The 261,616-nt window shown below is 40.3% G+C and overlaps 1 protein-coding gene across 1 annotated transcript; it reads left to right on the top strand.

Moving 5' to 3' along the window:
- The first annotated feature begins 42,437 nt into the window (after positions 1 to 42,437).
- Positions 42,438 to 192,593, top strand: kcnh8 (potassium voltage-gated channel, subfamily H (eag-related), member 8). Its single transcript, XM_042332486.1, has 16 exons — positions 42,438 to 42,586; positions 65,780 to 66,013; positions 97,628 to 97,759; positions 110,208 to 110,335; positions 111,480 to 111,723; positions 118,099 to 118,256; positions 127,652 to 127,859; positions 141,352 to 141,549; positions 143,703 to 143,902; positions 147,339 to 147,588; positions 158,620 to 158,834; positions 171,760 to 171,801; positions 172,245 to 172,603; positions 175,385 to 175,491; positions 177,087 to 177,166; positions 191,866 to 192,593. The coding sequence occupies exons 1-16, from the start codon at positions 42,511 to 42,513 to the stop codon at positions 192,562 to 192,564; spliced, it is 3,330 nt and encodes a 1,109-aa protein (XP_042188420.1). The 5' UTR covers positions 42,438 to 42,510; the 3' UTR covers positions 192,565 to 192,593.
- Positions 192,594 to 261,616: the final 69,023 nt, after the last annotated feature.

Here is a 261,616-nt window from a genome sequence, read left to right on the forward strand (position 1 = left end):
TTTCACATATTGAGTCAGATGTAAAGATGGAAGAGTCGTGGGGGCAGAATTGATGGAGTTGACTTATTGTGGAGTAGAGAAGCTTGGAGGATTTCCTTGCCCTCCAGGAAAGTGCTGGAGTAGAAAGAATACAGAGAGAGAGATACTAATCGTTGCTTTGGTTGAGCCCTATTTGGTGATGGACAGTTTCGTCCAGTTATATGTCTCATGCTTATAGTTGTCTGCTCCCTTGTTTCGGATCCTCCAAGCCAGTCAGAAAATATCTCCTGGGAAAAAGTTTGAAGAAAAGGGACAGAGGAGAGGCACAGCCTCAGAAAGGAAGGAGTGTGCCAAGTAACAGAGAGACTTGAGCAAAACGGGACAAAGGAAAAGGAGTGAGGCTGGGAGTGGTTATGGAGGGGGCTGGAAGGAGATTAATAATAGGTGTGGGTGATTCAGAAGATGAATGAGGGCAAGAATGAGCAAAGCTGACAAAAGGGGCAAAGCATGTAGTTTGCATGTAAGGGGGAAATTATCAAGTGGTAAAGGAAGATAGGTTTAGCAAGTGTAATAGAGAAGGGCAGCGGTGACCAAGGGGAGGTGAATGTTCTCCTTCGCTAGTTCTGCCCCTATTCTCCTGATCCCATTCCCACTTGCTTTCATGCCTCCTGTACAGGGTTGTATTTTGTCACTGCTGAAGGGGGCAACACCACTAAAGAAGTGAGAACCCTTGTTCTGTTTGCTGTAAAAATCGAATGTGAAACTCACTTTGGTTGTCTCAAGCAAATTCCCAGGGGACATGAGCCAATAGTACAAAACTATCACAATTTAACACAATAGTGTCACATAGAGAGTAACACATTAATCTTACTCATTGAGTTCATAAGGATGACTGGTGTGGGAAAGTTTAATACAGTTTTTACATTGGTCCCCTTGGTCATTCCAGTTAGATAGCTTGAGTCAGTGCATGATTCTGAAAAGACGTCGGATGTGACCTGGTTGCTTCATAGATGTGACCAGTAAATGGCAATGTACAGTCTCTGAACTGCTTTGAAACATACAACCTATGAAATTGGTTTACAGCAAATCAAAGCTCAAATGTGTTCCACTTTGGTGTATAGAGCAGCAGGATAATGATAGAGGAACAAATGCATAAAATACAGGTAGGACACAAGGGAAGGAACAAGAACAATGTTAAAACAGGTAACATAGTTTAGACATACTGAAATATGGCAAATACTGAAGAGAAAATAAAGGAAATGGAAGAAAACGTTGGGAGATTTTTGTTAAACCTTTCAATTTTGATTATTTTTTAAAAAAGGTATATACAAGGTTAATATGTGATATTCCTCAAAACAGTCTATTCTTTAAATACCTCAAAGGATAATTAAGGAGTGTTGCCCATCCAGAGAACTTTTAAAAAATGTGAAAGTTTTAAAAATATATCATCCTTAAGCAATTTGGGCGTGATGTTAACATTGACTGTCCAAAATAGATCAAGAAAAAAAATGTTAATAAATGTACAAAATACTGTTAGCCACATCTGTTATTTGGGATCATGTCTCTACAAATCTCAGTGGTGAATATAACACACTGTCTTCCCAACAGAACGCAGGTACAGTATTATTAGAGGCAGGTGGAAAGGCCATTTGGCACCTGGCCAGCTGAAGCAGCACCTGAGGAACTATCATCCCACAGTACCAGCTTTCATTGGTAGAATAATGTTGCTATGCACCATGTAAAGCTTCCCTGCATCTCACTGAACCTAGCCTCACTGAAGAGGAATCATTATCCTGATATGCAAGGCTGAGTCATTGTCATTCTTTGTCACCTGAGTCTAAAACGGTTCTGAACGACTGACAACTTTTACACTGGCTGAAACACCACTGGTTGTCACCTCTGCGACAACTGCTTCGTTGCCTTCCTTTGAAATAAAAATGTGAATAATCACTTTAGTTTAAGTCTTTATGACAAATTCAAAAACAGTTGGTATATGCTGCAAGAAGAGCATGAATCGAAATAGCAGAAAAACAATTTGAGAACAAGCATATTAATGAGCTGCATACAGATGTTTCTTCGCATAGCACACCAGCATGCTGAATTGAATCAATTTGCACAAGAGAATGAAGGCTTAGAGTTTAACCCAATAAAGCATGAAATCTGAGGACAAAATTGTGGCCGTTTTAAATTTTCAATAGTAATGGCAGATTCATGAAAATTTTCGAATGTTATTAAAATTAGAAAACCTTTTGAGAATTTACAGAAAAAGAACTTCAAAATTAAGAATGAATTCAACAATTTGGCAAAGATTGCAACAACAACAACTTACATTTATATAGCATTCATCATGAGGAGTAGCAACTCAAAGTACTTAACAATGGCGGAGCCTGACATCAAGCTGGGGGGAAGTGATCCCAAGCACATAGTCAGTCGAGACTCAGATGAATGTTTTCTGGCCTGGAAGTTACTGACTCCCTTTCACATGATAAGCAGCGGGCTTGATGTGGTTTTGCAGAAATGGAAATTTCAATGCCACCTACTTCAATTATACACATTGATTACATCGAGGCTTGACTATGCAAACTCCTTGCTTGTCAGCCTCCACAACTTCTCCCTCTATAGGCTCCAGATTATCCAGAACTCTGCAGCCCATGTCCTCTCCTACACCAGGCTCCGTGACCCTATCTCCCCCATCCTTGCCCGACTCCACTTGGCTTCCCATCACACAGAGGGTACAGTTCAAGATCCTGGTCTTCACCTTCAAAGCCCTCCGTGGCCTTGCTCCCCCCTACGTCTGTGACCCCCTAATCTCCTACCATCCTGTCCGCTCCCCTCGCTCAGCGGGCTCTGGCCTGCTTCACATCCCCTGCCTCGCCCATCCCACCATTGGCGTGGAGCCTGCTACCACTCTGCCCCCACCCTCTGGAACTCCATCCCACAATCCCTCTGCCTTGCCCCCTCCCTTGCCTCCTTCAAAACCCAACTCAAGACCCTCCTCTTCGACCATACTTTTGATCACCCTGCTTCCCTGCCTGCCCTCCACCCTACGCAAGCCCAACCCCAGCTCTGGTCCGAAACTCTGACTGGGATGTCCAGCCTTGGGATGTCCTCCTGATGTGAAAGGCACTATACAAATGTAATTTTGTCATTGTTGTTCAATTGAAGACCAAATACAGAACATCAGTGGGTACAACAGCCCCCCCACGCTCAAACAAATAATAATTGTACCAACAACAAGTTCAATTACTTCGCTGACCCCCAAAAAACAAAGTCACGTTAACCAGGCTTGTCTAGTATATTAACTAGGAAAATTAGTACCCATGCACTTAAAATATGCCACTGAAATTTTTATTTCTGCAAAATCAAACAAAGCTACTTGTTTATCATGGCATCTTTTGAAGAAAACATCGAAGTTTCATTTAAAAAAAAGAGTTATACATTCCTTTTTAGATTTCTAATACTTTTTAGAACAAAAAATATGCAAATTGCACATAAATATTTTATGGATTACAGTAGAACCTCACTAATCCAGTCACTCAAGGGACTGGGCAAAAGTGACATACTTAGTGAAGTGACCTGATTACTGAAACAGGTCAGGTGATTCAGGTTATTGATGTAATGTTAAGGGCATTGGTAATGGGAGAGTGTGATGAATATTCAACAACCATACTTTGTAATCTCAATTAAAATTAAAATAAAGGCTTTGTCACATTTAAAACAAAAGCTGTCATGTAGTCAGCCTATCTTTTGAGAATGCAACCAACTTGTGTTCTGCCAATGCCATAGATCACAGCTAACTGTCTATGACTTTTGCCCTCACTGTTTTGATTAAGTCCACTCTCTTATGTAAAGACAACTCCATCCGTAGTGGCATGTTTACAGCACTTGTCCACAGTCACTAAATCAAAGCAAACAATGTAAACACAAACTATGTGCTTTGAATACAGCTCTTACCAAAAATTGGTCACAGGAGTTCAGGTCAGGCCGCGGGCGCCGGCCGAAGTCGATTATCTTCTCGCGCCGCGATCCCAACACTCCCCACATCGCGCAATCGTGACCAGAGCCCATTCCACCCACAGTAGTAGCGTTGTGGGAACAGAGCGAGAAGCCCGAGGCTTAACGCACTGTGTACAGTACAGGTTAATAGCAGAGGGTAGTGTTTGCACCGTGTTTGAAGCGGAGGAGGGCACTGTCGCAGCCACAATCAATGACTGTTGTCCTGAATAGTGAGGTGCCCAGTTTAGTGAAGCAGTCAGATTATCTTTTAACATAGACAATGAAAGAGACTGTGAAAATGTGCTCGCAATTGTGAGGTGGCCGGATTACTAAATTGACCGGAAACTGAATTTCTACAGTATTTTAAAAATTTCAACTCTATTGATGAACAAAAAATGTGGAATTGTGGAATGAAAATTAATAAGAGTAATGTCAGTGGTTATGGGGACCAATTGCATGTCACTAGATACAAGCAAGTGTTAGCTCAGAAATGTGGAACTCACTCCTAGAAGTTGCGGTATGACCAACTAGCAACTATCATCCTTGGTGGGGGAGGGAACTGGATCTCCTTGGTGCTGATTTGACTCCAAATTGACATGTTTGGCAAAGGAATGTCAGAATCGAGCCAACCTTCTGAGGTGGTCTCGGTAGTCCAATTCCTGAGCCAGGCGGGTCCGCAGTAGTCCAGGGCACTGCTGATGGCACAGCTAGCCTGCCTCATCAGTTGGACTTGGAAGGGCAGACCAGTCACCGGAGGCAGAGAATCCTCCCATTCAGCTCCCATTTACCCAGCAAGCCCTAATGGGCAGGGTGTTCCTAACTGGACAAGCTGCAGGAAACGTTGCCAGACAATGCTATCAATGGAAAGCTATGTGGTTTAGCTGGTTAGACTCCAGGGGTACGCCAACACACACTTTGAGGTCCCGAAGCTTTGGCGTTTGCTAATCTGCATCTAATACTTTCTGGAATTAGGTACATTCTATTCTAACACGCGATCTCTGGGATTTCCATGTGGAGGTGGGATGCATGGAATTCTCAATTTGGTTTGGATACTCTTAAGCATGGTGATAGGTTTCTGCATGTGTCAGACACCCGACTGACAAAACAAAATTGTGGTTCAAACAAAAAGGATCAACATATTTAAGAGGACACATACATGATGCATACATTATTTTTGGTCAGCTGAGTTTCTGACACAAGCGGAGACCCATCACTATGCTTAAGAGTATCCAAATTAAACAGAGATGTTCTTATGCATGGCGATGGGTTTCCACATGGGTCAGACACTAAACAAAATATGTGAGAGAGAAGAGAATAGCAGGGTGTAGGAGAGGGGAATAGGAGGGGTGGAAGTTTGTGTGGAGTGTAAACACTGACATGGACAGCTGGGCCAAATGGCTCATTTGCATGCTATAAATTCCATTCTTTATTTAATTCTGTGAAGGAATTCTGTTATAGGAGTACAGTACTCTGCTCTCGTCAGCAGGTAGAATATCTCTACAGAAGATTGTCTTTACTGAACTGTCGGGTTCAAGTCAATAATGTCAGTAATCCACCCCATGTTTTTCTAAATGAAGTACAATACAGTACTGTTGGAATTCTTTTCTAGGTTAATGTTTTGGCATGACCCTTGATCTGAACCATGCTATTACAGTAACTCAACGGCCATCTGGGGCCCAAATTTCCTCATGTTCTTAAACGTTTTGGCAGCATCCAAAAAGAAAGGTGAAAAATCAGCTTCCATATTATGTTTGAATTTAAGGCCAATTTAAGAATTGTTTTCCAAAATGCGGTGACTTCAATAGGATTCAACAACATTCACTCCTTTGAGTCAGAAGGTTGTCGGTTCAACACCCACGCCAGGGTTTGGAACTCATATAGTCTAAGCTGACACTTCACTGCGGGGCTGGGGCTGTGCTGCATTGCTCAGCTATCGTTATTCAGATGAGACATTAATCCTTTGTGCTTGTTCAAGTGGATGTTAAAGGTCCTTTGGAACGATTTGAAAAGGAAGTTTCTAATGGTATCTTGGCCAACAAATCCCTCAAATAAAATTGGTCACTCACTTCATGGCTGTTTGTGGGACACAACTGTGCCCAAGTTGACTGCCACATTCGCTATAAATACATAGTCACTACACTTTACAATAAAAATCTTCTGAAACACTTTGAGATGTCCTCCCAACATGAAAGGGCTATACCAAATGGAAGGATTATTATTTTTATTCTTATTAACAATTATCTTTGCGTTTGATAAAGCGATTTATCACACCACTGAGACGTCTCAAAGCGATTCACAGGATATACTGTAAACTGGATTGGCTGTGAATTTTGTGGGTGAAACACAGCACCTAGTTTGCACATAGCAATATCCCACGAACAGCCATGGAGTGAGTGACCAATTTTATCTGGGGGATTGTTGCCAAGGGAAAAGCTCCCTTCTCTTTTTGAACCGTGACATGGGATCTTTAATGTCCACCTGAACAGGCAGACCAAACCTTAGTGTAACGTCTCATTCGAAGCACAGCACCTATGACAATGCAACTCCTCCCCAGCACTGCTTAGGTGTCAGCTTAGATACCTTGATTCCAAGTCCTAATGTGGGGCTTGAAACCACAGCCTTCTGACTCAGAGGTGAGAATGCTACCACTGAACCAGGCTGAATTATTATTATTATTTTTCTTTAATTAAATATTCCAAGTGGGATCCCATTTATACAAAGCACTTCAAGATTTCATCGTGTGAAGGGCACTATACAACTGCAGGTTGCTGTACTGTTATCGATAAACTAGCACACTAGCGATTTGCAAATGTCATTATGGAGAGCCTGAGTTCCTGTTATCTTTGATCTGATGATCGTGTGATAAGTAGAATTCAAAACGGAAATCAAAATCATATCTTGCAGATTCACAAGGCAGTATGAAAGGAAGCTTGAACTGACCGGAGCATGAATCCACAGCTCAAAGCTGAATCCACATCTCAAGACGAGTTCACAACTCAAATCTCCCATCCAATGTCTCACAATTGACCTTCTTGTTCTGGCAGCAGGTGGGGAAAAGTAAGGCCTGTGCAGCATAGGACACTCTAAATTAGGTACTTTATCAAGGTCAGTAAGTGTTTACATCTTGTGTTTACAAGTGGAATGACATCTGACCATTGTCTTACTGATTTGAGTAACTGTTTTGCCCCTTTCAGTCACCAGACAGCAACCAAAGGATATATGTCATGTATTATGCATGGATATGATCATATGCAGCATATGGTCATTCATAAGATATGCATAAATGTAATTACTGGACAGAATAATCCAAGTATAGTGTAATAGATTTCATTAACAATTTATTATGCATTCTATTCAGGCATATTATTATGAATAATCATAAGACAAAAATATAATTGCTACCAGATGAGCAGTGGTACTACTTGCTGTTTAATTTAAATGACCCTGTTACTTATATACTCTAGTGTAGAAAGTAGGTGTCATCCTGGCTCAGTTCATAGCACACTTTCCTCTGGGTCAAAAGATTATGGATTTCAGCCCCACATTAAGGATTTGGTGGTCCAGTGCAAGTGCCCTTCATTGTTAGAGGTGTCCTTCATTGTCAGAGGCGCTGTCCTTCAGATGAGACGTTAGAAACCTAGATCACATCTGCCTATTCAGGTTAAGGGTCCTGCATCACTATTCAAAAAGAGGAGGGTATTTATTTCTAGTGTCCTGGCAACAATTCCTCTAGATAAAGTTAGTCATTCGCTCTATACCCATTTGAGGGACATTTCTAAGCACAAGTTGTCGCATTTGTCTACAAATACATATACACTGTAAAGGATTGTTGGCCAGGACACCAGATAAACTCCCTCCCCTTTGTACATAGTGTAATGGAATAATTTTTACCCCCACCTGAGGAAAAAAGAACCTTAGTTTAACATCTAATCTTAAATACTGCATCTTCACAACTGAGTGCTGTCTAGTTACAAGATCATAAGATTGCCAACTCCTTCCTTATTATTCAAATGCCCTCCTCAGCACCACAATTCATCAAATATAATTAATTCAAAATTCTGCCACCCATATCCTGACTTGTATTAAACTTTGCATCCCCACCACCTCAGTCCTTGCCAAGCTCCACTGGCTCCCTATTGCAGAATGGATTGATTTCAAGATCCTCACACCTAAATACAAATCATGCCCTGGCACCTCCCGACTAGTCCAACCTGCTTATACTCTGCTCCATCCACCCCCTTCGCTCAGCTGGCTCTGGCCTCCTTTACATCTCTCCTTGCCTCGACTCTACCGTCGGGGTTCATGCCAAACGATTCTGAAACTCTCTGCCTCAATCCCTCTGCCTTGCCCCCTGTTTCAAATCACACTTGAAGACTTTCCTTTACAACCATGTCTATGGCCACCTCCCCTCTCTCCCTGCATCAGCATCAAGTCCTGCCACTGTTAAGTGCTCCGAGATGTTAAACGTCAAACATTTAAAGATATAATACATAATTCCCAGCGATCACATATTCCCTTGAAAAATAAAAATACTGCAGGAAAAGTGGTTCAACCTTGACTATCTAGAGAAGTTAGGGAAAGTATAAAATGAAAAGAAGAGGCCTATAATATTGCCAAAAAGAGCAGTAAACCTGCGGATTGGGAGGGCTTTGGAGATCAGCAAAGGAAAACCAAGCAACTGATTAAGAAGGAGAAAATGGAATATGAGGGTAAACTAGCTAGGAACATAAAGACAGATTGTAAGAGATTTTACAAGTGCATAAAGAGAAAGAGACTATCAAAAGTGAACGTGGGTCCATTGCAGGCAGAGACAGGAGAAATTATAACGGGGAATAAAGAAATGGCAGAGTCATTAAACAAATATTTTGCTTTTGTCTTTACGTTAGAGGACACTGAAAACTTACCGAAAATAGAGGCGGTACAACGTAGATTCACTAGGTTGGTTCCTGGAATGAGAGGGTTGACCTATGAGGATAGGTTGAGTAAACTAGGCCTATATTCTCTAGAATATAGAAGAATTAGAGGTGATTTTATAGAAACCTATAATGTTTTTAAGGGTCTTGGCAGGGTAGATGCCATGAGACAGTTTCCCCTGGTTGAAGAATCTAAAACTAGGGTCATAGTCTCAAGATTAAGGGTCAGCCTTTTCAAACTAAGTTGAGGAAACATTTCTTCACTCAGAGGGTAGTGAATTTGTGGAATTCTCTACTGTGGAAGGTTGTGGATGCTCAGTCATTGAAAATATTCATGACTGAGGTTGATAGCTTTCTAAAGGATAGAGGGATTAAAGGGTATGGGGATAGGGCGGGTAAATGGAATTAGGTTAGAAGATCAGCCATGACCTTATTAAATGGCAGGGCAAGCTCGAGGGGCCGAATGGCCTACTCTTGCTCCTATGTCTTATGTAATAATAATAATCCTTGAAATTGATGCAACGCTTTTCGCGTCTTTGAGACGTCTCAAAGCACTTCACAAAATATATTCTGTAAAGTGAATTGACTGTATATTTGTGGGCAAAACGCAGCAGCCAATTGCGCACAGCAGTGTTTCATAAACAGTCATGGATTGAGTGACCAAATTATTATTGTTTTTTTTCTTGAGGGATTATTATCAGGGGTGTGGAGTAAGGAAACTTGCCCAAGGTTTTGCCCTGTCGGGAATTGAACCCAGGTCTCTTGCTTGTGAGGCGAGTGCTCCAGCCACTGAGCTACAGGACTCCTCTGTATGTAACAATATAAATGCAAGTTGTTGTTGATGTTGTTGTGATGAAGTTCGCTTGGCACATCTAATCCCATCCATTCAGAATGCCCAACACACCCTCCTCCCATCACAGCATCGATCTGTGTTTTTCAAGAGTCCTGGCCTGAATCACCCTTCCTGCAGTGCTTGAGTACTAACCTATTCTGCAAACTCAATTCCTAACACGTAGATTGACCCAGAGGTAAGAATACTGCCAACTGAGCCAAGGTAACACCACAAGAGCTGAGTACATAAAGTGAAAAAGTTCCAGAAGTGAACTGAATCTTTTTTTATTACAAAACTTCAGTGCCTAATTGAACACAGACAGAGGTGAACAAATCCATTGCATTGCTGAGTGGTGGCATACGGATTACCATCTGTGATTCCCTGCACAGTAAATGAATCTCAACGCAAAACATCTGGGAAACAAACCAAGAGGAGGCAGGAATGTCTTCTCCCTGGAGAAATCTGTATTTAATATAATTGAGTAAAATCTCTGTAAAAATGGCTTGAAGCAGTATCTGTGCCTCTTTGTGGTATTTAGCTGCTGTCTTTGGTGACCACACAAGCCATACAAATGCAGGGGCTCTGACAATGAGGAAGAGAGTGCTTCTTTACCAATCCTATGGGCTTTCCCTTCCATCCTCTCTCCTGTATGTGCCCAGCTTTCAAGTATATTTTGGTGTCATGTGTTGATACATGTGCACCTTGCATCAAACCCTGGTACAGAAGCAAAATAATGGTGTCAGATTGTCAGACTGCTTCATTCACCCTTTTGCGACTCTCTGGTCACTGCTACTTTTAATTTGCTGCTGTCCTGAATCCAGACCGTTCTTTTATAAATTAAACCAAATGATGCAACATCAGCTGTTTTTATTGGAAATCTGTTCCAGATTCACAAAATCACGAGGTAATGCTCCATGGGCAGGGGGAGGAATAATTGTTCTAATGTTTAGTCTCACTTGAGAAGTTTTATTTTAAAACTACGCTCACGAGTCCTACTCTCAGGCTCTCTGGGTCCTAGTAAAATAGTCTGCTTATGGCTATCCAATCAATTGGGTAAAGTTCAAAACTATCGGAGGTTTCCTGGCCAAAAATCTCTCCCACAAAATTGATCACTCACTCCAAGGCTGTGTGTGGGGCAGCCATATTAGCTGTCAGGTTCACTTACAAAGTACACACAGTCAGTATATTCTGTGAAGTGCTTTGAGACATCCCGCTGATGTGATAAAGCACCATATCAAATGCAAAGATTATCATTATATTATTATAACTAATCGTCACTAGGTGGCTGCACCCATATCCAAGAAGTGATTCAACAACAATGTCTCAGAGTGCTTAACAATGTCGGAGCCTGATGCTGAGCCAGGAGGAGGAGGAAGGTGTCTATAGGCATGATTGAAGAGTGAGGTGTTCAGGCCCAAACTGAAAATGGGGAAGGAGGGGGCAAGCCAAAGGGATTGAGGGAGTAGTGGCTGAAGGCACAGCCTCCGGTGGTGGATTCTTCCTTTTTAGACACAGGAATCCACCATCTTGTTATTTTTATTTGAAGCAAGCTGTTCTTTCATAAATTGTAGGCCATTTTAAAAAGGGGTGAAATGTATTTTTTTTCCAAGGGAAAACGTAACATTTTAGCGATTGGCCTGGAGGCTGTAACCTGCTCAATTGCTAAAACATTTGTTTTTAGCCAAGAAATTTTTGATACTTGCCAAGGAGTGAAGATTTTCAGCAGATCAACCCTGGGACATAAATATTTTCAGAACTTTTTCTCAGAAGCTCAAATGAATGTACCACAGTCCATGGGATGGTAGATTGGACATGGACTATGGAAGAAATGAACGTGAAGGGTGAAATGACACTTTCCTGAACCCTCTTTCATGCACTGTAGTGGTTGTTGTAGTTCTGTGCACTGGTTCCTTTTACATTGGTAGTGCAGCTTACTGTGGAGTCCTGTAGCTCAGTGGTTAGAGCACTCGCCTCACAAGTGGGAGACCTGGGTTCGATTCCTGGCAGGGTGTTGGGCAAATTTCCTTACTCCACATGCTCTGTTTACCTACCAGTTAGTAGGAACCTGGTTGTTAGTCGATTGGCGGATTGCTTTTCTGGGGCTAATAATTCCTTCAAAGAAAATAATAATAATAAATTGTTCACTTCAATCCACGACTGTTTGTGGACACACCTGTGTGCAATTGGCAGCCACGTTTCGTCCACAAAATATACACAGTCGATTCACTTTACAGTATATTCTGTGAAGTGCTTTGAGACATCTTGAAGATGTGATAAGGCGTTATATCAAATGCAAGGATTATTATTATTACAGTGACAAGGATTTAAAAAAGAAAGAAGGTGCATTTTGATAGCAATAATAATAATAATAATCCTTGCATTTGATATAGCGCTTTTCACGTCGGGAGGACGTCCTAAAGCGCTTCACAGAATATACTGTAAAGTGAATTGACTGTATATTTGTGGGCGAACGCGGCAGCCAATTGCGCACAACAATGTCCCACAAACAGTCATGGATTGAAAATGACCAATTTTGATTATTGTTTTTGTTTTTTGGAGGGATTATTATTAAGCGTGTGGAGTAAGGAAACTTGCCCAAGGTTTCGCCCTGCCTGGAATTGAACTCAGGTCTCTCGCTTGCAAAGCGAGTGCTCTAACCACTGAGCTACAGGACTCCACCTGTAATATCAAAACATATTAAAGCACAGTAATAACTATCACATTTAGAAAGTCATTTTGCATAAAGCAAAGTCTCAGAAAAATTAATGAGGTGAATAACCATTTGATTCGCCTTTAAAAACATTCTCTAAATTGGGTGGTAATTATTGTGATGTTGTGACGAGAAAAAGCTCTATACAAATACAAGTTCTTTCTTTGTTCCTTCTAATGTGTAGACCAGGACACCAGGATAAACATCATTTTTTTTAAAACTATGCCAAGGAATCTTAAACAGCTTTATGTAATATGATATAAAAAGATACCCCAAAGTGCATGAGTGATAGGAAAATAGCCTCATCAATAAAGTATTCCATTGGGAATAACCCTATGATTCCTGCATCTATACCCATCATATGCAAAGGTCACCATAAGTAGAATTCATTCCAATTTCTGACATTCCCCATTGAGCCTTCTGTTCATGTAATAAAACACATTTAATTTGAAGATGGAAGATGGGATTCATTTTTGTCAGCAAACGTCTGCATAATGAAATTATCACTCTGTCCTCATTTTCGCACATATTACATAATTACTGCGAGCCCACACTGTGCAGGCACAGCTTTTACAAGAGAAAGGTTCCAATAGATAATTATTGTTACAGCTTTTGCTGAACAGCCCAAGTTCATGCTCCTGTGAAAAAGCACATTGCTTGTGTCAGACAGTCACTTGTGTCACTGTTTATTATGTTGCCTGAACCTTTCCACCAGTCGTATTCTATCACCTTTATTATAACTACCAATACTTCAAATTACTCTGAATACACCTCTTTACCTTTTACCTATGTCAGTGCTAAACTGTTCATAAATGTTATGTCATTCTAATGTTGTCAAAATATACAATACTGTGCTGCCTCAGACACTGGGTGGCAGTAGAACTACAGGCTGAAAGGACTGTCTTCAACCAAAAGCTAAACACCTTCAAAGTCATTTGAAAATGTTAGAGATGATGGCTTCCAAGTGCTTTTTTTTAGCTGTTCTGAAGACTTGTGTGTATAATGCTTTATTATTTAAAATACTTATGATAGAACGATATTCTAAAGTTATTTGCTGTTTAGATATCCTATCTAAATACAACACTCATTCACAAATGTTACTTAAGAATCAACCTAGAAAAATAGACTGGTCATCTGTGTTTTTCTGGTATAAACAAGGAACTGTTCCGTGGCTAAAAAAATGTTAGGATAGACTACAAATGATTGAATGAGGATAAAAACAATGTCAGGAAGAGATGAAGAGTTAGAAATGTTGTACAGACACACTGAGGTTACTAACAAGTTGGTAATTTGCTTAGTTTTGCAGTTTACCAAAGTTACTGCAACTTCTAACAAATTATCAAGTAGGATTTACCAGCTCTGCTGTTACTTCAATTGTAATATTAAACCAATGACTTTGGCGAGACAGATTCCATAGCAAAGTTTAATATTTTACCAATTTGTTTCACTGTTCCGTGTAATTTGTTTGTATGTATGATAGTCAAAAAAGCCCCCAAATTAGTCTATTAGATCATTGGATTCTCTCTTGGAAAATAATATGCTCCATTTGATATTTACTTCTTGGTTCCCACTCTCGGCGTTTCACCCCATCTCAGGCAAGTGATCAGTGAGAGGGCAGGGAAAATAAATGTCTTAACGACTTATCTCTTACTCCATGGTTGCACACCAGGCCAGTCAGGAACATAGGTGTCTTGTTCTACCCTCAACTGTCTTTTCTCCCCCACATTCAAGCCATGACCTGCTCTGCCTTCCCTCACCTCCTAAACATCGTCCGACTCAGGCCGCTGAAACTCTTGTTCATGCCTTCATCACCTCCAGGCTCGACTATGCAAACACCCTGCTTGTCAGCCTTCCCAACTCCTCCCTCCACAGGCTGCAGATAATCCAGTACTCTGCAGCCCATGTCCTCTTCCGTACCAAACTCCATGACCCCATCTCCCCCACTCTCGTCTGACTCCACTGGCTCCCTACCCAGTTCAAGATCCTGGTCCTCACATACAAAGCCCTCCATGACCTCACCCCACTCTACCTCTGCGACCTCCTAACCCCCTACCAACCCACCCATTCCCTCCGTTCAGCCGGCTCTGGCTTGCTCCATGTTCCCCGACCCACCCACCCCACCATTGGCAGGGGAGCCTTCAGCCACTCTGCCCCCAATCTCTGGAATTCCATCCCCCAATCATTCCGCCTCGCCACCTCCTTAGCCTCCTTCAAGCCCTGTCTCAAAACCCTCCTCTTCAACCATGCCATCGGCCACCCCTCTTCCCCTCTCCTCCCTTCTCCCCCCTGATCCCAGCTCGGGTCTGAAATGCTGTACTCTGTCCAGTGCCTTCGGACGTCCTCCCGACGTGAAAGGCGCTATACAAATGTAATCTTGTTTTTGTTGTTGTTGTATCTGAAAGACGGCACCGCAATCAGATGTCAGCCTACACAACAATCTCAAATCCTGACATAGGATTTAAATTTACAACTTTCTTACTTACTGTGTAGGAAAGAAAATTCTTCCAATGTCTGTGGCTTTAGGATTTTAAGCCCTTGTCCTGTCATACAAATTAAAAAGTCTGCTTGTTTCTAGAATCATAGAAATTTATCACAGAAATTTGCAGTGCAGAAGCAGGCTAGTGGGAATTAAATGAACAATTTGCTTTGAAGCAGTGCAAACTGAGCAAACTGTCCATTCAATCTCAGTACCTTTCCCTATCCCCATTGCTCTGCCCCAGTCAAATTCCCTCACGATGCAACGTAATACTTGAATAGCTTTATTTGTAGTAACTTCACTTTGTCTGGAAAACTTCAGTGAATGATGAATAAGCATATCCAAATCCCCTCTGCTAATGGTCACTTAGTCATTAATACAGATGTTAACCGNTTTTTTCTCCAATATGCCATAGGTTGTGTTTAACTGCGTTAAAATCCATCTGACACTTCCTCCCCATCTATTTTAATTGCTTCAGATTTTACTGAATGTTATTTATCCTCCTATTATTTACCTGATTGTGTAGCTTGGCTTTAGCAGCAGGTGTTAAAGTATCAAATGAAGTGCTATCCTCCAAGTTACTTATCAATAGTGTAAACATTGGCTGTAGGATAAATACCACCATTTTATCTTGATTTGTGGACGATTCTTCATTTCAACCTTAATTTTGGAAGCTGAATATTTTTAAGATCTGCAGAAAGATGACTACCAATTCAAGACTGCATTTGAATATTTTTTCGTAATTCAGCACAATCTTAAATTGTAAAGCGAAAATTGCCTTGTAGGCTAAAAGTAGGTGGGATTTCAGAATTCAGACTTCAGGGTATCCACAACAGACCATGGTAGAACTCTGCTTGGAACACTGTACCACTGTACACGTCCCCATATCCAATTGTTGTTGTATTCCTTCTTATTATCTTATTCCCAAAGGTAGTCTACAATCCAACCAGCTATTTTGCCATTAGGTCTGTGAATTTTAACCATCTTCATACTGTATCACATCATGAAAAAACATATTAGAGACTTTGAACTCACAGCCTGGGCTGATACTGCAATCAAGAGGTGCCATTCATTTGCCATTATCTGGGAAGCTTCCTGTTGCTTGTTCAGCTTGGCCCTCCCAAGCTGTTAGTACTTTGGTTTGCAGGGTTAACGGGAACTGAGTGGGAAATTTCTGGTCTGTTCCCACTGATTGGTTTGCCCCTCCAAGTGCTGCTGATGAGTCAGACCGGCGAGTCTGTCATCATCAGGGCCCTGGAATACTGTAGGATCACCTGGTTGAGGAACTAGACTTTGGAGACTGCCACAGAGGGTTGACACAATTCCGACATTCTATTGCCAAGCAGACACATTGGAGCTGAACTAATGGGAAGGGACTTGTGCCTGAGCTGTGGATAGGAATATGATAGCAATGCTCTCACGCATTTCATGCTGAGCTGTAGTGCCTACCAGGAAGCTTGCAGGGAGTTCCTGGTACCTACCATCCTAACTAGTGAGGGCTCAAACCCGCGCTTGTCAGATGTGGAATGATCAACTAGTAACTGTCCTCTTTGGGAGGGAGGTAAACAAGGTCACCCAGCTGACCAAAAAACAAGACACCCAGCTGACCAAAAAAAATGTGCTGAACTAGTCCAACGAGACGTTATTTACTTCCCCTCAAAGAGGATAGTCACTAGTTGATTATTTGACATCTGAGAAGCACAGGTTTGAGCCCTCACAAAGTGGAAGGAGATAGTGGAGTCGTGTAGCTTAGTGGTTAGAGCAATTGCCTCGCAAATGAGAGGACTTGGGTTTGATTCCCGGTTAGGGCGAAATGTTGGGCAAGTTTTCTTACTCCACACGCTTGTTTTCCTAGCAGTAAGTAGGAACCCTGTCAATGGCTCGCTTTTCTGGGGATAATAAACCCTTCAAAATATTTTTTTTAAATAATAATTATTGGTCACTCAATCCATGACTGTTTGTGGGATACTGCTGTACACAACTGGCTGCCACGTTTCGTCCACAAAACATACAGTCAATTAGTTTTCCAGTGCATTCTGTGAAGCGCGTTGAAACGTCTCAATGACATGATAAGGCACTGTATCAAATGCAAGGATTATTATTACTATTATTATTATTATAGCACAAACTGCCTGGGAGCTTCTTGGTGAGCAGCTCTGCTCAACATGAAATGCGTTACAGCATTGCCACTGTCTTCCTGCCCACAACTCGGACATATATCCCTTCCCATTAAACAATGGTTCCAATATTTGGAGGTGCAGAGTTTGAGCAGTAGCTGCTTAGCTCATTGTACATCAATCAAGATGAATACCAAACTCTGGATATATGAGCGTGTGTTCACAAACCTGGACTCCAGGTAATGCCTTCCTGCAGCTGTCGTACCAAACCTTAGAATTTCCTCATCAGCTATTCGATGGACCTGTCTTCAGCATGGTAAAACAACCTTATTGATAAATGAGCATTAGCCGACTGGCTGCTTTTACAATGATGTGTTAATTAGCACCATGCACTGTGAATGTGTAAAGAAAAGATTTCCATCAGCAGAAAGTCAGACATGCTCACCCACCAAGTTTATTACATTCACTGACAATCAGAGATCACCCCAGCATGTTATGCTAAATCTAACACCTCCCACAATGATCTGTTATCAACCTATTGCCATCAGTGCTTCAGAACAGACATACATCAGCCCATCACATCTGTTCCCACTCAGCACATACAGCAGATTGTAGAGAGGTCTTACAAACGAGAGTAGTTATAGAATTAATATATATCAAGTAAAAAAAACTTAGCACATTTCTTAGAGCAAGCATTTACCCATATATGTAATATTCCTCATGGAATAATACATCCAAGATAGGGAGAGAGATATTTATCTGCTTTATGTGCTCACAGATGTACAATGTACTTAACACTCCATAGCTCCTTATAGACTGGAGTAATGTTTACTTAAACATATTTGAATCTTTTATTAGGCAAGAGGAAATTGGAGCAACCGACCTTAGGCATAGACAGATTAATGGGAACAGTCTTTGATTTCTCTACTTAATTCTCTATCCTGAGAACTGACTGTGGTCATTAATCACAGAGCAAATTGGGAATTGAGACCAGCAGCTTCAACAAATAAAGAACAATGTCCTGCAAGTAGTTCATACAAGTGTCTGACCACCCAAGGCTCATGTTCATGTAAAACTACAGCTAAAAAATTAAATACCAGAGTGAAGGGTGACCCTTTGTGTCTGGCACATAACACCCACTGTCTCTTACCTCCACATACTTGTAGAGGAGAAAAGTCAACATGTTTGGTTCAAACTATTGCTTTTGAGGAAGAGTAAAATGTCACGATACACCCAAACAAAGAATCCTTGAAACTGCATTTATTAAAAGTAGCATAAAAACTAACACATTTGATTGGAAGGTCTGTTGTGAAACTTTCCTGACTGTATGAAACCATAACTTGATTCTAAAAGGCTTTCAAATAAAGGAGAAAGAATTATTAGTTTGCAGTTTTTCAACAACAACTTGCATTATAAATCTACACACTTTATGATAAATCAATAAATCAATCCTTGATATAGCATTTGGTCTAGTGTTGTTTACATTGGGAGGAGGTCCCAAAGTGCTTCACATGATTTTACTGGAAAGTGTAAATTTGTGAAAACGGCAATCATCTCTGCACACAGCAATGTCCCACTAACACCGTGAAGTGAGTGATTGATTTTATTTGGAGGATTGGATCACCACAAGAAACTACCATCTCTTTTCAAAATAGTGCTATGGGATCTTTAATATCCAGAGAAGCAGACAGATGGGACCTTGGTTTAACATTTCATGTGAAGGAATGGCACTTCCTACAAAATTCATGTTATATAAATATATTAATAATAATAAATAATAATAATCCTTGAATTTGATATAGCGCTTTTCACGTCGGGAGGATGTCCCAAAGCACTTCACAGAATACACTGTAAAGTGAATTGACTGTATATTTGTGGGCGAACGTGGCAGCCAATTGCGCACAGCAATGTCCCATAAACAGTTGTAGATTGAAAATGACCAATTTATTATTGTTTTGGGTTTTTGGAGGGATTATTATTAGGCGTGTGGAGTAAGGAAACTTGCCCAAGGCTTCGCCCTCTGCCTGGAATTGAACTCAGGTCTCTCGCTTGCAAAGTGAGTGCTCTAACCACTGAGCTACAGGACTCCAGGAAGAAATAGACAGTAGATCATTTCACCCATTAAGCTTGTTTCTTCAATCTACACAATCATGGAGTCTTCATGAACTTCCTTTTCTAAAGGAAAGTTCTGTTTATTTTCTCTGACTTCTCTTCCCCTATTGAGGCTCCCTCTGCCTCCTCGTCCTCCTCGACCTATCGGCAGCATTCGATACGGTCGACCACGCTATCCTCCTCCACCGCTTGTCCTCCCACCTAAACCTTCAAGGCCCTGTCCTTGAGTGGTTTAGGTCGTACCTCTCCCAAACTCTTCACTTTCCTCCACCCCCGCACTGTCTTGTGCGGTGTCCCTCAAGGCTCTGTCCTCGGTCCCCTCCTCGTCACCCTCTATATGCTCCCCCTTGGTGACATCATCCGCAGACATGGGGTTAACTTCCACATGTATGCGGATGACACCCAACTCTACCTTTCCTCCTCTACCCTCAACTCCACGACCACCGATGTCCTGACTGCCTGCCTGTCCGACATCGAGTCCTGAACGAGAGATAACTTTCTCCAGCTCAACGTGCGCAAAACTGAGGCCCTCCTGATTGACTCGCGTCAGCGCCTCCGCACCTCAGGCGCTGACAGCATCAGCATCCAAGGCTGCACTCTCCACCTCTCAAAGCAGTCAGGAACCTCGGGGTTCTGTTCGACCCTGAGCTGTCCTTTCTCCCTCATATCTGCGCCACAACTGGCACCGCCTTCCATCACCTCCGGAATGTCGCCAGACTACGGCACTACCTCACCCCTCACGCTGCTGAAACTCTGGTCCACGCCTTTATCACCTCAAGGCTGGACTATGGGAACTCTCTCCTCGCCGGCCTTCCCGCCACCTCCCTCCACAAGCCGCAGGTCATTCAGAACTCTGCAGCTCGTGTACTGTCCCGCACCAGGCTTCGCGACCACATCACTCCCACCCTCGCTCGCCTCCACTGGCTCCCCATCCCCCAGAGGATCGAATTCAAGATCCTCACCCTCACCTACAAGGCCATTCACGGCCTCGCTCCCTCCTACCTCTCCGACCTACTATCCCCCTACCTACCTGCCCGTACCCTCCGTTCCTCTGGCTCCGGTCTGCTCCACATCCCCCGCCCCAAACGCCCTACCATCGTGGCCGGGCCTTAAGCCTCTCAGCCCCGAGGCTCTGGAACTCTATCCCCCAGTGCCTTCGCCTCGCTTCCTCCCTTTCCTCCTTCAAGGCCGGTCTCAAGACCTTTCTCTTTGACCGTGCCTTCAGCTCCCCTCTCGACTCTCTACCCCCTCCTCACTCCCTCCCTTCCCTCCCCTCACCCTGACCATTTCCCCCATGCTTGGGTCCTGACCCAACTGTACAGCGCCTTGGGACGTCCTCCCGACATGAAAGGCACTCAATAAATGGAATCTTGTTGTTGTATTGAGCAAAATTGTAGAATCTCTCTATCTCCACATTTTATTCAAAACTCATCCACACTTTCATCATGTCCAGGCTTGACTACGGAAATGCCATGCCTGCTGGACTCCCCAGCTCATCCCTAACTTACATTTATATAGCGCTCCTCATGCAGACTAGCATCCCAGAGCACTTAAACAAGCTGCAAACTATCTAGAACTTCCTGCCTATGTCCTCTCCCACCCTGGGCTCTGGGAGCCTTTCATTCTCATTCTCAACTGTTTCCCCACACCCCCCAACAAATCGAGTTCAAGGTCTTCATTCTCATTTTCAAACTTCTCCATGATCTCGCCCCATCCCTACCTTTATGACCTCCTTTAGTCCCACTGATCCAGGAACTCGCTTTACTCAGCGAGCACTGACCTGCTTCATATCCCTTGCCTTATCCGCTCTGCCATCGTCAGGCCAGTTTTCAGCCATTCTGCCATACCAGACACCTTGCAACTTGCTCGCTCCCTCCCCTCTTTCAGGGCCTGTCTCAAAATGTAATTCTTTGACTGCGCATTAGATCATCCTTCCCCCACCCACTTTAGCTCCCAGCCCCGCTTTGGTGCCCATCTTGCAGTGTCTAGTACTTTGAGATGTGAAAAGCGCTATATAAATGTAAACTGTATTGCAATGAAAACCTGACCACTTGTTTTCCATGCAGAATAGAGAAACTAAAAAGCATTTGATTCTATCTATACTTATGCTTCTGAATTTAAATCTCAACCCCTAAACCAGATATTTATTCAGTTTTGGGTTGTTGTGAATGTCACAATATCTGCTTGGAGTGTTAGAATTGGTCCTCATTTAAATCTCAATAATTTCTTCATCTCACCAAAACGATAGAACCACATGAGAGTATTATTTACTAACTACAAAATCATTTATATTCAGCCACTCACACACCGTCTTAAAAAAAAGTTGAACAAAATTTTACAAAGCAAATAATCAAAATGTAAGCAAATTAGTAATTGCATCATTTTAAATGACAAATTAATTTAATTTCTATTTAGTAATTGCATATAATTATTACCATCTACCCTTTAATATATTTTGATTTGATGCTGTTTTTATTTAATCTACAATGATTGTGGGTATTTTATTCAGTCACTACATTCGCTTACAAAATACAGCTACAACACTTTACAGTAAAAATCCTGGGAAGTGCTTTGAGACATCTTGACAATGTGATAAGGCGCTATAACAAAAGTAAGGATTATTATATTATTATCATCTGTTTGAAAATAATCTCCCATGTCTGGTATATTTGCACATGTTCATAACGTTATATAATTGAAATAGAAAGTGCATGGATGTGTAATGAGCTGAAACTGCAGCAGCAGTATGTATATACAACAATAACAACAACAAAATTACATTTTTAAAGTGCCTTCCACATCAGGAGGACGTCCCAAGGCATTGAACAGTCGGGGATCAGGACCTGAGCTTGTGGTGGGCAGGGTTGGGATAGGCAGAAAAGTAGGAGGGTGGCTGAAGGCACGGTCAAAAAGGAAGATTTTAGTTATAAGTGCACATTTACAACCCATTTCTAAATTGGTGAGCAATTAATACATACGTATATTGTATGAGACTACTGAACACTGCACTGCACTGCAGGGATACAGAAATAAGTTAGTTGGATGCATAATTCAATTTGATTTCCGAATTGGAAGTGACAGCAACATTTAACTTTTTACGAATTCAAGGAACAGTAGTTAACACTTCTTTCAATTCATTTGAGCTTATTCACCTTTTATGTTAATGGCTTTCAGTTAAATATTTTCTGATACTCAAAGAATCCTCTGACTGGATAGGATGAGCAATTTTTTTTGGTTAGCTTGGTATCTGACACATGTGAAACTTTGTCGCCATGCTTAAAGAGTATCCAAATAAGACTGAGACTTCTACTTCGCATGGGAATTTCCCTGTGTCTAGATATAAGAATACACCCTGATTACCCAATTAAGGAAAATAATAGGCGCAGATTGGCATGAGTCAAGGTTTGGGCATTCTTTGGAGTAACAACAACAACAAATTTCATTTGTAGAGCGCCTTTCATGTCAGGAGGGGTTTTTGAAGGGAGTGGCGTGTGAGGAAGGAGCGAAGCTGCGAAGCAACGACTCAATCCAGGTCCTTGGAAAGGAAAGGAAGGTTGGAGATTGGGTGGTAGTTCGAGAGCAGGGATGGGTCCAGGGAGGGTTTATTAGGACAGGAGTGATGACAGCCATTTTAAAAGGCGTAGGAATGGTGCCAGTGGACAGGGAGAGGTATATAATGTCTGCGAATGGGTGGGGGGGCGATGCAAGGAGGTGGAGCTGGGAGGTAAGGAGAGGGGTAGGGATGGGATCGAGGGAACAGTTGGTCAGTTTCATGTGAATTATAGTGGTGATGAGAGAAGAGGGGGAGACAGGGTCGAAGGTGTGGAGGGAGGGATGGAGGGATGGCGGGGTGTGAGCCTCAGTTTTTAACACTTCAGTCACTCAATAGACTTGGCAACGTTTCAAGATGCCTGATGGGTTTTATAATTAAAAACAGTCCAAATAAGTAAATGCATTGATCTCATGAACCATCCTAGTCAATTGTGACAATATAATTTATAGCATTATTTTTTTAAACAGTGTTAAGAGTTAGGGCCTAAAATTCCATCTTTACATTTGAAAATTAATGGCAGAATTTGGAGAGTAAATAATGCAAACCATCTTAAAATCCCAGTAAAATTATTTCGTCCTATTTTGAGGCAGGAAGAAATATTCATGATATCTTCGAAAAGCCACAATTGACTCTTATTAACTGGTGAGGTTTATTCCACTGTCAGTTTACTCTAAAAATTCTATTGATTTTCACTCTTTTAAGACCACCGTTAGTTTACAGATGGTATATATCCACCTAAGCGTAGCTACAGGCTACTGTAGACAGAAGTAACAAGGCAGATTGCACAGCAGGTAAGATGGGGAAGTTGTTCCTTTAAGTAAAACAATCTTTATGTTCTGCTGTTTATGCCTTAAGCCATAAATATTTGTGTTTTAGACAAAGGTCAATTCTGTGTGCATTTTGCACCTCTTATCAGATCTTCGTCTGCTTAGACATCTTTTTGTACAAAGAATTACATCCCACATTTACTTCACTCGCTTTAAAGGACGAATACCAAACAAATGTGGTTACTATTGATAAAAGATGTTACTGGACTCAAGAAACTAGAATTTATTGCACTGTAGCACACTTCCAAGACCTTAAAAATGTAGAGAATGTTAGTAAATCTTGAAACATAGTTTCTGTAGACGTCATTTTTACGATGGGATGCTTTAGGACTAGAACAGCCCATCTGCTTTCAGACAAAACCAGGTTTTCTGTTTCCACACAAAAACATTCTTCAAAGTGCCTGAACAACAAATCTCACAATTAATTTTTTTTAAAGTGGTGCCCTACTTCAAGAAATGCAAGAAAGTTTGCATTTCACGAGCAGGTGGAAACTTTTCAAAATGTTTGGAGTTATTTTAAGGTTACTGACTACATCATGATCCCCAAATCCTGCCAAGTGATAGACATAGGTAGCCACTTTGAATGTACCAAAAATCAGATTAGGTGGATGACAACTTTCCTCCAAATCCTCATGCAACAATGCATGACACGTTGTCCATCTACCAGGGCAGTTGGGGAGAGAGACAGAACAGCTGAAAGCTTAATAAAATAAATCAACATTTATTTTCTTTATTTCCTACATTGCTTTTCCCCTAGCAGTCAACACTGCATTATTGTCCAATTCAACAAGCAGTGTGTGACAAGGGCATACATTTTTTGTTGGCTTCTGACGATAACAATAGCCTTAGGCACAAACTCAAGATTTTCACTGGAAGCATTAAGTGAAAGGTGAAGATACTTTTCCCACAGAGAATTAATAGAAAGTGGAATTCTTTGCCACAATTGAAGATCTATAATAAATTATGGTCAACAGTATTCCTGGTTTTGTTGTTACTAAAAAAAAATCTATATAAAGTAGCTTTCTTTAAACTATAGATCTGTGTCTCTGTAAAGATTGATACTTGCTACTCAGTCTGGTAATGTGGTATGAGAACATTTAAAATCCAACACACAGGATAATTAGTATAGAGTAATTATTCTTCCTTTAGGAACGCAAAATAGACATAAAATGACCAAAGCACAGATTCCTGGTTGCAAAGTTTAAGCACCTTTTGCAGAAAATCCTTGCAGAAATCACTGCTAAATGTTTACCAGAGGTGACAGTACCCAAATTGCAAGCTAGCTTTGTCAGTATCACTCTTATTCAGTAGGTCAAAAGGCCAAGGGTTCAAGCACCATGGTGGGGCTTGAGCTCACAGTCTGGCACTCCAGGGAACAATTCTGTGTGTGGGCTGACAGTGCAGAAACAACGATTGACAATGTAGCCAAACAATTTCTTGCTTCTGCAGCTGAGGTTGTAAGGAAAATGAAGCTACAGCCTGCAAGACACTCATCCCTAAAGTGCAACCCTGTCAGGATAACCACAAAAGGAAGTAGAGCGATTAGGCGAAAGCAGAGAGTCTTTAAAGTGGTTCTTGAACCTCCCTCAGAGCAGGCTTTAACTACAGCAAAGGCAACGTACAACCAAGCATGCCATGAACATAGGAAAGTCAAGAGAAAAATGAAATGGCCTCAGTGGGGTTCGTCACTCCAAAAGGGGGCACAACATCACAAGAACAATCCCAAATCTTTCCTCTGCTGGCTGTAGTCTGTTGTCGACCATGGCCGGAGGGGCCTCTCTGGACCTGTACCAGTGTTGTACAAGCCTGGTTCTACAGAAGGCCCCTGAGGGTATCCTTGGGGTCTGGAGGGAGCATCTGCATGGAGGCTGGAAGAGCCGGTGGGAGACATGGATCAGATTGAACGCCTTAATGATCCAATCCACTGGGAGGAGGTGGACTCTGCACTGCAGCGCCAATCGCACAGCAACTGGCATGGACGGCATCAATGCTGAATTCGTAAAAGCTGCTCTGAGGGAGGAGATGGAGAATGGTGAGGATCTGAAAGGTTCAAGCCAGGAACTCCCAACTCAGTTTGGAGCTGCTCTCCTAGCTCTGGTCAAAAGGATTCTCTCTGAGGCACGTCAGTGTTCCAGAGTGCAATTGTGGTGTCTGTCCACATGAAGGGCAGTTGGCTTTGTGTGATATTGTAGAACGTCGTAAGACTAAGGGGAAACCCATTGACATTGCGTTCATCAACTTCCACAACACATAGTCCCTCATGAGGCCCTCATGATGAAGCTGGAAACCTTGGAAACTCTTGGAAACTCGTGGAATCCTCCTGTTCAGCTCCTGTTAACCCTCCAAGCCAAAGCCCTAACAAATAAAGTGGTCCTAACTGGATAAGCAGCGGGAAAGCTTGTCAGACAATCCTATTAATGGCAAGCTATGCAGTTTTAGCTGGTTAGAATCCAGCAGTACCCCAACACACACTCTGGGGTACCAAATCTTTGGATCTTGCCAACCTGCGCCTAAAAGTTTCCAGAATTAGGTAAGCAGGATATGCTCTCCAGGGAGAGAGTGCACCTTCCATTCCAACAATCTATACTTTGGTGGGATTTTCATGGAATTCTCAGTTTGGTTTGGATACTCTTAAGTATGGTGATGGGTCTCTGAAGGTGTCATACATCCAGCTGACCAAGAAAAAAGTTGATACTTCAGTGCAGTAATTGATTAAACTTATTAAGCCAGTCTGGAACCTTGGCGTCTTGTTTGAATCTCAACTATCCTTTATACCCCACATCCATGCCATGATCCACTCTGCCTTTCCCCACCTCTGCAACATCGCCCGACTCTGCCATTGTCTCAAACCACAGGCCACAGAAACTCTCATACATGCACTCATAACATCCAGCCCTGACTATGCAAACTCCCTGCTTGTCGGCCTCCCTAACTCCTCCCTCCATAGGCTGCAGATCATCCAGAACTCTGCAGCCCGTGTCCTCTCCCACACCAGGCTCCGTGACACTATCACCCCCATCCTCGCCCAACTCCATTGCCTTTCCATCACACAGAAGATACAGTTAAGATCCTGGTCCTCACCTTCAAAGCTCTCCATGGCCTCGCATCCTCCTACCTCTGTGACTTCCTAAACCCCTACCATTCTACCTGCTCACTCCGCTCAGTGAGCTCTGGCCTGCTTCACGTCCCTGCCTCGCCCGCCCCACCATTGGCAGGCGAGCCTTCCGCTCCTCTGCCCTCGCCCTTTGGAACTCGCAGTCCCTCCAATTCACCCCCTCCCTTGCCTCCTTCAAGACCCATCTCAAGACCCTCCTCTTCGTCTGTGCTTTTGATCACGCTGCTTACCCCCTGCCCTCAACCCTCACTAATCCCAACCCCCAGCTCAGGTCTGAACCACTGACTGTCCAGCACCTTGTTACCTTACATCTTACAAATGTAATTTTGTTGTTGATCAGTGTTGCACTATTGGGGATGATGTCCTGAATCTCAAATGTATAACGTCACATTGCATTTGTAAGATTCATTACATGCCATATGTCATGAGTCTTACTGAGATTCTAGTTTTGAATGGATGACATAAATTACTATTATTAAACCATGCAGAAAGCATTTGTTTTCCATTGGGTGGGAGGTGGGAAGGGAGAAAGAATTAGGCAGGAGGTTGTCAAAAGCACAGTCAAAGAGATAACATTTTAAATAGGTTTTGAAAACAAGAGAGCGAGTGAAGTGGAGGGAATTAGGGAGAGAGATGCAGAGAACAGGAGAATGGTGGCTGACAGTTTGCCCACTGATGGTAGCATAAAGGAGCAAGGGTGCATGAACCAACAAAATAGCAAACAAATTACATTTCTTTAACATCTTTCACGTCAGGAGGACGTCCCAAGAAACTGGACAGTCATAGATTCGCATTCGAGCAGGTGGTTGGGATCAGGAGGGGTGGAGGGCAGGAAGAGTAAGGGTAGGAGGGTGACCGAAGGCGCAGTCAAAGAGGAGGGTCTTGAGATGGGTCTTGAAGGAAGCAAGAGAGGAGGCGAGTTGGAGGCACTGTGGGATGGAGTTCCAGAGGGTGAGGGTAGAGAGGCTGAAGGCCCGCCTGCTAATGGTGGGGGCAAAGGACTTGAAGCAGGCCGAAGCCCACTAAGCGGAGGGAGCGGACAAATTAGTAGGGGGCTAAACCAGGCCAAAGTTGATGGAGTAGATGAGCCAGGGAGTAGGAATGCAAGAATGGCAGAGGTTGGATGAGTCAAGCTAAATTGAATCGAAAAAGATCATTTCCACAGATAGAAAGAGACAGTAATGAGCAAGCATAAATTGAAAATTATCACCCGACGATTATTACCAAAAGAAAGGATGAGCTGGTTGTTAGAATGTAGGATGCGATACAACAAATGAATTTTGAAACCAACTTTATCACTTAAATGTGAATTGGATAATGATTTGATAAATATTGGTAAATAATAGTAAAGAGAATGAGAAAATAGCAAAGCAATGGGATTACATTTGATAGCTCCTGGGGGGATTTATCACCAGTACAGACAGGTATGACAGGCCAAATTATCTCTTTCTATGCTGAAACTTCCTATGAAGACAATTGAGAGCTGCCGCATTTCGCCCACAAATATACAGTCAATTCACTTTACAGTCTATTCTGTGAAGCTCTTTGAGACGTCTAGAAGACGTGAAAAGCACTATATCAAATGCAAGGGTTATTATTATTATTATTATTATTATTATTATTATTATTATTATTATCAACCTGTTTAACGTTCCGTGACTGGTGATGCAAGGTGTATTTTGAATTTTAAATAAGAATGAAAATTATATTTTCACTTTTGTGCAGCTAAATTCAGGACAACGTTGAGGTCAATCACATGCCAATGGTTAGAATAACAAGGTATTAAATGGTTAATAATATTCTCAGTATTGTTTTGCACAATTTTTGAAAAATTGTTCTTTCGGCGTTGTTAGACATTTTTTTAGTTTTTTTTAAACAATTCAAAATGTTCTGTGATTAGAAACGTATGACATTACTGTCGTACTAGCATAAATCATGTTATCTGTTCAGTAAAGCTGTACTCAAAAGTTCTGCAACTGACATCCATTCCCAACAATCTAATCTGGCATGGGCTGAATCCAAGCTAGTGAATGATGTGCATCAGGATTACATCAGGCAATTTTCAGCATTTCTCCATCTCCATTTTGCTCTAAAAGTCATGCAGATTTATTGGACCGAATGACCTCCTTCTGTACTGTAAATTTCCATGATTCTTTGCTTCTATCCTGGGCCAACAATTCCATATTTACAACCATTCCATATTAATGGCAGAATATGGAGAGTTACATAGTGCAACCAATCTTAAAAAAAACTAGTGAAGTAATATAAGCTTGTTATGTGGTTTACAATATTCACTTTATCTCTATGAAACTTTAATTGTCCCTCATTATGGAATGAGGTTAATAGCACCTTTTACTATGTAAATTCCATTATTTTTGACTGCTTTAAATCCACCGCAAATATTGCAGATGTCAACTTTCCTCCAGCAAGGAATTACATTCTAGTTGAGCCTATGATCCTCAGCTCATCTGTGAGTCCCATGGTGCATAGAAGTGTTGCCTTCCCCTCAACTTCTCCTAGTACTCAAAGCAACAGCACTTAATCCCAACTCTAAACATGGGAAGCCAACCATAGAAGCAACTGTTGATCAACAGACTGCAAGTGGAATGGTTCTTTGCAATACTGAGGAAGCTGTGGCATAGATCTCAGTCTTTTCAACAGAGGGTACAAGAAATGAAAGGTCTGAATAATCTAGCATCTACAACCCACAGTTTAACAGGACTGTAAACTACCATCACACCCATTTGATTTTCAAATCAAACCTATCTATGAACTGCCTTCATAGTACAATAACTTCTGATTTTAGAAAAGTTTTCGATGTTGGTTATCACTCTAGTGGAATGTTTACAAGCCCTTAAAAGATCTTCTGTCAGCTTTTCTTACAGATGAGGAAGGTAGAACTTCAAAAAACTTTTCACTAATGGCGTTTATTCATTACTCTTAATTTGGCAATTTAACATTTTGGAATGATCTTTCAAGTGGAAATGCCTTTTGAATAAAACAATTCTTTGATATATATACAATAGAATTAATCATACTTATGGAAGCAAATTCTATCTATTGGTTGACATTTGTCTTCTTCTTGTTTTTCTCACTAACAATTGAACAAATCGTTTTGTTTTGAGAGATCGCTCCCCCTTCCCCTGCCTGCCCCAAATTGGTGTTTCATCTTTTCAACTATCATCTATTGTTTTTCCTTAATTTTTTTGTGATCCATTTTTTTCAATTTCACACAGGTTTTATCCATCTCTTTAAAAGAAAGGAATGAATCAAGGATGAAGGAATGAATAAGGGCAATCAGGAAGTATCTTCTTCTTCTTGGGCCAAGGGGCTGATACGAATTGGTACGGTCAGAAGCAGGCAATGGGTGGAGGTGGAAAAAGGCGGTCCTGGTCAGGGAACATATAATGCAAAGTGGATTGACTGTATTTTGTGGGCAAATGTGGCAGCCAATTTGCACACAGCAATGTCTCATAAACAGCCATGGAGTGAGTGACTTTTTTTCTTTGGGGAATTTGTTGGCGAGAGCATCAGGCGAAACTCCTTCAATCTTACAACAACTCACTGATTGAGCAATTAATGTGGATAATTGTTGGCCAACACACCATGAAATATTCCCTTCACTTCTCTACTGACCCAGGATTTGTATTCTGAACAGCCAGATGGACCCTAAAACTTCTCATCCAAAGAATGCTACCTCTACCAATGCAGCGATCCCCCCAGTAATGAGCTGGAAAATAAGTTTGAACTGTTAGCTCAAGTCCCAAACATAGGGCTTGGACCAACAACCTCTTGGGAATTGAAACCCACCACCTTCTGAGCAAGAAGCAAAGGTGCTCCCAAATAAGCTAGTTGATACCACAGAAAAATTATACACCGAGGCAGGTAGGCTGGGGGACATTAAGCGGGACAGTATTTGTTGAACGAGGTGATACTCACATCTCTATCGTGAGCAATATACAGAATCTCCATTTCAAACCTGACAATTCCCCAAAATATCCTGAGTTACTTTGGAGTTTTAGCCCCATTTTGGATTCTTACCTCAACTCCACCTCTGCTTCTCTTCCAATCTTCTGCTTGGTACTGTATGACCCGTCTTACTGGTCATATTTATACATTACTGGAGAAAATGTGCTTATTTAGTAGAATTTTGCATTATCAATGAAACTCTAACTTCAACAAGTCAAATCAAGGGGGTGGATCAAGAATTCACACCAGTAACATGTTTAAGTGCTCTAAGACACTAATCCACATGAAGGGCGCTATCGAATGCAAGACGTTGTTATTGCTGATGCTTTATGAAAAAAAGATGGAATTCTGTATTATTTTAAGCAAAATATATTTTTAAAAATCTCAACTTTTGTTACTTTCAAGATATTTTGTTAATAAAGAAAGCATGGAATTTCCACCTTTACATTGGTAATGACTATAGAAAAAAGATTTTTTTTGTACCAAAAAAGCTACGAAACATGGAATTTCAAAAAAGACTCATGCAAATATGGCACTGTTGTTTGTTCAAAAATAGATTAATTCACTTCCTTGATCCAAAATCTGCACAGAATTAGTTAATGAAAAGGAACTGAACATATGTACTGATTATACACTTGATCATCTGACATGTTAAGAAAATTCTGGGAACAAAAGACTCATATTGCTGATCAGACTCAAGATCTTCAGTATCAGCACATCATCAAATGGGATTAAAACTTCAACTCAAGTGGAAAAATGAAAGAAGGACCTATCTGTCTGGTGATGGGTCAAACAATAGCTCAGACTGAATGTTAACAGAGGTTGTCAGAGAAAGGCATAGCAACTATCAGTGTACCAGATGTTGTAGCATAAGGTTAATATAATTAAGTCACAGTACCTGAATAATGTCATTGAAGACACAATAGAGCATTGAGGTGGAAGAGTTAACCATCAGATTGTTGTGGTTGAGTTCACTTATCCAGGCTTTCCTATGAATATGCTTTTTGCAGCCCTGACTTTCTTTTCTAAATGCAAAAATTCTCTTCACATCTACATTGTGACCCTGTCAATCATCCAAGCTTTCAAACCAATGAAGGTTTTTTTTTGTGCAAAGTTGTCTTTGCTTTTCAAAGTGGATGGCAGCTGCTGCAAGGAAAGTAAAGCTTTTCAGGTTATAAAGAGTTCAGGTCATTTCAGGTTAAAAAAAATTTCAGAATGCAAAAAGAGGTAAGAAGTAGAAAATAGTAAGAAATAAAGTTAACATTAAAAATATGGAGCAAAGAGTAATGAAAATGTATAGAATGGATCAGCACCAAGAGGCAGAAGTGTAACTTGACCCAATGGCTATTTGAGTGTTAAAATAGTCACAACACTAGCACTTCAGTTCTCTGAAGACCCCAAATGGAATAGTTAGAGGAAAGTGAGACAGGGAAAGTATAGTTGCTTCGGATGAGATGTTGAACCGAGGTCTGTCCAGGTGGACATTAAAGATCCTATGGGACTATTTGAAAAGAGAAGGCAATTTCTTCTGGTGTCCTGGCCAAAAATCTTCCAAGTAATATTGGTCATTCACTTCATATCTGTTTATGAGACATTGATGTGCACAAATTGGCTGTCACATTACTCCTATAAATACACCACATTACACTTTACAGAAACTTTTAAACTTTCTCATTGTTAATTGAGGCATTGAACTGATGAAGGAATGGAGAATATATCTCCCATAACACCGAATGTTACATGCTTATCATGTATAATTTCTCAACTGTTATAGTTAAAAATTGTATGACCTCTGATTTATTTTGTTTGCTGAATATTGTAATACTGCCATATTTATTTTGTATGCTGTGACATTTATGATTTGCTGCACTTCTTCAATCTTCACAATAAAAACATTAATGAGAAAGAAAGTCATGAACATTTCTAGGTAGGTGCTGTAATTCTTAACATTGTGTCGTGGTGCAACATAGCTACAATCTGGTTATAAAAAATGTTAACATCTGGCAAGCATCCAAGCAAACAACCAAATCACATGAACATATTTTTCCGTTCAGATTTGTTTTTACTTTACCATTATAACAAAGACAGAAATCCTTCCTGCAGTAAAAAAACCAAATCCTCTAAATCACCCAGCTAAAATCACCTTCAATTTGTTAAAGATTCAAGATTGAAGAATAAAGATTTGGGTTGAAATCTTGATTGGCCAAGCAGCCTCCTTCTGCACTGTAAATTTCTATGGTTCTAAGCAAAATAAAATATCGCATGTGGCAATATTGCATCATGCCACAGGTAATAATAATAATAATAATAATAATCCTTGCATTTGATATAGCGCTTTTCACGTCGGGAGGATGTCCCAAAGCGTTTATGATTGAGCATGGACTGAACAATTGCTTGTAAACTGCATTGTAACTGACAATGATAGAGTACTTTTGAATAGAAAATGCATACGTTAACCAGTGTCTTCTTAGGTATACAGATTATATTCGGTGAAAAAAAAAAACAGTTAATAAGGTACTAGTTTCCTCCAACTATTTATGGAACACCAGTCTTCATTTTTGAGTGATTCATATGCGAAATAGACGACCCGGGGCAGAGTTAGAGGTAGATGGTGTCAGAAAATTCAAGAGGAATTAGGCAGTTATTCAAGAGGAATTAGGTAGTTATTAGGTAGTGACGAGATGGTGCAAGAATTATAAAGTGTAGGAGTTATTTTTAATTTGTACATTTGTAAATTCATTTCACATAACTATGTGGAAAGATAGAATCAGATTAAAAAAATCAAATAACGAATAATTCTTATATTTGATATAGCACCTTTCATGTCAGGGGACATCTCAAAGCTCTTTGCAGGATATACTGTAAAGGGAAGTGACTGTTTGTTTTGTAGATGAATGTAACAGCCAATTTGCGTCCTACAATGTCTCACAAACTACCATTAAGTGAAAGACTAATTTAGTTTGGTGGATTTTGGCTAGGACATCAGGAGAAACTCCCTTCTCTTTTCAAATAATGCCATGGCATCTTTCACATTTAACTGAATAGGAAACGGGGCTGCGGTTTAACATCTCATCTGAAGAACGGCAACTCTGACAAACAGAACACTCAAGAAAGTTATCAGATCATCTGGTAAAATGGTGAAAAAAACTATTTTAAAAATGGAGCAGAGCAATCGTGAGAATGTGAGCTTGGTTTTCTATCAGAGAACAAACAACAGCAATGGCAACAGAAATTCTGTAAATTTACATGAAAGGTAAAATATTCAGCAATTTAGTTAACAATTTTGTAAATCTGTGCAAAGGCAAGTGGAAAGATAATATTTTTATATAGATTGTGAACTGCAACCGAATGCACAAGCTGTATTCAAGGTGCTATGCTCACAAAACTGATGGAAGTTTTTGAAATTGTCATAAATTATGATACAGTCAATTACGATCCAGGATGCAGGGTGACATGGTACAAGAACCTTTTTTTTAGAACTGGACACTTACTACATTGCGTGCTGGAATTTTTCAGTTTAACACACACAAAGCAAATTCTTTAGGGGAATATAGAGCAGAAGGCTTTTGATACATCAAAGACAATACTGACCAGTTCCTGTGCTATGATTGATGTGAAATGGCAGCCTCTTTTCGAATGAAAGTTGCCAACAATCTGTGGGTTGTTAGTGGAAAAAGAAAAGACTCAACAATTACAAATAATGCTAACCACTGTGGAGAAGCTCCATTTCAGAAAGATAGATTGTATTGGACCCACTGAAGTAATACTGAGTTGTACAAAGTCTCAAAATCAATGTGTTAAATATTTTCAGACTGTCCATGGGCCAGATTTGTGTTTCATATTCTTCATGGAAAATGATGGTAAAGTATATGAGCTGTCGTCAATTTTGCTCAGTTGGTAACAATCTAATCTCAAAGCCAGAAACTTGTGAGTCTGAAACATATTGTGATCACAAGAACAATTTGCTTGATCAGCAGCCCAGCATCTCGGGTCAACATCCATCTTCTCTTTCACCAATACACTGTGGCTGCAGTGTGTTCTATCTACATAATATATTGGGGAAATTCATCAAACATGCATCCAGCATCTCCCAGCCATGCAACCGCCACCATGCTGAAGACAAAAGCAGCGTCAACAACAACAACAAAAACAACAACAACAACAAGATTACATTTGTATAGCGCCTTTCACGTCGGGAGGACGTCCCAAGCCGCTGGACAGAGTACAGCATTTCAGATCCGAGCAGGGGTTGGGGCGGAAGGGAGGGGAAGGGGGGTGGCCGATGGCATGGTCGAAGAGGGGAGTCTTGAGGCGAGACTTGAAGGAGGCTAAGGAGGGGGTGAGGCGGAGGGACTGGGGGATGGAATTCCAGAGATTGGGGGCAGAGTGGCTGAAGGCTCTCCCGTCAATGGTGGGGCGGGTGGGTTGGGGGATGTGGAGCAGGCCTGAGCCGGCTGAGCAGAAGGAACGGGCGGGTTGGTAGGGATTAGGAGGTCGCAGAGGTAGGGTGAGGTGAGGCTATGGAGGGCTTTGTATTTGAGGACCAGGATCTTGAAATGGATCCTCTGAAGGATAGGGAACCAGTGGAGTCGAGCAAGAATGGGGGAGATGGGGTCACAGAGTTTGGTGCGGGAGAGGACACAGGCTGCAGAATTCAGGATTACCCACAGCCTGTGGAGGGAGGAGTTGGGAAGGCTGACAAGCAGGGCGTGTGCATAGTCGAGCCTGGAAGTGATGAAGGCATGAACAAGAGTTTCAGCGGCCTGAGGGGTGAGGTAGTGGTGGAGTCGGGTGATGTTACAGAGGTGAGGAAAGGCAGAGCAGGTCATGGCTTGAATGTAGGGGAGAAAAGACAGTTGAGGGTCAAACAAGACACCTTGGTTCCTGACTGGCGGTGAGTTGTAGTGTGCAACCATGGAGGTTGATGTTGCCAGAGCCTGAGGTGCTGAGGCGCTGGCGCGAGCCAATCAGAGGGGCCTTAGTCTTGCATGGGATCAGCAAAGGATCGGCAACTCACGCCCCAAATTCCCTCCAAATTCTGACTTTGTCATATATCACTATCTCATTATATGTGTGTGAGCCTGGTGCAGTAGCAGTAGTAGCACTCTCACCTCTAAGTTATAAAGTTGTGGGTTCAAGCCGCATGTCAGGACATGGAATCACACAGTCTAAGATGACACTCCAATGCAGTGCTGGGGGATGCAGCATTGTTAGGGTGTGCTCGGTTGTCAGAAGCGCTATCCTTCAGATGAAATGTTAACTGAGGTCCTATCTACCTGTTAAAGATTCTATGGCACAATTCGAAAAGAGGAGGGAGTTTCTTCAGGTCAACAAGCCCTCAAATAAATTTGATCATTCATTTCATTGCTCTTTGTGGGATATTGGGGTGCATATATTGGCTACTAAATTTGCTTATAAAATGTAGACTTCGAGACACTCTTGGAATATGAAAGATGCTATAACAAATGTAAGGAATATTATTAATAATAACTATGAATGGGAAATAAATACTGTCAAAATGACAACCTCACCCATATCTTGGAAAAGAGTAAAAAATATGATTTAGTGCAATATGAGTGCTGTATTTTTACCATCCTTCAGTTTTGTCCAATAATTTTAATTCATCTAAATTCATCGTTCACAGATTTGGGTAATTGGTCATTCATCTTCTGTTACTTGTGAGATTGGCTGCCTCATTGTTCTACATAATAAAAATGATTATGTTTCAATGTAATATATTGCATGAATCATATTGAGATGTTTTGATATAATGAGACCCTACAAAATCCAAGTGTTACTATTAGATACTTAGTAGAGACTGGGAAAGAACAAGATACATAGCCTTTGCCATACAATTTATGATTTAGTGCAATATGAGTGCTGTATTTTTACCATCCTTCAGTTTTGGCCAATAATTTTAATTCATCTAAATTCACTGTTCACAGATTTGGGCAAAGACCGCAAATCTATCGACAATCTATATATACAAAAATGAGCACTGTCAAAGCTCTTTCTATGTAACAACATAAATCTTTATTTTTTAGGCTGCAATTAAGATTATATCCATTGGCATAGATATATTCATACCAAACCAGACAAAATTAGTCATATATCTATATTGTCTGCCAATTGACAGAGGGTTAAACTTGATGCTAACAATGATTGTATTACACAACAATAGGATGGATAAGGAGACTTTACAAGTAAGTATAAATAATAATAATAATAATCCTTGCATTTGATATAGTGCCTTATCATGTCATTGAAACGTTCCAAAGCACTTCTCAGGATATACTGTAAAGTGGAGTGACTGTATTTTGTGGGCGAAACACGGCAGTCAGTTTCCCATAGCAGTGTCCCACAAACAGCCATGGTGTGAGTGACCAATTTTATTTGGGGGGTTGTTGGTCAGGACATTGGGAGAAACTATGATGCAAATAATCATGCTGTACAAACATGAAATATAGCTGCTTTTGTGTCTTGACTTTCATATGCATTCTTAGTCCATAACATCTTGATCCAAAAAACCTTTTGAAACATATACTTTCATTTATTCTCCACCTCATAATGCAGAATAACAACCCCAAAAGTTCCATCAGCTTAATATTAATATCTATCAGATATTACTTACAATGGGTGGATTCTGAAGGTCCATCAGAACTGAATCACTTGACCTTCACAAATGATATTCCCTGCAATCTGCACAAGCAGAAAACAATGAGAAATGTTAACATTGACCCATAGTAAAATCAATGTTCATTGAAAATAGAGTCCTCTAACCACTATGCTACACGACTCCACAACCGTAGTTATGATAGTGTGTAAATAACAAAGGAAAAGTAAATCCGCACAAAAATACAAAGGAAGTAAATGATCTTAAAATAAGCCATGTAGACTGTTTTAAGTGCTTATAACTGAATGGTGCAAGCATTCAGAATGATGCTTGAGATATTGAGCATTTGTTATGCTAATAAATTATAGGATTAATAACGGAAGTAAGATCAATTTGCTTTATTATAGGATGTTATGAAAGGATAGAAAAAAAGGGCAAGGTTTTCTTGTAGACTTGGGAAACCAAAGAAGTTGAATTGATATTGTAGGAAAAGTCACAAAATAAAATAGGCTGATGTCAAAGTGAAATGTTAAAGAGCAAAAAGGGTAAAAGATCAATGATAAAGGATTAACATTAAAGACTGTCTGGGCAATTAAAGGATACTGTCATTACCACGTGTTGCTAACATTGGGATCAAATGTGCGTATACTATTTCTAAACATACTCTCCATTCCTTATTTAAGGAAAATCATTAAGATGTCTTTGGAAATAACCCTCCCAATTCTTAACTTGTGAATAATGTTGGCAGCCTGGCTCAGTTGGCAGCACTTTGGCCACTGATTTAGAAAGTTGTGGGATCAAGCCTCATGTCAGAAGATGGAACTTATATAGTCTAAGACAGTGGTGGCCAACCCATGGCCTGCGGGCCAGAAGTGGCCTGTGGGGCTGCCAAGAAGTGCCCCCGAACATTCACATGCATCTAGGTAAGTCCATGGTCACATGTTTCCAGTATTTTCTTGATGGAATATTTCATGATTTATGGCATAAATTGAGAAATTTTCAATCAAGAAAATGTGTTTTATTGGCCGACCAAAAAGGTTGCCCAACGCTAAGTGCTGACCCTCCATTGCAGCCTGGGGGTGTGCTGCATTGTTAGAGGTGGTGTCGTTTGGATGAGACGTTAGAACAAATCTGTCCGTTCAGGTGGATTTCTATTTGAGTTAGGGCAATATCACTCAAATAAACCTGGACAGATTATTTTTTTATGCTGTTAGGCAATGGGGATTGGATAGAGAAATTTAAATCCACAGAAAACAGGCGTGGAAAGACATCACCAGCTGGATCAATTGTGTGTCTGCCACCTGCAGAACTTGGCAGGAGGTCAGGAATAGATTCCATGATGTTAAAAACATTATAACAAAAGCATTGTCTTTCAACTGCTAGACATGGTGCAAACAGAAGCAACAGTCATTGTGAAAAAATCAGCCTTGGAGAATCTGGTGAGACTCAATTGAGAATAACTTCTGGGTAACCTTTAGATAATCTGGTAAAATCCTTCCTGTTTATGTCACATTATCCATTGCACAAGCACAGACACAACAATACTTTCACCTTCACAATTTAATGAATCACCCACACATCAAATAGCCACTATGAACACAATGATGGATTCAAGGCTGGAAAGGATGGAAAGATTATTTTCAGAGATGAATGGTTCTACCTTTGAAAACATAATCCTGCATCCCAGGCTACATTTATCCTACCCATTTGAGAGAATATTTCCATGACTTTGGTAAATGTTTCTGTAAATCAGTCCTAATTTGAAAGTTAATTTTCTGCACTTCTCAATGAGAACCAGCTTTAAATTAAGACTGAATTTATAAACTTTCCACAATTCTGCACAAATTTAGATTTTAAGACTTTAATATAGTTTTATAGGCTTAGACCAGGTGGCATTTGGGTATGCAGCATGAAGTATAGATTGAGCTTCTCGCTGATGTTGTTATAATGCCAGAACGAAGTGACTTCAATCTCACCTACATAATGCAGCATCAGAGATAAATCCTGATAAACATTGGTCAGAGAGCAATGGCTTTGCAGCTTTCTAGTCCACTATGGAGGGAATGGTTGGGAAATAAAGAGAGAAGGCCCTGACACAGTATAATGCTATAATCACAGACCTCCTGAAATAACAATATTTTAGTTGATACTACAGCCAATTTGTATTTTACTTATTTATCCAGATTGTTTGGTGATTTACAATGAGCCAGTCCCAATTAGTGTGGACACTTAGCTTTGTACTGTACTTCGCTCTCTATATCTCCACTGGTCATGTGTGTTTTTCAAATTCTACGTCTCTAGTTTTATATGTATTTCTCTCTATGTCTCCCTAAACCGTGTTTATTTTTCTATATGTCTGTGTGTATATTTTTCTCTTGCTGTGCGTGCGTGTGTATACTTCTCACCCTGTCTCTCTGTGTATTTCTCTGCCTTTATCTCTCCAACTGTGTACATTTGTCTCTCTGTTCCTCTAATTATTTGTATTTCTCTCTTTCTTTACCTCTCTACTGTGTGTATTTTTGTGTGTGTGCACATAGTTCTCTCTCTGTGTATTTCTTTCCGCCTCTCTGGGTTTTTTTTTGTGTGTGAGTGTGTGAATGTGCATATTTCTCTTTCTATCTCTCAAAGTATGTATGTTTATCTCTCTGTGCGACTCTGTGTGTATTTACTTATATATCTCTGTCTAATTGCCTGTGTGTGAGTGTTTGTGTATTTCTCGTGTGATGTCTTTAACAACTTGATAAGGCACAATATCAAACGCAGGGATTATTATATTTTTATTCTCTCTGTCTGTGCAACTGTGTATTTCTTTCTGCCTCTCCAACTGTATGTCTTGCTCTCATATCTTGCACTTTACTGACTGGTTAGGATGTGCATTTCACGATCCAGAACCTATGCATTTGTGGAACTAAAACAAAATCCTGATTTCCAAACTTGACTCTGTTTACTGGGAGTCCGGACAACAAATAAAGACTCACAACAACAACAGCAACTTTCATCTATATAGTGCCCCTCACACAGGGTAGCGTCCAGAAAGTTTGGGTGCCCAAAGTATGACTCACTGTCATATTTTGGGCACCTAAGTCCTAAGAAAAGGTTCTGCAAGTGTTTTCCTGCCTCCCAAAGTTAATTCAAGCAAAACTACAGAATTTCTATCCAACCATATCTCCCGGACCAATAAAATATAAATAATTCTATATTGCATTATCAGTCATACTTTCAATAAATTTCTTTACAAATTAGCTATCTAATCCTCTCTTGAATTTTGTGACACAATCTCGCCCCTGTCCTCCCTCTCTCTGTACTCTTGATTTCTCTTCTCCCCTCTTACACTCTATCTTCTTACTTACCTCTTCTCATCTCCATCCCTATATCATCTCTCTCTCCATCTATCCTCTTACCTCCCCTTTCCCTCTTATCTGTCATATTACCTTCATTTTCACTCCTCTCATCCCTTCTATCTTCCCCCACTCTCTCTCTTGGGTTAGGGTGGCTCAGTTGGTAGCACTCTCACCTCTGAGTCAGAATATTGTTGGATCAAGCCCCAGTGAGCATGCACTGCATTGATGGAGGTGCTGTGCTTCGGATGAGATATTAAATCAAGGGCTTGTCCGCTTGATCAGGTGGAAAATAATGATCCCACGGCACTATTTGAACAAATAATTTCTCCCAGTGACATGACCAATAATCTCCCAAATAAAATTGATCACTCAGTCCATGGCTGTTTGTGGGACATTGCTGGTCACAAATTGCTGGAACAAAATACAGTCACTACACTTTACAGTAAATCCTGTGAGCCGCGTCAACGACTTGATAAGGCGTGATATAAAATGCAAGGATTATTATTTTATTATTCTCTTATCTCTTCCCACCTCTCTCTCTCCCCCTTCTCTGTCCCCTTATCTCCTTCTTCCCACTTTCTCATCTCTTCTATCTTTCCCTCTCTGCCCTCTTATCTTCCTCTCCCACCTCTTGCCCTCTCTATCTCCCATCTCATTCATTCGTTCTATTTCTTCTTTCTCTATCCTCTTATCTCCTTCTTTCCACACTTTCATTTCCTCTACCTTCCCATCACTCTCATCCCTTCATAGAATCATAGAATTACACAGCACAGAAAGAGGCCATTCGGCCCATCGTGCCTGTGCCAGCTCTTTGAAAAGAGCTATCCGATTCAATCCCACTCCCCCGCGCTCTCCCCATAGCCCCACAAACTTGGTCAGGCTCCGCCACTGTTAAGCGCTCTGAGACGCTACCCTGTGTGGAGGGCGCTACATAAGTGCAAGTTGTTGTTGCCCACCCCAAATGATTATCCACTTCTCTTAAAAGCTGTTATCGAATCAGCTTCCACCATCCTTTCAGGCAGTGCATCCCAGATCCGAACAACTCGCTGCGTGAAAACGATTCCCCCGCACCTCCCCCCGTCCCCCCTCTGTTTCCTTTAACAACTATTTTAAATCTTCTACTTCCTTCCTTCTCTCTCTGGTCCTTCTTCTCATCTTCCTCCCCACAACCCCTCTCTATTTTCCTGTGTCCTCTCTCTTGGTCAAGCTCAGCTCAGCTGTGTGGACCGGAAGAGGCAGGGAGAGGAGAGGAGAGAGAGGAGAGGAGAGGAGAGGAGGAGAGAGAGAAGAGGAGAGGAGGAGAGAGAGAAGAGGAGAGGAGGGAGAAAGGAGAGAGAGAGGAGAGGAAGGAGAGAGAGGAGAGGAGAGGAGGGAGAGAGGAGAGGAGGGAGAGAGGAGAGGAGAGGAGAGGAGGAGAGAGAGAAGAGGAGAGGAGGAGAGAGAGGAGAGGAGAGGAGAGGAGGAGAGAGAGGAGAGGAGAGGAGGAGAGAGAGGAGAGGAGGAGAGAGAGAGAGGAGAGGAGGAGAGAGAGGAGAGGAGGAGAGAGAGAGGAGGAGAGGAGGAGAGGAGAGAGAGAGAGGAGGAGAGGAGAGGAGAGGAGAGGAGGGAGAGAGGAGAGGAGAGGAGAGGAGGGAGAGAGGAGAGAGAGAAGGAGAGAGAGAGAGGAGAGGAGGAGAGAGAGAGGAGAGGAGAGGAGGAGAGAGAGAAGAGGAGAGGAGGAGAGAGAGAAGAGGAGAGGAGGAGAGAGAGGAGAGGAGAGGAGGAGAGAGAGAAGAGGAGAGGAGGAGAGAGAGGAGAGGAGAGGAGGAGAGAGAGGAGAGGAGAGGAGAGAGAGAGGAGGAGAGCAGCCAGAGCTCCCTCTGCTGAGACCCGCCTCACTCTTTCTCTCTCTCTCTCTCTCTCTGCACTCTGCACAGCCGCGCAACTTTGATGGAGAATTTCACAGCTCTCAGGAAAAATGCCTGTTATGAAGGGATTATTAGCGCCACAAAACACCTTCCTCGACACCATAGCAACGCGTTTTGATGGGACACGTAAGTTGTTTTCTCCATAATCGCGCTGCGTGCGGTGTGGCCGCCGGGGGAGAGCTTTAACGAGGAGGCGATGGAGCAGGAGTTGGGAAACTGGGATGAGAGTGAACGGGAAACACCGTTTGGACAAGTTAGTGAATTGCACAGTGTTACTGGAGAGGAATCCGATTTGGAAACACACACACACACCCACACGCACACACACACACGCACACACACACACACACACACACACGCACACACACACACACACACACACACGCACACACACACACACGCAGCTCTCTGCGGATTATAATGTGCAAAGTGCATTTTGCAAAGCAGATGCGGTGCTGAGGACAGTGCGGCTGTGCTGTGTGTCTCTGCTCTGAGTGTTGATGTGGAGGCGGCAGTGCCGGTGCGGTGCTCACCGCCTCCTCGGGGGAAAGCGCAGGTTCGGTTGCAATGAATTTTACACAATAACGAGTTTATGCAATGCCTTCAGATCGTGAAAATGCCACTAAATGCAACCAGCCGTCCCGATCTGACAGAGCCCAGCAGCGGGGGGGGGGGGGGGGGGGGGGTGTGTGTCCAAAGTTTGCGAATTGTAGCCTCACATCACACTGTGTCCCAGTGTAATGCAATGTGTGTAATCCCATCTCTCGGGATTAAGAGTTGTTGTTTTTTTGTGCTCGAATCAAGAACTGACACTGAGCAATAACTCCGGATCATGCTGTGTCTGCAACGACAACCGAAGTGTTGGCAATTTGGAGCATAACTGGCAGCCAATGCACTGTCTTCCAATGCCATGAAGTGAAAACACACATTTTGTTGTCCTTTTTTTTAAAAAAAAAATGAACTAGTTAACTGCATACTGTCAGTGTGGTATCCGAGAAGGTGTCTTGTGGCGTTAATAATCCTTTCATTAATAGGTATTTTTCTCGAGAGTTGTATATTGTACTGTAATCAATTTTATATTTTTGAGGGGTGTAAAGTTTATCCCTGGATACTCTCAAGATTTTGGGGTTGTAATATATTGTTTTCACCAATTAAACAATCGAATAATGAATCAGGTGTAATTGTATTTTATATCCGACACAATTCCTATTCCCTTCCAGTGATCTGTGTATCTCAGTCCAGCCACTTTCTGCAATTAGCTCAGATACTTTACACATCACCCGTTGGCTGGTATGTTTTAATTTAAGAAACGGTCCAGCAATTGATGGATGGTGTTCATTAAACAGGATGTTTTGCAAAATTGGAAACTCCAGCGAAACTCCGGTGCCTTTTGGGGTCTGGTCCCTTATCCATCACAGGAGGAGAGGAGCGAGAGGATGGTTTCAGCACCTTGGACAGGGGCTGTGCTGGGAGCCGGACACCAGACCAGCATCGCTCACTGAATGCATAGCACATCCATTGGGAAGCTTGCACAGCCTTAACCCATTTCACTGGCAGCAGGCAGGTTATTTATTTCCATATGCAGTATAAGCAGACAGTTGCAATGTGTTCTCAAAATCGCACATTTCAACGGACAGCTCCTGTGAGTTTGTTCGCCCTTCAAGCGACCTGTCAGGAGTGCATGTGCCTCTGATCGCACAAGGGAAAGCGGGGGGGTGGGGTGGGGGGGGGTGGGGAGGTAATGTAAAAGTTCCCTGTAGCTGTTAAAAAGTTAGTGCAATGTGCTAAAGGAATTTGCATTTAAATCCATTCCGCGCTGCTGTCTGTTAACAGAGCTCTGGTGTTTACAGTGCGACTCACAGAGCGCAGGGAGTGTGAAACAGGGAAAGGTGCTGTCCACTCGCTGTGATAAAGTCAGGCAGTCTGTGCCATAACCACTGCAGACAACACAGGGACCCTCCCAATGTCCCAGTGACAAGGAGCAATTGCCCACAGAATTATTCACAAGAGTTGTAACGCACACTGACCTATTTTGCTGCAGGTAGTGCTTCGAAAATTTACAATTTATAGCACAATTTATACTGTACAAAGCAGGCTTAATAAGCTTGTCATATAACCAACGCAGTCAAGTGCGAGGAAATGAATCAGCTCGTAAAGGCACCATTTATAGTACATATAAATAATAGGAAGAGCTTTGCGTTAGCATATAATCCAGAAAAGGAGACTCTTGTTCAGTTAATATGTAAGATATTTATAGCGGTTCTGGGCAATTGCAAGTCGTTGGAGTTTGTAAATCTTCTGTCCAACACTATAGAAGTCCCCTAGTTGTTAAACACAATCATAATTACATTTTTCATTTGAATGTTTGATTTTCACAAGGTGATGTATGTTATAACACTCCTGACATAGCATTTTACAATACAAAACTACAAAAATACTCTCGCATACAGGCATTTTCACATAATATTTTATCTAGATTTATACCAGCTATCCATAACATCGGTCACACTCAGATAGCGTTCCTCAACTCATCTTAATTTAATTAGGGTTGTAATTCTACAGGTCATCTTGACACTGGCTGCCAAGCATAAGCAAACCTAACCTAACAAAAACAATAAATAGTAATTCAGTTCTGATCACGACGATGGTGGGGAGGTTGAAGCAGAGGACATGAAGCAGATCAGTCCCCACTGAGCAGAGGACACCATTAGGTTTGTAGGATTTGGGGTTGCCCAAGTAGGGTGGGGCAAGCCCATGGAGGGATTTAAAGGTTAGGACTAGGATCTTGAATTCAATCTGCTGGGAATGGGAAGCCAATGGAGCCAGCAAGGATGTGGGTGATAGACCCGTGGAGTCTAGTGTGGCAAAGGAATTGAGGGGCAGAGTTCTGATAGTCCGCAGCTTGTGAAGTGAAGGAGCAGGTAGTCCATCCAGCAGGGAGTCCTGCTAGAGCGCAGCCTAGACTGTGAGTTGAAAGTCTTGATGTAGGACTTGAACCCACAACTTTCTGACTCAGAGCCCAGGTTGCTACCTACTGAGTCAGGCTAGCCAGTTCCACCATGTCTACATGATTTGATGCTCTGTGGATTAACCACATTCATGTTACAATATTATTAGGCACAGATAATTTAGGTTCCACTATTGATATATTCTAAACAAGGTAATTTATTGGTAATGTAAAATAAAAGGTTTTAATAGTATAATTTGCATGAGGTCCTATGCTATTTCAGCTGTCTTAGTCTTTCACCAATGTCACATTAATTTTACCACAGATTTTTTGGAAATATATATAGAAAACAGTTTACACAGAAAGAATAGCTGCTAGCTTATGTTCTTGGAGTTTGACCAGTGCTCATAAACCAAATGAATTACAACCTTGTATGTCTATAATTCATTACGCTACAACAATGTGTGCATGGTGGGCATTCCTATTTGTCCAGCTTTGAAAGTATAGTAACTTGCTGCTCTTGAAGTACTATGTTTGATTGTTTCCTGGCAATTGTACTGTAACAAGTGACATAGATGGAAGAACATTTTTGACCTAGCCTAATCATAACACAATACATCACTTGAGGTCAAAGAATATTTGTTTCTGACAGTGTGGTCAGTGAGAATTGTAACAACAATTTATACCATAAAGGAGTCCTAAAAGATAGAATGTTACAGCACAGATAAATAATTTGGCTCATGAACTCTGTATAGATGTTTTTTTCTAATTTAATCCCATTCTTCAGCATGCACCCAAACCCTTTAGCATTTCTCTTTTGCAAGCATAGAACATAAAGAACTAAGAACATAAAATCATGAAGAGGAATAGAATGAGAAAATTAAATTTACCCTTACAGTGGGCCATGGAAAATAATTGACATACCTAATGCTGTGTTTATACAGCTATGAAAGTAGCCATTTCGCTTCCACTGTCATAGCGATGTGGAGCAGAAAGTTTGATTTACTCATCCCACACACATCATAGCTGCTGGAAATGTACCTCCCAATTTCAGAGTTCTGTACTTAGTGCAGTTTAGCCGAATCTCAGAACACCAATTTGAGTATATATATATTTAATATAATTGAAGAGCTGTAACCCTTTATTGAATTACATTGAAAACCATCAAAACAACTGAGAGCTTTAAAAACATGACAAGGGAGTGAGCCTACTGTGATTTGCACCCACGTGTTTATGCGTCAAGCTGGCTCAGTTAGCAGCACTCTCACTTCTGAGTCAGAATATGGTGGGTCCAAGCCCTATCTCAGAAATTGGAACTCATGTAGTCTAAGATGACAATTCAGAGCAGTGCTGAGAGGGTGTTGCATTGTTGGAGAATCGTTCTTTGGATAAGACATTAAACCAAGGCACTGGCTGCCTGCTCAGGTGAATGTTAAAGTTGCAGAGGCACTATTCTTCCAGGATCCTAGTTTCCAATCCTCCAAATAACATTGTTCATTCACTTCATGACTGTTTGTGGGACACTGCTGTGTTCAAATTGGCTGTCGCATTCACCCGCAAAGTACAGTCACTGTAATTTACAGTATATCCTGTGAAGTCCTTTGTAATGTCCTTTGTCCTTCCGACTTGAAAGGTGCTATACCAAGTATAAGGATTATTATTATAATACCGCATCTGGTATGAATTACACTATTTCTGAAACCACCTCCACCAGATAGTAATAATAATAATACTTATATGTGATATAAGGCCTTTCATGTTAAGAGCGTATCTTAAATTGCTTCACAGGATATACTGCAGAGTGGCTATGTGTTTTTGTAGACGAATCTCAATGTGACACGGCAGTCCATGTTATTCAATTCTGTTCTGCTGCATTCTATAGATGATATTCCTGAGATCATAACAGGACTGAACCTTACTTTGCACATAGTTTCTTATCTATCTCTGTACATCAGTATTTTCATATCCTTCAATTTCTCTGATAACATGGAAATTATTCAATTCACTTAGGAGTCAATTTGGAGACAGCTCTACATATTTATGCTCTCTCTGAGAGGAAATAAATTCTTTAAGTTGCTGGTCTTGTTGAGGCTTGTGAATTTTGTATCCATCACCTTTAGTGATCTAATTACAGTTAAAGTTAAATAGCTTTTGCTAGATCAATATTTTCTGTATCTCATCATTTTAAAGCCCTGAATAATGTCACTTCTAATACTCTTTTCTCCAATCTCAACAAGTTCACTTTTGGCCTGCCTGCTGTCCTAACAATATTTTAAGTACTGGAGGCATTCTTGTTGCTCTTTTCTGAACTCTCAAACACATCTGTCAGCTGTCTGGCTTCTGTTGCTGTGATCAAGGAGTTACAATGTAAATGTGGTTTGAGATCACTGATATGAGTGTGTTTGGCAAGTGGCATGAGTCTACAACAACAACAACAAGATTCCATTTATAGAGCACCTTTCACGTCGGGAGGACGTCCCAAGGCGCTATCTATCCTGAGAAGATAGTCTTTCACTATTCGTCTTTCACACTGACTGCAGTATCACTACAACTGGTACAGCTCAGGGTACTGGGCTCATTAAGAAGCAGTTTTTGCAAGGGTAAGAAGGCAGGATGAGTAATCTGGAAAGATAAAATCAAATGGACTGAAAGGTCTTTGTTATTCTTTTGATCTTATGAAAACAAACTGTGGTAAATTTTACCTTCATTGTTCTGGACCACCCAGAAGTTGGTTAATGTTAATACAAAACTGGCAGGACTACCAGTTCTTTGCTAATGTTGTAAAGTTTCACTGGAATTCAGGCAGACATAGGTGGATGTTTGAATGTATATATAAGTGTGTAAGCATCAAGCTTTAACTTGTTGTAGTGTGGATCCATTTGAAACAAGTAGTATAACTTCAGCGCTATTTGCCTACATTGCTTAAACTGCTGCCTGCAGTAAATTAGGAGTATATGAAGATAAGAGGGCAACATTTAACACAAAGACTGCAAGTGCAGCATTAATGTGTGTCAACCTGGCTTAGAACTCTTTTTTCTGAGTCAGAAGGTTGTGGGATCAAGAATTTGAACTCATATAGTCCAGCTGATACTCCAATGCTGTGCTGGGAAGAGATAAAATATTAAACTAAAATCTCTGCTTGTTCAGCTGAACATTGAAAAACCTATGGCACTATTTGAAATGAGAAGGGAGTTTCTCCTGGTGACCTGCCTAACAATATTCCAAATAAAATTTGTCATTCACGTCGGGGTTAGTTTTGGGACACTACAAATACACAAAAACTCCACTTTAGAGCCAGTCTTGCAAAGTACTTTGTGATGATCTCCCAATATGAACTGTGCTGTACCAAATGCAAGGATTATTATATTAATAATAATGGTTTGAATTGGGTTAAAAGAATTAGGTGAACATAATCACTTTAAACCTGCAATCAGATGTTCTCAAGTGCATTCAGCATTTTAATCAGCCAGAGAACCTCTATTTCAACATTAAGCTTACTGCCACATTTATTGCGGGTAATACGGTATACATTATTTGTGTGAAGTATGTGAGCTTTTACTGAGAATTAATACTTGCTGTTCTGGCCAACCAGATTGTTATGTAATTTGATGTATGTCTACTAATAGGTCACTATGCATCTTTTTGTCAGCAGTGATTTTTTCTTAATAGCCCAGATTCTCTCAGACCATTTTATGAAACAATAATATATTCATTCAAATGTTATTTGATGCAACCGAATTTAACATTGAATCACAGAAATTAACATTCAGATGTTCTCAACAAAAAGTAATTTGATAATGTTGCATCTTACCAAGGACTGAATAGGATTGTGAAACACAGTACTTAAAGTCGTGAAGAAAGTGATACTCGCAGTTTCATTTCAGTTATTATTAAATCATTTATTTTTTTCTCATTAGGCTGATATTTCTCAAGTTTTGCTGACCTAAAAATACATTACCAGTTCCTTTCCATCGTGTAACTCTAAAACTGACGACATGTTCCAGTGACGTGAAATATATCTTAAGAAAAATGTAACGTTTGGCTAAGTTTTCTGCTTTAATAAAATACAAATACAAAGCTGTGCAGCTGCAAACAGGTTAGAATGTATACATATCACTACAGATGGCATAATTGGGGCCTAACAGATGGTAATGTACAGGTCTTTACCAATCCTGTACATTACCATATTCTTATCTTATGTAACCAAGACACTCTTCATGCTTGAGCTTCTGGCTCGCTGCAACAAGGATCTCATTCTTATTTTATAGTTTATTTGAATGTATTTATATTAATGATATTAATCTCAAACACTGGAGAAAACCAGAATAGAACAGTAAGAATTTGTAATAAAAAAAACTATGGGTCCTTTCCATGATTAAGTTTGGGCTTAACAGTCCACTTAAAAAAAAGATTGGTATATCAAATACATTAATGGGTATAAAGACTGTAAATTTCACATTGTGATGGGGCTATTCCAAAACTGTAAAATAAGCAATTATGTGTTACATGGGCTCCAGGACACTAAATGCACACAATATATTTTTGGATTCTTTTTATATCTGGAAACTCACTTTAGTGACTTTAGACATTGATTCTTGACATTCAATGTCTAATGTGAATGGGATAGTATAAACATTATGATTTATAATTTGAACTTGATAAGATGAAGCATAATAACTAACTCTGACCATATTAAGTGAAAAGGGATGTGGTATTTGTGTTCTATTTACAGGTTAAAGAATGCACTTTAATGCTTTTATTTTGGGATAAGATGGTTTGCTCTTCATTCATAAACTGCATTAGCCAGAAAACTGTCAAAACTAAAATTTCCATGAAGCTTGTATATCATTTCATGAATGAAAATGTCTATGCATGTTAATTAGTTACAACTTTGAACTGCTATTTGACAGTTTAATATAAAAAAACCCTGTCGCGTTAATGAAAGATGTGTTTTAAAAAAAAGGCAATTTGAATTCAGAATTGCCATACTTTGATTACAGTTGAACAAGTAAGATAGACGTTTATTATTCTGAGGCCCAAATACAGCATAGTCTCAACTGTAAGACAATTGTCTTCGAGATTATCTTTAAATTGTGCAACAGTTTGGAAAATTCTCTAAAGACAGCTTGCGAATGAAGACTGAATTTAATAATTTTCCAAAATGTTGCACAATCTTACCTTCAGGCTAAGAGAGGGTTGCCACCTGAGCAGTTTTCATATCAGTGGTCATACCAGGATGTATGTCTCTCTCTACTCCCCTCTCCATGCACTGTGCAGACGGCCTTTAGCAAGATGGCCACGCCCTGCTCTCACTACCATTGCAGGTCATGTTTTTATCAAGGTGGGTGCCGCTTCCCTCCTGCCCCACCAATGCTTTGCTCGCTTTGTCTTTACGAAGATGACTGCCCTCACTACCATCACAGATCACTGTTTTACCAATATAGCCACCATGTCCTACCTCATTGCGTGCATTGCCTTTACCAAAATGGCCACCCTCCCCCTTACCATCATAGCGGGCAATGTTTTTACTGAGATGGTGCCTCGGAGGGTCCACCCTGGGCACCAGTGGCTATTTTTTCGGTCTCAGAGGTGACAACCCTAGGCTAAGAGAATGTACAATATCAAACCACTAAATTGCTAAAGGCTTATTTATTTACTGCAAAATACAATCAGTTACATGGCTTCTGGAACAAAATGAAGGTGAGTCAATGACTAGAGGCCAAAGATATAAGAAGAGCAAAAGGAGAACTTGGAATATTTTTTCACACTGAGAGTTATTAGGATGCGGAATACCCTGCCAAGTAAGGTCATAGAGGTAGTTTATTGTGGGTTGCAACAGGGAAGTAGACAAAAATTAAAGATAAAGGCTTGAAGGGATATAAGAATAGGGCGAGATAGTTGGATTGTCCTGAGAGCCTGAGATGGTGCAGACTCGATGGGCTGAATGCCTTTGAATGCACTGTATATTTCTATTGATTCTATGTAATTGTCATTTACTATTTTATCACTTTAAAAATGCTGTCTTTTTAATCTATTTCCCATACTCATCTGATTAGCGCAGTATTGCAAATGCAGTAAGATAATACGATCTTCATAGAATGTTACGAGCAAGGTTTAAAGTTGAAGGGATTCCAGGGAGGGAAGACTCAACTGCATGCAATAGTGCCTTTAATTAGGTTACTTTTACATTTAATGTGTAGTGCTTTAGCTTGTAGTGTGGTCACAGCAGCACTGTCAGGGGAAGAGTTCGCTGCTCGAGATCTAAATATAGAAATACGTTTGAATTGTCTTCAATGGCGGTTTGACATAGGAGAAATCAAACTGAGGAGAAACACAATACTTAAGCAATGAATCTGCTGTCGCATTTCAAGTGAGTTTGATTGAAGAACATATCGAACTTCAATATGCTGTTTCCTATATTCTTTCAGCAATCCAAGTCGCGATTCTGTACGAAGGATGCAATATAAATGCAAGTTGTTCTTATATATAAAACCATAAAAACCACAGAAATTTACAGCATAGAAGGCCCTTCAGCCCATCGTGTCGGTGTTGGCTCTTTTAAGAGCAATCTTTTCAGTCACATTTACCTGCTATTTCATAGTATGGAACAATATATGGGGAAAAGGGAGAACTAAGGATGTTGACTACATGTATGGTTACAGTACAATAAAAAAATCATTTTAATAGCGTCTTTCATGTTGCGAGGCGCCCCAAAGCACTACAATCCTGGTTTCACTGGAGCTGGAGTAGGAGCCAGGGAAAGATCACTGAAAGTATGGTGGTAGAGGTAGGTCTTGAGATAAACTTTGAATGAGATGAGGAAAGGAGCAAGTCAGAAGATATGTAGAAGAGATTAGAAAGCTTGGAGAGAGAGAGAGAGAGTAAAGACAAGGCAATGTGTTTCTTAAGAGTGTTCCAGAGGACAGGAGCTTCATGACTCAACATTTAGCCTCACTGCTGGAACAAACAGTGACAAAAAATGGAACAAAATCAGAGGATGACACAGGCAGGAGAAAAGGGTTGGAGGAAATTGCATACGCACTAATGTAGTAACTCTCATGTGTTTTTTTTGCACAATTTTACCATTGAGTCAGATCGGTGAAATAGAGAATAGATAGTTATTTATTAGATGTAATATTGATTCAATGGTTAACTATTATACATAATGAGAAGACATTTCAACGAAGTATCTTGTGAGGTTCAGCTGTAAATAGGCTAATATTATAGCCACTTGGTGCCCAGTATGTTTTCTTTTTACATCAAGGGCTGCAAAATGAATTCAAATTCAATTTAAAAGTAGTCAACTATAAAAATAATAACCACAGACATCATGATGGATTAATTTGATGTGGTGATGTTTTGGTTTTGCTGATGGAATACACTCAATAATGCACATTATTACTATATTATATACTAAATTATGTAATAACAACAACTAGCGTATATGTAGCATTCTTCACCCAGAGTAGTGTCTCGGAAGACTTAATAGTGCTGGAGCTTGACTCTGAGCCAGGGGGAGAGGTATCTATTGGCACGATTGAATAGGAAGGTATTCAAGTATGATCTGAAGATGGGATGTGTATGAGGCGGGAGAGAGCTGAGCAAAGGGGCAACTAGAGGAGCAGGGTGTAAGCGGGTCAGAGAGGTACGGAGGTGCCAGGTCATGAAGTGATTTATATGTGAGTGTGATGATCTTGAAATCGATCGATTCTGCAAAAGGGAGCCAGTGCTGGCTGGCAAGGATGGGGGTACAAGGTATAACACAAGTGAGCATACAGGCAGTGGACTTCTGAATTAATTGGATTTTATGAATGGTGGAGCTGGGGACACCAGCAAGGAGAGCATCGGAATATTTGAGGTGGGAGGCGGTCGAATGCGTCAATGAAGGTTTCATCTGCATTAGGTGTGAGGTATGTTCAGAGAAGGTGAAGTGGAGAAGTGGAGAGAAAAGGTCCTGGTCAGGGACCAGATGTGGGGTGGGAAGAATAACTGGGGATTGAACATGATATCTATTAACCCTATTGAACAGTTGAATAACATTGCTGAAATGTTTATAGTAAATACTGTGGTTTAGTTCAGTGCACTCTAGTCATTGCTTTTCTAATTAAATGTTTCAGTTTCCCATTTAACACTATCTCCATAAACCTATTCTCTTTTTTCACAAGAGAAGAGATGTCTAAGAGGGTTCCTAATAGAAGGGTTTAACATTATAATAGGGTTTGATAAGGGGAATAGGGGGTCTAAAAGAAAAACTAGAAGGAACTACTTCAGATATGGGTAGTGAGATTGTGGAACTCACTGTCTGAGGCAGTTGTTGAAGCAAAATAGTATAATAAGAATAAGAATAAGAAAAATAATCCTTGAATTTGATATAGCACTTGATCACATCTTCGAGACTCACAAACAGCCATGAAGTGAATGAATAATTTTATTTGGGGGATTGTTGGCCAGGACACCGGAAGAAACACTCTTTTTTCGAATTGTGCCCCAAATAGTACCCAAACAGCACAATAATCTTAAATTGTAACAGAAAATAGTTTTACAGGTTAGCATTAGCTGCAAATTTGGTCCTATAATCTGCCCTATAGACTTTACTTCCAAGAACAACAACAAAATTACATTTGTAAAGCGTCTTTCACGTCAGGAGACGTCTCAAGGTGCTGAACAGTCGGGGATCGGGACTCGAGTGTGGGGGGGCCAGGGTTAGGATGAGGGAGAGCAGAAAGGTAGGAGAGCGGCTACCTCTCCTACCAGGCACGGTTGAAAAGGAGAGTCTTAAGTTATGTCTTAAAGGAGGCAAGGGAGTGAGCAAGGCAAAGGGATTGCGAGATGGAGTTCCAAAAGGTAGGGGCAGAGAGGCTGAAAGCTCGGCCGCCGATGGTAGGGTGGGCAGTGCAGAAGATGTGGAGCAGGCCAGAGCCTGCTGAATGGAGAGTGTGGACAGGTTGATAGAGGATCAGCTGGTCAGAGAGGTAGGAGGTGGCAAGGACATTGACGACCTTGAAAGTGAGGATGAGCATTTTGAATTCTATCCTCTAAGGGATGGGGAGCCAGTGGAGTCGGGCGAGGGTAGGTGTGATAGGGTCACGGAGCCTGGTGAGAGAGAGGACATGAGCTGCAGAGTTCTGGATGATCTGCAGCTTGTGGAGGGAAGAGTTGGGGAGGCCGACAAGAGGGAATTTCCGTAGTCAAGACATGATGTGATGAATGCGTGTATGAGGGATTCAGCAGCCTGAAGGGTGAGGCAGTGGCAGAGTCGGGCAGTGTTGCGGAGGTGGGGGAAGGCAGAGTGAGTCATGGCACGGATATGGAAGAGAAAGGACAGTTGAGGGTTGAACAAGACTCACAGGTTCCTAAACAGAAGTTCAGGAAATGCTCTGTGAAAACAGATTTGTTTACTAAAAAGGCGACACATTATGTCTTGAAATTCTTCTTCAAATTCAGCGCACATTGTATTGCAAAGTTACAACAGGGAGACAAACACTGAAAGTGATACTACTATTGCTTCCTGTAAGCAGGTTGATTATATGATTTAGAAGCAAATAAAAACAACTTGAAAATTTTAACAAAGAAAGCTTAAATGAGCACCTTGCAGTTCCATTGGGGAAGAGTACACTGTCTTCACAGCCTGGCATGGTGCAGATTCATGTGGAGTAAAAACACCAGCATAGATTAGTTGGACCAAATGAACTGTTTCCATGCAGTAACAATCTACGTGATTCGATGCAGCTGAACTCCCTCAGATCATCATGTATTTATGGAGTGCAGTGTAGCATTAGCATTCACCAAACACCCATATTCCTTGTTGTGTATTTTGTATAGTGAAACAGATTTTTCAGAATGAGTGTCCATAAATCTGATTTATTATTGGTTCTGGGTGGTACACTTCCTGATGACCCTGTACCTTGTGAATCGTTGGCAATTAGGTATTCATTGTGTTCTGATCACCACATTGTCAGCATCAACAAATACACCAGATTAAAGATATCTCGTGCTTTCATGAAGCCGACTCGCTTCCTCAGCTTTTCACCACATTTGTTCCTGTTTTGAACACAGTAAATGTCAACATTATGGGCTGTTCCCATTCTACAATACCACTGCTGACATATGCTTAATACGAATGGTCAGACTCCACACAGCCTTGAGAATTTTTGGTTCTTTGAATTTCTGCAAATCATCACCCTTAATTGCTGTTTGGCTGATATTATATTTATTTGCCAGATGTCAGCCTGGCACAGTTGGCAACATTCACTCTTGTGAGTTCAAGCCCCACACTGGGTCTTTGAACTCACAGTCTATGCTGATATTCCTGTTGGCTTTTTCAGGTGGACAGTAAAGATTTCATTGCATTATTTGAAAAGCGAAAGCAGATGCTCCTACTGCTCTGGCAAACAATCCCCCAAATAAAAATTGGTCATTCACTTCATGGCTGTTTGTGGGTCAACCCTGTATCAAATCAGCTGCCTCGTTCACCTACATGCATAAACTCCTGGGAACGTGTCACTCCAAGGAGAAAGAGCTATCAGGAGTTTACTGTGTATACAGTCACTTCACCTCAAGTAAAATCTTGTGAAGCAATTTGAGAGGGCTTGGTGATGTGATAAGGTGCTATACTAAATTCACAGATTTAAATTATTATATTATTATATAATAAAGCAAACTGTGGACTATTTACAGTCTGAAAAATAGACTTCTGCATATTGTTCTACTTCTACAGTGTTGTTGCACATGGACTATGGGGTTGATAGCTTTTGAATTGCATAACTACCTCAGAACTGTTGAAAAAAATGCATCCGCAACTGTTTTTCAAACTTAAATTGGATTTACAATAGACAACATCCAGTATATCTCATGTGTCCTGTTGAGTCAGTTGATAGAACTCTAATTCTTAAAAGAACTTACAGAAAACCGGTTTAAAATTAAGCATCTCTGAAATTCTGTGTAAATTGAGTAAATCTAGAACCAGATGGAAAGTCTTCCCGATAATGCAGAGCGACTGATACTGCTTATTTTACCCTGGGTCTGAAAGTGCTTTTAGATGGAGAATATTATTTCCTCTGGTATATGTATGTTAGTTGTGCTGAGTTGTTGTCATTGTAAGGCATGTCCCACAACAACCACAACGACTTGCATTTATATAGTGCCTTCCACACGATGTAGCATTTCAGAGCACTTAACAGTGGCAGAGCTTGAAAAAGGGGACGTGGCTTTAGGCACAGCTGAACAGGAAGGTCTTCAGATGTGATTTGAAGGTGATTAAAGAGGGGACAAGGCGGAGGAATTGAGGCAGCGAGTTCTATAGTTTCGCGGCGTAATGGTTCAAAGCCAGGTTGCCAATGGTGGATGGAAGGGGTTGAGGGACACCCAGAGCCAGCTGCGTGAAAGCGGGTGGTAGTGGAATATGAAGTAAGCAGGTCTGAAAGGAAGGAGGTGCCAAGCCGTGAAGTGATTTGTAATTGAGTGTGTGTGATAGGGAGCCAGAGGAACCTGGCAACAACAGGCGATTGGCTGAGTTTTGTGCGGGAGACAGGCTACGGAGTGTGAATTAGCTGAATTTTATAAATGGGGAGATCAGTGAGGAGGATATCGGAATAATTGAGGTGGAAGATGACAAAGGCTGTAGAAGAGTCCAGTAGGCAGGGAGGCCGGTAGGAGAGAAGAACTGAGTGGGAGTAGCGAAGGGTGGGTAATAAAAGCAGAGGTGTTTTGGGAGGGGCAGCTCAATTCAGGGGTGGCAACCAAAAGCACATAACAAGACGAGGAGCAAAGGGATCAGCCGGGAGGGGACAAAGGAAACCAATCAGAGGGGAGAGAGAGAGGGTGTGGAGCACTGGAGGTGGCACTCACAACTTCATTTATTAAGTTAGACTGGAGCCCAACATAATCAAGTAGTTTAGTGAGCATTTGAGAGAGAGAGAGAGAGAAGAGAGGTGAGCGGACTGGATTGAAAGAGCAAGGAGTGAGAGTGCAGAGAGAAAATAATAAAAAATACAGATCTAACCAATGGAGGCAGAACTGATTTTTGTCCCTCTCAGAATCCACATCACTAAATAACATCTCAGTTGCTTGATTGGGGATGAATGGATACAATCCTTCATTTCAATTAGCGCCGTTCACATTAGGGGGATGTCTCAAAGCGACTGCAAAGTGTAGTAATGGTGTATTTTATAGTCGAATACCCCAAAGACGGGAAAGGGATTGTTTTCACTCCTTTATACTAGTTGCTACAAAAAGGTAAGAGTGCAGCCGAGATCTTGCACACTAGAGGTCACTGTTGCAACTAAGCAGGAAATAAATGTTTTAATCGCCACAGGGAGAGAGGGAGGAGAATCAATGGGAATAATACCAGCAGACTGTGCTTGCCTGCCTCCTAGTGACTGGCACTAGAGCAGCAACAGAATAAGGCCAGCAAGCAGTTCATTGAGGGCTGGAGGGATTTTAAATATTCCTAAAAGACCAGAAGACTGGACCCTCACAGATTTACAAAACATATAATCCAATAAAACATGACAAGTTTAGAGCTTCCCAGCACAAACATGTTTATTAAAATGCTAAAATGCGAATGTACACTTTTAAATGGTGCCCTATGAGATTAATCTCTTTTTGGCCCTTACTGCTGGGTTACAGTGACATTTTTGCAAAAAACACTTTGTAGTTGTGCTGGAACATTTTATTCTAATATTTATTGCCTGAATGGAACAAGGGTGCAGACTTTTTCTCTTCCTTCCAGATTAGTTCCAGTCTGTTCAATTCTCTGAAATTTGCAGATTCTGGTCTTGCATTTAGAGGTATGAATGGTAGAAATCTGAAAACATGTCTTGCATACTGTACTTGTTGAGTTCATCTGCAGAGAGTACTAAACATAATTCACTTTTGATTGAGATAGCTACTTCAAATGTTGCGTCAGATTTCCAGCACAGAAATGCATTACATTTAATGTCTCAAAGTGCTTTACAGGGAATACTGTAAGGTGGAGTGAGTCTGCACATTGTAGGCGATGACAAATTGTTCACATATCTCCAAAACCACAATTTGGACTTTTAGAAATCCAGCAACAGAACAAAACTTTCTATCTGAATCATCTTCTGTTGATCGTCATTTCAAAGCGGATGAATTAGTCAATTCCATTGAGTAGAGTCAGATTTATCTGCACATTGTTAATACTGTACATTGTTCACAGGGTAAACGCTAGTGTTCTGAAAGTAAGCTGGATTGATCTGTATGCTTTTGAAAGGAGAAGGGATTTTCTCCAGCTGTTCTGGCCAACAATCCCCCAAAATAAAATTGGTCACTCACTCCATGGCTGTGTGACATTGTTGTGTGCAACTGGCTGCTGCAATTTGGCCGCAAAATACACAGTCAACCCACTTTAAAGTATATCCTGTGCAGCACTTTGAGACGTCTTAATGACGTGATAAGGCGCTGATCAAATGCAAGGATTATTATTATTATGTGTGATTTTTTTCATGATGAGTAATGATTTTTGTATGTTTCATACCTAGCTACAAATAAAGAGTGAGTTGTGGTTTTGGAGATATGTGAACAATTTGTCATCGCTCACAATAGTGCCTTATCACATTAAAACATCTCAACGCATTTTATTTACTGCAGTAACTGCTTCTGTAAGCAAAGGCAGCAAACACATCCTCCAGTTATCATCTTTTGCTTGCTGACTAACTGGCTTTAAAAATACCTCTGGACTCAGTAGGAGAAAAAATTATGCAGATAGTTTCTCAGAAAGTTATTGATGCCTTCGCTACATCTTGTGCCACCATTTGTTGCAGCTCAGTCATTATTTCTCTGATTAGCCAGATTCATCTCCGGAAGTTATAATAATACTTATCCTTACATTTGATATACCGCCTTTCATGTTTGGAGATTGTCTCATAGCGCTTCACAGGATTTAATAATAATTACATTTGTTATAGTCTTTCATATTGGAAGGTGTCACAAAAAGCCTCACAGGATATACTGTACAGTGTAGTGACTGCGTATATTGTGGACAAACACAATAGCCAATTTGCAAACAGTGATGTCACACAAATGTCCACGAATGAATGACAAATTCTATTTGGGGGATTGTTGGCCAAGACGGTGGGAGAACTCCCTTCTCTTTTTAAGGAATGTCATGGGATCTTTAATGTTTGACTGATCAAGTTTAACGCCTCATCTGAATGACGGGCATGTCCATCCATGAAGCACACTCCCAGCACTGCATTGAAATGTCAGCTTAGACTACATGAGTTCCAAGTCCCAACTTGGAAACTGACTCAAAGACGAGAGTGCTACCAACTGAGCCAGGCTGACATGCATGTGGAGACGCTGAGGCTGAGGCTGACCAACAAGCCTGAAGAGGTGATGATTGCCTGCTGGACAGCTATCTATATGGCCACTGTAACAGGAAATGGCACTGCACAAATGGATTATCTTAGTGGGACAAGGAGGATGTGGTAGGATATATATATAACTGAATAATTTTTAATTTATTGGTTACTCAGTAACAAACAACAACAACAAAATGACATTTGTATAGAACCTTTCACATTGGGAGGATGTCCCAAGGCGCTGGACAGACAGAGATTCGGACCCGAGCTTGGGGTCAGGGTCAGGGAGTGTGGAAGGCAGGGGGGAGAAGCAGGGAGATCGAAAGCACGGTCGAAGAGGAGGGTCTTGACAAACAAACAAACAAACAAACAAAAACAGTGGTTTAAGGTGTAGTCTGCATCTGTATTCTGTAAATACATTGTGTGGAATATTGAAATAAAAACAGAAGTTGCTGGGAACACGCAGCAGGTCAGGCAGCATCTATGGAGGAAGGAAAGTGAGTTAGTGCTTCAGGTTGATGATCTGTTGTCAGAACTGGGGGATGTTGGAAAGGAGCAGATAATGACAAGCAGAGAAGGGGGTGTATTATTATTGTTCCTGGCCACATTTTTGAAATACATTGTTGCAAATCAACTTTGCTCACGCCTCTACCTCCACTCCCGACTCAAATCTCTCCATTTCAGTTTTTGCCCACAGCACAGGGACAGCATTCATCAAAGTAACAAATGGTGTTCTCTCTCCGTGACCAGGGCTCCCTCTGCCTCCTCATTCTCCTGGACCTCTCCGCCACATTCGACACAATCGATCATGCCATCATCCTCCACCGCTTCTCCTCCCTTACCCACCTTAGTGGAACCGCACTCACATGGTTCAAGTCCTACTTAACAAACCACCAATAATACATCTCGGCAAATGGTTTTTCCCCCACCCAAGGTTCCATTCTTGGCCACATTATTTTCCTTATATACATGGTTCCTCTTGGCAATGTCATCCGCAAACATGGGGTCAACTTCCACATGTTTGCAGATGACACCCAAATCTACTCTTCCTCCTCCAGCTGCAACTCCCAGTCCACTGATGTCCTGTCAGCTTGTTTGACGGACATCAAGGCCTGGATGAGCGCAAATTTCCTGCAGCTGAATATGGACAAGATGGAAGCCATACTCCTTGGCTCCCATCAATGTCTTCACTCCTGCGAATCTAACCTCCTCAATCTCCCTCAGACTCACCGAACCAGTGCGCGTGCAATCTGGGCATCCGGTTTGACCGCCAGCTGTTCTTCCTCCTGCACATCCGGTCCCTGAGCAGGCCCGCCTTCTTCCACTTCTGCTACGTTGCCCACCTCCATACCTCATCCCAAATGCAGCTGAAACCCTTGTGCATGCGTTTGTCACCTCCCACTTGGATTATTCAAATGCCGGTCTCCCCAGCTCCACCATTCAAAAGATCCAGCTCACCCAGAACTCTGCCCCCGCATACTTACCCGGACCAAACTCCATACCCACATCTCACCAGTTCTGGCCAGGCTCCACTGGCTCCCCATCGCTGAACGGATCAACTTCAAGATCCTCACACTCGTGTTCAAATATATTCACTCCCTGGCACCTCCTACCTCTCCAACCTCCTCACTCAGTGTCTCCGCTCGATTGGCACTGGCCTCCTGCTCCACCATCCCACCATCCTGCACCCTCCACCCCACCATCTGAGATCGCGCTTTCCCACTCTGCCACTTTTAAGCGCTCGGAGATACTACCCTGCCTGGAGGGTGCTATTTAGTTGTTGTAGTTGTGTTTAAACAAAAACAATATACGGAGACCACAGATGCTTTTTCTTTGAAGTCAGAATTTCACGTGAACATTCAATGAGATTTCCAAGCATCATATATTTTTCCTGGAACAATAATAGCTTATCCTGTGTAAATTCATTAGCTACTTTGTATAATTTGCAAGTCGGTGTTAAGGCCAATTAACTAAACCTGTCCATTGATTACTAAATGGCTACTCTATTCATGCTCTGAGAATTTACAAGGACAAAATAATCTTTTCTGCCTCTTTGATCTTAAACAACAAAGACAACTGCATATTAGATGGTTTCCCAAACATTGCTGATATATCACCAAAAGCTGACCAAAAGCGGTCTCCAGACTCACACATCACAAGATCATAAGGGAAAATAGTTTGAAGATGAGACTGGTTGAGATCAAATGAGCCAAATAACCTTATTCATCTGAGCTTTCCTTGTGATCTTGTGAAGGCAGCAGCTTATGGACAACGAGAATGTTACTGGAGAATGTTAAGATAGTAGTCATGTGTTTCACCCACAAAATTTACAGTTAATTCACTTTACAGTATATTCTGTGAAGCGCTTTGAGATGCCTCGAAGACGTGATGAGGCATTTTATCAAATACAAGGATTATTATCTGTTTAGTATAACTTGCAGTAATATGCACACTTAGATGAATATAATATGTGAAGTAATAAGTATATATGTTCTTCCATTCTCTGACTACTATATACATAAAATATAATGATGTATAAATATTGGTTCCACTTAATCTGTATAAGGAAATGATTATTAAACAATTGAACTAAGAATGACATGTATATGTATCCTTAACGGTCACATAAAGTAGACAAGAAATTATCTTTAATATCCAGCGATCTTAGTTTGTAAAGAAGCCCTTGAATAGTATTTTTTCAAAGGCCTTTGACTGTCCAGTTCATTCATATAGTATTATATATAGTATTATACATATGTTGCAGAGTGGCAGAGTAAGTACTCAAACACCATCCACAAATGGGTCCAACATGCAATGCTAGTAGCACTCTAGCAATATAAACAATTAAACCTGCTTCTGAGACTCCTCATCACACACAATTAGACTCCACATGATCAAGCAGTAAAAATCGCATTGCATGCAGTCAGATGCCAAATTGCACTCAATTAAACAAGGTACTTTCAATCAGCAGTGCACATTCTTTTAACCTGAAATTGCACCAATGCCTTTAGCTATTATATTTTGTTCGTAACAATGCCTTGGGACGTCCTCTCAACGTGAAAGGAAATTTGTCAAATAAATGCAATTTGTTGTTGTTAGTTCCTGAGGAAAGTGAGTGTGCAGGAGCTCAACATCTGAGGAGGGAAAAGGTTTAAGGCCTCTTGATATTTATGTCCAATGAATATCAGTGTTTTCCTAAATGGCTATCCTGGAAATGAATAATCAAGTTTCGAGATAGCAGAAAGGATTTGGTTATAGGACATGAGGTCCAAATCAACTTTTTTAGCTTCTCACCTGTTTTTTTTTAGAAAGTCCAAGAATCTTCCACAGTTCTGCGCAATTTTATCCTTAAAGTCAAAATGTCCTTGTATCCTAAAGCCAGATGGAATTTTTGGTCAGCAACTTAAAAATCCATTTTAATAAAAAATACATGCATTAATTAATGGACAAAGCTGAGGATAGGATAATCTCTGAAAAATGTTTTAATGTTGCATAATTTAGTACCTCTTCAATTTAATAATATATTTATAGAAAATATAATCATTGCTTTGTGGTGGAATGATAAAAGTTTTAACAGTTTATATTACAGTACTTTTTTCCAACCTTTTCCTATTCGCTGACTGAATGAACTAATCATTCTTTATCTGTCTTCAAAGATCACAAGGTCAGTGCTTGAGTCGAGCAGTTAATAAATGCAATTATAGGATTCTTCAACAATAGTTGCCCTGAAATGAAAACCTACCTTAAGGCCATTAATCAGGTGAACATCTCCTTGGCCTGAAGCTGTTGGAAATGTAATGTTTTAAACCTCAATTCCCAGAGGTTCTATTATTTTTATTTTTATATATTATATTTCCCAGGAGAATTAACTTTTGTTCAAATATGACCATTTCAACACAATTCTATTATCAAAAAGACAACTATGATTATGAAACACTAAAAACAAATGGGATCATTGATTGTTTTTGTTGCCAGTCCTATTCTTTTCCATTTTACTATCTAAAAGGCACTGATTCTTGGTCAATTAACAACAATTACTTGCATTTATATAGCACCATCATGCAGGGCAGCATCCCAGAGCACTTGTTTGGTTCTATTGGCACCATTATCACTCTCGTGTCTTGTCCAAGTGGCCGTTCTTTATGTATGAGGCAGCGAGTGTCTATCAGCAGCCAAATGGAACACAGAAGGCATCACGGCTGAGCCTGATCCTATCCTCACTCAATGTCACAGATTGAATGTGACGCGCTTGACAATGGAATATCAGATTCTAGTCAACCCTCTGTGGTGACCTCAGTAGTTCAGTTCCTACAACTGGGAGTCCACAGTACTCCAGGGCACTACTGATGACAGACCAGCCAGCCTGGCTCATTGGTAGGACTTAGAAGGGCAGATTGCTCACTGGGACTAGGAATTCTTCCTACTCAGTTCCTGCGAACGCTGAAAGCCAAAGCCCTAATATATAAGGTGGTCCTAGCTTGACAAGCAGTGGAAAGATTGCCAAAAAGTGCTCTCAATGCCAAATTGGTTAAGCTCTAGTGGTACCCCAACTCACACTCTAGTATCTTCAAATCCTGACTCTTGCCAATCTGCACCTAATACTTCCCAGATTTAGGGAAACAAGGTCTGTCCCTCCACAGAGAGAGTGGCACACCAATCAGACACAGATAAAACTTCCATGGACAAGTGGTATACATATGTGGAACTCTCAGTATGATTTGGATATCGTTAAGCAATAGGATTCCACATGTGTCAGACCTGTCTAAACCCCCAAAAAGAGCAATTTTAGACATATGTCATTGGAAGATGATCAGGAGCAGAAACTCTATTTGATTTTTCACTCCCTATCCCAGGGACTGGAAGAAAGATTTTAATGCCCAGAGCTGCTACCATGGTTGAGATCAGCAAAGGTAGTGTGAATAGCTTTGTGGATGTGTGACTTTGCGCACCACAAGCCCATCAAGGGATCTATGAATACTGATTCATTAATTCACCTTATTCTGAACATTTCACTTTGATAGTATTTTGAAATCATTCATTTCATGATTATATTTTACAATATACACTACCTACTTTATTTATGGTTTAAAATAGTTCTGGATCAATTTCTATGCAGTTGCAGGTTTCGGTGAGGATGCTGCCATTGATGTGTGATGTTATTCACACAATTATGATCAATTCCAGTTCATTACCAAGAGATTCTGTGACCAGTTTATGTTATAGGCCTCTGAATATTCTGTTCCTTGCTAAGCTTCACAAATGTTTTGTAAATAATCAGTGTTCAAAATTGTTTTTTCACAGATCAAAATGATTGCTTTCGTTTCCCATATTGAAATTGCTGCCACAGGGGTACAGCTATTAAGTTCACCTAAATCGAGTGCTTTGAGAGTGCAATAGAGAAAGTAGAGAAAACAAAATGACTACAAAAATATATTATTGAGCAATAGCAATCGCCAAATATTCTTTCTGTGGGCTTCTATTTAAGGTAGCTTGAAAATACAACTGAGATTTGGTCAATAAATCCAATAAATTATCATGTAGATGTAGTATCTGCAATCCTATGTATTGTATGTTGTTTAGACTAGCTGGTCTTTCAAAATAAATAAATAAATTATTTGGTCACTCAATTCACGACTGTTTGTGGGACTCTGATGTGCGGAATTGACTGCCATGTTTCGCCCACAAAATATACAATCAGTCCTCTTTACAATACATTCTGTGAAGCACTTTGAAGCATCACGATGACCTGATAAGACACTATGTCAAATGCAAGGATTATTATTAGTATTGGTATCTGTGACCTAATTTACTGTATATTGTTTAGACTAACTGGTCTACACCTGTGAAGCGATTTAACAGCAACAACAACAACAACAAGATTCCATTTATAGAGCGCCTTTCACGTCAGGAGGACGTCCCAAGGCACTGTACAGTTGGGTCAGGGCCGGAGCAGGGGGGAAATGGTCAGGGTGAGGGGAGGGAAGGGAGTAACAGGCAGTAACCAAATCAACATTCCTAATCTATTGTCTTTTCTCTGTTCTTTTATAGACAGTAATTTTATACTTGCAAATGCACAGGTGGCGAAGGGATTCCCCATAGTTTACTGCTCAGATGGCTTCTGTGAACTCACTGGGTTTGCCCGGACTGAAGTTATGCAGAAGAGTTGTAGCTGTAGATTTTTATATGGTCCTGAAACAAATGAACAGATAACTCTTCGAATCGAGAAAGGTTTGGATGAAAAGACAGAATTCAAAGGAGATATCATGTTTTACAAGAAGAATGGTAAGCACACCTTCCTGTTAAGTAAAAATAAATCATGAAATGTATATTTGTATTGATAACCCATAGTTATCGGGCCTTATGTTCGCTGGCATGAAGAATCAAAAATAAATTAAATCTATCATATAAGAACCATTGCTTTGTCCTACTGTCTCAAAGCATAATTTTCTGTTGTTTAGGTTTAAGCCATTCTGTGACATAGAGTATTTGAAGAGAGACTCGCCAAAGCACCATCACTAAGCATCGAAGTGGTTTCACTTGTCTTTTAAATTAGCATTCTAATTTTCTCAAGAGCTCGCCCACATATTCCATTTGATCCCATCATTGCATCTTCTTGCTCTGATTTTTGAAACATTCAATGATGATTCAGAGTGACGTAGTGCTACTTAGAGCTTGGGTGCTCCTCTAACTTTCAATGCTGCATCAAGCATTTTATTGCAAAATCTCATTTCAAGGATATACTGATCCTCCCCCCCCCCCCCCCCCCCCCCGCAACCAGCAGTTCAGTTGCACATTTCATCAGACTATCTTCTATTATAGTAATGCATGTTTTTTTTAGTAATACTTTCGACTAGGTGATTTACTTGGTGAGATTATATTAGAAGCTATTTTTCTAATCATTGTGAATCCCAAAATGGTTGCATAAAAATGATACATTTACCAATTCATTAACACAAATCTTCTAATCTCTGGTAATGCTTGGACTTTGTTTAATTTTATACCTGTATTCTTTAATTCTGTGATCCCACAAAACACAAATCACACACTTTAGAGTGTATCCTGTGAAGCGCTTTTGAGATGTCTCGAAGACGTGATAAGACTCTTATTAAATACAAGGATAATTATTATTATTATAATGCAAGTCAGATAGCTTGCTTACTTATATATCTAAATACATACCTCTCTTCAAACCATAATTTTAAGATTTTGATTATGTACTCCTTTAATGTTCTTGTGTCCAATGAAAAATAAGTTCAGGCCTGCTGGTTTCTCTTTAAACGTTTAAAGAAATACATATTGAGACTTGTGTCTATTTGATTTATATAATTTATGCAAAATAACTTACTCATGTCATAGCAGTTATAAATCATTTGGCTTTATCCCCCATAAATTATTTACTCCCTTCCTTCGATTGCACGATTTTTGGTGTTCTGACTTACAACTGATACAAGGCCTGGATGAGTAATAACTTTCTGCGGCTCAATGTCAACAAGATTGAAGCTATCCTGTTTGTTTCTCACTAGCATATACATTTCCAGCTGCTTGCTTGGGCTGAAACGGATGGTGCTCTGTTTTGAAGCACTTCAAGATATTGACTTACACAAAGGGCACTGTATAAATGAGAATTGTTGTTGTTGACATTTTGCATGACCCTGAGCAGTGTCTCAACCTCCATATCCATTGCATATCTGGAACTCACAAGTCTCTGCAGACAAGTTTCCTTGTCCCTTTTACCACCATTCAGTAGGTTGTGGGTTCAAATTCCACATTGGATCTTGAAATGCATATAGACACACCAATGCAGTGGGGTGAGCTGCATTGTTTTAGCTGCTGTCCTTCGGTGAGACTTTACACCGAGACCCTGTCTGCATGTTCAAGTGGACGTTAAAGATCTCATTGCACCATTCAAAAAGAGAAGGGAATTTCTCCTGGTGTCCTTGTCAACAATTCCCAAATAAAATTGGTCCATTTACTTCATGGCTGTTTGTAGGACATTGCAGTACACAACATGGCTGCCCCTTTTGGCCACAGTCACTACACGTTACAGTGTATCTTCTGAAGCCCCACCATTGGCGGGAGAGCCTTCAGCCACTCTGCCCCAACCTCTGGAATTCCATCCCCCAGTCACTCCACCTCGCCCCCTCCTCAGCCTTCTTCAAGTCCCGCCTCAAGACCCTCCTCTTTGAGCATGTCATTAGCCACCACCATTCCCCTCCCCTCCCTTATCCCCCCCCAACCCCAGCTCAGGTCTAAAATGCTGTGCTCTGTCCAGCGCCTTGGGACGTCCTCCCGACGTGAAATGCGTAATACAAATGTAATCTTGTTGTTGTTGTTGAACCACTTTGGGATGTCCTGCTGACGTGAAAGGCACTTTAGCAGATGTAAGGATTATATAAGGATTATTATTTTGCCCCCATTCACTGAAACTCTGATCTGCCGCTCTTTGACTTGTTCCCTCCCCTCTTTCCCTGCAGATGGCGGGAAACTGGCCTGACAGTTCACCGCCAACTGTGGCTCGAACATCTCCACAGCTACCACCGTTCTTTGACACGCGCAAAAACGGCCTCCAACATCATCTTGGAGGCTAAACACAACCCTATAATCCTTTTTTCCACCACTCACTACCTCCTCCGTGCCCCCCCTCAGGCCTCCTCAATCTTCATATCCAATGCCAAATGCGAGGAGGTCATGGACTTCTTTTCTTCTAAAATACTCAACATCCGCCAGGCAGCCTCATCCACCTGCACCTTGTCACCCACCACCACACCCTCTCTGTCCCCCTCACCCTCCTTATCATCTGCTCCTACCACCACCCCCATCTTACATTCCTTCCTCCCCATCTCTCCCTCCTCCCTCTCACCCACCATCAGCTCCATGAAACCCACCACCTGCTGCCTCGACCTGCTCCCCACCAACTTACTGGTCACTCAGCTCCCCCTCCTCTGCCCACTACTGGCTGACATGATCAACAAGTCCCTCTCCTCCGGATCAGTCCCTGCCTCCCTCAAAACTGCTGTCATCACCCCCCCTCCTGAAAAAACCCTCCCTTGATCCCTCAAACCCCAGCCACTACCGCCCTATTTCTATCCTGCCCTTCGTCGCAAAAGTTCTAGAATGCGTTATTACCAATCAACTCCGCGCAGACCTCTCCTCCCACTTCCTCTTCAAACCCCTTCAGTCTGGTTTCCGCCCTCCCCACAGTACAGAGACTGCGCCCACAGTACAGAGACTGCGCCCACAGTACAGAGACTGCGCCCATAGTACAGAGACTGCGCTTGTGAAAGTCACAAACGACATCCTCTCTATCTGTGACCAGGACTCCCTCTACCTCCTTGTCCTCCTGGACACCTCCGCTGCGTTCGACACAGTCGATCATGCCATCCTCCTCCACTGCCTTTCCTCCGTCATCCACCTCAGTGGGACCACACTCGCCTGGTTTGAATCCTACCTCACGAACCGCCAGCAGTCCATCTGCACAAAAGACTTCTCCTCCGGCTCTCACCCGGTTACCTGTGGGGTGCCCCAAGGATCCATCATTGAGCCCCTCCTCTTTCTGACCTACATGCTCCCTCTTGGGGATGTCATCCGCAGACATGGGGTACACTTCCACATATATGCAGATGACACCCAACTCTATTTTTCCACCTCTCTTTGCGACCCCCAGTCCCCTGATGTTCTGTCAGCCTGCCTGTCAGATCTCAGGGGCCGGATGAGCACAAACTTCCTTCAGCTGAACGTTGACAAGACGGAAGCCATACTCTTTGGCTCTCGTCAACGTCTAAAATCTCACAGCTGTCACCTCCTCCACCTACCCAACCTCCCCTAAAACTTTCCGAACCCGTACGCGACCTAGGCGTCAGGTTCGACCCCCAATTATCCTTCCTCCCCCACATCCAGTCCCTCACCAGCACCGCCTTCTTCCACCTCCGCGCATCGCCCGTCTCCGCCAATACCTCTCCCCAAGAGCCGCTGAAACCCTGGTCCATGCCTTTGTCACCTCTCGGCCGGACTACTCTAACGCCCTCCACTCCTCTGCAAACCCCTACCTCTTTGACCTCCTCTCTCCTCAAAAGAGTACCCGTTGCCTTTGTTCCTCTGAGTCTGGCCTCCTCCTCGTCCCCTGAGTCCTCCGCTCCATCCTCGGCAGCCGTGCCTTCAGCCACCATACCCCGAGGCTCTGGTACTGCCTTCCTCCCTTCCTTCGTCTCGCCCCCTCTCTTCCTATTTTCATGTCTCTGCTGAAGACCTTTCTTTTCGACCGCGCCTTTGGTCACCTTCTCCCCCCTCCCCCTGGTTTGGCCCTGGGATCCGTTACTGTGAAGCGCTCTGAGACGCCATCCGGCGTGGAGGGCACTATATAAATCCAAGTTGTTGCTGTTGTTGATAGCTCTCATCCCCAGCTTAAGTATCCATCGAACATTATTAAATGCTTTGTGACATCCTCCTGACATAGAGAGATGCTATATAAATGAAAATTGTATATAAGCTCAACTAGTTTCCAATACATAAGAAGATCAAAATTAAGACCCTTTGTCTTAAAATTCTCCACTGTTTTTTCCCACCATTAATTATTCGGTCTTCGTCAGCCCTACATTATAACCTGCACCCTCCTCATTTCAATTCCTTTAACCCACCATCGATACCTCTGTCCTATGGAGCTCTCTTCCAAAACAACTGTCTTGTTAACTCCCTCCTTGGCTTCAGAAACCTCCTAAAAACAAACCTTTTTGACCATGTCTTTCGCCAATATCTTAAATGTCTTTCTAAATTTTGCTTGGTGTCCACCACTATCTTTGGTCAAGCATTTTGAAATGTTCTTTCACGTGAAAGGTGCTGTATAAATACATTTTGTTAGATGGAGGAAAAAACATAGACTATGCAATGAATTCTCTATGTAAAGTCTAAATTTTCTTCTGGGAGTGGTCATAGAAATTTACATTTTATTACATGCATTCTCATTATTTTGTTTTAAAATATTTTTAAATGTGTTGTTTTGAATAATAATAAATGTGTTTATGAATAAAATAACCCTTGTTCAGGGTTAATTTATGATTATTATTTTCACTTCTGAGACGAGACATACAGTAATTAATTTGTGTCTTGTAAATTACCTTTTCATCCCAATGTGTGGATAATATAATTGTATAATATAATTATTATAACAGGTTACATAATATAACTTCTATTTGTACACTATTATGGAGAGATCCTGGAAGAATAAAAGTCACTTTTCCATTGATACATCAAATTCCATTGTTTCTCAATAGTCTTGAACTAAGAAATAAAAAAAAGAAAATATTTGTTTTTTCAATCAAATTCATACATTTAGTGTTAATATTTCTAACATTTGAATGAGTTGTCCATTTCTACAAACCAGTTTTATTTTAGTCAGACCAAAAAAATGAACCTTAATGGAAATTGTATAAATCCCAGGTCTTGGACTGCTGTTTTGTCATGTTATTGTGACAGTTAAGGAGGTGCCTATTACAGATACAATAATTCAGTCATCCAGTCATACTACACCTTTCAGTAAAAGTTGCTTATATGCATTATATATTGGAGCTTTTTTCCACCCTTGTAGTTTAGAGGCATTCACTTTTTTCCAAGTTTGCCTGTGAAACTACATGCCGAATATAATTTGAGATCTAAATTAGAATTCAATTGCTTCTGGAAAGGTACAATTTAATTCAGCTGATGATCGAAGTCTGATGGCCTGCACTTCAAGAATAATAGAATTGTTTTGCCTTTACAATGTGCAATTTAAAGTACTTTTTTTAAAAAAAGGTTGCATATGTCCTTCCTTCTCATGTCAGCAACTGAAATAGTTTATGCCAACTATATGGTATGTAAATTGTCTAACTTCCATGGTGCTCTATGGGCCAGTCTTCAAAGAATTCCATTACTCTTTTAGTTTTTTGGTTATATATTACTTGCTGATTCTGTCTTCTGAGCTGGTGTCTGTGTCGGGGCAATGTGGTGCTGCATTATCCCTGGCACAATGAAGATAGGGACTCCATAAGATCACAAGATTGGTTTGGATGAAGAAGGCTCTTTGGCACATCCAATCTCATCCTTCCAGAAATCCATCTTACCATCAGCAAATCACAGCATCAACCTGCTTCATAAATGCGTCCAGCTTCCTGGCCTCTGCCACCTTCCCTGGCAACTTGTTCCAGTCATTTATTATCCTCTGAGTAAAGAAAAACTTTCTGGTACCTGTCCTGAAATTGCCATTTACAATTCTAAACTTATGTTCGCTTGTTATGTTGACGTTTACTAGAAAAGCCATACCTTGATTTCTTTGTAAACCACCTACATTTTACTTATTAAATTTCTACTGAAGTTTAGACCATACCCTTTCTGGGCATTTTAATCTGAAGGATTTAGGGGTGCTCATCCCAATAACAGTGATGTACATCTTGACTTGTATGGAACCGTAAATGTTCCAGAGAGATAAAGCAACATCTATTAATGTGGGATTAATTACAAGATCGTTGAGTAATTAATGTCCTTAGAAAAGCCCACTGTGATTAGAAATCCAATTGCTGACTTTAGAGAAATGTATGAACATAAGATAATTATTAAAGTTATTTTTCTTGAAATGTAAGGTCCAATTTAAAACATACATTTCAAATTAACTGGAGACTGTTAAGCACAGTTATGATTTTCGTAGGTGTGTCAGACTCTCAGTTGATCAAAAAGGAAATAACTATTTTAGAGAATCTTGTTATAGATTTATCATTATGAGATAACAAAACAGTTTATGTGCCGTTTAAAGACTCAATATTTATTTTTCTAGTCTAGTTTCTTATTTTTCATTGATATTTATGCCAGAAATGGAGAAAAAAATACGTTTCCAATGCCCCTCCCCAACTCAAACAAAAGGTTATGCTGAAGATTTAGAAACCTATTTTAATGCAAAGCTACAACACTCACGTGACAGACAGTTGAAAGCTGGGGCAAGATGATGCCAGGGCAGAGTGCTAAGCTATTTTCTGAACTGTTATGCACTTACAACCAATCTTCTACCTCTCAGAATTTCTGTTGCAACAGTTTCAATCAGTCATAAACAAAACAGGTAGCTTTCTTTTTAAATAAAACATTTCTGCCATATGCTTCCCCAGTGGTGCAGTGGCTGCTTCCAGTTATTGTGATTGTTCTGCTGATTCCAGTTGTTGTTGAAAATAGGGCAGGATAGAACAGTCAGATTTCTGTTTTTGCTGAAATATTTTTTCAGAAATACCACACCACACTCCTTCAAGGGTCACTCCAAGTTATAGAGACTGTTTCAAACAATTATGTACCTGGTGGTGCTAAAAATAATAACAATAATAATAGAAATGAATATTTATTGAAAACAGCAACTTGTGTTTATGCCAGGAACTGAGATTATAATTGGCAAATAACTGAGTAACACTTTAGGGAGTGGAGAAAGTGATTCACAAATGTCACCCAAATGAAGCCTTTGACTTAGTAATGTGCGTTGAAGACTTTTTTTCATAGCCCCATTCACGTTGGATTCAATCCAATTCACGTAGAACTTTGGATTCAGTTATGATGATTGATGCTTATACCCAATGGTGCAACATTCTTAATTTATGGAAGTCTATCTTTAAAAAAGCACATTGCGATCAGAAATTCCATTGCTGACTTTAGCTTGGGTATCCAACCAGCATGTCAGTGAGACCTCTCAAAGCACCTCACAAGACACACTGCAAAGTGAAGTGACCATGTATTTGTGGGTGAAACACGGCAGCCAGTTTGCACATAGCAATGTTCTACAAATAGCTGGAGGGAGCATGAACTGGTTCCCACTTAGATATCCCCAAATTGTTCATCAATAGAAACACCTAGTTGAGTTGCTATGAAAATGCAAGCTATTTACTTATTACAGCTGTGACAATTGTCAAACATTGTAACATGATCCAAAAATGCTCCCTCGAGAGTTCCTGGCTGGAGGCAATTATAATAAAGACAGATGTCTCGCAAAATTATTTGGGAGAGCCCAGAGAGACTCGAAGAAGTGAAGCAACTGTGTCAATGGGCAACAGCCAAATCCATGCTTCAATAAGCCAAGAAGTACTCTAACTTTGGATTTGAATTTCTGCTTTCAAGAGACAGAGTCTCCAGAGGATCAGAGAAGCGCTCACATCTGCCTTATAGTTTCTAAGTCTTCTTTGACAATTTGGACAAAGTCACATAAAATCAACTTTGGACTGATTTTGGTCCTGGGAATTGTCACAAGATGCTTGATAATTTGAAGTGTACCTGGTTACTGAGCTGCCTGGTCCCCATTCAATAGATTTTCTAACCATCAGCAAAGGTTATGAGGATCCATGTGCAAAGTTTTTAGCTGCTAATAATTCTGGAACTCCCTATCTCGTGTCTCCAACTCACCCCTAATAGGGCCTTAGGACGTCCTCCCGACGTGAAAGGCACTTTACAAATGTAATTTTGTTGTTCCAGAAGTTTTTTGATTATTAGGTAGAATTTGCAAAATTTTATAAGAAATTTCTTATGTGAGTTAATCCCATCACCCCTTTCCTCGCCAGGCTTCATTGTTTCCCTGTCTTCGAATGGATTGACTTCAAGATTCTCTTCCTCACATACAAATCTCTTCATGCTATACCACCTCTCGGACTTGACTCATGCTAAACTCCTTTGCCCGGACAGTCAGCTAACACTGGCTGCTCAACATCACTGCATCAGTATCTGTGACTGTGCTTTCAGCTACTGCACCCCTAAATTCTGGAACTCCCTGTCTCAATGCCTCCAGCTCACTCCCTCTTTAACTTTAAATCCACCTGAAGACCTATCTCTTCCACCTCTCCCTTGCTCAGCATCCAACCTGCTATTGTACAGCACTTCGAGGTGCTATCCTGTGTGAAGGACACTATATAAATGCAAGTTGTTGTTATTAAACCCTACAATACCTTGACATCAGAAATAAAGGATCATGAAGAAGGACCCAGGAGAGGTTCATATGAAGAAGATATTCAAATTCAGTCAATATGATGTCACCCTTCCCAAATGCTGTTCAATACATTTTTTTTCTATTTCAACATCCTGCGGTTTCTTAAATCATCCTGGCCTCAACTATTCTTCCTGATAACCTGTGTGTTTCATTTACTAATCTTAAAGAGCATTAATGTTACTACGAAATAAATACTACTGTGTATAGTTAGGTCCAGAGTTTGTCAGGCAAAAATGGTTGCATTATAATTTTGTTAGAATTTTTATGCGACACTTGTGTTCACTGTAATTCAAGCAAAGTATTAAGATTATGATTATGGATTGCCTACCATATTGCACAATTTCCCCTAGAGCTCACATTGCAGGTTTTCTCAGTTTACTGCTAGCAACCCTAATGCATTGAAACATGCTGAGAAAATGCAATCTGTTCTGTTTGAGGGAAAACAGGATTTAGCTTTACTTTATGTTTACAAATTTTGCTTCTCAAGGACAAAATGAGCAATGCTAAAATCTGACACAGTGATAGAATAACTGATTTATACATTATTTAAAGCTAAGAACATTGATTCATAGAACAAAGAAAACACCATTATTCTCACTAGTTTGCTCATCATTCATGACTTCTTTTACAACATTTTTCCATAACATAATTCATATTCCTTTACCACTTGCTGGATCAGAAATATAATCCAGTTTGACTTTGTATGCTGAATAGTGTACTGAATCTTTACGCAACACACCTGGTAGTATTCTCCTTTATGGATCCAAGCTCCTAGGTCGCAGCAAAGATTGCAAAGTCCTCCAGCCCAATTGCAAAGTTGAGGATCATGCAGTTAGGTGGATTTGTGGCAAACATGGGAAGTGGCTGCATGGAGGGAGGGCTCCAGTCTACACTGACCTGTCACCGAGCAACCTGGAGGTGGAAAGGGCTTCCATACAATTTCTCCATTTCCACTGTTCAAACACATCCCTGTACAGACAATGACTGTTCCCTTGTCATTCACCCCACACTTGTTTCACCTCAGAAGTCTAGCAAATCAAGAAGTGTGGTTCATAGCTTAGGCGGACACTCCAGTAGAGTGCTTCAGCTGCACTTCATTGTCAAAGATTCCATTCATCAAATGAAACTTTAAACTGGGGCCCTGTCTGCTACTCCATGGCCCTAATCAAACAGTGAAGGGAATTTCTCTCTCCTGGAATCCTCTCTCGTTCCCCCAAATAAAATTGGTGACTTACTTGACCACATGCCTCTTTGTAGACATTGCTGTGTGCACATTGGTTGCCACAATCAATTACAAATAACAGTCACTACATTCCACAGGAAATATTCAGAAGTGCTTTGAAATGTTTCAGCAACATGATAAGGTGCTAGATCATTTGCAAGGATTATTAGGATTATTAATGACTCTTTGTTCTAACTGGAACCAGTTCAGGCAGTTTTTGATAGTCCACAATTTTTTTATTTTCCACTGGTGCCGAAATGTATCAAGCTTTGTGGGTGATCTTATATTGGGGTTTTGCCATTATAACCTCATCCCCTACCCTCCCTCATTTGTACGATTTGAATGAGATCTCATTTATAGTGTATTACAAATGCCCTCTCCCACAACTCTTTCAAGGTCCATCTCACTCCAACAACAATTTACATTTATACAATTTGTATAGGGTTTAACGCCCTTCATGCCATTAGCATCTCGGAGCACTTAGCAATGAGGTGGTTTGACATTAAGATGGAAAGAGAGGGGAGGTGACTGAAGGCACGGTCAAAGAGGAAAATCTTCAGATGTATTTTTGAGACAGGCAAAGAGGCAGCAAAGTCAGAGGATTAAGGCAGGGAGTTCCAGAAATTCAGGGCATAGCAGTTGAAATCATGACCGCCAATTGTTGAGCGGAGGGAATGAGGGACATGCTGCAGACTTGAACCAGCTGAGTGAAGCTGACGGGAGCGGGATGTGTGAATATCATAGATGTAGCAAGATGCCAGGGCATGAAGTGATTTGAAAGTGAGAGGATCTTGAAAGCAATCTGTCCTCAACAGGGAGCCAGTGGAGCTGGCAAGAATTAGGGTGATGGGGAAGCAGAGCCTGGTACAAGTAAAGACATATGCAGCAGAGTTTTGTTTCACTTCCTCTTTGATTATCTTTCCTCTCCCTAACCCCTTCAGCTCCCACCTGTGCCAAGTCAGGACTTTCAAATTCCTTACAACAACAACAAGATTTCATTTATAGAGCATCTTTCATTTCGGGAGGACGTCCCAAGGCGCTGGACAATTGGGTCGGGACCCGAGCAGGGGGGAAATGGTCAGGGTGAGGGGAGGGAAGGGAGGGAGCGAGGAGGGGGTAGAAAGTTGAGAGGGGACCTGAAGGCACGGTCGAAGAGAAAGGTCTTGAGACCGGCCTTGAAGGAGGAAAGGGAGGAAGCAAGGCGAAGGCACTGGGGGATGGAGTTCCTTAGGACATCCTCCTGACATGATACTGTATAAATGTATTGAAACAGCATAGTGTTCATGTGTAGTCCCACTATTTCAATTATGGTATCATCAATTAATCATTTAACTTGCTTACCTTTAATTCTGAACTTGCTGTAGGTATACCAGCTGGCTAAATAGTTAAACGCACCACCATCTGGTGTGATACTGAACCAGGCACATCAGTAAGATCCCAGATCTAATCACAGGTCCGTGTTGTGTTTGCTTTTCTCAGCATTAGGACATTACAATTGGATTCTCTTGAGCTACGTGACAGAGAAAAATCTGTTTGGATTCTTATTTTTAACAACTAATCTATTTTGTTTTTGTCTTAATGCATTGATTTTCAGGCCAGGTGGTAGGAGAGAAAGAAATCTCCATAAAAAGTCCACAAATAGGTGAAATTTAAATTGTTTCCAAGCTTGATTTATTTCCCTTGGCTGTTTCTTTTGCAAACTTAAGCGCATGAAAGTCTTGTGCTGTTCCTCTCTTCAGGACAAAAGCACATTTGCAATTCTTCCATATTTTAGTCAACATGTGGCACTAACATGTGGCAACATGTGGAGAGCAGAAACGATTAGTTCTTTGGTAGACTTTTTTTGCATTTGTGGCTGATCATTTTAGATTAGGAATGGTGTAACTCTCAACATCAGCCAAGAAAGAGTCAATAGGGATATTTTGGCTGAGAGAGAACTTCAAGTAATCTAATATTGTATGCTGTAAGGAATTGCAGAATTGACAAAACATATTCGTTCCTAAGTATTTATGTTTACAATAAATGCACGTGTGGTGTAAAAACAGGGTCGATTGTTTCCTTTGAGTCATAGGAGAAGGAAATATAAAAAGACATTGCAGTAGAGCACTAGTAGCCAGATCAGGCTATCTGGTTTGGGTCAGCTGCATCTGGTTATTAATAATATTCATGAGCATGACCAATTTAAGAATTGATTTTCACTCACTGGATTTGTTCACTGGATAAGCAACTTTTAGTTGGGAAAGTCATCAACTCCTGATTAAACATAAGCTCCAGTCACATCATTATTTCATCAACTTCATTGTGAGACTGTGTGTAATACTCTATCAATGACTCTTTTGAATTCTCTCAGTTAGGGTGTTTGTGCCCTTGTGTTACTTATTTCTAGCTTTATTCATTTAAATCTGTCTCTGTTAATAAATGCAGTTACTGTATTTGGCTAAAGTTCTTTTGTCAAGAGAATAATATTTCTGTTATCCGAATTAAGACAGCTCAGCAAAATCCCATTTGTCTAGCTTTCAGTATATCCTGTAACACCCTTACTTTTCCTGTCAAATCTGCATTCTGCCTTCTAGAGCAATGCATTCTACATTTCCACAACAATTGACATGAAAATTAGTTTGCTGATTTAATTTTTTAACCAGTTTAGCTTTAATGTTAAGATTATGCCCCTTTGTTTTGGATCTCTACTGGATCTTTATTGGAGGGAATAGATTGCTAAACCTTTATCAGGTTTAGTAATTTCCTTCATTGTTTTAATCACCAGTCAGATCACCCCTCAACCTCCTTATAGATCTCGAGAATATAATCTATTCTCATCATAGATAAACTCCTTCATGTTAATCTGGTGAATTGTTACCTGATCCCTTTCGTATAGGTTTACACTCCATTGCATATTGGGGGTATGCTGCATTGTGGAGGCGCCATTGTTTGGATGATACTTTAGACCATCTACCTTTTTGGATGGATATTAAAGATCCCATAATATGATTTGAAGAGAAGCAAATTTTTCACTGGTTTTCTAGCCAACGATCTAACAGATAAATTGATCATTTAGTTTGTGGCTGTTTGTGCAACTTTATTGTGCACAAATTGGCTGTTGTATTTGCTTACAGATGCACAGTTACTACACTATCTCTCCCCCAGACTGCTGAGATTCTTTGCATGCCTTTATCACCTCCATGCTTCATAACTCAAATGCCCTGCTCCACTCCGGCCCACCCCAACAACCTCTACACCCTCCTGTAACTACTACCTTGGCTACTTTCTCCATTCACCAAAAGCAGCCTCTTTCATGTCTCTCACCTGCTATACCCCACCATCAGTGGGCGAGCCTTCAATCACTCTTTGCCCACTCCCTGGAACTCCATCCCAGAGTCCCTCCAGCTTGACCCCTCCCGTTCCTCCTTCCAAACCCCCCTTAAAACCTATTTCTTTGTAAGTACATTTGGTCCCCCTTTGCCACCACCCCATTCACCCCTCTCCCCAGCTTATGCTCTCACTCAGGTGTGTGAAGTCAGATGTTCTCCTGATGTGAAAAGTACAATATAAAGGCAAATTAGTGTTGTTATCAGAAAATACATGTCAAGCATAGAATTACATAGAATATACAACACACAAACAGGCCATTCGACCCAACTGGTCTATGCTGGCATTTATGCTCCACATGAGCCTCCTCCTGCCCTTGCTTAACTAAGCCTGACAGCATAACTTTTTATTCCTTTCACCCTCATGTACTTATCTAACTTCCCCTTAAATGCATCTATGGTGTTCGCCTCAACTACTCCTTGTGGTTGCAAGTTCCACATTCCCACCAGTCTCTGGGTAAAGAAGTTTCTTCTGACTTCCCTATTTGATTTATTGGTGACTATTTTATATTTATGGCCCCTGGTTTTGGTCTTCCCCACAAGTGGAAACATCTTCTCTATGTCTACCCTATCAAAACCTTTCAGAATTTTAAAGACCTCTATTAGGTGACCCCTCAACCTTCTTATTTCAGGAGACGATAATCCAAACTTGTTCAGCCTTTCCTGATAGGTATAACCTCTCAGTTCCAGTATTATCTTTGTAAATCTCCTTTGCACCTTCTCCTGTGCCTCCATATCCTTTTTGTAATATGGGGACACGAACTGTGCATAGTACTCCAAGTGTGGTCTAACCAAGGTTCAATATAAGTTTACCATAACTTTCCTGTTTTTCATTTCTATCCCTCTAGAAATGAACCCCAATGCCTGTTTTGCTTTTTTATGGCTTTATTAACCTGCGTCACTACTTTTAGCGATTTGTGTATTTGTACCCCTAGATCCCTTTGCTCCTCTACCCCATTTAGATTCTTATTTTCCAGACAGTATGTGACCTCTTTAGTCCTCCTACCAAAATGTACCACCTCACACTTATCTATATTGAAGTTAAATGGCCAATTAAGTGCCCTTTCAGTAAGTTTATTAATGTCTTGTAATTTGTTGCAGTCCTCCTCAGTATTAACTATACCTCCCAATTTGGTGTCATCTGCAAGTTTTGAAATTGTACTTTCGATTTCCGAGTCCAAATCGTTAATGTAAATTGTGACCAACAGTGGTCCCACTACCGATCCTTGTGGAACACCACTTCCCAACCTCTGTCAGTCTGAGTAGCTACTCTTTACTCCTAATCTCTGTTTTCTGTCTTGTAGCCAGTTTGCTATCCATTCTGCTACTTTTCTCCTGATTCCACATGCTCTGACCCTATTCATTTGTCTATTATGTGGTACCTTATCAAACACCTTTTGGAAATCCAAATATATTACATCTACTGCTTTACCCTTGTGTGCTCTTTCTATTACCACTTCAAACATTCCAATTAGGTTAGTCAAGCACTTTGAGATGTTTCAACATTATAGGCACTATATCAGAAGGAAGCATCATTATGATTCTTTATAACGCTGGGCACCCAAACCTGAGCACAGTACTCTAAATGAGGTGTGACCAGGGCTGCACACAACTCTACTCAACAGCAACAGCCCTTCATTACCTTTCTCCTTAATGGACAGGGAAGAGAGAAAGTAGATGGTTCTCTCTGGCTCCCTCGGCTGAACTGATTCCAAAGGGATATGATGGACAAAACTATTATTGAAAATGGAAAAATAATAGTAACAATCCTTGCAGTTGGTATAATGCTTTTCAATTCAGGGCTTCCCAAAGCACTTCACAAGATATGTTGTAAAGTGGAGTGACTGCGTGTTTTGTGGACAAATGCAGTAATAATAATAATCCTTGCATTTGATATTGCACTGATAATATTGAGAACACCTTAAAGCACTTTAGAAAGTTTTTGTGAAATCTAATGACTGAGGAACTGGAGCTGAATGAAGCAGGCAATTTGTGCACATCAATGTCCCACAAACAGCCAGGAAGTGAATGACTAATTTAATCTGGAGAATTATTGGCCAAAATACCAGGAAAAACTGCTTTCTCTTTTCAAAGAGTGCCATGGTATCTATAATAATCACCTGAATAGAGAATGGAAGATTGGTTGAACATCGCATCCGAAGGACAGTACCTCTGTAGTGTCAACCTAGCCTGTGAGGAAAAGTAATAATTTGGTCACTCAGTCCATGACTGTGGGACACTTGCTGTGCGTAATTGGTTGCCGCGTTTCGCCCACAAAATATACAGTCAATTCACTTTTACAGTATATTCTGTGAAGCGCTTTGAGACATCTTGAAGACATGATAAGGCGCTATATCAAATGCAAGAATTATTATTATGTTAAAGTATTTATTTAATATCAAAGTTTTCTCAAATAATCTGCCAACTGTATATGAATGAACAAATAGATCACATTAACAATGCAATGTTGAGTCATTGGTAGAACCCAGATATCACTGTAGAAAAGAAACATTATCAAAAAATTATACTCTGAGTTAACTTATGTAGATGGCAGATGAGAATGTAGTGCAGGAGAATTTGAATGGTTTACAGAGGCGTATATGCCATTCTTCAGTGTAATATGCACAAAATAATTGTAACTCTAATAGCTGATTTTTTTGCTGATGATTAATTATAAGTATATTAATAAGGTTCTTAATTATTACAGCAGCTTCCTCTAATCTCCCCCTTCTCTATAAAATATATAGAATCATAGAATCTTACAGCACAGAAGGAGTCCATTCGGTCCATCGTTCCTGTGCCTGCTCTTTGAAAAGCTATCCAATTAGTACCACTCCCCAGTCTTACCCTGTAGCCCTGAATTTTTTTTCTTTTCAAGTATATATCCAATTCTCTATTTTTATATGCAGAGATTTTACCTGGAAATCTAGACAGCAAAGTGTATTCTAAATATCTAAATCCATGCGTAAAACTCTGTTAAAAATACTTGAATCTGGGCAGAAACTGAAGTTCACTGAGAGAGAGTTGATGCTTTTAGCAGCAGATTAAGAGATGGGTTATGATCTCCAAAAGTAAATGGCACAAAGATTCACGTTGAAGTTGAATTTCAATTAAGTTTTTTCTAACCTCCGGGAGGTTGGGGTGAAAGAGGTAAGCTGGGTATTCTAGGAGCTAAACTGGCTCCAAGGTGACATGCTTGACAATGGAATGTCAGAACCAAATTTATTACAGCAACAACAACCACAATTTGTGCTCTTCACCCAGGGTGGCATCTCAAAATGTTAAATTTCAATACAATGTTCTTAATAATAATAATAATAATGCTTGCATTTTGCTTGCTTGGATAGGGTTGCATTTGATATCACATCTTCAAAAAGTCTCAAAGCATTTCAAGGAATATACTGTAAAGTGAATTGACTGTATATTTTGAAGGTGAAACGCAGCAGCCAATTTGCTCACAGCTGTGTCCCACAAACAGTCGTGGATTGAGTGACCACATTTTTATTATTATTTGTTTTTTGAAGGGATTATTACCCCTGGAAAAGCGATCGACTAAAGGGTTCCCACTTACTACTGGGTAAACAGACGGTGTAGGGTAAGGAAACTTGCCTAATGTTTCACCTTGCCTGGGAATCGAACCCAGGCCCCCCAGCTTGCAAGGCGAGTGCTCTAACCAATACGCTACAGGACTCCATTTAAGGCTGACACCATGAGATTTTTGAAACTTCTGATGCATTGAAGGTGGATATGGTGCACCAGGGACTAAAGGATGGGTTAAAGTGGTTCTAATCTTAAGGAATGAATTTAGTCATCATTGGTCAGTAAGACTGACATTAGTAAATAGTAACATATTTGAGAGCATTAGATGGGATACTATCCAAATCTTTGAATGAAACTGAATGTGATTAATGAAAGTAGTTTTGGATTTAGGAGTGGGGGATTAGGCAGGACGAGTCTTTTGGGAACCTCGCATTAAGTCACTGCAACAAATTCAGTGGATGTTAATGCATCAAAATGTTCAAAAGGCATGTTGTAAGCACTTGAAGAGTTTGGAGATTGAAATAAATTAGTGGACCGTGGTAAATTGAATAAAATATTGAGTAGACAACGGAAATAAAGGACGTTATCAATGGGCACTATTGCTATTCGACCATAAATAGGCAGTCAATTCACTTTACAGCATATTCTGTGAAGTGCTTTGAGATGTCTAGAAGACGTGAAAAGCGCTACATCAAATGCAAGGATTATTATTATTATTATTATTATTAAAAAGGGAGCAATGTTAAGTAATAATCCAAACTGACTGGGAATTGATTTGTGACATTATATTTAGAATGTTTGAATGTGGTTTAAATGAGGCACTTAAGAGCTGAATTCTGTTCGCTGATTATAGTTACCTATGTAGAAAGTCAAAATGTAAGACTTTTTCAGGTGAATTTAAAATAATAATAATAGTTGCATTTGATGTAGTATCTTATCACATGAAACTCAAAGTACTTCACAGAAATAGAATAATATGGCACAGAAATAGGCCATTAGGCCTGTTTGTCCATGTTGGTTGTTCTTACTCTACACAAGTCTCCACCCTATCTATTCCCTTCTCCTGTAGCCTTCTATTCCCTTCTCCTTCACACATGCATCAAGGTTCCTCATAAACACATTGATGCTTTTTGCTTGAACCACAGCTTCCAGCAGTGAGTTCTACTTTCTCACTACCCCTTAAGTAAAGAAGTTCCTCCTATACAACAACAACACCAGCTTGCACTTATATAGCGCTCTCTATGCCGGGCGGCGTCTCAAAGCACTTAACAATGGTTGAGTCCAAGGCCGAGCCAGGGGGAGCGGGAAGGTGACTACAGACACAGTAGAAAAGGAGGGTCTTCAGGCGTGACCTGAAGATGGGGAAGGAGGGGGCGAGATGAAGGGGTTGAGGGAGAGAGTTCCAAAGTTTCGGGGGTAGTGACTGAAGGCACGGCCACCAATGATGGAGCGGAGAATTCGGGGGATGAGGAGAAGGCCGGACGCAGCGGAGTGGAAGCAGCGGGTACTGCTGTGGGGAAAGAGTAGGTTAGAGAGAGGTTAGACCTAAATGCATTTTAAATCTAATACAGGGTATCATATTTATATATTAAATTGATCTTATTGGTATCAGTCTGGCTCAGTTGGTAGCACTCTTGCCTCTAAGTCAGAACACTATGGGTTTAATTCCCACATTGGAATTTTGCCTTCACTTAGTTTTCTCCAGTGTAGTGTCGGGGTGGGGGGGGAATGCTGCACTGTTGCAGGTTATTAAATTAGGTTCTTGTCTGTCTGTTCAGGGAGACATTAAAGAACCCATAGTTTCCTACACTAAACAAATGGCTGATTTCTGAGTTATCAGGACGCCACCAATTTCATCTCCATTTTGCTCATGTGCAGAACACAGGAAGTGATGTTTGGTGACTAGATGACAAGGAATTATTTTTTCCTTTTAAGCACTCTGAAATGCTATCCCGGTTGAAAGGCTCTTTATACATGCAAATTGTTGTTGTTCAGTGTGGGATCCAGACAACGTGCAGGAAGCTGTACTACATTTTATGAATCCCAAACACTTTGTTGTAATGAGGCCGCACTTCAACTAGTTTCAGGGTAAAATATGTAAATATTAAATCTTGCATTTGTTACGATGCCTCATCATATCAAAATGTATCAAAGCACTTCACATGAGTTACCTTGAAGTTATTTGGGCCATAGGAGAATTGGTAGCACAGCCTATACTGCACTTTTATCCGTAGGTCAAAGAGCAGTGGATACAAGTGGCAATTGAGACAGATTGAGCACATGAGAGCTTAGATTGAATGAAAATGTGCAAATGTATGTATTAACCACATTAATCATATTAACCACTTTGTTGCTTAAATTGAGTAATAAATTTCCATGAATTATAGTAATAACTTGCTCGAACCCATTCAAGTAGGCGAATGTTGCATAACTGGATGCACAAAAGTGTTTTAATTACCTGGAAAGACATCTTTAACATTGCTTACCTGCATCAATACTTTTAGCCATTTAGACCCCATGCTGGAGTAGTAGTCCATAATACTCTATCTATAGTTGAAAAGAGAAGGAAGTTTCTCCCACCATCCTGGTCAATAATCCTCCAGATAAAATGAATCATTCATTCATTGTTCACTGCATAAATTTATAAATACAGTCACACATTATAGAAAAAACTGAAGCATTTTGAGACATTACACAACCTACATTCAGGATATAGAAAATGTTCTTGAACACAAGGTTTTCAATTTGCAGAATAATACCTGATTCCATTCTCCCTACAGTTAGCAAACGTAACTTTGCACATAACAAAGAAGTGAGAGTGAGTTTGTGTGAAAGAGAGAATGAGCGATTTCATATTTGTTTCCCTTGTTTAATAATCCGTGAGACTGGCTATGTGTAATAGGACATATGATATTATATATTATGAATATAAAACTCAAAGTATGAGTCTGTAATAATAGGTCAAAATTTATGCTGTTTATTAAATTGTTTCTTGAGTTACAGTAGAGCCTTATTATAACATAGTATTTGAGATCTATAAAATCCAACGCATTCTATAATAGCCGGTGTGATACTAGCTTTGACTTCACATGTGTAGAGCTGGCAACCTACTCACTGAACGCTGACTGGTTCCTGCACTAAAATAAAAATGACCACCTTCCAGGTTATACCAATATCACTTCCTGTTTGTTGGGCATATACTTGCCAGGAAGTGATTCGGTTGACTGAAAATCAACCAGTTTAGTGTGAAAGCTGGCCAATGGTCAGTCCAGCTGTGTGTATGTGCAGTGAATGGGATCTACAGTCCAATCATATTCTGATCGACCTTGCGCTTTAATGAAGTGTGTTATAACAGCCTGCACTACAAAACAAAGTGCATGTTGAGCTATAACACAAACATTGTTCTCTTATATCTGAATAGTTCTGTAAGAGTTTCAGGTAGGTCGTATTGCTGTCTGCAATCTATAACAAGCAAAGTGCCCTCAGGATAGTAACATCTGCATTTCATGCCACACCATTGGCGGTTGGGCATTCAGCATCTCCAGTATCCCACACTCTGGAACTCTATCACCCAATCACTCAGCCTCACCCTGTCTCTTGCCTTCTACAAATCCTGTCTGAAGACCTTCCTCTTCGACCATGCCTTCGATTGCCCTCCCACCCCACCTCCTCTGCCCTCCTCCCCTTCTGATCTCAGCTCCCAACTCAGGTCCAAAAACCCCTGATTGTCCAGTGCCCCAGGATGTCTTTCTGACGTGAAGGGCGCTATACAAGTGCAATTTGTTGTTGTCTCCCTGCAGAAATTAACATCTGAAGCAGGAATTGGGGAGGTTAGGGAAGTTAGGATGAATTTGAAAGGCAGTTGCTTGGAATCTTTTGATCACTCATTTTTAGCAGCCTATTTGAATGCCATAATGAAAAGTATTTGCAGTAATTATACCCTGAGGATATCATAATATCCAGTCATAATAAAATCCTGGGGATATTATTTAAAGAACCATATTAAATGTAGCATCTCGGCAAGGATTACAGCCTTAGTGCAGAAATCCCATCAGAGCAATAAACGGAAGCCTACATTACGTCCATAATCCTCCACAGCCTTTCTATTTTTTCTATTTTAAGAAAGAAAACCATCTTAAAAATCACACTTGTTCTAATTATACCCTCAGGATATTCCAGTGGTCTGTGGTATTTGAAATGATCCCACGTGGCAGCCTCTACATAAATTACTCCCTACATCATCACTTTTTCATTTTGCCAACAGGGCTCTAAGCTTCTTCAGCCCATAGTGTCCAAATTTCATCAAATTGTATCAGAATTATTTGATCAAATGCATGCAGCATTTCATTTATGAAACGTAAATCTGATTTATTGATAATAATTAAAATGCAACTCCTTGCATTTGATATAGCGCCTTATCACATCGTTGAGATGTCTCAATTTATTATGAAATATGAGCGGTGCCCAGATGTGATGGTGATTGTATCATTTATAATGCATTTAAAACAGATGCATCTTCAGTTGAATGTTACTACTATGTTTCATTCAACATACATGAACGACTCTTCCTAAACACAAGGAAATCTTTGATGCAGCAATCCTTCTACTTACAAAGAAGTTTGACTGATGAGATCTGTGGAATCAATTAAAAAAAAGCTTATCCCGCTGTGGTTTGTGGTCTAACTAATAGAGCATAATCTCAACAAGAAGAAAGTTTACAAGTGTCAAAGAATATCATCCTTGGGATTTTCCACAGTTAAATCTCACTGTTGCAGAATTCAGTGCCATTTCAGAAAATCCATTACTGCAAACTCAGTGCAAATACATTAACCTGAGAGTATTAATATACAAACATAACAAATCCACTGAGCTTTAAACTTATTAAATATTTTTGCTGCTGTAAACTGGGAAGCTATATTGTGATTGGTACCAGGATCAATTTGCCCAAGAATCAAATTTAAGCTTTCTAACCTGTTGGTTGATGTTTCTGACTGGCCAAATAAGGATTTTTTAAAAGTATTTTTCTCATTGATCAGACTTTCTATTAGCCATGTGAAATTTATTTCCAAAATTGTGCAGTATAGTGGTTATTTAGCTAGGACCAGTCAACGTTTAATTCATATTAGGTTACAAGAGGAAACTGAGATAAATATCTAAAAAGTTATCACATGACAATACTTATCACTTCGAATCCTTATAAAATTGTAAATTTCACACCCATATTGGTTACAATGCAGGGTGGTAACACATTGAATACTTGTAAAGTATTATGATTATTATCATTATAATGCAACAGCAAGTAAACAAGAATCAGAAAGCTGTTCTAGAAAGGGTTTGCCCAGTGCAACTGATCAACGTTTTTATAGAACACTGTGGTGGGTCCTAGCTGGACAAGCAGAGCGAGACTTGCCAGACAATCTTTCAATAGCAAGCTATGCAGTTTTAAGTTAAAATCTAGCAGTACCACAATATACACTCTGAGCTCCCCAAGCCTTGGGTCTTGCTGAACAAAATACTTTCCAGAATTAGTTAAGAAAGATGCTTCCTTCAGTTTCCTCCAGTCCCCGCACTGTCACATCTCAGGAATCTATCCTTGGCCCTCTCCTCTTTAATATCTATATGCTCCCCTATTGGTGACATCATCTGCAGACATGGGGTCAACTTTCATATGTATGCGGATGACACTCAACTCTATCTTTCTGCCTCCACCCTCAACTCCAGGACCACTGCTGTCCTGACAGACTGCCTGTCGGACATCAAGTCCTGGATGAGGGCAAATTTCCTTCAGTTGAATGTGAACAAGACTGAGGCCCTCCTGATTGGCTCACGCCAGCACCTCAGCACCTCAGGCTCTGGCAGCATCAACATCCACGGTTGCACTTCACAACTCACCGCCAGTCAGGAACCTCGGTGTCTTGTTCGACCCTCAACTGTCTTTTCTTCCCCACATCCAAGCCATGACCCGCTCTGCCTTCCCTCACATCCGTAACATCGCCCGACTCCACCACTACCTCACCCCTCAGGCCACTGAAACTCTTGTTCATGTCTTCATCACCTCCAGGCTCGACTATGCAAAGGCCCTGCTTGTCGGCCTTCCCAACTCCTCCCTCCAGACTGCAGATAATCCAGAACTCTGCAGCCCCTGTCCTCTCCCGCACCAAACTCTGTGACCCCATCTCCCCCATTCTCGCCCGACTCCATTGGCTCCCTATCCTTTAGAGGATCCAGTTCAAGATCCTGTGCCTCACCTACAAAGCCCTCCATGGTCTTGCCCCACCCTACCTCTGTGACCTCCTTATCCCCTAACAACCCGCCTGCTCCCTCTGCTCAGCCGGCTCTGGCCTGCTCCACGTCCCCGACCCACCCGCCCCACCATTGGAGGGAGAGCCTTCAGCCAATCTGCCCCCAACCTCTGGAATTCCATCCCCCAGTCACTCCGCCTCGCCCCTCCTTAGCCTCCTTCAAGTCCCGCCTCAAGACCCTCCTCTTCGACCTTGCCATCGGCCACCTCCTTTCCCCTCCCTTCTTCCCCACTGATCCCAGCTTGGGTCTGAAATGCTATACACTGTCCAGCGTCTTGGGATGTCCTCCCGACGTGAAAGGCGCTATACAAATGTAATCTTGTTGTTGTTGTTCCTTATGAGAAAAGAGTGTACATTCCATTCCAAACATGGGAATTTCCACATGTTCCACAAATGGAATTCTTAAGCATGGTAATGGGTTTCATACACGTCAGACACCCATTTTGCGGGAAAAATGCGGCAGCCAATTTGTAAAGCAATACTTCCTGGTGTCTGTCCTTCACAACCCTGAACTTTTGCCCTCTCTTCCTGCTGTTTTTACCTATCTCAAAGTTTTGTACAGCATTTAAATTCTAAGCATTTTCTAAATATTCATAAAGACCTCTCTGAGATATGTCTTTTGTTATTGAAAAACTCTAGTTTATCTCGACATTCCTCAAAGCTCATCCTGCTAATACTGAGGATCAGCTTTGTTGCTCTCCTCTGCACTGCGTCTAGAGCCTGGGTGGCCGCCTTATGTTATGATGACCAGAACTGTATGCAATGCTCCAGGTACGACTGCCAAGATCAGTGTACAATCTGAATATGGGGATCTGAACTCAGTGAGTTTGGCAATGTAATCCAACATCTTATACAGTGCGTTGACATACTGTGTCTATTTCCTTCAAGGGATTACAATAATTTATGTTTGGATAATTACAAAGCACAAGAGCAATAATTTTGACCTGACCCACTAGATTTAGTTAAAAATAATTTAAGTGAAAGAAAAAATGTACAACTTGAATGGATGCCATTACTCTATTGAATAATGTTGCCTTTAAGAAAATCTCATCTTATTTTATCGAGCATAAAAGCGATAGAATAATGAGCCCTAGTGTCATGGCAGAATACGTTCCCATGGAGATATGCAACATGAATCCAATTTGCTTCAACTTTGCTGTAACAAGATTTACCTTTAAATTGTCCAATAAAATGGCATTTAAAAATGATAAACAGAACTAAATTAGATCTTTCTATGACATAAACTGTAATAAATTATTCAAAATGAGTAAGGACTAGGATATTGTAGAGGCACAGCATTCTAAAATGTCATCGCTGTGTCTCTGAAACACACTGGTATGATGTAGGGCAAAGTGGACCTGTTGCAGCTTGTCCTGTTTACAAGACTGGATCAGGAGAGTGTATCTATTTACAGAACACATGCAGCCCAAATATATTCCATTCTTTGTCTACAAAATACTCAGTCACTACACATTACAGTAAGTACTGCAAAGGGCTTTTAATGCCCCCACCCGATTGAAAATCACTATATTAAATGCAAGGGTTATTATTAGCAGTATTATTAATGATAAGATTAATATAATTATTCTAATTATCATCCTAAATCTATGGGGAAAGTGTCCCAGTAATTTACCATTGTTTTGTTGAAGATATCAATATATTTTGAACAAGCATAGTTATGATGAAAACGATAGCTTCTGCATTTTAAAAAAAAGGTTTAATATCTACAGGTGGTCAGTTAACATTACAGATAGTTACAGCTGAAACAGCTTATTCTTAAAAGCTGTGATTGAAGCAAATCGCATCAATATATTTCAGAGGAACCATAATGCATGAGGGAGAAGCGAATAGATATAATTATCATCCTAAATCTATGGGGAAAGTGTCCCAGTAATTTACTAACGTTTTTGTTGAAGATATCAATATATTTTGAACAAGCATAGTTATGATGAAAACGATAGCTTCTGCATTTTAAAAAAAAGGTTTAATATCTACAGGTGGTCAGTTAACATTACACATAGTTACAGCTGAAACAGCTTATTCTTAGAAGCTGTGATTGAAGCAAATCGCATCAATATATTTCAGAGGAACCATAACGCATGAGAGAGAAGCGAATAGAGGGGTATAGGGGAAAGGAATAGGAGGGGAGAGTTTTGTGTGGAGTGCAAATACAAGCATGGACTAGTTGGGCCAAATGGCCTGTTTTCATGCCATATCACTCTATATATTTCTACAAACATGATCAGATGGAACAGGGAAAGAGCAGAGAATTTATATTAGGATAGGCATTTCCTTTCAGCTGTTATGCCCTGAGATTCTAAAACTCTCTTTCTCAATCACTCTGCCTTGTCTCCTCCTTGGCCATCTTCAGATCGCACTTGAAGATCTTCCTCTTTTCTGCCACTCCCTGGCTTGGCATCAGGTCCGCCACTTTTAAGCTCTCTGAGACCCCAACCCTATAAATGCAAGCTGTTGTTGCTGCAAGGATAGTTTTTATCATTATTATCCTCCCAAAATACCTACTCTGTGTCTTCCCATTATAGCATCTAGCTGTTTCTCAAATAAGTCACGGATCCTTCCTGGTAACCAATTGCAGCTGTGAATTATTCTCCATATAAAGAAATATTTCTTGGTGTCTATCTTAAAATTGCCCTTCACAACTTTGAACCTGCAATCTCATCTCTTGCTTCCTTGATGTATCTGAAAATATATTTCGGGATTTACTTTCTCAATCACATTTAAAATCTTGTGTATCTCTATACAATTTCTCTGGTGCATCTCTTTAGTTGTTTGGATAATAAGCATGACTGTTCAGAGCAGAGTCCCTTCCTGAAACAGGAGCATGCTTCAAAGTTGAGCCAATAGCTGTTGTGTACCTTATTCCACCTGCCAAGATTTATAGTCAAGTCTCAAGATAAATGTTCAGCAGTTCTGGGTAATTGGGTCAGAAGTGCAGTCCTGCAAACAGATTAAACTGAGGATCTTCTTGTTCCTCCAGTTGAATTTGAAAGATCTCATGACATTAGAGAAGAGAGGTTCACTGATCCACCACTCTCCATGACCCTATCATCTCCATCCTCGCCCGACTCCACTGGCTTCCCATCACACAGAGGATACAATTCAAGATCCTGGTCCTCACCTTCAAAGTCTTCCATGGTCTTGCTCCCCCCTAACTCTGCGACCTCCTAAACCCCTGCCAACCCGCTTTTTCTCTCCGCTCAGCAGGCTTCAGCTTGCTTCACGTCCCCCGCCTCACCCGCCCCACCATTGGTGGGTGAGCCTTGAGCCACTCTGCCGTCACCCTACAGAACTCCATCCTGCAGTCCCTCTGCTTCAACCCTCCCTTGCCTCCTACAAGACACATCTCAAGACCCTCGTCTTCAACTGTGCTTTCTCTCACCCTGCTTCTCCTGCTGCCCCTTCACCCTCCCCAATCCCGCCCCCCAGCTCGGGTCCGAAACACTGACTATGCAGCCCCTTGGGACGTTCTCCCAACGTGAAAGGCATTATACAAAAATGTTGATGAGGGAGTGTCCTGGCTAACATTTATCCAGATACATTGATCATTCACCTCATGGCTTCAGCATCCAAGGCTGCACTCTCCACCTCTCAAAGCCAGTCAGGAACCTCGGCGTTTTGTTCGACCCTGAGCTGTCCTTTCTCCCTCACATCCGCACCACAACTGGCACCGCCTTCCATCACCTCCGGAATATCGCCAGACTACGGCACTACCTCACCCCTCACGCCGCTGAAACCCTGGTTCACGCCTTTGTCACCTCAAGGCTGGACTATGGAACTCTCTCCTCGCCGGCCTTCCCGGCACCTCCTCCACAAGCTGCAGGTCATTCAGAACTCTGCAGCTCGTGTACTGTCCCGCACCAGGCTTCGCGATCACATCACTCCCACCCTCGCTCGCCTCCACTGGCTCCCCATCCCCCAGAGGATTGATTTCAAGATCCTCATCCTCACCTACAAGGCCATTCACGGCCTTGCTCCCTCCTACCTCTCCGACCTACTATCCCCCTACCTACCTGCCCGTACCCTCCGTTCCTCTGGCTCCGGTCTGCTCCACGTCCCCCGCCCCAACCGCCCTACCATCGGTGGTCGGCCTTCAGCCTCTCAGCCCCAGGCTCTGGAACTCCATCCCCAGTGCCTTCGCCTTGCTTCCTCCCTTTCCTCCTTCAAGGCCGGTCTCAAGACCTTTCTCTTTGACCGTGCCTTCAGCTCCCCTCTCGACTCTCTTCCTCCTCCTCGCTCCCTCCCTTCCCTCCCCTCACCCTGACCATTTCCCCCTCCTCTCTCCCTCCCTTCCCTCCCCTCACCCTGACCATTTCCCCCCAATGCTCGGGTCATGACCCAACTGTGCAGCGCCTTGGGACGTCCTCCTGACGTGAAAGGCGCTCTATAAATGGAATCTTGTTGTTGTTGTTGTTGTTGTATGGTCAGTCAACATACAATGGCTGCAATATTTGTCTAAGAAAAGTCTACACTTGACAGTAATTACTGCAAAATGCTTTGAAACTTTTTAATGTTACAGGTGTTCTAAAGATGCAAATTCACTGCAGATCTGCAGAACCGAACTGTCTAATCATTCAAAAGATGTCAGATCATGAAGAAAAGAAACCTTTTCTCCTTGCTAAATAAATGACGAGGCCTAACTGTTTTCAAGCATACAAAAACTCATTTTATGATTTCGTGTAGCAGCTTTGACATGAATTATTTTATTCTGCAGTGTTATTTGGCAGTTCTGTGAGATTTTTAAATGAGTATTTAGGAATAGGATAAAAGTGGCGTTGGCTGTTTTGGATATTGTGATGAGCCAGTCACTGTTTTAGAATGGAATGAACTTCTAACAAGTGACACATGTTGAATTGTCAGACTGTTTTAAACACTAGTCAATCAAACGAATTGCACAAAACTAGCTTTTAAAATACATTTAGATTTATGTTTCTAAAATTCTAAATAATTTTTAGGACTCCTAGATTTTTAAAAATTGAATTTGGAGCCAATTGTTTTGCGTTCTTAATGAATAATTGACTTGTGAAAAGCACATGGTGTTAAATACATGGTCATGGGTTGTACTTGACAATCCTATGCAACTTTCTCACTGTTTCAAAGTCCTAACTTCAGTGGTATGTTTACAAAACTAAAATTCTATCAATTTCCTCAATTTCTGACCGTTCTCACTATAAGTTCCATTCAGTTCCAACTTTCAGCTCAGTGTCATTGAAGACCTGCTTTCACTCTGTCCAGTTCCACTTTTCTCAGTCCCATGGAGCATGAGCTCCATTCAGTCCCAGCTCCATTCAGCCCCAGTTTCTGGCTCGAATCCTTATGTTTAAAATGGTCCAAACTTCACATTTGCTTTGTGATGATCAATCCACTTGGCTATACTCCAAACCTGACCCACCCAAGACTGAAATCCGTCTACTGCTCACAGACCTTCAATTTATACATTACATTTACTTTTGTAGATTCTACAAATATAGAAAAACAAGTGCGTGAATTTTTTGTGTAGAATGCTTTTCAGGTTTGCTTGCACATGTTCTATCTCTATAAGCAAGACTTGATCAAGGACTTTAAGATAAAGACAACTCAAAGACAAAGCTTGAAGAAAGTAGCATTTAATAGCATGTGGAGTCCTGTAGCTCAGTGGTTAGAATACTCGCTTTGCAAGCGAGAGACCTGAGTTCAATTCCAGGCAGAGGGCGAAACCTTGGGCAAGTTTCCTTACTCCACACACCTAATAATAATCCCTCCAAAAAACAAAACAATAATAAATTGGTCATTTTCAATCTACGACTGTTTGTGGACATTGCTGTGCGCAATTGGCTGCCGCGTTCGCCACAAATATACAGTCAATTCACTTTACAGTGTGTTCTGTGAAGCGCTTTGGGACGTCCTCCTGACGTGAAAAGTGCTATATCAAATGCAAGGGTTATTATTATTATTATTAAAAGTGTACTCGCTCTGTATGTGTACGTAAATGGGACAGCCAATTTTGGCATGGCGAGATGCTACAAACAGCATGAAATGAATGACTAATTTTATCCAGAGAATTGTTGGCCAGGATACTGAGAGATACTCGCTTCTCCTTTCACATAGTGTTATGGGATCTATAATGTCCACCTGAATGGCCAGGCAGATCCTCAGTTTAACGTTTCATATGAAGGACAGCACCTCTGGCAATGCAGCACTCCCCAACTCTGCATTGGAGTTTAGATTATGAACTCAAAGCTTGAACCCACAACAATCTGACCCAGAACCAAGATTGATACTATCGGAGCTAATCTGACACCTAAACATCTGACATCTTTGAGGTTGTTCTGTTCTTTTTGCTAAATCTAATGCATTCATTAATGTACAAATTGTGACATATTTAATATTTAAAAATTAATTTTATTTGCAATTCAACCATTTTATTAAATGTTTTTGGAAGTGACCAGAGACAAATTTGTTAAACTCAAGTAAAGAGCAAAATAACTCAATTTGTCATCAGCACAAGCTCATTCTGCTGTTTCCAGTTGAGAAAAAAATGTTTCTTAGGCATAATCTTCTATTGGTCGGTATGTTCTCGGCTCTATGAGCTTATGAAAGGGTTTTCCCATTACTCACACTATCAAGACTGATACATGTACCAACCCTCAGGCAATTGCTCTTTAACGGTAAATGATATTGGTCTGAACTGTGAGTGTTTCAATCATGAACAAGAATAAACTTCAGTTACAGTATTTATAGAAGTAGCAGGAAAGGAGGCCAAAGCAACACAACAATAGAATGTGTTGGGGTATTACAGCATTACCATTAGTACTCATAAAGTGGAAGCAAAGACGTGACATAGAAATGCAATATTAAGTCTACAGCAATTAACATGAATGCAAAAATGTGAAGTATCATAACAGATTCAATGTGATATATTAAATTTTGTTCTAAAATGTTACTCTTTTCACCCATACACAAAGAATTTGGAGTGATCCTGAAATGTTGCCTTACTTAAAGGTTAGTGCTGGAAAGGTATACTTCTAGATTATAGGGAACATATATATAATAATAATCCTTGTATTTGATATAGCGCTTTATCACATTGTTGAGGCATCTCAAAGCACTTCACAGAATATACTGTAAAGTGGATTGACTGTGTACTTTGTGAGCGAAACATGGCAGCCAATTGTGCACAACTATGCTCCACAAACAGTTGCGGATTGAGTGACCAAATTATTATTATTATTTTTATTTTGAGGGATTATTACCCCTGGAAAGCGATCCGCCAATCGACTAACAACCAGGTTCCTACTTACTGCTAGGTAAACAGAGATGTGTGGAGTACGGAAACTTGCCTAAAGTTTTGCCACGACATGGCCAGGAATCGCACCCAGTTCATCTCGCTTGCGAGGCGAGCACGCTGCACTTATATGAATTGCACACCAACCTTAATATAAAGTTTTTGTAGCACTTCCCAAATTATATGAAATGAGAAAAGGCCATTCAGGCTAACTACCCCACTTTGCAACATCCCTCCTCCTTTAAAAGGTTTGTTAATCTGCAGGCAATTCAAATTATGAATTCCCCTTAAATCTTCTGATTTCACAGATAAACAGATACGACAATGTTAAAATTTAAACTTTTTGTCTTCAACGGTTTCAGTATGGCTACAGAATTCTAACAATTGTCAATAACTTTTGGAGATTTCTCCCCAGAGATCAAATAAGTAGTTGTTGTTGGATGGAGTTGTTGGCTTCTTGCTTTCTCAGAAAGGATTTGATTGACAACCGTGAGCACTAGTTCCCTGAAGTACTTCCAGCTTGACTGCTGTTTCCGCGGGCAATTTAGATCCTGTGGGATTCGCATGTACTTTCCACCAAGGAGTACATATCACTCAACTTCATTCAGCTTCAGTGTTGCCCATTCTGTGAGACCTGGGGATAGTGTCAAACATTTGTGTTCTTGAAATGTACCCATACTCCTTCCTTGCCTCATCCCACTCTAACTCTAACAACCTTACCTCCTTTCACACAGCAAACTTTGGCTAGCTTCATATCCCCCATCCTATCCACCCTACCATTGGTGGGCAACCTTTCAGTCATCCTACCCTTGCTCTCTGGATCCTTCTGACATGCTCTCTCCTACTTTCAAAGTTTGCCTCAAGAATTACCCCTGTCATTCATCTTTCCTCTTCTCTTCTCTTCAACCCCCTACCCACCCCACCACCAGCTCAGAGGCTCAGGCAGTAATGTAAAACACTTTGAGATGTCTTGCACTATATACATGTAAATTGTATTGTATTGTGGAGGTATGGACACAAGCACCCATCCTGTGTAAACTTTGAACCTTTGGAATGGATTCATACAACTACTGATACATTTGCAAGTCTTTGATACTCGGAGATTATAATGGTATATTCCATTTTACACTCTCAGGGATAAAGGATTATAAATTTCATCAGCAAATAGATTGAAATAGATGGCTGATTGATGCTCCTTGTAATCTTTCCAGGTACTTCCTTCTGGTGCCTGCTTGATGTCGTCCCAATTAAGAACGAGAAAGGGGATGTGGTGCTTTTTTTGGCTTCTTTCAAAGACATCACCGATACAAAAGTGAAGATTGCCCTAGAGGATAAAAAGGAAGGTCAGTGTTCCATCATGAATCTTTCCTTTAGCTGATGCCACAATTTTGCTGGCTTGCAGTTCTCCTCACTGAAATGCTTTCTCTGGAAAATACAATAATTCACCACTTTCACACAAAAATACATTCTAAATGATCTATTAGTACCTTTGATAGTTATATCTGTTATTACTGTCTATTTTAGGGGTATAGTTATCCCAATAGCTCAAAGTATGATGCTCACAGTAATTTTGCTGAACCTCTGCCATGTGATCCCAAGAGGTTAATTTCTGTTGTAGTCCATATAAGGGATTTCCTCTGTACCTACATCATCTGTGTAATTATAATGGCATAGCAACTCAGAGGTCTTGCTGGATCCATCCACACCTTCAAGGGTGAGGTTGATAGATTTTGGTAGGTCAGGGTATTAAGGGATATGGGGAAAAAGTGGAAAATTGGAATTGAAAGGATTAGTTGAGGTACAGATCAACCATGATCTAATTAAATGGTGAAACAGGCTTGCAGGGCTGAATGGTCCATGCCTGCTCCTATGTTCCTAGGTCATAAAATCCCAGAGAAATTCAGATGAAGAAGGCCTTCAACTCTTTTAATCTCAACCTTCCAGTATACCCACCCTAACATCCTCTCATTGCAGCAATAATAGTTGTTTCTTAAATGAATAATGAATATTTGCTTTGACCACTCTTCCTGATAACCCATTCCAGTTGTTAATTAGAAAAGCTTCTTGGTGTTTATCTTGACAGTGCCCTTTACAACTCTAAATCTGAGCCGCCTTAATCTGTTGTCTTGGTGTATCTGAAAGTCAAATCATGATTTTGGTTCCTTTTTTGCCAATTATGTAATTTTGAATGTAAAACATTTGTGAATTTCAGCTAGCATTAAGTAGCTAGATTGTTGTAAAGTTCACAGAGTTTCCAATAATAGTAATAATAATAATCTTTGCATTTGATATAGCGTCTTATCACTTCTTCGAGATGTCTCAAAGCCCTTCACAGAACATACTGTAAATATGAACAAACCATTTAACTGTTTATTTACTGACCTATCTAATTAAACACTTGTGGACCATTTCATTAAATATTAATGTGTCAGCTTTAAGTAATCCTTATAATTAATAGGATAAAACTCTAATGTGATATGTAATCTTCATTATGTAAGTAAAAGCGATGTGTTCGAAATATTTACGTGGCACCATTAAAGTGGATGTGTGTGTAAATCGTACAATTTTACAGGTTGGTGTTAATAATACACAATTTGCTTTGGTAAAATGTGTTTGCTACTAATCACCTGTCTCAGCACCCAATCTTTCCAGACTCCATCCCTTTGATTACCTTTTCGATATTCAGCTCTCATTAAGAAAGCTGTTGTTGATCACAAACAGTATAAAACATAATTGGAGAGGAATTCCACCTGGGACCAGATTTGCTCTATTTATGTAGTATTTTAGATCATCCAGAATTTAATAAATTGTTGAATTTAGTCTTAACTTTCACGTTGTTTTTTATTAAAAGAACTTTCAGAAAACTTGCTTCAAAATTAAGGATGTATTTAAGAATCTGACAAATTCTGGATGCTTTAAAGTAAATAGAGTAAATCTAGCCCAAGTTGAATTTCTCCCCAAGTACTATTTTTGTTACAATTCCTTAGTATGAACATTGTGGGTAAATGATCCATACAGACCACAACAATTCCAGGCAAGTTGTCAATTGGAGATTCTGTAATTCACTGAAGCACCCATGAGTCAGGATTCCCACTGCTGAGACCACAAATTTCTCAATGTCATAAACTTAAAACCATTGACTTAAAATTTATAATTATTCAGATTTTTGGAAAATTCTTAAATTCAGTTTTAATTCGGAAGTCAGTTTTTCTCAGTTCTTTTAAGACTGCTTTTTAATATTTCCGAAATTCTCCATAATTTTAAATTTTAAGACAGTGTTCTTAAACCTAGAACAGTTTGGGCCTCTGAATTGCCATCTATACTGAAAGTGCCCTTCATTGAATGCTCGGGATGTGATCAAACCTGATGTGATATGATGAGAGTTAATTATTCTTTCTATTGTCTCTAACAAAAAGACAATCACATTCTTAAATAATATTTCATTATTATTCAAGCAATGTAAACAGCTGCCTTGAACAGGTGTCTAGAGTTAAAAAAAATACTCACTCTGGTCTTTACTGGACAGGATCATAGCTCTAGGCGATCTTCAAAATGACTTTCAGAAGTTGGTAGTTTGAGCATATTCCTTCTTCCCAGAATGATTATCAAGCTGTGAACTTATATCCATACATGTCATATATTTTATAACTTGTGCAATTCGGCACCATTTACCAATAGGAGCTTGGTTCTGAGGTGGTCTTCCCTACATTGCAAAGATTTATAATAATTCTTGCATTTGATATATTGCTTTATCGAGGAGTCTCAAAGCACTTCACAGGTCATACAGTCAATCTAGTTTGCAGTGTATCTTGTGGTTGAAATGCAGCAGACAATTTGCATACAAAATAACCAACAGGCTATAGTAGAGATCCATCCACATGGAGATTGGAAGAGCTGGTGGGAGACATCTGACAAATTGAAGGCCTTAATGACCCAATCCGCTGGGAGGAGGTGGACTCCGCACTGCGGCATCTCTTGCTAATGAAAAGCAGCAGGTGCGGACGGCATCAATGCTGAGTTCCTAAAAGCTGCTCTGAGGGAGGACATGCAGAACAGCGAGGATCTTACAGATCCAATAACAAAAATTATATTTGTATAGCGGCTTACACGTTGGGAGAATATCCCAAGATCCTAGACAGACAGGGATTTGGACCCGACCAGGAGGTTAGGAACAGGAGGGGTGGAGGGCAGAGAGGGTAGGGATAGGAGGTTGACTGAAGATGTGGTCAAAGAGGAGGATCTTGAGATGTACTTTGAAGGAGGCAAGTGAGGGTGTGAGGTGAAGGGACTGTGGGATGGATTTCCAAAGCGTGGGGCCAGAGAGATTGTAGCAGGCAATCTGCTGAGAGGAGGGAGTGGACGGGTCAATATGGGGTTAGCAGGTCACAGAGATAAAAGGATCAAGACTGTGGAGGGCTTTTAAGGCGAGCCAAGAACCTCAACTTACCTTGGAGTTGGTCAGTGGGATTCTCTCTGAGGCACAGACCCCATCATACTCCAGGTGGGTATGGAATCATGGTTCTACGTGGCCAAAGAGAAGACATTGAGGGTATTGATTGGAAGATACTAAGACCATCAGTCCCAATTGTTTATTTTTTTCGATACCTCAGGGTTGTGGTGGACAACTGGTTTTGCTCATCCTTCTTCAAGGCCCCAATACATGTCAAGCTTGCGGCATATAAGACCTGTGTGCAAACAGTTCTCTTTTTTTGGATCGAGTTACTGGAGATGTGGATTTGTGGCAAACGCAGGAAGTGACTGTAGGGAGGGAGGGCGCTGGCCTACATTGACCTGTCACTAAACATCTGCAGGAGGAGACAGTTTCACAGTGGACACTTCTATTTGCCAAGGCCTCTCACATGAGGACCTGGATTATGAGCTGGTGCTGAGTAAGCTTTGTACATGGCATTAGATTGCACTTTGAGAACATCAAGGTGGCTGGCACTACACAATCTGTCCTGTAAAGGTCCTCCCACCATGCTGAAGGCAGATATCCAACAGATAGTTAATGAGAAAACTCTAAGGCTTGGGGCGACAGCTGCTGGAAGGTTTTATCTGGAATCCAAGTTTGTGAACATAAATTTGTACAACCAGCGCTTGGAATCCACCCCGACTTATTAGTCAGAACACCAGGAACAATTCTCTTTTCAAATAGTGTCAAGGGATCTTCCAGAGAAATACTGATGACCATACAGCCAGCCTGGCTCAATGGCAGGACTTTGAAGGGCAGACCGGTCATTGGTGGAGGGAGTCATCCCACTCAGCTCCTGTTAGTACTACAAACCAAAACCATAATGGGTAGGGTGGTCCTAGCTGGACAAGCAGCAAGAAAGCTTGCCAGGCAGTGTTCTCAATGGCAAGCTATGCAGTTTCAGCTGGTTAGATTCCAGCAGTACCCCAACAAACACTCTAGGGTTCTCAAGCCTCGGTTCTTGCTAACGTGTGCCTAATATTTTCCGGAATTAGGTAAACAGGATAAGTCCCTCCAGGGAGAGAGTCCAGATTCCATTCCAACAATTTATCTCCAGAATTTCCATATGTTGGTGGGATGCATGGAATTCTCAGTTTGGTTTGGATATTCTTAAGCATGGTAGCAAGTTTCACCTTGTGTCGGACACCCGGCTGACCAAAAAAACCCACAAACAGCCATGGAGTGGGTAACCAATTTTATTTGGGGGACTTCTTAGTCAGAACACCAGGAGCAATTCTCTTTTCAAATAGTGTCAAGGGACCTTTAATGTCCACATGAACGGGCAGACGGGACCGTGGTTTAACGTCTCATCTGAAGGACGTCACCTCTAACAGTGCAACTCACCTCAGACTACCCTGGAACATCAGCTTAGTGTAAACTTTGTGATTCCACAACCTTCTGACTCAGAGGCAGGAGTGCTACCACTGAGCCAGGGTGTCACACCTACGTGTCAAGGCCACGATTGATGGAAGTAGAGTTTCCTCTGTGCTAGGTTGACAATAATATTTGATATTAGACACTACAATAGACAGATATTTGTGTCTGAAAACTGCAGTAGCTGAAATCAAAGAATCTGTGTGTTCAAGTGTCAGGTTCGCAGTCTTACCAACTATCCAAACCGCCAAGGTGGTTCCTTAAATAGTAGCCACAAAAAAGGTCTACAGAATTTGATTTGTACATTACTGAAATGTGTCTTACATTTTTCCTTCAAATTCCATTATGTTCATTGTATCATCGATACAGAAGAGCCAGAATTTTTAGCTTGAGCTGTCAGAAGTTCACTTCAAATCTAATATGAAAGATTGAATTTTATGCCCTTTATTGCAACAGGATTTTGCTTCAAGATGACTGATAAAGAAAGTGAGGCTGTATCCATAATAATAATAATAATAATCCTTGCATTTGATATATGTAGCACCTTATCACCTCTTCTAGACGTCTCAAAGCGCTTCACAGAGTATACTGTATATTTGTGAGAGAAATGTGGCAGACAATTTCGCAGTGTCCTATAAACAGTCGCAGATTGAAGTGACCAATTATTTTTAAAAACCTTTTTTTTGAAGGAATTATTAACGATATTATTAACGAAAAGCAATTTGCCAATCGACCAACAACCGGGTTCCTACTTACTGCTAGGCACAACAATAATAATGTATCAGTGCTAAAGTTCTTAAATTTTATTTTAAAAGAAAAAAAACACCAGGAGGACGTTACTTTATAACAGGAAGATTGGAATCCTCTTCACTGGAGCTCACCCTGACCTTTAGAGATATTAAATGATGTGAAATTCATTATGTTCCAAAAAGGCACACCTTGACTTTGATCGTCTTTTGCAGCAAGTGAAAATTAGCAGAGTGCTGTCACAGTTTGTGAAAATGAATAATGCTTGAACAATGATCACGTGTCAACTTGTAGTATAGCTATATACTACTCTCAAAATTCAGAACATGAGAGAGATAAAGAAATTCACTGATGTCAGAATGACTAAACTATGCTTTAAGAAATTCTTTTTTATTTATTAAACCGTAAGTGGCTTTAGTACTGAATTTCATTGGAAGCCTTCATTGTATTTTTTTGCTTACACAGGAACTAGGATCAACAAAGATGCTCAGTGGTTAGATCATTCATCTCGCAAGCGAGAGACCTGGGTTCTATTCCCGGCAGGGCAAAATATTGGGCAAGTTTCCTTGCTCCACCCACCTCTGTTTATTTAGCAGTAAGTGGGAACCCGGTTGTTAATTCGATTGGCGGATCGCTTTTTCAGGGATAATAATTCCTAAAAAAAACAATAATAATTTGGTCACTCAATCCACGACTGTTTGTGGGACACTGCTGCGTGCAATTGGCTGCCGCGTTTCGCCCACAACTACACAGTCAATTCACTTTACAGTATATTTTGTGAAGCACTTTGAGACGTCTAGAAGACATGAAAAGCCCTATATCAAATGCAAGGATTATTATTATTATAGTGTGGATTTTCAGCAGAAGTCTGACCCAGAAGCCTATTAACGTGCTTAAGAGTAGCCAAACCAAACTGAGAGTACCACATGTTTATTGGAAATTACCCTATGTCTGGAATGGAATGCATACTTTCTGTCAGGAAAGACTCACCCTGCTTACCTAATCCTGGAAAGGTTTAGTTGCAGGTTGGCAAGAACCAAGGCTTTCAAATCTCAGTATGTGTATTTGGGTGCTGCTGGTACTTAACAACAACAACAACAACAAAATAACATTTGTATAGTGCCTTTCATGTTGGGAGGACATCCCAAGGTGCTAGTCCAGCTAAAACCATACAGCTTGCTATTGCAACCACCGGCTGGGAAATATCCTGCTGTTTGTCCAGCTAGGACCACCCTACCTGCTGGGACATTGTCTTCCAGGATTAATAGGAAGAATTCCTGCCCCAGTTTAGCTAATCAACAATCCCCACATGCCATTATTTCCTGCAGAAAGAGCAACAAAATAAAAACTTACACTTATATACTATCTTTCATGTAGGATGATTAGTTAATTAGTTTTCTCAAAGATACTGGGATCACTGCACATATCTTTGAGAAACTCATTAAATAATAGTTTCAGTGATCATTTGAAGACATTGTTTATCCTGCTGCCTCGGGTTCTGTTGCCTCTATAATGCAGGAATAAAGCTTACTCTGCATAAAGCAGTCAATGCATCATGATATTTCTTAACAGGTTTCTTTAGGAGAAATGTGCTATTATTGAATTTATTAACATTTCTTAGTAAGAAATATGTTTGGAAATACCGCATTTAATCCACAATGTTTATGAATGCAGTACTAATTGTATTAAAATGCTTTCTAGGACAAATGTGCTTTCAGTATAACATTGGTAAGGCAGAGAGATGGTAGGCCCCTCAATGAAACAGCTAATTACAGCACAGGAAATAATCCTCTAATGTTATGAAGGAAGTCCATACACTGAGCTGGAGACATGCCAAGAGTTATGCAATGAAGGTAGGAATGATTGATAATTCAGTTTTTTTCATAACACGTGTTGCTTTGATTATAAAGTTATTGAATCAATACTCGCATAACTTGTTGGATTGTCACAGTTGCTTATGAATGTCAGGGAATGTGGTTTAATTTATTGCCAAAAGTTAGATAATGTCTAAGCTTGTGGTTCTACTCTTACTTCCACAGATGATGGACAAGTGGAAGAAATGTCTGAAGAAATCCCTTAAAACTGAAATAGGACATACAACAATCCCATTCCCCTGACAATCATAAAATTCAACTTCCATGCAGTGCTTCACTCAACAACACAAGGCACTGGACATCTCTTGTGGCATTCATGGGGGAGGGATATGACACTCAACACTAAAACAGGAGAAATAGTTGGTTAGCACTTGGCTTTGAATGCAGAGAAATTAAGATGCAGAGAAGTTTTAAGACAAAATTAGATAGGTTTCTTTTAGGAAATAATATCTTGGGATACAATATGTAGTTTGGGACACGACATGTGCATGCGACTACTACAATGGTGGAAGGCGAATTGAATGGACGTTGGTCTTCTTTCGCCTAGCAAATTCTTATGTTCTTAAGTTTGACCTTTGACTGCCAATTGATCTCTGGATTCATTGGAAGAGACATTAGGTTACTCATTTGCTCCATGTAATGGAAGCATTGGGCAACTTGACTAAAGCACATTCAGAGCCATGTAGGGTGTGTATGAGGATATGGGCCTTTTTTCCATGTTATACAGTCCATGCAATTCTATGAATACAAATTGGTAAACTGCCAAGAATCTTGTAAACACAAGCTCACTGTTACCTCTTTTCTGAATCGGCAATTTGCACAAAAGATTCCTATCTCAGCTGTTTAGGTCACTCACTGAGGCAGATGCGTATTTTTTTGATAGTAGTGTGATAATTATATTTCAGGGTTGGTTTTAATTGTTGCCATAAAGAAAAAAAAAATTCCCACTAGAGATAGACTTTTAAGTGCCTTGGGACTTCCTCACAATGTGAAAAGCATTTTATAAGTATAAATTTATATTGTATAGCTAGTGCATTAGAATAATTTGTTATCCTGAAATTTTAAATCTCATCATGGAAAATATTATTCCCCAAAATAATTTACAATAAAATCAGTAAATGAATATTGTGGTCTAGATAATATACTACCTGGCCAGCATTCTGTTCTTCAACACTACTGTCTAAAACCAATCAAGTATTTTGTTGCAGAAAGTTAGGTGCCCACCTTTTGGAAAGGATATCAGTGGAAATACTATAAAAATTGTATAAGCGTATATATTTTTGTGCTGTTCTCTGAACATTAATTTTTCACAGTTGAAGGTTTGAACAGGACACAGAGAATATTTTTCAAATAATGTCATGGGAGCTTTCATATTCACCTGAAGAGGGAAGACAGGACCTTGGTTTAACATCGCATCTGACATTGCAGCACAGACTAGACATGATCTCAGATTTGCTTTGCGTGTGTGAGCCACAGAATGTAAAGAAGAAATGGTTGCATCTGATTGGTATTTGTGTTGAAAATACTGCTTTGTTTCTTAAGAATCTCTTCAATTTATATCAAGGACGCTTTTCTATACTTGATTGTTTGACTTCTTTAGTTTCAAATCTATTTTCAGCCCTTAGGTTTAAAAACCTTGAGGCTTTCTGAAAACAATGGGGGGGAATTTAATGCTTCCATTCTCAAGGTGACATGCCTGGCAACATGATGGTCTCGGTAGTCTGGTTCCTCAGCCAGGCAAGTCCGTAGTATTCCAGGGCACTGCTGATAATTGCCAGCCTAGCTCAGCAGCAGGACTTGGAAGGGCAGACCCGTCTCTGGGGCAAGGATGCTTCTGACTCAGCTCCTGTTAGCCCTACAAGCCAAAGACCTAATGCCTCAGGTGGTCCTAATTGGTCAAGCAGTGGGAACGCTTGCCAGACAGTGCTCTCAAGGGCAAGATATGCGATTGTAGCTGGCTAGACTAAGCAGTATCCCATCGCACACTCCCCAAGTCTTGGCTTTTGCCACCCTGTGCCTAATACTCTCAGACAAAATAGTCAATTGTGTCTTTATTGTCTTTGAGAGATATTCAAGACTTAATATATTCACTATTGACCTTTGGGGAGCCTGTCACATATGACTGTTCACACCTTTGCAAATATTTAGGAGGAAAGAAAGTTTGTTGAATTCCAAATTCCAAGCTTTTAATATGTGTATTAATTCTTACATAGACTTGGGCACCACAGGTTTGTAATGAATATAAGCACTGTATTAATCTTTAATGGTTTGGGCCCAGTTAAGTATTATTATGTTTACCCAGTTAACATAACAAAACACAACAAATATCTGCTGCAGCTGAGCGTTGATCTCACAGCCTTAGAAACAACACAGTATGTGAAGTCAAAGTATGCCCCTTCCAACAATTACTATTCATAAATTCAAAGGAAGGGTTTGAATGCTACTACTCTTCATTTTTTGTCTGCCTAAAATGCTTTGTATGACATCGGGAGTAAAATTAAAAGGCCATCATCATAATACTCTGCAAATTAGAGACAATATAACATTGTAATGGAATGTTTATCCAAAAATTGTCTCCTTTCTCTCCTGGCTTTCTGCTAATTCAGCAGTACCTATGCTTCTGCTCACATTAGCTCCAATTTGTAATGGCAACAATATTAGCAGTCCATTTATGTGTTCACCTGGTGCAATGGTAGTACTTTCGCCTCTGAGTAAGAAGGTTGTGGCTTCAAACCCCACATTGAGACTTGCAACCCCATAGTCTAAACTCACACTCAGTGCAGTTCTGGGGGTGTGTTACATTGTTGGAAGTGCTATCCTTCGGATGAAATGTTATACCGAGTTCCCATCTACCTGATCTACCTGGATGTTAAAGATCTCATAGCACTATTTGAAAAGAGAAGGGAGTTTCCCCTGGATATTTGTGGGATATTGTGCACAAATGGCCGCCTTGTTTCGCTCACAAAATACACAATCAATCCATTTTACAGTATATCCTGTGAAACGTTTGAGATGTCTCAATGATGTAATAAGGCTCTATGTCAAATGGAAGGATTATTATTTATTATTATTATGTGTGGTCAAAGCGACAATTTTGATTTGAACGTACAACCTTCTCAATGCTGAGGCTAGTGTGCTAGCAACTGAGCCAGACCTACATCTACTTTTTTGAAATGATTCTCATGTTATTAAACATTTAAATCTAAAGAACATTTGTTCTCATCTGTTCCTATTTGAAATACTAATCTTCTATTTGGGTATATATAGGATGTAATTTTTTTGGTATGACTTTGCTCAGGGTTACAGTTACAATACAGCATCACAAAATGCTGCAGTACAAATTAGCATGCTTTGTCAGGAAGTAATTACGTTGATATTTGAATGAAATATTAAACCTCTAGAATATTATCTACTTGCTCCCTCTTCATCCTTTACCCCAACATGGAGCCATGTATTTACATGAGTGGCCGAAGGCATGATCGAAGAGGAAGGTCTTTAGACGGGACTTGAAGGAGGCAAGAGAGGGATTGAGGCGGAGGGATATGCGGGACAGAGTTCCAGAGTGTGGGGCAAAAATGCTGAATGCCTGACCACCAATGGTGGGTCGGGAAGTGCGGGGGACCTGAAGCAGGCCAGTGCCACCAAGCAGAGGGAGCGGACTGGTTGATATGGGGTTATGAGATCGGAAAGGTAGGGGGGAGCAAGACCATGGAGGGCTTTGAAGATAAGATAGAGGGCTTTGAACTTGACTCTGTAAGGGATGGGGAGCCATCCCGGGCAAGGGTGGGGGTAATTGAAGCCGGGCAAGGGTGGGGGTAATTGGTTCGCAGAGCCTGGTGCTGGAGAGGACCCAAGCTGCAGAGTTCTGAATACTCTGCAGCTTTTGGAGGGAAGAGTTAGGAAGTCCAGTGAGCAGGCAGTTGGCATAGTCAAGCTGGAATGTGATGAAAACGTGGATAAGAGTCTCGGTGGCGTGCGATGAGAGGCAGTGGTGGAGGTGGGAAAAGGCAGAACGAGGTTCCATATTAGCTCAGTGATGTGTAGAGTGCAACCACGAATAGTGATATTGTCAGTGCCTGAGGTGATGAGGCCATGACAGAAGCCAAGCAGGAAGGCCTCTGACTTGCAATATTCAGCTGGAGAAAGTTGATTCTCATCCAGGACTTGATGTCTGACAGACAATTACCCAGGACAGCAGCAGTCCTGGAGTCGAGGGTGGAGGTTCTGTAACTGTGGTACAACCACTCTACTTATATTCAATAGGATCTAAAAGTAAGATGTGGTATATCACAAACGAGAACAATGGACTGTTTACAGTGTTTTCCTAATTTTAGACTATTTGAAGCCGCATTTTCTCAGCTTAACAGAGTAACACGAAACTGCCAAACATTTTGAGGCTGTCAGCAATATATCAACATCCACCATTGCTCCAAGCCCTTTGGTTTCTGAGCACATCTTAAATCATTCCCATTCCCATTATTAGAATGTCAGTATATTTTTGTGGCTACAAAGTCAAAATCCAACCTATGACAATGGTCACACTGATTAAAATTGCAGTCAAACAAGTTGATAATTTTTGACTGTCCATGGGGATTTAACTCAACTGCCACATACATACACTAACAGCTTGGGCAGAATTCTTGGGCCTAAAGCCAGCCAAAAGACTTTGCTGGCTACCGTTGCTATCACCAAAGCCAGTGGCCACAGTCAATGTTATTACAAACACATTTGAGGACTGTGTCAGAGGATACAAGCTTAAACATGCTCAGCTTTACATGTGTACAATTTGTTTAGGACCAACAGAAAACACAGGAAATTAGAACAAGAGAAGGCTGTTCAGCCCATTGAGCCTATCACTGTGACTAAGTGAAATGTTAAGGATTTATTGTATATTTTCCATGTGTTTCAATTTCTCATTCTTAATTTATGTTCACAAGCCAGATAACGTTGGTATTGGTTTTCCAACAAATACACAGTCACAATACACTTTACAGTAAAACAAGCAGCCAGGACTACACCTATCAGTAATGCACGAAATATGAATTAGCTTGAAGTGTTTTGAGACATTTTGATGACATGATAAGGCCCTATATCAAATTCAAGGATTATTATTTTTAGCAGTAAATAAGATAAATTAGTATTATTTTTAGAAATAATGACCAAACTAAATAAAGCAGGTTCTGGTTTTCTTTCAATTTCATGCCAATCCATATTTTGTGTAGTACAGATAGGTGCAGTCATTGCAGCTTGTTTAATGCTTAGACAAACAGCAGCAGACTCTGCGCAAATTCAGTCAACAACCCAAAGCCTCTTTTTCTCAAACAGAAAAATACAAGGGAAGAGGCAAAGCAGGAACACATTTAAATTCAGCTCGCAGAAGGAGTCGAGCTGTTCTTTATCACATTTCTGGCCATCTGCAAAAGCGAGAGAAGAACAAATTAAAGATTAATAATGTGAGTACATTAATAACTGTATATTTTACTTCTGGTTGCCAATAGAGCCCAAATGAAGATGGAAAGTGTGCTTTATTGCTGTTTAATTATACATTGTTAAGTGTAATTAAATCTTGTGCCTTTTCTGGATGCAGTAACTCTTCTATGGCGATAACAATGTGGAAACAACATATTAACAGAGATCAAAGTTAGTGATTGCCAAGTTCAAGGACCACGAGTTTTCGTTCATTTTCTAGCAATGCATTTAATAGAATTGTCCCATAATTCTAATGTCAACATGCTGCCCGGTACTGAAATGGCTTCCTTCAAAGAGCGTTTTCAGCAGTGACTTGTTCAGCTCAGCTATTAACAGCTGGGTCCCAATGTGAACCTTTAATTCACTTGGAACCTTCAGACTTGGCAACTTATAAATTGAACTGCGAGATTAGTTATATTGACTTGAGCTGAACTAAGCATTTTTCCCACACAGGGTCACAAGAAATGCAGTGTGGTCCTGCTGACCAAGCAAACCTTTAAAACAAGTATAAAACCAAGAATAAAATGTGCTGAATATCATTTCTTTTGAAAATGAGGAAATATTAGTGTGGGAAATCCTCACCAGTAACTGAGGATAACAGGGACCTAATATATTTGAGAATTTTGTGTTGTGATATTTTGGTTTTATCAAGGTTGTAGTATGGTGCATCCTACCTATCCTAGCTAAGGCTTGGACCCACAGGGTCCAGAACTTATCCAAACCTTTAAGTGCCTTCAACGAGATAGATAATGTGGTTAACCATCAAAAATGTTTTGTATTTCTGTGGGCTTGTCCCTTGCCAGTTAAATCCGAGGGAGATCCCGCACACCCCCACCCCCACTCTGTCACACACCCACACACACCTCCCCCCACACACACACATACACACACACAGACACACACACACCCCACACACACTTACACTTATTTTCTAAATCACAAGATCTCCAGAGAGATATGGATGAAGAAAGCTCTTCTGCCCATTTGATCACATCCTTTTCAAATACCAACACGATGATCTTCTTAGTACAGAATTAAACTTTTTTTTACAAATGAGTATTAAACTATATTTCACTAAATGTACGTTTTGAAACATTTAACAAAAATAACCGTCTTATTCCTCTACAGAATGTTTTTAGAAACAAGCCACCACTGCCAGAGTACAAGGTTGCAGATGCAAAAAAGTCGAAATTCATCCTTTTGCATTACAGCATTTTTAAAGCTTGGTGGGACTGGCTTATATTATTGGCAACGTTTTATGTTGCTGTGACTGTACCATATAATGTTTGTTTTATTGGCATTGATGAAAACTTGCCTACAGCACGAAGCACAACAGTTAGTGACATTGCGGTCGAAATTCTGTTCATCATAGGTAAGAAGACATTTTTCTTATTGACTTCTAGTTTAGTTAGCAATCAGCAGTTATGCATGTCCTGTAAATCTGTGTTAATGAAGCAATTATGGTTTACCACAATTGGTCCAAACTAAATCAGTTAATAGGGAAAATATCACAATAGAATCAGAATATGCTGAATTAAATCACTCGGTTTAGAATGACATGAGCGAACATTAGAATGTACACTTACATTTATTATTTTTTCTGTCTTTTCCATACAACACTGCTTTTTTTACCTTCCATATACAGCATAAACATTGACAATTGCAAACCTTGTTCTGACTCAATTCACTTTGAAATGACCCTGTCCCTATCTGTAACTTTTATTTTTTTGTGTTGAAAGAATTGGCAGATATCGCCCATAAATATGTTATATAGAAAATTGGGGACACCTCAAAGAAAATGTAGGGCATTAGTCAGATCACAAGCAAACAAAGCTTCACTTGAGACATTTACAACAATTTTCTGGACCCCAAGTTGAGATTGGAGCCTTAAAATCACCCACAGGCTATTTTGTTATGTTTTTATAATGTACATTCTGAAGCTGATAGAATATTTTTTACAAGCAGTTTTCTTTTCTTTTCCAAGAGAGACTCTTAGGTCATTGACATCTAATAACATTCACACTGATGGATTAATCATTGTTAGTACAGTAAACTGCAGTTGAGATAAATTGCACGTTGATCGAGAAATACTGCACCCAGGGAATAGTATTAAAAAATAACAGATGGCTCAAATACTGATGAATTAATAAAGTATATGCAGTCACGCATTGGATTTCAGATTCCTTGGCTATGCCTCCAATGAGCATGCTGACTCTAAACTAATTTAGTGGCACATACATGCACCTTCGTACTGCTTCTGACTCAGTCCCTGCAAGTTCATGAGGTAATAAATCTAAACATGCAATCTAAACATTCCTTGAGCTTCAAGGAGAGAATCGATACTTGACACCCTTGGAACTGATTGATGTTCCACCTATTGTACTATTGAATGAATAATGCTTTAAAAATGAACTGGACCAGTAGGTAAATGGAGTAAACTCATTTTTTGTAATAACTATCTCAAGGAATGTGTTGTGAAACGCTTCAAATTTCACGCCGATATATTTTAACACGATACTGGATTTTTTTAAGACTATTCTGCTGATAGCATATTTAAGCAAACCTGTTTATTCAGTTTGTGATATACCTTCCTCAGACAGTTGTATTCTTATCAATGCAAATGCCGTGCACATCAAAATAGCCATTTTTAAAAGTAATGGTCAGCCTGGTGTTTGACACGTGGAAACTCATCACCATGCTTAAGAGTCTCGAAAGTAGACCGAGCTCCACACGTTCATGCCACCTACAAAAAGATATTTCCCTGTGTCTGGAATGGAATGTGCACTCTCTCCCTGGAGGTATGCATCTTGCTTACCTAATTCAGGAGAGTATTAGATACAGGTTGGTGAGAGTTAGGATTTTGGGGACCCCAGCATGTGCGTTGGGATACTGCTGGAATTTAATGCACTTGTTTGCCCAGCTGGGACCACCTTTAAGGGCTTTGGCTTACAGAGCTGACAAGAACCAAGAAACCATGCCCCCAAGACTTCCTCATGAACCAAACTGGCTGATCTGTCATTAGCAGTGCCTTGGAGTACTGTGGAGCCACCTGGCTCAGAAACTGGACAACTGAGGCCACAACAGGGAGTCAATTGGATTCCACCATTCTGTTGTCAGTTTACTTGTTATAAAATAGTTTACCAAAACACTTCTAATATGTGCTGACATCTTTAAATCAGTTTTAGCGGGACACCTGATCATTAGGCCCCTGATCATTAGGTGTATTAAAATTTATTTTTAAAACGACAGATCATTTGGGATGCTTTCAAGTTTGAAGTAAAATTGAGTATAATATAGAAATAGAAGAAACTAAACTAAGCTTAGATTATTTTTTCTGTAAGTCTCTTGACAAAATAGCATTAAAAAATTGTGTATTGATCTTTAATTTGTATGTTTTACACCATTTTTTTCCCTCCAATTTCTTCCCTTTCCTTCCTCTCCTAAAGACTCCTATTTACCTACTAATGGGATTCACTTTTACTTCCATCGGTTGTATTCCATTATATTAGCCAAGTAGGTTTTATTAATGTGTAAGCTTTACAGTGAACACTGGCAGGTAATTTATCCACAGGGGTTATTGAAGCTGAGCATGACTATTCTCACTCAACTCCTTCACATGTGCACCTTCCATCGAAGGGAGAGGCGGAGGATGCGGTGGGGGAAGGGGGAGGGAGGGGAGTGGTAGTACTGACCACTAGGTGAGGACTAGCTCCACAATCTACTCATGTTGATGTTCCAAGGTAATACTCTGCACATTGATGACTTTTGATGACTTTGGCAGTGTGAGTTTATAATGGGAAAATCTCATTACAAACTCACACCTTCATTGTTGTTAAAGTGCACTGAACAGCAGAGCACCTAACCCATAGCTGCAAGGACCACACATTTTCTAATGATTGGAGTATCATTCCAGGTTATTCAACTCAACATTTCATCTACTCTTGTCTTGAGTTTTAGAGAATGCTTCAATTCAATCCTAATTTGGAAGCTGGTTTTTGCCTTTCTTAGAAAGAATAGACTCCATATAAGCCTAAATTTAAGAATTTTCCACAGTTCTGGGCCATCTTAAATTTTAAGGCAAAATAGTCTTATAGGCTAAAACTGGGTACAATTTCAAGACAACTCAGTTTAGATTCCTCAATGAATATTCTGACTTATTACCTACAAATTCCTATCATTGCATGGCTAAAACATGTCACAATTTTACATATGTATAAAAACAGAATCTTGAACATACATGACCCAAAGCAAACTCCTTACCCACATCTCACCAATTCTGGCCAGGCTCCATTGGCTCTCCATCACTGAACGGATCGACTTCAAGATCCTCAAACTCATATTCAAATACATTTACCCCCAGGGACCTCCCTACCTCTCTGACCTCCTCACTCCCCAATCCACCACTCACTGCCTCCGCTCGTCCCTCGTAACCTCTGCCCCACCATCGGAGGTTGCGCTTTCAGCCATCATGCGCCAAAGACATTCCTCTTCGACCATGTCTTTGCCCACCCTCCACACCTCCTGACCCCAACTCCCTGCTTGGTCCAAAACCCTGTTTGTCTTTCCGATGTGAAGCGCGCTATGCAAGTATAAGTTGTTGTTGTTGGCCTGCAGGTTAGGGACATATGCACATCTGTGGGTTTGCTTAGATTATCATGATCCCACTTTGCTTCTCCAGGCATATCTCCTCATGCTCCTCCTCCTCCAATTCAGACTCAGGAAACACCACTTACCTCCTCCCAAAGAGTGATATTATGCAGACATGGTACTTATTTTGTCAATCTCAAAATGCTGAATTGAGCTACTGGGATTCAAATCCAGTCACAAGTGACCCAGCTGACACAGCTGCAGAATAACCTGAGGTATTCTCGTGTATACAACAACAACTAATTACATTTGTATAGAGCCTTTTACATTACGAGGACGTCCCAAGGGCTGGACAGTTAGTGATCCACACCCGAAATGGTGGTTGGGATCAGGAGAGGGGGAGGATAAGGGTAGGAGGATGACTGAAAGCACGATCGAAGAGGAGGATCTTGAGACGGGTATTGAAGGAAGCAAAGGAGGTGGGGGGTAGAGGGACTGTGGGATGGAGTTCCAGAGGGTGGGGGCAGAGTGGCTGCCAATGATGGGGTGAGCAAGGCGGGGACGTGAAGCAGGCTGGAGCCCGCTGAGCAGAGGGAGTGAGCAGGATGGTATGGGGTTAGGATGTCACAGAGGTAGGAGAGAGCAAGGCCATGAAGGGCTTTGAAAGTAAGAACCAGGATCTTGAACTGTATCCTCTGTGTGATGGGAAGCCAGAGGTGTCAGGTGAGGATGGGGGTGATAGGGTCACGGAGCCTGGTGCGGGAGAAGGCACAGGCTGCAGAGTACTGGACCTGTAGCCTGTGGAGCTTAGTGGGAAGAATCCCTGCCCCTCGAGATTGATCTGCGCCTCCATGTCCTCCTGATGAGCCAGGCTGGCTGGACTGTCACCAGCAAGTCCTGGAGTACTACAGACCGGTCTGGCTTAGGAACTGGACTGCAGACTATCACAGAGAGTGGACTCAATTTTGACGGCAAACATGTCACCTTGGAGACAAGGAGACACCACGTATCTCCCCCAACCAAGAAAGATAGTCACTCGAAGGTCATTTCTAGCTTTCTATACTATAGTATCTGGAGCTACTTTGCAGTTTCCCAAATTTTGCTTCTTTAACCTCCGCAGTCCAGCCCCTTCATTGCCTTCATAGCGCAGATTTGTGTCCTCACTAAAGTGGATGGAAGGGAGCAGGAATTCCCCACAAGCTTTCTGCTGGGCAGCACAGTTCAGCATGAAAAGCGTGAGAGAGTTGCTACCATCTTCTTACCCACAACTCAGACACACGGACCTTATGATGGGAAGAAGCTGGAGCAGCAGCTGTTTACTTCTAAATCAAAGTGGGTCATTCCCACAGGGGATCAGTGAGGTTACAAACAGCTTTCTATGTTGTAGCCATTTACCGAATGTTGCTCCTTTAACCTCCTCAGTAAAGCCACATCATCCCCTTCACCCAACACTGGCCCAATACTAACCCAAGCCTGGCCCATCCCTGACCTGACACAAGCCCATCCCTGGCCCAGCGCCGCTGCCCGCTCTCACCTGGCGACGTCTCGTGTGTAAAGACCAAGGAGTCGGCAGTTGTGTGAAATCCAGGCCACTGTGGGCCAGGCTGAGGCCGGAGTTTGGTCCTGAACCTCACTACCCAGCAGCCGGCAGCGGAGCAACACGGGTTGCATGAGCGCTCAGCATATCTTCAGGACCAGTTCATTGGTACTAATACCAGGAATGAACATCGAGCCCATGCAGTAAAACCAATGAAATTCAGCTAAATCTGTTATAATTCACTCTGACTCCAAAGGAAAGTTCCACGCAGCTCATGATATGTCAACATTATCCAACACACCGCCTTAATGCACAAGCTGTTGGACCATCTGCTATGTCCTTTTGTTGTGGTAGAACAGGTAGGCATGTCTTCTCAGCTGGCTTGGATGGCACACGATGTCAAAGAATCCAGTCAGAGAGAATAGTGTGTTCTCTTTGACTCGACAAAAATTCTCGACATAGGTTTGCCTTTTTCCGTTATAAAGAGTTACAAAGAGCATCCGCCATTCAGGATAAAAAGCAACTCAATGAAACACAGCTTATCACAATTCTTTCTGCTCTGCTTTTCACAAGGTTGGTGCATATTAACCGTGAACACACGAGACACATGTATTGTTTTACAGAAGAACAAAAACTGTTTAAACAAAACCAGCAGTGACTATTTTCAAACTAGCAAATGTCCTTACCTGGTAATCTTGCACATGGTGACCACTTGAAACTTCTTAGCTAATATTAACTCTATGAAGTCCGTCCGATCCACAGAAAGGTCATTACAAAACAACTCCATGCCCTCTCTAATATAGCATCGTCGTGTGCATCTTTGTACCTCCTAAAGAATTCTTCAGCTCTCTTAAGCGAGAACTCATCAAGAATTACAACAGATTCATCCTTTTTACTATCTCCAGAATGAGCAAGTTGTGGCTGAGTTCATTCCAATACGAGATCCGTTTTTTTTGTTCCGTTGGCAAGTATGCCTCCAGACATTGTGTTAATTTCTTCACTAGGGCTGGCACTTTTCTTACCATGCGATTTGATATCTGATTCTTTGTCTCCAGTTTTGCTACCCAAAGGAAGGGGGTATTTGCACTTGGTGACACATTGGCCCAGTTTCTTAACTGCGGCGCTCGAGCAGTCCACTTCCAGTCAAGCTTCTTCTCGGATCCTGCTGCTCCGTGTACTTCAACATATCATCAGGGATGAAAACAAGCGTGGAGTGTATAGCCAGTGCAGTAATTCAATAAAATGCATAGCAATAAAACAAAATCACATTTTGAATCTCTTCAGTTAACTTGGGTCAAGAAGTGTCCTGATGTAATCAATCTCTTTTACACAAGTATTTACCCTTTTGAGCATTAGATCAATAGACTTCATCAAGAACAGAAAAGTGGGCTTGTCAATTTAATAGCAGAAAGTGGATTTGGCATTTTAGTCCTTTACAGTCTACAATTTATTGTAATACATTCTTTAAGTATAGAGAATCTATTACAATAAAGTATTCAAATACCGAGGCAGGCAAATTATATGATAATGTATTTTCTTTGCATTTAAGCCTAATAAGGTGCCAGGTCCCAATACTGGTACTAGATTTCCTTAACTGTGTTTTCATCTCTTTATCTCTAACAGATATTGTTTTGAATTTTCGAACAACATATGTCAGTAAGTCTGGCCAAGTTATATTTGAAGCTCGATCTATTTGTATCCATTATGTAACAACATGGTTCATCATCGATTTGATAGCCGCCCTCCCCTTCGATCTCCTCTACGCTTTCAATGTAAATGTGGTAAGCTCACAACTCATTTCAATACTTGTAAGATCTTAATTATTGCTTGGTGAACACTTCATTCCGATAATAATAATTCTTGAATCTATATTGCACCTTATCACATCATTGAGGCATCTCAAAGCGCTTTCCAAAATATAGTGTAAAGTGGATTGATTATTTTGTGGGCGAAATGCGGCAGCCAGCAATGACCCACAAACAGCCATGGATTGAGCAACCAATTTATTTGGGGCATATTTGGCCAGGACATCCAGAAAGAGAAACTCCCTTCTCGTTTCGAATAGTACCATGGGATCTTTAACATCCACCTAAATATGCAGAATGGACCTCAGTTTAACTACTCATCTGAAGGTTGGGAGGAAGCCACCCACATGAAGGGCGCTGTATATGTGCAAGTTGTTGCTGTTGTTCATGAAATGTTTATGTGCTGTCATTGCAGATGCTGATTGTCAATGGGTTTCACATCCTTAACCTGTGATAATGGTCTCATACAAGGATTTATAATTATACTGAAAATCTGTTGAGAGTAATCTGTATTTTTTATAGAGTTTGAGAACCTATACATACTGGAGATTATTTTCTGTGTGTCTGTAAACTTGGCAGTGTAAGTTTATAATGTATTTTCTCATTATAAATCCACACACTAAGGTCAATGAAATGACTGACCAAGTGGAGAATATGCACTTTCTGCCAAGGACAATAAGTTGAGAATCCCATCCCCCAGCCCCCACACCAACCATTGCATGCCCTTAAAGTGATGAATATTTCAGTTATTATTGGAAACATCTACCCCTGCTTTATGCAGTTTTATTATTTACAATATTGTAGTTTCTCAAAGAAATTCAGTATAATCACCATTAATTTGTAACTCAAAATACCCCATAATTTCTCCAAAAACTATACACTGATTTTGGCTGAGATCTGAATCCTCCTCAGAGCCAAGGTCTAATGGATGGTAGTGACACACAGCAGGTATTCCAAGAAATGACATGGCAGTTATGTTGTGCAAGCACTATTTCAGCTTCATTATCTCTTATGAAAACTGGATACCTGACAGTCAGCAGTTATGCCAAAGTTCTGTCTTTTGTACTCTGTACCTTACACAGGAACGTTCCCACCTTACAGCCAAATCTTTGAAACATCAATGGGTTAAAAATTCTGTTCAGCCGTAAACGCGATACTTTTGGTGGAATTTAACTATAGTTGGAAAGCCCAACATTGTCAAAGGAGATGCAAAGAGCTCTAAACATAATATTGAGAAAAATCTGTGTTCTAGTCTGAATCACTCGAAGACAGTGCTTATGTTTATGTTGAAATTTAGCTGCACAGGTTCTGCAAGAAATTGAAGTCCTGGTCACTGTGCTGGCAACAGTGTTGATTTATTTTATAACACACAGTATTTCATGAGATCTACGTGCCCCCACCTGCAGTGTGATGTCACATCTGTAAGAATGTGCTGTGCCTTAAAAAGCAGCATGAATAATAATTGTTTAACACAGTATCAACTTTTTTTTCAGATTATTAGTGGGTTGCGAATATTATTTTGGTCTCTGTGACAGGAAATTGTTTTTTTTTAGATATGGAATTGTATTGCTTGAGAATTTGCGGCCAGTGTTAGCATCTCAGATGATAGATGTTGAGTCCTTTGATAGAAATGTTGTGCCGGAGCATGTATATGGCATGCTTCAGAATGTTAGCATTCCTTATTGCAGTGTGTAGAGAAGCATGCAGTGTGGGTAATGTGGCTGTTTTGAAACCAATTTCCAGCTGCTGCTGAGAGTCCATTTGGCACCGATATAATCTGCATGTTTTGAGAACAAGGCAGTGTTTTGAGAACAAGACAGTGCAAGGATTATTATTTATTATAATAATTCTTTCATTTGATATAGTACTTTGTCATGAGATGCAAAACAGCTCAGTAAATTTGCAGGATTTACTGTAAGTGTAGTTACTGTGTATTTGTAGGGAAGCTGTGTCGGCAGGGAGAGAATGCACATTCTATTCTAGACAAGGGGTAATTTCCATGTGTAATTGGCATGTATATATATATATATATGATTTGGATACTCTTAAATTTGATGATGGGTTTCTGCATGTGATAGACACCAACAATAAAAAAGCAGCCAGTTTGCATAACAGTAAAGCCCAACAAACGATCAATAAATGATCAATTTTTTCTCGGGGATTGTTGTCCTGGACATTGAGAAAAACTACTTTCTAATTTCAAATAGTGCCATAGGATCTACCTGAATAAAGAGTGGGATCTCTGTTTAATGTCTCATCTGAGCAACAACACCTCTGACAATGCAGTGCTTCCCCAGATCTTTCCCAGACCTCTGTCATTTAAGAGGAAGACTTGGACCCATAACCTTCTGACTCAGAGTTGAGAGTGTTACCAATGAATATAGGCAGGCCAGGGAACGTGAACATTCTTTTGCTGCATGGTCACATCGCTGGTGTCAGTGGGTACTCAGAAAATAATAATGCACAACCACAGTCCTCCCAAATGAATTTGGTTTGTTTCTTCAGCCATTTTCCAAGCCTCAGTTATAACTTCTGCTCGAGACATAGCAAGGCTTTGACGACAAATAGTGTGCAGTTGTCAGCTGTTCTCAGTTTCTCTCCCTATCTAAATTTTGATAGATGTGGGCGTCTGAAATCATTCCAGTCACCTGGGGGTTGTTGTCTGCAAGCAACACACTGCTCATATTTCCAGTTGCTGATAGTGAGCACAAACAGTTCTGAGTACATGTGCTCTCGCTGTGCATTCCTGATAGGCTTCTTTCAGTGCCTTCTCAACCAAAATGTTTTCTTTCTCAGCTGGAGGAGGGGGCGAATGACATTTTCTGTTTGAAAGTCTGCAGGGATCCCCCAAGAAACGAAACGAGAAATGAAGTGGGTTAAAACATTTTGAGATGTTTCTCAAATGGATGGGTATTAAGACATTTTAGATAGTAGGCATCTTAATCCTTACAGTATCAATCCTGTCTCTATAATAATAACTGTCTCTATCAGGATAATCGTCCTCTGAATTTTCTACTGACATAATGTGACACTGAAAGAATATTAATATTATAACACTTCAGGATGCTGGACATCAAAAATAGTTTTATTTCTCTAATGTTAATCCCAAAGCACTAAAATTTATGCTGTAGCAAAGTTCTTTAAGATATTTAAACAGTTTAAGAGCAATCTTTTCAGGCCTATTTACCTGCCCTTTCCCCACAAACTCTCTTAAAACCACAGAACCGCAGAAATTTACAGCACAAACACAGTCATTTGGCCCATTTATGGAGTCCTGTAGCTACAACAACAACTTGCCTTATACAGCTCCCTCCACACCAGGCGGCGTCTCAGAGCGCTTAACAATGGTGGAGCCCAAGGTCGAGCCGGGGGAGTAGGAAGGTGACCGTAGGTCGAAAAGATAGGTCTTCAAGTGCGACCTGAAGATAAGGAAGGAGGGGCGAAGCGAAGGGGTTGAGGGAGGGAGTACCAAAGTTTTGGGGCGTAGTAATGGACCCAGTAGAGCGGAGGCAGTGGGTACTGCTTTGGGGAGAGAGGAGGTTAGAGAGATTAGTGGGGTGCCAAGGAATGTGGTTAGTTAGCTTAGTGGTTATAGCACTCACCTCGCAAGCGAGAGGATTTGCTCGTTTGCTAACTATCTCAAATTGACACCTTCTATTCACTGACTCACTGACCAATGGAAATAATTTCTCCCTATTGACTCTCTCAAAACCCGTCACAATTCTAAAGACCTCTTTCAAGTTACCCCTCAATCCTCTTTGTTTCAAAGGAAAAAGTCCCAATTTCTCCAATTTCTGCTCATATCCAAACAACTTATCCCCAGTATCATCCTAATAAATCTTGTTGCTAATTATTTCTGACCTTAAAATCTATATTTTGCCTTTCTTTCAGTGCCCACTGATCATTTGGAAAAGGAGAATAACATTTCTTAGAAGTATTTTTTCATTGGCTTCAAGCCAGATCCACAGTCCAATTTTGGAGCATACAGCAGATTAAAAGATTGATGATTGCCTGTCAGTCTTTAATGTGAAATTTGCAGGAAGTCCGAAGCAGAAATCTGTATACACTTCAGTGATTTCCGAGAGCCAGTAAAGCCTGGACATGTAAAGCCATCTGCAGCACTTATTCTAGAGTTAACTTATTGTAGCAATAAGATAGCACCAGATTTGATACATTTGAAATTATTCTAATGAATTCCTCAATGAAAGTACATTGCAGGAAGTGACCTGTACTGACAAACACATCTCTGTAAACTAGTGGTGAATAGGGCTGAAAATGCAGAGCAAAATCACAGTGCAAAGATCACCATATTTTATCAGAAAGTGAGGTTAAACAATTTTTCAAACATAAAGAACATAAAGAAAATGTTCATAGCAGCAAAGCAGTCTAGTAACAGTCTAGTGAACTGACAGTATTATCCTGCATACAGTTCTGTAATTGGGTTCCAGAATCAATATAATATATAATATAATAATAATCCTTGCATTTGATATAGCGCTTTTCACGTCTTTGAGACGTCTCAAAGCGCTTCACAGAATATACTGTAAAACCAAAATGTTTTCTTTCTCAGCTGGAGGAGGGGACAAATGACATTTTCTGTTTGATAGTATTTAGGGAACTTAAAGGAACTTTAAAGTAAATTGACTGTATATTTTGTGGGCGAAGCGCGGCAGCCAATTGCGCACAGCAGTGTCCCACAAAAATTTGTGGATTGAGTCATCAATATGCTCACCATCCTGGTGCGGTGCAAAGACAGCTCATTATGCTAGTGGTGTACTATGGTGAAGGAGATAAATTGAGGGGTTACTCCTCACTCCCTGACTTGGCATCAAGCTCCAAGATGCTACTCCATGAGAAGTGGGCTTTATAAATGTAAATGTTGTAGAGCAAAGCCAGCTCACCACTCTGGTTCAAAGCCGGGAATCATTCTCTCTACTGGCCTGGGAAATTGTCATTGAGGAAGAGGCCTGTTATGCTTTCTGAAAGTCTGTCTGCAGAGTTTGAGGGCTTTAATCCAGCCTTCTGCAGTTGCCGTTGTCCTGATTTATAAGGGCCACCCTATGCATGATCTTTCAAGTGCAAAGCTCGACATCAAGAATGTTATCAACCTGTAAAGAAAAGAAACACTGAACATTTGCACCAACAATGTTCTTATTTTTTGAAAGTCACTGTGGCACACAGTCTAACACTGACCATGTTTTTTGTGGGTTCCTGTCTCTTTTTGCCTCTCCTAAGAGGATACTGAGCAGCCTGTACAAGTAAGGCTGTGCAGGCGTATATTGTGAGGTAGAGGAAGTGAGGGGTGAACCTGATGGGCCTCCAGCAGAATCGGTTTGAGGTGTCTAGAAAATATGAAAAGGCACTATAGCAAATGCAAGGATTATTATTGGATCCTTCCCATCTATGTATCTGTGAAAACACTACATAATAATAATTCTTGCTTTTGATAAAGCACCGTAACACGTCATTGAAACATCTCAAAGCACTTCACAGTGCTAAGAATTGAAAAATGTTACTGAGCTTTTTTTTGGTGGAGCTTCAACTCATGGGACAGTAAAAAACCAAATACCAAATAATACTCAGAACAGGCCCATCTGTAGTGAAGTGCCTTTGTGGGCATGCCAGGCTTTATTTATTCATGGTGAAATTTAGAAGACTGATGTAGAATTCAATTACATTCATGCAGATGTACATAATACTCAGCAGAATAAGTCATTAACCTCTCAATAATAACTTGCATATGATCATTGTAAAATATGCTAATCAGGATTCATGTCTAGACTTAATTATTTTATGATAAAATTATAATTTTGAGTCTGAGTCACCATTCCATTAAAAGGAATGGCCCAAACCAGCAGATATTGAATGTGTACTTCAACCACGATATGGATCACCCATTATCTTAGTTCAGAGACATCAAGAGCTCTTTATCATGCATTATTTAAGCACAAGCAGAGTAATGTATTAATAATAAAAATCATTGCATTTAATGTCAAACGTATAACATCAAAATATCTCAAAGTATTTCTGTGAAATGTAGCATGCATTTGTAGGCAAATGCAACAACAAAAACAACTTGCACTTATATAGTGCCCTCCATGCAAGGTAGTGTCTCAGAGTGCTTACAAATCTTGCTTATTAACTAGGAACTGGGGGTATTATGACAGTGTTGTTCTCTTCAATGTTAATAATGTTGTCCCAGCCAACAATCCGCCAGATAAAATTGGTGATTCACTTTAATGGCTGTTTGTGAGTCATTGCTGTGTGCAAATTGCTGCAATCCCGCCTGGATTACTCAAACGCACTCCTCACCGGCCTCCCCAGCTCCACAGTTCAAAAAATCCAGCTCATTCAGAACTCTGCTGCCCGGATGCTGACCCTGACCAAACTCTGTACCCCCATCTCGCCAGTTCTGGCCGGGCTCCACTGGCTCCCCACTCCGAACAGATCGACTTCAAGATCCTCACTCTCGTGTTTAAATCCATTCACTACCTGGCACCTCCCTCCTCTCCAACCTCCTCACATCCCACTCCGCACCATTGGAGGTCACGCTTTCAGCCACTATGCTCTGAAACTCTGGAACACTCTCCCTCAATCCCTTTGCTTTGCCCCCTCTCTCCACTTTTTCAAGTCCCACTTGAAAACCTTCCTTTTCGACTGTGCTTACTGTTATCTCCCCCTCCCACCCTGCTCGGAGTCAGGTGCTGTTAAGCGCTCTGAGATGATACCCTGCATGGAGGGTGCTATATAAGTGCACGTTGTTGTTGTTGATATCGCTGTCTCATTTCTCTGTCTGGTTCCACACTACTTGTACATCTGGCTTCCAGTACTAACTAGCCAGCTTCCCAAAAATAGCTCATTAGATTAGTCATTAGATTCCTGCTGACATCAATGCTCTATAATGTGCACTATGTATATTATGCACAAGGACGCCCCACCAATATCACTTTTTACATCTTGCTCTCACCCCACAAGTGAGAGGACGTGGGTTTGATTCATAGAATCATAGAATCATAGAATTGTACAGCACAAAAAGAGGCCATTCGGCCCATCGAGTTTGTGCCGGCTCTTTGAATAGAGCAATTAATGTCAATCTCACTCCCCAGCCTTTTCCCCATAACCCTGCAAACCCGTCCGCCTCAAATACCCGTCCACTGCGTTTTTAAAAGTAGTTATCGAATCGGCCTCCACCACCCTTTCAGGCAATGCGTTCCAGATTCGAACAGCTCGCTGCGTGAAAAAATTTCTTCCCACCTCCCCTCTGCTTCTTTTAGATACTATTTTGAATCTGTGACCTCGAGTCACTGACACACCCACCAGTGGAAACAGTTTTTCCCTTTCTAACCTATCAAATCCCCTCATGATTTTGAAGACCTCTGTTAGGTCTCCTTGTAACCTTCTCTGCTCCAATGAGAATAATCCTCACCTCTCTAGTCTTTCCTCATAATCAAGGTCCCTCATTCCTGGTACCATCCTCGTAAATCTCCTCTGCACCCTTTCCAATGCCTTAACATCCTTCCTATAGTGTGGTGCCCAGAACTGGGCGCAATATTCTAACTGAGGCCTAACCAGTGTTTTATATAGGTTAATCATAACCTCCTGACTCTTGTACTCTATGCCCCTATTTATAAAGCCTAGTATCCCATATGCCCTTTTTACAGATTTATCTACCTGGCAAGGCGAAATGTTGGGCAAGTTTCCTTACTCCACACACCTCTGTTTACCTAGCAGTAGGTAGGAACCCGGTTGTTAGTCGATTGGCGGATCGCTTTTCCAGGGATAATAATTCCTTAAAAAAATTTTGGTCACTTAATGCACGACTGTTTGCGAGACACCGCTGTGTCCAATTCGCTGCTGCGAGGCGCTTTGAGACGTCTCGAAGAAGTGATAAGGCGCTCTACCAAATGCAAGGATTATTATTATTATTTGTACTACGCACATGAAAGAGTATTGATGGCCAGTGAAGGAACTTACGTCAACAGAGCTTCTTGCACATAGCCCATGTGGTCAGCATGCAGCAAATGATCTAAGCAGAACTTCCTATGCATAGCGCACATGCTGACAAAGCGAAGGAAGTGACTTCTTCCTTTTTCTCACATAATAATAATAATAATCTTTGCATTTGATATGTCACATATTCGAGACTTCTCAAAGCGCTTCACAGAATATGTTGTAAAGTGAATTGACTGTATATTTTGTGGGCAAAATATGGCAGTCAATTGCACACATAATTGTCCCACAAACAGTTGTGGATTCAGTCAGCAAATTATGATTGAGAGATCCAGGGAGTAATTGGAGGAAATTCTTGCCCTCATATAAGACATGCATTGACTGTAGGAAAGCACAATGTCCTCCTTATTTCTAAAATTCCAAAAAATAATCACTTATAACTCAGCCTCTGAAAGATTGAACCCAGTGGACTGGGTTATAACAATAACAATGTCCTGAATAACATAGAATATTATCATTCAGTAGAATTATGTGCATGACTAACATAAGCTTATTGGAGTTCATTCTCTGTAACCCAAATTACATTATGTCCAAGTATTGGAAAGGTAATCTTGTTAGACCTTTGTTACAACAGCCAAACATTACCATCATAGTTACCATCTGCCATGAATATAAAGAACCAATAAATGTGTTTACAACAACACCAAAATTACATTTCTATAGCACTTTTCACACTGGGAGGATGTCCCAAAGCCCTGGACAGTCAATGTTTCAGACCCAAGCTGGGGGTTAGGATCGGGGAGGGTGGAGATCAGGGGGGAAAGGAGGGTGACTGAAGGCTTGGTCAAAGAGGAGGGTTTTGAGACGGGTTTGAAGGAGGCAAGGGAAGGGGCGAGGCGGAGGGACTGCGAGATGGATTTCCACAGGGTGGGGGCAGGGTGGCAGAAGGTAAGCCTGCTGAAGGCAGAAGTTAAAACCAAATAATTATTTTAGAGACTTTCTGCAAATATCAAGACTGTTTTCTGTAGCTCATTTGTATAGAGTTGTTATTTGTTATGGTGATGATTATTTTTAGAGCAATGAAAAGTAAAGGTACAAGTAAATATTTGGAGAGGAAGGGAATTTTCAATGCATTTATTCAGTTGAGTGTAAAAGGACATATTAGTGTGGTCTAATTTACAGCAAAATTTAGAATTCCTGTCGAGCCAAGACAACTCTGCTCCAGAAATAGATCATTTTAGAGAGGAATTTTCACTGGTCAGTGTGATGTATTATTGGTTACCAAAAGACTACTCAGATTCCTCATTAATGAAAACTATTAAGAAATACCACAAAATAACCATAATGGTTTCAATGACATCTGAATTTGTGTACAAGGCAGAGCAGCCTAACTAAACTTGGGTGTTTCATTTCGTTGGCAGGTCTCAATTGTACATCTTCTAAAGACCGTTCGCCTGCTGAGACTGTTACGACTGTTGCAGAAGCTGGATCGTTACTCCCAGTACAGCACAATAGTCCTGACTCTATTGATGTCCATGTTTGCATTGTTGGCCCACTGGATGGCGTGCATCTGGTATGTCATTGGCAAGATTGAAATGGAGGATAATGACCCACTTACATGGGACATTGGTAAGTCATTCTGATGACATTATAAATTTTATAAAATACTTGGAGCAATGTATCCATATACCATCACAATGAAATTGCTGTTAATCAGCAAATGCATATCTATATCTTTTATCAGTTTTAAAGAAGAAATGCAGATTAAGAGTATCCATCTGTTGTTCAGTGTGTAAGTTTATCCCCTGTTTATATTGTGGATCTGGAAGCTTGACAAGGGTGTCAAACATGTTGGCTTATTTTGAGGCTTTTGCATTTGCCCATACACTCCAGATGGCGCTGAAGTAAAGTGATGTTTTCCACATCCACATCCAGGCAATGAGGTTGAAGAGTGCTCAGGAAGATAATGAGATCCTGTACCTGAATTTTGGTTAGAACAGTGAAGGAGAAAGCTCAGATTGGAAGGACATTGAAGCGATCACCCACAGACAGGCCAGGGCTGTGCTTAAAGACAGAATATAGATGTTCCGCAAAAGGGAAGGAGACTGCATCAGAAGCAAAATGACCATATTCTAGAATGGAACAAACCCTTGTAAACTGTTGTCCTTCTGGAAGAGAGTATATTATTACCCCAGAGAAGATACATATTGATATATATTGCTGTTTCCCATAGAAAGAATACGGCAAGAATATTAGAAGGGTTCTAGTAAATTACTATCTCATTCTTATATTGGGTATTCTCAGCATTTCTTGTTTTCATTTCAGATTTCCAATATTTGTGTTTTTTTCTTTTTAATATCTGTTGGTAGAATACATGTTTTTATTTTCATGGATTATAATAGAAATTTATTGAGCAGAGGTTCCTGAGGACAAATCAGATTGTAACAAAGCCTTTACAAATTTTGAAATCTATAAGCAACAGGCCCAAAATTCACCTCGTCTTAGCCTGGCGAACCATTTTACTTTAAAATTTTAAGATTTGCACAGAATTGTGGAAAATTATTAAATTCCCTGTAATTTGGTAACCGGTTTTCTGCAATTCTTCAAAAGGAAACAGCTTCCAAATTAAGACTGAATTCAAGAATTTTCCACAATGCATTGTGATATTAAATTTGAAGGCAAAGTAATCTTAAAGGGAAAAAGAGGGTAAATGTTGAGCTTAACATGTGCAATATTAGCAAACCACATTTGCTGCATTTTTTGTAGCAATTAACCTTTCGCAGGCATTTTTCTAACTTTTTTTTTAGCTTTGCCCACTCGGGACTCAGGATTTGCTGGCTGCAAATCTAACACATCAAAGTCACAAACTCAAAATTGGAATTAATGCAGCAAATCGAGTTTGTGAATGTCACAGATTCAACCCCCTGCTTGTTTTTACAGCAGGTTTGGTTAGCAAAAATAGTTAATATTGACTTATATAAATGATATTAACAAAGTTGTCAAGCAAGCTGATGTCACAACACACTAATAAGTGCTCACTTCAGGTAATGAATAAAATATTCCTTAAAGATCAAAGAATTTAAAAATAAATGAACTTCAGCCTTCATCAGTGGAGTGGAGTCCTGTAGCTCAGTGGTTAGAGCACTCGCTTTGCAAGTGAGAGACCTGAGTTCAATTCCAGGCAGGGCGAAACCTTGGGCAAGTTTCCTTACTCCACACGCCTAATAATAATCCCTCCAAAAAAACAAAAACAATAATAAATTGGTCATTTTCAATCTACGACTGTTTGTGGGACATTGCTGTGCGCAATTGGCTGCCGCGTTCGCCCACAAATATACAGTCAATTCACTTTACAGTCTATTCTGTGAAGCGCTTTGGGACGTCCTCCCGACGTGAAAAGCGCTATATCAAATGCAAGGATTATTATTATTATTATTATTATCAGCTGCAAGAACCATTTCTAGTGGCAATGAATGCCAAGTAACTCTGTAATTGTCAGTTGACATGGCAAGCGTGGGATCAGCTGCTCAGATAAACATCTCGGATTAGTAAAGCTGTAAACACTTGAATGATTCATTTTGTTTTGGTTAGAATGCAGATTCATCTCAAAATTGAACCTGAACTTTTGTTTTGATGAAACTTTAATCAATGGCATTGTTAAAGTTTGCCTTTTTGTTTTGTTAGGGAAAGGGCCAAATTATTTTTTCCTCTCTCCTTTTTTCCCCTTTTCAAGTATCCCTTACAACACATACAAATTTTCCAGCCTGGGAAATTAACCATCGCAGCTTCAGGGACATAGGAACAGAATAGACCATTCGGACCATCAAACCTTTTTGTTATTTTATCAGGTCATGGCAAATCACCGGGTTTTATAATCTTATACTCTTATGATTCTTATATCTGGCATGTTTGTGTTGAATCAGATAACAATTTATAGCCAAACTAACACTATTAACAAAGGATGAGCAGCGTGAATCACAATGGATTCTGTTCCTGACACAACCTGGATGAAGTGGTCACCAGGGGGCAACAGGCCCAACCATTTCACTGAAGGCATAGCGAGGGAATATTCATCTCCAAAACCATTCAATTACTATCGACTCAAATTAGTATGTTTCATAGCAGATGTGGTGTGGTGACTACCAGACTGCCAGATTACCAGAGAAACAATCAAGCCTCCATGGCATCCTCATGCGTAAGGCTAACTTCATGTACACACCCATCTGTAAGCTGCACCATCTGAAACACCAAAAGTAACTTGGTTCATTTTGGTTTTATAAAAAAAATTAGGGAGAAAATGGCTGTTTACCAATTTATTTTCACCATAAAGCATGTATTGTTTGGTGAAATTTGATTAAAAACAACTTAAGTGACTAATTACTATCTTCCTTGAGTATATGTGTGTGTGTGGTGGGGGGTGGGGTGTGTGGAAACATAAGCAAGGTCTCCTTGGAGCTGAGGAGGCACTAACAACAACAACAACTTGTGTTTATATAGCGGCCCTCATGCAAGGTAACGAGTCAGAGCACTTGGCAGTGGCAGAGCACAAACCCAAGCCGGGGCGAGAGGGAGGTGACCATAGGAGATTGGTTTGAGTGGGAACAGAGTGAGACTTCAGTGAAGGAATTAAGTGAGAGTAGGAATTCAGTGCAGAGAGGGAGGAGGTACTTATATAAAAAAATAAAGAATATGACATTACAGGCAGTGTCGAGACTGCAGAATGCAGGAAATTGCAGACAGTAACACTGTCCCAGGAATGCCTATGTTTTGAGTCACTCCGGCTCAGTCTTTGAGCTGCAGTGAGCATTAGAGACACTCCGACACATAAGGGAGGTATTTTTGCCCACAAAATATACAGTCAATTCACTTTGCAGTATATTCTGTGAAGCGCTTTCAGACATCTCAAAGACATGATGAGGTGCTATATCAAATGCAAGGATTATTATTATAAGTATTCAAAGAAAAATTTGGTACAATACAAAACCAGTACATACCCCTAAAACACAAATGCTCCACTTGTGTAGTTCAACAACCATGGTCGACAAATGAGGTAAGAGGTAGAATCAAACTAAAAGAAAAGTCTTACACTAATACAAGAAAAAGTGGAAATCCAGCAGACTGGGAGACTTAAAAAAAACAAAGAAATACAAAGAAAGTAATAAGAAGTGCAAAAGGGGAATATGAGAAAAAAAACATGCAAGGGATGTCAAGGGCAACAGTGAAAGCTTTTATAAATATAATATTAGAAACAGAGTGTAAAGGGGAATATGGGCCCATTAAAAACAGATGTAGATGAGACTATAATGAACAATAAGGAAATGGCAGGCTTGTTGAATGAATACTTTGCTTCCGTTTTCACAGCAGAGGAAGAGGACAAAATACCATTGGTACAAGATAGCCTAAAAATAAACCAAGGAGAAATGCTAAATGGATTTAATATAAATTTATAAAATGGTAATGGAGAAAATAATTGTACTAAAGATAGACAAATCAGGACCTGATAGATTCCACTCTCGGGTATTAAAATAAGTAAGGGAGGAAATTGCAGATGCGTTAGTCATAATATTCCGAAGTGCTCTATCTTCGGGAATTGTACCCTTGGATTGGAGAATTGCAAATGTCACTCCATTATTTAAGAAGCGAAGGAGGGGAAAAATAAGTAACTACAGACCTGTCAGCTTAACTTCGGATTTGTGAAAGTTAGATCATGTCTGATGAATCTAATTGAATTTTTTGAGGAGGTCACTAACATGGTGGATAAGAGTGTCTATGGATGTCGTCTACATGGACTTCCAGAAGGCATTTGATAAGGTTCCGCACAAGAGGTTATTAGCAAAAATAAAAGTGCATAGAATCAAAGGTAACCTTGGTAATCGGTTGGGAGCCAGAAAACAGGCAGGGAGAAAAGGAATGTTCTCTGATTGGTGCAGTGTGACAAGTGGTGCTCCCCAGGAGTCTGTACTGGAGCCTCAGCTTTTCATCAAAGATATATATAAATGACTTGGATGAAGGAATAGAGAATTTTATATCCAAATTTGCAGATAACACAAAGTTAGGAGGGACAGGAATTTGTGTAGATGATAGCAGGAAGTTACAAAGGGACTTAGGATAGATTAAGTGAGTGGGCAAAACTGTGCCAGGTGAAATTCAATGTGGGGAAGTGTGAGGTCATTCATTATGGATCCACCTACATAAGTCATTAAAAACAAGCTCACAGAAAGTTATAAAAAAGGCTAATGGGATGCTGGCCTTTATCTCAAGGGGACTGGATTATAAAGGAGAGGAAATTATGTTTCAACTGTATAGAGCCTTGGTCGACCCCACCTGTCTTCAGTTTTGGGCACTGCACCTCAGGAAGGATATATTGTCTCTGGAAGGGATGCAACACAGATTCACCAGAATGATACTAGGGCTTAAAGGGTTAAATTTGAGAACAGGTTGCATACACATGGTCTCTATTCCCTTGAGTTTAGAAGGTTGAGGGGTGATGTTATTGAGATTTTTAAAATAATAAAGGGATTCTATAGAGTAGATACAGAGAAACTATTTCCTCTGGTGGGGAATCCAGAACAAGCGGGCATCATCTTAAAATTAGAGCCAGGCCATTTAGGAGTGAAATTATGAGGCAGTTTTTCACCCAAAGGATAGTGGCAATCTGGGTCTCTCTCTCCCAAAAGGCTGTGGATGCTGGATCCATTCACATCTTCAAGATGGGGGTGGATAGATATTTGTTAGGTCAGGGTATTAAGGGATATGGGGCAAGGGCGGATAATTGGATTTGAGGTTCAGATCAGCCATGATCTTATAGAATGGGGAACAGGCTCGAGGAGCTGAATAGCCTACTTCTGTTTCATGTTTCTATTTCCTCACACATTCTTTCACTATACAAATCCTGTCTCGTTTGATTTATTTGTGAGCCTTCAGTTCTTTTGAGTTTCTTTATGACTTTTGCTCTCCATACTTACTTATAGAGTATTAACCTGTTGGTTATAAAGCTCTAAAGTGCTTTACATGTCTGAGAATTATCACAAATTTGAACTTGAAGTTGGTGAATGATTCCCTTTAGTGCTGCCAGGGAACTGACAAAGCTACTCCAATATCCCAGTCATTGAAATCCGAAATCAACAAAAGTAGCGGTTAATGGTTTCATTCAGCTTTGAGCCAAACCCTTCTGTCAAATTCACGAGTGGTGGTGTTCATACCCAAAGCAAACAGGCTTGAGGGGGTAAATGGCCTACTCCTGTTTCTTTGTTTTTAAGAATTTGGTGGCCGGTAACATTTGGATGGACTTTGGCTTTCTAAGCCAAGGTTAGTAGGAGGATATCAGGCAGACTGCTATTTCTTTTAGACGGTCAAATCTGTCAAAAAGAATTTGTATAACTATTCATCACCTGCTTGGTTGGCTATGTGCCAATTCTGATTTAAGGGACTTTCTATTGAGCTTCATCTAGGTAAATAAATGAGCAAAATCATTAAATAAGAAAAAACAAACAGGTGGAAAGCAAGGCATTTTCTGATTCATGCAGATATCTAAGAGAAAATCCAAGAGATTGGATTTCTGGCAGTGCTTGTCCATTGTTCTCACCACACTGTAGTTACACATACAGCTGCACATACTGCTTGTGGTACGGATAGCTTGCACAATGGATGATGTTTGAAAAGAAAAATGCAAAAATATGCCATTTAGATATCAGAGCCACAAATTTGGAAGTGATGAGTGCTGTGCTGTTCCCATGACTTGATTTCTGTCACATTCTGAACACTGGAGCCAGACATTGAAAAAGACAGTTTACTGGAGATTGATTGCTCTTGTCAAATCTATCGAAACACCATTGCCCTGGAAATTTTCACTAGTTTCCATCAATTCTAACAATCACTGGTTAATTACCTCAGCCTGCTGTTTATTATGCAAGTCCTGCAAATAAATACTTATTAGGGTTAAAAAAAGGATTGTTTATAGTAATTGCCAGCTAGTACCTGGAAAACAAACTCTGGCTGAAAACATATCCTGCTCCCACTGAGTTGTCTCAATGGTCTCTGATGTGTTGGTATTGTTATTGGAAATTACAATACTGCTAATTCCTATACCTATTGGGAAAGATTGACATGGGGTCTAAATTGCAGTATTTTCTAAATGGGTCTCTTATTGATTTATTCGCCTCATGCCTGTTTGTGAGCAAAATGGCTGCCATGTTTGTCTACAAGTGAGAGAGATTGGAGGATAGCAGTAAGAAATGGATCACCTATCAGGTTTTTCATAATAGGAAATAACACAAAATAAAACAATATACAATGAAAAAATCAAGCACCTATCACTGTCACTCACACCACTTGCCAAGTCATCAACCACTGCCATTCACACCGCTTGCCAAGCCATCAACCACTGCCACTCACACCGCTTGCCAAGCCATCAACCACTGCCACTCACACCGCTTGCCAAGCCATCAACCACTGCCACTCACACCGCTTGCCAAGCCATCAACCACTGCCACTCACACCGCTTGCCAAGCCATCAACCACTGCCACTCACACCGCTTGCCAAGCCATCAACCACTGCCACTCACACCGCTTGCCAAGCCATCAGAAGCCTCCCAGTCGGTTACATGAATTTCCTCCATTGTACAGCAAAGTGTCATTTCCACGCTTGACTTACTGACTTCATAGTTATTTAAACGGTTAAACAATACATCATTGTAAGGAACAACTCGCTTGCTAGTCGGGTGTAAGCTTTAACCCGTTGCCTTAGACCCCATTTATATTATAATAATCATAATAATCCTTGCATTTGATATAGTGCCTTACCACATCTTCAAGACACTTAAAACGCTTCACAGAATATACTGTAAAGTGAATTGACTGTGTATTTTGTGGGACATTGCAGGATTTTAGCAGTTAATTCAAGGTTGTAAATGTTCCTCCACCCAGAATACAACATGTCTTTCTCCTTATTTTATCACTGAGAATTATCTGGCATTGGGGTGCGAAATGGCTCAGGCTAATAATGACAGGCCTCTAAGGACAGGAAACTAATAACAAGTCACTAATGCGGTCCAGAATGTGGGAGATCAACCCACCAGCAGAGTTACTATCCTCACTTGCTTTTCCATTCAAGAACTGTTATGAAATCAGCTGAGAGCAAATACTGAAATCTCATTCCCTTGTTAAAACCCCTTGTTAAGCATGTCCATTGACACTCATTTGAAATTCTGTAGCTTTAAAGGTACATCATCATGTATGTTAGTAGAGTCAGGTTTTATTTGGCGTTAATGAGATTGTAGTCATGGAACTGACATAAAGGAGCAAAGCATGCTGTTTGTTTCCATTCCCATTTGATTCACGTGAAAGACGCTATACAAATGCAATTTTGTTGTTGTTGAAGCTATTGAAGAACAAAGTGTTGACGTTTGCACAAAGCTGAAAGCTGCTAACATTCTCCAGAGTTAATGTTTGTCAACAAACCTGACCAACCCTATAGAAGGGTGAGAAACTGAAGTAGAGCTTGTTGATATAGTAGTAAACAAAGGCAAAACTTGTACAAATCTGAACTGCCCCCAAAGAATGTCTAAAACGCAGTGGGAGATTAAAGCAGGCAAAGGATACCTGACCTCACTTCATTCATTCACTCCACCATCCATCAAGCATAGAGACTTCAGTTAAAAGTGACCACTTAAAATGCAAGACCTCCCCAAATGAACTGGGATGCTCTAATAATGTGGCTACTATTGGGAATTTGTGTTTGGGTAAGTTTAAAAACAGGTGCAAACCAGAATGAAAGAGATTCAGAATGTAAGATGAGAGAAGAGTGAAGTTGAAAGGGGATGTAAAATGTCCAAATGCTACTAAATATAGATACAGATAAAGCTGGGCCACCACGTATAACAAATGTCCTCCATGGAACTCCTCCATCTAAGCTGGTCGTTCCTTTGCTGTGAAGACATTTTGAATGTTTCTGGCTGGGTTCGATGGTTTGTCCTGAATCTTTAATGATACTGCTGACCCCTGCAAATGGGTGCTAAGATTTCTAAAAGGACTTGTTTACATTCATGGAGATGGTATGTAAGAGGCACAGATGGACAGAAGAGACTGCCCCTCATGTTACTTATTCTGGACTAAACGGTTACCAGTACCACATAGTAACACCAATACTGGAACACATCTCCATACAAATAAGCTATACTCAAGCTGTACAGTTTTCTGAATAAGCTGCACTTAAGAGTAGTGTGTACAGTTATGCTCGTCTTGGCATAAGGAAGCCCCAAAACTCTGAAACACTCCCCCTCAATCGCCTAGACCTGGACTCATTTAAGAAATATGTTGATGTTGGGATGGTTTGTATTCTTAAAGGATGAGATCAAATGGCAAAGAGACATTCTCCATCTTTTCTAAGTACCTAATAATCTTTGTGAGCAAAGAACTCAGAGTTCAATGGCAAAGGTCTGCATTCCTTCACCATGATTGCCTGCTGAAACGTTAAAGCTGACCATGACTGATTCTCGGACCCATGAATGACTCAAATATTGTCGTATGTCACCTCTGGGGGTCCTCTCATTGAATGCAGGTTTAATTTTTAAACATAAAGCAAGTCGTCCCTGACTGAGTGAAGCCCTGAGAAACAATGAAGGTTGGTGACGGCCTCCAACCTGCTGGTGACCAAGAGGAATGGCCCTACGACAAACACCAAAATGAAGCTTGTAGTTTGGTCCAGGGGAGGAGATGTGCCTGTGTAAATCAGCTTGGCATGCCTGACAAAGCTGAATCTGGATGAGGAATAGGCAGGGAGTTGTTATACTTTGCACATGGTTAACCAGTTTATGTTCAATAAAGTTATGTTATTTGTTTGTGACAATACCCCATTACCTGCTACAGTACATTAACTCACCCATCAATCCTTATTCATTGCAATTTGCCGTCCTTGCTAAAGTCAGCATCATCATTTTGCACAATAAATTATGCTCAAATTTTGCTGTCAGTTCATCTCCTTAGACCACACCGTCTAGTAACTTTAAAGATGGTGGCTATGCTCTCACGTATATTTATGCTGAGCTGTGTTGCCCATCAGGAAACTTGCAGGGAGTTCCTGGTACTTGCCATCCACCTAGTGAGGACTGAAACCTGCTTTTGTCAAATATCAAATGGCCAACTAGTGACTGTCCTCCTTGGGGGGGGGAGGTAAGACGGATCTTCTTGGAGCTGAACTAGCTCCAAGGTGACATTTTGGTAATGGATTGTCAGAAATTAGCCCACCCTCTGTGGCGGTCTCAGTAGTCAGTTCCTAAGGCACGTGGGGCCTCAGTATTCCAGGACACTGCTGATGACAACACAGCCAGGTTGGCTCATCAGCTGGACTTCGAAGTGCAAACCAGTCACTGGGGCCAGGGAGTCATCCCACTCAGCTCCTGTAACGCTGCAAGCCAAAGCCCTAACTAGTAGGGTCCTAGCTGGAAAAGCAGCAGGAAAGCTTGCCAGACAGTGCTATCACTGGCAAGCTATGTGGTTTTAGCTGGTTAGATGCCATTAGTCCTATTGTTAACAGGAATTCCAATCTTTGTGTGCATCACTTAACTAAGATCAAATAGCAATGCAAATGAAGTGACTTTAAAGTGTATCTGCAACTTGCTTAAATTGCTACTGGCATGGAGCATTCTGAAAGCATGGCTTGAGAGGATGTGTTTTATTGTGAAGTCTTTCCATTGAGACGCACTGAGCCTTTCTTCTAGTTTAAAATCTGGCCTCTAAGTAATGGTCGGACATAACCCATTACTGAATAACAGTCACGTCTTCATTGTAGCAAATTGAACTCATCTGTTATTATTATATCAGATGTGATATTGTTCCACAACACAAAAAGAAGGCATAAATAATGCTACTACATATGGGTGATTAAGGGACTGGTTTTGATTATTGGTACTCAAATAAATAAATTGTTTGGAAAATAGAGTTATAAATATGACTGATCCCACCAACCTCAAATTATAGTATTTCACTGCTTTTAGGTCTGATGGCTTTGATACTTTAACTGGAAAGCTGCAGCATTATAGTAATCCAATGTTGCCAAAATACAGTATTTAATCTGCTTTGGTTCATACAAAGAATCATTCAAGGGGCAGTCAAATTTAGACAATTCACTAAATCCAAAGTATTTCAGTTTGCGCCAATTGCAATTCGATGAACAATTTTACATTATAGATCAAAATATATGAATGCTTGAACAATAATTGCTGCAAAACATTAATAATTAGACTCTATTGTATCTAGTTAAATGCCGTGTGCTGGTGCATGTGTTTTTGTCACTTAAATGGTCTCAAAAGGTTTCTGGTGTTTGGAGTTCCGAATATGCAGAAATCTCAGATGGCTGCTATCACTATGCATCCAGTGGTCGCTGTGCTGGGTTCAATGATTTCCATACATATCCCTTTTCCTCTCCAGCAAATATTTGACCCATGTGACTGGAGTACCAGGTGTGGCTTCCACTATAATACAATGAAGTGTTTGGATTTAACCCCATTTTTCACAACTTGATCAATTGTGACAGGATGTTTGACATTGATTTAGAAACCTTGGACAGAAAATCTTCATGTTCTTAGGCTTAAGATCAAGATTGCATGGAGAAAAGACAGGTAATTAAAACTGAATGGACTCCTCTTTCAAAGAATCAGCACAGATTGAATGGACTTTTTCTGCACTATAAGGTTCTATGGTTCTATATATACCATTACTCAACACAAGAACCAAAGTGGATGTTTTCAACTTACCAAAGGCAATGGTTTATATAATTCGCAAGATCACAAGATTGGTTCAGATACAATACAAATTTATATTTAAATAGCGTCTTTCACTTCGGGAGGATGTCCCAAGGCATTTAACAAAAACTGGCTTGGCAACCAAGTTGGCAGTGGGAGCTGAGCGTGTGGAGATGTAAAAGATTATCCAAAGCACAGTCAAAAATGAGATGGATGTCGATGGAGGTGAGGGAGGGAATGAGTCAGAGGACCTCCGGGATAGAGATCCAAAGTGTGGGGGCAGATACACTGAAGATGGGGCTGATGGTAGATGGGTAGGGTGGGGTGGGGGAAATGAAGCAACAGAGCTCGCTAAGTGAAGAGAGCGGCTGGGCCGATAGGGTTTGAGGAAGTGGCATGGATCGGTTGGGGCAAGACCTTGGTGGGATTTAAAGGTGAAAACAAGGACCTTGAACTCGATCCACTGGAGAGTGGAGACCCAGTGGAGCTGGGTGAGGATGAAGAAAGCCTATTTATAAATAATAATGATTATCCTTGCATTTGGTATAGATCTTATCACGTTATTGAGTCGTGTCAAAGCGCTTCACAGAATTTACTGCACACACCAATGTCTGCCCCACAAACAGCCATGAAGTGAATGACCAATTTTATTTGGAGTATTGTTGGCCAGGACACTGGGAGAAGCTCCCTTTTCTTTCCAAATCCTAGTGCCATAGGATCTTTAAAGTCCATTTGATCTCAAACTTCCAGAATGCTGTCTTCCCATCACAGCTTCAAGCTATTTTTTTTTAAATGAATCCATCATCCTTACTTCAACCATCCTCCTGGTAACCTGTTTCAGTCATTAATTACCCTCTGTCTTTTGCAACCCAACCTGTGTCCTCTTTTACTACTACCTCAGTGCATCCCAAGGAAATCTTGCCACTAATTAAAATACACCAATTCTGGTCCCTTTCAGTCTCAGTACAACTATATTACAGTATCAATTTAATTTTTTTATTAAAAGATTTGGCAGAATAGGTTGGTCGCTGATGAATAAAGAGGATATGCTCCAGGTCAATCCATGAACTCTGGTGAAAGTAAACCATGATTTTAAAACCACTTTCATCCAATTTCAATCCATTCTGAGCAATCTTTAAAGAAAATGTATAATAAACTCTGACTAGGCACACAGAGCATACAGAATGAAAAAGGTGGGTAATGTTTCATCAACTGTTGAATAACTATTGATTGCCTCTGTTAAGAAACATTACAATTTATAATCTTTTCCTAAAGATTGGCTGAAGGTCCCACTCCTTCATCCCAAATCTAGCACAAAGTCGCATCCAAAATTAAATCCCAAGAATTTAAGGCCTATTATTTCCACTTAGATAATCCTGATTATTTTCCCCAATGGAATTTGTGTGCTGTGTTGCTTAATGGGATACCAATTGAATTAGGCCAGTATCCCTAAATTACATTTGAACACCAGCCACAGTTGCCATTGAAAACAGCAATGGTGGCCACTGAAATCTTTAGGCTTAATCATTGTGCCGAAGTCAGTGGGGAGGGGCTTCACACACTATAGGTATAGTTGTTTCAAACCAGATTCAATAACATATATAATAATTATCAAATCTGTTAAAATAACATTACATTTTTCATTCCAACATGTTTATTCTCTCCAACAAAAACATGGTTAGAAATTTTCATTTTATAAATGTTAGTGATATTTGTGACGATTTATACCCATGTTATTTGGCAACTTCCCATTCTGACCAGACACAGGAAAAAAGACCTGGCCAGAGACAGGGAGAGATACAAAATCAGATTGGAAATGGCCTGGACAGTTTCCAAACACATTAAAGTAACCGATCACAGAGGTATTGGAAGAGCCTGGAATAAGCTCCCTTCCTGTCTTTTTAATCAGGGAATAGGCCATAATGGTAAATGGCATGCCTGGGAAATGAAGGAGGAAAATGAAACGGAACAACAAAGGTATAATTTATAGAAGCAGACTTATGAAGAACGAAAAATAGCCCAAGGGATTTTAATTGCAAAACAAAGATTGATATTTCCACTAAAAACAGATTCGCTAGGAACACGCAGTATCTGTGGAGAGAGGAAAATGAGATAACATTTCAGGTCTATGTTCAGAAAACATTAATTCATTTTCCTCTCTCCATAGATGCTGTGAAGACATGTGAAGACATGCTGAGTGTCACCAGCAACTTCTGTTTTTATTTCAGATTTTCAGCATCTGCAGTATTTTGCTTTTTGTTTATTGATATTTCCACACAAGCTTCAAAGTTTAAATGATTTGTTTGGATATTGTGTTGCTGAAGAAGGTTTACAGTTGATTTTTACTGCTTTTTATTTATATGAGGACTCTTTGGTTAAAGGCTGGTTACACGAATTGGGCAAACGTCTGGAAACGCCATATTATGGCAATAATACACTCGGAGGACCTGGAGTCAGAAGTGCCTACATTGCTGCTCTCTACTTTACCCTGAGTAGTCTCACCAGTGTGGGATTTGGAAATGTTTCAGCCAATACTGATGCAGAGAAGATCTTTTCCATCTGCACAATGCTGATAGGAGGTAGGTGCATTTGTCTTTCCTCATCACTGGGTACCCTTCCTCTTCGACGGTGCCTTCGGCCACCCTCCCCACCACCTTACCCCCCTTGCCCTCCTTCCCTTCTGACTCCAATTCCCAGCTCGGGTCCAAAACCCCTGACTGTCCAGCACCCTGGGATGTCTTTCCGATGTGAAGGACGCTATACAAGTGTAATGTATTGTTGTTGCATGTGGGTAAATATAACACATTGAATTAAACATCACTTATGATTTAATTTGTTTATGTAACATTTATTTAGTATGGGATGATATCTGAGTCAAATTGATTCACAGATCCTCCACCTCTAGACAAAAGATGCACTACACAACAGTAATTCCACTTCCTGCTCCTGTTTGAAAGAGTCAGTATGAATTTATGTCACATCACAGATTATTTGACTTTCACAGAGTTGAATGCAATGTTAAAGTAGCATATCCATATACAGTTGTTTTGATAACCAAATAACCTCTCTTCCTCAAGTTGTTCTCCTTTTCTCTCCTATACTTCTGGGGCACTGACTCATAGTGTTGGATCCCAGAGACTTTTCTGTGCCTTGTATTTTTCATATGTTGGCAGACATTGAGTAACAGCAAATTATTCAACTCTGGAAACAGATTCTGTCCTCGTGCACTATTAACACGTCTAGATTTTCTAATGGGTTACTGGATCATGATCAGGAGCTGTACCATTATCTGATTGCCCTCATCTCCACTCTGAATGAGGTTCACTAACTCAGTGATTAAATCTGGAACATCTTTAGGCTCCACAGAATACTGAATTGTACATTTACTCAGTGAGTTCCTAGTGAGGCTGATATCTACAGGCATGAAATTTATTTTGGTCCCAGCCTCAAAGCTATTGTCATAATATTTAATAATAATCCTTACATTTGATGTAGCAGCTTTCACGTCAGGAAGACATCTCAAAGCACTTCACAAGATATACTGTATATTGTAGTGATTGTCTATTTGGTGGATGAACGCCACAGTACACCTCCAGCAGTGCATTGGAGTGTCAGTCAAGATTATATAAATCCCAAATCCTGACGTGGGGATTGAACCCATACCTTTTTGACTCAAAGGTGAGAGTGCTGCCAACTGAGCCAGTCTGACACACAATGCAGAATTCTGGTAATTTGTAAAATTTAGTCTTAATTTGGAATCCAGTTATCTGCCTTTTAAAAAGAATCACAGAAAATGGTACCAGTCTGGCTCAGTTGGTAGCACTCTCACCTCTGATTTAAAAGGTTGCTAGTTCAAGCCCCATGTCGGGTTTTTGCACTCACAGTCTAGACTGACATACCAGTACAGTGCTGTGGGGGTGGATTTCATTGTTAGAGGTGCTGTCATTTGGATGAGGTGTTTAACGGAGGCCATGTCTGCATGTTCCAGTGGACATAAAGATCTTGTGGCACATTTTTAAAAGAGAAAGGAGTTTTCACTTGTGTCTTGGCCAACAATGTCCCACATAAAATTAATCATTCACATTGCGACTGTTTATAAGTTGTTGCTGTGCACAAATTATCAGCCACATTCGCCTAAAAATACGGTCACTACACTTTACAGTAAATCATATGAAGTCTTTTATGGCATCTTCTTGAAGTGAAAAGCGCTATGCCAGTTGCAAGGATTATTTATTGAAAACCAACTTCCAGATGTAGATTGAATTGAAGGACTTTCCAAAATTTTGCACAACCTTAATTGTTAAGATGTAAAGCTAAAGTAACAAGGGATTTCAGATCTTTGTTCCAACAAGCTATTGTTCTACAAGAGCCGAAAAAATGTTTCTCTTCCAGTAACATAGCCTTGCTTTCATAGGTCACTTAATGCTTTGAGAATATTTTTGGGAAGCTTTGCAAATGTAGCAGAATTGCTAGCTTTAACCTCAAAAGGAATTCCCAGTCTGCAGCTGAATGACAGTTCTGATGTACTTCTCACACATATGGCTGCATATTTAATACAGCCATGCAAGAGGATTGCAAACACAGGGGTGTGAGGAATTGTTTTTAACAACTGACGCAATAAACCATACAGACTCCTGCTTTCTCATCCCACAAGATAACCCATTGTCCTCACATGATTCATTGCTCGCTCTGTTTAACTACCTATTAACCAGTCCTGCTCCTTTTTTCTCAGCACTGATGCACGCATTGGTCTTTGGAAACGTAACTGCCATCATTCAGCGTATGTATTCCAGGTGGTCGCTCTATCACCACAGAATTAAAGACCTGAAGGATTTCATTCGTGTCCATCATCTGCCAAAGATGCTGAAGCAACGAATGCTGGAGTATTTCCAGACAACTTGGTCTGTGAATAACGGAATAGATGCTAATGAGGTATTTTATTTTTATTCCCTGTTCCATTTCACATTCATTGCAGTAAGATAATATTTTGACATGTACTGAAAAACAATTTAGAGAAAATAATGAGCACCTTAAACATGTTCAAGATAAGTGTTTCAATGGTCCGTATGGTTTTTGTTCCTGAGAAATGGCTTAAATTTTGAAATATAGAAATAGCAAACTGATCAAAAATATCAAACAACAAATTGCATTTGTGTAGCACCTTTCACATTGGGAAGATGTCCCAAGGCGCTGGGCAATCAGTGTTTCAGACCTGAGCAGGGGATTGGCGGGAGACGTGGAGTAGGCTAGAGCCTGCTGAGCGGAGGGAGCGAACAGGTTGATATGGCATTAGCACATCACAGAGGTAGGAAGGAGCAAGTCTGTGGAGGGCTTTGAAGGCGAGGATGATGAACTTATCCTCTGGGAAATGGGAAGCCAGTGGAACCGGGCGAGGGAGGGGATGATTGAGCCTTGTGCAGGAAAGCACATAATCTGTAATTTGTGGAGGGCCAACAAGCAGGGATTGGGTTAGTTGAGCATAGATGTATTAAATGCATGTATGAGAGTCTCGGCAGCCTAAGGGAAGAGACAGTGGCGGAGCCGGGCGATGTTGCGGAGGTGAGGGAAGGCAGAGTGGGTCATGGCATTGATGTGGGATAGAAAGGATAGTTGAGGGTCAAACAAGATGCCGAGGTTCTGAACTGGTTTAGTAAGGTGGAGTGTGCATCCTTGGATGGTGATGCTGCCAGTGCTTGAGGTGTGGAGAAGCTCCTGGGAGCCAATCAGGAGGGCCTGGGTCTTGTTGACATACAACTGTAGAAAGTTAGCATTCATCCAGGATTTGATGTCTGACAGACATTCTGTCAGTGGTCCTAGAATCGAGGGTTGGGTGTCATCTGCATACATGTGGAAGTTGACCCCATGTTTGTGGATGATGTCACCAAGAGGGAGGATTTACATGTTGAAGAGGACCAAGGACAAAGCCCTGAGGAACACCATGCGAGACAGTGCAGGGGCTGGAAGAGAAACTGTTTGTAGAGACAAAGTGGAGATGGTGCGAAAGATAGAATATGAACCAGTCAAGGACAGAACTTTGAATGTTGAGTTGAGAGCAGAGGCATCAGAGGAGGATAGAGTGGTGCAATAGACAACAGTGTCAAAGGCAGCAGAGGGGTCAAGGAGGATAAGGAGATAAAGGGAGCCCTGGTTGCAGATGATCAAAATGTAATTTGTCACTTTGACCAAGGCTGTTTCTGTGCTGTGGGCAGAACGGAAATCTGGTTGGATGGGTTCATGTAGGGAGTGGCAGGAGAGGAAGAGCAAAGCTGGGAAGCAACGACTTGTTCTAGGACCTTGGAAAGGAAAAGAAGGTTGGGGATGGGGCAGTAGTTGAAGAGCGGGGATGGGTCAAAGGAAGAGTTTTTAAGGATAGGGGTGATGACGGCTGTTTTAAAGGGGGTGGGAATGGTGCCAGTGGACAAGGAGAGATTGATGCTGACTGTGAGTAGAGGGGCAAGGAGGTGGAGATGGGAGGTAATGAGAGGAGTAGAGATAGGTAGGCATAGAGATGTGAACTTTCTATTGCATAAAAAAATTCATTCTTATTTTATGCTTGTAGCACAAGAAAATATAGTACTACTTTCTCCACCATCATAAAGATATATAAAATAACCTTGAAACATAACTTTCACTTATTGTAGACCATAATGGAAAGGTGAACAAAATTGAGCGAATACAGGGTACCTGCATTATAAGGCAATGTCTCAGATCTAACAAACTAAACGTTACATTATAATGGGTCTGCAAAAATATAATGGTCACAAGGTCCCATTTTGAGGTCATCAGGTCATGGCTAATGTCATTTCTTGTACATTGCACACATGTGAGCTATGTGCAGGAAGTGTTGTTGTCTTGTCTGGCAGTTAGTTATTATATTTTCCTTGTCAAAAATAGTTATTCTGTCTGACTGATAAAATAAAAATGAATTATTTGTAAATAAGCCTTTAAGCAGATAACCTTCTATAACATCTGAAATATCCAATCAATTAGATTCCATTAGATTGGATAGTACAGTATATGAATGAACAGCCATTAACTCCATTTCCTTTAACTCTTCCATTGCATGTGAATGTTTGTTTCAGCTCTTAACTGTACTTCCTCACCTTCTTTACATTGCCTGTTATGCTTAGGACTAGTGAGACTCGTAATAAATTTATTCCCAATATTTTTTACTTTTTATTCTTTTCTTGCCGGAGACAGAAATTTGCAATTTGTGGTTCAGTGGGTTCATTACCTCATTTAAATGTCCATGTTTTATACATGAGACTACAACAACAAATTTACATTTATATAGCGCTTTTCACATCAGGAGGACGTACCAAGGTTGGACAGTGAGTATCAAAAAACTATTTGACTATAGGGGCATGGAAGACAAGTCATGTTTGAATCCTTCTGACATCTAACACACCTGTTTTCTTTTTGTTCCTGTCAAAACAGTTCCAACTTTTAAAATCTTATACCTCACATCTCATCATAAGCCTATTTGCTAAAGTCTCATTTTTGATCCAAATATCTATTTGTCCAAGCGCACTGAGACACTGGCCCACATGAAGAGCACTATATAAATGCAAATTGTCTTTGTTGTCCAAAGGACCTAATATTCAATACATCATTTTATATTAAAAAATCATCCTCGAGGAATTAGAGAGGAGGGACATCCTGTAGAATTTATGTCACCTCCAGCAAGTACAATACCCATGACTTTTTGCCAGTCTGATACACCAACTTCAGTCGAGGAGATATAAGGGGAGAGAATCAGAGAGAAAACTGGAGGCAATAAAATAGAGTAATCAAAATACAGCAGCAACAATAGCAAGGAGAGTTCTTCCCCAGGTCAAATAAAAATTGTTTTTATATTTAAAAACAGCAAATACAATTTCTGTCCATGTTCAAAAAATAGTTTTAGTGTTGAGATACTGTTGTTGTAGAGTGCTATTAAATATTTATTGACAATTTCCATCTACAAGTCAATGTGGCACACTGATTAATACACATGCATGTCCAAATATAGGTATAATGTAGCTAAAGGTGATCTTTGATGTGGAAGTGTGCCAATGTGAATGTATTAGAGAAAGTGTAATTAAATATTCAAGTCCTAAGATTTAGATACTGTACATTTGTATAGAAGGAAGAGAACAGTATTCGGGAGAGATTCTGAAACACACCTGAGTTTTCTTTCTTCAAAATTACTTCTGTAAGTACGACTTGCAGAATTATTGTTAACAATTGTCGGCTTAAAACCATTTTGAAAAAAAAACTGCTAAAATAACTGCTGAGAATGGTGTATTTGGAATCTGTTCCCTGGTCTTTTCCTAATAGCTCTGAATAAATCATTTGAAATGTGTATTGACTAACCTCATCTCTGCAGCTTTTGAAGGATTTTCCAGATGAGTTACGGTCAGACATCACTATGCACTTGAACAAGGAAATTCTACAACTTTCTCTGTTTGAACCTGCCAGCCATGGCTGTCTCAGGTCCCTCTCTCTCCATATCAAAACTTCCTTCTGTGCTCCTGGGGAGTACCTCCTTCGACAAGGAGATGCCTTGCAAGCCATCTATTTTGTTTGCTCAGGTTCCATGGAAGTACTTAAAGGTACCATGGTGCTGGCAATTCTTGGTAGGTTTTATCATTACAGTTATATGATTGCAAGCATAAAAGTATTTAAATATTCTGCATTTGTTTAAAGTAAGGTTAAACTTTTTTTTAAAAAATCAAGAAAAGAATGGCTTCACTATTGGCTCAAGGATAAAGACATCATCTCGTGTAAAACTGCAACCCCAAAATATTCTAAAGTGTCCAACATCCTGAATGACTCAGAATAATGAAAATTCACATTGCAATTGGTGGCGAGAGGACCTGGGTTCAATTCCCTGGCAGGGCGAAATGTATTCAAGTTTCCTTACTCCACACATCTCTTTTTGCCTAGCAGTAAGTAGAAACCCACCCGGTTGTTTGCCAATTGGCGGGGGTAATAATCTCTTAAAAAAAAAAAAATTATAATTCAGTCACTCAATCCATGACAATTAGCTGCCATGTTTCGCCCAGAAAATATACAGGTCAATTCATTTTACAGTATATTCTGTGAAACGCGTTGAGACTTCTCGAAGACGTGATATATCATGTCAAATGTAAGGATTATTATTATTATGTTGGTTTCTCTTTTGATGACTTCCATAATTTAATAATATGGCAGAACTTGCTCGACAGGCTGAGTAGCGTACTCTTGTTCCTATATTTCCTTTCTACTTGAGGAAAATTGGCAATATTCCAGGAGAACATCAGTTAGAATTTCTACCCTTTACTGCTATAGATGTTGACTGAGCTGGATATAAATAATAATAATAATATAATAATAATAATCCTTGCATTTGAAATAGCGGCTTATCATGTCTTCAAGACATCTCAAAGCGCTTCACAGAATATACTCTAAAGTGAATTGACTGCGTATTTTCTTGGCGAAACACCCACAAATGCACAATATACACAAAGATTAGGAGATTTTGTTTACACAAAATCGGAACTGGAATGCTCCAATGAATATTGAGGCAGAATCCATTCTAGCTTTTAGGATTAGATAAATATCTGAAATGGAAAAATATAAACAGTGTGGGGGCAGGAGAATAAGACTAAATGGAAAGTTCTCTCAGAGAGCCAGCACATGGATATTAGGCCGAATATTCATTCTGCATGTAAATTTCTATAGTTCTGTGTGTGTAGCTTTCTCCCCCCTCCCTCTCCCCCACCCCAATGCTCACAGGTAGATGATTTTCATTTGTTAACTATAACATTTACACATCATATCAATCAGTCTTAATAATACATTTCTCTTCAAAAACTGAATGATATACAAGAGTGTGATAGTTCCAAATCTTTACATCTCCTTTTGGTAACATACTGCCAGCATTGTGCTCCTGTCACCTCTTTATTTCTTGTTTGGCACAAGTACATCTTTCTTTCAACTAAAATTGTTAACAGTCCAAAATGTCAGAGAGGATAAATGATTCAGAAAGACGACAAGTGTTCAAAACTACACAGAAAAGAGCTATAAGGGGCTGAATCTGCCAACATAAGAAATTGTAAAGTATAGAATAAAAAATGAAACTGGTTTGAAATAAGAATTAAACTGCAAGGTATTCTTCTATGAAAAAGGAGAAAGGAAAATGGATTGTGTTTGGCAAACGGTTTTGAAGTAATCCTTGAAAATCATTAATATTGTATGTGATATTCTGCTGTTCACATCAGGAAGACATTTTAAAGGGTTTCACAGTGAAGGATTATTGTACTTATTTTGCATCCACCCCCACCCCCAAAATACTGTCACTACCTTTTGTGGTGAATCCTGTGAAGAACTTTGAGACATTTCAATGACATTATCAGATGCTATATGAAATGTAAGAGTTATCATTTATTATCTTATTTTTGGAAGTGTCTGGATACACATTTCTGTGTTGCAACAGTATTAAGTGTAAGTACTCGATTGAAAAAGCAACATTAGTGTTCAGTTAAACACTATATGAACAGTAATGTACTTACCTCCAGATGAGGTTAATGTACATGAATTTTACAAAACAACTTACATTCCTAATGTTCCCACTCTCAGTGCTCATCTTTGGAGCCGTACACATACTGTTTTACAGCACTCAGCAGAGAAGTGCACATGCTTGGGTGAGTTCCTGGTAATTGGAATTTGGGAGTGCATCCACATTCGTGGATAAGATAGAAGTTAGGAATTAGCATTGTTATTGGGGTCTAACATACAGTTTGAATTTAGAAATTCCTCAAGTATCAACTGTGAGTTAGCTGAATTAGCACATTAGGTGGTGGTACAGATAGGTTTCCTCGCTCTCTCTCCCACTCTGTGTTATCATTGTGATTTCCTCAGGAAAACAGTAATAATACTGGTGCCTTGTCACTGGAAAGAGGTTCTCAGGATGAAATTCTGTATTTTCTGTAAAGATACTGTGGGTCCAAAATTCCACCTAGTTTTACCTGGCAAGTTCACTTTGCCTTAAAATGGAAGATTTCTGAGAATTGTAGAAAATTCTTGTGGATCTGAAACCCCAGATCTCATTTCTCCTCTACTCCTCTTAGGTTCTTATCAGCTTCTATATTTTTCTTGCCGAAGTGAATTATTTCATTAAACTTAATTTGCCATCTATCTGCCCATTCCGTTAGCCCGTTTATATCTTCCTAAGTTCTTCTGCAATCATTGTTTCATTGTTTCCCACACTTCTCAACCCCCCAATCCCCAGTTCAGTGTCATCTGCATCCTGACCTCTGTCATTCACCACCTCTACTCCAAAAATCCATGTGATTGTTAATTATAGTTGGTCTGCAGAAGACACACAATTTCTTATGCTTTTAGCCTTAAGAAAACTATTAAAATTTACGATCATGCAGCAATTTGGGTGATTCTTAATTTCAGTCTCAATTTGGAAAACAATATTTTGCTATTCTTAAGAAGAACCCTGACAAGTTCAACATATATATTTTACACGGTAGTTATGAGTACAGGACTATAAGCAAAAAATCTACAGGAGAGAGTACAAGGAATTTCTATACTCAGAGGTGGTTAGGGTTTGGATTTCCTTATTACAGGTGGCTACTGACGCTGAGTCAATAGAATAATTCAAAGGCAATTGGATAGATGGACATCTGAGAAGTAGAAACATTAAGGGACATGGGGAGAGAGAGCTGCAAAATGGGATTAATTAAAACAAGTTTTTAGAAAAACTTCTAATCGTGACACTGGCCTGAATGTCACTGTTAGAGTCATTAATGTCTCTAAAGTGTTTGTTGCATTGGATGCAGGCTCAAGCCAAAGTTCTCTTGGGTAGGGTAGTCCTGGCTGGTCAAGCAACAGGAAGCTTTACAGGACGCTTTACAGATAATACAGTATACCTTTAAACTATGTGATTTTAGCTAATTAAACTCTTGAAATACCCCCAATACCAACTCTAGAAATACCCCCAACGCATAATCTGGGGTCCCAAGCCTTGTGTTTCAACCAACTGTGCTAAATACTAACCAAAATCAGGTAAGCATGATGAGATCCTCCAGGGAGAGATTGCACATTCCATTTCAGACATGGTGTTGCATTTCTTCGTGTGTCAGACAACTGACTGATCAAACAAATCAATAATTGCACATTATAGATATTTACTTCAGATTTCTAATGCAAAATAAAGATAGAAGGAATAAAAGGAAATTTATACAACGATTTTTATATTTATTTTGGTCTTTCCCAAAGCAAGATTTTTTGATATTTTAAAGTTCACTCCTTTTCATTGTTATAAATTTATCCAAATTAATTTCCTACAAATCTAAAAGACAACATGAAAATAGCTCAATCTACAGAACCATAGAAAATATACTCATTATAAATTTTAGCCTCTTTGACAGAAGTCATTTTGATTCAGAAATAGTACTTCAAACCTCAAAGAGCTACAGAACAGGATCAACAAGTCATTAGATTTAATCACCCAGGGAGGAAGCCAGCATAATGTAATAATAATAGGTTTTGACTCATTACGAATAGTTACATCAATCAATCCTCCTTTCTTTAACTGGTTAGACACCCATCCTTTATTAATATCCCTTTATTAATTATGTTGCATTGAAAACAGGTAGTACTTCAGAATTAGGGGAAGTATCTTGCTCCAATAAATCAGGACAAGTGTGGCTTTAGATTTGAAAAATATCTTTACGAGCATTGAATAGGACTGAGTTTCAAACAAAACATACATGAGCCAATGACCTAATTGTGCATTAATGTCCTAAAATCCAAATCGGATGTCTGTTTCAATTTGTCTTATTTCAGTTGGTGAAGCATGAGTGGGCCGCTGTAATTTAATTTAAAATTAAGCCTGAATTGTTTTTGGAGCTACTTTGAACTGCGGCAGACCTTTCATAGTTGTAATCATTCACATTTTAGGGGTGGACAATGCAACATTCATATCGCTGTAAATTATGCCTCTTTCAGTGGCTGCTTGTGGGTAAACGTTTAGCTGTGAGTGAATTTCAAAGCTCCCCCATTTCCCTCACTTCTCCACCCTCTTTCTCAAACAACAACAACAAAATTACATTTTAAAGCGCCTTTCATGTTGGGAGGACAACTCAAGGCACTGAACAGTCGGGGATCAGGACCCGAGCATGGAGGGGCAGGGTTGGGATGATGGAGGGCAGCGAGGTAGGAGGGCGGCTGAAGGCAAATCATTAAAGAGTTTTGATGAGAAGCCGCCCAGTTCAACAATTTAACCAATTGGCCATTCTACATGCCAGCCCATGGATCACAGTGTAACCGTAGGAAACTTCCTTAACTGAACTTTAAAAGTTTAAACCAGGAGTGGTCACCTGTTATCAATTGGGATATCAACAAGAGCAGAAATTCTGACATGTAAAATATTATCATTGTTAATTATAACATTAAATGCTGCCACTTCACCATCCTCTATGTAGTAAATTTCTGAACTTGTGATAGTTTCAACCTATTGTCAGTATCATTGCCTGCTGTTTGATTTCCCTTTAGCTTGAGATGACCTTGCAAAGTCAGATAGGATATGTACATACTTCCAGTTGACAACAGAGCTTAGTTCATGTCTATGCCTGTTTATAATCGATCTAACCAATTGAGATATCGACATGGGCAACAATTCCCACAATGTAATAAAAGTGACTGAAATCCCACCAAAACAAAATGACTGAAATCCTACCTACGCTTGGTCTGTTAGACCATTTTGTCTTAAGATTGCACAGAGCAGAATTGTGGAAAATTTATAAATTAATTTTAAAGTTGTTTTTTTTAAAAGAACCAATGTGCAGAAAACCACTTCCCAAAACAGACTGAATACAACTCTCAGTTCTGCAAGTTCCTAAATTTTAGGATGAAATGGTTTTACAGGTCATGACTGGATGGAATTTCAGGCCTAATTTGAGTTCAATTGAAGCTTGAAAATTCCACTTACCTGCAAAACCACTTTGATTAAATATTTAACATCATGTAGAATTGTGGAAAATTCCTGAATTTCGATGCTGGTTTTCCTCAGTACTTAAAAAGAACTGGAGTCTGAATTAATATAGAATTGAAGACCTATTTTTAAGGTCTGCACTATCTTAGATTTGAAGGTCTTTATTTAATTTAAATTAAATTTAAATGTCTTACAGGCTAAGAAATGTAGGCCTGGAATGTGTCAATTAATCACAGTTTTTTTGCGATAGACCTGATTTTGCCATTTTCTTGCACAGGAAATGTATATTTCTTTTTATTTGTTAAGTTGTTAAAAAGTCGTTCATTTGGCTCTTTTGTAACATTAAAATAGTATAGAAATGCTTGGCTTATCCAACCTGAGAGCTCCTCAACAGACCACAGGCAGTGAATACAGTGTAACACACACAATGTGTGCATACTGCATCTGGTGTGATTTGCACAGCTCTTGATACCAACTCCTCCAGGTATAAATCCAGTATGATTAATGTTAGCTCATGTGGGAAAATCAGACTTATGGCCTTTGAGCACAAGCAATTCTTTAATCAGATTTTAAAAATCTGACACCTCATATTATAGACTTCTAGATTTGGGTTTAACTGCACATGCACAGATTTGATCTCTGCCCCAGTCGTATAAAAAGAAAATGAAAGTTAAGGGGTGGACCCTGCATCCCACACATAAGAACATAAAAAATGTTCAATGAAAAAAGACCAAGGCCCATCTAGTTCGCCTTCCATTCCCTCCCCCCTTCACATGTGACCCAAACTACCTATACACTATATCTCATAATGTTATTTCCTAAAAGAAAACTATCTAATCTATGTTTGAAAGAATAAACACTTCTTGAAAGAATCGAAACATATAATCCTTTAAAGCAGTAGTTACAAGGAACAGATATTCCTCCTGGAGCCCTCTACCCAGGATTATTTGAACAGGTTCCCCCCTTCCCATATTAAACAGTTTAAACTCAACTGGTGGTCAGTACTCTGCACTAAATGTTCCCCAGCTTCTTTTTGAAGAGAGTGAACAAATATCATCGAAAGTGCAGCTCAAAGTAACATTGACAAAACAGCTGTAGTTATATCTATGCAATGGGGAGTGAATTTCTGAACTTGTGATACTTTCAACCTATTATCTGTATCATTGACTGCTGTTTGATTTCCCTTTAGCACCTTTTTTTTTATTAAGCCAAGTGTCTGACACATGCGGAAACCCATCAAGATGCTTAAGCTTATCCAAACCAAGCTGAGAATTCCATGCATCCCACTTACACATGGAAATCACAGAGATAGATTGTTGGACTGGAATAGGCATTGTCTCCCTTTGGGATCACATCCTGCTTACCTAATTCTGGAATGTATTAGGCACAGGTTGGCAAGACCCAAGGCTTGGGAACCTCAGAATGTGCGTTGGGGTACTGCTGGAGTTTAAGCAGCTACAACCACTTAGCTTGCCATTGAGAGCACCCTTTGGCAAGCTTTCCCACTGCTTGTCCAGCTAGGACCACCCTACTAGTTAGGGCTTTGGCTTGCAGGGTTAACAGGAGCTGAGTATGATGACTCCTTGCCCCCAATGACTGGTCTGCCCTTCCAGGTCCTACCGATGAGCCAGGGCTCTCATCAGCAATGACCTGGAATACCGGCAAAGAAGGCAATTCTGACATTCCATTGTCAGGCATGTCACCTTGGAGCCAGTTCAGGCTCTTCCCTCCGCCCCAAGGAGGATAGTCACTACTTGGTCATTAGATACTCGACGAGTGCGGGTTTGAGCCCTGACTAGGTGGATGGTAGGTACAAGGGACTCCCTGCGAGTTTCCTGTTGGCAATACAGCTCAGCATGAAATATGTGAGAGCATTGCCATCCTCTACCTGTCCACAGATCAGACACACATTCATTCCCATTGAGCGATGGTTCCACCGGTTGGAGATGCGAAGTTTAAGCAGCAGCTGCTTGCCTCTCTGCCGGCCAATCAAGGTGGATTCCAGGTGCTGGATGTATGAACGTGTGCTTACGAACTTGGACTCCAGGTAATGCTTTCCAACAGCTATCACCCCAAGCCTCAGAGCTTCCTCATCAGCTATCTGGTGAGCATGTGCCTTCACTGTGGTGGGAGGGCCTTTACAAGACAACTTGTGACATGCCAGCTGCCTTGATGTTCTCGAGGTCCAAGTCCAATGCCGTGTAACAGGCTTACTCAGCACAGGCACCAAAATAATCTTATTTTAGTAGCTCGTGATGACCTTGTGAAATCAGATAGGGGATGTGCAAAGCAAACTTCCCATTGATAGCAGAGTTTAGTTCATGCCTGCCTACTTATAGCGGTCTAACATTAACCAATTGAGATTTATAGTGATTCTGATGATTGGTCACAGCATATAAAGGTAGTTTCAAATACAAACCAGATAAATTAAGTTATGTTCAACTCAAATAGTAATAATAATAATCCTTGTATTTGATTTAGCGCCTAATCACGTCTTCAAGACATCCCAAAGCGCTTCACAGAATATACTATAAAGTGAATTCACTCTGCATTTTGTGGGCAAAACACGGCAGACTGTTATACACAGCAGTGTCCCACAAACAGTTGTGGATTGAGTGACCAATTTATTATTATTTTGATCTTAATTTCAGCCTCTTCCTGGGGGCCAGCAGTGGGCAACTCGATTATGTCATGGGGTAGAATAGAAACAACATTATTCATAACAAGATCCCCCAAATATCCTGCATCCCCCCAGCCCCACCCTAACCTACAGCAGTTAGTGCACACACTCTAACAATGAAACACCACCACTGGGCAGCACTATAAAAGTAACTTAGAAATATTCCAGTTTTACAACAACAACAACTTGGATTTACATAGCGCCCTCCAAGCCGGATGGCTTCTCAGAATTATAAAATTCAATGCAAACTTACCTGCATCTGTTCATTACCTTGTATGGTTACATTATATAAACAGAAAATGTGTGCAAACTCTCTATTTGTACACTACCGGTGTGTGTGTCTGTGTGTGGGTGTGTGTGCACGTGCAAATCTCTGGAATTCCATACCCCAATCACTCCACCTCGCCCCTTCCTCAGCCTCCTTCAAGTCCTGGCTCAAAACCCTCCTCTTCGACCATGCCATTGGTCACCCCCCTTCCCCTCCCCTCCCTTCTCCCCCCTGACTCCAGCTCGGGTCTCAAATGCTGTACACTGTCCAGCGCCTTGGGATGTCCTCCTGAGGTGAAAGGCGCTATTCAAATATAATCCTGTTGTTGTTGTTAATGTTATTACTAAGCCATTCAAAAGCAAGAATACAAGAGAGAAGATTTACCCAGCACTTAACATTATTTTCAAATCAAGCCCACAGTTAAAGCAATATAGAGAGATTTTTAGCTGGAAAATATGTATTTCTGTGAGTTGATGTGGGACAAAAAATTACTTTTTTAAAAAAAGAGCAACAGATTTTAAAATGATTTAACTTGTTCATTTAATAGTATAGACGTAAAGGGATATTCATGTTTTGTCAAAATAATCAAATGCTTAGAAAAACCTGCAGGCAATTTTCTAGGCATTGAGTCTGACAACAACAACAACAACAAAATTACATTTGTATAGCGCCCTTCACGTCGGGAGGACGTCCCAAGGTGCTGAACAGAGGTGTGTGTGTGGAGAAGGTTCGAAGTAGAGATCAGCACATACTACATCATCCTAAATAATGTAAAATATTTAGTGCACTAACCAGGCTGGCAATTATGACCTGTAATGTGTTAATTACCGCCAGGTTTAATTGACATATGTTTGAAATTCACCTCGCTGGTAACTAAAGGTATCATAACTGATATGTAGGTATGATCACCTTCCCAACTCCAGGGCAGTGATTAGCCACAAAACCATTTTATGACAGAGATTTGACTTAATAGCCTTTAGATCATGGCATTGGATTGCTGATTAGAGGAATATTAGCCTTATTCTGATCTTTTTGTTGAGTTGATTTGAGGGGGTGGGAATAAGCAAGTCAATGTCATTAGTTATCGGCAGAGAGACTTTTCAACACATCACATGTCACAATTTTCATCCCTGTAGCTCTTATTTCTTGAGAAAGTCACAAATCCTCTATTTTGTGAGTCATGCTGTTCTCAGCATAAACCAGAAGAGATGGGGTGCCTAGCACATGGTTAGTAGCACGTTCTGTGTCAGCAGTTATTAAATGTGTTAACACGTCCAAACTACTGCCATTTCAGCCTGCGTAAAATAGTAGCTCCAACGTGATGTGGTCATATTTTTTTACAAAGCTAATAGTCACAATCAGAGTGAAGTAAACTTAAGACATGTTTCCAATTCATTATAGTGAAATTGAATCTCTAGGATCCTATTATAAAGGAAAATGTTCTCATTTAAGTTCATAAATATAAATATTCTTAGTTTGTTTAGATGCTAATGGAACCGTTTTAAGATGGATATATATCAGTGTTAAGTCATTAGAGCAGCATTGACTGAAAATGGTTTCATTGACCTTTAATTCCTTGGCTCAGCTGAAGGAGGCAATAGTGCTGAGAATTCTTGCAGACTCCTGCTGAGGCTCTGCAATTGTAAAGCAATGATTGCTGTTGCCATGGACTGATAGGTCTGGAGAGGTCAGCAGATTGCAAAATTAGTTCACAGGTTGATTCAGTATTATATTGTAAACTGAAAGCAGATTTTAAAAAAACAAGTTTTACGTTGTTTCCGACTCTCGAGTCAGAGATTTATTCATTTTAGATGTTGATATTATTATGTTCCACCTCTCATTTGGTAGTACTTTTACCTCTGAATTAAGCTCCACATCAGGACTTGAACTTGCAGTTTATACTCCAGAGTAATATTTCAGGACGCTCTGTATTTTCAGGGGTACTATCCTTCAGATTAGACATTAAAACCAAGGTCCCGTGTTTCCAGGAGGACATCCACTATTTGCAAATGGATTTTCTCCCAGTGTCCCGCCTACAATCTGCTAGATAAAATTGGATGCTACTGTGTGCAGTACGGCCGCTACATTTATCTATTAAATAGTCATTACACTTGAGAGTCAATACTGTAAAAAAAATGTTGAGGCGTCTCAACGTGACAAGAAACCATAAAAATCTTTTTTTTTACCATTCCTGGAGATGAAGTCAGTTAGTCCTGATTTCAGCTGTACTGAATTAGCACACACACCAGCCACTCAGTAAACTAACCAAACATAGGACTATAAACTCAGTCTATGCTGCTTATAGCAAAACAGAAAAGCCAAAGAACTGATTAAATATTCCTTTCATTGCATTCCGCTGAGATTCTCACTGTTCTTCCAAATCAAACTGAAAGTATCTGTAAAATTGGCTTTCAGCAATTCATTACTATTTGTCAAATAAGCAGAATTTACGTTACTGTATTTTTAATTAGAATAACTTGTATTAATACAGCAGCTGTCATGCTGAACACATGTCCCAAATGACTTCACAAAATACATGATGATGAAAACAATTTTACTATTGTTTCAAATGATATTCCTTGTTTGAACTATTGATTTTTTATATGGATAATAAAATATGTAACATAATAATAATATAAACAATGGATAATAATATATAGCATTGATGCAACATTGCTCAACACCTTCTTTGTCAAGAGTTCTGCTGATTTGTGTTTGTGATTGCATTTCAGGTAAAGGTGATCTAATTGGTGCAAATCTTGCAAGTAAAGATCAAGTTATCAAAACAAATGCGGATGTTAAAGCTCTAACGTATTGTGACCTGCAGTGTATTAATCTGAAAGGCCTCTGTGAGGTGCTGGAGTTGTACCCGGAATACTCCCATAGATTCATGGAGGACATTCATCACGATCTTACCTATAACCTCAGAGAAGGTCATGAGAGTGATGTAAGTCAAATGTACAGATCACCTTTATTGTTATACCATGTACAGAAGCTAAATTGAATGTCTTAAACTCCTAATCTGTCCTTAAATAACAAAATACTGGGAACTGAGGAGATACGTGGCTTGCTGCGTGAGCATGAAGTGACATATTTTCAACTTCCTGGCAACATCAATAACAGTAAATGAGTAGTGTTGTTACCACTCTATTGAACTTTCTCTTCACAGCCGTAAACCTGTGATTCTTGTTTTGCTTCCTTTAAAATATTGTTCTAGATTTACTTTGACTCCTTTCAATATCTTATATAGGTCCCATCAGAACATTTTAATACAGCATGATTTTAAGAAGTTTATTCTGGTGTCCTAGACAAAAATACCCCCAAAATAAAAGAAAGAAAATTGTCACTCACTCCATGGCTGTTTGTGTGGAAATTGGCTGCCGTGTTCACCCACAAAATACAGTCACACCATTTTACAGTAAATCCAGTGAAGTGCTTTGAGATGTCTTGGCCACATCATAAAGCGATATATTAAATGCAAGTGTTATTATTATATTATTATCTTTTGCATGGCTGAGGATCCCTAGCTTATCTAGTCATTCCTTATCGTTCGTTCTTCTAACATTGGGGATCAGCTTCATTGCTCTCCTCTGAACTGTGTGCAGTACTCCAGATGTGGTCAGTACAGTTTGAGCATGACTTCATTGTTGCCTTTGTGCCCAATTTTAAAATATTGACATTATGTGAGGCAAAGGGAATTTACAAACAAGGGATAATCTACAGCAATGCAAATAGTTTTCTAAAAATAATACCTGTCAAGACAGCTTTTAAAAGAAAGTTAATTTCTATCCTCACCGCAGTAAGCGTCTGGATGCATCTATGCATTTATCTGTTTTTCTCTGGATTTTGCTCTGTGCTCAATATCTAAATGTGCATTGACAGCAATTTGACCTAATCCACCAGAGCAAGCAGAAGCTTTGCTCCTGAGCAGTTTTTCCATTAGAATAAATAGCAATTATAGCCAATTTTAGAGTAAGCAAAAAAAAGGTGTGTGTTCAAGCTCCACGGAGGAACATGGAACTTATATAGTCTATGCTAACACTCCAATGCAGCGATGGTGGGTGTGCTGTTGTTGGAGATACCATCCTTCAGATGAGACATTACACCAAGACCCTGTTTCTCTGTTGAGGTGGACGGTAAAGATCCCTTATTTGAAAGAAGGGTGTTCCTCCCAGTTGTCCTGACCAACAGTCGCCCAACCTAAAAAACTGTTCATTCACATCATGGCTGTTTGTGGGACAGTGATGCATGCAAATCAGCTGCCATGTTTGTCTACAAAATTAGACACCACATTTAACTATTACTTGTTAAATATTTTGAGATATTTTACACAACAATAACAACAACAAGATTGCATTTATAGAGCGCCTTTCACGTCGGGAGGTTGTCCCAGGGCACTGGACAGTTGGGTCGGGACCCGAGCAGGGGGGAAATGGTCAGGGTGAGGGGAGGGAAGGGAGGGAGCGAAGAGGGGGTAGAGAGTCGAGAGGGGAGCTGAAGCACGGTTGATGAGAAGAGATACGTTTTAGCATAATAAGGTGCTATAAAAACACTAAAGTTTATGTTTTTCTTCTTCAGACTTATAATGCCAATAGTTGTCCAAATTGTAAAATTGTAAACAAAGCCACTACTTGCTATATCGAGTAAATGACACTCATTCCACCAAAGTCTCTCCCTCAAGTATGTTAAATTTTGTTTTGAATACCCAAATATGCAAGGATTATTATTATGTTTTACTGATTTTATCCTGTTTAAATGTAATGTTTGAAAACATTTTGATTCTTTTTACCTCTCCATTTCACCAGCATATTACAGCATATGGTCAAGCAGATTATAGAGCTAAAACAGGAAGCATGGTGAAAAAGCTTTGCTTCATTAAATCAGCTTAGCTGTCATTATAAATATAATAAAAGGACTGAAAAAGAGTCTGATCGTATTTGTTTTTCAAGAAGATTGAGGTAAACAGGTTGATTTTTAAATATGTTGCAGTTGTATGAACCATTTTGGCAATGTTTTTAGTGCTCCGAGACGCTACGCATCTAAAGGGCGCTATATAAATGCAAGTTATTGTTGTTGTTGTTAATTGTTGTTTTTGACAAGGTGATTTTCTCCCTTTAGCATGCATTAGTCTCACCACAGTACAAACCTTCCTTGGATGATAGATGAGGAATTTGATCTTTAATCCTTGCCATTGTATTCTATTAAATGTAATTAAGAATGGTACAGATGCCTTCCTCCAGTTAGACCCCATGGAGAAATACCAAATACACAGACTTTCTCAGAGATTGGAAATGGTCACATAAGAATTCTGCACCCTTGCATTCTATGGTACAGTACACCAGATGTTCAGTCTACTTCTCTACCAAATCTTCCTAAAATAATTTCCAATTTTCTATACATGGAATTATAATTATTGGTGCAATTGATTACTGTCAAGTGTAGACTGATTTGCAAACAAAGAAACGAGTGTGTCAGCCTGGCTCAGTGGTAGCACTCTCTCCTCTGAGTCAGAAGGATACAGGTTGAAGCTTCACATCGGGACTTGGAGTTACACAGTCTAAGATGGCATTCCAATGCAGTGTTGGGGAGGTATTGTATTGTTGTAGGTGCCATTGTTCAGATGAGATATTAAAGCGAGGTGCTGTCTGCCTGTTCAGATAAATGTTAAAAATCCCAAGGCACTTTTGAAAAGAGAAGAGAGTTTCTCCCAGTGTCCTGGCCAACAATCCCCCAAAATAAAATTGGTAATGTATTTTATGGCTGTTTGTGGGACATTACTGTACGTAATGTTTTGTATTTTGTTTCACCCAAAATATGCATAGTCAAAACACTATACAGTATTTTCTCTGAAATACGTTGAGACATCTCAACGACCTGATAAGGCGTTGTATTAAATGCAAGGATTGATCTATTTTACACACAGCAAGCTGCTGTGAACAGTCATGATTTAATTATCAAATATCCAGGCCAGCAATCATTGACTGGATCATGGAGTGAAACAACCTTCTTCTTTTGATTAGTACATGATCTATAACATCCGCCTTAAGTACTCATCAAGTACCTTTGTTTAATATCTCACCTGAAGGACAACATCTCTGACAATGCAGCCCTCCCACATTGAATATTAGCCAAAAGACTATAAGCTCAAAGTCCGGAAATGGGGCATAAACCACAACCTTCTGACCAACAGGTGAAACTCAAGCTGACACCTGATGGATATTGAATTTTGATGTTGAAATTATTGATGATAAAATATATAAGTTTCTTACTAGAGTCAATAACATGATCTGCTTCCAGAGCAGAGTTCCTTCTAATGAGTATATCAAATGTCTGGTTGCCATCAGCAGTTGCTATTTATAATTTAGAGTTACAACTCGCGAATCCTGTTACATTTATTACATTTCACACCCCAACGTTGTGCAAGTTTAGTAAGACTGCTGAACTGGAAGTTCCCAGCTTGCAAATCGCAAGTCAGTAAAGTCAAAAAAATGCTTGGCAACCCATTTCACAAACCAGAAATCTAACATAATAAATTCAATTTGAGAATATTGAAAATGATTAGACTCCATTGCTATTGTTTGAGTCTGTCCCCTGTGTACATAAATTCAAGTGCAAACTGAATTTGGCACCATTTTCTGAACTAGGTTTGCCTCAAGATAGATGAGGGATTGAAGAGGTTACAAACTAGCCAAGTACAATTTGTCTTTTCTGTACTTATAATCCCACCAGATTTACTTTGTAAGACATTTGTCCTTTACAACTGAATCTTGCTGCAGTCTATTTTAAGACCAACTAGAATACAACTCTTTCATCCAAAACATAGCTATTAAAAGACCATTCTCGAGTGAGTTCTCCTGGCAGCTATGATATGGGTTCTTTGTGTCTTGATACTGAATAGACTGTGATTCCCAATTTAAGACAGTTTTTTTTTAAGATGCAATGGATGTTAGATTTGAAGATCTTTTATTATGATTAGATTTGCCTGAGACTACAATAAAATAAGCTTCTCAGAGAAGCTATTGTACAGTATTATCATGTCAGGGTGAGTGATTTTACTTTACACATACAATAAATACTGTATACAAGCATTTTTAATGTATGGTGTCTACTGGATAAAAATTGAGAGATGTGATGTTCCGATTATCACCATTGAAAATTATCACATCATTGTTAATTGCTGTTGAGGCCAGAAAATAATAAGGAACTGCCCATAGTTTTATTCTGCCACCCCCACCTGACTTCATCATAATGGCCTTACTTGAAGCTGTCTTAATGTCACCATTGGCATTGCTGAGATATTGGGGAATTTGGGTACTAGTTTGCAAATTATTATCTTGGTTCAGATCTTTTGGTTGAATTAAGCTGGAAAGCTGTTAAACTGAGTTCAGCCAAGAAGCAACTGTACATCATACATTTTATTGTATGATGTACGTGACATATTTCACTGCTGATATATATGTATATTTCATGCAACTGTAAGCATCTCATTCACTAGAATATCAGTTTCTTAATGTGGGAATTTAATTTTACACACCCTAGAGAAGATTCCACAGAGATTTTTTCATCACATTCATCCAAATTTGTTTCAATCTCAACAAATATCACATGTAATTTCCACGTGTCAATACGTGTGCCAAGTGCCTCTGAAATTAATAGGTTTTCACTTAAATTCTCTTTCAAATATTAGACTTGAACAAAATGTTAATATATCAAATTAGGAAATTTAACAAAATGTGAGAATATCTGAACATGAAAATATCGAGAGCAAAATTCCAATAAGGAAGGCCATGATAAATTAGAATTACATAAATAGTTCTGTCTGAATGATTTAGGTCTCAAATATTACTGTTTGATTCCACATGGGCGGTTGTACCAACATTCTGTTTCTGATGGCTTCCCGTACCCCTGCTGATTAAATTCAAGATCCTTGCCCTCGCTTTTAAATCCACACCTCGCTTTATTCTATCTCGTCCTGCATTTCTACTGCCCTGGCTGCTCCCTCCCAAACGCTAGTCTTTTTCATATCACCTGCCAGATCTAACTCACCATCAATGGATGAGCTTTCAACCACTATGCACCTGCTCTGTGGAATTCCATGCCACCCTTCTCACCCGCTACCTCCAAAACACACCTTTAACTTCAACTTTTTGACTGAAAAGCACAATATAAATGTAAATTGTTGTTGTTTTGATATTGTCAAACGTTTGAGTATTCATTTTGGCAATGGCACTGTGCAGCTAACAGCATTTCTTGATATTATTTTTATTATTTATTTAAATCTTGTTATTTATGTAAATGGACATTTGTGGACCTGAAAGCTGTTGTGTGTTGCTGAGGAAAGCCAGGCAGATTGGTGCCTAATGTCCCTGCAAATGTTGCTGCAGCTGTTCACATGGAATGAAGTTGGTGGAATCCAGAGAACATTAAAAGGCCTGACATCCCATTTATAAATAAAACAGGAATAAAGGAAGAAATGTTTAACAGATATTTTAACAAATGGTTAGGAACAACAACAACAACTTGTATTTTTATAGCACCCTTCACATGGGGTAGCACCTTGGATTGCTTCACAGTGGCAGAGCCTCATGCTGAGCCAGGAAGAAAGGGGCCAATAACATAATAATAATCTTTGTTTGGTATGGCGCCTTTTATATCAGGATTATATCTCAAAGCGCTTCACAGGATATAATATAAAATTGAGTGACTGTGTTTTATGGGTGAACCCGGCAGCCAATCTGTGCGCAGCAATCTCCCAAACCAGCCATGAAGTGAATAATCTATTTTATGTGGGTGATTGGTGGCCAGAACACCAGGAGACACTCCCTTCTCTTTTCGAATAGTGGCATGGAATCTTTAACATTCACCTGAACAGGCAGACAGGACCTTGTCTCATCCAAAGGACAAGACTTCCAACAATGCAGCACACCCCAACACTACATCGAAGTGACATCCTAAATGGTATGAGTTCCAAGTCCCAATATGGGGCTTGAACACACAACCTTCAGGCTCAGAGGTCAGAGTGTGACCAAGATAATTACTACTTCACATTTTCATCCCTGTATCTGTTTCTGATTACATCCTGAATTCCTCCAGAAGAGGGAAGTCTTTTTTCTATCTACCATGTCAATTTCCTTCCTTATGTTAAAAATCTCTTACCAGATTATCCCTTAACCTCCTTACCTTTAGGGAGCATATTCCAAGTTTATCCAGTTTCTCATCATAGCCAAGTCTCTTCATCTCCCAGCTTCTTACCTTACTCTCCCACCACTCCCTTTCCAAATCCCTCCAATCCTATTCCCATCCCGCCCACAGTATTAAGTGCCCTGGTTAAAGTTACCACCGGTGTCCTCTCCATCTGCAATCAGGGCTCTATTTGCCTCTATGTTTTCCTTGGCCTCTCTGCTGCCTGCAACACTCCATCCTTCCCTACCATCTGTCATCCCTGCTCTGCCTATATGGTTCTCTGCTTCTTCCGTTTCTCTCTTACCCATCCCATCATCTTTATTTTGTCTCTTTCAATGGCTTCTCCGCCAGTCCCTGCACAGTTATATGAGACATTCTTCAGAGCTCCATTCACAGACTTCTACTTTTCACCATCTGTATGTTTCCCTTGATGATAGTATCTGAAGCCATAGGATCCACTTCCACATGTATGTAGATGATCCAACTCTGTCTGTTTACCTCTATCCTCAATTCCTGCACTACTGCTGTTCAGCCATCTGCTTGTCAGACATCAAGTCCTGCATGAGTTCTAACTTCCTACAGCTCAATGCCAACGAGCCCAAGGCACTCCTGCTTGGCTCATCTTCACCTCAGGCGCTGACTGTATCGACATCCATGGTGCAGAACCTCGATGACTTGTTTGACCCCAACTGTCCTTCAAAACCTATATCCAGACCTTTACTTGCTTGGCTTTCTCTCACATCAGCAGCATCATCTGCCTTTATGTCTGTAACTGAATGGGAGCTAAATGCTCCCTTTCCATTGTAATATGCTGGAAGATTGCCTGTTTAATAGCTCTTAACAACAACAATAACAACAACAACAAAAACTACAATTTTATAGTGCCCTTCACATCGGGAAGAAGTCCCAAGGTGCTGGACAGTCAGGATGTGGACCCAAGCAGGGAATTGGCACCAGGAGAGTTGGAGGGCAGGAAGGGTAAGAGGGTGGCCGAGGGCATGGTCGAAGTGGAGGGTCTTGAGACGTGCCTTGAAGGAGACAAGGGAAGGAGCAAAGGGACTGTAGGCTGCAGTTCCAAAGGATGGGGCAGAGAGGCTGAAGGGCTGACGGCTACTGGAAGGGCAGACCGGGTGGGTGACGTGGAGCAGGCAGGAACCTGCTGAGCAGACAGGTTGATATGGCATTAGAAGGTCACAAAGGTAGGAAGGATCAAGACCATGGAGGGCTTTGAAGGCAAGGACGAGGATTGTGGACTCTGTCCTCTGAGAGATGGGAAGCCAGTGGAGCCGGATGAGGGTGGGGATGATGGGGTCACTGAGCCTGGTGCAGAAGAGGACATGAGCTGCAGAGTTCTGGATGATCCACAGCTTGTGAAGGGAAGAGTTGGGAAGGCCGACAAGCAGGAACTTCGCTCCCTCCCTTGCCTCCTTCAAGGCGTATCTCAAGATGCCCCTCTTCGACCAAGCCTTCGGCCACCTTCTTACCCTCCCTGGCCTCCACCTCTCCTGGTGCCAACTCACTGTTTGGGTCCACAATCCTGACTGTCCAGCACCTTGGGATATCCTCCCGATGTGAAAGGCCCTCCTGGATGTAATAACTGTATGGATGAGGGTTTCAGCGACCTGTGGGGTGAGGCAGTGGTGGAGCCGAGCGATGTTGTGGAGGTGGGGGAAGGCAGAACGGCAGTGGCCCTGGAGTCAAGGGTGGAGATGGAGATGAAGAGATAGAGTTGGGTGTCATTCGCATGCGTATGGATGTTGACCCCATGTCTGCGGATGATGTCACCAATAAGGAGAATGTAGATGTTGAAGAGGAGGGGACCAAGGACAGAGCCCTGAAGAACTAGGCACTAGGTGTTGCATGGGCTAGAGGAGAAGCCGTTTGTGGAGTTAAAGTAGAGACAGTGTGAAGGGTAGGATCTGAACCAGTCAAGGACAGGACCATGAAGGGTGAGGTGAGAGGAGAGGTGGTGGAGGAGAATAGAGTGGTTGATAGTGTCAAAGACCTTAATGAATAAAACTAGCCTTTTTCTTCTCTGTTCACTGAAGAATTTAACTCTCGTTTCAACCATAAGCATCATCTTCCAACATCCTCCTCTTGTTTATGGACAACACGTTGTTGCTAAAATTATGGAACGTAGGAATTCTCTGTCCTATCTGAAAGGACAGCCTGAAATACTCATGGCTGAGGATATTATCTGCTTGTGAATAAAAAAGTCATCTGGTTGGTTCACACATACTAAACATAGGATATTGCAGTGTTTTTAACCTAGTTTTATATCATTGACAGTATTCTGGCAGCAAATGTGACCTATATGCTATAAATTCTGTAGCTCACAGCAAATGGCATTGCAGAAACTGAAGTAGCAACAAACTTCATCTTCAGCAAAACTCTCAATATGATCAAAACTAATTGTTTGAGAATAAAGCCATTCTTCATAGAATATTTGTCACACAAACTATTTTAATTTGGCTTTTTCATGGTTCCTTTTTAAACTTGCAGCTAATTTTAGAATTTTGCTGAGGTAGGAACTGAAGATGATTTATCACTACTGATGGTGTGGTTATTATAAAAAACAGTAACCCAGAAGCTACAGCACTAGTGCATGGGAGGGGGAATTCTCTGAACACCTGTAAGTTAGCAGAGCTTTATAGATGATAAAATTATACTGTATTCCCTGCTCCCTGCTTTCTCATAAAGTTCCCATAAAGAACTCAATGTGTAGGGAAATGCCCCTGAATTCCTGGAGGATAGAGACGAGAGATGCACGGAGGGCATCTCCAAGCACTTCACATGATTTCTTGTAATCTGTAGTGAGTGTGTATTGTGTAGGCAAATGCATCAATTAATTTGCACACAGCAGTGTCCCACAAACAGTAATGGAATGAATGACTAATTTTATCTGGGAGATTGTTGACCATGACACTGTTAGAAACTCCCTTCTCGTTTTCAATAGAGCCATGCGGTCCACCTGAACAAGTTGATAAGACCTTGGTTTAATGTCTCATCCAAAGGACAGCACTTCCGACAATATAACGAATGTTAGACTATATGAGTTCACATTATCAACGTGGGGCTTGAGCCCACAACCTTCTGATTCAGAGGTGAGAGTGCTACCAACTGAGCCATGCTGACACTGCAAATTAAGTCTGCATTGAGAGAAATTCCACTGATCCAGATTTACTCTATTTTCTGTCCAGAATTTAGCAAATATGAATTCCAATGAAGTTTGAACATAGTTTTCTACAGTTCTTCATCAGAGCTTACAGAAAACTGGATTCAAAATTAAGGCTGTATTTAAGAATTTGTCAAACTCTAAGAAAAACAGAGTGTAGGCCCGGAAAATTGTTGTTGAGAAACGTTGAAACGCTTGTCTCAATTTTATTCGCCCTCAAAATACAATCATTGCACTCACAGCAAAGTCTGTGAGCCGCGTTGAGACATCCACCCGATGTGAAAGCAGCTTTATCAAATGCAGAGGGAGTTTGGCCAAAATGCTGGTTTATTGTGGAAGCGAAACAAACCTTTCAGGTTTGCTCACCTATCCTTCCTGGCTGGTGAGCAATGACGCCGCACGTATCAGAGATATGTGCCTAGATGCTAGATACTTTCAGGATCTCAGGAGGAAAGAAGTATGGATACAGGGAGCCACAGTGGTGAAAAAATATTTTTTTGAATAATATATATTTGATGCACAACGTGAAAATACATTGTAGCTTAGTCTAAACGATACAATGATTCACTTTTGCAACTCTTTTCTACAGCAAACTTAATAATATTTGTATCCCACATTGCACAGTATATTCAAAGTATGGTTATTCTGGACATTATTTGTTATATCCTCCAGGAGATATAAAGGAGTGAGGAATTTCAAAGCTATTCCAGTGTAAGCCAAAAATGATAACCCATTTTGTGCTACATTTTTGCAGAAAATGTATTTGCTTTGGAATCACCATATGAGCATTAGTTTCAGCAGCTATGGAGAAATCCCATCCACTTCCATATGTCAACAGAGTTACGGCTTTTAAGGATTTAAAAAGCATTTCATTCATACAATTCTGGATTAAAGAAAGTAGAAAGAACGTTTGTTCAGAAATACTTTGGGTAACAGGAGAAGATCCGCCCACACCCTCACTCACATAAAGCTTTTAAATGCAAATTGATTAGTATATTTCTAAAGAGCAAGGAAAAGGGAATGTGGCTTATAAGGTTATGTTCTGGTGGCTCCCTCTGATGGCTCAATGGAAAAAATGCACTATCTGGTGTGCAACTGAACAATACAGATTGGGAAGGTTGTGTGCTGAATTAGCTGATCTCAGCTGGTTGCTAGCGAGAGAGCTATAAATGGCTCTGTTTTTGGAAGAGGCAAAGAAAAACAGAGTGCCCACTTGTGATCATCTGAGAAAGGACTTGAGTGTAGCTGTTGAGAAAGGACAAGATCAGGCTGAGCTCTGATAGTCAGATACCTTGTTGGCACTGATTGTCTATGTGTAAACAACAACCACTTGCATTTATATAGCGCCCTTCACCCGGGGTAGCACTTAAACATGCTCTGTCCCCCAAGAAAAGATCTGGAGAAAGGGAAAAATATTAGGGGCAAAATGAAACAATACAGAAAAGCTGATTGAATGTCTTACAAAGCTCGAGAGTTGCTGAGAGTGAAGAATTGATACACCAACACCCAGCCAGAAAATATTTTTTATGGGGGATATATGATTTTCCAATACAGCTAGGCAGAGTACTTTGAACAGAAAGTATTTCCCCATTAACTTTTCATCCCCTGTAAATAACCTTTTTCAGTCTGTTCTATACAGGAGGAATGAGGGCACACCTGTTCATGCAAACTGTCCCTTCAGGGTAAATCCCATTGAATTAACACAAATGTACTTATAAGGGTTTTAGATTTTACTGTAACTAGTATACATCACATAGAATTATATATAGAATTAAATGGACTTCCCAGCCCTGAAACAGACCATTCAGCCCAAGCTTTCACACTGTAGAAGCACCGTTCCCGTTAGGCCTTTGGCTTGCCGCATTAACAGGAGCTGAGTGGGAAGAATCGCTGGCCCAAGTGACTGTTCTACCCTTCCAAATCCTACTGATAAGCCAGGTTGGCTGTGCTGTCATCAGCCGTGCCCTGGAATACTGCGGATCCACCTGGCTCAGGAATTGGACCGCCACAGAGGGCTGACGCAATTTTGACATTCCAATGACAAACACTGGAGCCATTTCAGCTCCAAGAAGTCACTGCTTACCCTTCCAGGAGGATAGTCACTTGTTGGTCATTTGACATCAAGCGCAGATTTGAACCCTCAGGTGGATGACAGGTACCAGGAACTCCCTGGAAGCTTGCAGTCGTGCAGTATTCTTGCAGTATGGTGACCAGAAATGTACTCAGTATTCCAAATGAAAATATGTAAAATGTTACTAAATATATTTAGGTTAGTTTTATTTGGTGTTCAGAGTAACAGAGCAACGTAGAGTGTTGCATGTATAGGTAGTTTGTTGATTTGATAGAGAGCAAGCAAAATTGAATCACAATGTTGTTTATCATAAAGATTTGTACTGAATCAGAGACAATCACTTTATGAATGCCATCGCTCATTGAACAGGAGAAAGAAAGACACAATGTATCAAAAATATTCTGAAATGTACATTGTATGTTTTCAATAAATTAAATTCTCAGAAAGCTAGAAATGCAATTCTGCAGATAAAGTGTTTACCTATATGTAGTGTAATAGAGGCAACATAATAGATGTCTGACAATGTGTTCCAAACCAATGAGGCAAGCAGTTCTGCAAAAGATGAAGTAAAAAGTGTACCTTGGTCTAGATTTATTCAGTTTTCAAAGCATTTCTGGGTATCTGAATTTGGCAAATTCTCAAATTCTGAAGCAGATTTTCTATAAGTTATTTCAAGAACCATAGAAGTCCAGTTTCAAAGTTAAGACTGAATTCAACAATTTGACAAATTCCACATGTTCTGAAATGCTAAGAAAACATAGTAAGTCTCGACGCAGATGGAATTTCTCACTTGCTGCTTGCAAGCTTCGGACATAATCTGTGTCACATTGGCACTGAACTAATAGTGATGTAAATAAGGCCCACTGCCAAAAGGAGAAACTCCCAAAATGAACCTGTTCTCAGTGCAATGATCACTCTACTTACTATTTTGAAATCATTTCTTAATATTCAGACATTGTTCTGCATTGTCTTTCTGTTTATGCACCCAATAACAGATGACTACCTTAATCAGTCTCAACCTCCATATCAAAGGATGTGAAGTAGCCCTTGCTGTGAGTAGGTAGTGTAACCATGGCTTTCTCCATACATCACCGCTCAAACACTGCAAAACAACAATGGCCCTAAATCATAGAGATGCTTATCGGTCTATGATCTCTTTTGTGAAAAACAGGAAGAGCAGGAATGTGATGACTCTGAGTAGTCATCAGTCCTGTAGTTAATGAGTAAATAAGAGATGAGCTCAGGCATTTACAGTATTGTGTATACAGTATGTCAGAGGGCAAACTTGAATTGACTTATGCACCTGAGAGTAAATTGTGGCTTTAACTGCTTCTTAGGACTGAAGTCACAAAGAATTCTCACTGTTTTCCAATTCATGCACATATTCATTAATACAGTGAAGGGAATCTGCGATTTTAATCTGATGTGTTTTTGTATTGATAGGGTATTTCAAGACTATCAAACAAATCATGTACCATATCCCAGGTATGCTATTGCTTTTGACTCATTAGAAAGTAGCTAAAAACTTAAATGGTTGATTAAGGCAACATGCTCTATGAACACCTGAACATCTCATTCAAATAAACTGAACATAGTTGAGTAAAGAAATCACTTAAATAAATCACCAGTTATTCTAGGGATGTAATGGTTTGTGCTGTTGACCTTTAAAGATAATGAAAGACAGGCAATATTTTCTGAACAGTAGGAAGTAAAGTATTGTGATATGATGAGATGCCTCCTAAACTCCTCTACTTTGTCCAGATTAACTGGTTCACTTTAGAAATATGTCTTGTTATATTAATTTGTTTCTCAATTTAAACTTTTCCACCAGCTGTTATTGTGTTGGCTGTTTGTCAGATGTGCTCAGTTTCTGAGTAACAGCTTGTGACACCTCTGTGCTGATTTTTTTTCGTTCCATTTGCACTTAGTTAGAGTCAAAAGGAAATGGGAACTTAAACATGGAAGCACTCCCATCCATTGCAGAAGACCAAGAGGAGGTGGACGAGGAGGATGAGACAACCCCATTATCCCGTATCTCTACCAGGTTTACATCCCACAATCGGCCTCTGGACCTTAACAAGACTCTGAACACCAGAGGTTCACAGGGAACTGATCCACAGTTAGTCTCTGGCCCCAAGGCCTTCAGATCTCCTGTTAGGGGCTGCAGCATAAGCACAAGGAGCAGACATGACAGTGAACCTGTTCAAACAAAAGAGATGAAAGACCAAAATTTAAAACTGCACCTATCTGCAATAAACAACTTTGCTCCTCCACACCTCAGCCCAAGGTAACACTTGTTCAGTTTTGTACACTGGATTTTAAATGAAAACTAATTAAAATTCAGCGCCTTGGGACATCCTCTCAATGTGAAAGGGGTTATATAAATGTAATTTGTTGTTGTTGTTGAAATTCTTAAAACAAAATGTTTCTCATTTTCTTTATAATCAATGATTTAAGGTATTTTTTAGCACGTAACAAGGGAATGTCACTGCTGGAGACTAGAGCATGTACGTAACGTTGGCGTCAGGCTTGATCCATAGTTATCTTTCCTACCCCACATCCAATCCCTGACCAGGACCGCTTTCCTCCACCTCTGCCACATCACTCGCCTTTAACCATATCTTACTTCAAATGCTGATGAAATTCTCATTAATGCTTTTGTCACACCCCATCTCGATTTTTCCAATGCATTCCTCACAGTTCTCCCCAGCTTCACTATAAACAACATCCAACTGATACAAAACTCTGCAACCGTGTCCTCACCTATACCAGAATCCACCTCCCCATCATCCCAGTTCCCCAGTTCTTGCCAGACTTCAGTGGCTATCTGTTGCAGAACGGATCAATTTCAAAATCCTCATTCTCACTTTCAAATCTCTCCATGCCCGGGTACCTCCCTACCTCTCCGATCCACTCTCACCCCACTCCTCCGCTGCCTTTGCTCAGCTAGCATTGGGTTTTTCTACACATCCCTTGATCCCTCCACTTCACAATTGGTGGCTATGCTTTCAGCCATTACACCCTAAATCTCTGAAACTCCTCGCCTCAATCCCCCCCTCTTGTCCCCTCTTTGCCTAACTTCAAACCACACCTGAAGGCTTTCTACTTCTGAAGACTTCTACACAGACATCTGTCAGACCGTGAATTTTTCTATTTCCCACCAAAGCTATTCTATGGTCTGTCTGAATAAAGTGATAGGACAACTGTTTTAGAATGTAGTTGCCTGGGTCCAATGTCTCTGGTCCTGTGTTATACTGAAGCAGGAAATAAATGGTTGACTTTGGTTTGTTTTTGTTTGGTCAGTCAGGCGTCTGACACATGAGAATATCGTTGCCATGTTTAAGAATATCCATCTATTCATTTTTCACACAGCGAGTTGTTCGGTTCTGGAATGCATTGTCTGAAAGGGTGGTTGAAACCGATTTGATAACAACTTTTAAGAGAGAAGTAGATAATTATTTGGGGAGGACAAGTTTGCAGGGCTTTGGGGAGAGAGTGGGTGATTTGGATAACTCTGTTAAAAGAGCCAGCACGGCACCGAGCTGGGGGGAGTGGGAGATAACCATAGGCACGGTCGAAGAGAAAGATCTTCAGGCGTGATATGAACATAGGGAAAGAAGTGTCAAGGCGGACGGATAGAGGAAGAGTGTTCCAGAGTTTTGGGGCATAATGTCTGAAAGTGTGGTTACAAATGGTGGAACGGAGGGCATCAAGAATATGAAGAAGGCCAGAGTGGAGGCAGAGGGTTGTGGGTTGGGGGGTAAGCAGGTCAGAGAGGAGGGAGGAGCCAGAGCATGAAGGGATTTGAAAATGAATGTGAGGATCTTGAAATTGATCCGTTCGGCAATAGGAAGCCAGTGGAGCCTGGCTAGAACTGGTTTGATGAGGCTACCGAATTTAGTGAGGTGAGTATGCAGGCAGTTTTTGGATCAGCTGGAAATTCCTATGAATTGGAGGTGCAAACCCTCGACTGTCCAGCACCTTGGGGTGTCCTCCCAAAATGAAAGGCACTAAATAAATGCAAATTAGTGTTGTTGTTGTAAGGTTTCTGTTGACGTCACTTCCTGTGCATGTGTAGTAAGTGATGTTGGTGTCAAATTTGTGGTGTGCAGGACATCCTATGGGTTGTACATGATGACTTAGATGTTGGCCATGGTCTAATGGTCTACAGAGTACTTGTCATATAAGGAGTTGCCTTATAACTGGGGTTGCTCTGTATTCATAAATTTGTACAAGATATAAAATATTGTTGAACTTCATAACTTTTACCAGCAGAATACTTGCTAGAAGTTAAATAAATATGAAAAACAAACAAGTGTAGCATTATATTTGCACTTTCTACAAATCCATTTCCTATTTTTAGATCTCTCTTGCTACCTCCTGCTAACATTTCTGGGGTTTTAACTGATCAAGTTCTCCTCCCCTTCTTCACGCTGCATAATACACTGTAATAGTGATGTGTAAGCTTCTCTCCTAGCCAATGGCAGATTAGATAGGCTCATCTACCAATGTCAGCAAATTTACCCCTGACTGGAGAAAAACAACTAATCATTCTGTTTAGTCAAAATAATCAGTTGTACAATAAATATGGGTAGAATCGGTGATATTTTCAAACTATCGTTGGTGTTAAGTAGCATCCATTAGGTGGCAACACACTTCCCTCTGTAAGTGGTTGTCTCTTTTGGGCCAATTTGTGTTTTTTTACATTGAACTGACATGACTCTTATTGCAAATTCAGTTGCGCTTATGGTCACCTCCCCTTCTCTTTTTTCCTTTGCTCATTTGTCCAACCCTACCAATGTACAGTGCTCCAATATACTATCCTGTGTGAAGGGTGTATAAATACAAATTGTTAAAGTGTAAGCCCCAGACCATCTTTGTTTTCTTTGTTTAATATCTATTTTCTTTGATTGGTCTGCAGAGGAGGAGCAAAATCTACATTCTCCCTAGCAAAAGTTGAATGCTCCAGTTACTAAACAATATACCTTTGCATATAGTATTACTGTTTGCATGTGAAACAGACACTTGTATTTCCCACTGTGTGTCAGCTGTCTGTTTGTTCCTATAGAATTGTTGATGGTATTGAGGATGAAGAAAGTTCAATAGGAAACCAAAGCTTTGAGTTCTGCAGTGAAAAAATAGGACAGGAGTCATCTCAAACTACTTCAGCAAAAGGTAATGTTTTCCATTGTGTTCATATGTGGACCAGTAAGAATGAACTGTTTAACAGTGTGTGGCAAAATTTGTGGTATTGCTTAAATTAATGTCTGTGTTAATTAGTACCATAATTAATGTTTTGTGATAACTTTGTATTCCAAATGTCACAATAAATCTGTTCTAGTACATTGAATGGGCACTGGGTGGAAGTGTCCTGCCTCCCTTTCCACTCCCCCTCCTCCCCCTTCCCCTTCTTCCACTCCCCCTCCTCCCCTTCCCTTTTTACCACTCCCCCTCCTCCCCCTTCCCTTTTTACCACTCCCCTCCTCCCCCTTCCCTTTCTCCTCCTTTCCCCTACCCCTCCTCCCTTCCCCTTCTCCCCCTTTCCCTTCCCCATCCTCCCCTTTCCCCTTCTCCCCCTTTCCCTTCCCACTCCTCACCCTTGCCCTTCTCCGCCTTTCCCCTTCCCCTCCTGCTCCCCCAGCCCAGGTGGTTGTTAGGAGGAGTGGTTGCTGAATGGAGGTGGTTGCTTGAACAGGTTTAAGACAATATTTAAGAACAAGGCATCATACATTCAAATTATCAACCAGGAAATGCAGGAAAGAGTTTTAGTAAAAGAACAATAGGCAAAGTTGATCTAAAAGGAAATGGACAAGTTCTGGGCAACTAAAAGATTCAAGTTTATAATAACATTCATTATTATGTTAGAGATGAATGCCTCAAGGCAATCTTGTGGGAAATTAATTTGGGTCAATTAGATGGATTGATGGTCTTCTCCTGAATGAAATTGTTACTGTGCTACTTTGTTAGTATGAAGTCAATTTTGCAGTATTTCTAAACACATTCCATTCCTTGATATAATATCGGTGACAATGAAGAAATGTGTTATTGACAAGAAGCAGGGGGAAAGGTGGGGGACAACCACTTGATAAAGGTGATTAAAATTCTGTGATTAGGTGATGGGTCCTTTGGGGAAGTTGGTGGGGTTGGTTGGATGGATCAGTGGTGTTCTCCTGCTGGATGTTGTTACTAGGCTTGTGATATATTACTGTAATGGTGCGTCAATCCCACACAGTAGCCAGAAATATATATTTTTTAACAATTTCATTGTTCTTTTCATTGTTTTGCCAATGAAGATAAATGTCAAATTAATACACGGCTAAATCAAATGTAAGGAATGTTATTATTATTATGGATCAATTTTCTGGTGTTTCTTCGTAGAATTTCTTAAGAAATCCAGAAATGCTTTACCTATATATGCGTGAATGCCACTCTGACTCCATTTATTTCGGAGCTGGATGGCCTCAATTGTATGTGCAATGTATTTTCAGTTGCCAGAATATGTCCCCTCTCAGATTTCTCTTTTAAGAAATTCCATTAAGAAACACTGCAAAATTGTACCTATTATTAGGAGTCAGCTACATTATATCTTTTTTTAACCTCACAAAATATATAATTTTAATGTAGTAGTGTTTTGAACCAATTGAAAATGCTGCTCTAAATGTTATCATTAATGCAGAGTGCCATCTCATTAGAGAATACAGGGGAATATACAGACAATAGCTCTTTGCAAACCTAAAGGTCATGGGTTTTACATATTATTTTTTTTACAGACTTTGATCAAGTTACTCCTGCAATGCTGGCTGCAAAAGCTGAAGAGACAAAACAACAGGTCAAAAGGCTAAATGATGAGGTAGGAATAATTATTGTGAAACGTACCATAATATGATTCAGCAACAAAGAACAGACATTGTGGACCATAATTGTTTGTCTTCTCAAAAAGTTGATTTACATTGCATTGCATATTCAGTGAGGTACGGCACTACCTCACCCCTCACGCTGCTGAAACTCTGGTCCACGCCTTTATCACCTCAAGGCTGGACTATGGGAACTCTCTCCTCGCCGGCCTTCCCGGCACCTCCCTCCACAAGCCGCAGGTCATTCAGAACTCTGCAGTTCGTGTACTGTCCCGCACCAGGCTTCGCGACCACATCACTCCCACCCTCGCTCGCCTCCACTGGCTCCCCATCCCCCAGAGGATCGAATTCAAGATCCTCATCCTCACCTACAAGGCCATTCACGGCCTTGCTCCCTCCTACCTCTCCGACCTACTATCCCCCTACTGACCTGCCCGTACCCTCCGTTCCTCTGGCTCCGGTCTGCTCCACATCCCCCGCCCCAACCGCCCTACCATCGGTGGCCGGGCCTTCAGCCTCTCAGCCCCGAGGCTCTGGAACTCTATCCCCCAGTGCCTTCACCTTGCCTCCTCCCATTCCTCCTTCAAGGCCGGTCTGAAGACCTTTCTTTTTGACCGTGCCTTCAGCTCCCCTCTCAACTCTCTACCCCCTCCTCGCTCCCTCCCTTCCCCTCCCCATTTCCCTCTTGCTCGGGTCCTGACCCAACTGTACAGCGCCTTGGGACGTCCTCCCGACGTGAAAGGCGCTCTATAAATGGAATCTTGTTGTTGTTGTTGTTTTTATAAATGTTTTAGACACGTTGTCCTGAGAGAAAAAAGAGAGAACAACTGTCCAGGGTTTCCACTGCTGATCAATGCCCACTGAACCTTTCAACAATAACTTGCATTTATATATGTCAGTTACGACGAAGGATCGTGGACCTAAAACGTTGACTCACTTTCCTTTCTTCATAGATGCTGCCTGACCTGCTGAGGGTTCCCAGCGTTTTGTTGTTTTGCCTCAACCATGAACTTCCGTTTTTGTTTCAGATTTCAGCATCTGCAGTATTTTGTGTTTTGTTTGCATTTATATAGCATCCCTCACACAGGGTAGAATCCCATAGCGCTTGACAGTGTTGGAGTAAGACACCAAGCCAGGGAGAGGTGGGAGGTGACTGTATGCATAGTTGAAAAGGAAGCTCTTCAGGCAAAACCTGAAGATGAGGAAGGAAGGGACAAGGCGGAGGAATAGAGGAAGAATGTTCCAGAGTTTCAGGGCATAGGGGCTGAAAGTGTAGCCACCGATGGTAGAACGGAAGGCACAAGGGACAAGCAGGAAGTTGGAACCAGTTGAGCAGAGGCGGTGGGTAGTGGGTTGGTGAGAGGTAGGGTTGGAGAGGTAGGGTAGTGCCAGGGCATGAAGGGATTTGAAGATGAGTTTGAGGATCTTGAAATCGATCCAATCAGTGGATAGGGAGCCAGTGGAGCCTGGCTACAAATGGTTTGATGGGGAATAGTGGAGATAAGGAGACCGGTGAAGAGGGCAATTGAGTAGTCAAGGCGGTGGGTGATGAATACATTGATGAGTGTTTTGGCTGTGTTTGGGATAAGGTACTGTCACAAGTGGGCAATGTGGCGGAGGTGGAGTAAACAATCCTGGTTAGGGAGCAAATCTGGGGTAGAAATTACCCCACTGGATGTGCATTTTGATATTCTGTAATTAAAATCTGGTCATTGATGAACTCCATACTTGAGTAACCTCTAATCTCCCCCCGACTCACTGTTCAGTTTCATTCCGCCCACCATATCTGTGCTGGTATTTTAAAGATCAATCCAGTCAGTCCCATTTAACTTCCCATTCTCCACGCCACTGTAGTTTATTTTGTTTGTTATTTATCTAGTTCTCTTTTGAAAGCTAATATTGATTTTGCCTCAACCATGGCTCAAGGCAGGGTATTGCACATGCAAACCACTGTGCATGAAAAATATTCTCCTAACCTCTCCATGTTTACTAATTATCTTAAACTACTGCCCTCTAGTCACAGTACTTCTACTCCCTGACCAGTGAAAATAATTTCTTCCGATTGACTCTATTAAAACCATTCATAATTTTAAATGCCTCTATTAGATCACCTCTTAACCCCCTTTGTTATGTTTCTTTACAGAAATAAATTTTGTTTTTTGAAAATAGCTCCTGTGAATGTTTGTTAGTAAAGACTGAGCTGCACTAATGGTAGTGTCAGAACGAGGTCTGAATTGTCAGACCTTAAATGAATATAAGAATAGAAAGGAACAAAAAAGCCTTTCCACTTCACTCCAGCATACAATTACATTTTCAGCTCATTTGTGACATTGAAAGAGAAACAGTGTAAAGCACCTTCTACTTATCACAATACTGCACTTTTATCCACATGTTCACTTCACGTTGAAGCATTATGATCTTTCCTAATTGACCCCAATTCAGTGATAGGCAGCCGAAATTTTGGAACTCTCTCTCAATCCCTCTACTTTGCCCTCTCCATCCCCTCTTTTAGCTCACACCTGAAGACCTTCCTCTTCGACATGCATTGTCGGAGATGCTTTGAGGAGAAGTTGATCCTGTCTTGACTGTTCAAGTGGATGTTAAATATCCTATGAAATTTCTTGAAAAGGGAAGGGAAATTGAATTGGCATGCTAACCAACATTTCAGTCACCTCCTTCCACAACCCACACCCCACTCGGTGTCTGGCTCCGCCACTGTTAAGCTCTCCAAATCGCTGCTCCGTGAGAAGGGCGCTCTATAAATGCAAGTTGTTGTTGTTGTTGTTGTGGCTTCTCTGAATCAGATTATCAATTTAATGGTAACACCTGCTATTGTCAGTTTTGCAATGTGAATGTGTGCCCAATAGGAAGTGGGCTAATGTCCAACCAATCATTTAGTATCCTTACAGCCATCAGGAAGGAAACATTCATCTCATCTACTTCCCACCAGCTCTAACCCACTATGCTACACAGTTCCTTAGAAATGAGACGCTCCTGACAATCTAAGTAAAGCCCAATAAAATCACACATAATAAAGAAACCTACAGCCTACAGAAGAGCTTACCAATTATTTTTCTGAAAGTGTAACAACTGCACTCGTAATATTTGATTTATAAGAATAATGATAGTTCTTCCATTTGATATAAAACCTTTAACATAAAAGTGTCTCAAAGCACTTCACAAGTAATTGATATCAAGTGTAGGCAAACGCAGGATCCTATTTATGCACAGTATCAACCCACAAATTATTAAGTGAATTATGATATTCCTGGAGAATTGCTGGCTAGCATGACAATTCAAATTCCCTTCCCTTTTCATGAAATGTCACAGGATGTTTAGCAATCACTTGAACAGTAAAGATAGGATCTTGGTTCAACTTCTCATCAAACCACCTCTGACAATGCAGTGCTCCCTTACTATTACATTGGTGCCAACTTAGTCTGTTAGTTCAAAGTCCCAATGTGGGGCTAGAACTCACGGCTTCAAACTTTGAGGGGAAAATGGGCAAAAATGATGCAAACTGATCCAAGATGATATGATATTTACAATTCAAAGATTACAAAGAATATATAGCACAGAAACAGGCCACTCAGCCCAACCAGTACATGACAGTGTTTATATTCCACATGGGTCTTCATCCATTCCCTACTCCCTCCCAAATCTATCTATTCCCTCTTCATGTGAAAGTTTAGGTTCCTCTTGAATGCATCTATTATTCAACCACCAATTCAGGCAGCAAATTCTATTTAGGAGGAACTACTTCAAGTACAAAAACCTCTGCAAGAAGTAGTTCCTCCTAAATTCTCTTTCTGATCCCCTTAGTTACCAACTCCAAAACCAGTGGAAACAGCCTATTTATGTTAACCTTATTAAACTCTTTTATAATTGTAAACACTTAATATTAGGTCCCCCATGAAATGTCTCTTTAATGAAAAAAGGCCTAACATATCCAGTCTATTCTGATAGTAGTAACCTGCCAGCCCTGGTATCATCCTTGTAAACCTATGCTGTATTCTTTCCATCACTGCTATATCTTTCTTATAGTATGGAGACTAGAATTGGACACAATATATGGTCTAACCAAGGTTTTGTACAAATTCAACATCACCTCTTCACTTTCATATTCTATCCCTCTGGATGTAAAGCCCAAAATCCTATCAGCCTTTATATAGCCTTATGTGCAGCTATTTTTAGAGATTTGTGGATCTGAATCCCAGATCTCTTTGTTCCTCCACTCCTCTTACGTTCCTATCATCTAGAAGAAAACGGCTTCTTTATTTTTCCTGCTGAAGTAAGTTACTTTTGATTTTTTTTCATTAAACTTAATTTGCCATCTATCTGCCCATTCAGTTGACCTGTTTAGGTCTTCCTACATTCTTCTGCAATCCCCTTCACTGTTCACCTTGCAAACTTTACATACCAGAATCCAAATTATTTATGTATATGGTAAACAGGAGCGGTCGTGACAGAGATCCCTGCAGAACACAGGGATCTGGTCTATGTGCAATCTATTAAATAAACTAGCATTAGTTTTAATCTATTCATCTGTAGAAAAATAAGATGTTAAGTACTAGTGATTTTACCACTTCCACAAACAAAATTGGTCATTCATTTCATGTTTGTGGGACATTGCTATGTTCAAATTGGTTGCCATGTTCACCTACAAACAACAACAACTTGGATTTATATAGCGCCCTCCACACCGGATGGCGTCTCAGAGCGCTTCACAGTAACGGATCCCGGGGCCGAGCCAGGGGGAGGGGGAGGAAAGTGATCAAAGGTGGTCGAAAAGAAAGTTCTTCAGCAAAGACCTGAAAATAGGAAGAGAGGTGATGAGGCAAAGGGAGTGAGGAAGGGAGTTCCAGAGCCTCGGGGCATAGTGGCTGAAGACATGGCTGCCGACGGTGGAGCAGAGGACTCGGGGGACAAGGAGGAGGCCAGTTGTCTAGGAACGAAGGCAACGGGCATTGTTGTGAGGAGAGAGGAGGTCAGAGAGGTAGGGGGGTGCAGAGGAGTGCAGGGACTTGAAGACAAAGGTGAAGATCTTGAAGTCGATCCTCTCTGGGACAGGCAGCCAGTGCAGTCTGGCAAGGACTGGGGTAATCGGGGAGCAGAGTTTGGTGCGGGTGAGATTGCGGGTGGCAGAGTTTTGAATAATCTGGATTTTGTGGATGGTAGTGGAGGGGAGGTCGGTGAGGAGGGAGTAGAATAGTCCAGCCGAGAGGTGACAAAGGCATGGACCAGGGTTTCAGCGGCTTTTGGAGAGAGGTATTGGTGGAGACGGACGATGCATCAGAGGTGGAAGAAAGCGGTGCTGGTGAGGGACCAGGTGTGGGGGAGGAAGGATAATTTGGGGGTCGCACCTGACGTTGTTGTTGTTGTTGTTACTATGCTCAAATTGGTTGCCATGTTCACCTACAAAATGAAGTCACTGCACAATAATAATAATAATAATTGCACCTTACCACAGTGTTGAAACGTCTCAAAGCACTTCTCAGGATATACTGTAAAGTGAATTGATTATATATTTTGTGGGTAAAACGGGGCAGCCATTGCGCACAGGAGTGCGCACTATGTCAATTGCCACATTACAGTATATCCTTGTTGAGCATTTCGGGGTGTTTTCCTGACCTGAACTCGCTATACCAAATGTAAGGATTATTATTGTTAACACTTAATCCATAGAGAATTCATCACATCTCAATAAAAACATCTCTTTAATGGAGCTAAGCATTGACAGGTGGCGATATTGAACTGAACTGGCACAAACCTAAAATTTGTGGGCATGTTCACATGTGTATGCCACATGTTCATAGTTCACTGTACACACCTCTGTTATTTTTCACCATGTCAATGTGATCAGCAACTGCACTTCTATATCCCTCACCTGTGCTGTCACCAAAATAATGATGCGCTTCTGTGTCTTTTTAACTGTATTACAGAAACATATGTTCAGTCCTTGAACTGAGTCCATGTTATATTTTGATTAACTGTAGCAGATGCAACTCCAGCTGAGTACCAGTAGAGACATAGACTGCTCGCTTCACAACGCTGCTATTCCATAATCTGATTTATTGCAAGATTGTATCATTTAATGATTTACTGAATTGTATTTAACCTAACTCCAATAGATAAACAACAACAACATTACATTTATATAGCGCCTTTCACGTCAGGAGGACGTCCCATGACGTTGGACAGACAGAGCTTCGGACCCGAGCTGAGGTTCGGGGTGGGAGAGGGGGGACGGCAGGGGGGGAAGCAGGGAGATCGAAAGCATGGTTGAAGAGAAGGGTCTTGAGGCAGGTCTTGAAGGTGGTGAGGGAGGGGGCGTGACGGAGGCTCTGTGGGATGGAGTTCCAGAGGGTGGGTGCGGAGTGGCGGAAGGTCTACCCACCGATAGTGGGGTGAGTGAAGTGGGGGACGTGAAGCAAGCCAGTGCCCACTGAGCAGAGGGAGCGAACAAGATGGTATGGGGTTAGGAGGTCGGAGAGATAGTGGGGGGCAAGACCATGGAGGGCTTTGAAGGTGAGGACCAGGATCTTGAACTGTATCCTCTGTGTGATGGGAAGCCAGTGGAGTTGGGCGAGGATGGGGGTGATAGGGTCACAGAGTCTGGTGCAGGAGAGGACACGGGCTGCAGAGTTCTGGATGATCTGCAGCCTGTGGAGGGAAGAGGAGTTGGGGAGGCCGACAAGCAGTGAATTTGCATAGTCGAGCCTCAATGTAATGAGGGTTTCGGCGCCTGCGGTGTAAGACAGTGTCGGAGCCGAACGACGTTGCGGAGCTGGGGGAAAGCAAGGCGGGTCATGGCGCAAATGTGGGATAGGAAGGATAGTTGAGGGTCGAACAAGGCCCCAAGATAAAGTCTTGAGATTATTAAATACAATATATCTGGAGAAAGAAATGCATAGACACAATCTGAGATCCCCAATCCTTGGCTCTTGTGAACCTGGGCCTAATACTGCCCAGAATTCAGTAAGCAGAGTGCAGCCCTCTAGGGAAAAAGTGCATATTCCTTTCCAAACTCAGGAAATTTCCTCATATATGGAACACTCAGTCTAGTTTGGATACTCAAATGCATGGTGATGGATTTCTGCATGTGTCAGACACACGGCTGACTAAAAAAATTTTTCATCAGCACAATTTCTCAGACCCAAGTAGAAATACCTGCTCCATTTGTCTTCAGATATATCAGGCTTTTATTGTGATGTGACATCTCTTGTGCTCAAAATCAGACTACTTTGGATGTAGCAAGTGACAATTCAGAAATACCATTTACAGTTCCTTGCAGTACAACAATCACATTGAATTAAACCTTGGCAGGGCTTAAAATAGGAAAGCTGCCAACCTATATGCAGTGTTTATGGGCAGCATTTTTAATGTGTGTGACAATGACAGTTAACTTTTAAGTCTGGAGTCAGCATTGCCCATTTTGTCTTCAGCGATCATTGTAGCCTCACTACTTTGAGATAATTATCAGTTTGGCTTAGTTGGTTAGCACTGTCACATCTGGGTTAGAATATTGTGAATTTAAACCCCATACTGAGATTTAAGACTATAGTCTAAACTAAATTTCTATTGGAGTGCTGGGGCAGTGTTGCATTGTCAAAGATACTATCTCTCTGATGAAACGTTAGACCAAGAACTGGTCTGCCTGTTTAAGAGCAGATTGAAAATCCTATGATAATATTTAAAAAGAGAGGAGAATATTTAAAAAGAGAAATGAGTTTCATCCAGTGTCCTGACTGGATCAGCAACTGTAAACTGCTTTATCAAAAATAACAACAACAACTTGCATTTATATCCCCTTCAAGCAGGGTAGCATTTCAGAGCACTTAGCAATGAAGGAGCCAACTGCCGAGCCAGGAGGAGGTGACCGTAGGCACGTCGAAGAGGAAGGTCTGCAGTTGTCGTCTGAAAAATGGGAGGGAGGGTGCAAGCCAGATAGATTGAAGAAGTGGATTCCAAAGGTTTGGGGCATAGTGGCTGAAAGCACGGCCTCTAATGGTGGAGCAGAGGGGTGGAGCAGGGCAGTGGAGAGAATACATTATTAAGAAATTACTTAAATCACAGTGTGCATGCAACTAACTGCCAATTTGGATCATGCCAGAATTGAGTAGATAAAACAAAATGTTCCTGATCAACTGGAAAATCTTAAAGTGATGATCACAGTGAGCAGCGTCTTAAACACAGCAATATGAACATAGTAAAACAGGAACAGGCCATTCTGGCTAGTCCACCTTTTCCACAAAATTGTTAGTTCTTGGTAGATCTTTAATCCCATATGGACACCCTCCAAGGCCAGTATAACAAAACACACAGTCACTACACTTTACAGTGTTTCTGTGAAGCGCTTTGAGATGTCTCGAAGATGTGATAAGGTGCCATATCAAATGCAACAATTATATTATTATAATATTATTCTAAAGATTGTGTCCAAAGGGAACATAATACTCCAACTAAGGCCTTAACTGTGCTGTACATATTGGAGAAGTTCCTTCTTACCTTTATATTCAAAACTCTTGTAATAGATTCCAGTATCCCATTTACCTTCTTCACTGCTTTCTGCACCTGCAAATTAGATTTTAATGATGTATGAACTTAAACCACAAGTTCTCGCTGATCATTGATTCCTCTTTGTACAGTACTTCCCAATTTGGAACATATTCTCAACCATTGTTCCTCCATCCCAGGTGTCCTACATGACATTTTGCAATGTTAAACTCCATCATCATAGATTTGCCCACTCACTTATTCTGTCTGTTTATATTTTTCTTTCATCCACAATTTACAACACAGGAACAGTCCTCTCTATTGCTGTATCACATTCATTGATACAAAGGGTGAAGGGTTAGGGTCCTTGGACTGATAATAATAATAATCCTTGCATTTGATATAAAGTGGATTGAGTGTGTATTTTATGGATGAACGCAGCAGCACCCAGCAATGTCCCACACATGGAGTGAGTGATCAATTTTATTTATTTATTTATTTGGAGGGATTTTTACCCCCTAGAAAGCAATCTGCCAATCGACAAACAACCAGGTTCGTATTTACTGCTAAATAAACAGAGGCATGTGGAGTAAGGAAACTTGCCTACAGTTTTTCCCCCTTAACGTTTCTGATTCCTGGGAGACACCATTTGCAAATCAGAGGTCCCTTTTATACCAAATCTCTGTTTCCTATCTTACCAATTTCCTATCTGTGACACAATATCATCTTTAACTCTATTAGGAAGAGATTTCATCTGAGTGTAGATTTACTCTATTTAATCACTCCATGGCAGTCTGGGACATTGCTGCGTGCAAAGCGGCTGCCATGTTCACCATCAAAATACACAGTTTACAGTATATCAGTGAAGCACTTTGAGACGTCTCGACAACATGATAAAGCTCTATATCAAATGCAAAGATTATTATTATTATCATTATTTATACAAAATTTCAGAGCATCCAGAATTTAGCAAATTGTTGAATTCAGTCTTAACATCTCAGGCAGTTTTCTATAGTTTACAAAATAACTATAAGAACATTGACTTTAATTCACCATACGGTAAATCTAGGCTCAAATAGAATTTCTCCCCTCGAGTGTCTTAAATTTAGCTTTTTTATGTGAGACTTTGAAATAGTTTCTAAAAATCCATATAAATGACATCCATTGTTTTCTCCCTTTATCAATCACCACTGTGGTTCTATAAAAGTACTCTTCTTAGATTTGTCAGATATGATCTACCTTTCACAAACGCATGATCAGTGCATATGAATCTGGATACTCAGTTATTCTCTCCCCATTGTTAGATTCTAGTAAATATCTAACCAATTTCCTAAGTCATTTTTCATACTTCTTAAAAGATCTTATAGAACAGTGGCCTCACTGTGCACACACCTACTTCACGCAAATCATTATACCCCAAAGCCACTAGCTGGCAGCAGCCATTGACATGACCGGCAGAGCCTTTGAACCTCCTCCTTTGGGTTGGAGCATTTAATCGTGATTTGCAAAATACTGTCAGGTGCTGTCCTTCAGATGAGATTTTAAACCACTGCTTGTCTGCCAGTACTTTTCGAAAAGAGAATGGTGTTTCTCCCGTTGGACTAACTGACAATCCCCCAGATAAAATTCATCATTCATTTCATGGCTGTTTGTGGGACGTTGCTATGCACATATTGGCAATCGTGTTCACTAATAAATAGTCATTACAGTTTACAGTAAAATCCTGTGAAGCACTTTGAGATGTTTCAATGATTTAATAGAGGTTATATCAATTGCAAGGATTATTATATAATGTTGATTTGACTTTTAAAGTTTAGGTGAAATTGCTACCAAATGAACCAAGCTGACAAACAGCTTGCATCCTTGCAGTCTGTAGAAAGCTGAGGTGTTCACCTCATTACTCTGAGCTGTATCCAATCCTAGGTCCCAGAAGTAATAGGTTTGTGAGCTACCTCTCAGCTCTAATGAACCCCCAAATTATATTGTTATACACAATAAATTCACCTTTTTTTGTTTGTTTCTTGATAATTGTATCTGGATATTTCAGGAGGAGGATGTGTTTCTGTTATCCCCCAAAATAGCTTCCAGCCTCAGATTAGAGGTTGTCATGCAGTTTTGCCTGTGTGTATGTACTGCATAAGAGAACACAAAATGCAATACAATTTGCATGTTGAATGCTTTCTCACTTGATCACACAAAGCATGAAACATGATGAGAGTGCTGTTTGGAGCACTACACAAGTTAATTCCATTAGTAGAAGCAGACGAATGCTCCACAGGGCTCCTTGCTCCAGTTGAACATTTAACAGATGGAAACCAAAGGACACATTTCCAAGGTGATTGCAATGTCACAAAGCTTCTTGAAAGTTACATTCTTGTTACAAATTGCCTTTTCAGAAATCTTGCATCTCACTACTATTTTCTGTCAGTTTGGATGAAAATTCACGAAAAGTTTCAAATATTTTCTAATAGTATGTGGAGACATGATTTTCCCATTTTCATCCATGCCTTGTCCTTGCATTAGCAACAAATTCCTTTGGACAGTTTCAGGCCATTGCTCCTTATGGATTTTTCTCATTCAGACTCCTCTTCTATACATTGTTATTTTAAATAGTGCTTAATATACAAATAATAATTCTTGTCTTTGATCTCTATTGTCGAAGTATCTCAAAGGGTCATATATGATTTTATTGTAAAGTGCAGTGACTATGCGTTTGTAGGTTAACGCTCTTGCCAAGTTGAGCACAGCAATGTCCCAGATACAGGCATGAAGTGAATGATCAATTTTATTTGGGGGAATGTTGGCCAGGACAGCGCGAGAAACTCCCTTCTTTTTTTCAAATAGTGCCATAGGATTTTGAATGTCCATCTGAACAGGTAGACGAGAGTTTGGTTTAACATTTCATCAAAAGGATGGTACCTCTGACTACACAGCACCCTGTCCCCCATGTGCACTGCATTGGAGTGTCAGCCTAGACTAGAAGTTCAAAGTCCAAAGTGGGGCTTGAACCCACCTTCTAACTCAGAGATGACACAAAGCTTAGAAACATAGGAATGTGTACCACCACAAAAAAACATTGTGGTGCATCTCAAAACTCTCAACGTAAATATAATCTTTTTAAATGTCCTACACTATTCTGTCTAATATGTTTCCATCAATTTCTCTCTTCACCAAACTGCTATTTAATTCCTTTTGATATTTTTGGCATAATCTGCCTCCACCAATTCCCTGGACTGTCTATTCCACATTTTCTCCACTCTCTGGGAAGTAATTAAATGCCTGATCACCTCTACCTCTTGAGCTTGTGTTTATGTGCCCTTTTATATGGTTTCTAACTGTTAAGCATATTGGTATTCAGTTTATCTCTATTCCTTAGTACCTTCAATACTTCAATATGATCTCCATGAGCCNTTTTTTAATGCAAACTTTTCTAACTTCTGTAGCCTCTCCTTACAACTTAGATGCCTAATTGCAGCTCTCAATCTAGTTACACTTCACTGCCATGATATCCTAATGTAGTATAACACAGCAACCAGATTTACATGCAGTAGTCCAGATACTGTGACTTATTCTGTACAAGTTTTTTTATATTAGTAACTATGATTTATTCTCTTTCCCTCTAGCTGCACACTCCAAGATTTCTTTCTTTACTGCTGTACACTGTGTTATGTTATAAAAGAAATTAGCTGAACATCTGCGGCTTTGAAATATCTTGAGGGCTTTACATAGGAAGCTATCAATGCACATCTAAAGAACATCAAAGTCAACATGGATTTAGAAATCATAGACAATGCCTCAAAGAAGAAGATCTAACTAAACTAGTAGATGAGAGTTATCACATTGATATACATTTCCTGAATTTTCAAAATACAAAAAAGGTGATGAGATTTTTTAAGAAGGATAAAATTCTTGAAATAAATGACAAATTAGAGAGTTGAATTGAAAATGCCAGGCAATAGAAAGTAGAATATGTTAATCATTGGAAAATGTCTTCCAAGTATAATGACTGACAAATTTCTACAAAGGTCTTTCCTGGGTTCCCTGCTATTTACAGAAGATTCCCTGCAGAAAATAGTCTATTTGACATGGCTCTTTTCAGATAATCCAGGTTTCTCTCTTTCAAGAGGAGTGTTTTTTTTAAAATTTGGGCCATGAATTCCACATAATTTTAGATCGCTTTGTGTTAAAATTTTAAATTGTGCAAAATTGTGGAAAGTTCTTAAATTCAGTCTTAATTCTTACTATTGAAAAATATTCCAAATTTATACAGAATTCATATTTCTGCATGACCTTAACCTATGTATATTAAATCCATGTAATCCCCAAACCACGCTGAAGATCAGAAAACTCTAAGGCTTGGGGCAACAGCTGCTAAAAGGCATTACCTGGAGTCTTAGTTATGAACACATGTTTGTACATCCAGGGCTTCCCGCTTCATTCGTTTGCAGAGAGGTAAGCAGCTGCTGCTTAAGCTTCGCACTTCCCATGGTGGAAACATTGCTCAATGAGAAGGGATGTGTGTCCAAGGAAGAGGTGGCAATGCTCTCATGCATTTTATGCTGAGCTGTGCTGCTCACCAGAAAGATCGCACAGAGTTATCCAACTAGTGAGGGCCGTCCACCTGGTGAGGGTTCAAATCCTGTGCTTGTCAGATAGCATATGATCAATGAGTGACTATGCTCCTTGGAGGAGGAGTAAGGTCTCCTGGGAGCTGAACAATTGATCAAAGACAATTTCTGTTCAACTACATTCTTTCCAAAGTCAAGGCAGAATATTTTGGTGCTGGGATTGGAATTGGGCTGAAAAATGCAGTGTGGATTGTGATAACATTTCCACTGACGAAAAGTGTGATCCGAACCATCTTCAGTTATCGAAACATTTGGGAATGTTCATGAACTACTATTGCAGCTGGCTGTGATTTCTGCCTGTCAGACCCACTGACGAAATGACAGCTAACCTCGTGGAGTCTACTTTTATATTTGTCTAAATTTTGTGCTATGTGTTAGGAAAGGATAGTAAAATGATAACAATTGTGAAGTAGGACTAGACTATTGCTACATCTAGCCCAGTGTTTCTCAATGATTGATTTGAGGACTGATACGGAACATCAGTTATACTCGTGGAGTATTTGGTGCAGCGAGACTGAAAGGCCTTTATCACAGGTACACAGCAGATGTTGAAGTGGGAAGTGGGATTCATCCCAGACCTGTTGATAACTTAAAATAACTGATGTATACTTTTTGGTGATGCAATAATTAACACTGTTGATAATCGTCATCTCATGAACCACATTTGTCACCCTGTCTTCCTAAATTGTCAGAATGTACAAGTATAAACTTAAGCCATTGGAGACTTGTTCACTGAAGTTTGCAGCGTGTGATAGTGTCATCTTGTAAGGTGTTAAATTCCTCCTGCCTCTGGGTGCTGCAACTTTGACACTATGTTCTTCCAGTGACCATTATAAGTGCACATTGTCAAAGTTGCTACATCTAGTGGCAAGAGAAATTTCACCGGCTTCCGTCTCCTGGCAGATTTAATGCATTATTGGTAAATGCCATCTGAGCACTAAAGGCAGTTATTTTAAAATCATCCAAATAATTACTGGCCTAGTTTGTATGAGATGGGGGGAAATGTCTGCAGGCTACTCCATTTTCTGTCAGGTGGGTTGATACGAGCTGACAGAGTGTGTGCTCATTTTATGCCTCTAACAGATCACTTCCTGTTAACTCAGTTTGATGAATGGCAGCAGTTCAGAACCAGCCAATATTGTGACAGTATTCCTCCACTAAATAAATTGATTTTGATCCTTATCGAGGATGGGATTTACAGAATTGGAGACTTGTCTACATATGTAAAACAGGTACTCGGGGGAAAGAGTCCGGCTTAGCTTTCTGTTAAACAAAATGCAAAATACTGCAGATGCTGGAAATCTGAAACAAAAACAGAAACCGCTGGGAACACTCAGCAGGTCAGGCACCATCTATGGAGAAAGGAAAGTGAGTCAACATTTTGGGTCCATGACCCTTCGTCTGAAACCCTTTTCAGAAACCCTGTACAAAGGTTGGCCCATCAAAAGGCATAGAACCAGTAGCAAAAATGTGTATCATTTGAATGTTGAAATGCAATAAATTACACCTGTACATCGCCATGTTTGAGACTTTACAGACAACTGTGATAATAATTTTGTATATTTTTGCAGATGAATAATCTAACCCAGGAAGTGTCTAAGTTGGGGAAGGACATGCACAGTGTCGTGCATCTTTTGGAAGGACTTTTGGCAGCACAGAAAACTTCTCCTTTCTGGCCTGTACATGGTACTCATACAATGGACAACTTGAGACCGAGAATGACTTGGATGTCACATCAGCCTTGTTTCCATATGCAAAGGGGAGCGGCCCCTTGCACAATAACAAACCCAGCACCAAGCACAACAGCATCAAGCGTATGGTCCTTAGACCCAGCTGTCCAATACAGTAACTCTCAGGCAATAGGAATGATTTCTCAAAGACTAATGGAGAGTGAGCATTACCACACACACTCCTCTCCAGTTCATTCTCATCATTGCCAGTTCCCGCAGGCTGACCATTTGCCATTTGAAAGATGTGTACCTCCATACCCGGAGAGCACCTTAACCCCTCTTCAGTCCATTTCAGTTACCCTGTCAACTTCAGCAAGTTCATCGCCCGAGACTCCAATCTCACTGGTGGCCCACTGCAAGTCAAAAGAGAGCAGCATCTCAAACCTGGGTCCGGTTGATTCATCGGGCCTTGGGAATTCACCCATTTCCTGGGAACTTGAAGGAATGGCAAGCATCTCTTTGTCAAGCACAACCACATCACCCGTAGACATTGTGACAAGTTCAGTTGATTTAAAGGATGACAACTCCATTAATGTATAATGATGGTGACAAACTGTCACACACGTACACCAAAAGCATGCTCTGAAGCTGTCCATTATAAATATATTATGATTCTATTAGTGCTTTATCCTTCTGCATCTCATTCAAATTGCAGAGGTAACAGTCCTGGAAAGTGACGTGGTGGTGGTGGGGGGGATGGGAGGTGGGATGGGTGGGAAGCTGGAATTTCAGCTTAATTTGAAACAAAGTGGTAAAAAAAATAACCAATGGTATCTCCACTGAAGAAAGTAAAGGGAAACAACTTTCAGAACTGTGTAAGAGTTTTGGACTCCAGTTTATAACTCAGCAACTATTTGATAACATGGAGTAGCTTGCTGGCTCCTTCTGCAAGATCCCCAAGGTGATCAAATACCCCCTGCAGGCACAAGAGAGTTGGAGATCGGGGGCTAAGGGATAGAAACGGCTTTTGTTGCAAGTTAATTCTTGCCTGAAGCAAAGGATTCTTTTAAAAAAATCTCTGCTGAGATATCCCAGATGGATATCAATGGGACGATTTGCCCTGGGTGGTCGCATCTCCTGCTGGTTCATTTGTCAGTTCTGCCAAGGCACAGGGACAATTAGCACTGCATGCTGCCTCCTAGACAATCAGCCAACTACAGCTGGTTCATAGCCGCACATTGTATCATGTAAATCAATTTGTTCAATTATTTATCAAAAAATGACTATTTTTATATATTTGGTATGGAAACTGTATTTAAGTCACATATTTATAAAGAAACCTTTTTTTTGTGACGAAGCTTGCAGTGAAACTGAAATGCATTACTCATACCCTATTTACAATGGTAGCTCAGAAATAACTGAAGATGTTATCAAAGTACTGTAATTAAAATATAGATAGGAAACAGGGGTTAGATACCTAGATTATTTTGCATGCTCTCTACTATGAATGTACCTGCAATGATCAAAATATAACAACTAAAAGAAATAGAAAATGGCATTTATTTATTCGTCCATTCTTCAATAAAAGCAATGTATGGAATGTTAAACACATATATAATTCCAAAAATAGGTGCAGTGATATATAAAAGCTAACTAACTTTAAAAGTATTCCATGTCTTTTGGACTCTTACTATTTAACGAAAGGAACTTGATAACTTTGCATGAGGTCTGACATAGATGGTTTGCATTTATGATTATAATTTTATATATAATTATAAAATAAAAGCACTATCAATGGTCAACATTTGTAATGTTTAAAATATTGACAGCTGAGGAAATACTGCAGTGTATGTTGGAATGCCAATCAGAGGACCTGGAAATGCAATCCTCCAGTTGTATTCATATGCATGTCTCTCTGTGCTGATAGAGCACATCTTCCTTCCTGGATGGAACATTTGGCAAGGAAGCCAATCCCCAGCCCATAATGAAAGATTCTTGTCAATCAGCACAGAGTGCCATTGATAGAGGTTGTGGAGATGTAAAATGTGAATCTAAACAGAAGCCAAACAGAAATGTCCGTAATTAGCACTTATATCATTCAGTGCTCATTATACAACTTTGAAGTTTGAGCAACAGAGTATAATTAATGTCACTTCTTGAAGTGTGTCTAAATTTAACTTAAAGTTTAGAAAGTTAAATACGGTGGAGAGAGGCTGGGAGATATGTACCCGGCTAGTCTTTATCTTTTTCACCTCCTCCTTCTTTTTCCTATGTGCAGTTAATGAGAGATTGAGGAGACACTTAATTAAAGTGCTTTTGTGCAATCTTCTCACAGATGGCTGGACACCGGGGAGTTGACAGGTCTACACAGGGGCAGAGCTTTTCTCTTTTATAAAGGTAGCCATGCAGCCTTCCTGCCAATACAATTATATGATAGATTAGTTTCTTAATGCTTAAGCTCATCAATACTGGGGTGAAAATGCCATATTTCTTAACAGACTTGATGTGGCAATTATTATAATTGACTCAATGCTATTGTCATAACAGATAATTAACACATTGAGTCTGTTATGAAATGTTGCATTTTTCATCCCACTATTTTAGTTCATTTCACGTATTTATTGATATGTGTTTAGATGTAGTTGCTGACACTATAATTAAGAGTTTCTTTTTTCTCTCATGTGAGCTAATTGAGAATTATTTGTTCAATTTTATTCCACAATTTCTCTGATGTTCAGTTATACCTGTCACCCAGCTATCAGTTCCTGCCTTATCCCTAAAGGGCGCTAGAGATGGAATGGTACCCAGTTGAAATTATCACTTTGCCAATGGCAGTATGATAGTGATAGGCATCACAGAAAAGTGTTCTGATACGTCATCATAAATGGTGCTACATGAATGCATGTTGTTGTTGCTGAATGAATAAATAAATGATGCTCTGGGAATTATTCGGTTTACTGTATTTCCTCCTCTTTACTATTTGGTAACAGTTTGGGATATCTATGTATTCACTTAATAAATTATTAAGTCACCTTGCTCCAGCACACCCTATAGTCCCAGGCTTTTTACCACATACTGTATTTGCAGGTCGAAGCAATATGCTTGCACTTGCTGTGGATATCAAGCTCAGTAATGACCAGTTGGTCTTTGTGTGTCAGTTTATCCAGCAATCCCTTCCCCATCTACATTTCGCTCTTTTTGGGGGGAGTGGTGGGGGGGTGAAGGGGTTGGGAGGGGAAAAGATTCTAGGGTGAGTGCGATCAAACTGCAGCCAATAAATCCTTATCAGAATTGTACTACTGTACAGTTGTTCTCCTTGGGAGTATTTCCAGAAAGACCAAACGGTTTCTCTTCACATGGACATCGAGCCATATCTCTGGCAAGACTTAATATTTCAGCTTTGTTCAGTCTCCAGGCTATTGTTTCTCGGAGTGATGATTCTTCATTTTTCTACATCACCTTTATCTAAAAAGCGAAAATTGTGTGTGTTCACTTACAAACTATACTGTCACTACACTTTACAGTAAAATACTGTGAAGCACTTTGCAACATTTTGGCACTGCTTATGGAGGCACTAAATAATAGTAACAATCCTTGTATTTGATATAGTGCCTGATCACATCCTCAAGGTGTCTCAAAACACTTCACAGAATACACGGTAAAGTAAATTGACTGTATATTTTGTGAACGAAATGCGGCAGCCAATTGCACACAGCAGTGTCCCACAAACAGTCGTGGAATGACTGACCAAATTATTATTTTTTTTAACAAAATTTTAAGGAATTATTACCCTTGGAAAAGGGATCTGCTAATCAACTAACAAACGGCTTACTACATACTGTTAGGTAAACAGGCATGTGGAGTAAGGAAACTTGCCTAATGTTTCGCCCTGAAGGGGAATCAAACCTAGGTCCTCTCGCTTGCGAGGCAAGTGCTCCAACCACTAAGCTACACGATTCCACAAATGCCAGGTAAATCAATTGCAAGGTCAGCCTAGGGAAGTTTTGCCTCTGAATCAGAAGTTTGTTGATTCAAGCCCCACATCAGGAATTGGAACCACATAGCCTAAGTTGACAGTCCAATGCGGTGTTGCATTATTGGGGATGCCGTCTTTTAGATGAGACGTTAAACTGAGGACCCGTTTGCCTGTCGAGGTTGACATTAAAAATCCAATGGCACTGTTCGAAAAGAGAAGGGCGTTTCTCCCGGTGTCCTAGCCAACAAATCCTCCAAATAAAAAATAGGTCACTCGCTTTGTGGCTATTTGTGGAACATTGGTGTACGGACTCAGTTCCCAGAGTGTTGGCTGTCATGCTTGCATACAAATGGACAAACACCTCACTTCACTCCTGTGAAGACATCTCAACGACGTGATATGACATTATATCAAAATGCAATTATTCTTATTGAAGTGAGGAAAAGTTTCAAGCGCAGTGATTGAAAAGTATTCAGCGTGGTGTGGTGGCGCCACCAAGTGGTAGGATTTATGTTGTCAGGTTTCATTCCATCACTCCACTGAACCTCAAACATGAGGCTGTGGGGAGTTGCTGAGCTGAGACCACCAGATTTCCCAGAGTGCGGAATGAGAATATGCAAGAAGATGTTTCTGCTCTACAGGCAGAATTAGAGGTATTGTGAGTTATAGAAATGCTGAGTAAGACTATGCGTTTAACTGGGGTGAGAAAGACTGTTGTGACATTGCCCAAGCGCTCTGAGACGCTGTCCGGTGTGGAGGGCGCTAAATAAATCCAAGTTGTTGTTGTTGTTGTTGTTCCCCCACTGATTCAATCAGGGTTTCAGAAGCCCCTGGATTACAACACCCAGCTCTTTCGATTTGGTCATCATGTTTGATCATTGTTGAGGAAAACAAATACGAAAAGTGCCCGTGACAACTGGTAAAGAACATAAGAACATAAGAAATAGGAGTAGAAGTAGTCCATTCAGCCCCTTGAACCTGTCCCACCATTTAATACGATCATGGCTGATCTTCTAACCTAATTCCATTTACCTGCCCTATCCCCATATCCCTTAATCCCTTTAATTTTAAAAATCTATCGATCTCAGTCTTGAATATGTTCAATGACTGAGCATCCACAGCCTTCCACAGTAGAGAATTCCATAAATTCACTACCCTCTGAGTGAAGAAATGTTTTCTCAACTCAATTCTAAAAGGCTGACCTTTAATCCTGAGACTATGACCCCTAGTTTTAGATTCTCCAACCAGAGGAAACAGTCTCACACTATCTACCCTGTCAGACCCTTAAGAATCTTATAGGTTTCTAAAAGATCACTTCTAATTCTTCTATATTCTAGAGAATGCAGGCCTAGTTTACTTAACCTCTTCTCATAGGTCAACCCCCTCATCCCAGGAACCAACTTAGTGAACCTACTTTGCACCCCTCTAAGACAAATTTATCCTTTCTTAGATAAGGAGACAAAAACAATATTCCAGATGCGGTCTCACCAAGGCCCTATACAATTGCAGCAAGGAACGAAGGCAACGGGCACTGTTTTGAGGTCAGAGAGGTAGGGGGGGTGCAGAGGAGGGGAGGGATTTGAAGACAAGGGTGAGGATTTTGAAGTCGATCCTCTCTGGGACAGGCAGCCAGTGCAGTCCGGCAAGGACTGGGGTAATTGGGCACACCTAAATCCCTCTGAATACTAACCCTAACTAGTCTCTCCCCCTCTAGAAAATAATCTGCTTTTCTATTTTTTCTACCTAGGTGAATAACTTCACACTTCCACCCTTATACTCCATCTGCCACCTTCTTGCTCACTTAACCTGTCTATATCCCTTTGCATCCTCTTTGTATCCTCCTCACAGGTTACTTTCCCACCTAGCTTTGTATTGTCTGCGAATTTAGATACATTAAGCTCTATTTCCTCATCTAAGTCTTTGATGATTTAGATGAAACTCTACAGCTCGTGTATTCTCGTGCACCAGGCTCCGTGTCCCCATCACTCACACCCTTGCCCGACTCCACTGGCTGCCCATCTCTTAGAGGATCGAATTCAAGATCCTCATCCTCACTTTCAAGGCCATCCATGGCCTTGCCCCCTCCTACCTCTCTGACCTGCTGACTCCCTACCAACCTGCCCACTCCCTCCATTCAGCGGGCTCTGGCCTGCTCCATGTCTCCCGCCCAACCCGCTCTACCATCGGTGACCAGGCTTTCAGCTTTTCTGCCTCTACACTCTGGAACTCCATCCCACGATCCCTTTGCCTCACTTCCTCCCTTTCCTCCTTCAAGACCGGTCTCAAGACCCTCCTCTTCGATCGTGCCTTCAGTCGCACTCCTACCTCCTGCCTTCCCTCACCCCTACTCCACCCCTTCCCCATGCTCGGGTCCTGACTGTCCAGTACCTTGGGACGTCCTCCCGATGTAAAAGGCGCTCTATAAATGTAATTTTGTTTTTGGATGTAGACTGTAAACTGTTGAGGCCCAAGCACTGATCCTTGTGGCACTCCAGTAGTCACAACCTACCAATCTGAGAAGGACCCGTTTATCCCTACTCTCTGTTTTCTGCCTGTTAACCACTCTTCGATCCATGCTAATATGTTACTCTAAAGTCCATGAGCCCTAATCTTATGTAACAACCTTATATGTGCATCTTGTCGAATGCCTTCTGAAAATCCAAGTAGGCTATATCCACTGGTTCCCTCTATCTAACCTGGTAGTTACATCTTCAAAGATCAGGAATCTTCAAGAAAGCTCAATCTTTTGTATCCATGCAGGAAATTTGAATGCTCTGAAAAGTCTGCATCCATAGTCCATAAAAATTTACAGCAGAAAAAGATGATATTTGACCTCTGTCTAATATACTAAACTGTTGGATGTGATCAGCTGTCAGTTCCCACTCCATCCACATCGTACCCTGGACCTAAACATTTCAGAGCTTGAAATGCACTTTCCAGATTCCATTACTGGGATTGTGGGCCATAAGGATGGCCCTCACAGACCATACTTTGATGCCATGTCTGTGGATAACATCGTCCAAAGGGAGCATATAGATTAGGAAGAGCAGTGGGGATAAAGGTGGAGCCCTCGGGTACAACAGAGGTGACTGGGTGGGGGCGGGAGGAGAAACCAGGCTATGCAATCCCACTAAAGTGGATGAGGGAGGAGAGGCAGTGGATGAGGATAGCACGGTTGACTGTTTTGAACGCAGAGGAAAGATCCAGGAGGATGTGGAAGCAGAGGGAGATGACTTCATTTGTGACCTTGACAAGTGCCACCTCTGTTCTGTGGTCAGGGCGGAAACCAGAGTGGAGGGGCTCGAGGAGGGAGTGGAGGGAGAGACGTGAGCAAAACTGGTTAGCAACAATACGTTCTAGAGTTTTGGCAAGGAATGGCAGGCTGGAAATCGGATGGTAATTTGTAAGGTTGAAAGGGTCAAGAACCTGAGGAAAGTGACTATTTGACTGATTTTTCAATCAACGTTGATTAAAAGATAAGATGAATGTAATTTCTCAAAAGTGCTTTGAAGATATACTCCAATCAAGCTTTCAAATCAAAAGGACAAAATAAGAGAATCCCATTTCCCCCAAGTTGTTTAGAAAAGGATTGGGCTGCAAACACACAGACTTCCCTGTAGCTCAAAAAAAAAGTTGATAGCACTCTTGCCTTTGAGTCAGTAGATAGTGGGTTCAAGCCCCAAGTGGGGACTTTGAACTCATATAGTCTAGGCTAACACTCCAGTGTAGTGCTGGGGTGGTTTCTTTGTAGGAGGTGTTGTCCTTCAGATAAGACGTTAAACCAAGGTCCCATCAGCCTGTTCAGATGGATATTAAAGAACCCATGGCACTATTCGAAAAGAGAATAGAGTTTCTCCTGGTGTCCAAGACAACAATCCCCCAAATAAAATTGATCAATCACTCCATGGCTGTTTGTGGGCATTGTCATGCACAAATGGGTTGCTATAATTGCCTTCAAATACACAGTCACTACTTTTTGAAATATATACTAAGAAGATCATGATCTTCTGATATCCTGTGCTTTGTGATGTCCTCATGATGCTAAATGCACCCTATACCAAATGCAAGAATAATTATTAATTAATTATTATTATTATAAGGGTACAACAAGCTGCAGTTGTTAACATTCCGGGACAGGATATACATCTGGCAATCTCCCAGATACTGGCTTTGGGCAGCAGCTGCTAAATGCAGGTGTGGGGTATTATGTGCGATATATCTATATCTAGTTTGCCAAATGTTACTACAAATGTTTGGGGAAATGACAGCCACAAATGTAATTGCTTCGCAAGAGGGCAGGCCAGTGGGTTAGCTTACTTAATGCAAAAAAAACAACATACCGCAATCTTTTCTGGCTCTCCATCAGTCAAACAAATAACTTAAAAGATGAATTTGTGCGGCCTATCAATTGTGCAGTGAGTATTGGGAAGTTACAGTGGTTGTGACAGGTTTGCTACCTAATAGGCCAAAGATCATTGGCAATATTTCAAACAAACTTAGAATACAGCATCTGCTCCCTCCTTATCAGTGCATTGCAGAAGGAATCTAACAAATGAATAGGCAGTGAGAAAATAGGCTCTTTATTAACTCAAAACAGCATGGATATCCATATTTGGATGAGTTATCTGTATTTAAATTTTATGACCAAATGTTATTTATTAAATAAATGATATTAAATAAATGTAATGGCTTTAATATATATAATAATAATCCTTGCATTTGATATAGCGCCTTATCACGTATCCAAGACTTCTCAAAGCATTTCATAGAATATACTGTAAAGTGAATTTCCGAAACAAATCTGTTTGAGATACAGTATTTACATTTTTAGGTAGAACCTCTTATGAAACTTATTCATAAGTGGAGTCCTGTAGCTCAGTGGTTAGAGCACTCGCCTTGCAAGCGAAATACCTAGGTTCAATTCCAGGCAGGGCGAAACCTTGGGCAAGTTTCCCTACTCCACACACCTAATAATAATCCCTCCAAAACAAAACAATAATAAATTGGTCATTTTCAATCCACAGCTGTTTGTGGGACACTGCTGTGCGCAATTGGCTGCCACGTTTCGCTCACAAATATACAGTTAATTCACTTTACAGCATATTCTGTGAAGCACTTTGAGATGTCTAGAAGAGGTGAAAATCGCTATATGAAATGCAAGGATTATTAGTATCATTATTATTATTATTATATGTTTTTCTTGCCTACTTTGCTTTCTACCATCCAGAACTCTGCAGTTCATCCTCTCCCACTAGCCTCTGTGAACCCATCACACCATCCTTGCTCAGCTCCACTACCCTCCACCCCACCCTCCCAACCCACTGCCCTCCACCTGCTCCCCCTCCCCACTCACTGCCTTCCACCCCCATTCACCAAAGGATTAAATTCAACATCCTAATCCTCATGTTCAAGTCCTTCCATGGCTTTGCCCCACCCTACCACTGAATACTTACCAAGAATAGAGGGTAACCAAGAAGACAATGTTAGCGAGTAACTTGGGGGAATTAATATTAGTAAATAAATGGTTTTAGGTAAATTGTCAGGTCTTAAAACTGATAAATCTCCTGGACCTGATGGCCTACATCCTAGGGTTTTAAAAGAGGTGGCTACTGAGATAGTGGATGGCTTGTCTTTGATCTTCCAAAACTCTATGGATTCTGGAACGGTTCCCATTGATTGGAAGATTGCAAACGTGACACCACTATTTAAGAAGGGTGGGAGAGAAAAGATGGGGAACTATAGACCAGTTAGTCTGACATCAGTGGTAGGGAAAATTCTTAAGTTCTTAATTAAAAATGTCGTTATGGGATTCCTGGAAGACCATAACAAGATTAGGCAGAGTCAACATGGCTTTACAAAAGGGAAGTCATGCTTAACTAATCTTTTAGAATTTTTTGAAGATGTATCTAGCAGGTTAGATAGGGGGGAACCAGTAGATGTAGTATATTTAGATTTTAAAAAGGCATTTGACAAAGTGCCACACAAAAGGCTATTGCACAAGGTTAAGGCCCACGGGATTAATGGGAACATATTAGCATGGATTGAAGAGTGGCTAATGGATAGAAAACAGAGAGTAGGGATAAACGGGTCATTCTCGAATTGGCAGGATGTGACTTGTGGAGTGCCACAAGGATCAGTGCTTGGGCTTCAGCTATTTACAATTTACATCAATGATCTAGACGAGGACATTGAATGTAATGTATTCAAATTCGTGGATGACACTAAACTTGGTGGGAGTGTAAGCTCTGAGGATGATGCAAAAAGATTGTAATGGGAAATAGATAGGCCAGGGGAGTGGGCAGTAGGTGGAATTTAATGTGGGGAAGTGTGAAGTTATTCACCTAGGTAGAAAAAATAGAAAAACAGATTATTTTCTAGAGGGGGAGAGATTAGATAGTGTTAGTGTTCAGAGGGATTTGGGTGTCCTTGTACACCAGTCTCAAAAAGTTAGTTTGCAGGTGCAGCAAGCAACTGAGAAGGCGAACGGCATGTTAGCGTTCATTGCAAAAGGTTTAGAGTACAAGAGTAGGGAAGTCTTGCTGCAGCTGTATAGGGCCTTGGTGAGACCCGCCTAGAGTATTGTGTGCAGTTTTGGTCTCCTTATTTAAAAAAGGACATACTTGCCCTAGAGGGGGTGCAGCGTAGATTCACTCGGTTAGTTCCTGGGATGAGGGGACTGACCTATGAGGATAGGCTGAATAAACTAGGGCTGTATTCTCTAGAGTACAGAAGAATTAGGGGAGATCTTATTGAAACATATAAGATTCTTAAAGGGCTGATAAAGTAGACACTGAGGGTCTGTTTCCCCTGGTAGGAGAATCTATAACCAGGGGTCACAGGCTTAAAATTAAGGTCAGCCTTTTAGAACAGAGTTGAGGAAACATTTCTTCACTCAGAGGCTTCTCCTCCAGCCCCCACACTGTCTCGTGCGGTGTCCCTCAGGGCTCTGTCCTCGGTCCCCTCCTCTTCACCCTCTATATGCTCCCCCTTGGTGACATCATCCGCAAACATGGGGTTAACTTCCACATGTATGCGGATGACACCCAACTTTACCTTTCTTCCTCTACCCTCAACTCCACGACCACCGATGTCCTGACAGCCTGCCTGTCCGACATCGAGTCCTGGACAAGAGACAACTTTCTTCAGCTCAACGTGCGCAAAACTGAGGCCCTCCTGATTGGCTCACGTCAGCTCCTCCGCACCTCAGGCGCTGACAGCATCAGCATCCAAGGCTGCACTCTCTACCTCTCAAAGCAGTCAGGAACCTCGGCGTTCTGTTCGACCTTGTGCTGTCCTTTCTTCCCCACATCCGCACCACAACTGGCACCGCCTTCCACCACCTCCGGAACATCGCCAGACTACGGCACTACCTCACCCCTCATGCTGCTGAAACCCTGGTTCACGCCTTCAGTCTCTCAGCCCCGAGGCTCTGGAACTCTATCCCCCAGTGCCTTCGCCGCCTCCTCCCTTTCCTCCTTCAAGGCCGATCTCAAGACCTTTCTCTTCAACCGTGCCTTCAGCTCCCCTCTCGACTCTCTACCCCCTCCTCGCTCCCTCCCTTCCCTCCCCTCACCCTGACCATTTCCCCCGTGTTCGGGTCCTGACCCAACTGTACAGCGCCTTGAGACGTCCTCCCGACATGAAAGGCGCTCTATAAATGCAATTTTGTTGTTGTTGTTGTAGTGAATTTATGGGATTCACTACCCCAGAAGTCTAGATGAACATCTTCAAGGCTGAGACTGATAGATTTTTAAAAAATAGAGGGATTAGGGGATATGGGGATAGGGCAGGTAATTAGAGTTAGGTCTGAAGATCAGCCATGATCTTATCGAATGGCGGGGCAGGCTCGAGGGGCCGAATGGCCTACTCCTGTTCCTAATTCTTACGTTCTTATGTTCTACCTCTGTGACCTCCTACAACTCGACAATCTAGTCGCTCCCCCCACTCAGCAAACATCCAGCTCACTTCATGTCCCCTTCCCGTTCGGTTCTACTACCAGTGGGTGAGCTTTCAGCCACTCTGCCTTCCTTCTCTGGAACTCCTCCAGAGTCATTCCACTTCACCCCCTCCCTCCCCACCTTTAAAGTCCTTCTTGATCTTTCTTTCTGACCTCACTTTTGGCCACATTACCCTCCTCCCCCTAACCTCCTATCTTCCTCAGGCCCTAACCCCCAGCTCAGACTCCTAGGCAGCTATGTAAAGCACTTTGAGACTTCCTCCTGATGTAAAAGGCATTAAATAAATGCAAAATTGTTGCCATTCATTCCATTTGGACTTCTGGCCTGTCAGTTTAGTTTTCCTATAGGCAGAAAGTGGTGCTGGCTTGATGTTTGGTCTTTTATTAACTATTTAGTAACTAGTAACCACTGATTTACTATTAGAAAATACAATCTAAATGTTAAGGCACATCCAAGAGGTTATTAATACCAGGCCATCAATTCTGTCAAAGACTTAACACAACAGTATTTTTTTAATGATGGTTCACTAATTTCATCAACGTAGTAAATTATATAAATGATGTATCCTATTAAATTTAGTTATCCTGCATTTGTTAAATGCTGTAACCTGTGGAGATAGAAATTGTGCTCAGACCAGAACTTAATCTATATTATCGGATGAAAATCAATATAATTGAAACATCATTTTAAAAATATCCTCCTCCAGCTGACCTCTCTCTGCAGACACTAATCATGTTACATTGCGTACCCCAGTGCCAGTTGCCCTCTGATTTCTCACTGAAGTGGCCATTCATCATGTATGTATAAGCCTAGACAGTGAGTATCAGCAGGTTGTTCAACCATAGGAGGTATCATAGCTGTGACAAAACCTGTCCTCACACAAAATCCACATTTGCAGCAAACCTCACTGGACAATAACTAGATATGGAAATTGTCGCTTATTTTTTTCCTTTCTTGCCCAGCGGCACTGCCACCCTGGCTGAGATCAGCGAACTAAGTGCTGACCTGGGATTACCTCTACTGAAGAGACTTTATTTACTCACATAAAGCATTGTTGGTGGGTAGATTCATGCAAAATCTGTCCCCTACTAGCCATGGAGAAATAAGAGAAATATCAATTCCACACAAAGCTTTTGAACTATGATGAGGAGAAGTAAGAAAATGCTTCACAATAAACTTTACATTTGGTGTTGCCCTACATCATGTCATCAAGACAATAACAACAATTACATTTGTATAGTGCCTTTCCCGTTGGGAGGATGTACCAAGGCACTGGACCATCAGTGTTTTGGACCCGAGCTGGGGGTCGAGATTGAGGAGGGTGGACGGCAGGGAGGAAGGAGGATGACCGAAGGCACGGTCAAAGAGGAGGGTCTTGAGACGGTTCTTGAAGGAGGCAAGGGAGGGGGCGAGGCGGAGGGATTGCGGGATGGAGTCAGATTGGCAGAATGGTGGGGCGGGAGAGATGGTGGCTGTGAAGCAGGCTGGAGCCCGCTGAGCAGAGGGAGTGGGCAGGTTGGTGGGGGTCATCACAGGATTTTACTGTGAAGCGTAGTGACTCTATTTGCAGCAAACGCAGCAATAGGTAAATCACTGCAATACAACAGCTTGCATTTATATAGCACCCTTCATACAGATCAGCATCTCAGAGTGTTAATATATTGCATGTGATATATTGTAGTGTATTATAGATTTGTCACTTGACACATAAGCTTAGCATATTTGTTTGGTCTATAAACTTCCAGTATATGTGGAATTACCTGCCTTTTTGAAGGGAGTTTGGCAAAACTCTTTGCAATCACCTAAAATCCAGTGCCCAGAAATAGATGGGGTTATTTTAACCCCTCGAGTGCAGACTCAGGCAAAGGCTGATAAGCAGAAGCATGGGCTCATAGTTGCAAGAGACACCTGGAGTTAATACAATACTAGAGGTGAAAGTGCTGAAAACCCCTAAATGTAGTAGTCTTGCCTCTCTTATAGGTTTTCAAAGCTTGCTTATCTCTAACATTACTTTTTACATCCCTGCTTAACTATATTGAACTCAGTTAACTTTTAATCTGTATAAGTCTAGCAGGAATGATTTTCTATTATAATCTCCATGATTCCTTAAATGCTTCTCACTTTTCTACCGCAGATCTCACAACTATTATTGCGTTCCAATTAACCTTCCAAAACTCATTTTACATTCCCTCTATTGCCAGTTACGAAAGTTCCCAATATTAAATTCAATATTCTTGTTTCCATGACATTGTGCAAGAGAAATATATGTCTTTTATTTCATTGACCAGAAACGTATCTGAGGCTAAGTCTCTTTGTGCTGTAAAACCAATTTTCAAATTAGAATGGAATAGAATAGAAACAGTGAATATATTTTTAAAACCACTAAAGCAAATTACCCAAATATTTCTTTGCACAAATGTCACAATAATAGTGTTCATTACTAAAGCAATGAGTCTGTGACCGCAAGGGACTGATTAAGATGTGTAACATATGATAAATGTCAGCATGACTCAGTGGGTAGCGCTCTTGCCTCTGAGTCAAAAGGTTGTGGATTCAAATCCCACGTTGGGACTTTGAACTCACAATCTTGACTGACAAAAAAAAATGACTACGATGCAAATACTGGGAAAGTTTTTAAAATACTTGTATTTATTTTTTATAGGGGATCACATATTTGTATTTTATTTTATTTCACCATCTTATTTTACCATATTCCTTTATATTGTTCGTTATGTTTGAATACTCCAATGCAATCCTGGGATTGTGCTGAATTGTCAGAAGTACAGGTTTTCGAATGAAATGATATACCAAGATATCATGGCACTATTTGCAAAGAGAAGAGAGGTGTCCTGGCCAACAATCCCTAAATAAGATTGATCATTCACTTCATGATTGTGGAATGTTGCTGTGCGCACATTGGCTGCTGCATTTGGTTACAAAATATGTAGTCACTAAACTTTACAGTAAATCCTGGGAAGCATTTTGAGATGTCTTAACATTATAATAAAACACCATGTTAAATGCACGGATCATTATATTTTATAGTCTGTGTAATACTGAATGTTTATTCAACCACAAGGGTAGTATACTCAGCATTATCATTGGTAGAGTTAAAGTTAGAAAAGTCTTTTTCATGCTTTAGAACGTGAAAAGCTTTGCCACAAGTGACTATTGAAGCATGGAACATAACAACGTTTAAATGCTGATAAATATTTGAAGAACAACACAAAGTAACATGGCAAAAGAGCAGAGAATAAAACAAAATAAAAACACCTGATACCCTATAAAAATTAAATACAAGTATTTTAAAAACTTTTCCAGCACTTGCTTTTTTCTTCTATTTTTGCTTTGTCCCTGTTTACTCTCTTCTTGTTAATTAACTTTATTTTGACTTGTTCTACCAATCTTATTCATTTTCCTACAAAACAGTCACCCCACTTTACAGTATTTCCTGTGAAGTGTTTTGAGATGTCTTCCTGACATGAAAGGTATTATTCCAAATATAAGGATTATTGTTATTATTTTCTAACTATTTTTAACTTTGTAAATTTGTTTCTTTTTTTGCTTCTTTCTAAGATTCATTGGCTTGAAATTAGCTTTATATTTCAATTTTGCAGCCAACGAAAACCTAAAAGATTGACGATTGACAGAGTTACAGTCTGGACCTAATAAAGTCAATTATTAATGCAATTTTTGGAAAACTGAAATAGAAAGTGTGGGAGAAGGCGGTTATGAATAAATAAACTTGTTAGAGCCCCAAGCGAAAATTTATCCATAAGGCTCACTTGCAGCTTTCTGAGGAACAAGTAACAGAACATTGAACTTTCCAGTAGTAAATAAACATGGTTAATGCGGAGTTACACTCAAACTAGATTTATATCCACAAATTCCAATACAGGATCCATAATTTAGGACTAAGACACTTTCATACAATATCTGGTTACACAATTAATGAGTGATGCATTTAAATAAATGTGCTAGTCATCAAGAAAACAAATCAATTATGCTCCATTGGTGTTTTATTAGTGGACACCTTTTAAAGAGATATTTCCCCCTAACCCTGTCTTGGTTGCCCCAAGCTCCCCACCTTCCACACACCTGTCTACACAAAGTAACATGTCTCATGAATGAGCTTTGCTCAGATCTTCATGTGGTGAAGTAATTGGTCACCAAGGGAATTTGTCAAAAGGAATTTCCAATCTGATTATACAATATTGTTCACCACTAGTACCTCCTATTTTGTTGCAACTTAAAATTTGTTTGGCATATGGTTCAAATAGGAGGCTTATAAAATTGCTCCCTGGTTGCTGAGTTCTGGTCCAAAGGACTCGTAAAATTTATAGTGTAATGCATCCAGGTGCAAGTCAAACTCTTGCAAGTTCTTGCAGAACCTCTACTTAAATATTTATAAATTAAAGCACGGGGCTGAAAAATATGATATGTGATGTTACATTGTAAAACATATTGTGGTTGAACCAGTTGACAAGTAAATTTTGGTTAGAGCTGGTCAGCCCCCCAGCTGACCTTTGACAACTGTAGTTGGGCCAAAGCTGGGCTGAAGCTTTCATTGGTCACTCCAAATAAAACCTTAGAGCTGCTGTCTGAACTACCAGGATATCATCTTAACTGAGAGTATTAATTGATACTTCGCAGGTCCCAATTTTCACCCCCAATAGGTCAAAAAGCCTTCGTCGACCAAACTTCCCTTCTGATAGATTACTTCTTTTGCTAAAGTATGTCCCATGTTGATTGTAATACCTATCTATTTCTAACTTATATAAAAGTATGATGTGTTTGAAGGGGTGAAAGGCCAAATGGTCTATCGAGACTGAGGTGGTGTCAGGCATGCTGCACTGTGCAATTTATTATTCTTTCACTTGAAATCGCTAGGCGCAAATAGAGAATGGCAAAGAAAAGTTCACTTTATCGAAGTGAAAAGGATAAAAAATTGTAAAGGAAAATTATATAGAGCAATTCAGTTGTAAAGATCCACTCCAGGAGAAGTCCACATTCACAGTGGGGGTAAAAGGGCAGCTTAAAAAGGCAAAGCTCTCTGCAGTAATGGCTGATGATCTGACTTTGCTGATGAATTTGTTTGGTTCATCTTTGTCTCTGTATATTCTGAATGAAAGCAATTATGTAAGCGAGATTTCTTAATTATAAATTACCCTCACCATTCATTTGTGAAGTAAAGCCTTTGGGGGATAAGCAAATATCTGAAAAGAAATCCTTCAATGGCATATTTAAAAGACAGATGTAACAAGCACTGATAGTGAAATGTGTTTTATAACAGCATTGACTCAGTAAGTGAAAAGAAGGTCAGATCAGCAGGGCCGACAGAAGCATCTGTGCTATCTTGAATACCTCAGGGGAAACAAGAGAAGTGAATGATTTAAGCAGTCATGAAGGCTTTCCCTGCCATAACTTTGCAAATAGTAAATACAGATACCATGACTTAGCTTCTGAAGTTAAAAAAGTAGCACCAAATAACCAAATCGGATCATGTTGATTATATATTTCATTACAAAAATATAATAATCCTTGCATTTGATATACATGTCAGGGGGACGTGTCAAAGTGCTTCATAGGATTTACCGTAGAGTGTAGTGATTGTGTATTTTGTAAGTGAATGTGGCAACCAATTTGTGCACAATGACCCATAAACACATAAAATGAATGATCAGTTTTAGCTGGAGGAATGCTGGTCAAGACAAAGGAGAAACTACCTCCTCTTTCGAATAGTACCCAGTCTTTTAATGTCTGCCTGACCAGGTGGACACAACCTCGGTTTAACATCTCATCCGAAGGATGACGCCTCCAACAATGCAGCATTCCCCCAGCACTCCATTGGAGTGTCAGCCTAGACTAGAGAGATAATTCCAGCCTTATTTTTCATTACACTATACCTTTTCAAATAAGCTATGAATTTTTAGTGCAGCTTTTTCTTCCTTTGAAATGTACATTAAAAACATGGCTGTGTTACCCTCTTGTGATGTACATCACATTGCTGTCCTTCAGCAAATCATAACAGTTAAAACTTTTTGTCTGTGTAGGGAATTAATTTTGTCCTATTAAACACAATTACCTAATAATTTCAGTTAAAGATTTGGGGCATGAGAATTGCAAAGAATGGAATCAAATTAGATGACAGAGGGTAGCACCTTAAATTAATGTGTTGTCTTCAGACGTATGTTCCTCGTTAATGCTCCAATTTTATGTTTTATTAAGTCTTGTACTTTTTCCAGCCATCTCGCCAAAGCCTTCAAATCATCGAGATAGTACAGGTGCTACCTGTCAAGTATAAGCAAACTTTCTGCCCTTTGTATACAATTGTGCACAATGGCGAGTTGCACTTACATGGCACCTTAACATGTATAATAATATGTCAATGTGCCTTGCAGAGTTAAACTGGGCTTTTCACTATTGTATTGTATTTGGAAACAAAAGGGTTAACTGTTTTCCAGTCAGTGTCTCAATGCCTTTGTATTAATAGCAAACAAGTTGAACTTTTTGAATTTCTAATCTGAGTAGGTTATTCAGAAAGACCTGCATTCCATATAAAACTCTAGACAGAAATTTAATGCATTCATTTTCCTCCCTTCCTTGCCATTATTTATGCACTGCTGCTGCCAGGTTTGAGGTCAAAGACTGCTATTTGGGGCATTGGAAGCCACGCGGTAAGGAAAGTACATGACAGACCCAACCTCAACATAATGTGCATTTTGCTCAGTCAATGTCACCTGACAGGCAGCTCAAGCTGACATCAAACTAATGGGAATTCAAGTAGCTATTTGCAGTAAAGCTCAGTGAATCAAAATCTGGCACCTTGGTACATACTTACTTTCCAGTGCCATCAAGACAGTCAAATTAAACAAGAGATTCATAAAATGTGTATGTGTCCATTAACTAAAAGGGTAGCCTGACTGATACAGTCTTTAAAACTGTCATGTTGAGGTGGCTCTTTCTATGCTCCTTGTTATGATGACACATTTTGATATTGATTTCAAAGATATTGAATATATTTACAGCACTCGGTGAATTTCTATATAGACTGCGTAAATTTAATACAGGTTTGTCACTTATTTTTCCAGACAAAGGGATGGGAGGCTGAATAACAGTGGCATTTGTAATATTAATGTCATGTTTCATGTATTGTACAGCCACTGACTATCACAAAAGGATTTCCTTTTGCTCATAATATATTTAAATGATTGTTGGAATTTAATGCATGTAGTATTTAACACAAAAGCAAATTACCTGGACAAACATCCCCAGTGACTTGTTCTGCTAGCTCCTTCTCAACAAAGCACCTACTCTATTGTTGAACAGTCACTCACTGAGGCATGGATGCTCTCATCTCTGCAACTGCATCAGGTTCCAGAGAAAACTCCTGCACCAGCCAAGACTTTATTGTGACAGGTTGTGGACACAACAACAACAAAATTACATTTGTATAGCGCCTTTCACATCGGGACGACATCCCAAGGCGCTGGACAATCAGTGCTTCGGACCCGAGCTGGGAGTCAGGATTGGAGAGAGTGAAGGGCAGGGGGTAGGAAGGTGACCAAAGTGGGGAAGAGGAGGGTCTTGAGACGGGTCTTTAAGGAGGCAAGGGAGGAGGCGAGGTGGAGGGACTGTGGGATAGAGCTCCAGAAAGTGGGGGCAGAGTGACCTCATTGTAAACTCATGTCCTCAAATTTACAGACAGTGGAAAATAAGAGGGATACACTTTACCAGTTAAAACCATAGTAAAGGAACAGAGGAATAGAGGAAATGAGAATCAGCCTAAAGTCTCCTCTTTCTTAACCTTTTCTGTCACTTAGATTCCCATTGGAACAACTTGTTTCAGTACATTCGCAAGAGCAATAGTGTCCTCTGATTGGGAAACCAGAATGGCAAGTCATACTCCATAACAACAACTTGCATTTATAGGGCCCTTCATGTGAGCAGTATCTCAGAGGACATAACAGTGGTGTGGTTTGATGCAAAGCTGGAAGGAGAATGGAGGTGACTGAAGACATAGTCAAAGAGAAAAGTTTTCAGGTGTGATTTGAAGCTGGCAAATAGGGTGCAACATGGAGGGATTAAGTCAGGGAATTCCAGAGATTCGGGGATTAGTGCCAAAAGCACGGCCTCCAGTGGTGGGGGAGAGGGGACGAGGGACATGCAGAAGACCAAAAGCCAGTTGAGCAAAGCCAGCGAGTAATCAGAGAGTTAGGGAAGTGCCAGCGCATGAAAGTGAAAGTGAGGATCTTGAAATTGATCTGTGGCAGGAATGAGGGGTTCAGTGGTATTTTAAATAAGATAGGGGCGAAGGCCATGAGGTTACTGAGTTGGCGTTTAACAAATACTCATGAGAATATGTTGGTACCATCAGTATGACCTTCCATTTACGATAACTAACACTTGGGGAGGTTCGGAGATTATTTTTATGCACAGAATTTTTAGGATATAGAATGCCCCACCAGGAGCTATGGTTGCAGCAGAATCCATATTAACCTTCAAAGGATAATTAGATAGATATCTAAAATGGAGTAAACTACAAGGATATGGGAAAATGCAGGTAAATGGGAATTAAATGATTGCTTTTTTAACGAACGAGCACAGGCACAGTGAGTCAAATGGTCTTTCTATGGTTCAATGCTTCCCAAGAAAATCCCCTTGCGTGGTCACTTTCCTGATTTTAAGCAATGTAACTACAGTGATAAGTGATGATGAAAGGTATACATGAAAAATGAATCAGGTGATGTGATAATTATCTTTTAAAGTTACCCCCACCCTATAGAAATCTCTAAACACAAAAACAGAAGTCGCTGGGAACACTCAGCAACTCAGGCAGCATCTATGGAGAAAGGAAAGTGAGTCAACTTTTAGGGTCCACGACCTTATCACAAAATCAAAACATCTCTAAGAACTTCAAAGTTTATATTGTAAAATGTAATGATTGCACATTCGTAGGCAAAAGCGGCAGCCATTTGTGCACAGCGATGTCTCCCAAACTGCCAAGTAGTGAATGACCATTTTTTCTGTGTAGTGACTGTTGTGATGTGGGCAAGCATAGCAGCTAATCTATGACAGTAAAATCCCACAAGGAACCATAAAATGAATGACTAGAATATAATCCAATAAATATAGACCAGAACACCACAGTTAACACCATACTCTTTTTCAAAACAGGATCCTTTATTGTTACCAGAACTATCAGAAGAAGCATTTAAGATCTTATTTCAACATCTATTTTAAGGATGGTGCCTTCAGCCATGCACTGATTATGAGCTGCAGTCTTGGTGTGAGGCTTGAACCCACAATCTTCTGACACAGAGCTGAAAATAACCCAGATAACAGAAAGCTAAAACAAAAACAGAAGTCGCTGGGAACACTCAGCAGGTCAGGCAGAAGGGGTTCTGACGAATGGTCATGGACCTGAAACGTTGACTCACTTTCCTTTCTCCATAGATGCTGCCTGACCTGCTGAGTGTTCCCAGCGACTTCTGGTTTTGTTTTCTGATTTCCAGCATCTGCAGTATTTTGTGTTTTGTCTATTTTCCTCCACCTTGTACTCTCCCTCTCCACTTTCTAAAAATTCTCCTAAAACCTACTTCTTTGATTGTATCTTCAGTCATCTCCTTCCCACCCTTCATCTCTGTCCCTGTTCAGACTCGTACTCTGTCTCTGTAAAGTGTTTTGAGAGATTTAACCCTGTGAAAGGCATACATAAGTGCAAGCTGCCATTATTACATAAGGCTAGTATCTGGGAACCTGCAAAGGAAATCTAAAAATCTATGAAGTTGTAAATTCAATGGAGGCTGTGGTGTGACAACATGCCGAACCATTCTGATGAAGATGGTACAAATTCAATACAATAGAAATTTACATTTATATAGTGCTTTTCATGTCGAGAAGATGTCCCAAGACGCTTAACAATCCTGGCTTGGCATCCGAGGGGAGAGGGAAGATGACCAAAGGCACTGTCAAAGAGACAGACCTTGAAAGTGGTGAGGGAGGGAACGAGTAAGAGGGATTCTGGGATGGAATACCCAAGGTGTGGGGGGCATAGGCTGAGAGCCTGACTGCTGATGGTGGGTAGGTCTGGTGTTAGACACGAGGCAGGTTGAGCAAGACCACAAGAGTGGGACAAGGATCCTCCGCTAGAAATTCACCAGAAATTGTGATAATTATCACATCACTTGCTACATTTTTACCCCATATTCCTTAGCTGTCATTCTTCCATGTGGCGTTATTATTACCCTTATAGAGTATGGTGGGAAATTTGCAAGAGAATAAGCCAGGCCTAAAACTATTTCTGAAAAGCATAGCAGGGGATGACATAATGCAGCACAGTGCAAAATGAGCCCAGTGCTTTTCTTGTGGTGTTCAGGGTTTATTTGTTAAAACTCTCCACTACTTGAATCTGAATTGCTATAAAAAGGCTTTAGTTTGCTCTTTGTTAAATATTTGACATGCTCCGATAGTTGTGAAATAGAATTTTGAAACAATTAAATTTGTATTATTGCTAAAAAAAATTACAGGATTAGAACAGATACTTAGCCTCTCCCTGGGGCTAAAATAATTAAACAATAAAAAGCACTTGGGAGCATAACAGGTTTCAACTGAGGACAGGAAGCTTTATTGAAGGTCAAGTGTGTCCTACTGGATTACATCAATTTCATTATTCTGATTCAATTATAGATTATTTTTAAGAATATTTAAAGGGGAGGTACAGTCTGCTGACTGGGCTATCTTAAAGAAGTGTACACTGTCTGTTATTTTAGTCTCATTTTGTGACTGTGTTTAAGTGCTGGTTAGATGCAGCCTGGAAAAGGCTTTTTTATTTGGATGTGTTGAGACAGCAGTACAAGAATGTACAAGTTTAGTGCTGCAGAGGGCAATTTCAGAACAGACACCAGAAGGTATTTATTTACCCAGAGGGTAATTAACAACTGAAGCAGGTTACCAGGCTTTTATCCACAAAATACACATTCACATCACTTTACATTCTAACTTGTGAAGTAATTTGAGATATGTGGACAATGGGTAAAGCATTATATCAAATGCAAAGATTATTATTATCATTGCTGTTCTCCACCACTACCTCTCTCCCTTGGGCCGCCAAGGCCCTAATCCATGCTTTCATCACATCGAGACTTGATTATGTTATGCCCTGTTTGTCAGACACCTCTTCCTGACAAAGTCTGCAGATTTTCCACAACCCTGTAGCCCATGTCCTCTCCCACACCAGGTTCCATGAGTTTATCAGCCACATCCTTACTCAGTTTCATTGGTTCCCCTTTACCCAGTGGATCGAATTCAAGATCCTCATTTTCGCTTTCAATTCCCGCCACGATTTCACCCCATTTTACCTCTGCGATCTACTTCAACTCTACCAACTCAGCCATTCCCTTCTCTCAATAAACACTAGCACCACAATAATAATTATAAAGCGCATTATTATGTCATCAGAATGCCTCAAAGCTCTTCACAGGATATACAATAAAATGGTCTCACTGTCTTTATTTTCTGGACGAATGCAGCAGCATTCTTCAACACAGCAGTGCCTTATAATCAATTATGAAACGTGGAGTCCTGTAGCTCAGTGGTTAGAGCACTCGTCTCGCAAGCAAGAGGACCTGAGTTTGATTCTCGAGCAGAGCAAGACGTTAGGCAAGTTTCCTTACTTCACACTCCTCTGTTTACCTAGCAGTAAGCAGAAACCCAGTTGTTAATCGATTGGCAGATCTCTTTCCGGAGGTAATAATCTTTTTTTTAAAAATTTGGTCACTGAATCCACAACTGTTTGTGGGACACTATGGTGCAGAATTGGTGGCCGTGTTTCATACACAAAAATATGCAGTCAATTCACTCTTCAGTATATTCTATAAAGCGCTTTGAGATGTCTCAACGATGTGATAAGGCGCTATATGAAATGCAAGGATTATTATTATGAAATGAATGACCAATTTTACGTGGGGGATTGTTGACCAGGAGAAACTCCCTTCTCTATTCGAATAGTGCCACGGCATCTTTAACATCCACTTGAATAGGTAGACGGGACCTCAGTTTAACATGTCATTCAAAGGACAGATTAGTTCATGTCCTTTCAAATCTAAAAAATAAATTGGAGGCATATTTGTTTGTTTGTAAACTATTTATGCGCTCTTTTCTAGCTCAATGAGACTCGAAGCAATGATTTAAGATTAAAGAAAAAACAACTTACATTTTGATAGCATCTTATCACTTCAAAACATCTCAAAGTACTTCCTAGGTAATTACTGTCAAGTGTTTGGGTTGTATTTCACGTTAGCATGGACCGGACAGGTAAATGACCAATTAATCTGGAGAAATGTCGATTGGGTTATTAATTTTATTGGTGCTGTTTGTCATTTCACTATTCCATTTTTTTAATATAACAGGCAGGAGTTAGTTCCAGTCATAATAAATTTGCCTTTTGACACAGCTGTCTTAGTCCCTACTGAGCTGTTTGAGGCATAGCACACTCACAGTTGCAGTGCATTTTAATCAGTCAACAATTGAGGTTAACAAAAGGTAAGAAAAATGGTGACTAATAGTTAAGCAACTCAATCAATAGCAACAGAATTAAATATGAAGAGGGTTCCAATAAAACACATAACTGGATAATAATGATGATGATAATAATAATAATAATCCTTGCATTTGATGTAGCGCCTTATTGCATCTTTGAGATATTTCGAAGCACTTCACAGAATATACTGTAAAGTGAATTGACTGCATATTTTGTGGGTGAAACGGGGCAGCCAATTATGCACAGAGGTGTCTCACAAACAGGAATTACCCCAGGAAGAGCTATCCGTAAATCGACTAACAACAAGATTCCTACTTACTGCTAGGTAAACAGAAGTGTGTGGAGTAAGGAAGCTTGCCCAACATTTTGCCCTGCCGGGAATCGAACCCAGGTCCTCTCGCTTGTGAGGCGAGTGCTCTTAACCACTACGCCATTTAAATTGGCGAAACGTTGTCAAGCCAATTTAAATTAAAGCTGTCCCTGAAATGACAACTTCAAGATATTGTTCACCACAATTCATGACAAAGATATTTGTTTTGGTGTCCTAGTCAACAAACCTCCAGATAAAATTGGTCATTCACTGCATGGCTGTTAGTGGGACATTGCCATGTACAAATTGGCTGCTGTGTTCTCCGATGATATATACACAGTCACTACCCCTTATAATAAATCCTGCGAAGCACTTTGAGACATCCTCTGATGTGAAAGCAACCATATCAGATGCAAGGTTATTGTTGTTATTCTCACAGCTTGCCATCTGCCCAGAAATATTAACTGAACACTTTTAACACAAGAATCAGTTTGCATTCATGCATCATTGATCAAGCTGACTCATGCATTTTCCTCATATGTAGGTACTGCTAGGTCAGCATCCCAAATAAATCAGAAAAATTGCAAAACATGGATGATCTCAAAATTCCCCTGAATTTCATGACAACCTCTAAATGCTGACTGAAGTCGTAAATGCAGACTCCATGTTTTAGTGAGAATTACAGAACTGTCCACGTTTCGAATTGATGGTAGAAATTGGAGATATATTGACAAAACACTCAAAACCTATTTTGATGTTTGAAATGACAACTTCAAGATATTGTTCACCACAACTCATGAAAAAGTTGTGGTGAACAATATCTTTGTCATGAATTGTGGTGAACAATATCTTGAAGTTGTCATTTCAGGGATAGCTTTAATTTAAATTGGTCACTAGACTGAGCTGAATTCTTTCTTCATTTGAAGCAAATGAGTGGAATCCGGCTATACTTCTCCGTTGGTTTAGTTGTTGTGTACAAGGCTAAATAGCCCATTCAGGAGAATGTCAAATAACACAAGAAGCTAAACATTTTGGATTTGGTGATAAAAAGATCTCAACCGATCATTAAATAAAAACATATCAATCCTTGCATATGATATAGCATGTGTATTGTAATGTAGAAATGCCTCAAACTGCTTCACAGAGTTTTGTATAATGTGTAGCAACTGCTAATTATCGACAAACATGGCTGCCAATTTGCCACAATCCCACAAACTGGATGACTGTTACCAACACACCAGGAAAATTAAATATGAAGAGGGTTCTGATGAAGCACATCAGACAAAGTTCCCTTCACTTTTGAATGGTTTAGGTGCTTAAACGCTCTGGGACGCTACCCTGTGTGAGGGACACTATTTAAACGCAAGTTGTTGTTGAATGTAGTAATGGGATCTTTTCAACTGAAAAGGTAGACGGGATATCAGTTTACATCTCACCCAAAGGACACCATATCAGACAACACAGGACCTTCTACCCCACCATTCACCACTGTGTTGCAGTGTCAGGTTAGACTATGAGCACAAGGCAAGATTGCAATCAATTGAGCAAGGTTAAAGAATACAAAACGTGAGAAGGCCCTTTACCAAATGCAAGGATTATTATTATTATTATGATTATTATGATTATTATTATTACAAGCACGTGCCCACATTAAAGACCAGATACTTTTTTTAATGCATTTATTCCAGCAGTGAGCCACAGGCAATCTTTTTTAAAAACAAAATATACATTTATTTATTGATAGAATATATATTTATACTTGTCTCAAAGAAACAATTCCTGTGGCAGAAAGGAAAACATCACAATTTATTATTGTCCTGTTAAAGAACATAAAAGATCTGTCCCCTTGTATTGAGGGGTTGGCTCTGCGCACACTACTTTGGTGGAGGGACAAAGGTTTACCCCCTCCCGGGGGATTTGCTGCCCTTTGCAGCCAACGGTATATCACGTGAGCAGCAAACACCACAATTGCATTAGTCCTGAATATTTTTCCTTCTATAATGAGAAAAACTGGAAATCAGAAGTGAGCACTTTCTTTGTAATCAGTCCTTTGTGTTTATTCCCACACAGCAATGTCACACAATAAGAGGATATTAAGATTACTTTGGAAAAGGCAATTAGAATAATAACAAAATAAAGGTTTCATTAACAGTTTACAGTTCTGTGTCTGTCCTGCAGCAGCCAACTGAGACCCAAATTAAAAATATCATTAGTGATTCATTATTTTTATGAGGAAGTTATTTATCTGGGAGCTTGCATTCAACTAACAAAGAACAGTTTGAATGGCTACCACAAGGAATGTTATGAGCCCTCTAAACCAATTCTCAACATAAGTGCCTCTCCCAAACTTTTATTGTCTCATCCACTTAGGGAAATAATTGGCTACATTTTCCTCTTGGTGGGTGACTCAGAGTTAAGGCACCCACTTTTGTATTGTACCTGATATTATCCCAATGTTTAAGTCGTCCTTGATATAAGGAGCCTGAACAGGGAGCCATATAGTGCTCTATACGCCACAGCTAGAGCACCATATACAGTTCTGTTCACTGCAACATAAGGGCCTGCAGCAGTAGAACCAAGAGGTCTGTTACGTGCTGTATCAGGATAATAATAGTTGCTTTTTTTACTTTCAAACAATTTTTTTAGTGGCCTCAGTGTGCCAATGGTGGGAGGATGGTGGTGGAACAAGTCTAGATTACATATTGTACTGGGAAGCTCTAAATTGCCTTGTCTCAACTAGTGAAAATAAATTAATGTGTAGTATTCTACAATTTTGCTGTTCTCTATGTAAAGCAAAATCTGAAGCATTCTTAAAATAAATATATTTGCTCGTCTTGCTGATTAAATCAAAATATGGTATTTGTGAAATCTGGTTACTGGAATATTTACATCTAATTCAAAGGTACAAATCTGAAATAACTGCCCAATATGATAATATATGAGGCTAACACAGAAGCTAAAGAAATAGGTTTCCTTCATCCCATCATAATCCTTACATTACTATCCTTCCTTTGATCTCAACTGAAAATGTGTACACTTCATGGCAGCAATTCTTATTTCTGTCTCACTAACCATATTGATTCATACTGCTGGATTGTCCATTCAGGAAATACCTTATCCGTGTTGAACTCTGGAGGCTCAAGTTTACATAGTCCCAGACCATTAAGTGGAGTTCAGTTGTTAGAGCACTCGCCTCGCAAACGAGAGACCTGGGTTCGATTCCCAGCAGAGCGAAACATTGGGCAAGTTTCCTTACTCCACACGACTCTGTTTACCTAGAAGTAAGTAGGAACCCAGAAGTTTGTCGATTGGTGGATCACTTTTCCGGGAGTAATAATTCCTTCAAAAAAAAATAAGAAGAAATTGGTCACTCAATCCACAACTGTTTGTGGGACAGTGCAATTAGCTGCCGACAAAATATACAGTCAATTTACTTTACTTACAGTGAAGCACTATTCTGTGAAGCACTTTGAGACGTCTCAAAGACGTGATAAGGCACTATATCAAATGCAAGGATTATTATTTTTTAAAAATATATATCATGCATAATTTAGGCTTATTTGGACTGTGAAAAAACAGCATGCAATTAAGACTGAATTTAAAATGTTTTCAAAGTGCTGCACAATCTTACATTTTAGGCTAGACCATGNAAAAAACAGAGGCCATAGTCATGTGGGTTTGATGGGCCAAATAACCTCCTCCTAGACTGTAATTACTATCATTGTATGAATTTCCATGATTTCTTTATCTGTAAGAGCACACAACTGTGGAATTCTAGGATTTTTCTGAATCCCTTCCACATGGCTGTCTGTAATAGTAGTAATGGTCATCCTTGAAATTTGATATAGTAGCTTTTACATCAGGAAAACATGTCAAAGCAGTTCACAGGATATACCATATAGTGCAGTGCTGGTGCAACTTGTAGGCGAATTCATCAGCTAGTTTGCACACAACAATATCCAACATATAGCGATGAAGTGAATAACCAATTTTATTTGGCCGATTATTGGCCAAGACATTAGGGAGAACTCCCCCTCCTGTTTTTGACTAGGACCATGAAATTATTTCGCCCACATAATAGTGATAATTCGTTTCACCCACAAAGTACAGTCAGTTCACTTTACAGTACTGTATATCCTGTGAAGCATTTTGAGACATAAGGTGCTATATCAAATGCAAGGAATATTATTATTATCATTAACATCTGCCTGAACAGGCATAGTCAGGACCTTAGATTAATGTCTCCTCCAAAAAACAGCACCTCCAACAAGGCAGCACTCCCCAGTTGCTGCATTGTACTATCATTCTAGTCTATATGAGTACTGATGTGGGACTTAAATCCGCAACCTACTGACTCAGAGGCAAGAGTGCTACCCACTGAGCCGGATTGACTTGTGTAACCATTCTCCAAGAGAGGAGAAACTGCAACTCAGAGTTGAGATCCTAACACTCCATCACAGGATTGGGGGTATTCAAGACAGATGCACCAACTCTACAACAATAAAGTTGGGCGAGGATGGGGGTAATCTGCTCTTTGGTGTGGGAGACAACACCAGTAATGCTCATGTTTCATCAGAATCCAGTAATTCACCCAGTTCTTCCTGACACTGCCAACTTTCTCGCTGAAATTTTCTAAATTGGGGCTTGTTTTAACTGAGAGTGATGGTCATATGTGTGATGCTACTGTGGCAAAAATTGGGTTCTTCTTGTTGAGTAAAAATAGCAGATTGCATATTGGAGAAAAACTGTGGACTTTGCTAATTTTTGCCAACCTCAACCCAGTTGGACAAGACTAATAATAAAGGAGACAGAAGCTCTTAACCAGCCTTTAATAATCACAGTCCAAATTTACAGACCAATATTTTCGGCACATATTTTTTGCAAATATTGCAATTTAGATACTTTATTAAAAACATGGCTGCATATCTATCGGGAAGCTATAAAAAGTGTTATACTGCTCTGTCACCACCATTATGTTCTCATTACATCTCCTATGAAGTACTTTGCACAATCTCAATGTAACAATCTGGATTTCTCATTATTAACATGTAATGAAAAGACTCTTTTTAGTGATAAGCATATGATGGACTTTGTTACGTATTGCAATGACAAGGCAATGTCATTGTGATGTGAGAAATGTTATTGAGCTGCATGCTAACAAGCAATTCCTCAGAGCTTTCTGCACCACATTTAGGGACAATGATCCCTTTTAATACAAGGACAATCTTGCTTGTCACTAGTTTATGGTGGCTTTCTTACATTCAGGTCATAATCACAACACAGACTCATAATAATCTATAATGGTTTGGGGTAAGGAGAGTGATATGAGATGCAAATCTCATTAATTTCAGTGAAGTCATTTAATTGTAAAGCATGCTTAATTATACAACGATCACTGGGGAAAATTTCCTTTGTCTGACACCAGATTCTTTCAGTGCACATTATTGCCACATTACTGATGCAGAGCAACTTTGGCTAGAAACTGTTCCATAACATCCTGGCCTGTGTTTGCTGGGGAATTCACCCCCATTTAATCTGTGAATTGGATTATGAGAAATAGGCTGAATTCCTTGCAGGCACCTAAGTGCTCAGACAAACCCACAGCCAGAAAGGTAGTGGGTGCCTGACAAGGCTGGTCACTGATTACAGAACTCTTCAATGAGAGCAGAGATTCTTCCCATTTGGCTCCTGGTAACTCTTTAAGACAAAGCTTTAACGAGTTAGGTTGACCTTATTTCGCCCACAAATATACAGTCAATTCACTTTACAGCATATTCTGTGAAGCGCTTTGAGACGTCGAGAAGACGTGAAAAGCGCTATATCAAGTGCAAGGATTATTATTATTATTATTATCATTGGACAAACAATAGGAAGCTTGCCAGACAGTGCTCTCAATGACAACTGATGGTGTGTTATCTAGTTAATATCCAGCAGTATAAGATTGCATGTTCTAGGGTTCCCAAGCCTCGGCTCTTGCCAATCTGCACCAAATACTCTCCAGAATTAGGTAAGCAGGGTGTAACCCTCAAGGGAGAGAATGTCATTCCAGATACAGAAATTTCTACATGAAGATTACAGCATATTGGAAATCTCAGTCTGCTTTGCTCTTAAGCATAGGTTTCTGCATGTGTCAGACACCTGAATTGACCTAAATAAAAATTCAAAGGAAAAATATGGTTTACTGAGTTAGCCCAGAATCACTCTATGAAATACAGAGGGATATCTGAGGCCTGAAATTCTCATAATCTTAGCCTTAGGATCATTGTATTAAAATGTAACATTGTTTAGAATTTGAAATTGTCTTAAATTCTTTATAAAAATTGTGGACTTCACCAATTTTTGCCAACCTCAATCCAATTTTTCATGCTGTTGGAAGAGACCAATAATAACCAGCTTCCAAAATAAGACTGTAATTAACAATTTTCAAAATTCTATACAACTTTTAAGCAGTTTTACAAAGATTTTTTCCCAAAATGTAATAATCTGTTAATATGCTCCACAGTGTTATTAACAGAGCTGTCAAATCTCTGAATTTGAAGGAGGTTTTAATGTGCCATTCAAAGGAATAAATAGCAACATTGAAACAAACAAGTTAATATTATTTGGGGAAAGATTTAACTGCTATGATAGTTACTATGATAGTTATGGCTTTTAAAAAATAATAATTTGGCCACTCAATCCATGACTGTTTGTTGGACACTGGTGTGCGTAATAGTTGCCGAATTTCGCCCACAAAATATGGTCAATTCACTTTATAGTATACTCTGTGAAGCACTTTGAGACGTCTTGAAGACGTGGTAAGACCCTATATCAAATGCAAAGATTAGTATTATTAGTCAATAGTCAACTGCTGTAAATTCACATCACAGGATTTGATTAGAATGTTATAAACTGAATGTAGTGCCACAGTATTTACACTATCTTGCTCCTTGACTCAGCTAATGCGTGCCTGTCAAGTGCTCAATTTGCTCCAAAGGATCTGTTTTACCTTATATGTAATAAATAGCCTTTGGAGAATCAGGGAATATTTAGATGGAACCTTCCCTCAGAAAACTAAGTGGGTAGAGTCAAAGATAACAACAACAACTTGGATTTATATAGCGCCCTCCATGCCGGACGGCGTCTCAGAGCGCATTAATAGGGTAGTTTATACATGGTAGGAAAGGAGGCAACTAATTGGTCTGAAATGATCCTTTCTAGTTCCATCCTTTGTTGTTAAAAGTACAGATAAAGGATAATCTGCAATGGCGCATTCCCACCGTGACAAACAATAAGGTGTCACACCAGTGGAATTTCAGAAAGGATTGCATGTACCTTGATGCTCCCAGTAATAACCGAGAATTACAACAATAATAAAAGTAATAATAATCCTTGCATTTGATATAGAGCCTTTCAGATCAGGAGGACGTCACAAAGTGTTTCACAGGATTTACTGTAACGTGGAATGACAGTAAATTTATATGGGAACATGGCAGCCAATTTGCAACTGGGGGATTATTGGCCAGGAGGCCAGGAGAGACTTCTTCTCTTTTTGAGTAGTGTTATGGGATAGTTAATGTCCACTTGAACAGGCCAACGGGACCTTGGTTAAAATCTCATTCAAAGGAAGACATCTCCATTAATGCAGCACACCCCAAAACTGCTTTGAGTGGTTGCCTAAAGCAAGTGAGTTTAAAGCTCTGACATGGGGCTTGAACCTTTTGACTCAGAGGTGAGAGTGCTGCCAAATAATAATAATAATAATAATCCTTGCATTTGATATAGCGCTTTTCACGTCTTCTAGATGTCCCAAAGCGCTTCACAGAATGTACTGTAAAGTGAATTGACTGTCTATTTGTGGGCGAATGCAGCAGCCAATTGCACAGAGCAATGTCCCACAAACAGTTGTAGATTGAAAATTACCAATTTATTATTTTTTTTGTTTTGGAGGGATTATTATAAATGAGCCAGGCTGACACCTTTCAGCCATGATGAAGGCTATTCATAGTTTATGCCGGTGTTTATACTTCACATGAGCCTTCACCAATCCGATTCCACTCTGCCTATACAACAAAAAAATTTGCATTTATATAGCACCTTTCACTGAGAACGTCCCAAGGCGCTGGACAATTGAGGGTTAGCACCCAAGTTTGGGTTTGGATTCGAGGGTGGGGGCAAGGGAGGGTGGGGGGTGGTGAGGGAATGATCAAAGAGGAAGGTTTGAGATGGAACTTGAAGGAGATGAGGGAAGGGGCGAAGTGGTGGGACTCCAGGAAGCAGTTCCATCCCCTACCATTCTGTCTTTTCCCTATGCCCTCATGCATGCATTGAGGTTCCTCTTAAATGCATTGATACTTTCTGCTTCAATCACAGCTTCTGACAATGTGTTCCACATTCTCACTATTTTACTTTGCTCAAATTGCAGGCATTCCCTGGCGCTCTATATTTGCTCAAACAAAATAAGTATTGTTCATTTCAGAGAAGCAACGTTCCATAAAGTCAATATGAACTGTGTGCAGGTTTTTTCAGTAAATAATTAAAGCAGATAACCTTAAGAATGGATATCTAGCAGTTAAGTTACACATCAGTTACTTGATTACTGGACCTTATAGATTTTCAGCGAGTTTGAAAACGCACTTCCAACTGAGGCATTGTATTGGCATTGTGTAGCTAGCAGAGAAATGGTGACATAACATGGCTTTGTTCCTACAAAAGATGAGCATCTCATTGAGAGGTGCATAGAAATTCAGCAGGTGGCTTTTCTTCTGTGACATTTCAGCCAAAGCTTAATGCAGTGACAAGAAATGGCCCTGACAATATAAAGCAAATAATGTTATTTTTCACACTGATCTATGTATCATAAATGCTTTAGACAAACAGGGCCTCTGAGGCTTTCAAGGCTTATAAATCTTATTTAATGATCTCATCATAAAACCTAAATTAAATATTAATGATGCTTTGGGGAACAATTCATAATTACTGTTGTATCTGCTGACATCTGCCGTCTTCCAGGCTTGCAAAAGACTATGAGTGAAGAAACAGCTCTGATGCCATTAGTGTCAATTAAAAGCAATGCACAATTCATCTTGCAAATGGTCAACTATATTTTCTGTGTTCAGTAAAGTGCACCATCAGTTGGAACAGTTTAAAATCTGCCACAGAAACATATGACTGACACTCCAGTGTTGGGGGATGCTCTGGATTGTCAGAGGTGACATCCTTTGGATGAGATGGTAAACCAAGGTCCCGTCTGTCTATTCAGGTGGGAATTACAGATCTCATGGCATTATTCGAAAAGAGAAGGGAGTTTCCTTCAGTGTCCTGCAATCCAATTTATATGCCACTTATATCTCAAAGTGCTTTACGCGGCTGGCTGGTCACCCGAGTGGGAGCTAAAGAGGGTGAGGAGGGGACTGATGACTGAAAGCATGTCCAAAGAAGTAAATCTTGAGATGAGCTTTGAAAATGGAGAGGTGGGGGGCAAGTTGTCACCTAATATTTTCCAGAATTACGTAAGTGTGTCCCTCCAGGGAGTGAGTGCACATTCCATTCCAGCTGTCGGACAATATCCATGAGCTTGCAAGTGGTTTCTGTGTGTTATCAGTTTGCAAAGGCCATGGATTGGTCATTTTCTAACTTACTGCTTTTCTTGGTCAATGTCAATATCAAATGCAAAGATTATTAGTATTATTATAATGTTAATATGACGTTATTTTAATGAGAATACGAGCATGATTGGAAAATAAATTTGGGGATGATTTCAGCTGTTTCTGATAGATGGGAATAGAAGACTTTGTGAATATCCTTGTTGAGTGCAATTGTTTGCACAAGTATGTGTTCCTAAACATGGGTGTCAGGCTTGCAGCATTGCAGAGCANTTTTTGGAAAACTGATACTGGGAAATATTTGAAAAGTTTTGATAATCTCCATCCTCTCCATCACCCATCATCCTCTCCATCCCCCACCATCACCCTCCATCCCCTCCATCACCCACCAGCATCCTCCATCCCCTCCATCACCCTCCATCCTCTCCATCCCCTCCATCACCCACCATTACTCTCCATCCCCTCGATCACCCTCCATCACCCTCCATCCCCTCCATCACCCTCCATCCCCTCTATCACCTTCCATCAGCCTTCATTCCCTCCATCACCCACATCACCCTCCATCCTCTCCATCACCCTCCATCCCCTCCATCACCCTCCATCCCCTCCATCACCCTCCACCTCCTCCATCATCCTCCATTCCCTCCATCCTCTCCATCCTCTCCATCACCCACCATCCACACGTCTAATAATAATCCTTCCAAAAAACAAAAACAATAATAAATGGTCACTTCAATCCACGACTGTATGTGGGACACTGCTGTGCGCAATTGGCTGCCGCATTTCGCCCACAAATATACAGTCAATTTACTTTACAGCATATTTTGTGAAGCGCTTTGAGATGTCTCGAAGACGTGAAAAGCGCTATATCAAATGCAAGGATTATTATTATTATGTGTAGGTGGCCCTCATGAGCAGAATTCTCAGTCTGGTTTGAATGCTCTTAAAGATGGTGATGGGTTTCTGCATATTTCAGACACCCAGTTGACCAAAAAAGAAATATATAGGATCACTGACTCAGGCATAAAGTTTATGTTCTGTGCAGTCATCTTCATAAAATCTTCTCCAATTACAAATTCTGAATACTCAGCATATAAAATATAGTCTAACCACTGCCAACTTTCACTTAGACTTCATTGCACATAATACACAGTACCAGCTTTATGTCATACCTAGTTTTTGTCAAGTATTTTTGTTGTTCTTCACATATTAAATGAATAAATTGGCTGGGATTTTTAAAAATATACAAGACAGCTACTTTTATTGTAAACATCATAAAACTTCCAATTGTACAAAGAAAAGGCAAGCATGCCAACTTATTCAGAACTAACTGCACTATTTTCTCTAATTCTTTCCACCCATGTATTGGACATATCAAGAATGTAATATAAATAATGCTGAAATATTGCCCCAGAACTTTGAAGGTCACATTCCCAAGATTCGTGACGCAATTTTATCTCACAATTATCAAACAAAATTAAATAAGGTTAATTCAACTGCATATTTAAATCAAAAATAATCTGGCCCCCAAAAGGGACAGGATATGTAGTACGGCACATGTAATTGGGATGATGTAAATAAAATGATGTGATCAGAGGACTGGGTTTACACCAAACGAAAAATTAGGCAATTTTGACAAATTTAAGTAAACAGTGGCATGGGTATGTTATTTGTAAAAGCAATTTCATTAATTGCTCACAGAATGTGCAAAGAGAAAATCCCATGCTGTTTTTTTTAACAATTACAGTATCATGCACGACAGTTTACGGAGTGTGTCTGGACTACAAAGTCATAAGGGCCCTTGTTTTACACACTTCACAGAGCAAGTTTCCATTGAAATAAATGGAGGAAAATAGTGGCTTTTAAAATTCTATTTAGTTCGACAGGGTAAACACTCACAAGGAGTTGGATTCAATTTCTTACTGCTGTGAAGCATAAGCACTTGTACACAGAGGTCCAGACTTCTCTGTGCTTATGAACATGGTGCAGTCACACAAATGTTCTATTTAATATCTTCATAAGATTTATCAAATCATTAGGGTGAAATATTCATCAGTGCAGAATATATATCATACTGTACTACTTTATTTTACTCATATAATGATGTAAAAAATTTAAGTCTTTGTCATTTAGTAATACTTTGCGTACTTAACTAAGTTATTTTCTCCTCTTCCCTTGGTCCGGCCACACTAAAGATATCACTTCCAAAGGCACAGTTATGATTGGGAACTTGCCCTGGCAGAAATCTCTTGGTCAGACCCATGTCCTACTGACTTGTGACAAACTGTGGCACCAAGCTGTTTGGCAGCCCAGTTTCTGGATATAGCTCAGGAGATTTGATTATTTCTGACTTTGAAACTAAAAACGGCAGCATTTTTTTTTCTCTCGAGATCAATAAACCTTTGTCTGCTCCTGAGCCTGAATGTTTTGCAGTCAATTGGCAGAACTCATCCCTTAGACTCTATTGTTTGACACACAGCTCATGTACAGTTAGATATTAGACTTCACATTGAATTGCATACTGCAGCTTATTGCCCAGGTAGTTGGCCCTAATTATTTCTGAGTGCCATAGAGTGCTATTTTAAGAATAGTTGGCATTATGTCTCAAATAATTGGCAATCAGGTGGCATAGGCCATATGCAGGTGAATAGATTAAAAACTACATAATAGGCAAGTTGACATCCTCAATGAGGCACAGTGTAAATCTATGCAAGCTTGAGTGTTCTCATGGTCCTGACAATTATTTTTCTCATTAGAAGTTTTAAGCCTATGGAGCATAAAATAGTAACCTCTGCAGATTGTCCAGGGAGGCATTTATTGAGTGCAGTTATTCATCAACCAGCATGTTCTCAACCTATAAACGTAACAATTAGAGTTTAAAATAATACTATAACTGATCTCACGTTGTCAAGTCTGGAATGCTTACTGTCTGTGCCAGAATGTAACAGTATTATAATAATGCTAAATATAAGGTGGATTGTTTTTGGTTCCCTAATTCGAGACTCGCCCATTCGAAATTCATATTTTTGTAAATAATACTGATACCGATACCTATTGTCTGAAGATAAATTGTAATTAGGCCATTACAGATTTCATATGCACATTTAAAGGATTCATATATTTTATGTTTGGCCGAACAACAATTTACATCTTAGATGGCACCTTTGATTTCAGAATGATGTCTCTAAGCACTTTACACGACTTTGTGGGATCCCGAGAGGGAGTTGTAGGGAGGTTAGGAAAGAAATTCTCATTTTCTCTGCTTCTCTTCTTAAAATACTGTCTCACGTTGGGGTATAATAATAATAGAATAATCCTTACATTCGATTTAGTACCTTTCATCATGGCAGTAGGTCTCAAAGCACTTCATAGGATTTACTGTAAAGTGTAGAGACCATGTAATTTGTAGGCGAATGCAGCAGCCAGTAGATAGCATTGTCCCACAAACAGCCATGATATGAATGATTTAATTTATTTGGAAGGTTGTTGGCCAGGATAACAAAATCACTTTTCTTTTCGAATAATAACAAAACATTAACGTTTTTAATATGATCTAATCTATATATTATTATATTATATATAAATATATATATAACATTTTTTTGAATGAAAAAGAATGAAGCTTCAGAAGTGATGTGATGTCCAGGTGGAATAAACTTTCTGTTTGCAGATCTAGGGAGAGATTCCCTGCTTACTGCCTTAGAGTAGTCATTTAGATAATGTACATTTATAATGGCAGAAAATCCAATTATAAGGGGACATTGCCAAAGTCATGACACTCAGTGGCAGGTGAAATATCATGCCATCCATCTATTACCAATTAGTACTTCCACCAACGTAAAGAAGAAATGAAAGCAATGACATAATGTTGTTTTGTTGTTAATTAATTGACTCTTTCTTGGCTCTCTTTACCATCCCAACTCCTCCTGCATGTTTAGGAGTCAGATATCCACACATGAAACTTCAGCTTTTTATTGACAGATTATTTCCTCTTTCTAACTCTAGTATCCTCATTTGAGATGATAATCAAAGCAAAAGTGGTGAAACAGTCATTAACTGTTCCTATTGAGTATCTGGAATATTAATACCCTTCCACCACACTGCACCCACCCTCTGGAACTCCATCCCGCATTCCCTCCGTCTCGCCCCCTCACTCACCACCTTCAAGACCCACCTCAAGACTCTCCTCTTCGACCATGCTTTCGATCTCCCTGCTTCCCCCCCTGCCCTCCCCCACCCCAACCCTCAGCTTGGATCCATAACTCTGTCTGTCCAGGGCATTGGGACGTCCTCCCAACATGAAAGGCGCTATACAAATGTAATTTTGTTATTGTTGTAATATATTTCAGGGCCGCAAACTGTTGTCACTTACATCTCAGTCTCTCTTCTGACCTTATGCTTATGCATATAATATGATGCATGTATGAGTCTGGGAGAATAATAGCTAAAATCTTAGAAAAGCCACCAAAATTGCCTCAAAGGTGTCTTTTCATTCATTTCAATGGTAGCTTCTGGAGATAGTGGTTTAATTCATTCTTCGCACAACAAATGGATCCTATTAATTTTTCGTAGTGATTTTTATTATTGAAATGGTGAAACGTTTTGAATGCAACAAAATTCTTCCATTATTAACGATTTTATAACAGCTATTGTATAGTCAGGGCACTGTTCCTGAATACAATTGCTCGTCATTAACATATGAACTACCCTGTGACATACCATTAATAGGAACTGGTTGATGGGGTTCCCTCCTGACAGCAGTGTCTTAAAAAGCTGCCTTAAAATCTGCGTTGACAGATTGAATGTGTTGTGCTGTTTCTTCTTCTGGGACTTAGATCAATCAGTGAAACTTCCATTATAACTTGTGAGAGCAAAGGTACAATTGTACAAGGTTACAATTATTTCCAGTTATAAACTCTCCTATTTAGTAATGATTTTTTTTAGAATTGTATCATTTTTGTTCCAAACTCCCCAGCATCAATGTAGATAAGGTCCTGAATTTGCATTCTCTGAACCACACAAATCAATATCCAGCCAAAAGATAGGATATTGCTATTTACACAGAATGAGCTCCATTATTCCATGCCTGTGGTTATGTTATTTCTTACTTATTAATTTAGAAATTTGTTATAGTTTAGACAAGTTTTGTTCATTTTCCCAAACTTTTTTTCAGCATATTCAGTACATCACTCCCAGAGAATGAACTATGGAAAGTTGCAGCACGGAAGCAAGCCATGCAAGTGTATCAAGTCCCGTAGTGTATTGGTTAGAGCATTCGCCTCACAAGTGAGAGGAGTTTGATTCCCAGGTGGGGCGAAACCTTAGGCAACTTTCCCTACTCTAAATGCCTCTGTCTATCTTACAGTAAGTAGGAACTCAGTTGTTTGTCAATTAGCGGTTTATAAAACCTTCAAAGAAACAAAACTGGGTCACTCAATCCACGACCGTTTGTGGGACACTGCTATGCCAATTGGGTGCCACGTTTTACCCACAAATATAAAGAAGAATAGACAGTCAATCTACTTTAGTATATTCTGTGTAGCACTCTGAGACATCTCAATAATGTCATAAGGAGCTATATCAAATGCAAATGTAATAATCCCAAGCCACCACTGGTGCTTTTCTCCACATGAGCCATCCAATTAAATCCCATTCTACTGCTCATTCCCCATTGCCTTTAATATTTCTTTGTTTTAAAAATCTATCTCGTCTCCATTTTTAAAACAAATGGAGTCTGCTTCAACAATGGTTTATGCCAGAGAATTTGACATTGCAACTAATTTCTGTAAAAAAAAATTCTAGCTCCTCAGAGCATTTAAAGGTATTGATAAACCAGTGATTGTTCTGATCTTAAATACTCCACCTTTGCTATCTGTATACATTCTCTGCTATCCGCTATTTAAAACTGCATTTCTTTTTACTTGAATTCCTACAAGCATCCTTCTTTATTTTTCACTCAATCCTATTGCCAAAGTAGGTTTTCATTCTTAGATCAATAATCTAGTATATAATATAAATAAAGCATGTTTTCCATAACTTTTGCTCTGGTAGAATAAAAAATAGTCACATCAAACACTTTGAGGAATCAGGAACACGTACTTTGGTGAATTACCAAATAGCTCAATCTTAAGATCAACCCCACCTTTCTGAAGTCTGATACATTCCCAAGTCAACTTCAGGTACACTGAGTGCCCCTCTATCTGGCGTGTATTTGGCACTGTTTGTGCTTCCCTTGCTGTCTTGCTTTTCTGATTTCCACCGATGAAACTTACAAGAGAGCTTTGGAGACTATATACTTTAGTTCGAACAATGTCAACTGAGACATAGGGAGCCATTCACAGGGGCCCTCAGGAAATTTCCCAATTTCCCATATGCATACTCAGTCAATCCCTGCTAACATCCACTGAAGCCTAGGAGTGGAATAACATCTCTCCTGAAAGACACAATGCAGTGCCACCCCAGAACCAATCAATACTAACTTGAAACCAAAACATGCGAAGCACGTGGGGCATACAAATGTATTGCTCATTGTACAAATGTGCAGTTTTGGGGCAAAACGCCATTTATTCTATGACAATCTTTTCAGCCAGTCAGACTATACCCAGTAAGATCTCTCACTCAGATCAAATATATTAATCTTCTCATATATTTGCTTTAAACCCTGGAATTTTTTGTCAACAAAAAATTATTTAAACACCTCTCATTTATCACTTGAACTAGACATGAAAAAGTACTCAGCAGCAATGCAACTGTCTTCTTACTGATGCTAAATAATAGAAAATTGAGGAATCAGAAATCATAACCCACCTCAGTGGATCCCAATTGACACATTTCATTTTGTGAAATGATGTCTCATTGGTAAGCTGTTTTGTTCACAAGGTCTGAGCTAAACGTAGTACAGCTGTAAATGCTCAAATCCTTGAAAAAGCCAAAGGTGGTCAATAGCACCAAGAGAAAAAGCCAAAAATGAAATATACCTATTGCAACAGAAACAAGTTAAGTAGAGTCCTGTAGCTCAGTGGTTAGAGCACTTGCTTTGTAAGCGAGAGACCTGAGTTCAATTCCAGGCAGGGCGATACCTTGGGTAAGTTTCCTTACTCCACACACCTAATAATAATCCCTCCAAAACCAAAAACAATAATAAATTGGTCATTTTCAATCTACGACTGTTTGTGGGACATTGCTGTGCACAATTGGCTTCCGCGTTTTGCCACAAATATACAGTCAATTCACTTTACAGTGTCTTCTGTGAAGCACTTTGGGACGTCCTCCCGACGTGAAAAGGCTATATTCAAAATGCAAGGATTATTATTATTATATTATTATAAGTATGATTTATGACTAAATAACTTCCAATGTATGCGGATGACACCCAACTCTACCTTTCCTCCTCTACCCTCAACTCCACGACCACCGATGTCCTGACATCCTGCCTGTCCGACATCAAGTCTTGGATGGGAGACAACTTTCTTCAGCTCAACGTGCGCAAAACTGAGGCCCTCCTGATTGACTCACGTCAGCGCCTCCGCACCTCAGCCGCTGATAGCAGCAGCATCCAAGGCTGCACTCTCCACCTCTCAAAGCCAGTCAGGAACCTCGGGGTTCTGTTCGACCCTGAGCTGTCCTTTCTCCCGCATATCCGCGCCACAACTGGCACCGCCTTCCATCACCTCCAGAATGTCGCCAGACTACGGCACTATCTCACCCCTCACGCTGCTGAAACTCTGGTCCACGCCTTTATCACCTCAAGGTTGGACTACAGGAACTCTCTCCTCGCCGGCCTTCCCGCCACCTCCCTCCACAAGCTACAGGTCATTCAGAACTCTGCAGCTCATGTACTGTCCCGCACCAGGCTTCGCGACGACATCACTCCCACCCTCGCTCGCCTCCACTGGCTCCCCATCCCCCAGAGGATCAAATTCAAGATCCTCATCCTCACCTACAAGGCCATTCACGGCCTTGCTCCCTCCTACCTTTCCGACCTACTATCCCCCTACTTACCTGCCCGTACCCTCCATTCCTCTGGCTCTGGTCTGCTCCACATCCCCCGCCCCAACCGCCCTACCATCGGTGGTCGGGCCTTCAGCCTCTCAGCCCCTAGGATCTGGAACTCTATCCCCCAGTGCCTTCTCCTTGCTTCCTCCCTTTCCTCCTTCAAGGCCGGTCTCAAGACCTTTCTCTTTGACCGTACCTTCAGCTCCCCTCTCGACTCTCTACCCCCTCCTCGCTCCCTCCCTTCCCTCCCCTCACCCTGACCATTTCCCCACTGCTCGGGTCCTGACCCAACTGTACAGCGCCTTGGGACGTCCTCCAGACGTGAAAGGCGCTCTATAAATGGAATCTTGTTGTTGTTGTTGTTGTCATGAATATTTACACAACTCTCCATAAAAGGATGCAATGCTGAACCTGTGTCTAAGCATGAATGAATTACCTCAGTTTATATGCATCTTGAGGGTTGTAATCCAAATGTGCAATGTTACTTTGTCTGTGGACTTTGTGTAGGTTGGCAACTTTATGGTGTGCTCATGGCACGTTAATTGGCATATCATGGTATTGCGGAGGAAAAATAAGGGGTATAGATTGCCTCAGGATCTATCATGAATAGATCTGGAGTGTGAAGATGAGTGCTTGAGTAATTACCTGAGCAACACATTCAATCCATCTGCTATTTTATCATAATAAAATGTAATAATCCTTGCATTTGATATAGCACCTTTTCACATCTAAAAGCGCTTCACGGAATATATTGTAAAGTGGATTAACTGTGTATTTTGTGGGTGAAACGCCAATTGTTTACATCAGTGTCCCACAAACAGTCATGGATTGAGTGACCAATTTTTTTTTGGAAGGATTATTAACCCCGGAAAGAGCCCGCTCGACTAACAACTGGTTCCTACTTACTGCAAGGTAAACAGAGGCATGTGGAGTAATTAAACATGACTAAGATTTCACCCTTATAGAAGGTCAGATTGGGCTCAATGGAAAGGTTGGTTAGGCATCATCTAACCTGGGAACTGATCTCTGACAATGCAGTACGTCCCCACCACTGAATTGGAGTGTCAGCCTAGACTTTGAATTCAAAGTCTTGATTGGGCTTCAACCCACAATCTTCTGACTCTGAGGCTATTGTTCCTCCTGCTCACAGAGTTCAGTGTTTTGAGTTCAGCTAAAAACAGTTCACACACTTAACTCAAATGGTATCATACAAAGCGGCAGTGACACTCAACCTCAGGGATCAAAAATACTGTTCCTCCCAAACATCCAAGGTGGTGCCAAATTTTTTGTAAAGAAACTTCGGATCAAACTATTGTAGCCACGTCGGTGGGGGGGGGGGGGGGGGTGGGGGGGTGGAGGATGTTGCTATGGTGATTGTGTATGATTCCACAGTCAGTCATTTGGAAACAGATGAAACTTGTAGTGTGATCAAATCTATTATAAAATGCTGCATTTTTCATCCTATAGGTTTCTCATTTTAATGCGTGACTCACAAAACGCAGCTGAATAGAATGCTTTCTTGCATGGGATGCATCATACATCCCATGACTTAAGATATGTGCAAGAGTAGCTGCAGCAAAGAAATATGGGTGGATTTCAGGCAAACCGAGCAGAGTTATACGGTGAAGCTTTTGACAAATATCATTTGTCAGCCACTTCCTAATTTATGAAGATCCACTTTTGAGAAAAATCAGCTAGCTCTCTGAGGCTACTGCTATCAGTCCAAAAGGGGACCAATACAGATGCTTTCATCACTAGGGTTTTTTAGTTTTTGCTTCTTTTTTTAGTGTATTCATTAAGGTGAGCAATGACAGTGCCTGAAAAAGAAAGATTTTTCATTTTCGTCTCATGATCATTATATGTTTTCTGAGCTCTCCTAGATTCACCTCCATCCTCACTCATACCAAACTTTGCATCACCCGTCCTCATCAAGTCTCCACTGTCATCCTGTCACCCTTAAGTCCTCAACCTCACCTATAAAACCATCCACTTCCTCATTCTCCGATCTCCTCCTACCCAACTCCTCCGCCCACCCCCTCTGTTCAGCTCGGGGGGAAGGGTTCACTCCCGTGGTCAGGGAGAACTACTGACCATATTTTTAGTTAATGTGATAATTATCATCACTTTTCTGGAGGTAATAATTCATTCATTCATTCATTCATAAATAAACAAATTAAAAAATTAATAAATCAATAAATCAATAAATGAATGAATGAATGAGTGAATGAATGAATGAATGAATGAAAATAATAAATTGGCCACTCAATCCACGACTGTTTGTGGGACAATGCTGTGTGCAATTGGCTGCCATGTTTCACGTACAAAATATACAGTCAACTCACTTTGCAATATATTCTGTGAAGCGCTTTGAGACGTCTCGTAGAGTGATAAGGTGCTTTATCAAAAGCAAGGATTATTATTATCACTAATATCACTTGCTCCACTTTTCACTATATTTCCATGGAGAGTCTGGCATTGAGTTGATATCGGTCTAACTCCACTCTCCCTTCTGAGTTAGAAGGCTATGAGTTCAAGGTTGGTGAGGTGCTGAATTGTTGGAGGTGCTGTCCTTCAGATAAGACATCTGCTTGTTCAGATGGACATTAAAGACCCCATGACACTATTTGAAAAAAAAGAGAAATTTATTCCAATGTCCCGACAAAGAATCCCCCAGATAAAAATTGATCCCTCACCTTATGGCTGTTTGAGGGATATTACTGCACGCTTATCAGCTACAATTGCTTACAAAATACACAGTCACTACACTTTACAGTGAACCCTGTGAAGCACAATGAGTTGTCCTCCTGTCATGTAAGATGCCATGTCAAATGTAATGATTATTATGTAACCACATGTGTAACCTAAAGTTCTCTTCTTTGTGGGATGGCACTAAGGCTGTATTATTTGTAAAGACTAAATAAACAGGAAAGTATTTCCTCTGGTCAGTGAGTCAGTAACTAGTGGGCATCAATTTAAGATGTTAACAAATGAGCAAACGGGAAGTTAAGAGATTGTTTTTCACACACAGAGTAGTTAAGACATGGAATGTCCCGCTGGGAGTTGTGGTTGAAGCCGAATCCATATAAGCTTTCAAAAGGGAACTTGATAAATACCCATAAAAGGATCAACTACAAGTGTACGGGAAAAGGGCAGGTAAGTGGGACTGAAAGGATTGCTGTTAAAAGAGCCAGCACAAACATGATGGGCCAAATGGCCTTCTTCTGTGCTGTAAATTTCTGTGGTGCTAAAATGAGTCTGGGAAAAAAAAAGGATACTAGCATTTCACTCACAGATGGCCTGAGAGTGAGTCCATGTGAGCCTAATGCACACCAGTGGAGTCTGTGAAAAATAGGTGCCGCAGCATGTAAAACCTGCCCAGACGTCACTTTTGTTAAATTTAGAGTTGAATGTGAATCTTGAGCAGCCGTGGATTTTCCATTGCGACCACGAGCTCTAAATTCATATCCTGCAGCAAACCCACCCCAGCTCTCCAGAGGGAATTAATACCTCCGCAGAGAAACAGACTGTCATGATTTAAAATGTAATGTCCCTAACTAATCACAAAAATACATGAATTAACATTTCCTACAAGATTTCAAACAGCATGATAGTTCAGGTAGAATCTCTTGGTAATAAAGAATCTTGTACATCCTCCCACCACTTTCTATAATAAGTATATTTAGCTCATGTCATAAATCATGCTGGTGACAGCAGTCTGGTAAATTGGTTCCTTTGCTGGTCTCTGGGAAATGCTTACAGTACTACTGGGAACAGGCCCTGTCTGAATCTGTCTTAATAAGACACCAGTGAGAACACGCAGAGTGAAGCTTTAAAATGAGCACAGTGTTGTGCCGTTACTGTGGAATCTTACTGGTAAGGATTTACAGCGCAGCTGTACAGCAAAGATAGCTTGCAACCACCATATCTTCTCAACATTGAGCATCACGCTCGCTTTCAGAGAGTATTAAAGATTAACTCGGTCATCAAAGTGAATTAGTGCATGTCTGAAGTACATGTAATGGTGAAGTCATAATGCATTTCATCAAAGAATGGAGACGCAGTGTCTTTCCCATTTATACTAGAAATCAAATTGAATTTACCATCCCCTCCACCCAACTATCAGTGACCTTTCTGCCACAATGCTCCACTTCAACAACAAATTACCATCTCCTCTATATCTCACATCCTCTCTATCCAGTTGTTGAATGCTGATATAAATTATATTGTTTCAACTGATCACAAGATGATTTCAGAAGAAGAAGGTGCTCCAGCCCATTTGATCTTTTCCTTCCCACCCTATCATCCTTCCATCACAGCATTAGCTGTTTCTTAAATGAGTTTGACATCCTGGCATCAGACACCCTTCTTGATAACTTTTTCAAGTGTTAATTATCTGCAGACAAAAAAATATTTCCTGTTAGTCCAGAAGTTGCAAACTGTGGTCTTTTGTTCTGTTGCTTCTCTGAAAGTAATGTTCTTAGTTTATTTTCTCAATCCCATTTAGAATCTATAAGGACTTGGGACATCTTATATACCGCTACCAGTGCATTGGGACATCCTCCCGATGTGAAAGGCGCTATACAAAAACAGAAGTCGCTGGGAACACTCATCTATGGAGGAAGGAAAGTAAGTCAATGTCTCGGGTCCATGACCCTTCATCCGAACTGGGGCATGTTGTAAGGGAGAGGCTTTTAAGGGCTAACAGAAAGAGGGGAGGCAGGGCAAGGAAGACAAAGGAGAAAATGGGGTAGAGACGGGGAATGTTGGGTTAAAGAGGTGTTGATGCAGAACAAAGGGGGGGATTGCAACAAAGCAGGAGAATAGAGGTGTTAATACTGCAAAAAAAATACTCTTCTCTTCAACGTGACTTTCCAGCATCTGCAGTATTTGGTGTTTTGTTTATATTTAATTCACTGCATGCAAGTATGACTTGCAACTGTGTTTTATGAATGTGTTCTCGTCGCAAAGGTGATGCGAATCTGTGTTAAAAAGGGGGTTGTGAGTCTATTATTTATTCAAGTAAAATGCAATGTCAAAGAGATTTTCAACTGACATTAATCTCGCAGCTTGGAAGCAAAAAGTAGAGGTAAAGGAAGTTTCTCAGACCGGGAAGATGCAATGAGTAATATCCCACGGGGCCTTATATCAGGGCTGCTCTTATTATTACTTAGATTAATCAAGTGAATTTAAGAATTGAGGGAACAATATAAAAATTTGCTTATGACACCACATTGGGCGGTCATGGCAATTTGTGACAAGTACTGTAAAACGCTGCAGGAGAACACAGATAGATTAACAGGGTGGGCAAATAGGTGATAGATACAGTACAATATAGAAGCAAAGTATAGCATGTTGTTAGTAAGAATGGGGAAAGGAAATACACCAGAAATGGTAAGATTTTAAATGGAATAGAGGAGTTGTTAAAGGCTTTTGAAGACGTACCACATGAAAGACTCCTTCACAAATTGATGTCACTGGGTATTGCTCTGTGACGCTACCCTGTCTGAAGGGTGCTATATAAATGCAAGTTGTTGTTATTGTTATCAAGACAAGACAGTGGACATGGATTCAGAAATACCTGAAGCAAAGGAAGCAGAGCATCATTATTAGAGGAGCCAGGTCAATACCCAATGTAAGGTAATTACATTTGCTAATTTCACCAGTTAAAGGGAAACTCTGGAGTCACAGGAGGCAGCAAACTCCTACAAAGAGAGCTTGATAGAGTATGTATGTGAGTTGATCACTGGCAAATGAAATTTAATACTGGTAGTTGTAAGGTACTACTTATAGGATGGAAGAAGATGAAAAACAAGTACTCCATGGATGGGATAGAACTTGCCAAGGGGGAAGCTGAAAGATATCCAGGAGTGTTAGTTGACTCAGCGCTCGCTAAATCAAAATGGTGTGAGGCAGCAATAAGCAAGGCAAACAGGATGCTGGGCTATATTGCTAAATCAGTTGAGTTCAGATCCCCAGATGTCATACTCAGGCTCTACAGAGCTCTGATCTGACCACACCTTAAATATTGCACACAGTTCTGGTCATCGTGACAGAAGACGGCTATCCAGGCCCTATAAGTAGAGCAATGAGGATGATCCTCAGTGTTAAAGGAATGAGCTATGAGCTATTAGAGAGGAGATATTTTGGAGGGGATCTTATAGAGGTGTACAAACTTTTAAATAGGGTTGAAAACGTAAAATCAGAATAATATTTTTGGATGCACCAAGACACTAGAACAAGAGGACATGGGTCAGTATGTGTTACACCCCACTGCATTCTCTGAAAATAACAAAATACTGCACTCATGCTTAATTACAGGTCAATTTCAGGACAGACATCTGGAAGTTTTTCTTGATTCAGAAGGTAATTAGCAATTGGAACAGGTTACCAGGAAAGGTGGATCAGGTCAGAACATTATACCCATTTAAAAAGCAACTTGATGCTGTGATGGGGGATAGTAGGATGGGTATAGTGGAAGGATAAGGTCAGATGGGCCAAAGGATCTTCTTGATCCAAACCAATCTTGCAATTTATAGGATTGATTTAATGTAGTTCCACATTCAATTCATACTAAAAGTTTACTATATATAAATCTAGTTTAACTGTTATTGATTCAAATAGATCAATTCTTGGATTGTTTGAGCATCAAATCCCAAAACAATCTTCAATAAGTAATTTCATTGTTAATAACGGCAATATAATAATAATAAAATGTATATTAATAATCCTTGCATTTGATATAGCGCATTATCACGTCTTTGAGACGTCCCAAAGCGATTCACGGAATATACTGTAAAGTAAATTGACTGTATATTTTGTGGGCAAAACGAGGCAACCAATTGCACACAGCAGTTTCCCATAAACAGTCATGGATTAAGTGACCAAATTAATATTTTTTATTTTTTATTTTTTTGAAGGGATTATTACCCCCGGGAAACCAATCCTCCAATTGACTAACAACCGGGTACTTATGTACTGCAAGGTGAACAGGAGTGTGTGGAGTAAGGAACTTTGCCCAATGTTTCGCCCTGCTGAAAATCTCACGCAGGTCCTTGTGCTTGCAAGGGTAATGCTCTAACCACTGAGCTACAGGATTCCAATATAGCAATTCAACTGAAAAGTATAGGTTTAAACATCCATGGTCAGTTCATTAGATATTGTGAAGGTTTCAATGCTATCAGAGAGAAGGTTTTTAATAACTTCTAAATGTTAACTTGTTTTCAAGGTCAAGTAGCTAGGTTGACTCTCTATTGCAGCAATGACGGAGCATCTCATTGAGGTACTGTCCTTAATGCACATGCATAGAAAACTGTTCAACTCAGACGGGATAGTATAAATTCGCTTTTGCACCGTTTTGGTGAAGGTACATAATATAAAGAGGACATAAGATAAAGCCAGACTGGCTTGATTTATGAAATAATAACTTTGTCACGCGAAGTTCTGTAAGAAACTATCCTGCCAGACAATTTAACTTGAAGATAGTTCCTATATATCAGATTTAATTCAATATAAAGGTAGTAATTTATGATTAGAATATGGCGATTGGATTGTGTTGCTTTTTGAAGGTGATATTGCATTTCATTCAATTTTCCCTCTATCCTTAGATTTCCCAACCCCACACTATACCAAGAGGTCAGGCAGGATGAATAGTAGTACCTGAAACTGAAGCCTAACCTAACTATTACTTCCAAATACTGACTGACCAGCTGCCTACTTTCAGTCACTTCTCAAGGTATCAATACATTTACTGAACTTGGCAATGTGAGCTCATGTAATGTTGGCATTGATTCAATTCTGAGATCACCTTAAAAATAAGGTTATTATAAGCTGTAAGCATGATAAATTTACCAACTTGGGAAGAATGAAAGTATTTCACAGAGAGGGTAATTAATGACTGGAACAGTGGTTGAGGTCAGGATGTTGATGTCATTTTAAAAAAAACTTGATGCTGCAATGGCTGATTATATAGAGTGAGTTTTCTAGAAAGATGAGATCAAATTGACCTCTCTTCAACTCTCTTGTGGTCTGTTGTGATCTTGTGAATATTATATGGCCCGAAGAGCCTCTTCTTCCAAGCTTCTCTTGAATATAATGAGCAATGGACTCTCAACCCCGTGAATAAGATACATTTGCGCCACGTGAAAAGGCCATTGTATCACATTGACAATCTCACTCCCTATCTCTACTACACACCGCATAGCTTATGAAACTGAGATGAATCTGGCATATTTGCAGACTCGTATCAGCAAAAAAATAAACCAGCAGGAACGAATCATCAGATTAATCTTTTCACAGAAACAAAACAAAGTAGCTGGGTAAAATATTATGTATCAAAATTTGTTTTAAGTAATTTATTTCTTTAGTAATACAGCTGTAAGCACTGGGGTATTCCTTGCTTCCCTTACCACACTCTTCTGTTCCTCCTCGAGTCTACAGGCTTTTTAAATGTAAGGTTGGAGTAACCTCACCACTACTCACTTTATCTTGTTTCCTTTCTACTATCATAAGTTGCTGAAGACATATATTATTGATATATTGCACTGCATTACTGGGTTATACTTGTGGAGTCCTGTAGCTCAGTGGTTAGTGCACTCGCTTTGCAAGTGAGAGACCTGAGTTCAATTCCAGGCAGGGAGAAACCTTGGGCAAGTTTCCTTACTCCACACAGAGCCTAATAATAATCCCTCCAAAACCAATAATAAATTGATCATTTTCAATCCACGACTGTTTGTGGGACATTGCTGTGCGCAATTGGCTGCCGCGTTCGCCCACAAATATACAGTCAATTCAATTTAGAGTGTGTTCTGTAAAGCGCTTTGGGACGTCCTCCCGACGTGAAAAGCGCTATATCAAATGCAAGGATTATTATTATTTATTATTATACTGTGTTCATATTAAGCCCTGATATTTTACTTGCATTGTTTGAGTGAAAGATATTTCATGATCATTAAACAGCTAGCAAAGCAAGCCAGCCTTTATTTTAACATTAATTGGGAATACGAGCTTCTTGTCAGTCTGCTCCAATCCATTCATGCATACAAAACTTAACATCACAAAATTACAATAATAATTCTTGCATTTCATATAGAAACTTATCACATCAATGAAACACTCAAAGAACTTTGCAGGATTTACTGTAGAGTGTAATGTACTGACTGTGTATTTGTAGCTAAATCCAGCAGCCAATTTGCACAGAGCAATGCCCTACAAACAGTGAGTGATCAATTTTATCTGGGAGATTGTTGGTCAGGGTCCCGGGAGATACTCCCTTCTATTTTGTGCCAGACAATGAGCTCAAGAACCAATGTGGAGCTTGAACCTACCACCAGAGGGTAAAGTGCTACGAATTCACCAAGGCTGAGATCGAAACATGTTAATTTTAAGCAGCATGCGTATCGTGCAACTGCAGAGCTGTACAAGGTTACATCTTTATAATGATAATAATAATTCTTGCATTTGATATAGCGCCTTATCACATCTTTGAGATGTCTCAAAGCTCTTAACTGAATATATAGTAAAGTGAATTGACTGAATTTTGTAGGCGAAATGCAGCAGCCAATTGCGCACAGCAGTGTCCCACAAACAGTCATGAATTGAGTGACCAACTGTTTTTCCATTATTTATTTTTGAAGGAATTATTACGCCCAGAAAAGCGATTTGCCAATTGACTAACGACCAACTGCTGCTAGGCAAACAGAGGTGTGTGGAGTAAGAAAACTTACCTAACATTTCGCCTTGCCCGGGAATCGATCACAGGTCCTCCCGCTTGCGAGACTAGTGCTCTAACTAATAAGCTACAGGACTTTGCTTGAAGCTCTTCCTCAACGTTGCCCACCACCACCACTACATCTCCCTTCGGGCCTCCGAGACCCTTATTCATGCCTTTATCACGTACAAGCTTCTCTCTGGTTGTCCTATTTCCCAACTCTTCCCTCCACAACCTGTAGAACATTGAGAACTCTACAGCGTGTGTCCTCTCCCACACTCGGCTCCATGAGCCTGGTGTGGGAGCAGACCCAAGCTGCAGTGTTCTCACCCTCTTCATTGCCAGGCTCCACATCCTCCAGAGGATTGAGTTCAGGATGCTTATCCTCACTCTTAAAACCCTCCATGTTCATGCCCACCCTACCTCTGTGACCTTCTAAAACCCTCCCAACTTACATACTCCCTCCACTCGGCAGAAGGGAGGGGTGAGTTGCTACACATCCCGTCCTGCCCGCCCCACCATCAGCAGTCGGCTCTTCAGCCTTTCTGCCCCCACTCTCTGGAACTCCATCTCAGAGTCTCTTCACCTCGCCCTCCCTCACCATCTTCAAGATCCATCTCAAGATCTTCCTCTTTGACCATACTTTGTCATCTTCCTGTCATCATTCCCTTGGCTCCTACCTCTTCTGCATCCAGCCTCCAGCTCGGGGACAAACCCTCGCCTTGGGACGTCCTCCTGATATGAAAGATCCTATATAAATGCAATTTGATGCTTAATAATTTGTTGCTTACGGTAAAATAAACCAGAGTTAATTAACTTTGGGAAACTAGCAATAGTCATATTGGATAACTACAGTAGAATAATATACTGCTTTTGGTGATGCTAAATTAAGCTCATTTTGTAAATTAAAAATTTAGAGGAAAAGAGACTACTGTACAATGCAATTTAATGCAAGGAAGAGCATTACAAATTCATCAAACCTGTCTTTATATAAGATTAAGATATGAAGGATATAAAATGAAGCTGATATTCCTTAATAATAATAATCCTTGCATTTTAACATGTCTTCGAGATTTCTCAAAGCGCTTCACAGAATATATTGTAAATATACAGAATATACTGTATATTTTGTGAGTGAAACACGGCAGCCAATTGTGCACAGCAGTGTCCCACAAACAGTCTTGGTTTGAGTAACTAAATTATTATTTTTGTTTATTTATCTATTTTTAAGGAATTATCACGCCCAGAAAGCCATCCGCCAATCGACTAACAACTGGGTTCCTACTTACTGCTAGGTAAACAGAGACGTGTGGAGTAATGAAGCTTGCCTTGTGGTAATGAAGCTGAGACGCCGTCCAGCGTGGAGGGCGCTATATAAATCCAAGTTGTTGTTGAAGTTGTTGTTGTTGCCTATCATTTTGCCCTGCACAGGAATCGAACCCAGGTTTTCTTGCTTGTGAGGCAATACGCTACAGGACTCCTTAATTTCTAATAGCATCTTAGGCAAAACACAACTGAAATAATTATCATTGGGAACACTACTTAATACAGAAATATTCATCTTCTGATGGTTATGGGTTAAAAGGATCATAGCTTTCAATAATGCAGGTACATTCTCCTTTCCAACCATATTTATTGCAATAAGGGTGCTTTGCAGATGGCATGCTATGATTTTGAATAAGGATTTTATAAAATTAATTATTTTCTCTGTGTCAAACTCAGTCCTTTCTGTGAGAACACATCATCAGCGTAAACGTTTCACATTAACTGGGCTTTAGGTTCAGAAGGATAGAACCTGGGATTATTAACACTGTGTCACAATAATAACATTAGCATTCCGGTTAGTGGTAGATGTGCAAGAATCATAACAGCAATGGTAAAATTAAGATTTTTTTGTTTACACTTTGTTTAATTACTTATAATAATAATACTTGCATTTGATTTAGCGCCTTATCACATCACTGAGACGTCTCAAATCATTGCACAGAGTATATTGTAAAGTGGATTTTGTGAGCAAACGTGGCAGCCAATTGCACATAGCAGTATCCCACAAACAGTCGTGGATTGAATGACCAAATATGTTTTACTTCCTAACAATGAGTGGTTGAATGTCTCGTTGAGGAAATAAAGAGCATGGATGATGGAGGTTGTCTATAAATCATTGGTGTTAATCCAGTTGGGTAAAAGGAGATACTGATTCAGTCTTGCCTAGGATAGGTCACAAATTCCTAAGAGAACATAGAACGAAGGACCCACCCATTCCAGCAAGCACATTCTCTCCGCAAACTATGTAAATCTCCCTAAACATCAATACAATTCACAATTGTTTTAATTTCCTGAGGGAAAATTGTGGAAAATCCCTCCATGAGTCCGAAAGAAAATTATTCAAAATTCCAGATTGTCTGTGTTACCTTATAACACCCATTATTTAACCCTAAACATGCATGATATTTTTACAGTCCCAGCAGCACAGAAATCACAGTCTTGCATAGGCAACTGTTTCTGTAAGTACTTCTTTTATTTCCCAGTAAAATTGGTAGTTAGTTTTCTCAGTGGAATTTCAACACTTTGATGAGGAAGTGCAACAGATGCAATGCAGTATGTCAGCCAAAGGGATCCTTAGAGTTTACATTTACCGTATCAGTGTCTCTTTATGGAGTGTACAATATCATTCATACAACTTCAGGAAATGAGGAATTCATCTCCCAATTGAATTACTATTGCCATAGAGAGTAATGGTCAATATAGTCACGCACCACTAGAACACTAAAGAAAATGGATATATATCCATCACTAGAAATCTAGTTTCCAGATAACTATTGGAACAAAACTTCAGCAGAAGGGTAAGAATAATCTGTCTCACAACAATCTGAAAAACCATAGGGTGCTTGCACTGGTCCATTTGATCCAGTTAGCAGCACTCTCACCTCTGATTCATAAAGTTGGGCATTTCAAGCTCCAGTTCAATACTGGGAGTACATTACAATATCAGAGATGACACCAGGGTCCCAAGACTGCCTGTTCAAATGAATATTAAATATCTAAGGACACTATTCAAAAAGAGAAGGCAATTTCTCCAATTGTCCAGGCTAACAATCCTCCAAACTAAGTGTTCATTTATCTCATGGCTGTTTGTGGAATTTCTGTGGGAATTTCTTTGCCTAAAAATGCAGTCACTACACATGACAGTAATTAGCATGAAGCTCCCTGTGACATTGTGAATTACAAGGAGCTGCACAAATGCAAGTTCTTTCTTGTGCAACATGATCAATTTACAAACATGTGAAACTTCAGCGGTTCCTCTGAGCAGCCCCATCTTGTTCATTAAGTTTAGCAAACAGTGCTGAAATGATGTTTATTATAGTTTGGATAAGGATTTTATTCACCAAGTAAGAAATGAATGTCTTGTCTTCATGTGAAATGAACACTCACCAGATCAGTTGTTCTGATCAAAAATGTCAGAATCCTTGTTCAGGAACCATCCACAAAAACATCTTTCTGTGACTCTTATGTCTTTGTGGGAGAAATACTACCAGGAGGGCACTAATATCTGGTCATGAACTTTAACTCTCTCTCCAATCCACTCTGGAAAAAGGACCGAGAATACATCACCAACAGTGTCAATATTAGTTTCTGACCACCTGGCAGGAGATCAGAAACCAACAAAGCAAACAAGATCTTAATGTGAGAGAAATCATGCTGCTAAAGCATATTTTATTCACATGAAGGAAACCAAGGATCTATTACTTTAGGTTCATGAATGTAATGATTTACTGTATTTAATTGCTGGTAATGTGTGCATTAAAGAACAATAAAATGCACAAGTCATAGAATTTGCTAATAATCAACTGCAAATTATTTCTCATGAACTTGCCGTGCCAACATTACAGGCATGAATTCTGCAGCTTGAATGCCATTAGGCACCTGACATATGGGCTATTACTCTTAGTACTGAAATAGACCCAAAGTCGAAATAAATAAAACATCATTAAATAATGGGGTGAAAAATGCTATGTTTCAGAACAGATACGATAACACGTTCAATAATAATCAAATCTGTTATGAAATGTCACTTTTTCAGCCCAATACATATCATAACCAAACATATATTGCAAAAGAAAATACAGTAGAATTTTTGTTTGTGTAATGGACTTCATTCTGGTTTGTAGTGCTATATTTTTATGCAATCGCAAAGGATTTCACTCATCAGCTCTTTTACAATAAAGTTAAGACTCAATTTATGTATTTTTCGTGGTCCATTTAATTTCATATATGAAAAAATTCCAAGCACAAATGTAGTGAAATTAAATGGACCACGAAAAATACCTGTTATAAAATTGCTGAGACCCTGAGGTGAATTCTCAGTGATCTAATATGAGGATGTAGATGTAGATGATTCTAAATGTAGCACACTCAGACTCTGTAGAGTATCTGACTCACATAAATTTTGTAATAACATTGCATTTGATATAGCGCCTTATCACATCGTTTTCATACGTCTCAAAGTGCTTCACATAATATATTGTAAAGTGGATGAACTGTGTATTTTGGGGGTGAAATGCAGCATCCAATTGCACACAGCAGTGTCCCGTAAACAATTGTAAAATATTTTTCAGGGACTATTACCACCGGAAAGCAATCTGTCAATCGACTAACAACCGGGTTCCTACTTACTGCTAGGTACATAGATGCATGATCCTGTGTATGAGGAAGCTTGCCTAAGGTTTTGCCCTGCCCGGGATTCAAACCAGGTACTCTAAACATTATACGATGGGATTCCACAAGGGTATCATGAATAGAAACATCGTAAGCATTGAAAAATAGAATGGTTATTTTATCATTTATCATCTAGAAACTGCTTTGCTAAATTTGAAGACTCCTTTCATTTATACGAAACTCCTGTATTTAATAAATGAATAACCCCCTCACAATACATTAATTTGATTAAGCAAGAGCACAAAGGAAAGATACAATCCAATGAAGGAAATTCAGAATGGACTAGACAAATTTACTTTATTTTTCTAATTAATTTCATAAATTAATCTTTGATTACTTTTCTCATGGCATACAAAATTAAAAAAGGGATTTTTTTGGGGGGTAACAAAAAAGTTAAATTAAATTATATTAAAAAAAACAAAATTAATAACCTGGTTACAGTGGTTAAGATATTCCATTCAGGAGTTTCGGCTGTGAGGCCAACAACAACAACAAGATTCCATTTAGAGAGCGCCTTTCACGTCGGGAGGACGTCCCAAGGCGCTGAGGCCAATTTCAAACAGAGCTAACAATAATAAATTATTATTACTAAATTTATGAATTTATTGCCGAGCATTCTAACCAGCAAATTCTTATACAGTCCAGATATTTCATGTTTATTGGCATGAACCTAGTTCCCTGTGCAATACCCCTCATTATCAAAACCAAATATTCCGCTTTTGTTTTAAGCAAGAAGTAAAATGCCAAACTGTTTGTGATAGGTATTAGAAATCCGTTGGTCAATTTGATTCAACAGTCTGCTACAGTTCTCCCTTGTGGTTAATGAATATAATGTAATCAAAAATTCCATCAGCTCTGATAATTACATTCAGCAATACTGTGTGGTTAATTTCCGTTTGATTTTGCAGCAAACCAATTCATGACGTTGCAGTCATTTTGTTCTTACCAGTGGGAATGAGCATTCCGCAATTTTAATTTTGTGCTTCAGACTGTAAAATGCAACGATGCATGCAGCTGAAGATCAAAAGTAACACTGGCCAACACACAAACTACCCTTGTCCACTATCAAATACATACGTTTCACTCTTGTTCATACCTGGGTAAAGGGTCCGGTCTCTCCTACTGCTCTATCAAGCTTTTCAGATTCAGATTTAATTCAAGATACAGTCATTGGAACAAAGCACATGAATTTGTCTCTATCCGGCAGTTTATGTTTCATACAGAATACATCACATATTATTCTCCTAGTAATTTCCTTGTAACATAATACTTGGATTACAATGTTATGGAGGGGAAACGAGGTATGTAATTTGATAATTAACCAATGATAGAGGTGTACATTATATTTTTTTAATGGGATTGATCCAGATCAAGACTTTAGTTTATAACAAGATAGTAGAACAAGAGGACATAGGTTTCGAGTTTTAAAGGGCGATTTCAGGGCAGATACCAGCAAGTTGTTCTTTATGCAGAAGGTAATCAAAAAGGTGGTAGAGGTCAGAATACTCATTTAAAAACCAGCTTGATGCAGTGATGGGGGGAGGGTATGGTGGGGTGGGTGCTTTGAAGGGATAAGATCAGATGGCCCAAAATGACTTCTGATTTCATTCCTCCAAAACACCCACCCTACCACCATAGGATTCCAGGATCACGTGTGATCTGTGATCCTGGGATCGTATTGGCCACTAATATACAATATCAGGCCTTGTTGGAGTGATCGTATAATGCTATAACATGTTATCCCAATGTGTCACCTAGACCACTTACTGCTGTTTTTCTAGATTTCTGCAAATGTCTTTTCCAGCCTGCTGTTTTTGCAGCTTCCCTATATGCACATGCAATATTTTTTGAAAGAGAGGGCTGACTCTGCCACCCTGTGTTTATGGCATGAATTGTACTTCATTGCAGAGTGAAATTATGTGAACACCATCCATCCCACCTGGATCTGATACAGGGAAAATTCCTGGTGACATATTTTATAAAGTCCCATACTCTGTTTAAGAACTGCAAAAAGCTGGATCCCAAGTTCGGACTGAATTTAAGCATTTGTCATACATTTAACATAATCTGAAACTCTAAGGCAATAATTATCTCAAGGCAAAAAGAATATGAAATTTCAAGCTTCAAGTAGTTGTCCAAATGGCTGTTGTTCATTTTTGTGCTCTCATGCTACAGAATGTATAAGAAAGTACGTAAGACTCTGAGCTTGTATAAATATAGGGCATGACCGCTTTCTGACTTAGTGTGTCAGGGAGCCCACAAGGGGTAATTCCTTTCTTGACCAAGTTCTAGTCAGTGACCCAGATACTATTCAGGGAATGAAATAGTTGGTCCACTGGGGGACAGTGAGTATGGCTGGATAACCTCCAGTTTGACTTGGAAAACAGCAGCAGCACCCAACCAAACTCCAGTGTTCAACTTTAGACAGTTAAACTTCAGGGTATGATGACTCAGTGAAGGGACATAGACTGGAAGGCATTACTCAAGGACAAATCAAGTGTAGCAGAGGCAAAATAAACAAAGAACACACCCAAATGTATCAATAGGAAAATAAAAAGGGAGATGAAAAAGAAAGAGAAGATCTACAAAGCGTTTAGAGAGAAAGGAAAGGGTAACCATGGGTCTGAATACAAAACTGTACAGAAAGAGATTTAAAAAGAGATTGGGGAAGCCAAGAGAAACTGGAAAGGGACATAACAGTAAATGCAAAAAAAAAATTAAATATTACAACGTTATTAGACGTTAAAACCCTAAGGGATTCAAATGAGTTCGAAAAAGAAAATGAACAAGAGATAGCAAACATATTAAATGGCCATTTCCTGGAACATTTTTACCAGAGAGGACACTAAGAGCATGCCGCCAAACAGCCAGCAAACATTGTTTGAGATCCAAGACTTTGACATAGAAATGAGGCTAACATTTTGAATAGGCTCAAACAGGGCCAGGTTAACCAATAAACCAATTAAACCATGGTTTAGGGCCTCAAGATATGAAGGACCCCAGCTATGGATATTGTGTTAAAAATTAACCATGCATATTATTAGATTACCTAAAATTAATATGATAACATAAGTCGCAAAACAGTCAGACCAGGGCTGAGTCACACGTATGTGACTAGTGGAGTGCCACAAGGATCAGTGCTTGGGCCTCAACTATTTACAATCTACATCAACGATCTAGATGAGGACATCAAACTTAATGTATCTAAATTCGCGGATGACACTAAACTAGGAGGGAGAGTAAACACCGAGGATGACATTAAAAAAATGCAACGAGATATAGATAGGCTAGGTGAGTGGGCAAATAGGTGGCAGATGAAATATAATGTAGGGAAGTGTGAGGTCATCCACCTCGGTGGCAAAAACAGTTGAGCTGATTATTTTTTAGAAGGGGAGAAACTAGATAGTGTTAGCGTTCAGAAGGACTTGGGTGTCCTTGTATACCAGTCACAAAAAGTTAGTTTGCAGGTACAGTAAACAATTAGGAAGGCTAACGGTATGTTGGCATTTGTTACAAAAGGTTTAGAATATAAGAGTAGGGAAGTCTTGCTGCAACTGTATAGGGCCCTGGTGAGACCGCATCTAGAGTATTGTGTGCAGTTTTGGTCTCCTTATTTAAGAAAGGATGTACTCGCCTTGGAGGGGTACAACGTAGATTCACTAGGTTGGTACCAGGGATGAAGGGGATGAGTTATGAGGATAGGTTGAGCAATTTAGGCCTATATTCTCTAGAATATAGAAGAAAGAGAGGTGATCTTATAGAAACCTATAAGATTATTAAGGGCCACAACAGAATAGACAGTGGGAGACTTTTTCCCCTGGTTGGAGAAGCTATAACCAGAGGTCACAGTCTTAAAATTAGGGGTAAGCCCTTTCGCACTGAGTTGAGGAAAAGCTTCTTCACTCAGAGGTTAGTGAATTTATGGAATTCTCTACCCCAAAGGGCTGTAGATGCTCAGTCCTTGAACATATTCAAGACTGAGATCGATAGATTTCTTGTGCATAAGGGATATGGGGATAAGGCGGGTAGGTGGAGTTAGAATAGATCAGCCATGATCTTATTGAATGGCGGGGCAGGCTAGAGGGTCCGAATGGCCTACTCCTACTCCTATTTCTTATGTTCTTATGTATGCTCATGTTCGTATGTCATTGGAACCGGCAAGCTGAAAACAATAATCACCATTGGGAAAAGCACTTGGAGCTTGTGTTCTTGTGTCATTTAGTCTTGGAAACCACAGGTAAATCAGCCTTTAATCCACTTTTATCATGTCATTTGCAACTTTACATGCTTTAAAAATGTATTTTTATGGCTACTTATAAGTACTTTTAAATATATTTAAATACAATCTCATATTAAATATCAACATATGTCGTTCATTCACAAAAAGTATTGTTGCATGTTTTTCCTGCGTATTTTGAAGGGCCGCCAAATGTGAGGATTGTGCATTTTGTATTTCCCCACAAATTGTGTATTTCCCCACAAACAATTATAATTACTTTAAAGATAATAATGAGCAGAACAAACACAATTTTTTTTAGTATAAAAATATTCTTATTTGTACCCTTACTTCTGAAGCATAATATGAATGACCCTGATAAGAACAAGTCAGAATTTTTATAATGTAGCAAGTCTGCATGAAGCAGTGTTCTTTGACATATCAATAATCCCATACAGCTTTATTTAAAAAAGATATTAATTAAATGTGTTTGGAGTTCAAGGAAAATACTGCTATTTAAAAATAAATAGATTCAGTTCCAATTGCATCTAGTTGAAACCCTTTTTGTGTCTATCAATTGCCTTGATGCTATGTTCTGTATAGTCTTGTGCTCCCTCTACTGACTGAATTTCATTAAAACACTAATTATTTTTTGTCCGACATTCAGAGGAAGAGTTCAGTATTAATGTGTTGCCTGAGGCACTGACAACATAATTTTATATAAAAAAAAGCTCACTTCACCCTCCGTCTCTGTGCTACCAACTGACTAAAATTTTGTAACATCAGAGAATTAAAACAAATTAAAAGAAAGGTCAACTGTTTCCAACAGCCTGAATTTTTTTTGTTTCCAGCTATATTTGTACATCTTTCCACCTCAGAGAGGAAATAATTGCTTTCTGCTACAAATAAGGCCATTTCCTCCACAGTGCCCTTTTATAATCATGGGAAGCTAATGTGAAGGTACAGTAGCAACATGTTTAAGTCAATCTGTAAACTTTAATTTAATGTCACTAAACTGCTTTTTGCTCCATCAAGCAGAAATAATTAATGTTTGTGACAGAATGCACAGTCTGAAACACCAATTAAAAGTGACACTCAGGACCCATGTGTACAGATTACCAAAAAAGACTTGTACAGAATACTCAGAACTATTGAAATATCACTTGCAGCAGTCTATGCAAGCCCAATGCTCACTAGGGATGGATGCGGTTCCTGGGCAGGGCAAGTTTCCTTACTCCACACGCCTCTGTTTATCTAACAGTAAGTAGGAACCCGGTGTTGGTCTCCATCATTTATGCATTACATTTTCTTATAAACGTACATTGATGCTTTTTGCTTCAACCACAGCTTCCAGGCGTGAGTTCCACATTCTCACCATCCTCCAACAAGTGGAAACAGCCTATCAACGACCACCTTATCAAATCCTTTCATGAGCATTTTATAATCCAAGCCATGACTGCGAAGCTCTTTACCTCATTAAATCCCTTTCTCCTACAATTTACAAATATTTAATTCCACACTTAGCATCAACTAAGCATTACTTCTTGGCTTGTGTTTTGTTTTTACTCTTGCTCTTTGAACTTTAGACTTTCACCTGGGTCCTCAATAAAAAAAATCTGCCTGCATAGTAAGAACAACGGGTTTGGTGAACTACAAACAATTTAAGATTATTCAATGTACCCAATGTCTAGGGAATAGGACGGTTGTCTAATCCCCGGAGTGCAATGGTAAATATCTGCTGCCAGTTCCCCAATGTTGCAGTGGTAAGCAAGTAACTTCCTATTGATATACACAGATCCATCATTGTTCCCTCGTGGCTTAGAGACTTCTTTTGCACTGGTCAGAGCTTCAAACTCAGCTGTTGGAACATCTTTTTTGGGAATAAAACAGTCACTGCACTTTACAATGTATCCTGTAAAGCACTTTTAGATGTCTCGAAGACAAGATAAGGGGCTATACCAAATGTAAGGATTATTATTATTATATTAGTCTACCATCTCTCAAAAGCAGAACTTAAAGTAGAAGTTCTATAAAATCTAAATTCTTATGTCTCATAGATATGTGCAGAGTGGGGGGTTGGGGGCCTGAAATTCACAAGTATGTACTGCATATTGATCAGAGAAATGACTTGTTGGGAATACGAAGAAATGTATTAGAAAGAGTGCCTTTGAAAGGAAATTATACAAATTCATCCTCTTTTACTTTCATATTGAATGGCTCTGTATATGAAATCCAGGATCCTGTTTGCCATATTAAGAGCTTCCTCTACCCTCTTAACAAACCCCTCTGTTCTTCCACTCCATTCACACCATATCACTCTACACCAATTGAAAAATAATTCCTTAGTTCCACACTCTTTCCATCACCTGTCCTCCAACCATCCTTCTATCCATTTTGCTACCTTTCCAATTATTCCATGTGCCTAAATTTTGGTTACAATCTCCTATGTGGCACTTACAATGAATCCTTTCCTATTTTTGAACACTTGTATTTTTCTTTCCATGAAGCCAAAACATCTTTATCTTATATATTATTCATAAACTTGCTTAGCAGAATCAAATATTTAATTTTTTCAATAAATTATTTGATTGAGATCCCAATGTTGAGAATTCACAATAACTTCAATTTAATAAACTACATGGCATCTGCCGCTTTTTATTCTTTCATAAACCTGCAAAGTGAATGCATCTTTGGTGTGTTAATGACTGTTAAAAGTAGCATCTGTTACAGGTCATTGTATTGCCAATGGAATTCAGTGAGATTTCCCTCAAAGATTTTTCTCTTTCATTTTTATCCATGTATGCTGAAAACTGCATAAAAACTGTTTCAATTTAATATATCACTGTGTTATCTCCGGTTAATTTAGAGGTGAACATTGTGCATTCTGTGCTAATCAACAAGCTTATGCAGGAATGCAAAGGAATTAGTTGGTTGCCTTTGCTAGATAGTTAGAAATTAAAACTATGTCACTAAGTTGCACAAATGTTGTTTTAAGGCTGGAGTTATGCTGTGTAATTGTTTCACAGAAATCCCTAATATGAATGTCCATACTGATATAGTTTGGTACGTTTTATCACCAAAGGTAATATCCAATCCCATAAAGTAAATGATTACTTGATTAATCCTGCAACTAAATGTCAAAATAACAAATTCTGAAACACACAGAAACCCTTCACCATGGTTAAGTGGTTCCAAACTAAATTACTGAGAGTTCCACATATGTATAGTTACAGTTTGTCTGGTGTGCAGTGCACACTCCCTCTCCAGAAGGATGAACCCAGTTTATCTAATCCCTACTTTAGGTGCAAATTGTCTGGAGCCAAAGTTTGGGAAACCTTGAGTGCGTAATCAGGTACTATAGTTTAACCAGCTAAAGCCAAGCAAAATAATCTTCTATTACAGAGCTCTGACAAGCATCCAACTGCTTGTTCAACTAGGCCAACTCTACCTGTTAAGACTTTAGCTTGTAGAGTTAGCACAAGCTGAGTGGAAAACCCCCAGCCCCCAGTGAATGATCTGCAATTTCAAGACTTGCAAATCAACCAGGTTGTAGCCATTCTATATTTAAATCGATTTTTCATAAATAACCATCTCAATACTACTTGATAAATCACCATCAAACCCATTTCAAAAGATATTTTTAAATACTACAATGTATTTCTTTTGGCTGTTATGTCCATCAATTATACTGATGTTTTCTTGACTCTATAGTGCTCTTGATACCCAAATCAAATGTAATCTAGGGGGATAGGAGGATCTACAAAATAGGAGGAGTGATGGTAGAAAAAGCCATAAAAAGTATTTTCAAAAGGATACAGATTGATTATGCAATCAGCAGAGATATAGTAAACAAAATGAAGCACCAATATTAGGAAAATATTACATGGACAGAAATGAATCCTGCATACATGTATAATAATAATCCTTGCATTTGGTATAGCACCTTATCAAGTCTTCGAGACGTCTCAAAGCCCTTCACAGAATATACTGTAAAATGAATTGATTGTTTTTGTTGTGGGTGAAATGCGGCAGCCATTTTCACACAGCAATGTCCCACAAATAGTCATGGATTGAGTGAACAATTTTTTTTAAGGAATTATTACCCCTGGTATACAATGAACTCAAATGGAATTGGAGAAGAGAGAGATAACAAAAGAAGATTATAACTGATCCAGTGCAGCCACATTATAAGGCAGTAGTTGGGGTGCATATCATCTTCGCAACCCATATAATAAAGGGACTGTGGAGTCCTGTAGTTCAGTGGTTAGAGCACTCGCTTTGCAAGTGAGAGACCTGAGTTCAATTCCAGGCAGAGCGAAACCTTGGGCAAGTTTCCTTACTCCACACAGAGCCTAATAATAATCCCTCCAAAACCCAAAACAATAATAAAATTGGTCATTTTCAATCTACGACTGTTTGTGGGACATTGCTGTGCGCTATTGCCTGCCGCGTTCGCCCACAAATATACAGTCAATTCACTTTACAGTGTGTTCTGTGAAACGCTTTGGGACGTCCTCCCGATGTGAAAAGGGCTATATCAAATGCAAGGATTATTATTATTATTATTATTTAACATTCACTGGAACATGCGTACAGCTGAACAGTTCACTTTCCATATGCCGGCTGCCTCCAGCACTATAAAATGACTGATTTCCACATTATTAGTTTGTAAAATATATGCCAGCATGCAGGAAGTAACGTCAGCAGTGGTTAGACATTTTTTAGTGCATGGGAAACAAAATCATTGTTCATTTTTGAGCACTACCGCCATCAAAATATACATTTAGGTTAGACAAGATAATAACAATAATAATACAGAAAGAGCAAGATAATGAATGGGCTTCAGATATTAAAAAAAAGTGTAGCGCTCTTGCCTCCGAGTCAGTAGGATATGGATTCAAGTCCACGTTGGGACTTGGAACTCACATTGTCTAAGCTGATGCTCCAATACAGTGGTGGGGGGTTTGGATTGTCAGAGGTGCCATCCTTGAGATGAGACATTAAACTGAGATCCTGTTTGTCTGTACTAATGGACGTTAAAGCTCCCATGGCGCTTTTTGAAAAGAGAAGGGAGTTTCACCTGGCCAATAATTCCCCCAAATAAAAATTGGTCATTCATTTCATTGCTGTTTGTGGAACATTGATGTGCACAATTGTGCTGTTGTGCTTGCCTACAAATTCTCATGCCATTTCCCAGGAAATCCTGTGAGGCCCTTGAAATATCCTTCTGACATGATATGGCTCTGTACTAAATGCAAGTATTATTAAAAGATAATAATCCTTTCATTTTATATAGAACCTTATCACATCAAAATGAATCAGCATTTTCTCTAAAAAATGTAGTGGCTGTGTATTTGTAAGCAAATCCAGTAGCCAATTTACCACAGCAAATTCCACAAGGCCACATATGAATGACCAATTCGAGAATTCTTGTTCAGGATGCTAGGAAAAAATTTATTTTATTTTCAAGTAGTGTCAAGGGATATCTAGTGATCATCTAAACAGGCAGACAAAACTTCAGTTTAACATTTCATCTGAAGGATGGTAACTCTGATAATTCAGCCCTCCACCTGCACTTCACTAATTTATGGCAAAACCCAGACCACAAACTCCAAGTCCTTGTTACTTGAATCCATGATTTTCTGCTGCAGAGATAAGGGTCTAACCAACTGAACTAGATTGACACCTGTGGAGGAACAAGCTTGGCGATCTGATTCAGTCAGATAAGTTTCTGCCACCCGCAGAAACTCCAACATGTTAAGAGTCTCCAAACCAAATTACTTAAGAGTTCCAAATATGTATCCATTTATCCATCATGGAGTGTGCACTCTCTTTCCAGAGACATGCACCCTGCTTCTCTGAGGGCTTTTCCTACCAAAATCCTAACAGATAGGATGGTAACACTTGGAGAAGCAGCAGAAAGCTTACCAGGCAGTGTTTGCAGCGTCAAGCTACATAGGTTTAGCTGGTTAAACTCTCAGTATCCTAACGCACCCTTTGGTGCTCTCAAGTCTTGTCTCTCACCATATTGCACCTGAAGTACTTGCACAAGAGCACTCACTTCGCAAGTGACAGACCTGGGTTTGCTTCCCAGCAGGGCGAAACCTTGGGCAAGTTTCCTTACTCCACACGCCTGATAATAATCCCTCAAGAAAAAAAAACAATAATAAATTGGTCACTTCAATCCGCGACTGTTTGTGGGACACTGCTGTGGGTAATTGGTTGCTGCATTTCACTCACAAATATACGGTCAATTCACTTTACAGTGTATTCTGTGAAGCGCTTTGAGACGTCTAGAAGATGTGAAAAGTGCTATATCAAATGCAAGGATTATTATTATTACCTGCACTTAATACGTTTTGGATTTAGGTTAGCAGAATGAGTCCTCAAAGATAATCCAACCAGTCCGAGTTCCATGTATGTCAACTACACATGGAAATTCCAATATCAACGGGAATGTGTACTCTCTCCCCAGAGGGACTTGTCCTGTTTACCCAATTTCAAACACTATTATTAGGAACAAGTTGCCAAGAGCTAAATCTTGGGAACTTCAGAGTCTGCGTTGGGGTACTGCTGGAGTTTAACCAGTTAAACTACATAGCTTACCCTCGTCTATCAAGCTTCCTGCTGCTTGTTCAGCTGGGACTACTCTGGCTGTTCCAGCTCTGGCTTCTGGGCTTAACAAGAGATAAATTCCTGCTCCCAACGAGCCAGTTACTTGTCCCAAATTCAGCTCCAAGGAGACCCTCTGAACCTTCCTCCTTCTCCCCTAGAAAGATTGGTTTAAATAAAATTATCCCAGTATATTATTTACAATACAATACAAAATGACATATGTTTAGCGCCTTTCACGTCGGAAGGACATCCCAAGGTCTCGACAGTCAGGGATTTGGATCCGAGCTGGGAATCGGGTTCGGGCAGGGTGGAAGGCAGGGAGGGTAGAAGGGTGGCCAAAGTCTTGGTCAAAAAGGAGGGTTTTGAGGCATGCCTTGAAGGAGGTAATGGAGGGAGTGAGGCAAAGGGAATGTGGGATGTAGTTGCATAGGGTGGGGGCAAAAAGTTTGAAGGTCCGGCCGCTGATGGTCGAGCAGGCCACAGCCTGCTGAGCGAAGGGAGCAGAGAGGTTGGTATGGGGTTTGCGGGCCGCAGAGGTAGGGAGAGGCAAGGCCATGGAGGACGTTGAAAGTGAGGACGAGGATTTTGAACTCTATCCTCTGGGGGATAGGGCGCCAGTGGAGCCGGGCGAGGGCAGGGGTAATGGGGTCACGGAGCCTGGTGCGGGAGAAGACATGAGTTGCAGGGTTCTGGATGATCCGCAGCATGTGGAAGGAAGAGTCGGGGAGGCCGACAAGCAGGGAGTTGGCATAATCGAGCCTAGACGTAATGAAGCCACGTATGAGGATTTTAGCGGTCTGAGGGGTGAGACCGTGGTGGAGCCAGGCAATGTTACGGAGGTGGGGGAAGGCAGAGCTGGGCACGGCATGGATGTGGGGTTAGAAAGGATAGTTGAGGGTCAAACATGATCCCAAGGTTCTGGACTGGCTTAGTGAGGTGGAGTGTGCAACCATGGATGGTGACGCTGTCAGTGCCTGAGGTGTGGAGGAGCTGACGGGAGCCAATCAGGAGAGCCTCGGTCTTGTTGACATTTAACTGAAGAAAGTTAGCTCTCATCCAGGACTTGATGTCCAACAGACATTCTGTCAGCAGTGGTCCTGGAGTCGAGGGTGGAAGCAGAGAGATAGAGTTGGGTGTCATTGCATACATGAGGAAATTGATTTACTTCAAAATCAATCAAATTAGCAAATTACATAAATGGAAATTCATGGAAAGTTAATTTAGAACAACTATTGGGAACAAAGTATTTCCTGAAAATGTTAAATATTTTGGAATGCCAACCAAAGCAATAGATCCAAAATGGCATCAAGTTTATTCAGACATATCTAATGCGAAACAAAAAACAGAAGTCGCTGGGAACACTCAGCAGGACAGGCAGCATCTATGGAGAAAGCGAATCAACGTTTCAGGTTCACGGCCCTTCGTCAGAACTGGGGCATGTTGAGAGGGAGAGGCTTTTAAGGGCTAACAGAGAGGGGGGAGGCAGGGACAAGGAAAACAAAGGAGAAAATGGGGTAGAGGACAGGGGATGATGGGTTAAAGAGGTTAAAGGTCACATATCTAATGCGAGTGTCAATAACCTCAAAGGATAGGCTTTGGTGTGGTTTAATTTTTCCTTCCCAACTTTTCTTATGTTCTTAAGATCACGCACTGAAATGTTTTGTGTATGTGTGAGGGACTGGCAGATTGAGGTTATAGCTGTTTGGATGCTGCTGTTATGCAGTAAGTTGTTGCTATGTCTCACAAATAAACATGGGGTAAGAAATTCCTCTTGCCACTAAGTGCAGTGATCTTATAATGAGAAAATCCCCTTATAAACACACACAATTAAATGAAAAATCGCATTCAGTTGCAAAAAGAATTTCACACATCAGTGTTGAGTTTGGATTGCAGTGATTGTGGTAAACTTGTGCTCAATGTTCTATGGTGACTGCTCTAATTTGGAGCTCAATTTAGAAATCGTGCTGAAAGATACTAGAGATTTTTTTGTTAACACTGACAGAAAAACTGCTATTCACATTACTTTTAAGAGTAA

Source organism: Callorhinchus milii, unplaced genomic scaffold (genome assembly GCF_018977255.1).
Source record: "Callorhinchus milii isolate IMCB2004 unplaced genomic scaffold, IMCB_Cmil_1.0 Scaffold2, whole genome shotgun sequence".
NCBI lineage: Eukaryota > Metazoa > Chordata > Chondrichthyes > Chimaeriformes > Callorhinchidae > Callorhinchus > Callorhinchus milii.

Excerpts from the sequence above, each read along its gene's own strand:
- kcnh8 (XM_042332486.1), top strand. The coding sequence starts at position 42,511 with ATGCCTGTTATGAAGGGATTATTAGCGCCACAAAACACCTTCCTCGAC. Across the intron at positions 42,587-65,779 it reads AACGCGTTTTGATGGGACAC|ACAGTAATTTTATACTTGCA; the intron begins GTAAGTTGTTTT and ends GTTCTTTTATAG. Across the intron at positions 143,903-147,338 it reads ACGGAATAGATGCTAATGAG|CTTTTGAAGGATTTTCCAGA; the intron begins GTATTTTATTTT and ends TCATCTCTGCAG.